The sequence below is a fragment of the Lates calcarifer genome, linkage group LG18, assembly GCF_001640805.2.
Source record: "Lates calcarifer isolate ASB-BC8 linkage group LG18, TLL_Latcal_v3, whole genome shotgun sequence".
Lineage (NCBI taxonomy): Eukaryota > Metazoa > Chordata > Actinopteri > Centropomidae > Lates > Lates calcarifer.
Window position 1 is genome coordinate 11123223 of NC_066850.1, and position 253145 is coordinate 11376367.

The window sequence follows — 253145 nt, forward strand, 5'->3', positions numbered from 1 at the left end:
ACAGTAGACATGACTGTAGATTTTCGCTAAATCAGACTTTCTTCCTTCCTTTTTTTCCTCTTCAACTTCATGTGAGTCTAATTTAAATTGTTTATTTCCTTCTCATTGGCTGAGCCCAGACTGGTCCCATATGGATAATATTTCCATTGGTCACATTCGGTGAATTCTGCCTGGTTACACAACCAGAAGTTACATCCGCAATTTTTTCACGCCCTCTTAGTGCAATGAGTTCAAGTCAGGACAGGACTGGGAAAAGAAAAATGTACATTTTGTAGTTTCTGTCACACATTTGTAATATAAGATGGGACGTTTATGGTTCCCTGTGTGGATAAATATGCTGTGTTGTAACCAAATAATGTTGGTTTTGGGATATGGGTGTAAACTTGATGCAACCCCCATTTTCAGCAAAACAGATGAAAAAAAATGTGTTACATGCCAAAACTGACAGCGGTAGACCACAGTGTGACACAAAAATACTGCAAAAATAATGTGTGATTTATACCAACATCTGCTTATAAACTATAGAGACAAAGTCTCATTACAGAGACCAGGGTACAGAGGTTCATCAGTGACAAAACTATAGGGTGAGGAAAACAAAACAGACATACAAGACACAATAGTGTACATTTGGTCACCTATGACAAATGACGAAAGTCTATGTCTGTATACACATACTATATATTGTCAAATAGACATAATGTACACAAGAGGAAATAACAGAATTGTTTTTATGGCACACCCTGTCCATGGATGAAGATGTTTTATATTTAATATTTTATATTATGTTACGACATATATTGCTTTGCTGATTACTTAGCTCTCATTTATTTTTATTGTATTTTGTTGAATATTGTATAACGAAACAGACAAAAAATGTGCCAGTGGGCTGAGACTGTTTCACTCATTTATGGTAAAATTCAACTTTGTGCAAGAGTTTTCTATAATCAAATGTTTCTAGAATCTGGTTAATGTGTTTAAAATCACTGTGGACTGAATATGTTTGGGTTTTTGACTGTTGTTTGGACCAAACAAGATATCGAATCATAAACATTAACAGCAGCCTCAGTGCAGATATTTATTTATAAAATGTAAGGGCATGATGGTTAGAGGTCTTGTCTATAAGCTTCCTGTTAGAAAATGCAGCTGTATTTACCACACACACACACACACACACACACACACACACAGGAGATGTATGTCAGTGTGTTACCATCACATCACCACCGAGGTTTTGCTTTGGCTGCCTTTTTGTTATAACTAGACACTAGACATAACACCTGAGCATGGAGGGAGATCTACAGACACTCACCTTGTTGAGAGATGAGAGCAGGAGAGAAGAAGAATGCAACAGCAGGAAGGTGGTGGTGGTGGAGGAGGACGAGAGGCTGATGGGGAGGGGGCGAAAGAGGAGATTTAAGGGTGGAGGAGGATTCGTCTGTTAACTTCTGCATGTGTTTTGTAAATGTATCACCACACTGAGAGTCACACAGACAGACAGACAGACAGACAGACAGGGAGACACTGATTGGTGGGGGGAGATTTTCAACCCAGTTTGTTTTAAGTGGGAAACAGTTTTACAGGTTTCTGATTGGCTGCTTAAGTGTTCCCTGGGGGAGAGCCGAGGGAAAACTTCAAGGAAAGCCATCAATAAAGAATTTAACAGCCTCTAATTACAGACAGGGAGTCACAGACTCCTAACTACAGGCTTTATGTAATTATCTACCTGTCTCCTCCTGCACACGGCCTCATCTCTCATGGGATCAAATTTATAGTATTTTCTTTCTCCTTTCTTTGCAGCACTTCTCAGAGCTCCTCGACGACCTGTCCCAGGATGCTTTGCTGGGCCAGCTGCTCAGCGACCCCTTCCTTTCCGGGGTGCGGGGCGGAGCGGAGGCCATGGAGGGCGAGGACGGAGGCGACCTGTCCCCGTCCTCACCCCTACCCCCTCACATCACGGCCGAGCACAGCTACTCGCTCTGCGGGGACAGCCGGCCGCAGTCGCCGCTGTCGCACCTGACCGGAGAGCAAGGCAGCGAAGCAGGTGAGACGCAGAAGATAAGACACGCTCTTCAGACAGATACTGATGTGTTACATAATAAAGATGCAGTTTGAAACGTACATTCAGTAGCACAGAAACACTGACAGACGTCCGTGTCGTCTGTCCTGCAGCAGAGTCTGACGGGGATTCATCTGAGTGGCCCATGGAGCAGGAGGAAGCTATAGACGGCCTCCTGTGTGAGACTCCCTCCCTGCTCCCCACCCTCTCCCTGTCTCTGGCCTCCAGCGAGGGGCCACAAGCACCCGAGGGCCCCACTGTGGCCCCTGCTGCTGCTGCTGCCAGCCCAGCTCAGACCACAGCCAGCAGCCACAACCACGGCAAAGGCATCAAGGTGAGAAACCAGAGACATGATGAATTTTTTTTCAGAATTTTTTTCAGTTTTTCATTGTGTGTTACTTCAACTTTTCTCTCTTCTTCCTCCTGTTTCTCTCGTTCCGTTTACAGATAAAAGAGGAGAATATCATCCCTCAGATTAAACTGGAGCCTCATGAAGTCGACCAGTTTCTCAATCTTTCACCAAAAGGTCAGAATTCACATGAAGCAATGAGGACCCCTTCTGGCCGTGTAGAAGAACGCAAATATTTTACTTGAAGTAGAAGTGGTAATAAAATATTGTGAATATACTCCATTACAAGTAAAAACCATTCATTTAGAATCAATTGAAATCAACTTGTGTAAAAAAAACTGATCAAAACATTCAAAACATGCCTACTGCAATGACAGAAAGTGGGTAAAAAAAAAAGATAATGAAACTTTAATGACTTAAAAGTTGTATTTGGCCATCTGACTCTGTACTTACTTACTGGAAAATCCTCTCAAACTGCAAAATGGATTGAGTTGAGATAACTGATGCTGACTTAAGGACCAGCAGCATCTCAAGGAAGTTTTTTCTCAGAGGAAAAAAAAGCTCAAGTTTTGTCCTGAAATACTTTAGATTGTTTCTTTTATCCTGAGAAACTGTCATTTCTGCCTCTGTTGTGCTCGTTAATCAGTGAACCTTGTGTTTCAGGTCTGGAGTCTCTGCAGATGCCTCCCACTCCTCCCAGTTCCCACGGCAGCGACTCTGAGGGCAGCCAGAGCCCTGTCCACGCCCCGCCCGGCCTCTCCTGCCCCACCTCTCCCACCAGCCCCTCTCCATCCCAGGCCAGCCTGAAGGTGTCGCCTCGCGCTGCCTCCTCCCTGTCCAACTCCCCTCTGCTCACTGCTCCTCATGTGAGTACTGACCATCTTTTAAAACTGTGCCAGTACGATGAGAGAGTTTCTGAATCTGGGTTTTTTTTTTTTGCGTGTGTGTGTAGAAACTGCAGGGGTCAGGGCCGCTGATCCTGACCGAGGAGGAGCGGCGCACCCTGGTGGCCGAAGGTTACCCTGTTCCCACCAAACTGCCGCTCACCAAAGCCGAGGAGAAGGCGCTGAAGAAGATCCGCAGGAAGATAAAGAACAAGGTACAAACTACAGCCTGGATGCACAAATATATTAATGTTATTGTAGAAAGAAATAAAGAATAGTAAAACAGTGTTTTTTTTATCCGTGAGAGTCTGTTTGCACCTGTTTTATTCAACCTGACATAAATAAATTCTAACAAGAGAATGTCTAAAGAACAGGAGAAAGTTAAACCTGAATAAGAATCAGTCAACAGCAGTTCCAATCCCAAATATCTGTTAATTGTCTCCAAGCCATTACACTGGTTCAGCCAGTATAGTAGTTCAGATAACTGTACATACCTGTTATTCCAGTATAGGCACCAGTGTAATTTTGTAACTCAAAGCCAAACACACAAATCAAACTTTGTGTGATTATTTATCTAACTGTATTCCCTCCTTTGTTTTCTCTCTCTCTCTCTCTCTCTCTCTCTCTCTCTCTCTCTCTGTCTTCAGATTTCAGCTCAGGAGAGTCGCAGGAAGAAGAAAGAGTACATGGACGCTCTGGAGAAGAAGTAAGTCCTCCTCTTCTTGTTCTTCATCCTTTCATCACACTGTATCAAAAACACTGAGTCACTCTACGGAAACAAACCTTAATTCATTTAGATTCCTGATAAACTGAAATAATCTTATAAATGTTAAGTATTTAAATAATCTCCTGTTTGATAAAATGACTTTGAACCATTCAGTAATTAGAATTTCTTGCACTGAAGCGTTGAATTTTAGGATTATCTGCAGGATGAATGTCACAGAATGTAATGCTACAAAGAGAAACTAAAATTTGTCACTTACAGTAAATAACATGCAATGAATGTTTCATGAAAAAGACCATTTGGAATATGTGCAGCATAAAAAACTGAGATTATATACTAATTATTTAGTCATGCAAGATAAATGTGATTTACTGTACATTGTGTGGAGATGTCTGTACAGTCACTGACCCTGCAGTACTTCTGTCTGACCACAGGGTGGAGACCTGCTCCAATGAAAACAACGAACTACGCAGGAAAGTGGAAACTCTGGAGTGTACAAACAAGTGAGAGCCACTGTCTCGATATTATACCTACATATACATACACTTCACTTCATGTGTGATTTAATGTATAATAAATGTCCTCACATTTCCTATTTTAGACCATTAACTCATGATTTCCATGAGGGATCCTTTGAAGTAACAAAAGTTTAGACATCATATAAGATAATTAATAGCTAGACCTTCTATAGCTGTATCATATGGGTAATATAGATTATAATTAATGCACATATACACTAATAATACTGCAGGAAAATACTGTCTTTCCTGATAAAAATTAGGATATTTGTCTTGTCCTCGGGCGTCACCATAATGTGTCTGTGCTCTGAGATTAATATTGCTGCCTTCATGTTCCTCATATTTTTCCTGGGAATCATACTGTTTTCAACTCCACCCTGTTTTTAATCAAACTTTACTGCAGCACTAGAGAAGCTTTCGTTTTAATACAAAGCTGTCTGTTTCTTCTGACCAGCACAGTGTTTTGGGAAAATACTTGAGCATCAGGAACGATGACAAGTTTGACTGCAGTCAGTCACTGAGATTCAAGGATGGTGACAATCAAAAACATCAGGCGTTCAGGCCTAAAAATGTCCCTCTGTCTGCCTCCAAACATCCTCCCTTTCTTCTGACAATCCTTTAAAGGCTTTTTTTGTTATATTATTATTACACACACGCACACACACGCTGTAGTGATAGAGGAGCAGCAATGATGTGTCGGGAAACACTGACTGAATTTTATTATTTGCAAATAATGCTGAATGGAAAGCTCCCCGTGGATCTGTTCAGCTGCAATTTTGCACCCATGCATAACCATGAGGTTATTTTAATGTAAAATGCTCAAGCTGCTTCAAACAGGCTGTGTTGTTTGCTCCTGTCATGCACTGTGTGAGTGTCTGTGTGTGTGTGTGTGTGTGTGTGTGTGTGTGTGTGTTATGTATACCTGACTTGACTGGAACACAGCTGTTTTGAGTTGTATTTTGCACTCAGTGGTTAAAGTGGGCTTAATTATCACTGTCTAAAAGTTAAATGAACCAGTTGCGTGTGTGTGTGCATGTGTGTGTGTGTGTGTGTGTGTGTGTGTGTGTGTGTGTGTGTGTGTGTGTGTGTGTGTGTGTGTGTGTGTGTGTGTGTGTGTGTGTGAGCGTGTGAGAGTGTGAGGGTGTGTATTTATGCTGGTGCACCTGGACAGTGTGCTTGCTTGTGTTGTTGGGAGACTTCAGCTGCCTTTCTAATGAAGCAGAACAACACCTCAGTGGAATATCTGACTAATGCTGAATAAGAGACTTTAACACTGAACAAACACCAGTGAATGTGTTCTTGCTGGTACACACCTTTATGAATACCAGAATAGTTTACGATTCATCAATCGACTAATCGATTATGCTATGTAACAAAATTTTCTTGTCCAGTCAGAAAATATTATTTGCCAGTTACTTATGCCTAAAGTAAATGGAAAAGACATATTTTTCTCTTCAAACTTTACTTTTGTGACAAAAGGTCATTAATGAAGCTCAGTGGGAAGGAACAAGAGGCTTGAGACAGATTTGTCCTATGGTTCGGGGCCTCTTGGGCAATCACAAGGCCAAAAATGATGTGGAACTACATGTAAATCTTTATTCATATCTTGTTTTATTCAGACCTTATGTAAATGAAAATGTATAAATTTGTCAGTTTTTACACAGAAAATTTCATTATCCAGGTCACAAAGGAAAAGTTTGAAGGGATGGAAGAAATGGACATTTTCTATACTTTTACAACAGACATAACATATACCATCCAGGAACAAAACTTGTGTCACATATTACTATTCAACAAATCATTTCAGAGTTTCACTGTATGCCTGCATTTAACTAACCAACCAAATTACAGTAGATAATGTAGAGACAGCATACATAAAAAGTACATAATATACACAGTGTATACAGTAGATAAGTAGAAGTCTAAATGTAACAAATCTACAGAAAAAAATGTTTTATTGTGTTCAAGTTTAATCCATTGTCATATCATTTCATTCCCCACCCAAGTGCATCTGTAGAGTTCATCAGCTGCATGTGTTACATTGTATGTGTGTGTAATCTGTGTATGTGTGTGTGTGTGCTCCTCCCCAGGTCTCTGCTGCAGCAGCTGCAGTCTCTGCAGGCGGTGGTGGCAGGCAAAGTCCACAAGTCCTGCAGGGTGGCTGGCACCCAAACATCATCCTGCCTAATGGTAGTACACTGTGTGTGTGTGTGTGTGTGTTTGTGCACGCTAACAGGAGATTGTGATGATGATGAAACATTGATTAAAATATTGAATTGGAAACATCTGCTTCCATCTTTCATTGGCACATTAGCAGCTTAGCATTTTGTGTGGTTCATAATTCATTTGCCTTCTCTCTCTCTCTCTCTCTCTCTCTGTAGGTGGTCGTGTTGTGTTTCGCTCTGTTTTTGGGGAGTTTTTACCCCAGCAGTCTGACTCCGTGCTCCACCATCACTGAAACAGGCCTCACTTCTAAACAGCTGGCTGACAAAGAGTCCTACACAGCCACAGGTAGTTACATCAGTGTACACACAAACTGTACACTACTAGAACGTAAGCACTTCAGACACTTCAAAGTATGTCCACTTATGTGACATTATGGGTTGGATTTCTGCAGAGACAGACCTTTTTATTAAAGAGTAAGATCATTTTTGTTTAACCACAAACATCACTGTATCTCACTACCAGACTCCATTTACAAAAACAGTAATTTTACCTCTCAGAACACAGCAGCTGCTGGAATACTGCTGCCTCGATCGGTTAGTTAGTTTGTATTACTGTGTGGTACTTTTACTTATGTATAGGGTTTTGAATACTTCTTATACCACAGAAAGTCACACAATAACACAAACTAACTAACAGATCAAGGTAATGGTTTTCCAGCAGCTCCTGTGTTCTGTTGGTAAAATTATTGTTTTTGACAAAGGAGTCTGGTAGTGATATGTAGAGATGTTTCTGTTCTTGTTGGATACTGCATGGATTCCAAGGTCCTTGATTGATTTTTGTCCTTATCAATCCTTTGTTATGGGAAAATAAAGCCCAGGTTTTAAAATACTGGACTGAAGAGGTTCTACGAATGGTTTTAGGAGATTTTTATTAGTCAGCAAGAAGGCTCTACTGGTCCGTGAGGAGGTTATGGAGGTCTTTTGGAGGTCATTAAGAGGATTCTAAGTGTAGTTTAGGAAGTTTTAGTTGTCAGTGACAAGGCTCTAGGTGTTTTTTAGAAGGTTCAGGGAATGTTAAGAGGTTGTAGTGGCCATGGAGTGAGGTTCTAGGAGGTCCTAGTAGTCCCTCAGGAGATTATAAGGGTCTTCTAGGTGGTTAAACACCTATGGGAGGTTTTCAGGAGATGTGTTATACAGCATTCTCCAACACCATCAACAAAACACAAAATGACTCCAGTAGAATTCAATACACTTGGAGAATTTATGAAACACATTACTAACACACCACGGTTTCTCTACCTCTAATTAGAATTTTCCCCATCTGTAGCTGCATACATAAATACTTACTGTACACTTGTATCTGTATGTAGTGAAAATATGCACTCTGCACAGTCTGGCTACCAAAGAGTCATGCATTCATTAGAAAGTGGCCACACACACACATTCACACAATGAGAATCACTTTCATACACTTTTCAGCTAAACTGACCCGTCCTGCTGTTTCCATTGTAATGAATCATTAGCTCCCGGTTGTAAAACTGTGGAGGTCCATTACAACATTGCCAATAATCAGATTCCACCTACAGCGCTGCAATAAAAGCTACAGAGACTGATTAGCAGGGTTGACCTTTCACTACATCCTCTCCACTACCTCCCACACACACACACACACAATAATAGAGACCAGATATAATTTTCTTAACAATCAAATCCAGTTTCCTGTCCCATCCTGCCCACACTCACAAACAGACAATCTGAACTGTTTTTCAAATTGCAGATAATTACATGTAGTGCTGCAGTGTTATGAAGTGTGTGTGCGTGTGGGATAGTGTGTATTTGTGTGTGAGAGTGTGGTGCCACTGGGTGTGTGTAGTCTGAATAGTTTAAAAAAAATGTATAATCCTGTTAAAGAAACAAAGACTTCAGAGCACAAAGTTGCAGTAAATTTTTCTTTCCACTCTTTCAGTGAAGTCGAGGAATCTGTTATCAACCTTTGAAGACGAGCAGCCGCACCTGCTCGGCCTGGGCGGCGAGTATCCTGACCAATGGGAGGACACGCCGGCCGTCGTCATGGCAGTTTGGCGTCACTCAGAGCAACAGAAGCTTGGGGTGGAGCCCAGCAGGGTGGAAACACACCCACCTTTCAGGAGTAAAAACAACGATACGCAACAGACACAAAAAAACCTGCTGCTGGACCTGCACAGGTAAACACACACACACACACACACTATACACTCAGCATGAACACACATCACAGAGTGATGAAGAGATTTTATATTAGTAGAATATGTTTTGAGTCTCTGTGCTGTCTGTGTGTGTGTACATTTTTATTTTTATTCCTCATTTTTGTCTTTTTTTGTTTTCTTGTAGTCATTTTAAGTCTCTGTGGTATTTTTTGTGTCTCTGTAGTAATTTTTGTCTCTTTGTGGACATGTTTTTTTTTTTTTTATCTCTGTGGTTCTTTTAAGACTCTATTGTCATTTTTTTTCCAAATATGATTACCACTGTGGTTGATTTAAGTCTCTCAGTGGCTGTTTTGTGTGTATGTCACTTGATTGATCAAATGTTTCAGACTGGGATTCTGATCCACACGTCCTCTGACCCCTTGGCTCTTTGGACAAAACAGAACCACCACCTCTGTGGCACAGCTTAAAAACAAAAATTGTCCATTACAGCCAGAGCTTGTTATGTCAGTGAATGTCTCCTGTCTAAACTCACCTCTGTGATTTGTCTGTCAGGTCTCTGGAGCAGAGGGTGAACGAGAACAGTAGTAAAGTGATAGAGCTGGAGCGAACGGTCAACGAGACCTCCTGAGGTCGACATCAACGGCCACCACCCTCCCTCAGCCCTCACCCAGTCGCTGTGCTAGAGTAGCAGTAGAGCAGTCGTCCATCAGGGTGGTTCGATCCGCTCCTCCAGTCTGCATGCCGAAGTATCCTTGGCAAGATACTGACCCAATTGCCTCCGATGTGTGTTTCACATCGTGTGTGAATGTGTGTGAATGTGTTTAAAAAAAGCACATTAATATATAGAATATGTGCTGTGTGAATGTGTGTGAATGTGAATGTGATCTGTAGTGTAAGCGCTTTGAGTGTCGAAAGACTAGAAAGCGCTATATAAGTACAGTCCATTTACCCAACTTCCTTTATGCCCCATGATGACCTTTGACCCCACCCCTCTAGAGCATGGTTCAGTGTCCTGGAGCAAACCTCATACAGTAGTTTCCACTGCTGATTGTTTAAGGTCATTTTTTTCTGCCATCTCTGCTTAATCAGATACACTGTAATAGTAATAGTTAATAATAATAATGATAATAATAACAAAGGGGCACTGGTTGCCTTAATTTCTGAAGTAAAAGTTGCACTGAATAGTTTTTACATGAGTCAACTCACCAGTTTTATTTGTCTTAATTGACCCGACTTGAAACACTGTTAAAATTCAGATAAATTCAAATGAATCTAGTGAATAATGTAGCGTGGCATTTATTCCAGTGGAAGTGTCTTAAAATATGACATGTGAGGCTTTTTACAGGACACTGACGAGGACCTCTGTATTTATAGAAACCTTTTTTTGTTTGTTTTTCAAATTTTTATTTCTCTTTGTAGTTGTATTTCTTTTAATATTAATGTTTTTATTCAATTCCAGTAATGCATACATCACATTTTGATACTTTTAATGTGTTTATACTGTATTTTGTGATTTTATTTTATTGTACTCTTTTATATATTGTTTATATGTCTTCATCTGACTCAAGATTTCATGCATGGAGGGCTTTTCACCATATTTCACAGTTTAAAAAAATACTGACAGAAAATTTTTCCAGTCAAAAATGAATGTTTGCAAAGGAAAGAGTGGTTTATTCTTTCCACAAACACTCATATTTGACATGTGGAGACCCTGTTAGCGATGTCTCAGACATTTGGACTTAGTTCTGTCTGTGTGATGGTCACTGTGTGCAAATCAGGAGTCAGTATTTGAGGCTTTTTTTCTTACAAAATCATTTTAGTTTTGGTCAACAAAAGCATCTTAAAGATTTGCTTTGAGGAACAGTTTGATATTTTGGGAAATATGCTTATTTGGTTTCAAGCGCCTCCAAAGCTTTCTAAGTAACAGATGGAATGTAACATGTTAACTAATGTGCCTTACAGATGCTGGTAGGTGGATTTTTGTTACCTTTTGGCAGAGCCAGACTAACTGTTTTTGCTAGCTTCATATTGTTTCCAAACATGTCAACTATTCCTTTAAAAGAAACATGTGAGTGGACATTTTAAAATGTGTAATGGAACCACAGGTTTCACTTTGTGCACTAACTTTAAAGGTGTTATGTGTCAGTTTTTGCTATTACTACAATACCAATGAGCAGCTGCTTATTTACTGAGTCACTGTTAGTGTTCAGTCTGTCCTCAGTCCAACATGAGTAGATGAAGAAGTAGTGCTGCCCAGAGGATGTATTCTAACCTCTTGTCTTGTAACACAACAATGACTGAAGCTATTGGTAAGGCTGTTAATGCTAACACTGGCTATGTAGCGATAGCAAAAACTCACATATAGCACCTTTAATCCCCGCTTTGCACACTTTCACCATCAGCTCCAAGAGTCTTTCTCTGCAATTTTTCAGCATTTGCCAAAAATATTTCTTCCCAGAAATGAAAAAAAGTATCTATTTTTGTAAATATGAGTTGTTAATAAATAAGGAAGTCTAAATGTGTCTGGGATCTGCAGTTTATAAACCAATCCATAATTCATTCTGAATCTTTTTCAGATGCAGTGTTGTTGATAAATTATGAACGTTAGAGGCCCTAGCTTCAGGGTTTGTCCTGACTTGCTTTTGGGTTTAGTTTGATAATTACAGATGATGGCTTTAAAAGTCTGTTCATGTAAAGTATGTAACAGATGGGGTTTTTGAATTTCTGAGCTTTATTGAAACATGTTCTTTAATGTGTATTCCAGACAAAACCAGACAGATTTGTATATCTAGGTCTCATATTTTAAAGTTTTGTAGATCAGTGACTACTTACTGTCACATCTGTCTGTGTGTATCTTAGTGTTGAGGAGCCAAAACTACAACACATTCCTCACTGCTGAGCCTGTATAAGTTCTACAGGAGAGATCATAGGTAACATTTTATTTTGAAATTTTAATGAACAGTTCTCTTCCAGCTAAGTCTGAAACTATAGCAGCCAGTGGACAGTGTTTTTTTTCCAAATCAGATTTCATTTCATTGTTGCTTTTGTGTAAAGTCAGCCTGACTATAGGCTTCCTGTCTTTTTTGCTTTCAAGTGAATAAAGTATTTTCCTTAGTAAAAGCATATTTCCTGTTTCTGTGTGTGATCTGTTCTTGGAGGATCTTCTGGGTGTCATTTTTGAAGTTGAGGTTGACTTGCTCTGCTTGCATTTCTAAAATATACAGTATCACTGTCATGATAATGGACTGTATTCCTAGTTTTACCATGTACATACCATGGTACAGACAATGAACCATTGTTTTGGCCATGGTACAAATCATATAAAATGCTGTCCCATGGTACAGACAATGCAATTATGCAGTAATTTTGTTAGTGGTATGTCAACATATAATTAAAAATAATATCTAAAATACTTCTTTCAGTGAATGATCATGATTTGTTGCCAGCTTCAAAGCATTTTTTCTTACAACTTTAAATTAAGTTAAGACCAAAACTCCATTAGAACAGAAAGGCATCTCATGGTTAACACGCTGGTCTATAGAGGAGCTTCTATCTCCTCTAAAATGACAAGGATCCTAAAATAGATCAGCAGCAGCGCCTCATAATAAGTAGTGCGAATTGCTCTGACAGTCCCTAGACAATACACAGTCCCACAGCTTCAAAACAGTCCAGTCTCATAGTAACAGCAACAATAAATTCCACTACCGCTCCAGTTATGGTGCGTTGTGTATGTCATAAAATCGATATAAATAACAAAGAAGACTTTTCTAAAACATGATGAAACACTTGTCACAGAGAGTCGGTGAATAGATGAAGGAGCTGAGATTTGATTTCACACTTTGATTTCAGGATTTCAGGAGTTCTCAGGCACACAACTTGTTAATTATAAATGAAGAAGCCTTTCATCAGAGCTTACACAGAAAGTTTCTGGATTGTTTTTTTCTGTTCTCATCAAAATTAAATTAGAGCTTTTTCTTTTTTCCTTGACCTTCCTTCCTTTCCCAAAGAGGTCTGTGAGGCCCAAAGCAAAGGATTTAAAGTTATGGATGATAAAAATTAATAATAATACAAATAAAAATAAATAAATAAATGACAATTCTGAGATATATGAAACTGAAATATTAGAAATAGATACTAAGTCAAATGTATGATGATGTATTATGAATTATTAAGTTAAGGATATGAGATTTTGACATATTTTGGCAATTATGATACAAAGCAAAAAAATTAAAATGATAAGATATTTAGTTAAAATATAATATACTGATTTAGATTTCTAAGAGTTAGGTTTATGATGTACAAAGTTATGTTTATAAGATTCTAGGACTAATTATGATACTTAGTCAAAAATATTAAGATACTAAGTCAAAAATATGACATACTAAGTTAAACTGCTGAGTTACTGAGTTAAAATATTTAGATATTATGTCAAAATTATAAGATTCTAGGCAAAAACTATGAGATATTAAGTTAAAATATAATATGCTGTTATATTTCTAAGATAATAAGTTAAATTACACATGATGACATATAAAGTTACATTTATGAGATACTGAGGCAAATTATGATACTAAGTCAAAATGTATGTAAAAATATAATCTGAAGTTTGACATAGTGATTTATATTTATGAGATACTAAATATAAAACCATAAGATAGGCTGAGGCTGAACTGTGAGATACAAAGTCAGAATTGTGATATAACAAGATAAAATGTGTGAGCTTTTCAAACAAAGGCCCTAAAAACTGAACTCAATATCTGTGTTTTCATTTCTGCATTTGGCTGCAGTACTAATTGTGGAATTTCATTAAACAGTGTTCATTTCTTCTGGGTATTTCCTTGGAAATCAGACACAGCCTAGACCGGCGGGTTTGCTGCTGACAGAAACCTGATCGGTAAGCAAGCTGGTTTTGTTGTTGCTCATTTATCAACCACATGCTTTGTTTGAAAAGAATGTCTGATGCCAAAAAGCCTGTGGTACCAAGAACAGAGAAACCACTCAGATTTTTATATCAGAGGTTTATACAGGTATATGAAATACAAGCCAATCTGACCAATTTTTGTACTGACATTAAATATTTTTTATCATCTAGTTACTGACCATAATGCTTGTCACAAATAAATACATGCAAGTTATGACATTATCAGGCAGAATGACTGCACATAAGCCTGTAATTTAATGTACATGCAGTGTCTTTCATGAAATGATTGTGGTCAGCAACTGCAGGAATTGTAGACAGATGCTCCCCTGTGGAAAAACAGTACAGAAGGGTCACACAGTTCACTTGAGGTCACTGATGACTTGATGAAGCTGCGCAGTGAAGTGAGAAAGGAGGAGGACAGATGTGGGCTGATGCCTGACAGGCAGACCAACTGCAAATGACAGTAAATGAAAGAACATTACAGTTGTGACACATCTGATGCACTCACATGGTCCATGATCAGCATATGGACTGTGTGATTAGTGTTAGAGAGTGAGATACTGACAGAATGCATGAGTTCGTGCGTGTATGCGCACCCTCTGCCCTACTTTCTGACTGATGATGCTGCAGAAAGGAGGAGGAGGAGAGGGAGTATCCCACAATGCCACGCTGTTCGTCCCCTGGGCCAGATGGATGGATGGATGGATAGATGCTGCAGTTAGTTGTGGGGACGCGCACACTGTCCGTGTTTATTGTCGCCGCCCCCACGGCAGCTCGCGCTTTCGCAGTTTTTAAAACCTGTGTCATGTCACGAAGATTGAAATACCCGACTTCCGGACATGTTTTTTTTTTTTTAAATAAAATAAAAGCATTTTAAAGCAAGGACATTTAACCACTAAATATTCAAGACACACAGCTTCCTTCCAGAATATTTTCTTCGAATTAGGCTACAGAATAGAGCGGTCTCTGGGGAAATTTAACCGCAAATGCATGCTGGGAAGACTGATAGTTTTGTCTCATTAAAGCCTTAATTTGCTAAATCAGGTGAACTCAGCAGTTAATTTATTCAGCTCATATCAACTCAGACCACTGCAGTGGTCAGAAGTTCTGAGGTGGTCTGAAAAAAAGAAATAGAAATTTTAAGAGGAATTAAAATGAAATTTACAAGACTTATATATGTAAATGAATGTGTTAGTTGATTCCACCAAATTCCCAAATTCCTGCATGATGTTTTACAGTATAATACTACTACTACTACTACTACTACTACTACTAATAATAATAATAATCACATCATCTTTTTTGGAGCAATTTTCAAAATGCAAGTTCCACAAGGCAGCAAAATAAACAAAAATCAGGGGATAAACAATACAACCAATGTAGTGATGTAAGAGCAAATCGGTTATATTTGAAAAAAAAAATATTAACAACTGAAGACAAACAACATAAAGTAAAAACTCAAATAAAGTCTGCCCAGGTTTGCAGATAGAAGTATGTTTAGGATCTCCAGCTGTGTACTGACCTGTGGTACTCAAAGATCATAAATGTAACTGAGTGAAAAGTAATCAATAAGCTCTTAAAATCAATTCTAAAACATACTGGGAACCAATGTAAAGAAGCTAAAAAGGAGTCACAATCATAATATATTTATCAACATAATATAGATTTATACAATTATAGGTATAGGTATATCTCCAGTACAAATGTTCACATAATTTCCGCTTGGCTCGTTCTGCATTAATCCTCTGTTCAGCTTTAATATAACGGGGAGATTTCTAGGAAACCGTTGGCTTTTATTTTGATGTTTTAAGCCGCCACACTTCCTGATTGACGTTCGAAACTTGACGTAGCTTGTTCCCAGTTGGTCGGGAGCTCGTGAGTGCAGTTCGATTTGTTGTCCAGGCGGCTGCGCGTGTTGCTGTACCTGGTTGCAGTATATAAAGGCAGTCAACGGTCAGAAATCACAACGGTCAAACCACTCGATACGTTAACCTTGTGCTGTCCGTCCCGTCCTCCCCCCTCCCCGAAACATTTCACTTCTCCTCTCTGCCACCGGCATCCGTGTCCCCCCTCTCAAAACCAGGGGGAGAGGAGGGGGTCCAGCGCGGGGCGAGACAGGACAGACCGGAGGAACGACCAGCATGGACCCCCAAACGAAGGACCGCACCAGCCCGGCGGCGGGGGGCTTCAGCGGGCGCCTGGCCTCCCTGGGAGCCGACGGGGGCGACTCGGAGTCCGGAGCCGGCTCGGAGGAAGCCGCTGTGGGCTGCTGCAGCGACACGTTCAGCAGCCTGCCCGACATGGAGCAGGAGACTCTGGAGGAGAAATTAAGAGGACTGGCGTTCAGAAAACAGACCTCTTATCGGTGAGTGGAGAGCTGGGAGGATGCTGGGGCAGGATATTAACCAGAGGAGGATATGTTGCTGTATTTATCTATCTTTATCTGTTTGAGCTAGTATTTCATTTCATATTTTCATATTTTACACGTTTTAAGCTAATGCTATTGCAAGAATTCCATGTAGGCTAGCTAAAGCTTAGAAACACAAACACAGGACAGAGTGAGGGGGGTTGTATTAGATGTGATTTTGCTAGTTTAAAAGCTAAACTATGAAGAAGCTACACCTGTTCTGGTGTGATAGCTCTGGCTAGCCACGTTACGGTCACCATCATGCTGTTAACAGCCTCAACATGACACTGATGAACACACACAGAGCAGCAGCATCTCATCCCATGTCAGTGATGGATCAAAACAATTTTGCATACACAACAATGTGAGCGTGTGTGTGTGCATTTCCCTGTGGTGTTGTAGCCTTGTTGTGAGGGGTGGGGGTGGGGTTGAGGGGGCATTATTGATTTTGTGTGTGAGTGTGTGAGAGAGAGTGTGTGTGTGTGTGTGCTTGGTTTGGTTTCTGGCCGGTTTTCACTATCAACAGCAGCTGCCAGTCGCACCAGGGTGTCAGGCTGCTGCTGGCATTCACACAGACACACACACACACACACACACACACACACACACACACACAGCAGTTTTGTGTTGTTAGATGTCACTGTCAAGGAAGTGTGACATCTATCTATCTATCTATCTATGAGTAGTGGCTCTGTCTGTGTGCATGTTTCAGCCTCTGTGCTGGGAGTGATTTGCATGTGGGGGTCAAATCAATCATTTTAACTTGTTTGCATCCACTTGACTTATTTTTGTGTTTGTAATTTGGGGCACTGTGGCAGACTAAACCAACAGTTTACGTATCCAAAACCAAAATCCAAGTGTATCATTAAAGTTTAAGCACCGAGACGGCAAGTAAATATTTGTAATGTGACAATTTTGCAGCAAAATAAAATGTGTATTCACTAAATTAATTTCAGTTAAGCGTGAAAGAAGATTCATGTTAGCTGTACTTGATGGGTTTTTATGTAACCAGTAATTAATACCACAATCAGATTTAATATGCATCACATAAAGACGTTAAAACATAATAAATTGGTCCATTCATTCATTCATTCATTGTATTTGAGAAAGGGATGGTACACTATAATCCTATTAGGATCCATTTGACAGATGACAATTTGTCCTGTCGATTATTATCATTACTTTATTTTATTTTATTTTTTTCAGAAGATCCATAGTCTTTTAAACACCCACTTGAGTTACATGTACTGCAAGGCAGAGGCATTACCCAGCAGAGAGTCACCACTCTTTCACTTTTATTGTATCATCATTTACAGAGTCTGTTTCTTCCTCTGGGTGTTTTCCCCGGGGAAACCATCTTTGGTTAAGTGAGGTTTCCAGGAGATTGTGCCGCAGCTGGTTCACCCTCTTCAATTTTACAACGGCGGGAGTAGTTTGCTCTGATAAAACTGTTGCCTCAGTGGAAAATGCTGCAGTAAATCGGCGGCTGGATTTGGTACATTGTGCCTATCAGAACCCTTATCTGGTTTATTTAATCTGGAGTAAAAGCTGATGTGAAATCAACCTGCAGAAATCCAAGTCTTGGAAGAGCACAGGAGTTTGGAACAATTAATGTGTTATATTATCATCTGTCATCTGCTGAGTTTCAGCATGAGGTTGTGATGTTTGACTATTTGCTCAACATAAATTCAAGGAATGAATGTGACATTTTTAATGTTTAGAAGTGCGCTGACCAGGCTTTAGCTGCAGATTCACTCACATCTTCTAGTTTATTACAGCAAACTCTGACTGAAATATTAGAATACAGTAAAATGTTCATATTTGACATGTGGGGTCTATTAGTAGTGCTTCTGACATTTTAACTTCTGTCTGTATAATGGTCATGAGGTGACATTTGAGACTCAGTGTTCTGAGAAATGATTTTAGTTCTTCATCAAAAGCTTCCTAAGAGGCTGCATTTGTCAGATTGTTGGACCAGTGTGGACGCTTGCAGTCAAGCAGCTAACTACACCTATGCATCTAATCTCCTTCCTTAAAGGAGTAGTTCTGTTTTGTCATATACTTTCTTGGGGTGGCTGTGGCTCAGGAGGTAGAGCAGGTTGTAAGGTTGGTGGTTCGATTCCTGGCTTCTCCAGTCTCCATGTTGTCGTTAAGATGTGTATTAGTGAGGTGCTGTATTTGTAGCACAAGTGCTTTGCCAGCAACTAGTTAGCTTAGCATAAACATTGGCAACACAGGGAAACAGCTAGCCTGGCCCTGTCCAAAGAGTAAAAAAATATACACGTATCAGTTCCTCTAAAGCTCATTAAAAGCATTTATTCCATTTAGTCTGTACTGATTTACATTGTGCAGAGACCCTAACTCCCAACTTTAACCCTATCATCATCTTGCCTAATGTGTGTTTCAACAGGCTGTGTTATTGCTTAAATTTTGTTTGTACACCAAGTCTGTGGGGATGTTATATGACATGCAAAAAGCTTAAAATGCGTAGACATCACACACATAACGTTCCTAAAAAAATGGCGTGCTATTTATACACCATGTCATGATTTCACATTGGGTGACGACAAGGCTCTTTTCAACATTTCCAGAAGCGCTGAACTATCTCTTTAACATTCACACCAGACCAAACCATTTGATTGAAACAGGGTTGGGAGTTAAAAGTGACTGGATCAATATGCGAGGAAATTGGCACAGATGAGAAGACAAAAGGATGAAGGAAGAATTTTTTCCACTCGTGTCACCCTCTGCTCTGTCTGCAGCCATTTCCCAGTCATTTTTATTCAGCGCTGTCATGTACTGTAAATGGCTTCAATGGAATCCCTGGTTGGATTAATTTCATTTGGAAAGAGAAAACTTGGCTCAAGTATCTGCAGCCGCTGTTTGGTTCTGACCATCACAATGTATTTGCTCTCAATATTAACGAAGGAAAGCTTTGTTTACTGCATCTGTGGTGAAATTACCAGAAGACTCTCTCTTATTTTTAATGTGCTCTGTACTACAGTATTTTTAATCCTCTGTAGGCTAGAACTGGATGAATGCAGTCTAGTATCTTTAATTATGTCAAATAAATTTGTCTGTATTTTCTCTACCATTCATGACAATTGCAGGGACACACGGGGGGTGTAAGTTAACATGCCATGTGTGGTCGTTGTTTTGACCCTTGACCTTATTGGATAAAGCTGTGGATAATCTGTAAATTTCTGTCTTCACAGAGGCAGCCATGTGAAAGGAAATGGCATTAGCCGGTCAAGGGAGATGGTCTGTAAGAAGGTGGTTTACATAGCTTTGAAGTGGCCAATGCCAAGAAGTGAATTACCATATGTGGCAATATGAAAGAGCTGAGAAATGATGCTGTTGTACATCAAAGGCTGTGAGTGTCTGTGTGTGTCTGGGGGGGGTTGTGGTATTATGTGTTTATGGCAGCGTAAGGCACGTGTAACTTATCTGCCAGACATTCGTCACACTTTGTGTGTGTGTGTGTGTGTGTGTGTGTGTTCCCAGAAAACTGTCCCTCCTTTTATCTATTCTTAGACGTCTCACCCATCTGCCTGCATGACGGTCCTTCCTCAGTCAGAGAGACAGTTGCTGAGTGTGAGTGTGTGATGACAACCAGTTAGTCAGCAGCACTGCCAGTTAGTTTGTGAGACATTGCATCAGTTAGCCGGTCAGTCAACCAGGTGGACACTTGATCTGTAAATGAGTCAGTGAATCAGGGGTTGTTTTTCCAGATGATTACTGCCACTCCGTGTTTGTCAGTTTAACTTATACATTCTTAGTTAAGACATCTAAAACACCAGATACATCGTATAACACAGTTAACCTCTACAATACCTTAAAACCCATCAACAGAGCCTTTCCTAATGTACCTAAAGCCAACACCTAGACGCCTACGATATCCGCAGCCTTACTGTAATATCCTTTTACTGATGCCACAATGGATTGAGATTAATGTACAGAATATTCAATGCAACTTAGAGCTGCAATATAGCTTGATTTAATAGTGCGTGATATGAGGATACACACTGTAAGATGTTGCCATATTGTGTACTGCACCGGGCAGTTGTGGGCAAGGCAGCAAACAGGACTAAATATTTTTTTGATTCAGTATTTTCTAACCAATGAATAATTTTTTCTGGAAAGAAATGGAGAAGAAGTAAAGAAAAAGTACAGGGCAGTGTGACATATTCAAACTGCTTGTTTTGTCCAAACCCCTAAAACATTCATTCAAATATTATAAACAACCAAAGACACCAGAAAAATCTTACATTTAAGCTGACCGTTGAATTTTTATCAGTTAACAAGACAGTTGGTGATCAATATTCTATTGAATGACTAACCAGCTATATTGTTTCAAGTCTAGTTGCAAATCAATAAGCAGGACTGATTTATGACAAATTTGGATCATGTCATCGGTTCTTTATTGTTTAATATACAGCAATGTAGAATGAAACAATGGCAAACAAATGCACAAGCTGCAGACTTGTACATGGCAGTACATAGCACATACATCATGTATTAATGTATTTGTTTATTTTAACCTTGCACAGGAGAGCTTTAGCTGGACAATAATATTTGAAAAAAACTGTATACATGTAAAACAAAAACATCAATGACTTGTTTCATTATTTTATTGTTTGTGAGCATAATTTTGTTAATCATAAACGCTGTATAATCATTCCATCACCGAATAATGACCCAGCACTAGTGCCACTACAAATATAGGATAAATGAGATAAACAGTGAAACTGTCTTTGAACAACACCTTGGCTTTATATAAGTAGTGCAAAAAACACTTGCTATTGTAAGTTTTGGCAGTGTTGTTGTTCATAGATCCACTTAAAGGCTTTGAGAGCTGATGTTTTGTACCTGTGGTTGTTTGTTTGTCTGCACAGTTTATTTATCCCGCTGTCAAACTCTGCCCCTGGCCTCTTCTTGAACCACTGATGTGACTCGGGTCGTGCAGAATCACACATGATGTGAGACAAACTTTAATAATCTTGAACCTTGTACCTGGCAAACCCAAGTCGAGCTGCCCCTAACCTCTGACTCTGCTGGGTTAAAAAAAAGATGCAAACATGAATTGTTTGCCCAAGAGGGGAAATACAAAGAAACAAACTCTTTGTTTCATCACCCAGCTTATCATGTGGCGAGATTTCACCACCACCTTCGTGGGAAATGGTGCAGAAACAAACTGCTACAGGACAGGATGTCGTAACATTATCCCTTCACTATTTACAGCCCACTTCACAAACAACAGATCACAGTAAGTGCTTGTCATACCACGGTCCAGTATACTTTCTGGGTTTCATGCCTTCGTAGAAACAATATACAGTGGGGAAGAAAGACTGGAGAGACACATGAAAAACAAGAAGAGGGGCAAAACATAAAAAGATAGAAATGTATCTCATGTTGCTACCACTGTGCACCACCTGCAGGGGTAAACAGTGATCAAAGGCCTTTCATCATCTGATGCTGCCAGAATATAAAACTCGCTATTCAGCCTTCAATTAGGACAAAATACAGAGGGAGAGAATACAGAGAGGGATAAAAAAAGATTGGGGGGGGGGGGGGCTAAAGGTAAAAAAGAGCAGTTTTTGAGAAAAGGCAAAGCTGTGTCACGACTCAAGATGTATGACAAAGGAGGAGCAGAAGAAAAATGACGACAGGGCAAACGCGACAGATTGGAGCTGACGCATTTTATGACAATTACTGTATTACCGCAATGGAGAACTGATACATGAGGTGGAGCAATAAAAGTTTTCTGGCTGGCTCCAAAAATGAAACAAGCCTGATAACTTGTGTGACCTCCAGGACTTTCCTCTGGCACTATTTAAGGTCCACGATATATTTTTAACAGCTGCTTCTTATTGATGCTGAACTTTGCGATGAAAAGCTCACGAGTTCAACAGAATAGATTTCTCAAGTGAAACTTCCTTCCCGTCAAATGCTTTAAAGGATAACTATGGGAATTAGAATTTCAACCCATATTTTTAGGTGTAAATGATTGATAGGGACAAAAATGTTAGGAGTCAGGGCAGTATTGACTGATAACAGTGTACTCACCCACTGCAAACTGCTTGTATTTGCCACTGTCAGGCTCAGATTGTTGTTATAGGTGTCTGACAACATTATTGATAGGATTCCTAACCAGAAACATCTCTATGTATCACTACCAGACTCCATTGACAAAAACAGTAATTTTACAGACTAGAACACATTAACTGCTGGAATACCACTGCCATGATCTGTTAGTTTGTTTGAGTTATTGTGTGGTACTTTTACTTCCTCCACCTCTGAAAGTCACAAAATAACACAAACAAACTAACCAATTGAGGCTGTGTTCAAAAATACTAGAGTTAGTCAACCTCATTAACATTTGTTTTTATCTTAAATGAAGCATTATGTAGATAAATATGTACAAGTGCAAGGCATGTTCATGTTCAGGCTTACTGTACTCACCTCAGGGCTCTTAAAAACCTTCATGAATTTTTAACCTTGTGATCTGAGCCTGTGGTTGTTTTATGTAAACAATGTACACGGGTCAGCAGCCTAAAACAGCTTAAAGGAAGGAGATATTTCAGATTTAGAAACCTCTGTCATGTCCCGCTGCGTACAGTAATTGTGTAGCTGAGCAATACATCACAGTGCAGTACAATAGCATTGGTTTTCCCCCCTTGGGAAATTAAATTTGAAAGGCCGAAACAGAAAGAAATACTCATTATACACAACAGGGGGGCAAAATTCAACACAGTTAACTTGCTCAAAAACAGTCATGGTGGAGTTACTAAGGACAAACAGTCATCACAGAGAGAAGTGTACATACAGGTCTTTTTATTCTTTCTTTAATTCTCCTAGGGCAAACGGGGAATATGCACTATGATCAGACTTGTTTAGTTTCTTCTGATTTACTGAATAAACCATAACTGAGGCAGAGCATGGATTTCCTTTATTTTACACTTTATGTAATCTGAATAATTAGGTAGTTCTATTATTTTTTAGCAATAATATACTTTGACATTTTTGTCAGCGACTGTCTCAGAGGGATGTCTGATAATTTATATATACTTCTCTTGTTGTTTGTCTGACTTTCTTTAATCTGTGTCCCTATTCCCCTCATGGTTTAAGGATGGATTTAATGGATTTAATGGTAAAATCAATAAGGAATGAGAGCGTTCACCTGAATACACCTGTATACTCCATAGTATACAGTAGAAAGAGCTGCTCCCTCATGTTTTATACAAACAGTGTATGAGGTGGTTTTGTAGCCTGTGTTAAATTCATTGGAACACTTTGGATCAGAGTCTGGGCAGCTTAAAGACACTCATGAATTTTTAAGCAGACGATCAGAGCGCCAATTGTTGATGAAATACAAGGCTCGCTGACACAATTTCCCCTCTCTCCTCTCATCCTCAGAATGGATGAACAGATATGCATGCATATTTATGATTCTCTTTTCCTGTTAGGAGGAGAAAGAGGAGGAGGGAGAGAGAGGAGAGAGAGAGAGAGAGAGAGAGAATAAGCTGGATGCAAGTATGGATAATTCAGAAGACATGACAAGTCAACAGAGACTAAAAGATTAAACCAGTGTATCATTTTTATGTGTTGATGTATGGAGCTGCACTTTTTTATTTGATTTTTATTCAAGCCACCTCTAGATTTTTACTTTACACGGCCATAAATTGTCAATAAAAGTTGCTTAGTTTAGCAATGAGGGCTACAACTAACGATTGTTATCACCATTGATTAAACTGTCAGTTGTTTTCTCAATGAATTTATTACTTGAAAAATTCCCCAAACAAAAGTTGAAAACTCAAATCTCTTCAATTTGCTTCCACAAAACACTTCACATTCACATTTGAGAAGAGACAGTCTGTCATCTTTTGGCATTTCTGCTTAGAAACTGACTAAAATGACTAACTAATTATGAAAATTGTTTATTAATTAACTTGTTTCAGCTCTAGATGATATACAAGTCTTCTCTTGCTTCTGACTTTACACTCTACAGTCCAGTTAATCAAGATTAAAAAACAAATTAAATGTATCACTAGTTTCATGATACTGATACTAGTCTTAGAAGTGCTGAGTACTTTACCCATGAATTTTCTTCAAATGCACTCAGCAACAGTCACCGTCACGCAGCTTTTGAAGTGTTCTGACATTGAAGCATGTAATTTGGTTTGTTGGTTAAATTCAGTGGATTCAGTTATTTACCCGTCCAACACAAAACAAACAGCTCTGTCTACAGTTTTGGAGCCTGTCATGCTTTTCATCCTCGTTTTCTGCTTCTATTTTTCTATGATGATTACTGTGAATAATGCTCAACTGTCACCGTACATTATTTAAAACCTACTTGGCAACAATTTACTTTACTTGGCATTTATAAGCAGTCGACAATCATTTATCTAACTTTTTTTTTTTGCTTTGGATGGCTGTTTCAATGTAAAGATGAGGTCAAGCTGAACATATGCAGTTTGCTGTGGCACTGAATAGAGATGGTGTGTGTTTTCCAGGCTCAGTCAGACGTGTTTAATAATGCCTGCATGCATGTTAATGTGAGTGTAAGTGTGTCTTAATCATGATGTCGTGGTGCCCCCCCCCCCCCCCCCCCCCCTTCAATCTCTTCTATATCTCATATACTGAAGACAGGCAGAGGAGTTAGTTCATCCAGCTCTACCTTCTCTGAGTAACATTGTTCCACTTGGCTACCGGTGTGTTTATTTACGCTTGTGCGTATCAGTCATTTTCTGCTAAGACGAAGAGGAATGACGATGTTTTGGACCAGTCTTTCTCTCTCTCCTTTCCTAGCCTTTTCAGGAGTGTTTGAGAGTGTGAGCTTGTGTGTGTGTGTGTGTGTGTGTGTGTGTGTTGGGGGTTATTTTGCCCATAATGCAGTGCAGTGTGCCGAGGCATTAAGGGGGATTGGCTGACAGGAGCCGCTCCTTATTAGTCGTCTGGCTGGCTGTAAGAGGCTTTTCCTGCTTGGAAATGGAGCTGAAAAAAAGAGGGCAAAAGGCAAAAAAACAGAAGAGAAAAGAGAAGTGGATCTTCCTGATGTAAAAGAGACGAAAAGGAACCTTGTTGAAGAGAAACCTTGACGTGTTGAGGATTAGTCAGTTACTTCCTTCTCCATCAGACACTTGTGTTGTTGTGAAAGGACGTTTCTGCATAACTGATGCATGTGGCCTTTTATTTTTAATAAGTGACGACTGGTGTTGAACATCACAGTATTTCACAAAGAAGAGATTGATTAGTAAAGATCTTTCTTTGTTAAGGGAAATGATTTACAGGGACATAAATCTTCAGTGTAACACTGAGCAAGAACAGTGCAATTGTCCCTAAAGTGGTGTTCAAAGTACGTACAATAAAGTTCTTGTTTTTGCCACTGACAGGCTCAGGTTGTTATTATAAGTGTTTGACAACATTATGGATAGGATCCCTACAGCAATAAACCCTTTTAGTAAAAACTGAGGAGAGAAGAAACTGTGATTTTGAGCCATCGTATTGATGAGGCAGTATAATGACCAAACAGGCAGCTGCATCATACCTAAATCAATAAAAGCAAGCTAACAGCCTGGCAGATGATTGCCGACCACATCAATATGAACATTAAAACTACAAGTCATCTAATCACACTGAATTTGCTCTAATGGAACAAAAAGCCTGTTGTGGTTTAGACCACAAGACAGGACGCCCTCCCTCCTTGACCGCACTGCCCCTACTGCCACTTTATGTACTGTAGGTGTCTGTTTACATTCCTCAGATGTACAGGAAAGAGGCACAGGCCTGCGGAACGAGCTGTAAATTTTGTCAAGGTACAACAGAAGGCAATGCACTTGTTTAAAGTATACTGTCCACACGCTCGACTCATGGCTGACATTTTCCTAACTGTGAGTAGACACGCTACAAAGAAAAGCAAGAAAAGTGAATTATTTTCATTACATAGCACATTTTGTGATCAAAACACTTAAAAGACCATGACAGCATAGAACAATTATACCTGCTGAGTTTTTATGTGAATGACTTACATTTATAGATGTTGACTTCCTGTTGTATGAAACATGATAAGAAAAACTGTCAGGGCACGCTTTGATCTGTCAAGTTGTTTTGAAAGGATTATACTGATTTGATTTCCTCTTTATTTGCTCTAAAACATGCTTACATTGATCACTGAGAACAACCTCTGTGTCTTTTATCACAACACAGAAACTTTACCTTATCAGTAAACAGTAACACTCTGTGGTTAGTGTATTTGCTGACTGTATGAACTGTTTCCTGACTGGTTGTCTGGATGATGGGTGAGCTACACTGATTATCTGTTTTGATTACTTTTTATAGTTGGATCAAGGTTGGTAGAAGCTACAATTACAGCTAAAACTGGAGAGAGGTCTTAGGCAGTCTGATGCAGTGGTTTTTATTGGTTTTTATTGTGTATTTTTATTGTTTGATGGGTAGAGGCATTATGTTTTCGAGGTGTCTGTCCCAAAGATTCACTTGGACTCAAAGATGAAATGATTAGAATTTGGTGCTCAGAGGTCAAAGGTCAAAGCTCAGTGTGACCTCACAACATGTTTATGGCCATAACTCAACAATTCACATGCTAATTAACTGTAACTTTTTGGTGGAGGTATACAACCACAAGGCCCTAATTCTAGTTTTGGTCCTAGTCCATATATATCAACAGTGTTCACATCAATACAAGTAGAGGGGGAAAACCCAAACCCAAAACAAAATCCAACTAACTACATAGAGAACAATTCAGAAGAGAAACACAGTAAAAAGAAAAGCCTCTTCTTGAAAAACTAACTATGCCCTAAAACAAAACACACAGAGACGAGTGTGCTCTGGAAAGACCAGGAGTTGTGTTTTCCTGGTCTGCATTTGTACTTTTTAAAGCAGTGCCTCCTCTCCCGTCCAACAACGAGCCCCATCTGTCTCGATCGAGCCGATAATGAACCTGTGGAGCTGACTGCTGAGGTGACACTGACTCCATCACTGCGACTCCAGCTCCAACTCTGTTTGTCTCTGTCTTGCTCTTATATCAGTGTCAGCTTGGTTTAACAGTGCGGAACGTACATCGGTGTAGTTCATAAAATAAGTACACAAGAAATCAGTATCTTGTCAGCAGAATCTTGGCTTCATTGTTCAGTGTCAGGTTTGAATTAGTTTTACTCTCAGGCTTTTTACTTTCAGGTTTTCAGTCAGATGTATTCTTCAGCTAAGAGGCTGAGAGTTCTCATAGCTTTACTGCCTGTTGTAATCATCTTTTAAATGTACTTCAAAGAAAGGTTTTTGATGGATGGGAGAGATCTGTGGCTCTGATGCCAAATTGTTGTGCTGACTAATTTGGTGAAGCTCACACAGCCAGCTGCTCCATCAGCTCCACATCCAATGAGTTCTGTTCTTTCAGGAGAGATTTGGGTTTTCTTTGCTAAAATGTTTTTCTTTTTAGTTTTCTTCTTGGTAAATGTCTGACATACACTCCAAAACATAAATATATTCAGTTTACTGTTGTGTATGACAAAGAAAAGCATTAAATTCTCACATTTAAAGGCTAATATGTAACTATGTTTCCACACTAAAATACCCAAAAACAACTAGATCTATATTATATAAGTTGTTGAGTTGTTTACTTGCATTATCTCATATCTTTCCAGCCATTTCCAAACCTCCAGAAATCTATTGTTGTAATCAAGGTAACAGTTTGTTTTATGTGGTTGCCTGCACCAAAATTGACTTTTCATCCAGTTTTAAGCTGTTGCATTTTAACCAGATGAAAGATTTTAGTCATCGGACATCTGGATCTTCAAGTTATCAGAGAAACAAGCTGAGCAAATGTTAGCAACAGCTTGGCTCGCAGTCCCTCCAAGACGTCCTGTGTGCGCCAAAACGCATTGGAGAAACACAGATTTTTAATGTGAAACTACTTTATTCAGCTTTTTTACCCGTTTTAATCACCTGGTGACATGTTGTGCGTTCTCTTAACAATGTTTTTACATTTTTGTTTTAAAGAAATGACTAAAAAGATGATTTGTGTAGTTGCAGCTCTAGTTGACATTCAAGACGATGAACCAAACTCAGGCTTTACTTACTTACTAGAGTATTTTCACTCTGTCTTTCTGTTTATCTACCACATCTATGTACATCTGGCTATTTATAGCTTCCTGTTAATATAAACACACATATACACACACAGCACCACGACCGTAAACATGTACGTGCTGCGTGGATTAACCCTGGCCTTTTGACAGTGTCTTGTGTGTGTGTGTGTGTGTGTGTGTGTGTGTGTGCGCAGGTAGGATTACTGCGCACTGATCATCTCTCAGCACTCAGAAAGATGAGTCCCCACTCAAACTCAAAGCTCTCTCTCACACATTACACACATAATGTGACTCTGAACTTCAATTATAATAATGATAATAAAAATAATATTTGTTTGAAGTTTTTCTGTTTTTTTCTGCACCTGAGAGTTTCTGACCGTTGCTTTTCTCCAGTTTGCATTTTTAAACAGATACACACATACTTGTTCGCCCACACACACCACCAACACGCACACACACACGCGCACACACACACACACACACACACATACACATACACATACACACGACCCAGCAGACCTCAGCTGCAGAGACACGCTATAATTAGTGAGACAGCATCTTTATCTCGCTCTCTCTTTCTCTCTCTGTGTGTGTGTGTGTGTGTGTGTGTGGACTAATTGCTCAGGTTAGAGGAGAGTCATTAGTAAATGATTAATTTTATTAGGCAGCTGTAGCCTGAGGTTACAGAGATGGTACACTCACCTTTTTTTGTGACTCGCCCACTTTCTCTGTTCACAGACTTTAGACTTTTTTCCTTCTCTGACTTACTTATAGTCTATAATATTACTAATCTATTTTATATTTGATTAGTGCAATAGATATAATGTTTTGCATTTAAAACATTAGAAAATAGTGGAACATTTGCATATTCATTATTTGACGAAGCAGAAAACTCAAAGATATTTAGTTTTCTACATGATGAGACTGGAAAAAATGGCAAATCCTCACACTGGAGAAGCTGTTACCATAAAATATTTAAATTGGTAATCGAAATAGTTGCTGTTTTCTCTGTATTTGCATCCCTGTCATACCCTTTCCCCCCTTTCTTTCCCTCCTTTTGTATCTGCTCTTGGCCCCTTCTTTCTCATCTTCGTTTTATCTCCCTGTCTCAATCTGTTTTTCATTTTCTCTGCTGTCTTCTCTCTGTGTGCGTCTATTCTAAGCAGTAAAGGTCAGATACAGATGCACAGCGTGAATCTGGTGCCTCCCCCACATTACATACTCGCTTTCTCTCTCTATCTCTCTCTCTCACACACACACACACACACACACACACACATTGACAGACTATGTAATTATGTAGGTGTCAGAGGAAGATGTTGGGGAGGAAAAAGAGGGAGAGCTTGGGTGAGGAGAGGGTAGTATCATTCCCGTGTTCTGGCTGTGGTTCGTGACATGTATTAACTGATTGTAGAGTAGGAAATTCATACGGTATTATCACTGCTGCACTGCAAGTCTGTGTGTGTGTGTGTTTGCAGAAGTAATGTTCAAATCCTACTCTGTCAATCTGTCAGAGCATCAGTGCAACATGATGGAAAACCTGGATAGAAACATATTGCGTTCCCAGGGTGCCATCTTTAGTTAAAGGTGCTATATGTACGTTTTTGCTATTGCTACATTGCTAACGTTAGCACTAGCAGCTGTTTACTTACCAGTCTAGAATGAAACAGTATGAGTTCAGCATCAGACTCAAATTCCTTTACTCACCAAGAGCTGTCTCCAGCAGTGGACAGTAACGCAGATATTGAAAACATTCTTTTCTTTGCCGCCAAACATGGTTTCTGTTGATAATGGTCACTTGCCAAGAGCTTCAGCCGTTGTTGCGTTAACTGATCCATTCATTAACCACCCGTCCTTTAATTCTAAAGGCCTTTTCACATACAATGCAACACAAATAAAGAATGCAAATTATACATGAGCTGAAACCCCATCACAACCTGTACTGGACATATTTTAGGACGTTGGTGGGACAGTTTGAAGTCCTGCTGAGAATGCTAGTGCTGCATCTGAGGAGGCAGTGGACCAACTGCCGGGATTCTTCGACCCAGAGCAGCCTCTGACAGCTTGTGTGATTGTGATGCCTTTATTTGAGGTGCGAAAACTCCGAAAAATCTACCTCCCTCTGAAAAAAAGACACTTTTTCTCTGTGCAATATGCGCGTTCTGTTTTAAATTACTCATAATGAAAACAACAGTTTGAAAAAATAAATCGGCCGGCAAATTTATCACATGACAAAACCACTCCCAATGTGAAAAATACTTCAAGAGGTAAGAATTGCAGTGTCTGGTGTCTGTGAAGTAGTGAGATGAGCTCAGTCCTAGAGTTCCTTCACTGGACTTTCTGGATTTTTTGACCGTCAAGCAGCTTGCCACAATTTGTCTTCATGTGACTGAGACAGGGCGTCCTGCTGTGATGCTGCTGTGACGCTGTTTCCTGTGACTCACACCATGACCGTTTCCTGTACTACTGCTGATTTGTTTTATTTTGATTTGCTACCTGTTTACAGACAGTTTTTGTCTCATATTTTAGTCTGTTTGCTGCCCTGTTAGCCTAGCGTAGCCTTGTATTTGATTGTGAGTTGTCAGTGAGATGTTAACTGATTAACTGTTTAACTGATTGTATTGTTAGGATTTATTTATATATACAGCTGGGAAGTACTCAAATATGACATAAGTGAGTCTAGGCTGATTTTTTTTCATCATACTTTTGTACTTTGGCTGCAGCAGTGATCATGAAACAGGTATTAAATTTCATTATATGCAGTATGTGTGGTATTAAAATGGTTTGTTTTAAATTGAATACTGTGAACCCACAGAAATGCTGTGTGCAGAGGTTTGTTGTAGATGTAGACATGTTCAGATCCTTGACTGAAGATTCTTGACTTGATTTTAGTTATGATTTTGTTTTCACAACCATTTAGACCAAGTTGGGACGAGTCTGCTCTCGTCTCAGTTTAATGTTGACAGTAAGAAGCGATCTGCTCTTTTGTTCTCTTTAGGACTGTTAGAATGACAGGATGAGTGTGTGTGTGTGTGTGTGTGTGTGTGTGTGTGTGTGTGTGAGACTCGTATACAGAACTGGCTGAAGCTAATGATATTCCTGATTGTATGGCAGTTTGGCACAATAATCCTGGATCTGGGAGGAGCTGATTACTTTATAATCCAGTTGAGCAGGTTTTAGTGCCGCTCACCTGAGGTTCACTTCAAGTCACTTTTTTGCTTTTTCTTGCAAACAGCAACATAAACCAGCAGGTTAACTGTTTTTAATGTATGTCTGGGTAAAGTCAAACACAATAATGTTTCGGATAAACTCTATACTCATGATCTATTAATCATCAATATGTGCTCCTTTTTAACTGTGGAGACAAAAATATTTGTCAGTGGAAGTAGTCGTATCAGGTGTGATTCAGTAATCTTCAGTGTGTTCCCAGTTTAACAGGCGCTTAATGCCTGTGTGACAGCTCAGACAGGCTGATTTCAAAACGTCCCAGGAGGTGGACGAAGTATTCAGATAGGATAAGATGAACCTTTTACTGATCTGCTGTCTGGGAAATTCAGTTTGACACAGCAGCACAGGGGAATGTAGCTGACATCAGAGACAGAAATCTCCATAAACATCCATGCATCAGAAAAATGAGTCAGTAAAATATGTAATAACATAAGAATGAGGTAGAGGTAGGAGGTACTGGGGGCTGTGATGTATTCAGGTCCTTTACTTCAGTAATAGTACTAATACCAGCCAGTAAAAGTACAGTTACAGTTATGTGACAAAAATCAGAATGATTGAAAGTGCATTTTAAATGTAAGATGGGTAATTTAATCATTAATTTAAACATTAATTTATAATAATTTCTGAACTCTTAATAAGATTTGATCTTAATTGCAAACTAACTGCTAGCTAAAGCTGGATAAATAGAAAGTACAATATTTCTCTCTGAAATACAGTGAAGTAGAAGTACTGTATAAAATATAATGAAAAGGAAATACTTAAGTAAAGCATAAATACCTCAAATTTGTACTTGTGCACAGTACTTGAGTAAATCCACCACTAGGAGCTTGAGCCTGTTTCCATGAAGCAGCGTCAAACACCCGAGCATTTCTGCCTCAGTTTGCATGTAAACACCCATTTGCATCTGTGTCCTCCTGTTGACCCCGTGTGCGTTTGTGCAGCCCCAAAGTTTGCATCACATCTAGTTTGAATGTGGCCTTTAGAGGCGTCTGTGTAGTTTAAAAACTCACCTGATGACTCGATGACTGGGTGGTTTCACCTGCCCAAACATGCAGCCGTGAACCAAACCATCACAGCTAGCTGCAGAAATGCTTGGCATGAATATGCAACATTAAAAAAAGAGTGAGAAATCCAGTCATCGTCCTGTCACTGTGTTTTTAAAGAGGTGTGATCATTGAATAATGAATTAATAAAATTGCTCATTTTGTTTTGTGTTATTTGAAATCAATCTCTCTATCTTTTTTTTTTTTACCCTTTCCATGTTCTTTACAAGTTGGCAGAAGCTAAATCGCTTGCAGGGTGTTGGTGTGTGTGTGTGTGTGTGTTATCGACATCTCATTAAGAGAGTGTGGTTTGTCTATTTATTTATTTATTTTTCAGGCACTAATGTCTCCCATGGGTGTTGGCATTGACAAACTTGCCACTACAACATTACCTGGGAATTACAACCCCCTTGTCTTCTTACTGATAGCTTAGTGGAGCGAGGGCAACACAGGTCTGATTGTAAATGGATTTAATATCATTTCGTGTTTCAGATCAGTTTGTGACAGTCACTGCACAGAGTCATTTCAGCATATTTGTGAGGCTACACCGGGAGCATAAAGTTTTTAAACACGTTTGGACTTTTTTTTACAATAATACTTTCACATTACTGCATTGGTTTGTCCTGGTAAAATTTGCTTAAAACCCAGAAGCTTCCTGGAACTCCTGGAAAAAAAAGAAAAAACCCATCAACATACAGCAGAAACTACTCTTTGCATCTGTGAGTGTGTGTTTGAGCAGTATGTTGAGTTGACACTCCACCACTATGACTGTCAGTAGTCAGCTCACAGACAATAAACAGTTCTCTCGCTCTCGTTCTCTCTTTTCCTACTTATAGAAACAGAGTGGGTTTTCTGAGTGGGAGTTCTGGAAAAGATTCACTGCTGACTCTGCTGGACAGAAAAGAGAAAGAGAGAAAAACTGGTAGTGAAACAGTATCAGCTTATACAGTATGAATTTTGTGTAGAATATAACTGAAATTATTGTTTTCAAGAGGTCTAAATCTGAATAAAAATCATAAATTGTAACCCAGTTACTAAGAAATTATCCAATAGGGGTGTACAGATATTAATGCATATTTAAAATAGATATTTAGATATACCGTTTTTAAAGATTAACCGCTAAATGTAGTCATTTAGCTGGCAAACCTGTTTTTACAGCTACTAAAGTAATAAATTAAGATTAATAGCTGCTATTACTCTTTATATATTATTATCTGGCTTTTCAGCTGAGTGGCTGTTGAAGTGGGTGGAAAGCAGATTGGGAGAAAGATTACGCCTCCTGGGAATTTTCATCACTTTGCTCTTAGCCATCATGACTCAACCAGTGGTTTCCAAACTTTATGGCTGGTGACCAACTTAAATTTATCGCTTAGTTACATTCAAAACTAGATTCAAAACCGTGTCATCTGAAGATGTGAAATTTTGCTGCTCACAAGCCAAAAGAAAAGAAAATCATCAGAAATAATGCAGCAGATTATATATTTTTTGCTTTCTTATAGTCCAAGCAGTTAAGTGGTTTTCATGTACAAAAAACAAAGACTGTTAATCTCTTGACTCCGACTGTGTAGTCCCACTCACTGAACTGAAACATGGCTTACCGGTGTATATTACTCATGATTCCCACCTTCTGGAGCAGGAAGTGCTGTCGCTGTAACAAACACACCAACCCCTGGCTGGATATCAGAGATGAACGTTGGTTTTTAATGACTTCTAAGTCTTTATAACTGATCTACAGTTCAGCATTACTCTTGAACTCTTGCTGGGCCTGATTCCAGCAGTTTAAGCTGCTGACTATCTCTGTTAGAGGGAGATTGTACCTACTCACTAAAGTTACATAGAGCAACAACAGGTGTTCAGAGAATGACAGAGGCTCCATTCTCCCTGTTACAAGTCAATGAATCATCATAATGATTTTGAGGCTTTTATTTTAAGGGAAAATAGTTACATGTTGCTTTAACTGAAACCACAATCTTTCCCTAACCCTAACCAAACCACAGACAGGAGTCTGGGAATGCTGGGGAATCAATTTAGTGTATATAAATGTAGTTTCTTGGAACCTGACCCACAGCTTGGAAACCACTGTCTTGTACCATAAAACAAATTGTGTATTTATATACTTTATGTCTCCTGTTTAAATTATTTTTCACTTTAAGGCCACAAACACAGACCACAGATTATTGCTTATTTGCTGAGGGCTGTACATCTGATGTTGCTTGAAGGCCTACAGTCACATTCACACATCAATAGTGATTTATATTTGTCCACTTACTGAGTCGGAAGCTTTTCAGGTGATGGGAGATAAGTTGATTTTGATTTCAAATGTCAGAGTAAGACTTTATTTTAACTTGAAATTCCTAATCACCTGTTTGATTGTTGAATTGCTTTCTCAGCCAGCAAGTCTTCCCTGATTCAGTAAACCACATTCCCCTACATGGAGGAATGCTGCTTCATTTTGATCAAATAAATTCAAATTTGATCTGAATTTGAACCAAAACTGTAAGTGATGAGAAAAGGAAGAGAAAACAGTGGGTGGATGGAAGGATAAAGATGTAAGCAGGAGAGGTAGATGAGGTTGAGGAGGGGAAGGAAAGAGAGCAAGAGAGAGTGAAAGTGTGAAGGAGAGATGATGATGATGATGAGGAGGAGGACGAGGAGAGAAGCCAAGGCCTTTGGGCAAAGCCAAGACCGCCTACAGATGCTCTCTCCTTCACTCTCTCTCTCTCTGTCTTCTCACAGTTATCCCTTTTCCTCTCTCTCTCTCTTCTCGCACTTCACGTGTCCTCTTTCTCTCTGTTTCACACTGACTTGCCCTCCCCTCTCTCTCTCTCTCTCTCTCTCTCTCTCTCTCTCTTTCTCTCTCCTCCTCATCCACCCCCAGAGGAGGAATAATGTAGGCCAATGGAGGAGTGAAGTGAAGGGCAGGCACGCTCTCTCAGTCGAACACACACTCAGACCTTCACCTTGTCCGGCTGAAGGGCAGCATCAAATCTGCACGTGTTCTGTCCCAAAGTACTTGACATTTTATCTTCTATTTAATAATTATTAAAGTATTACTTGCAACATTTCTATGGTTTCTGTCCTGTCATACCAGGGAAGTAGTAGAAATGTTCAGAAATGCTCAGCCTTCGACTTATCAGGGATATCAGGGATTTCTAACAATGACAGTATGTTCCACTACAGACATGTACACTCCCAGGTGCAGGAATCCTAAAACCTGGAGGTAAGTTAGCATTTTAGCACCTCCGGTTCCCTCATCCCAGAGTCAGTGGGTTTTTGGTCAGATGCCTGAAATAAGATCTTTGGTTTTAACACAAGCTCAAGACATTTTCATGTTTTATTCTACAACATAAAATAAGTCAGAAAATCAACCACTTGTGATTTTTTTAAAGCTTTTACGTGTTTTCAGTGAAAACCCATCTACTCACCAGTCCACCTTTACAGCCTTGCGTTATACTCACACTGTCAAACTATCACTAACTTTCTAAGAAGAAAGGCTTTTGTAGAAGAGCTCAGAGCTAAATGAAATGACAAGTTTGAAGTGGTGGTGATGATGATGTCATATGACCGTGGTGTAGTTTGTTTATCGCCTAACATTAGCTTTTTACTAATTAGATTGTCTTTAATGGTTGGTAATGGTTGGTAATTGATTGATTTGACAGCATCATAAATCATTTCATAAATCATTTGAGAACTAGACCAAAAACTGTATTAGTGGTTGTGTACCCTGATCATTTACTAACACATTGTCCCCACCTGCTCACCTTTATTTGGAAGCTGCAAGCGGAGGCGTCCTTCATGTGACACCTCTTTTTCAAATAGTGTCCGACAGCTGTTCAGTCTGTCTTTTTTCAGGCAGCACACACACCTGTGCAAACGCCTGTTGTTGGACTGGCGATGGCTGGTGGCAATACTACTATGGTGAGGCTAAAAAAAGTCAGTATGCTAACTATAAAATTAAAAAAGTACTACTATGCATGTAACAAATTTTGGATGGTGGTGTGTCAGCTTACAAATCCATGAAATATGGAACAGGGACACAGTTATAAAGATTAAATTCAGAGAATAAGGGCAGACACAGTTGAGAAGGTAAAACGTGTGACCTGTGAGAGAAAGAGAGAGAGAGAGAGGCTTATAAATAGAGGGAGGAAGGTCAGAGGGAAAGAGTCAGGCTTCCTGTATCCAGCCTCACAACCGGACACACACACACTCACACACACATGCATATAGACAAAACATACAACAAAAAGTGTCCTGAATTGATTTTTAAAGAGTTTTTACTGTATTATACTCTATTATCTATTTGTTTTCTTCTTTGTCTTATACTCATCTGTCTGAGACTGCAATAGGAAAACTGGAATAGACAAATATGCAAAGGTGATGTCTTTGAATAGCTTATTTTGTCCCATCAGCAGCCCCAAACCCAAAGGTATTCAACAATATAAGACAGAAAAAAGCAGCAAATCTTCATATTGGAGATGTTGATTTTTTTCTGCACCACATATCTGTTTTTTTAATTCTGCTCTATTCTGTTAAACTCTGCTTTTGCTGTTTCAACAGCTGCTCCTCTGTGAAACTGTTTGCTTCACTAGTGTGTCTTCACTATTTCTGTGTTGCCGACTGTGTGTTTCCGAGTCTGTATCTGTGTGTTATCGATCGCCATGTTGCACGTTCACAAGAACAGTGTGTTGTCCAGAAGTGCCTGCATGTTAACTTTGTGTGTGTGTTTTTGTGTGTGTGTGAAGACAGTGATCTAATAAGAGTTGATAGTGTACCCGACTGCAGCTGCTCTCACACACCCACTCCCTGTCAGAGACACACAGAGAAGGGAAAAGTAGGCTGTAATTAAATATATTATACTTATTAAAGTAGAGAAAAAAACTCAGCCCAGTAAGGATCAAACTCAAGAACAGCTTGTGTTCACAGATATGACCACAGACACACTATAAAGTAACACTAATGAATTGATTCAACAATAATCTGTGTATTAAGCAAGAGGCTATTATTACTGAATAATTAAAGTTGAACATTCAAGAATTTTCAAGATTTTTTTCTTGTGTTTCTTTGGATCCATAACCACATATACACTCAAGAGTCCTGAGCTTCTCCCCCAGGATATTTCCCCAGGAAATTGTGGAGGTGGTAGGGGTGGATGGCAGGGGTACAAAGCACAGGACTGTCCCACCACGCACTGCTGTTCACATCCACAGTCTTAGGTTTAGGCAGCAAAAGCACTTTGATTAAGGGAAAGATGGTGGTTTTGTAGATAAACACGTTGTGTATGAAGTCAGCACGAACGTATTCTGGATTAAATCGGATCTTTCTCTAACCTTAGCCAGATGCTGTGAGAGTTAACACATAACCATAAAAAAAATATTAGAGCTGTAGTTACTACAAGCGGGTAATATTCAGTAAAGATTGGATATTTTGGTGGAAAATTTTACAGATATGTTCAGTGTCAGTGTATTTGCGACTTGCTACAATTAGGTTTCCTGCAAAACGTATTTGCTGTTCCTAACTAGTTGTATATAAACTTAACTTGTAGGAGACAAGGAGGTGTATTTTACTCTTTTTGCTAAACGTAGTGTATCAGTAAAAGCAAACTGCAAATTGGCCAACAGTGGTGGTGTAACAAAAATGAAAACTGACCTGAATGCTGCAGCTAGTAGGCTATTGTCTGTAGGGCTGTCAATTTTTATTCTAAATTCAAACATTTGTTCAAATATGTGGTGAAAAGTTCTTATTCTAATGACCTCTTCGTAATATAGGCTGCAGCCTCTATAAGCACATCAGACCGTTTGAAGTAGTTTGCTTGTGATCCAGCAAAGGGCACTCTATCAGCTTGATGTATTGCATGCCGTATTGACCTGTCAGTAAACTAAGCTAAAGGTAATGCAGTGTTGTTTTGTTACGAAAATGGAGGACAATAGCGAGCAGAGCTGTCCTGAGCCGACAGTCATGACACCAAAACATCTGAGACGCCACGTGGAGATATTTTGGATTCTATGTAATGAATGGCAAAGTCTCTGATAAAAATGAGGGTGTTTGTTGACTTTGTGAAAGGACACTGCCATACTCTCCAACAACAATAAATCTGCAGACTCACCTGCTAGATTAACTACCCCAGTGAGCCAAGAGAAGCATCACAGATGAGCAGAGCAGCAAGTTAATAAAGTAATGAACATAGTGATGTGCTGCTGTGTTTTGGGGGAGCGTGCTAGTGTGCGCGGGGGAGGGGGATTCAAATTAATTTGAATTAATTGCGGGTCATTTCAGATTTGTTTGATCTGGATTTTTGGAAAAAGTGACAGCCCTAATTGTTTGACAGTGTAAGAATTTGAGACCATACTAGTTAGCTAACTTAGCTTAGCTATGATGAAGCTGCTTTTATTCACAGTTTTGACAGTAACACATTGTCACAGTCACACATGATGAATAGTTGCAACTGATCCGAATAGTTCAAATAAAACATAAGGAGTGATATGGCAACATCTGGGGTTATGGCAATAATCGGCATTAGAGTAGCCTAGCCTGATGTAGCACTATAAGTCTCATATAATTATCATATAAATGTCTGTCTGAGTCCTCTTGGAGTCATGTTCATTGTGAAGAAGGTCTCTAGTGTCTGTGACAGGGTGAAACCTGGATGTGTTACAGTGTAAGACAACTAATTCTACATCTAGGACAGCTCACAAGGCTCTGACAGAAAGACTACCATTTCAGAAATGATGTTTTCTGGTGTGTTGTGGTCATGATTCAACGTTTACTCACACACGTGTGTTATCCAGGTCACAGCAGAGTGAGCAGAGTGAGTATCTGGACTTGTTGTGTGGTCTGACTGTGGAATAAGTGTGCCAATTGTGCCAACAGCGCTGGTTTAGGGACTATCACAATCCACACAGGTGCATCAGGTGGTTTATTTGGTAGGTAATCAGTGTGGCTCGGCTGGGGGGGAGGACAGTTGGGTGAAATCATTAAAGCTGGTGGCTGGACTGTCGTCTACCTGTGGGTGGCGGGGCACGTGCAGACCTAAGCACAGCTAAATTATCTGCAGCTACATTGCGTTTTAGTGGCAGACAGACAGGGAGGAAGACAGACAGACACAGAGAGGAATGCTGTACGCTCAGATAAAACTGGGAAGGAAGTCAGAGTGGGGTTGCCATGACAACCACACCCTTCACACCCTGCCTCCCCCCTGCCGACACACACATACACTAACACACACATACACAATGACCAGTGCAAAGCAGAGGGACGCATTTGTGTGAGGTTAGAGAAGAGCGTGTGCAGATAAGAAAACGTTTTGTGCACGTTGACAATAAATTACCACACATGAAGAAATACTATCTGTAGCTGGCTGTAGTAACTCTGTGAATGTGTGTGTATATGTGTGAGTGTGTCAGGGTGTGTGTCCGTTGTGTGTTGATTTCTTCCTGCTATTGTCAGTTGTTGTATGTATGCAGTCATGTTCCTGTGTGCACTTTTGTGCGCTCGGGGTCAGACCGAGGCTGAATCTAGGAGCCACACATTGTTGTATGATACAGCCATAAAATAATATATAGATTTCTATTGGTTGTGTTGTTTGTTCAGTTTTCTGTCTTGTTAATTTGGCATTTCAAGTAGAGTCATGTCAAACAAAAATATATTGCTGCTGTCCAGGGAAAAACAGGAAGAGTTAGAGGTTTTCACAGAAACTAAAATTTCCTTCATGAGTTCATGAGAAAATTCTCAGACGTACAGTCACAGTAATCTACCAGTAACAGTCCTGGTTGATAGAGCAACACCTGTGGTTATTGGTAGCAGTTACCACAGGCTACTATAGTGCAGCAAATACTTCACAAGCAGCTACATTTATGTGCATTTAAAGCCTTTGTTATGGAGGTAGAAAGATGACAATAAAGACGGGAAACACACACAACAACAGCGTTCCCTCACTGGACATGAATCAGGGATGTTGCGGCAGCAATGCAGCAGTAACTTTGTGTTTGCATTAGCTGTAACTTAATACAGCTTTGTTACAGCTGTAGTGAGGGCTATATCAAGAAGATAAAATTAAAAATCCCATGTGTATGTGTGTGTGTGTGTGTGTGTGTGTGTGTTGTGTGTGTGTGTGAAGGCAGTTGAAAACCAGTACAGTTATGGCCCTGCCACAAACAGTAAAAACTACTACAGACTGTAGAGAGGTAATTACAGAACATAAATAGGTTGAATGGCTGTCACTGAAAAAATACAGACCATAAATACCATCAAAAACAGGGTTTGAGTTGAGTTTTTTGAGGTTGAGGCTATATTTGGCATGAATACAGCCATGAGCGGTTTGTGTTCCCTTTCAGACCCATGTGGACTTCAGGTGGCGGCTTTAAACACAGATATTATATTTGGCCTGTTATCACCTAGTGTCAGTTAGCAGTTAGCATCCAATAACCTAACATGTCTTTGTCTTTACATGCTTGTGGTTTAGGGTTATGTTGCATGTGTTTCCTGATTATGACATGTTCAAAAATGACAGCCAGTGTCATGAGATGCTGAAACCCTCCTGGCTCTTGTCTCTGTGTGTGTTTTTTGTGTGTATTTTTTTTTGTGTGTGTGTGTCTGTGCCAACCAACCTTTATCTATCACAGCCCATCACCTGAGGCACTGGTAGGAGGCCTGTAGAGACACAGGCACGTCCTCTGCATGTCGTCTGCCTCGCAAACACACATATGCGCACACTCGGACACACTCTGTGCATGCTGTGTCACCAGCGGCAACGAACGAGCCTTTCACACTGACCCACATAGAGGGAGAGCGAGAGAGAATAAAAGGAGGTAGAGAAATTGGGATGAGATAGAAAGAAAGGGGGAGATTGAAAGGAGGGAGATAAAGAAGCAGAAGTGGAGCAGCAGAAGAATGGAGAGAGGGTTTGTTTGATTGTACTGAATGAAGGACAGGCTGACTGAGCCAGACTGAGTCAGTAACTGAAATGTCCTCAGCAGCCAAATGTAATGTCTGAGCTCCATGTAAATTATGTTTTTATATTAAGATCAATGCTGTAAGTTTCTGCAGCTGCCACATTATCTTGTGTTGGGTTTGTGATGTGTTTCACCTTGTTGTTCTTGGTTTGCGATGACAGTTAACTGAGAGCGATTGATTTCTTTGACATTTAGCTAATTGATTAAATGTTGCAGCTCTAATTGTAACGCAGACAGTGATGAAGTTACAGTAGATGTTGCAGTCACAATCACATGCATGGGTGTAACTCATTAAGGCAGGGTCATGAGTGAGCGACATGATCCCTCACTGGCTTTCCACCAGCTAAAACTGCAGGCTGTATGTCACATCACTGGGAACTGAACCCAGGTCTCTGCAGTGGGTGTCACTGGACAACATGTATTCGTTCCAATATCAAAATTATTGTTAACTAAATATTTTTGGGTGTTTGGACTTTTGAAGCTGTAACGTTTGGTCTGCGAAGTTGACAAAAATAAATCGATATTGAAAGTGACCGTTAGTAGCAGCACTAGTCTAGAGGAGACATTAAAATCCTCTGGTACGTACTTGATGAGTTTTTTTCCCCCTACACTCCATCAGCATAAAAAGGCTAAAAACAGTACTGGTCTTCTTGGCCTTTAAATCTCCATATCAGTCCAACTGCGTGCTACACAAACATTTAGCTAAATGCTTCTGATGAGTGTGTGTGTGTAAATGAGCTTATCCACTTGTGTGTCCGCATGTGTTTCTTAGGTTGCCCTTGCCAGGTTCTCTCTTACGTAATGTTTCCAAAAAAAGAGCAGATTCACCTGTAAGGGAATGAAGGGGGCTGGAGCGAAGGAGACTGAGAGGAGAAGGCAGAAAAAAGGGAGGAACAGAAGGATGGACAGAGGGGAAGAGGAGAGAGAGAGAGTTAAAATTTCACTCAGGCCATTTTAACCTTCTCTTGACACAGATATCAGTTCTTGAAGGCCACGTTTTAACCAATATTATGATATTGATACTCTAAATTGACCATAGGCGTGAATGTGAGTGTCAGTGGTTGTTTGTTTACATATGTTGGCCCTATGATGGACTGGTGATCTGTCCAGGGTGTATCCTGCCTCTCACCCAATGCCAGCTGTGATCCAGTCCCCCCATGACCCTAATGGATAAGTGATATAGATAATGGATAGATGGATGGCACTGATAATGATAACAACTGATGTGAGAGTTTTAGTTTACTAAACTTTAGGGCTATTTATATTGTGGATTAATCTGTTTTTTTTTTTTTTTAATTATGGATTAATCATTTAAACTTTAAAACATCAAAAAACTGGCTGAGCTGAAGATGAAGTCCCAAATATCCGTTTTACAACAATATGTGATAAGGAAAAGAACCAGTTTTTCTGTTTAGAGGCTGAAATCTGCAAATATTTGGCATTTTTTCACTGACCGACAATTAATTTTCTAATTAACTTATAGTTGTAAATGTTATTGATAGCAGTGTTTTCCTTCGGTGAGGTGGACTACTTTATGGCAGTATTGGGTTTTGGTTTTTTTTGTTTTTTGAATCATTATTATTTATACTCGAGAGTTCTTGGGACCCACATTTACAATGAATTCGAGTCAAATTACATAAACAAAGAAAGTGAGAATAACATGAACTAACAGAAACTAAGAGCATTAAGAAACATGTAAAATAAGATACAGTTATGTAATATTAAAATCCTAAAACATTTGATGATGTGCTTTAAATGATCAGGTATTAGGTAGTTAATGTTATACTATCAGTCTATCCAGTTGGAGGCATTTTCCATTCATGCAACTAGAGACTGCTAAGTTCACAATAAGACCAGAAAACCATGGTTATAAAAACCAAAATCCACTTCTGGTCCCTTTAATTTGTATAAATGCCGTTCTATAATACCTATGATTCACTGGTATATTATTCTGTTGGTTCCTCTGTTTATTCACCTTTAATCTGACAAGGAGAGGCAGAGGTAGATGAAAGTTAAGGGCGGATGTGAGGTGTAGTGGATCCAGTGTCATTGCTCATTGGACACCACTGCTCTCACACTCACACACACTCAACTATTGTTTCTTTTGTAGGAAACTTCCATTGACTGCATTTGTTTTCTGTACACATAACCTTAATCTCACTCTTGTTTTGTCTATCCTCAAGTCTGACCTTCAAACTAGACGTGATATCAAGCAAAAAAATTATTCTATTCTATTCTACACAATACCTCACCTGAATCAAAAAACACACACACACAGACACACACATTGTTAGAGAGGACGGAGCTCAGATGTCTGGTGTCAGGTCTCCGTTGCCCGTTGCGTTGATTGGCATAATTACGTGACCTGTGCTGTGAGTGTGTAGGGAAATAACTGCTGCTACTTGAGGGATATCAGCGTCAGAATTAGCGAAGAGGGGGGAAACCTCTGAGAACAATAATGATAAATGTCGGAGCCGGTGGACGGGGAGGAAGGAGTAGGAGGGTGAAAAAAGTGCGCTGGTTTCACCGGCTTCTTGGCAACAGGTGAGTGAAGCTGCCGTGTTAACCTTTGAAGCTCTGCCTCTAACCGTGTCTACACAGGGATCATAATCGGCGTAACAGGTCGTATTATGGCTTTTCCCTGTTTTCTTGTCACCATGTCTGCTCTAAATGTCAGGCTGACGTTGAATGGCTGTGACTTGCTTTGAGCTTTGACTTTTTGGTGTGTGGAGTGAGGTGTGACTCATAACGTAAAAGTACAGCAATGGTGTGAAAAATTAACCTTTTTGACTCGTAACTGAAGCAGGTTTAGGTTATTCTAGGCTCAACTAACGGAAACAAATGTATGAAAAAAACGTATGTGACCCGTGGGTATATATATATATATATATATATATATATACATATATATATATATACATATATATAGGATGAAATGTGGATTGTTGTTTGTTTTTGAAAGTGTGCATGGATGTAGTTTAATACATATGAATCTACAGATTATTTTCTCTCTTAATCAATCAATAATTATGTCAAAAATGTCAAAAACATTTGAAAAATGCATGTCATAATTTCCCAAAGCCGAAGAAAACGTCTTCAAATGGCTCGTTTTGTCTGACTGTTGGTCCAAAACTGAAAGATATTTAAAATACAATGATGGAAAACTAAGAAAACTCACAAATGTTCACATTTGAGGAGTGGAAACCAACTTTTAGCATTCTTATCCCAAAAAATAAAAAGCAAACTTCCCACTGTATGTAAAACAAAAATAGAAGCCATTAGACTTTTGAATCATAAAAGTTAATAACATTTGACACTTTACTCTAGTTAAAGTGCAGAATCACCATGCAGAATTGTCCCAATACACTTTACAGTTAAAGAGATGCAAATAAGCAAATAATGTAATTCGAATAAAACAACCACATTTTGATGATAAAGGGACGTTTGAATATAGTCATTCATATTTGTATTTCTGTTTTGTTTTTATGTTGTTTTACTTGTAGAGTCTCCCATGCCTCAAATTTCATTCTTGAGGGACAAATAAAGTATTCTGAATTGAGTTGAAGAGTTGATTAGCAAAATAAGTTACAGGTTCATTTTCTGGCGATTGACTTAGTGATTAATTGACAAATTGTTAATTCATGGTCAATAGTAGTGCACAGCTGCTCTCAAAGAAAGGCAGAGGTGAATTTAAGTTGATGATAATTTATAGAGCAAAAGAATTATACGTTACACATCTGAAACGTACGATGATGTGACATTTTAAACTTAAACTCCGCTACTGAACATAACTTAAAGTCATAACCTGCAGAAAACACCTCTGAGATTGTGTTGCATACATTATGACTCTTTTATGAGTCATAATGTGTAACTTTTTATGACATCTTTTACACAGCACAAGTCTGGATGGAGAAACACACATTATGATAAAACATGGTTATGAAAGCATAAGTAACCATCTTTAATAGCTTTAATAGATGTTTACAAAATGAGTCATAGGTCTCATAATGTAGTTTAGCTTCTGAAAGTTTTTGAAAAAAAAAAAACCTGCAAATTTTGAATTTTCCATTATACCTCGAACAAATGCTCGGCTGTGCAGAGGAACTGGCTTCACACCAAAACCCACACTGGTGCAGTTGTGTCTCTTCTTTTGTCAAACAACTTCTTCCCACATAATCACAGCGTCTTCTGCTCCACGAGTCGGAAGATGTTCAATTCGATTCCTCCCACTTGCAGCTGCCTTTGTGTGTGTGTGTGTGTGTGTGTGTGTGTGTGTGTGTGTGTAGCCATTACTTTGGTTCTCACTTTTGCCACTAATCATAAACGGCGTTGCAACAGCCGCCGCCACCACCACGGGGATTTTCAGAAACCTAGTTAAAACGATGGTGCAGCAGTGGTGTGGAGACGATTACGGCAACGTAGGTGTGTTTGCCATCGCCATGCGACATCACCCACTATGAGAAACCTATTTTCCTCCCACCTTAATCACCTGAATAGTAGTGAACCACATAAACACTTCCTACTGTAGTAACTGTTGACCCCCTCCATGGTTACAGAGGATCTGTATTTAGAAAATAGTTGAGGAATTACAGAGATTACATCATCGTCAGTGTGTAGGCTGTGAAATAAAGACAGTATATGCACTGTGTGTGCATGTGCGTGTGTGTCTGTGTCCGTGATACAGTCAACCTACATAGGTTGATGAGGTTTCTGTCTATAAGTAACTGCATATACTGTAAAGTTGCAGCACGCGCACAAGCATACACACACAGAACAGATTCTCTACTAATATAATTACTAGGATGAGCCGGGCGATGCTCCCGCTGTGCCATCGTCATGGCAACACAGACAACCCACCTCTGCAGGAGGAGGAGGAGGAGGAAGAGGAAGAGAGGAGGCAAGGAGGGGGATGAGAGAAGAGAAGGGCAAGAGGATCACAAGAGAGTGGGGGAGGAAGGAGCAAACCAGTGGGAGAGGAAAGAAGAGGGAGATTAGAGAGGGGAGGAGGAGGAGGAACATGGAGGTGATGTAGGGACAAGAGGAGAGAAAGAGGAGACGGAGTAGAGGAAGAGGAGGAGAGCAATTAATTCCAGGAGAAAAGAGAGGGAGACGGTGAAGGGGAAAGGGCCAGAAACAGAGTGAAGAGAGGGAAGAAGAGAGAGAGAGTAGGTGGTATTAGAAGGGGGAGCAGCTGTATTCAACTCCACCACTCAGCCTACAGTTTAATCTCTTCACTGGAGGCTTTAACATGCTGAGTGTCTGTTTCTCTCTGCTAACATTTCTCTCACCTGTCTTCTTTAAGTGTAACACTTAGCTGAAAAAATGTGTGTACTTCTGGTCGCACATTATATCTGAAACTGAAACAGTTTGTACAAGTCACTGCAGACTCCTCCTCCCCAAAACAATCAGACCTGATAATTAAAACAGATAAAACCACACAACAAAGTAGCTTCATGGTTAAAATCAGAGTTTTTCTGGTGCTCTTTGGCGGACACAGGTTGTCAGTAAGTGGCTGCAGGCTGTTACCTGAGCTGCTGCTAATGTTAGCTCAGCTTGTTTTTAGGTTAGGATTCCTTCAGTGTTCATAGTTAAGGTAATTCAAGTGATTCAAATCAGTAAAAACACTGAAGAAAACAGTTTCATGTCAAAAAATGTTTTTCTGTGTGACGCTGTGGATGGACACAGGACGTCAGGAGGAGCTGTTTGCTTAGCTTGTTCACTTGAGACCCAGACGTCTGATGACAGAAATCCTTCATCTGATTTAAGATTATAGTTGTAACGTTATAAAAAGTGACAGTACCATGACTTGAAACAGTGAGAAAGTAATCGGAAGAAAACGTTTTAATGTTCGACCATCTAGCTGTCAGCCGGCACCTATGGAAAACACAGAACACTTGTCATTGTCGTATTTCAAATAGCTGGTTATATTTTATATCTGGGTCCACATTGGTGAAATACTCTTATTTGTTCAGCTCTGCAGCCAACAAATCCCTGTTTGTGTCTTTCATTCACTTTCTTTCTTTAGTTTGGTCCCTTTTGCCTCTGTCTCTGATGCTACTAGCATCTGCAAAGAAACAAAAAGACAGATGACATTTACAAACAGACAGCTTAAATGTTCCAAAGTCAGTGGAACAACTGTTGAAATCTATGGACAACATTTGACATGTTAAAGAAGGATATTACGCTGTATTCTGTGACACGTTCAGGTAACATTACAACACATAACAACTGGAATTCACTGTATAAGAAAAGTTGAGTTAACATTATTTGTATTTGTTTTTACTTATGCTGCTGCACAGTGAGGAGCAAACTGAGCGAGGACAACATGTGGGGAAACCTCTACAACCATGTGTTTGCATTTATCTGTTTTTTTCCTTTAAACTGAATTCTTATTCTGAAGAAGAGAGAATGACACACCATGTTCGTTGTTGTGTTCTCTCACGTGGTGGTTTTGCCTTGTTTGGCCGTCATTTCCATTTATTTAAATGCTTTTAAACAAGATTTATTTTTAGATTGATGGACTTTCACTGCTGTTTCTGAGAACAAATCTACTTAAAATAACTCTGAGGCTAAGTGTGTTTGTGTTTGTGTGTTAGTGTGTGTGACCAGACCACAGAAAAGCTTCACGCTGCAGATTTATTTATTTATTTAATTTTTTGTTTAGATTTTAGGAGTGAGCTTTAATGCCTGTGATCCTGTCTGCTTTTAGTAGATTAGGACTCACTCAAATATAATGGTGTCCCATGACCTCTGAATGAGAGAGTGTGTGTGTGTGTGTGTGCATTTGCATATTTAAAAGTGTGTATTCTCATTTATCTTGTTCAGCGATGAGAATGTCAAGTACATTGTCACTGATTTTTTTTTAATAGAGAAAACACTCAGGTACACACACTGTCATGCAAGGATTGTTAACGCACACACATACACACACGCACACACGCGCACACACACACAGCCTATTCATTCATATCTGATCAGCCATAATCAGTTTATAATAATCCTCACTGCGACACTCAGACATGGCAATAAGCACCAGGGTTAAATGTGTGTTCTATGTTCATAGTTGTAAAATCTGGATCTTATTTAAAAATGAAAGTGAACACACTTGAAATATCTGCTTTTGTCCTCCACTGTGCTCTCATCACAGTAGGTCAAAGTTGAATCATATTGAACATTTCACTTCCTTTCTTGTGTAGATTTTCAAAATATGCAACCGACGTCATGTACGTCCCCTCAAACAACCTTTTTTTTTTACTTGAGAAATGTTCACACATTCGCTTTCTGTCTTTTTTGTTTCACTTCCAGAATAAAACGGTTTCAGATAAAACTCGAGGTTTAGTTCTCAGCAGGTCTGATCATCTGAGTGCTTGTGTTACTTCCTCTAATGGACTCAGTTTGAGCCCGTTGTCATGTCCTCACATCGCAGCGGCGGTGACGGTTACGAGCAAAACAAAACAAATAACACCTGAGTGGTTAGATAGAAGTGAAATTATCCTTTAATTTACTCTTTATTCAGTAGGATAGATTTTTATTTATAACACTAGACTGAAGTTTGAGTGTGTGTGTGTGTGTGTGTGTGTGTGGTCCACTGCTCTATGTGGCATATGTCCAGTCACCATACGTCCTTGCATTTGTGCTGTTGTCACCCACGCAATACTATTTTTATCCCGAGAGTCGTGAGTGCACGTACATGTGTGTGTGTGTGTGTGTGTGTGTGTGTGTGTGTGTGTGTCGGGGTCTGTCATCAGGTTACAGGGTGTGTAAGTGGACTCCTCTTTGTCCTGGTTGATAATTTTAGACAGACGGCCACTGAAACTTTCAACAGGGGGGTCAGATGCTTGGTGCAACCTTTTCCACTGACAGACAAGTATACACTGAGACACACACAGACACACACAGACACAGACACAGACACACACACACACACACACACACACACACACACACACACACACACGTCTATTAATTGCAGGAATCACCACTTTACTATATAAATTGTGCTTATCAAACATGCTGCCTTGCGTTTTTATGAAATTATGGAAAAAGTATAGTAGAACTGCAACTATTACTCAATTAATTGATTAGTTGATCAACAGAAACACTTATTTTTCAAGCAAAATGCCTCAAAATTACAGTTCTCAGCTTCTAAAATCTAAAATCTAGAGGATAGATGGAAGTCATGGAAATAAAAAATAAATATTTTATTGTTAATGGAAATGTTTCAGGAGTGATGTTGTCCTCATGTGACAGGTCCGATACTGATAATGATATTAAGTTTAATCAGAAATGGTTGTAGAATTGATTAATAATACTGTGTATGTGATGGAAGCTTCTTTAATCTAATGATGTGCATTTTTTCTTTCATGTTTGCTCTGGTTACAAATAGAGAAAAGGGGTTTCACATGGTCTGAAACAGTTTTAGAGGCTTATGATGAAATAATTTACTTCATTTTATTGCAATTTTTTGTTCAAATAGTCACATTTCAGCAGCTGAAAACTTTTACATCTTGATTATTTCTCTATGAAAATAAACATTCATGACAGTCAAAGCTAAAGTTTGGTAAAAACATTCTTAAATGACATTTATTATGAGTTAAACAATTAAAAACTCCGCTCTCTGCTCCATCAGGATTATGTGAGTGTTGTTTGATCACATTGATCACATTGATTGACAGTGGCCTGCGACAGCATGAGCAGATAACCCCACAACTGTCGCCACATTTTAATTCAAATGCATGAAAATACATTACATCACAGTGAGAAAACTGCAAATATAAAAATCTGTCATGTGGAATAACCTGGTTTAAGAGAAGAAATGCGTACACGGGTGATGATATGAGTGGGTTCATGTGGATGAAGACAGAAATACATGTAGATGAACGTAGAGACGAGAAGATTTAGGATAATGGGCAGAGGAAGTGTAACAGGGTGAGAGTCAGGGACTGAAACGTGAAGAGAGAGATGACTGCTGACTCATCCTCTGACAGAACGGCTCTGTCGTCGTCTCTCTCTCGTCACCCCAAAGTGCTGCTGGCAGTCTCTCCTCCAAGCTGTTCCCACTTCTCCTCAACCAAATATCTCCAGCTGAATCCTCTGAAACGTGGTCTCAGAACATGAATAATTAATCTGCGTACTGAATTATACTGAAATCTAGTTCTCTGCTCTGGATGACAGTGCTGATTTTTTTTTTTTTCCCATTTCATGTTGTTTTGCAGGAAGGCGATCTCCCGCTCAGGCCTCCAGCACCTCGGCCCACCCCAGCCCTCCCTGCCTCCTGCATCCAACGGCCCCAACAAGGAGCTGCGCACCTGCGTGGACTGGACGGTCAGACATGTTTCTCTTTCCTGCTAGATTTAAAACAACAAAAAAATCCACATTTTGTATCTGCTCATAAAGGTTCAAATCCTGCACGAAAAGACTCAGTCTCCATCGTCCTCATTGTGCTTGGCTGAGTCACCGGATGACATTTGGATTTTCATGCCAACAGATTTGTTAGCAGACTGGTTTCAGCAGCCGTATGTTCATGTGGAAATGAAAAGCAGCAATTTTCTTTTTGGGTTGTTTATCATTACTTGCAAATGTCTTTGATAGCTGAGCGTGGAAAGGAAAGTTTTATGTGTCAGGGGTTTATGGGATGTGACTTTTTCTTCAGGGTTTATAATGGATTTTATCTTTGAAAATGCCTCACAGAGCTAAAGAGCTGTTTCAAGGCGATTTTTATGTTTTGAGACGAAGCAGAGGGAAATGTCAGGATGATGTGGAAAGCGTTCTGCATAAACATGTCTGAAACAAGTTTTTTCACCCGACAAAGACATGTTTGTCCATTTCAGCTGTGGCTTGATAAACTACTACCTCAACCAACCTGTGATGTTGTGACTACAAAGACTAATCTGTGCATTATATACAAGTGTGTGCACCACATTTCTCTAGAAAATGTCAAATCAAAGGAAAGGTCAGTAATCAGTGATTTTTTTTTTCCTTCTCTAAAAGTGCTCCTGTCAGGCAGAGCTCCTCCACCAGTTCAGATCTCAGAAATAAGGATGTAACTTCTCTGAATCTGAGACGAAACCACAATACGAACGTCCACAATCTCATATCACGATATGGGAAGATAGAACCATGAATCATTGTCTTGAGCTTGTGTTAAAACCACAGACCTTCTTTCAGATATTTAACCAAAAATCCATTGACTTGGAGAGAACCAGGAGTGCTAAAATGCTAGCGTACTTCCGGGTTTTAGGACTCATTCCTGCACCGCTGCATGTGTCATGTGACTATTTTGGTCGAATCATAGCTCCATCCAGACGAGCATTGGAGCTCCATATCAGACATAATCTCCTTCCATACTAACACACCTGTAAACACAAATCACATGACCATTCATGTACACAACTGCTAGCAAAGGTTCAGCAACACCTGTAATTTCTTATTTGTGTGGTGTTCAGCGCTGGGCTGGTAGTTTCGGCTGATACTGTTTGTTTTCCTGTGACGTGAGAGGAGCTCGATGAATCGGGGAAGGATACAACGTCACTGAGAAGCTCCATCAGGAAGCAAATGTAGGTTTCTAAACATCTCAGTTTCAGCTCGTCCAGACTAAATCACAACCCCAGAGTTTTTCAAACTAAAAGTCTTGTAAACTCTGGTAGTGTAATCACAGTGATGCATTTAAACTAAAGTAGCTCAAGATGAATAATAACCTTGGGTCTGACACATTCAAAACATCAGTGTGTGGACATTTTGTTTATCCCAACAAAAACAGAAACAAAAACAAAGTCTGAACTGGGGTTTTTGAGAATCTTTACACCCCTGCTTGCAAATCATATCTAACCTCCTACAGAATCTAAACTGAGCCATATCTTTTCATCTTAAAATAACTACCTATTAATTCTTTAGCTGAGGTCTGTAAGTGACTTTTAAACTAGATTTTATATCAAACCAACATTCACAAATTACATCACTATTTTTCAGGAAGTGCACTACAGATTCAGTCATTTTGGTCACAACAACAATCTCAGATCCTGCTGGGGTCGACTTTGCAATGATCGTCTGGTGTTTCTGAAACAGGGTGTGCAGAAATAACCCGCTGCCAACATTACCTTGTTTACAATGGATTTAACGGAAGAAAGGCAGCCGTCTATTTTTATCTGATTCAACAAGAAAAGAATGACTGTGACAGAGGGAGGTTTTTGCTTTAGGAAAATAAAAGTGGGAGCATTTTCAATTTGAAGCACACCAGGCTCAAAAAAAAGAAGAAAACAAACAAAACAGCATCAGAAATGCTTCAGACTGACTGAAAACTGAGAATTCGTCCTGTGTAATGAAGAACCAAGAGTGTGAGTGTGGGAGATATAAAGTCTCAGGTGATCTCAGTCAGCTCATAACTTCACGGTTTGGGTCTATTATACTGAACAGTCAGGCGGTAGCTAAATAAATCATGCATTGGTAATGAATAGTAAATAAAACGTGCTGTATTATTAATTGGAAGGTGTAAGTAGACAAACTGTTGTCGGCCCACATCTGAGATTCCCCTCTGGCTCTGTCTGCAGGGATACTTCCACCACGTCATCACTGGCCTTTAGCTCTCTGCATGACACACACACACACAACACACACACACATAAATAATCATTGTACTTAATCATTCATTATTATACACTAAGGGGTTGATTTACTGAGGCTTTATGGCCCCTTTTAGGTGCTAATGAGTCATATAGTGTTTGTCCATATTCACTGTGAGGCTGCTCCAAGGTTTTAGCTAAATTACAGAACAGTAGCACGTGTATACAAACAGCTCTTATAAGTGATTTACCATCTCTGACTGATTGAAAACTGTAGCAGAGGCAGTTTATTTTGTGATGATTTAATGAGAGAGAAGTGAGGAAGAGCGAGAGAGATTAGAAAAAGCTTTGGCTCTTCTTATCATAGTCCAGGGCCTCGTTTTCTTAAAAGCATCTTAAGGCTAAGATGATCATAAAATCCATCTTATGAACCCTCTTTAGCTTAAGAGGTGTTTCTCCAAAGCACTGTAACTGAAGACGCTCTTAGAAACGACAGATTAATGAGTGGAGGCTAAGAGCATCTGAAGCTCCAGAGCCTGCAAGATGGACCAAAAACTACATGTTTTATCCAAGTTTTTATTGTTTTTATTTTATTTTTAAGGCTCATCCTTTATAATGAGAAGATTACACTTCCACATTGTTGATTATTTTTGATTAAGTGATTCATCATTTTGTTCAGAAAATAGTAAAACATTCCTGTTATAATTTAGCCCTTCAGATCATCAGTTTAACTGATCGGCCGATACCCAAAGCCCAGGTATCATTTAACATAGGAACTGTAAATCAACCACTCTCTGAGAGCTGTACAGTGAACCTACTGACATCCTTTTACTGACATGTAGTCTTACATACTCACATGTTTGTATGGGTATAGACGTGTGTTATGTAGGTGTGTGTTTGCATTTGAATGTGCTCGTGTAGTGTTTTGATTTGCACCTTAAATTAACATGCACTGTGAAATTACCCACCTACTCAGCAGCGGCAATTATGTGCTCGACACGCTCATTGACCGCTTTCGCTGCCGAGTGTTTACGCACATATGGTCGCAGTTTAAAACGACTGGAAAATAATGTGAGTGAGAGACACACAAGGATAATGTGAGTTATTAAATCATCATTTCCCTCTCTTTGTCCGTCTCTTGTTGGTGTCTCTGCAGGAGAACGCGGTGAATGGGGATCACCTGTGGATGGAGACGAGTTGTTCAGGAGAGCTCTGTTATCTCGGAGAGGATACCTGCCTACTAAAGACTGCAGTGAGTGCTGTTCACGCTGACCACTCATTTTTGTGTGGCCCTAAGAAGTATAGTGAAAAAGCAGCAAATTGATAACATGTATTACAAGGCTCTGATAATAATGAGGAAAACTAAACTAAAAAAGATCTGTGGTGGCCATCCATTTATAAAAGTATTTTACTTTTGAAATTCTTTGCAGCCAATAATCAATCATCAGCTAATTATGCCCATCCATAATCTTGGGAGATTGGCAGCAGTATTAGCTTCACATCGACGAAGAAATTGTAAACCAACAGATATAACCCTAAGAGAGCACTCTATCGTCCTACTGCTAAGTGTGAAGGAACACGTCGTAGGAGGCGTCACACTCAGCAGGAAAATACCTTAAATTCTGACATGCTAGACTTTTTGTTGAGCCTCAGACGCTACATCTTTGTTCCTCCATTATGTCACACTACAGTTTGTTGTGCGTGATGTTCTTGTTCGAGCCCAATGCTGGAAATTTGTTGACCACGACAACATTGTGTGACAATGGGGCTGAATTTGCACAGTCTGATGCCGGCATAAGTTATCAACTTTGGTGCAGGAGCTTATGCAGTGTCATTTAGAGCTGCAACTAACAGTTATTTTCATTATTGATTAACCGGCAGATTATTATTTTGTACAATCAGTTCATTATTTGGTCTAAAAAATATCAGAAAAACATGACCCCTTATCCTATAATCGCATAATCCATCAATATCCTAGAAGACAAGTGACCGTACAACAGTCTAAAACTCCCTAATGTTTTTTTTTTTTTTTTTTTTTGCTATGATTTAATACCAAAGGGAAGTAATGAATTCTCACCATCAAACATTTGGCATTTTTGCTTGAAAAATTACACTCAGACTTACTAATGACTAATTGATTATTAAAATACTTAAATATCCAATCAATTTTATTTCAGACGATGAATCATTGCAGCTTTAGTGGTTGGCTGATCTGTGGTCAGCCGGGTGGGGGCTGGTCCAAACAGACGCTGGACACAAGCCAGACATTACATAGATAAGATTATTTCCATAGCACTGATTACAGCAGAGGTAGAATTTGTCCTTTTATACTGTTGTTGTGGATTTCACATCAAAAGACAAAGTGGGGAGAGAGAGAACATGCTGAACTGTTCTAAAAGTGTACTTTAGATAATACAAGGCTGTGATTGTAGTGCTGCATGCAAAGAGCTCGTTTATAGTTATTTTTGAATTTACAAAAATCAAATGCATGAAATTTGGTGGACTCCATCTTTCTTTTGTTTGTGGTCACAGAGCAGGTGGTCTGGGTGTTTTTTAAGCAGAGTGTATTGTCCCATTGCAGCTTTAAACCTCCAGTAATTTAGCGTTACTTTAAATAGGATGCCACACACTCATCCAGATGAACCGTGCCTACAAAGCAGGCAAGGAAATTACCCAGAAAACAGAGAAGGTGAACCTTCAAGTTGTGTAAAGCGAGAGCACGCAGAGTCATGTTGAAATCATATTTAGATTACAGGTATTATGGACCATTTCTCCATCCTCACACCTCACCCGAAGGAACAGCAGCACCTGGAACGGAGAGCTGAGAAATAACCTTTAATTCTCTCAATAATATAATGACATATCTGTACATTTCCAGTGATGGTGTGCAATTACAGTGAGTGTGCAAGAGCACGGTGAGGCTGCTGCCAGTAAGACAGAGCTGCAGGCAAAAATAAACTCTCTGTAATCTCTCTCTGTCATGACATTTAATTAGATAAATATTCCATCAGCCTTGTGTGCTTTTGGCTACTTAAAAAGGACAATCTGACCTCAGTGGAATCTGAGATTTTGCTCTCACAAGTCACGGTTGACATGAATAAGCACATTCCTACCTGTTCTCGGCGAGATATGGCTGATTTAGTCTTAGTCATGAAGGGAAAAAAACCCCCCCGGCTGTCTGAAGGCTGCAGCTGAAAGTAATGTAAGACTCATGATGTAGAAAATGCTACCTGTCACCTCTGTTTACAGAGTCTCCCAGTAGTTCACAGGGAGACTCTCAAGATTGATACAGAGATGGACATCAGTGTCAGCAGGACACTATAAATTTATATAAGCTTGGACCAAGTTAGTGCTATGTATATATTTCCAAATAATACTATTAAAATAAACTTTCACAGTCAAATTTTTAGATCTTCAGTGATCTGGCAAAGACATTTACTGTACAACAATGGAGAAATCAGAATAAATTTAAATCAAATAATCCTTTGTTCCAGCTTTTGAAAACCACATGTAATGATCCTTTCAGCTGCCCTGTAATTTCAGTATCACTCATTTCTAATATCACACATTTTTCTCCTAAACTCCTCAAAGTGTGTGGGTTTGTCACCAGCAAAAGCCTTTTAAAAATCTCAGAAGCAATATCAGATAATTAAAGATGGCAAAGCTCAGCGCCACTGTAATTAAAAAGACTGTAAGAACAATAGTTCTTTATACAAACTCCAGTGTGGTTTGTGACATAACATTTTTGCCATTTTTGACCAATTTCAAAATGAAACTAAAGTAATTCTGTTAATGCAACACAAAACTATACATTGTCCCGATACACACCTGTGTAGGACTGCTGCAGATAAATACAACAGTGCTCTAGTCAACCCTGTCTTTTGCATTTGGCCACAAGATTGAATCCTCATCACACTTTATGTCCTCTCTTTAAAACACCTTGGAAAGAATCTTTTTGCAGCCTGATCCTGCAGACAGACATTCATAGTGGTCATCAAAGAATTAATATGTATTCTTATTTATTTTACTTTCTTTTTAGATGTAGGTGTAGCAGAATGGTGCAAATTATAATCTAATTTACAGTCATTTTGTGTTGTGTCAGGTTTAGAGTGTAATTAGAGTGTATTTAGTTGTAACAACATGTGCACATCTGGGATTTTGGTAGCTGTTGAGTGTCACTGCTGAGAAATGTGTGATCCTTTCTTTTTCTTAAAAATTGTGGCCTTTAAAGACTTATTAAATCACTTGATGTTTGTTATTTTACCACAACTAATAAACTATAAAAGCTCCTTTAAAACCTTGACTGTTGAAGTACGCTCCTCAATATAAAACAGTCATGAAGATCATTAAGACTGTGTAGATCTCTATCAGCTTGCATATGTTATAAAAAACCTGTTTGTGGTAATCAAGTTCCCCCATTGACTCAGTGTTGCAGAGAACTTGTCCAGTCTACGTCTTATCAGTCACAGCATCTTGAAAAAGAACATTGTGCTTCCTTAATGTGATGTGTTTCTCGTTGAAAGATGGTTTTATGGTGGGGCTCGTGCAGCGTGAGAACATTTAACTGTTGCTCACTGTGACAGTCGAGAGCGAACCCAGCGACCACTCCATTATCAGCCGTCATATTATTACCCATAATGAGTAGTTTGTCTGCTGTTAAGAGTGAGGGCAGCAGGGCAATGATATTTATTGAGAGCAAACAGCACTTTGGCATCTTGAGTTTGCCTATTATTTTTTATTGCCAGTTACACGGTGTGATAAATTACTGAGGCCATGTCTGACATGTCAGTTCAACTTTTCCATACACCTCTGATTTATAGTTTTAGTTTTAGTTTTATAATGTTGTACATTTTACAACCAAAAAGTCAGAATGGGTGTAAGAGATCCATCCATCCATTATCTATACTGCTTAAGGGTCACAGGGCTGCTGGAGCCTATTCAAGCTGACATTGGGCGAGAGGCGGCGTACACCCTGGACAGACACCAATCTATCGCAGGGCCAATACATAAACAAACAAACCATTCACACTCACATTCACTCCTACAGGCAATTTAGAGTCACCAATTAACCTAATTTTTGGACAGTGGGAGGAAGCCGGAGTACCCGGAGAGAACCCACACAGGCACAGGAAGAACATGCAAACTTAAATATTGTAGAAATGTAAATATATGTAAGGAACCTAAGGCCTTTATCATTTCATACATTCATGGTCCCCTGTTGATGATCCAAATGGTGACCTTGTCACTTTTCCTCCAGCACCACCATGAGCTCGATGCTTTTGGTTTTTAGTGAAATGCCTCGACAGCTATTAGAGGGATTAATGTGAAATTTTGTACATAGATTCATGTCCTCCTCAGGATGAATTGCAACAACTTTGGGCAGACTTTTATTTGTTCATGACCCAAAAAGTCAAGTTTAAAAGTGCAGCAGGTCGATCTGCTGCTTTCAGAAGCACCATATATGTTAATTTCCTGCCATCTTAATTCCCTTTTTTCTATTTTGAGTCATGTCTGGTAAAGACAAATAACTGAAACTGTTAACTGTTAAGGTGTCCCTTTTCATGCCTAGAGTGTCACCTTGTTGTTAATGCTGCTGATGAAAGGCTACTGAGGCTTTTAAAAACTGAAAAAATCTGTAAGAGGGTGTGGGTATCATTGATATGCGTCTTTACACAGCTTGTGTTTGCTGTGTGTGTTTTTGGTGTGTCTACGTATCTCACCGTCCTCTGTGTGTGTTTGTGTTTGTTTTCTCCTTTAAGAAGTCGGCCCCCAGGAGGAAATGTGCAGCCTGTAAGATCGTTGTTCACACTGGCTGCATAGAGCAACTAGAAAAGGTATGAGACACATGCACTGTAATCACTGAAGGGAATTTAATTTAGAAAACATATTTTTCATCCTTTAGGTCCAGACACATTTAGGCTTGAAGTGCAGGTCGCTTAGTTAGGACAGATTCATTCATGATTATGAATCATTGTGACAGAGCTGAGATGCTAGTGTTTGAACTGGAAAACATTTGGAAAATGTTCTTGTTTTGTCCTCAGCTCTTGTAGTTTACTTTTAGAAATTCATTTTTAATTACAAACATTTAAATATGTTATTTAAAGGTGCCTTAACCACCCAGTCGCTGCAGTTTTATTCCAATGCATTGCAATGCATGCAACAGTGTAGTTCATAGGAGTTCGTCTGTAGCACTGAAGGTACATTTTACATTAGTGTAGATGACGTATTTATGTATTCCAGCTGTTAAATATTCATGTGTTTATATGACATCCTGATATTTTTGTGCCAAATTTAGTGCTAATTTGTTTATTTTTTGTCTGTTTCTACCCAGATTAACTTCAGATGTAAGCCAACCTTCAGAGAGGGAGGATCCAGATGCCTCAGAGATGTACGTCTGTGTGTGTCTGTGGTTGTGCTGTAAATATGTATGTGAGGAATTATTGTGTATCGTGTTTACACTGTGAGAGAGAGAAATCATGTTTGGTATTTCTCTCTCTCTGATAGCAGAACATATTGAGACATCACTGGGTTCACAGACGGAGACAAGAGGGCAAATGTAGACAATGTGGAAAGGTAAGTACACACAAACACACACACACACAAATGTTGTTTAGTTATTAATGTTGCTGCAGATCTAACTCAAGGTATTTCTGTCTGTTTCTGCAGAGTTTTCAACAGAAGTTCTTCCACAGTAAAGAAATCATCGCAATCAGTTGTTCTTGGTGTAAACAGGCAGTAAGTAACTCGTCTTCTGTCAAATCACTGTAGAGTAAAATAAAAAAATTAACATTTTACTAGAAATATTTGACTTCAAGTATGAAAATATAATAATGACATTCGAAAAATATGAAAAAATTACTTGTACAATACAGAAAGATTCTGCTCTTCAGCCCATATGAATATCCCTATACTTTAACATACACATACACTCCCCTGATGAGGAGCCTGGTAAAATAGGGTTTTAATGCACCAAACATGAACTGCAACATCCAGAAACCTTCACCTTCTCTCATCTCCTCCTGCTGCTTCTCTGCTGTCAATGATACAAAAACTCTTTGAATAAATCAAAGGAGACAAACCTTGAGTAAATAAATAATCTGTCTCCAGGCCAGAGCTGGCGCCACAGGACTGAAAGCAATGCACCAATGTTAATAATAGATCTGGAGCTGATGAAAATTTTAAATTAAAAATGACAGTTCTTCTCACAAAATGTTTGATGTGACAAAATTTGGGAAAAAACTTATACTTGATCCACATTTATTTGTCCTAGTCAGATCCTGCTTCTATTATTTCTTTATTCTCTATTTTCTCATGTTCATATATTGGTATTGCTTTTATGTACATTTCTTTTTGTTCATGTACAAAATGTAAACTTTGATTTATTTTGTGGATTATTCACGACCTTTATGAATGATTATGAATATGTACAACCATCACATATTTATGACGACGGTCGCACAGAATGCAGCAAAAAGCCAAACTAAAACCCTCCTGCTTGCCTCACTTTCTTCCTACATCTCTCTTTTACATAAAATAACATAATTCATGTAAAAAGAATCATCAACAGCTTTCTACTGAGGAATAAGTTCCTGTAGAAATGTTGACAGTAGGTGTTTTCAGGCCAAACAGTTCTGGGGACTCCCTGAGGGGAACCACTCACTGGGGAGCTCTGTGGAAAATTTCATGCCTTCAAGGGCTTTTTTTCTGGTTGCATTCACACCGTCAATAGGAACGCTGAAGTGACGTAAGCTGGCCAGCAGCTGGTAGTGCAATGTCAGCAGTGTTGCGTTGTATTTCCCTCATTGCATATACACTCAATAAAGCCTGGGCTTTGCTGTCAGTGCATTTGTCCAGGTTTTGTTCCATTTTTGTACAGCTGTTGTTTACACAGCTAACGTTATAATGGCAGTTGCCGGAGCTACATTGGATGATGTGTTTGAGCAATCGCCGTATACTTACGTCATTCAAAGTTCCTCTTGTGCTGGGAGAGCGAAAGTCCCTCAAAATGGTGTTTTAAGAAATATGAGTGTTCCCAGTTTTTGCAGTGCAGACACAGTAAAAAAAAAGAGAGAGTTCTCTAGCTGTTCTCAGAACTATTTAAAAGTTACCCCGGTCTGAAAACACCTAAAATGTTCTGTGGACTATTAAGAATACGGGGGCAGTGTTTCTGTAAAGACGCAACACAAATGGATAAAATCCCAGAAACAGATTTCTGAAGACCTGGGCGAATAAAACTAAAACTACACTTGGGTGTAATGGCCCTTTAAAAGGCAAAGTTCAGGACAGCTGTGGCTCAGTTGTAAAACTTGTCTTTGACAAGATGATTAGCAAAGAGGAAAAATAATAACAGGGATTGTTTTTTGTTGCAGTTCCACAACAAGGTGACGTGTTTCATGCTGCACCAGATCGAGGAGCCGTGTTCACTGGGGGCCCACGCTGGAGTCATAGTACCACCGTCCTGGATCATCAAAGTCAGGAAACCACAGGTGTACACACACACAGATAAACACACACTCCTATAACACAGCTCCCTCACTCACCAGTCAGTCCACTGGTGATGAAGTTCACCACCTGTCATTTGGTGACGTTAATGAGAAATGACTTGTTGGATCTAAATATAAAACTCTGAAAGAAGGACTGTGTCTGTGTGTGTTTGTGTGTGTGTGTTTGGCTATGATGTGATGTGAGCTGACACATGTCTGATCTGTCTGAGGGAACTCTGGGTTTGTGTCTCCCTCATCACACGCACACAAACAAACATAGACACACACACACACACACACACACACACACACACACATACACATACGTACATATATCCCACAGTCACATCACATGCTTCATTGCACTTTTAATTACCATCACAAGGGACACGGTGACAGTGAACTAACCACTGAACTTTGTGTGTGTGTGTGTGTGTATGTGTGTGTGTGTTTGTGTTTGTGTGTGTGTGTGTGTGTGTGTCTGTACCCCAGAGCTCACTTAAGAACTCTGCCAGGAGAAAAAAGCGAACATCTTTCAAACGAAGGACGAGCAAGAAGGGACTGGATGTAAGTAACACTGTGACTGTGACAGAGACATGTTATTTTTTTAATGTCACAGGTTCAGATTCACCGGGTCAGATTATTACTTCCTGTTCAAAATGTTTCCTCTGACCTAGCCTGAGGTTTCTTACATTTTTTATGGGGAGCTTCATTGTGTGATTCGATGGTCTAAGGACAGGGTTGTCATAATATCAGGCTATATAAATAAAGTTTGACTTGACTCGACTATAAAAGACAACAGCAGAAGGTATTTATCTATGTGTGATTTATTCAACTCAAGTAAAATTCAACAAAAACAGAATAAAAACGTCGACCATGACAGGGTTGTCAGCCCTTTACTTTCACAACAAACATGAATGAACCTGGACTTATGTTGTGTCGTGTTTAATTATCTATTGAAAAAAAACATTGATTGTCATGAATTTGATTTATTATTTATTCACTTTTATCATTTCTTATAATAATTTCTTTAATTTGGCAGACGGAGACATCTGTATGAGGGTCTGTTTGTCTGTAAATGTCTCCACTGTGCATGTATTATATATGGGAAACAGGTTATTTGTCTTCATGTGTCTTTTTTTCCAATGTTTGATCAAAATTTTTCTCTGTTTTCAAACTAATTATTTATTTGCCTCTGCTGTATAAATAAGCATTATTAACACTGGTAGTTGTAGTAGTATAATTACATCACAATTTGCTTCATAAATGACTTAAAGGGTTAGTTGCTTATCAGACTAACTGACTGATTGACTTACATTCTTACTGTAGACTGAATTTAAAGAAAGATTTTTCCACTTGTTGCACATCTTTTTCTGTCTGTGTCTCTGTCCTCAGGAGTCTAAATGGCGTCCGTTCATGTTGAAGCCTCTCCCTTCTCCTCTCATGAAGCCCATCTTGGTTTTTGTCAATCCCAAGAGTGGAGGCAACCAGGTGGGTGAACTGATTCATCTTTTATTTTCATATGTTTTAGACACTGGACAGGATGAGTGTCAGATTAAGCAAACAACCCTTCTACTAAACACTGTCGTAATACAGATAACAATCATGATATTATCAGGTCTTAACACAAGTTTATTAATTAAATCTCAACAGGATGTTGTGAGGTGATTTATTTCAAATGATGTGAAAAATCTTTGTGCTGCAGCTTTTATCAGGCAGCTTGAGCCAGTAGCCTACATGTTCTTATTATTAAAATCTGCCAGTCACCAATGACAGAACATTTAATTAGGAAGATGTCAGTTCAGAGGGGATTAGTTTTATCAGATCAACTGAATTTACTGAAAAACTTCATCATCATCATCATCATCATGATAAAATCTCACTGGATTTTAATGATATTAACCCATCAAAACAAGGTCTTTTTAAAGCGTTTAAGGTTGTATTTCTGTCTCTGTAGGGTGCCAAGGTGTTACAGATGTTCATGTGGATCTTGAACCCACGACAAGTCTTTGACCTGTCACAGGGTGGACTGCGAGAGGCGTAAGTACCTTTTACTGTTGGCCTTCTGTTAAACATCATGCTCCTACACATTAAGAATAAAGTCAGGAAGAGAGACAGTCTGCTTTTTTAACTAGGTAACAGTTGTTCATGTAAAGAATGACCCTAGACTGAAACAGTGTTTTCTATAGCCAACTGAGTAAGAATTTTCTACTTCAGTATTCAATTCATATCACACTATCATCACAATCCACTGCTGGGCGAAAAATACCGTATCTTCAGTTTGTAGTCATTATCCTCTTTTATTCGTTCAAACACACTGCCCATGGGTTGAGCAATTTTCATGAGACTTGGACCAATTACACCCACTCGACACCAATCAGCGCTGCTTTCTGCCAGAGGAACCTTGTGTTTTTATTCTGCAACCAAGCCTCTCTCTGCTGTGTGCGCTCTGTGAATTGTCAGGTTGGAGTTGTATCGGAAAGTGCCAAATCTGAGGATCCTTGCCTGCGGAGGGGACGGGACGGTAAGACTCTGATCTGTTCTATTCTGTTCTGTTTGTGTCACAGCCTCACTCACTGAACTGAAATATGGCAGAACAGTATATATTACCCATGATCCCCTTCTCCTTCTGGAGCAGGAGGTGCTGACACTTTAACAAACACACCAAACTCCATTTAGATTTCTTGATATTTTCAAAGTTCCCGGCTGGATATCAGAGATGAACACTGCTTTTTAATGACTTCTAAGTCTTTTGAACTGATCTACAGTCAGTGGCCTGAACTGATTCCAGCAGTTTAGGCCACTGACTATCAATCAGTGAGAGATCCTACTCTGACTTGTCAACCTCAGCCAAGTGTTAAAACTTTTTAACTAAATTTTGAGATTTTTTAAAAAAGTTTCCCCTCAGGTTTTTCATTCACAAATTGGAAATGTGCTTAAAGGCAAGTGAATGGAAACCCAGCTTTTTGTTTTTCTTCTCCAATTTCATTCTTTCAATCTATGAATTAGGGATAGACAGTTTGATTACTGTAGATTATGTTGTGTTTTAGCCATAAATCCCATGTGTCCTGTTGTAAATCCTATACATGTATATCCTATACATATCTGTAGGTGGGGTGGATCCTGTCTGCTCTCGATGAGCTGCAGATGAACCCCCAGCCTCCAGTCGCTGTTCTTCCTCTGGGAACAGGAAATGACCTCGCCAGGACGCTCAACTGGGGTGGGGTGAGTTCTTTAGCCTTGACTTTCTGCCACAGAGTTGACAGAGAGGAGCGACAGGATGTGGGCAGCTTCTCCTCCCTGTACTCACTCATTCACAAGCGTCTGTTATGTCTGTTTAATGACTTTGAGGTCAGATTATTTATCCACATTGTGATTATAATAAATTGGATCAAAGTGCAGTTATCTCTGTGGTGTTATTGCAGCTGGAAAACAATATTAAGATGCAGCTAAGAAAAATGAAATGTTATGTTTTAATCCATCTTTTTTAAGTTCCCCAACTTTATGGAGGTGTAATATTTAGCTGCTGAAGTTCCCTCTAAGGGTTTAATGCTCAGAGTTGCTGAACCTTAATCAAATATAATACACTATTCCTATTTAGGAAGAAGGAGGCTCTTGCAGATCTCTTTCTAAAATAAGGTGAAGTGCTGAAGCATCAAGAATCAGCCCCTTGACAAACACACACACTGTTGCATTGCATAAGTGTACTGCAACATAGAAGAAGAGACCTTTTACAAGCACCCACATTCTTCCATTAGGCTTTTCTTTAGACCAGTTATGTGGGCTTGTAGCGGTGATAATACATCAAATACATCTCTCTGTATTAGTCAAAAGTCTGAGTCAAAAACCTCAACTGTTATTTCTGTCTTTTTTAAAACACATTTCATTGTGTTTTCCTGATAATATCAAATGTTTTCTCGTGGATTTATTCATAAATTAACACAGAAATGTCAGTCATCTCAGTGGAAATAGGTCTGGGATGGGGTTGGCTCAGTCTGTGTGAACCAAGGGCAAGTGAATGACTGTGGCGTCTGCAGCAGTTCAGTGTAGAAACACTCCTGATGCAGAGAGATACAGGCGCTTTGAACAAAGATGGAGCTGAATTCATATCTACCATGTGTGTGATTAGTGTAATTAGCGTCCCGTTTGTCCTCTGTTTCATTTCTGACCGCACGAGTTTTTATCTTTAGTTCTCGTTTCCCTTTCCTTTTCCATTTCCTGTCCTTTGTTTGCCTTTTTCCTCTTCCCCTTCTCTGCCCTTCCTTCTTTCCTTTCCCTTCCCTCTAACCTGTCTTTTCCTTTTTATTTCCTTTTTTTCCATTGCCCTGTCTCCCTTTCCTTTCCTTCCCCCTATTTTCTTAACCCCCCCCCCCTTCCCTTTCATCCCCTTCCTTTTCCTTCCTCTTCATTCCTTATCTTTCCCCCTGGTTTCTCTCCTTTCCCTTTTCTCCTCCTTTCTCATCTCTCTCTGACTCAGTCCTGTTACTACCTGCTGCATCTGCCTCCGACCTCTCCCCCATCTCTCTCTGTGTGAGTGCGAATGTCCCTGTGACTTGCCGTGTGTCGAGTGTTAGCTCTGCTGTGTGTATTTGTGTGTTTGTGCATCTCAGAGGAGGCCCCTGCTGACGAGCGCTACTATCATCAGACTGTTGTCTCCTTGTGTGTATTTGTGTGTCACTGACTTCCTGACCTGACCCTGAGGGAGAAGAAAATGCGATGGAGGGAAGAGTAGGAGGGATGAGAGGGAGGGATTGATTGATGGAGAGATGCAGGAGTAAAGCCTAAATGATCACTTGCTGAAAGACAATCATCCTAATCCCCTCTTTCTTTCTTACCATATATTTCCCTGCCCTTTTCTCGTCCGTCCTCAAATGTGATAGAAAGATGACATTCAGAATATATCAAGTTCAACTTCAGGGTCACCAAACTTTAACTGCTGCTTGTATATGGTACATAATAAAACTCTCTTATCGCTCTGTGTTTGTTTGTGTCTCTGTCTCTCTGCAGGGCTACACAGACGAGCCAGTGTCCAAGGTTTTGTGTCATGTGGAGGATGGTTCGGTTGTGCAGCTGGACAGGTGGAACCTCCTGGTGGAGAAAAGTGCCACCCAGCCAGAGGAGGGAACACAGAAGGTCAGACGTCAGGTTGGAGTATGGATTGGTTAAGTGGGGTGTATGTGTGTGTGCTGTAATAGTACTTGCTTTAATCACACTGTGTGGACAGACAAAAAGTTGGACCTTACAATTTGAATTGTTCGTTTGAGGGTTAAGATCAGTGCTGGATAAAATAATAGATTTTCCAGTCAATCACACTTTTTATTCGAATGATTCGGTATTGATCCTTGAAATCCTGACGTGGAGCTGACTATCTGTGTATCTAAATGTTATGTGTACACGTGTTTAGCTGTTGGAAGTGGTTCAATTCAGGCTTCAATAAAAGTTTCAGTCTGCTTTGCCCATGCAAACCTTTTATTTTTGCAGCTTTATTTTATTTATTTATTCTCCACACTGATTCAACCTCCAACCTCAGTGATAAACAAATACAGAGAGATTAATAATTCTCTGATGGTGATAGCTCAAAACTGAACATTATTATCTTTGTAAAGGTAAAATCTATGCCTTAGCTGTTGTATTGGATTGCGTTAGATTTCACAAGTGTCTCTAAAAAGTGGCCACTGAGTGTATAAGTCGTCCATTTTCCAGTATTTTACATATCGATCATTTTGCAGTCTTGTGGTTAAAGTCCAGTTCTTTATACAGTTTATTTCGTTGCCAGTTGTAGTCCAGTCGTCCTTTCTTAGAGGGTTTGGCCGTGACTATTTCCATGTGACTGCGTTCTTGTTCAGGCTGCCGAGACTTTTTAAATCCTGCACTGTGTAACTTTTGTCTCCTCCTTCTGGCAGTGACAGTAATTACACAAACACTATCAATAATTCCTAGATTCTTCTGCCATAGTCTCCACCATACTTCTAGTTGCTGCAGCCTACTCCCCTCTCCTCGCCACAGGCACCAGATTAACAACTCTGTATTACTATGAAATACGGAGAGATTTACAGAGACTGTCAGCTTAGTAAACCCTGACACTCAACGCAATGTGCTTACAAGTGGCAGTAATGAGTGTGTTTGTCTGTTAGAAGTAGAAGTCCATGCAGAAACTGTGTTGAAATACGAAAGTGTGGACACAACATGCAAATGTGGATATGAGAATCACTAGATGGAGGGACATAATGATAGGCATTAGGGTGCTGAGCCAGGATATGAGCTGTCTTTGTATAATATTTATGCTAATGCTCACTTTGATATTTTTTCCTGTGTCCTCAGCTGCCTCTGAATGTGTTCAACAACTACTTCAGCCTGGGCTTCGATGCTCATGTCACCCTGGAGTTCCACGAGTCCAGAGGTTGGTGAGATCTATTTTAATGTCGTTTCACCCCACATTAACTCTATTTATATTCCATTAAGTCCTTCTCTTTTCCCATTAATGCATCATACTCCGCTGTTGTAAAGGAAAAGATGAGCGGAGTAAGATAAAATATTAAAAGGGACACATTCAGAAACACAATTGTGCATTCATGCATGCACAAATGAGTCAGATTTTCTCACTGTGTTACTTTACGCCTCTGTGTCTTTCTTTTTTTTTCATTTCTAATTTCACTATCATTGTAGCATATTTAATGCACTCTCCATATTTTTCTATGTCTTTCCAGAGGCCAACCCAGAAAAGTTTAACAGTCGCTTCCGCAACAAGATGTTCTATGCAGGAGTGAGTGTCCCACTTGACTTACTTCACAAGCTCACATACACAAACATGTACAAAACTCATGCAGCCTAAATTTTTCCATCTTCCTCTGCTCTCTCCGTCTGTCTTAATAAGACACAGACACATGTCAAGCATGGTATAAGAAGGGGAATTAGAGAAAAGAGAGGTAAAAATCAAACCATTAAACAGAATTTTTACAGTCCTAACTCTAATTGGAAGTTGTGCTATCTTGCTAAATTTCTTTGCATATACTAGTCTTTTTGTATTAAGGGACCATTTTGAAATAGGGTTGTATGAGGTACTTGCCCATACTCAGTTTATTGCCTGCAGTGGATTTCGGTGGCGAGCTCCCAGTTTGGAGAAACAGGCACAGAAGCTTAAATATCAGTTTGCAGATCAGCTGTTTGGGTCCTGCGGTCTGTGGAAGAGACATCAAGTAAAAGAAAATAAAAATGAGTGATAAGACAGCATGCCATTTACTGTGGAGATAAATGATTTGTGCCTCATATAACCCCTCTTCAAATAATCCAAACTATTCCTATTCCAGTCTCAGTAATTCAAGTAGAACTATGTCCCATGTACCTCAATAAACACTCAGACATTGTGATTTTCAATAATTCATTTTGACCTTTTATTCTGTGTGTGCACTGATTGCTGAATTTTTGATCAGCAGTGATCAATTACAAATTCATTCCCAGCTTGTTTGTTATGTTTTTTTTGTTTTTTTTTTTCCAAAATTATAACTTTAACAAACCTTATAAAATCTTACATTTAGTTTTTGGGAACCTGCAGATATTCTGTGAAGGATGTGAAAAGGAAGGAGGATGATGGGTGGGAATTGGAGAGGAAGCATGTAGGGGAGTTATCTCTTTTTAATGAGGGAAATGTAATGAACTGTAATTCTGTTTGATTGGGTCGTTTTCTCTGTGTGTGTGTGTGTGTGTGTGTGTGTGTGTGTGTTTGTGGGTCCTTTTCTCTGTTTGTGTGTGTGCGTGTGCAGGCTGCATTCTCAGATTTCCTCCAGAGAAGCTCCAGGGATTTGTCCAAGCACGTCAGAGTGGTGGTGAGTGTTAACACGCTCTCTCTCAGTCTGTATCGTTTTCCATGTCGACATGTCTGAACAGCAGGTTGGCCGGGTGATTAAAAAGATCGTCCTTCAACTGCTCGTTTAACATCCGCCTCGCTGAAGTGTCCTTCAGCAAGAAGCTGAAATCCTCTCTCACCACAGACACCACCACTCTGTCACTGACCCTGACCACTGACCTCGTACTAAATAAGAAATAACATGCTTCACTGACTTAAAACAACTAGCAACTGTGCTAATTCTGTATTTTAGAACTAACCCTGTAACACCTGAACAATCACTCCTTCACGTTTTACAAAAAAGCTAATTTTCATATTTGCAGATGGAAATGCTTTTACAGCATAATCCTTAAAGGTGCTATGTGTAAGTTTTTGCTGTCGCCACATAGCCAACGTTAGCATCAACAGGCTGTTTCCTTACCAAGAGCTTCAGTCAGTGTTACCTTTAGACAAGAGATTAGAGTATGTGCTCTGAGCAGCGCTATTTCTTGATCCTCTCATGTTGGACCGAGGGCAGACTGGACACTACAGTCACTCACTCTTGCAAAGCGATGTTACAAGACAGGGCTAGCTGGTTAGCATTCGTCGAATAAAAGGAATGATATAATGATAGAACTAGAAGCAAAACAATATTAGTGTTGTTTTCACTGCTGGAGACAGCTCTTGGCGAGTAAATGCTGAACTCACAATGTTTTTTCTACACTGATAAATAAACAGCTGTCATTGCTAACATTGGCTACATCGCAATAACAAAAACTTACATATATATTGTTTAAAAACTATATTTGGCACATTTTATTTGAAATGGAACTGTCACAAACCAAGGTCACTTTTCATATTTCAGCAGCATCCTTTTCCAGATTTATTTTAAAAAACTTAATCTAAGGTCCAAAAGATTTGGCTGAAAGCTCTGGAAACACCTAGTAAGTGGACCTTGAGTTAGGAATTTTTGCTCCAGCTAGTATTTCCAAGGTGAAAAATGAAGTTTGGTCTTTAGAGAGAGTTTTCATATTAGATGTTTGATAATGTGGGCCCAGGTCTACAGTTCTTCTTGAGGGTACAGTATATGCTACGCAGAGCTGAGTGGGAGCAAGACCTTCACCTGTATCACTTACTTTCCACCTCCCACATCAAAACAGGTTTAAGGCTGAGACTGAAAGCACTGAAACTGAGAATGAAAACCGAGAACTGAGAGTGAAGCTTGGAGCGACATGTCAAAGCAACTGAAGGATCTGAGAGTGAACATCAGTTGTTTTTAACACAGTTTAGTTAGAAGAGTATAACCTCCTCTGTTACAGCTTGTTTGCACACTATGTTCAGTTATGGCAAACCAGTTATGGTAAACCACGAATCACATTTTCACATTCTCTCTTCCTCAGTGTGATGGTACAGATCTAACCCCCAAGATCCAGGAGCTGAAATTCCAGTGCATTGTGTTTCTAAATATTCCCAGGTAGGTGAATAACATAAGCTGGCATCTTTCATCAGTAAGCAACATATTTCACCGGGGTCATTTTCATGGCCAGAAATTCTAGTTAATTCTAATTATTCACGGTTTTACTGGAGTGAAAAAAAAACCTTTGAAACAGCATTAAGAAAATCAGAGACACTGCAGCTCTCTAGTGAACACTAGAATGAAATTCCTTCAAGTGGATTAGGAGCTCCTGAAGGCAGAGACAGGAGGTCTCATTCAGGTTTCGTACTCTGACTGCTGAAGCTGTTGACTTAAAACCTTCCACACCAGCCTGGAGTTACGACGTTTCTCTGGCCAGACATTAAAATAATGACAAGGGAGATGATTCTGACTGGGAAGCATTCGATCTGATATTTGAGTTGTTGCATATTTGATTTTTTTTTTTTTTTTTTTTTTTTTTACATGTGTATCTGTGTGTGTAGGTACTGTGCTGGCACCATGCCGTGGGGAAACACAGGCGACCACCGGGATTTTGAACCGCAGCGTCACGACGACGGCTGCATTGAGGTTATCGGCTTCACCATGGCTTCATTGGTGAGAGAGACACAGGATTCAGAAATGTAACGGAACAGGGTGGTGTGTTGTAATGTTATCACTGAGGTGTAAGTCTCCCTGTTGTCCACCAGGCAGCGCTACAGGTTGGCGGTCACGGAGAGAGGCTTCACCAGTGCAGAGAGGTCGTATTAACCACCTTCAAGACTGTACCTGTTCAGGTGAGTAGACTCAGTCTCTGGCAACACAACTAGCCAAATAAGACAAGAAAAATATGTTTTTGCAGCAGAATTCCAATTAAAAGTAAGAAAGAAAGATTTTAGAAAAGTGTTTACACAGGTATAGAATGTGAACATAGCATACAGATTTTCTTACAAAATCCATTAAATGTCAATGTGACTTGTTTTCACTGCATTTCACACAATGTGGACATGAAATGGAGAGTAAATGTTAAATGTAGATATTAATAAATATTTTAATTTCCTAATTCCTAATTTCAGTAGTCTTTGTACGCCTCTGCACTACTCGTCCATTCCATTCTCATGAACGTCACACGTCAGGAAGATAAACTTATTAGATTTTGGTGGTCAGAGGTCAAAGGTTACTGTGACCTCACGAAACTTGTTTTTGGCCAGAACTCAAGAATTAATTTGCTAATCATAACAAGATTTCTCACTAATGTTTATCAGGAAAAAATGATAAAGTGATGATATGTTATATCCAAAAGGTCAAAGGTCAGCTTCACTGTATAAACACTTCCCTGGCTGTTATTCAAAAATGTAACTCCGTATTTCACATTTGGTTGGATACTGAATTGGTGACACTGATCTTGACACTTTAAAACTGTGGCAATTGTTTTAGGAGTGTGAAGAGTGTGTGTGTTAAGCATCCACATTTTAGAATTTGTAGCTTCTTTGCACATCGAAGTCTGGACAGATGTGGATGAAAAGTGCAACCTGACGGGTTGGCAGAGGCATACAACCGGCGTTATTCTAGTTCCATAATAAAACTTAAATTGTTTGCCACCAAATCAGACTAACTTAAGGGTTTAAAGATTAATATATTTTTAATTGGTTAACCTATCATCAGCAGGTAATCAATGATTATGACTACCTGGTATCTTATTGGCCTCAGCTCTGTTGCTGTATCATGACTGCTCAGCTCACTGTCAGATATAATCAGGCAACATGAAACACCTGCAATATCACGTTCCATTTAATCACTGCTTTGTCCTTTTAACAGTGATCCCTGTGTCTGTGTGTGTGTGTGTGCATGCACATAGGTGGACGGTGAGCCGTGCCGACTGGCTCCATCCACTCTCCGTATCTCCCTCCGAAATCAGGCCAACATGGTCCAGAAGAGCAAGAGACGCACCTCTGTGCCCCTGCTCAACGAGTGAGTCATTTACACAACAACACACACACACACACACACACACACACACACACAGACAGAGGAACTAGGCCAGCAGTGTTGTAAAAGCCCGGGTTTGCACTGAGTGAGTCACACAATCTGTTTAGCGGGGAGCTGACATTCACTCCTCTCAATGTCCCACGTCTCTTCAGCTTGCCAAAAAAAAAAAAAAAACACAATCACAGGGAGGGAGGGATGTGTAATGTCGTTCACTCAGATTAATCAAAACAAAAAAGCACCGGGGGTATCTCCAGTGACACGGCAACATGTGATACCTTGTGGTTTTCTCCTCAGCTGAGAACACAAGGAGATGTTTATTGATTCTCTCAGCAGCAGTGCAGTACTGTGGTCAGCCTCACACAATGATTATATCTACGACTGTTCTCCACACTAACACTCCTCCATCCCTGTGACACTAATAATTCTTCATGTATATCTCTGTGTATATATATATATGTGGGTCTATTTTCTACTGTGCGTTAAAGTCTACAGGCTACAGTAAACGTGTGCATGTGAGAAACCGTAAACACTAGAAGATAATTATCTGTAGCTGCAGTAACTAGTGTCTCTGCTCGATGTACTGCTCTGCTACTGTGCTATCAATGTTTGTCTACTTACCTCTGGGCTTCTCTCCGTCTGTTCCTCCTCCTCCTCTTTTTGTCTTGTCTCCTCTCATTCTCCACTTCTTCTTTCCTTCAAAACTTCCAATGTCTGTAAACTCTTTTTGATTATTTATTATTTTGTTTACATTTGTTTATCTTCTCTCCTTTTGTTCATTTCCTTTGTCCTTCTACTTTGGTCTTCTCTTGTTTTCTGTCCTCTCTCTCCTGTGCTCCCTTCGGTTCCTCCTCACTGTCACATCCTCTCCTCTTCTGTTCTTCTCTCCTCTCCTTTTCTCGTCCTCTCTATCTCCTTCTCCCTAATCCCTTTCCTTCTCTCCTCATCTTCTCTCTTCCTATCCTTTTCTTATTTTCTCTACTTCTATCTCTATTTCTCTTTTCTCCTGGTCTTCTCTCCTCCTCTCATCCTCATCTCCCCCTTGTTATCTCTTTGCTCTTTTCCTTGTCTCCTCTCCACTCCTCTCTTGTCTCCTCCTCTCTACCTCCTCTCTTTAACTTTCATCTCCTTCCTTGTTGCCTCTCCTCTCCTCTCTCCTCTCCTCTCCTCCTCTCTGCCATACATTCCTCCTCTCCTCTGTGTGTGTGTGTGTGTGTGTGTGTGTGTGCGGCCGTAGTATTCAGAAGGTGTGTGCAGCTGATCTGCGCCGCCTCTCTGCTCCCCCCGACTCCTTCTCTGTGTAAGTACCTTAGCCCTCTGTCACTGTATGTGTGTGTGTGTCACTTTGTGTTTGTGTACATGTGAACGAATGAGTCGATGTTGTGTTGTGTCCTTGTTTTGTCTTGGGTTCGAACAGTATTTGATTAATATCTGATTATACTGATGATATTTATTTTTATTAAAGACTAAGATCCCTTTTGTTTAACCAGAAACATCACTATATATCACTACCAGACTCCATTGTCATTTTACTGCGCAGAACACAGGAGCTGCTGGAATAGAGATTATATTACTGTGGTACTGAGTCTGGTAGTGATATATAGTGATGTTTCTGGTTAAACAATAGAAATAAGGCCTAAGTTCAAATATCCAAGAGCTATCATTTCAAAACTTCCCCACTTTTATCTTCTAAAAAAATGAGCTATTTATCACAAATTTTTCCAAAGGAGTCGTCTGTCATTTCTCCCATCAGTAAACTTCCAGTCAAATGTAGAATATATATTGTAAATTACCCCAAAATATATTTATATTTAGTATTAGTTCAATGCTCTTTTAAAAGTTCTTTTATTACTGATACACAATAATGATTTTACAGCATCAGTCTTAACAAATTAATATCAGTGCTGCTCAGGGCTGTTGCTATTATGAAATTTTAGATGACAATGAATTGTCATACAAATAATGATTTAATTGTTCATTTTATGGCACTTATTTTATCACCAATATAAATCCGTGATTATAATGTCAATAGATGCTCATCAAAAAGTGGCTAGAAGTTAAACAGTTGGTGGCACTACATCTCCACTCGTGTGCCATTAAAGTAATAAAACTAAAACCAAAAAACATATACTCTATACAGATGAATAATAGTTATTTACAATAATGGCTGTCAGCTCCAGTAATTGTCATCAGGCTGCCAAAAACTCATACTGGTCGAGCCCTGGTTGAGTCGTGTTGTGCTGAATGGCAGTTTTTGTTGTGTTTGTTAGTAATAAGTGAACTGAGTGACAGAGAGAGAGTGTGTATGGCAGCATGCTGAAGCCTTCCTACCTCTCACTGTGCTTCTGCCTCTTTGTTTTGACGTTTTTCCGGCTGTAGTCCTTTTTACCTTTAACTTCACCCTGAGCTGTGATCTGATTTATACCTGCACCAGTCCTCAGCTCTCACTTGATGTCCGTGCCCTCCCCCAGAAAAGCTATTTTCATAATTTTGCATCAGCTTTGACTGAGAAGAATTAACATGTTAATATAATGTTCTTAAATTTGTCAACCTCTCTGTTCCTTTGCAGGTAAGGTTTCTATTGTTTGAGTTTTTGAGCCTGGGTAGATGGGTGATTTTGCCGACAGCTGCCGTGCTGTGCGACCCACAGTGTTCTCTCACTGTACTTTTGCTTATCGCCCACTATGCTTTTTGATGTCAGTATCCTTCTTTCATCAACCTCCGTCCTCGCTGAAGGCAGCATTGCCCACAAACATTGACTTTAAAATGTTGGCCCACCTCAAACTCAAACACAGAATCAGGGTCGTGACGCAGGAGGATAGCAGAGCCCTTCATCTCCTTCTTTATTCTACTGGAGGGAGTGTTAACTACTTTTTACAACCTCCACTTATTGAAAATGTTAGACTTCAAAACTCAAACTTAAAAAAAGTTCTAGGCTGTAACAGTGAGTGGAATAAAATGAGAGAGATGAGAAGCTAAATGTCATTAATGTTGCAAAAGCTCAGATTTGTGACGTGAGCGTGTCTATGCGTGTCTGTGCGTGCATGTATGCGAACTGTATGTGCGTCCCTATTGTTGTATGTTTGGACATGTTTGAACTGTGTGTGTGTGTGTGTGTGCACGTACATGCACTGGTGTGTGTGTGCCTTTTCTAGTCCTCACGCAGTTCCAGATCGTCTGCGTCTGCGAGTGAATCGGATCAGCCTCCAGGAGTATGACAGACTGCAGTACGACAAAGAGCGACTTCGAGATATTTGTAAGACTTTGTGTGTGTTTGTCAGAGAAATGGTTAAAAGTGACTCCAGTTTATATTGAATATATAGATAGTGTATCACATGACTGAACCTGAACCTGTAGGTGATTGTCTGTAGTTCTCCTGAGCTCTGTGAAATGTTTTCACATCTTTCAGTTTCCTGTGTTGTTTCTAGTTGCAGCAGGCAGAACACATTTTAACCAGACAGAGAAAGACACATGTAGTAGAGCATATAGCAGCTGAAGAGCCAAATATTTACCACAAGAGACTTAAACACAGAGCTGAAAGAAGAGTGGATATTGGACTTGCACTCATCAGGTGGACACACATGTCTCTTTAAATGAAAGCTAATGTTGCTCCATCTCTACCAAATGTGTAAATAAACAAGTGTCTGCCAAGTAAACTTATACCCTATAAACTTATAAACAACCCTAAACTTAATCTGTGATAGGTGGTTAGTGTTTCCTGTTTGTTTCTGCTGCCCCCAAGGGGCAAAAAATCAGCTACTGCAGGTTTAACTTGTATTACTGTGTAAAGTGTGTGTGTGTGTGTGTGTGTGTGTGTGTGTGTGTGTGTGTGTGTGTGTGTGTGTGTGTTGCAGCCATCCCAGTAGGTATTGTGGTGGTAAGAGGAGACTGTGACCTGGAGACATGCAGACTTTATATTGACAGATTACAAGAGGCAAGTCTTCTCCTTTATCCTCATCACTGTCATCATTATGATTATCACTTTAATTTTCCTCTTCCCCACCTCCATCTTTCTTTCTTTCTCCTCTTCATCATTATTTCATGATGCATGCGGCCTCATCACAGTTATTTATAGATGGATAAGCGACCGGCACCACTGGGAATGCAGAGCTGTTGTGTAGCTGTTGTGTCTCATGTCAGGGGCTGGGGAAACATTCACTAACCGAGTGGAAGTTCTTTTTTCCTGTATATGCTTTGGCTGTTTGTTAACCTTGAAACCTGTCTGCTGTGCTTGCTAGGATTTACACCAGGCGCCATCTACTGGCCACAGAGTGCACTATCAGGTATATGACTTTTGGGTGTCTTTCTGCAGGGAAAAGAGTTTATTAAAAGAGATTATTATTAGTTTTGACAGCCTTAGAAGCTATTTACTATGTATTTAAAATATCTAAATATCTTTTTACAATGCTTAAAATCTGTGCCATACAGTCATAATATTTGGGCAGTATTGAATAAAACAGAGATTCTTTAAAATTAGGAATTTCCCCACAAAAAAAGAAGCTACACACAGTAAATGAGCTGTAGGCTTTACAGACTGACACCCATGTTGAGTAACTTCCTTTCTGGCTCCCGTCCAAAACAACAATTGAATAATACACCGTCTCATTGTCCTGATTGTCTCCGTCTTGTTATTGTTTAAACACTCAAAAACAATACTAGAAGTAATTTCTCCCTCTGTCTACTTTCTCTTTCTTCTGATACTTCCCTTTGTGAGTCTATTGTCCAGTGAAGGTAAAGACCTAATTGTCTGTTGTTTTTTTTGTCTCTAGGATGAGAGCAGAGGTGTCCCCAGGACTAGCTCAGCCAGTCGACTCTCTCCCAACTGGAGCTTCTTGGATTGTGAGTGGCTGAAACACTGACGGATGTTGACAGAAAATGAAATGTTTTTTTGTTTTTTTTTTAGATAAGGGATAGAGATAAAGACAGAAAAGATTTTTTACACCAAATAAGATCTCCATTCATGTAATTTTTTTATACTGTAAACAACCTTGGAGAAACAGAATAATTTCCATTGTTGCTGTCACTTCTGACTCTTCATCAAAAAAGTTGAATCAAACAGTCGTAGTAGCAGTCTACACTTTCATTTTCCACTCAGAAAACTCTCTCCACATCCAAAGCACATATTTTTAGATCCTTTCTAAACTAAATATGTTCTCTGTTCTAAATTGGTACCTTTGTTTTGTTTTGTTTTAAAGCTTTTTTCTTAACATAGTAACAAAAACCTTCAACAAAGGACATGATAGGCTGATAAGATTATTCAGCAAGGAGTTAAACTAGATAAATGAGATCAAATAATGTGTAAAATAATACATTATTGTCCAGGACATGATAAAAAAATACTCAGACATTCAGCCTATTGACATGCTTGTTTCTGCTCTACAGCCACATCAGCCGACCGCTTCTATCGTATTGACAAGGCTCAGGTAAACGCTGTGTACTTCCTTTTTTGGTGTTGGAATGGTTTGATTTAGACTGAGATGTTAATGTTTCTCAGCTCTGTGTTTACTGATTTTACCAGTGTGTGATCATGTTGTTGTTGTTGTTTTTAGGAGCACCTGCACTTTGTGACAGAGATTTGTCAGGATGAGGTTTTTATCCTGGACCACGAGGGACCTGTGGTGAACCAGGGGTCGTGCGCGGGTATGCCTGATCTGGTGGTGGAACCTACAGCTGGGTACGTTAGCAGACACACAGCAGATATAGGAGACATACACTGGTTTTTTAATCTTTATTTAACCCTAAATATTACTCACTATTACTCAAGACTCTTAATTAAATAAACAGAGTGATATTCATGTGCTTTGACTAAATATTATATAGAAAACCACTGAAACGATTCATCATGTGATAAATGGTTGATTATTTATCATTTAGCAAAAAGAAATTACAAATTAAGCTCATATATAAAGATGTGCTACTTTTCTCTGTTTTATATTGCAGAGTGAAATAAAAGCAGTGAAATAAAAGTTTTCTCTACATACATTTTAACTCCCTCTGTCATTTTTCTTCCCAGTGCTCCACTGACACCTGAGGAACAAGGTATAACACAAACACTCACACTCCTTCTTTTAAGGTATAAAAATGTATTTGTTGTAATTTACCACATTTTATCTGTTTTGAAACCAAAAGTGGAACTTTGGCAGAAAAATATCCTTCTTTATTTCCATGGGAATAGGTTGCACACAGGCAGAGGATGACTAGACATGCATCATTAAAGCTAACTGTTGGTGTGTTTTTTCCTCTGTATAAAATATGAACAGATGTTGGCAGTTGGAGGGGCTTTTAAAAACAGGTTTCAGATCTTTTATATTGCCTCGCTCCAGCTTGTGAAGCTTATAACAAAACAGTCCTTGGACGTTCTCTAGAGACCAGCTCTGGAGCAGTTTAAGGATGTTTATTGTGACCTGGTTACTTTGTTCTCATGTGTTTGTGATTCCCGGTACTCTCCAGATTAATGAACCTGTTTTTCCTCATCCAACATGTTGTTTTTGTTTGTCCACTTTCAGTTTTGTTAGCAAACCACAAGCACAAGACCTGAAACAGTCGATTTAACACTGTCCACTCTCTGTGTTAGCAGCAGGAAGTGTGTCTGCTTTTCATGTCTCTTCATGTCTCTCTGTTTATAATTATGTGTTTCACTGTTCTGCTGGTCTTAAATTCATTTCTACAGAGTCATCAGTTTGGCTTTCTGTGCTTAAAATGACTCATAAAAACACAAAATATCACTTTGGAAACTTATTTATTTCTGAGATCCTTCTCTATAAATATAAATAAACACAAACACACTACACTACTACAGACATGTTGTTTTAGTTGAGGTCATTCCTCTTAAGTGTTTTTTTATTTTGATACTAGGGGCACATTGATCTCCCCGGAGATAAGCTAATTATACTGTTACAAGGAAGTAACCTGAATCCTCACCTGAATTCCTCACAAGTCAGTGGATTCGTAAGAAAGTGAAACACAAAGTTGAAGAGGCTGTAATATTCAGGAGGAGCTGTGTATCCATGGAAACTTGGAAAGTTTGTAGAAATCAGTCTGTCTCATTCCACATGATGACATGACGTCTTTGTGTGTTTACAGCTTTGTTGACGGCTGCCAGTTCCGGGGATCTTTCTATGGTAAAATCACACACACTGTCCAGGAATGTGTTGTTAAAACCAGTTATACCCAGTTTTATCTGCTGCTCTCTGCTGGGATTTATAGAGACTCAGTTAAAACGGTCTTCAGGTTCATCATATAAAAACATGTAAATTAGTTCTGCTTCTCTCCTTCATAAGCTTTGTATTAAAGAGTAAGATCCTTTTTGTTTAACCAGAAACATCACTATATATCACTACTAGACTCCACTGACAAAAACAATGGAGTGTGGTTTCAGAGCTTATTAACACCATTTTAGCTTTCTGTGAGCAAGGCAGAAGATACAGATTAATTTACTATGATTTCTGAAAGCATCTTAATGTACAGCTTCTTAAGCTTAAGAATCATCTTAGCCTCGAGATGTTTTGAGGAGGGTAAGGTATTACTCATATCTGTCTTTACATGTTAAACACCCTGAAGTTCCAAATAAGAGATTTCTTTGTATCTTGTCTTAAATAAAAAGAGGATGTATCTTCACTTCTGCTTTTTCTCTGAATCTTTGCAGCTGTCGGAGTGTGTGCGTCATGGCGTCAGCTTGTTGGTCAGAGACTCTGGAGGTTGTTCAGTGTTACACATAGCTGCTCAGAATGGACACACAGACCTGGTCAGCTACATCCTGCAACAGGGTGAGGATGATACTCTGGAGGAATTCATGTGTCAGATGCATGTAGCATTTAAAAATAAGTCATTTTCATTATTGTAAACACAGCAGTCTCCAGAGTGTATTTTATATCATCTTTTTGCAAGACGTGTGCTGCACAAAACAGACAGTGTTGCTTTCTATTGAAGAAAAACCACTTTTAACATGTGCACATGCAGTTTACAGTGCAGCATGACAAACTTCACATAAAGGAGTCAATAATAACCTCAGTCCAGTTTCATGCTGCACACAGTTTGAGTAGTTTTCTACGAACCATCAGAGCACAGAAAAGCTGGTGATGCTGCCGAGGAGTCAAACATCAGCTGCAGCTCTTCTTGCTTCATTTGTCTGTGCAGTATTTAAAGCAGCCACAGGAAAACCACTGAGGAAGAACAAAAAACCAAAATGATGAACAGCTTTGGTTGACACAAACCTCTGTAACAAATTCACTGTTTATTGCGGCTGCTTCAGATTCTCCCTCTGAAGACTACTATGCAGACACATCCTGAATGTGTGTGAATACACTGAATGGCTGTTGCTCTAAAATGTCAGATAAAATGATTTAACAAACAGGGTCTGATTATGTGAAAACTTGACCGAAGAAGCAATGCAACACTTTCTGACAAAAAGGCCACCAACAATAGCACATGGCTCTATTTGGTGTTCTATTTTAAAAAGCATGAAAACACTACTAGTACCACAAAATAAAAAAATCTTAACAAACATGTTATCTCTTGAATAAATGTGTATTTTCTTAAATCATCATTGTGTTTCTTCCTCCTCAGGCTCCAAAGTGCTTCTGGATTTGACAGACAAAGAGAAGTATGTTGGCTTCTTTTAATTTCGATTCTCTGTGTAGGAAGATTTAATGCATGTATGCATGTTTTTTTAATATCAGATTATTGTTTAAAATGTCCTGGCAATGTGAAAAACTGTAGAACAACAAGACATCAAAATCCTGCTTCATCTACCATGTGGTTTTTCGGGTTGTCCTTTCGTCCCATTCTCATCAACGCAATATCTCAGGAACGCTTTGAGGGAGTTTCTTTAAATTTAAAACAATCGTCCACTTAATCGACTCAAGAATTAATGGATTAGAGTTTGGTGGTGAAAGGTCAAAGGTCACTGTGACTCAAGAACTTATTCACTAATTATGACAATGAATGTCTAGTAAGATAAAATGATCCAGTGATAGCATTTTATATTCAAAAGTTTGCAGTATTCTGCAAAAACACCATAACTCAGAATCAGAGGACAAACACTGATCTTGATGCTGACCTTGAATCTCTTCTGTGCTGCTGGGTTGAAGATGTGTGTGAAGCATCCATGTTTTTACTTGTAGCTTCTTCACACATACAAGTCTGGTCAGACATTGATGTAAACTGCAACCGCGAGGTGGTACTGCTAGTTTCAGTTGTTGTCTGCTTACATTTTGTTTGACGTCAATGTGGTCAGGACTCTTCACCTGTAAAGTGCGATAAGTGGTTTTTACTTTGCACCATCTCAAAGATTATCCGATCACATGGACAACTGTGTGTGTGTGTGTGTGTGTGTGTGTGTGTGTAGAGGGGACACTGCCTTGCACAAAGCAGCCTCTGAGAAGCAGCACGCCGTGTGTCGATTGCTGGTTGAGGCCGGGGCGTCGCTCGAGAAGACCAACTTCCAAGTAAAAACACACCCAAGCAGATGTTGCACTACGACTCACACACTGCAGTGTTTTCCTGTTGAGTAATATCAAAAGTTGTTCACTGGCTTCCAGGGTGTGTCTCTGTCTGGCTTTGTAAAACAAAATCAACCTGATCTGTATGCAGGTACAGGATTTTGTTGTTGGAAAAACCCTGATCTATTTCTGATCCATTTGTTTGTCAAAGCACTAGAAGAAATGTGAAAGAGGAAAGAGGAAAAAGCATAAAATAAATGAACAGCGAGAGAAAAGGAGAAAGTGTTGTACAGATTATTGCAGAGCCAGACAGCACTTGTGAGATTCCTCCATGTGATCACGTCAAGTTGCACGGAGCAGGAAGTCAGATACAGAGCATCTGAGGCCTGTAACTGTGAAGCAGGATTTAAGGTTAGCGAGGTAACATCAGGTTTTCAACTTACAACAGCAGCTCATTTCTTAGCGGGGCAAAGTGCTGTGGCAGCCTGATAGATATTTTTATAACTCTGTGGAATCATTTTGCTGTTCCAGTCTTTCCATATGTCCACAACAGAGCTTCTGACTAACAGAGAGAGAGTTTACCACACTGAAGGATCACACACTTGCTATTATATCTTCATTTTGATAGAACAAAGATGCTTTTATCCACACACTGTTGAATATTTCCCACGATTATAAATGATCATTTCATGCTCCTCTTCTTTTGAGCTGTGTTCCCTCCTGGTTTAGCTGTTGTACTGATACAATGTTCGATGGAGGTTATCACAAGCAAAGGCTGTTTAGTTTTACAGTCTCATATGTAGTAAATGTAAGTTGAATGTGTGTCACTGATGTAACTAGTTACAGCTCAAAGTAAAATATATTAAAAAGGTCTCAACAGGAATTAAATTTAACTTCAGGATTCCTGCACACACCCTGAGATTCACTATAAAATGGAGCAGCTCTACACTCACTATATATTTTACTGACTGTTTCATCATCCTGAGCATCTAGAAAAAATCATCACAGTGTGTTTGTGTTTGTCTCCATCAGGGGAAGACACCAGCGGACCAAGCAGAGGGAGACTCGGAGCTCGCCACCTACCTGAGCGCCCAGCAACACGCTGCTTCTGCCACCCAGGAAGACTTAGAGACGGCAGTCTGAGGCGCGCACACACAAACACAATCACACACTTCACACACACTCACTCCTGTCTCCCTGGACTCTGCAGACACTCGTAGTGGAGAAGAATCCGTGAGAGAAAACGTGTTAAAAAAATAAACAGAATCTGGTTTCAGCTCCACAGACGAGGAGATAAATCAGATGAACCACAGGAGTGATGAACTGCTTCAGCTCACAGCAGCACTGCAGTGGAGATTTTAATGGTCAACTATTTATTTGTATTTATTTATTCATATTCTATTTATTGGTTGTTGCTGATTGATTGATCGGCTGAGTGATTGATTGATAGTAGGACTTTTAACGGCTCAGGATGTAAGTGCACTTTGAGCAGCCGTCACAGGTCGTGAGTTCGCTTGTCGTTCAGGAGGAGATGAACTCATGAAATGATGTTGCTCATCTTGTGTGGGATTTTAATTTTCTCAAATCATATTTTAAGGAAACAGGGGTCGTGGCTTTATTCAGTAAGACTTCTTCAGTGGTGGAGTGTGTGTCGATGAAACATTTAAACACAGGATTTCTGTTGAAAATAGTCAAAATAACATGAAGTCTCATTTCAGATCTGATAGAAATAGTAAGTGTTTATGTGTTTACCCCAAAATAACCTGAGTGCCAAAGACAGTGCACAGTGATTTAGTGTCATACTGAGTCCACAGTTTCACCATTGTCCCCAGCATCTATCACACTGTTTGGTTTTTCTCGCAAATATCCAAAACTGTGTCTCCAACACCAGATTATGCAACGATAAAATTTTTATGACATGCATCATTGTAAGAAAGTAACATTTATTTATGCAGATTCTTTCAGAGCCACAGTTATAAAGTGCTCATAAAACTGAAACACAACAAATACAAGAAACAGTCAAATGTAAAACCTTTCACACCACAGGAACATTCCCACAACACTGGGAACATTATAGGAACTCAGGTCAGTTCTTGTAGTTCAGAAAAGTCCCTGCTCTGGTGGGAACAACTTTCCAGTTGTCCAGGAACTATCAGGGAAGTGGCGGCCATTTTTAAAAACATGCAACAGCAAACATGGTGTTAACTGGTGGACAATGAAGTTTGTTCTTCGTTAAGCATTAACGAAGGACAGGAGGAGGACGTAAAAGAGGGGGGTGTATGAGGAGGGATTAATATACCTTCACTCTCTCTCCCTCCCTTTCTACTGCTGTGTGTCTCCTTTCCAATATTTATTCAATTTGTCAGTAAATTTAAAAAAAAAACAGCGACTTTAAACACCTCCATGTTTGGTGGAGGAGTTTGAAGACAGGAGATCTTCACTGTTTCCTTTTGCTGCATCAGTTTACCTGATTTCCCCTGGTGAAAACGCACAGAACAACACCACAAAGCAACGTTTTAGTTCCTGCAACAATTCCTAGACAAAGTTCCTTTTAGTGAAATCACTATTTTCTGCTACTTTATAGACCAAACAATCGAGAAACAAATCCTGTATTAGCTGATGACTTTCGCTACAAGACTTTAAGTTCAGTCAAAATGGCTGTTCTTGCTTAAATGTTTCAGTTTTTGTCATTGAACAGGAAGGAACTAAATGAAATCATTTATGGGACCAGATCTGATTATTGAGAGAGGACCAGTATTTAGCCCCCTGGGGATTAAAAACAACACATTACTCAACCATAAATCCTGCAGCAGGTAATCTTTAGTGAGTGCAGCCAGTTGATTTTGGAGGGCAGACCAGAGTGTGTTTAAAAAACTGAGTATTTAAAGCATCATCACCAAAATGTTAATTTCTTTTTCTCTGCTGCCGTCACACAAACAAATATTTGAAAGTTTTCACAGTGGGATTGTGTGTATCTGGTACTCCTGATCCGACAAGGCTTTTCACATGCAGCTTGTGTGTGTGTGTGTGTGTGTGTGTGTGTGTGTGTGTGTGTGTGTGTGTGATGATCCATATCAAATCTAAAAACACAAGTTAAGTACAACTGCAACAGAAAAAGATTTCACTCTTCTCTCTGTGCAGTATGTACATAACTAAAGATTGTGTGTTGTGTAGTGATTGTGTGTGTGTGTGTGTATCATTAGTACACATGCCTGAGTGTGTGTGTGATTGTGTGTGTTTTGCAGCATTTATCCAAGAAGAAAAGAAAAATCTGAGCCATATTCAATGCAATATGAATAGATGACGTCTTTTTGCATTTCTCTATTAATCGTTTACATTACATTAATGTTTTTAACATAGTCGACCATTTAGCACCGAGGACTATTGAATGTGCAATTTAACTTCAGTGCTGGTTGGGTTTATGATTGTCTTGTTATTTTATTTTATTTTTCTTTCTTTTGTGTGCATGTATGTCAATGGATTGAACATTTAAACATCCCAGTGAGGTCTCTTTAGATATAACCTGTTGTAAACTAAATCGATATATACAGAAGTATTTGTGGGGACGTTGGACATTTTAAAGGCTTAATGTGTAGCCATTGTAGAAGTCTGGCTTTTTAAGGAGTCACAGTATTCAATCAAAGTCATTACTCACATTTTATGTCTCAGTGGAGCTTTTATGACTTTCTTTACCATTAAAGGGGCTATTTGTAAGTTTTTGCCATCATTACGTAGCCAGTGTTAGCATTAGCAGTTGTTTACTCCCAAAGAGCTTCAGCCATTATATATCGTTTACAAGACGAGATTAGAATATCTCCTGTGGGCAGCACTTCTTCATCCTCTCATGTTGGACTAGGAGCAGACTGGACGCTACAGTGACTCACTGTCACAAAGTGGTGTTACGAGACAGGACAGGGCTACCTGGTTAGCATGCTAACTTCAGTAGAAGAGCAGAAACAAGAGTAAATGTTGTCACTTTCCACCACTGGAGACAGCTCTCAGTAAATAAAGGAATGAAGTTTGATGCTGAACTCTTGGTAAGTAAACAGCTGTTAATGCTAACATTAGCGATAGCAAAATTCTACCATATACCACCTTTAAAAACAGCCCTTGGCAAGTTGTATTTGAAATAGAGCTGTCACAAACCAAGGTTGCTTTTTGTATTCCTTTAACTGCACAGCATCCTTTTCCAGATTTATTTAAAAAAAAAAAAAACTTAATCTAAGGTCCACAAGATGTGACTGAAAGCTCTGAAAACTTTAGTAAGGGGACCTTGAGTTATTTTTGCTGAGACTAGTATTTGCAAGGTGAAAAATAAACCTTCAACCTAAGATTTGTGTGTATTGATATTAAGCAACCATTTAACGTCTTGATTAGGGCTGGGTATATTTGAAACTTTTCAAAACTACTGCCAATGTGATAACTAAGTGTCAGCGCTGATACTTACTTGGTAAATACATGTAAAATACTGTGTGTTTTTCTTATTTTTATTTATCAGATGAAGCCAAAGTTATCAAATGTTAAATATTGTCTAAATAGCAGCAGTTATACGCAACTTTTTCCTGATTAAAATAGACTAGCAGAGACACTCTCCAGTTCTTATACATGAAGATCAGTTTACTTGTCATGATTAGTTCTGCTCAGCCTGTGAAAACGGTTTTATAACATCTTCTGAGATATGGAGATTCAGCATTTCTTAGTTTCTGCTTCTTCAATTTTTCACATTTAGTTATTAAATCCATGTCTCATAAGTCCACAGTTTTCTTTCATTCAGCGCTAAAGGGACCAAAGAGGTTCAATCATACCCAGCCTTGGTCTGTTATTTCTTAGGATTTTCTGCTGTATTATTACACCATGACCTCTGAGCACAGGTAAATATCAGAGCTAAAGTCATCAGGTGTTTTTAAAGTTTTTGGTTTTTATTAGTGGTCAGATCTGTTTCATGAGTGTGAGCTGTCATCGCAGCGTTACTGTGGGTGTGTGCAGATCTTGGCCTAAAGAACACTGATTTCAGTTTCCTCAAAAACTGAAGTTTTACTTCTTTTTAAAAATAAATGTTGACATTGCACAACTTCTACAATGGCTACCAGTGTTGACATCCAGCACTGAGACCTTCACTGAGTGTATGAGGATGATTAAATAGGCAAAAAATGTGTGTAAATGAAAATCTTGAACCTGAACTACCTGTTGAAAGGTGATGACATTTTCTACAAAGTGACTGTGGTAATAAGCTATGGCCCACTCTGAACGACATACAGTACACACACACGCACACACATGCTTATTATCACTCTTTCTATTCAGTAGAAACATGACTTTGTATTAAATTGTGTCTCTCATTAGCATTGGTTATGCATGGCATTTTCTTACATCCTTGGGATTATTTTCTGGTAATGGCATAAAACAAATGGCATTATTGTTGTTTAAACTATTAAATTATTATAGTTTTAAATGATTTTTACCTGAGTTTCTTCTTAGGTTGGGCATGTGTTGGGTGTTTATTTTTGTATTTCTGCTGCTGATGATGATGATGGGATTACTTGAAGTTTTTTTTATTTTCTTAATTTGTTAAAAGATGTGATGCTGTAGTTTCTTTCTTTTTTTTTTGCCTCTTTGAATGCTTGCTTTGCGGGGAATCTCCTCAGTAGAGTCACTAGCCTGTTCTTCCTCTTCTTTCAAGCCACAAACAAAAACAAACTGGAAACCAAAATGACACATTGAAGACGTCACTTATTCATGCAGACTTTTAAGGTATTCAGAAGCTTCTCAGCGGCGGGCAGTTACAGTTTTTCCCAGTCATATCATCTTCATGAAAAAAGCAAAAACATCTCCACACTCCAAACCACCAATGTATTTAAAGGTACTTTATGTAAGAGTGTGACGCAATTAACATGTATTAATCTCTTTTTTATTATCAGTGTGTGAACAGATTGTAATGTCACTTAAAGCAGCGAAATGTAACTTTGCCTCTGCGGCCATGAGTTGTAATTAATTTTGTTCTGTGTTGGGTGTATATTACCCATGATCCTCGGCTTCTTTCTTGGCTGGATATCAGAGATGAACGCTGGTTTTTAATGACTTCTAACTCTGGACGAGTTTTTTGGGAAAATCCAAAGGATCCAAACCCAAAGGATGTTACGTTTATGGTTGCTCTCGAGTGCCTTGCCTGAAGGCCTCTCTTCTGTTCCCCAGCAGCACCAACAGTGTGCAGCAACAGCTAATGTTATCTTAGAAATGGAGTCCGCTAACGTCAACAAACGACAGCACAACACAAAAAACACATTGGTCAAACCATAGTCTCACACAGTCAGACCTCCATGCTTCAGTTTAATATTTAAATATAGTTAATAGACAAATGATAATAAAAATGTAACTGTAGTTACCTAATCTGTCAACATGATGCTGGTCAATCACAAGCATCAGGAAGCTGATGACAGTTCATTTAAAATGGCTGCTGGTGTCATTATTAACAATGCTTTTCTGAATGTTACATATAGTACCTTTAAATGGACGATGTTTCGATCCCATCAGGTCAAAATGTTTAAAAATGGCCACCATACACATACAGAGTAGTTACAGTGAGTAACAGAGACAGTATTATATAAAATACATGAAGCATGTCAAAATTATCTTAAATACAAATGTATTTTTTTTCTTTTCACTTGCTTTCCAGCTACAGTTTGCATCTAGTTTATTTTCATGTTCAACAATGTTCAACAGAGTAGAAAACTAAAATATCAAAATAAGATGTTGTTATAGGTAAAATTGGCATTTTATTTGTTTAAAAAAGGCTCTGGGTCAGCACCAAATTACAAGTCATTCTGTTTCTTCTTGTACTCTGTATTTTTTTGTCTTCTTTTTCTGGTATCGTTCTTTATTTCAGGGTGTGTAACCTTATATCCAAAATGCTTTTGTTTCTCCAACAAGCAGTGACTTGTTCGGAAGTCTGTATGTGGGGGAAAAAAAAAAAATACCCGCACACACAAGACCTAAGAGATTTCTCACGAGACTGTAAAAGGCAAATATACAGTAACCTCCCTGAGTCACTGCCTGGGATTTCCCTGTAGGACAAACAGCACAAAGTCCACTCACTCAGTCACCGCTCTCTTCACTCACACTTTTTCACATCTTTTTTTCTGAGCATTTAAGGACGTCTCTTTCATGTTGGCTCAAAAATCAAGATGAAAAGTTCATTATGATCTGAAGCCTCAGAACAGCCACTAAAGACAAGAGGAAATATCCCTGTTGTTTTCATCATCTGGTGAATTTCCCTTGTGGCATTTTGAAAAACCACGCAGAGGAATGTCAAGCTTGAATCTCTAAGTCTGTCTCCTTACTGGCAGGTACAAGTTTAATGTGACTCTCATGAGTCAGCAGAGTCAGTTAAACAAAATTGTTGTGTCATTGACGTGTCATTCAAAACAACATCAGGTTTCATTTTCTATGTCTTTACAGAGATGTTCTGGAAGCTTCTTCCTCTTTTTCTGCTTCCTGTTTTTTAAAAGGCTTTGGTGAACAATAGATTTACAAACAACAAGGAAGGGTCAACTACATTTTTACAAACCTGGGCCCATGTCTGAGTAAACTACTACAATTAAACTATTAAAATTATATATAGCAATACATCATAAATGATACAGTAAATAAAGATTTAAAAGATCTTCACGCTCTTCAATTTGAATTAAAGGTTAGTCCATTTATTTGTGAAACTGTGCACATATCAGCAGCATACATACATACATACATTTGAGGGGTTTTTACATCCTGGAAGTTCCCATCTGAAGCAACAATTTCCTTTCTTTACATTGTGACTTTGTATGACTTTGGTGGACTTTAAAAACGTTTATGGGCAGACAATAAAAGACGTGTATACAGTAAATCTGAGAGGCATAATATCTAACGCATGCCAGACTGTACAGTTGTAACATCGTTTGAGTAACCTTATGATTTTAGAATAAATAAAGTTGATTAAAACACGTAGTCATTATTCATGTCAGTTTCACTTTCAGTTCTAAACGTCAAATAGGACTTGAGCACTTGAGAGTAAAAAACAACCAAACAATCAAAACATCAATATTTTCGTACTTACGAAAGTGAATGTTACTTTACTCTTGCTGTGTGGCTCAGCATTTTACTTTTCCCCACTTATTTCTAATGGAAGTGATACCAGTGACCGTAAACGTCATTCGTTGCGTCATGACGTCTCGACCCGTAAATAGGTCGATGCTCAGCTGACAAAGAAGCAGTTCAGAGCAAACGTTAGAGAGAAAACTTTACTCGGATATTTCACTGTTGTTTGCCAACTTTTTGACGTATTGGACCGTAAGTAATCTTATTTTATTTTAAATTTTTCTTACACAGGAGCTAAATCGTGTCAAACCATTCCTTTAGGAAGAAGTCGATGTTTTTCTGTAGTTTCATAGTTTTGACCGTTTCCATAGCCGGCAAAAGTTCAGTTAAAGAAGTTAACAACAACACTAACCATCTTAAATTGTGTTTTTAACCTTAATCTTAACAGCTACTGTCAGTTTTAGTGCTGGTAAACAAACTAAATGAAATGTTTATGTTGTGTCCTTCGTAATACAAACTTTTCTAACTTCACATGACAGCTAAATTGACTTTAAACTACTATAAAATCTGCCATTTCTTAATTAAACATGTTATGTAATAGTTAATGAACTTATTCTCAAACTTTCTAACTTATTTTGTGTGTATGTAATGTATGTAATGAGACAACAAGTTGAATACATGCCTCAACATGACTCATAGTGTAATTCCACACATATACAACCAGAGGGCGTAAAATGGCAGAAATGTAACAAAAATGACTTAAGATAAACACACACACACACACACACACACACACAAAACACAATATAAAATTGCTGATAATTAGAATACTAAGAACTCAGAGAAAGAAAATAATATTACCCTATGAAAATGTTTGTTACAGAATTAATAGACTGTGGAGAACACAAGCAAAATGAGTCAAATAAAATGTATTTGTAAACATGCAGTTAACAGAACTTAATTTGCAGTTTATATACCTAAGTAGGAATCATTGATTAATCTGTGGATTTGGTTTATGATTAATTAATTGGTTGATAGCTTTATCTGGAAAAATCAAAAAAGTCATGTGAAATTAAAAATAACCTTCAGGAGTTCCCCAGAATCAAAGATAGCATCTCAACGGCATCAGCATTTTTTGTTTTGTTTTGTTTAACCAACAACAAAACCTCACGATGTTTCCCCTCACAGCGAGTTTAAAAAGGTCTAAAAAGCCTCAGATCCTCACTAAAACAGCATAAATATAAACTAAAAATCATGATTTATCCTAAATGTATCCAGATTTAAAGGCTTATTTAGCTACAAATTCATGATTTTTAATTTCCACTGTGTAAAATGTTTAATCTTGTCTTTCTGATGGTTTAATCTCCTTCTTTCAACAGCAAATCAACATGATGAGGATCATAGAAATCCACGACCCCTTGTCCGACCGCAGTGACCTCAAAAACAGCACAGACGCCAACCACACATCTACCTCAGACACAGACAGCATGGAGGACACGGTGGAGTTAAGGATCATGATGGCCTACGCCAAGAGGAGGCAGGCAGAAAAGGACGCAGAGTCAGTCAGACTGAACGGTAACACAGATGCAAATGGGACATTTGCACCTCAGGTACCAGCCGAGACTGAACCAGAACCAACAGAGAAGAAGAAGAAGAAGAAGAAGGCATGGAAACGTGTGCTGAGCTCTTTTAAATGTATCAAACCAAAGACACAAGACGACGATGATCACATATCTTACATGCCAGATATCAACAACAGAAGTGCTGGTTTAGTAGATGGTGGGTATGAAGATGTGACCTCAGATAACCTTAATACATTGAAATAATCACATGTATGGTGAGAGGTGAAACTTGAAACTGTAGCTGATGATTTATCCTCATTATCGATTAGTAAATTAAATATTTACTTAAAGTTGCCCTTAGTTTAGAAACACCTAGTAAAATGGTGGGAATGAACTGTGGAATTTGGTTCTTCCCCAAACTCACCATAAAAGAATGATTTACATTACAAATACGAAACTGTTCTTTTATTTGGTCCAAGCTCAAACCAGAGGGAGATTTTGTGAATCACTCATCTGACTTTTTTCCCATTAGCAAAATCAGATCATCTTGTTGAATTTTTTCAGAAATGTGTGCCATCTCTTTTTTTGGACAACCAATCTAAGATACAGGCTCGGACTTGTGTCTGTGTGTTGATACCCTCAAACCCTTTTTTCTCAACTCTAATCTTTTTATCTGTGTGTCTTGTTTGTATTTGTCTCAGATGAACCAGAACACAAAGAGGAGTTGGAAAGCGTTGCAGACCAGCTGGCAAAGATAGCCGATGAAATCCCATTCGCTTCTCCAGAGCCAGATCTAGAGACAGACTCCCCAAACGGTGAGTTTCAGTTTCCTCCTTACAGAGAAAACAAAGCATTTCAGCTGAAGTACACCATATTATCCCACAATGCAACAACATTAAACCTCTCCTAATATTTTACACGTTTCGAGTCTGATTCAGAAAACTCCAAACTGCACACATTGTCCATAAATCACTCATTTTAACTTAACGAATGCCTCTGCATTCTTATATAAGGTCAGTAGTCAAATTAGACGATCCAAAATGAGAAAATAATACTACAGCCGTCAGAAACAGAAAAATGAAGGAAACCCCTTCTTAAAACAGTCATGACTTAGATGGGAGGTCCTGAACAAATTGTCGTAAACCACTGGTACGTGCCACTTAAGAACAAGTTGTTCTTGACTCCCTATCTGTCTTCTCCGCCTCACACAGTCACTAAAACTAAACAGAATTAATGGTCATATCGGAGCAGCAGATGACCAGCATACATCTTTGTTCTGTTGAGTCTATAAACCCTTGAATCTCTGGTTTCTTTGTGTCTTGGATGCTGATTAATAACCATGTGTTCTGTTATGTAGATGCTGTGGATGATGTGGATAGTGTGGAGAAGATGATTGGTCTGCTGCTGAGGGAGAGCGGAGACAGACTGAACGAGAAGGTCAGAAACACTGAATTGATAAATATCTAACATCCCTCAAACTTTTCAGTCGTTGCTTCAGGGTTTGGAAGTTGTTTGTCTCTGTCATCAGTCTATAAAATAAAACATCATAGTTTTTACTCACGGCATTTAATCTCCCACACATCAGCACCACTTCCTGTACAACACGTCCGTATTGCACTGTGTCTGTCAGACGTTCCTTTTACAGCTTTACACAGCTGATAAACATCTGAGACAAGCAGCTGCTACAAGTTTCAGATTCTCAGTAGTGACGTCAAGTTTCAGGCTACATTTCTGCTCTGAAATATATTTTTGTTATAGTGACGTGGTTACCTGTGACTGAATGAATAAAGGTTTTCAAAGCACTAAACCCAGAACGTTTCTTGTCTCCACCAGGAGCTGAAAGACCTCGCAATAGCAAGAGAGCTTTTCTGGAACTACGATTTCTTTAAGACGATAATAAGAGGCCTTCTCCAAAGGATGGGCCTCTGGAACTCCAACCCCGACTCTCCGGGACCACACACGTCACTCAAAACCCAGATTGCAGTGACCTGTGAGGTGAGAACAAGCACATAGATACAAGACTGTATCTACGTTTGCAGAACTCCAGGAATCCACAGCTCGGGTGAATCATTTAGATTTTAGATTAAATGTGTTTCTGTTTCCTGACAGGCCACGAGTCGTTTGTCAGCGATGGACACGCTGCCCATGAACAGACTGCTGGGCTACGGAGCCAGATACCTGAGTGAACATTACTCGTCCTGGGCTCAGGAGCAGGGAGGATATGTACGTAAAACACTCACCTTCAGCTTGAAATAATGAGTCTGACCTGTAAACCTTTATAAAAATACCTGAATATTCTCCTTTCATTCCTTTGTGCAGGACGTAGCATTTAAAGATGACGATGAGGACAACATCCAGTGAAAGAGAGGTGGTTTCCAGTTTCATACTGCCTCATTGGACCTTCAGCAGCAGCCAACAGGGACTAACTCCTTCAGTTTACTGGAAGTTAACAGCATTACTAACTCCTCATAAATTCCTACTGAGGTGTTTCTAAGGCTTTAAATTTGAAACGAGCTAAATGACGCTCAGGACATTTATTTTATGTTTCAAATCAGTTTACATGAACATAACAACCTGGCAATAACACATCTGCAGGACAATGCATTCTAACATTTATTTCTTTTCATTAATAATTTTATTGTTGATGTATTTCTTTGTGCCAATGTTTTATAAGTCTTACATGAAACCTGAGCCAAAAAACTATAACTAAACTAAAGACTATTTTTGTATGGCAGTGCCAGGCGTTCATGTCAGGGATCTGTAGAGTGACTGTAAACTTTTTAAATCAACAACGTTTGTGCTGTATTTTCGTTTCATTAAGCACTTGCACTTTTTTTAAAATAAAAAGTAAATACAAAATATTTAGCTTTAAGACATTTGTGTCAAGGGATGCACCAGATTGCTTCACTGCAGTTAGTCAGTGTTGCATTTATTTTATTAAAAGATGTCACAAGGTAAGTTTGATAAATAATTGTCTTTATTGTCTGAATTTCTTAATTTTGCTACATGAAAACATAACTAAAAATAAGCTGTGTTAACTGTCAATCTCTCTCTTAATTGTTCTTACTTGATGATTTATTAATTTTTTCTGAATGTTTTCTGTCAATCAAAATGTTTCTTGGTGCAACAGAAAGAAACAGACTTTGGGAATGTTTAGACCTGGTCAACCTGACAGTGAATGGCAACTTATGTCAAAATAAATTATTTATTGTTGCACAGGGAAATCTCAGGCCATGTATGTAAGAAACTGAACTTGTCTGTAGCCATGAGTTTGTTTGTTGCATGAAATAATAAACAAAAATACTTCTGTGTAAGGTACATGTATAAAATGACCTAAAGGCTGATAATTTATTTTAATACACACGTTCTTGTTTTCCATTGACTGCTGAGACCTGATTTTGCTGAGGAAACGTGTTCATGTGAAAGCAGCACCATCTTGTGGTCAAAGCAGGAACTGCACACTGTGACACAACAGAGTAATGGTTGTGAACCTCAATCGAAATGTGATAATTCCTTGTTTTCTTTCTGTATGTCTTCATTTTTTTCTTAGTGACAAATTGTTATATTTGTTTTGATAAATTCGGCATGTAAATAGTAACACCAGAGATTGATGGTTTATATCGTAGAGAGCACACTGGCAGGGAAAGCAACAGGCGACACAATATAAAGTTGCAGTTTTATTAAGCATGGGCTTGTTACAGATATGATACATGCCGAACTAAAAAGGTAAATAACATGAATCTGGTTATTTATTTGTGTCCAGATTGAGATGTGTGAATAGTTACTGATAATGAAAGAAACTTAAAATCGGCATGTTTGTGAACGGAGTTTGGAACGGAGTCCTTTCCGGAATCTGTCGGGCAGCCCGTACTGCTGTTTGATGTCTCCCAGCGAAATGAGATCCAACCCGTTCCACTGCACACCTCGGACTGCCTCAACCTGCTCACCGACAACAAACACGCTCGCCACGAGGACACGGGTTATCAGTCGGTGTCATCACCCGCAACGCGGCTCACCTGTGTGTCTCTGCCAAACACACCTTCGCCGACTTGTAACGCACCCAGGCTATGAGGAGTGTGCGTAATATTTAACGTCATGCACCCGGGTCGAAAATACGTCCCCACGCGCTCCTCGGTCACGGATGACTCTCCTTTATCCGTGCAGGCTCTTCACATCAACAAATCCTCGGGTACACTCCGCGAGGTACCGGAGGCTACGTGGCCACCACACGGCGTCAAGATGCGAATCTCCAAGGCCAACAAGGGCGCGGTGGTGGTGAGAGCTGTCCGGCGGCACCCGCCGGCCTGGAGCGAGAGAGGGCAGCCGGAGGTGAAACCACCGGAGAGTTTACCGAGCCCCGAGAGGAGAAACGGCGAGGGAGAGGCTGCTGAGGGCGGGTTGGAAGGTCACGGAGGAGGACCACCGCGGAGCAGGAAGAAGGGGTTTAGACCCCCCGACGTGAGGACCATCTTCTCCCCCGAAGAGAGGGACCCCAGGGTGAAGGAGGAGTCCGGGGAGGGACATACCTTCGAGCCCGGCGGAGAGGACACCTGGTGTGATGCCTGCTGCCAGTACATCTTCCAGCATGGTCTCACCTGCTCAGGTGAGTGTGCTGATGGTGGGGAGGGGGGTTGGTTGGGTGAACTCCGAAGGTTAAGAAGCCCCATTAGAGGAATGTTTCATAAAGTCATTAGAAGGTCAGGGGACCTGGGGATTTGTGTTTTATTTATGACCGTAAACAAATGTATTTCTGATGTGTAGGAGTTCATAATGAACTGGAGATAACAGTAAAAGTGAGTCTATGTAATGTTTCTTTAAATACTCTGAAAACACAGTTTGGTTGGTGACCTAAGTGACAGAGCGTAAACCCACTTAAACCTTGGCTTATTTTTTATTTAATTACCTTTTTAGCTTTAGCTAAAGGTACCTATGTACCGAAATTAGTCAATAAATCCATCAACAGAAAATTAATTCAACAGTTTTGATAACTGCTTAGTCATTTAAGGATCAAGCAAAAAATACCAGACTTGCAAAATGTGAGGGTTTGTTTTTAAAGCACTTTAAAGACATTATCTAGAAAACTGTGATGATATATATATTTTACAGATAAACTGATTGTGAATATAATCTTAAATTAATCTTAAGCCCTGGTCTTTTTATAGCAACACAGACCAAAGTCACTATCATTAAATTGGTGTACATGACACAAAGACATGGGTTTCTGTCATTTTATGAAATATAATTGAATATTTTTGGGTTTATAGTGTGAACCAGAGAGCCCAATTCTGGACTCACTGACTTAATGAACTTTTAAGGAAACTCTAAAATCATTTGACTGAACAGGTATTTATCAAAGAGACATCAGTATTTAGGAGGCGACCTCTGACATGGAGTAAAGACAGCATGTGTGAATGCTTTCGATGGCACAGATAGGTAGGGCTCTAAAAAGCAGCTCAGCAGCTGGAATGCTGTCGGTATGTAGACAGACCAGTTGAGGTTTGAAAGGAAACAAGTCTCAGTGTCTCCTCGAGTGCAAACACTGGACCTCCCTCTTCATCCACTTCTGTCCTGCAAACAATAGAAGTAGGAAACACAATAAAAAAACTCTTCCTCCTTATGTGATGCCATCCTAACATGGCTGCCATGGTGCGTTTGTTAGAGTTGTTATGGAAACAACACAAGGATTTGAATATTCAAATTATTATTCACTTTTTTCCTCCTTCCTCATTTTTTCTTACTCGTCTATCCTGTCATGTAGCTTTAGATGTAATTTCAGTATTTAATTTTGGAGAAGAAGAGAGAAAAGAAGAATTTCAGTCACACACACAGTGTCTGTCATGATTTTGGCTTGTAGCCAAATAGCTGAGTGAAAGTCAAAACATATTACATTTAACTTTTTTACCCCAAGATATTTATTTATATATATATATATTTTCAAGAAATAACTTGACATCAAATTAGCAGCATGATTTTTAGATGCTACGTCCACATCTGGCAACATCAGACAATCATGCTGAATATAGGACAAACTGAGGCTGAGGATGCAGGTGTCTATTAGGCCAGAGGAAATTAAAATATGTGTTCTAAGTATTTACCACAATAATATTGCTATTAGCTTTAAAGAGAAACTAGCTATGTTATGATAGAGGAAGAAAAAAAACAATATAATGCCAGATTTCAGAAGGTGTCACCAGCAAATGTTTGGTATTTTTGCTTGATAAATGACTTAAAGTGAAAAAAATATAGTTCCTCAAATAGAGTGGAGATAAAACAGCCCTGGTCAGTTCATGTTCACCTTCCCAAACATTTCTTTATTGACAACAATAATAAGTTTCTAGTTTTCTATCTGCTGTGTCAGACAGAGACAGTAGATAGAACAAAACAATCCTCTAGAATAAAATAAAGTCGGCGAATAGATCTAAAAACTAGCACCTCTTACTCTGTATGTGTTGAATGTAATGTGTGGCACTCTCCCCTCTGACAGCAGCTCAATCATTAAATATCTGTCACACTGTTAAAAGCAGAAACCGCACAAATCACTTTGTGAATTCCTTCCTGAGTGCAAAGTTATTTAGAGGTCACTGATTGTTTTGTTGTCTTTGAAAAAAACGGCCATGAGGAGTTTGGCCTTTTTTTTTTTTTTTTTTTTTTTTAAATAGTTCTGCTCTGTAGCTTATTCTCCCTTGCATTTTTGTACCCAATAATTTGAATCTATCTATATGTAATACAATGAACACATGAGTTTATTCAGGTTAAGATCAAAACACTCAGTTGGTGATTTGAGGGTGGAGTGACCTTTCTGGTCGTTACCAAAGTAACCAAAGTAAGTTTTTACCAAAATGGCGGTTCATTGATGTTGTCAACAAATCAAACTGGAAGCTGAATCCTGTCAAGTGTCGTACTGGTAACTACAGAGTTTTACTAACAGACTGTTTGTAGTTTAATGTAATTTATCCCCAGACACCATCTGACCAACAGCTCCTGTTGCTGTGTTAGTTAGTTTCACTTTAGTGAATTTTCTAGCTAGTGAGAAAGGTAATTAGCTAACAAGCTAGCTAGCTAATTAGCTAACTTGCTAGGTGATTAGTTAACCAGCTGACGTTAATTCCACCCGTTCAGTGTCAGACTGATAAGCTTAAAACGAAAGATGAAATTCTTTCCTTTAAATTCAGTTTGTGTTAACATTTTAAATGTATAATAAAATGAGATAACCTCTCTATATTTTTAGTTTTAGCGCAAGATAATCCCAAGATAATTGACCCTCTGTTTACTTTGTTCACTGACACAGAGGAAACTGAAAAGACTCATTTGGAAAGGGAGGAGATACAGGACAAGACGAGGAGACTGAGAGAAAAAGAAAGACAGGAGGTGATGAAGATGAGAGAGGAAGAGCAGGTACTGCCCTCTGTGTCCAGGACAGGAACACCTGAACCACAGAGATATATGTCCTTATCTCAAATTAAAAACACAAACTTATTACAGTTTCATGAAATAATATTATTGTATAAAACATGAGTCACAGAGAAAGAGACAGGCAGTGAATACAGTTAGGGGGAATAAAGAGTAGAGGACGCAGAGACAGAAAGACAAGGGGAGATGAGAGAGACAGAGGACACTGGAAAGTAGAAACAGAAAAGAAGGTGAGAGAGCACAAGACACAAAGAGAAAAGACTGCTTTATAGATCATTTTAATGTTAATGTTTCCCATTTTTCTGCCCTCCAGATATCTTGAAATTCATATTTGTAGATTGTATGTAGATATGCAGATCAGTCGTACAATTAAAAAATGTATATATATAATTTTTCAAAGCCTGTGCTCATATGTAGAGAGTAAAACCAGGCTGATGATACAAACTATCATCTGACTCTGCCTTCGTCCATTTAGCCTTTTAACCTTATTATGTTTACAGACAATGAGCTCTGTGTTTCCCATCAGTTTTACCAGCAGCACTGATGGAGGGTAAGTGTGTGTGTGTGTTATGTTTATGCGTCAGTGTGGGCTGATATTTCTGCTCATTTAAAAGGCGTTTCCGCACTTGATTGCCACTCAGGAAGCCTGTAAAAGGCCCATTACTCGATCTGAGGGTCAACAACACTGTTGTGTTGTGACTGCTGCTCAAAGAGGACAAAGAAGTCATTTCAGATGGAGAACAAACTTCTAGAGGTGAAGTATATCGTCCTCCACGCCCTGTAGTTCTTTACAGAGGACTGTTGGTGTCCAGGTCGTTCACTAGTTCACTTATTAACACACAGAAACAGTCACTTATGAGCTGGTTGAGCAAGAGCAGCACTTTTCTTCAGTTATTTCTTTTAAAAATTAATTTTTCATGCTGCAGCTAGGTTCCTCTGATGCAGGATTTTGGCTTTTATGAGGCTTTTTTCAGGATTTGTGAGTGCAGGTGTCTAATTTGACTGAACTGATAAACACAGAACCAAGAAAGTGAAAATCTATTACCAACATTTTTGGTTGAAGTGTGGGTCAGATGAGGCTCGATAAGGACAGTTTCTGAAAAGACAGAATCTCTCTCTCTCTTTCTGTGGGTCTCCCGTCCTTTGTCTCTTTCTCTGTACAAGGTGAAGTAATAGAAACCTGCCGCACAGAGCAGGAGTTCTTTGTCTGATAGGGTTTAGTGTTGCACCAGATACGCTGAGTGTATAGGTAGAGGGCATTAAAGTATCTCTTGTATCTCCCCCAGTTGCATCTGCAGCCAACTACAGCTTGATTTCAAACTGGTCTCTGTTGCTTTGGTACAACAGAATAGAAACAGGAGCATTTTATTTGTCCCCAGTGGGATAATTCTCCAGATTTAGGGCAGAGTGGCAAGTAAGGAAAAGGACGAGGTTGTCAGAGTTTGAAATTAAGAAAAATATATACAGATGATAGAAAAATTGTTAGATTATTTTGTAATTTTCCTCCATGGATACAAACTGTCATTTTTAAAAGACCAGTTTGTGAGATTTAAGGGAATCTTTTGGCAGAAATTGAATATAAGAATTTTGTCTTTATAATAACCTGAAACTAGAAATCATTGTCTTTTCATTAGCTTAGAATATTATTTTGCTTTCTTCCCTGCTCATGGGTGGACACAGGACGTCAATTGATTGCCTGGCTTCTTTCTCTGATTAAGACCCAGACATCTGATGACAAAAATCCTTCATCTGGTTTAAAATTACAGTTACAACGTTGTAAAAAAGTGATAGTGACGTGAGCTTGAAAGCATGCAGCATGTGTCTAGAACAGCCCAGACTGGACAAACCAAGCCCTGGTTCCAGAGGAGGCCTAACACCTTGTTATGGTACCTGGAAACCACTGTAGGTTCTGCATGTACGGAAAAGGAGGGATGAGGGGAGGGGTATTCAGTTGGTTACAACATCACCACTAGATGCCACTAAATGTTACACACTGGACCTTTAATGTGCAACATTTCAAGCAAAGTTGGAGCTCCAAATTACCTATCCAAGATGTGCTGGTGTTTTAAAGTAAGTAGCTCTGTGATCAGATGAGAGAGAGCAGTGCAGACTGTTAATGAGGGGGAGGCTCATTCTGAACCTCTGTGTGAAATACTGAAGCTGATGGTCACATTATTCTCGCAATAAAGTTTGTCTCCACCTCCTCTCTCTCTCTCTCTCTCTGTGTGTGTGTGTGTGTGTGTACATGTCTTTCTATGGTTGTGTGGACACATTTTTGTTAGAAACTATTGTTGCCTGGTCCTGATTGAGGATTAAGACTTGGTTTTGGGTTTAGGTTTGGGTTTTTGTGGTTAGGCCAGTCAGTTGTGACAGTCAGGGAATGCATTATGTCAGTAAGTCCTCACAGATATAGTAACACCAGGGTGTGTGTCAGCTGTCGTCCCCTTGTTTGTTCAGTGGCTGTGACAGTTTGGCTCTGCAAGAGACACTCAACCTGTGGCAGCTAATGACACACACACACACACACACTGTACACAAACACAAATGGGGGTCAGTGTCTGTGAGGGGAGGGGCCAGTGTAGACCTGAGCTGACAGAGAGAGGGAGAGAAGCGTCATGGATGACAGTGAAGGAGGACTTTGGTGAATTGTGGGTCTACGTCAGGTTATTTCTGGATTTAAATCAACATCTGGATTCTGTGGGAGCTTGGAAAACTCTGTACATGTGTGTGTCTGTGTGTGTGTCTGTGAGCAATGGGCTTTGCCAGAAACTTTGGCAAAACTTTGAGGAGAATGTCTGGATTTTTCTATCGCTTTCCAAAAGTGATGAGACGCTCTGGACGTCTGGAAGTCAGCGTGCTGTGGAGGAGCTCTGGTGAGTCCAGCTGGGTGGATCTGGTTTTAATCACTGATGACTATACAGGAACATTCAGCCAGCATCTCTCCTACGTGTTCTCTCCTATTTCCTTCTTGCTTTCCTTCTTGGAAACTTTCTCAGTGTCCTCACTAAAAGACAACGTCTGTTTACTGTAAACTGAGCTGAACATGTGTCCTCTGCCAACAGGAAACAAAAAATATCAAGTGTAGGAACAAAATGTTGAAATAATCAGCACGAAATAACTTTAAACTGATCTGCTCCGTTTTTAAATTTACATTTAATTCAATGGAAATCCAGTGTCGGCCATGTTCATTGTGTCTGCAGCTATTTGCTAAGTGTGTAGACTGTACAGTGTGTAACATGATAACACTCACAGCTTCGCTCTTCTGACTCTGACCAGCTCAGTTTTGATTACATGATAAATAACCTGAGCGCATGTCCAGACATGTAGCAAAGAAACAACAGAAAGGACGTAATGAAGAACTAGGAGACAACAGGTGGCTGCTGTATTCAGCATACACCTGTCCACACACACACCTGTCTTTGTCTGCTCAGTACTGTACAAGCATTTGCAGATAAGAATATGCAGTTTCTTCTATACACTTAAATCAGTAAATCAGTGTTGTATATATTTTAAATGAAACCTGGGATAGCTGACTGTGACCTCTGACCTCTCTTTCTCTGGAGATTCAAGACAGATTTGTCAGATAGTGAATCTCAAACTGTACGTAGTTTGCAGAGCTGTGAGTCAGCTGTTCATTCGTGTGTGTGTGTGTGTGTGTGTGTGTGTGTGTGTGTGTGTGAGAGAGTGTGAGCAGTTGGAGGCTCATTGTCACTCTCCCTCTGCACACACAGACCTGATTAGAGACCTCATCCTAAAAAATCTTTCACACACAGGAGGGAAAAAACTGTCCAGTCTGTGGTTTTCTGACCTTTGACCTCTGAGCTCAGGTACTGCTGGGCACTCTTTCACAGTAAGAGCCCTCTCTGTGTGGTGGTTTACAGGCTGTTTGTGGTTTGGCACCAGAGGAAAACCCAGACTAAAATACTTTTGCTGGATCAGTTTTAATATTGACCAGACTCACTAGAACATTTGATTAACTTTTATTGTTTTGCAAATATAAAGAATAATTATCAATATATACAGTATATTGTGTAATATTCTTACACAAGAAAACATATTTACACAAAACAAAAAATGAATGAACAATAGAAAACTTGATATTTTATAAAAATAATCATTAAAAAATAATTTTATTTATTAAAAGACTACTTCTTCCAAAATATTTGACCTGACAAACCTGGTGACTTGAAGACATTAGGAGTATTAGTAAAGAAAGAAAAGTAAAATGTATTAATAATTCTGTATTAATCAGTTTTATTTATTTTATACAAACATTCACAATTAAATTATAATCCTTTAGTTAATCGTTAAAGATTAAAGAGCTGGTGTGTGTGTGTGTGTGTGTGTGGTGTGTGTGTGTGTGTGTGTGTGTGTGTCTGAGTCTGACTTTCCTCTGCCCGACTTATTGAGTGTGATCGATCGGTGTTGGAGATGCTTTTATCTCCGAGACAGCGGAAAGAAAGAGAGAGAGAGAGATGGAAAAGAAAATGATGAAGAGGAAGGTAACAGAGATGGAGAGCGAGAGGACGAAGGAGATGAAACAGACTGATTAAAGATACATTTTCATTCATTTTATTTGCAGTCAGAGGCTCTTAGATGCAGAACCATGATATAATAATGAGAAAACGTGATCTACACTGTGTATTCATCTGATGTAAGAATGTTTCTGTTTGCTGTGATTGTGCTGTTTCTGGAGTATTCTCACAAAGACTAAAAAATGTGTGTGTGCGGGGGGGACAAACAAATTGAGGCACAAAACAGAATGGAGGCAGGTAGTAATACCACAATGTGTTACAAGTAAAAGTCTTGAATTATTACTATATGGAAGTAAAGTATTAAAAGTACATTTTCTGTTTTATGATTATGTCTTTAACTATCACTCTATGGATGTGTTTTACACAGAAGTAAATGGCGGTGGAGGAAAAGTCACTGCCTGGTGTATGAAGAACATGCTAATTTCTTTAAGTCATTACTCACATGTAAATTCACTCCACGTCATTATAACCGTAACCAAAACGACATTAAATGACACGTGAAAAGTGTAAAACCTGAAGACGTGACATGCAAAACATCATGCTATTTAAATGGAATCCCAAAGTCGGGGATCATCCTCTGGATACCATGAATACCACAGCTTTAATTCATCTTTTCTCTCTTGACTTTGTGCTGAAGTTTTGAAATATTGTGTTTCCACATTCAAAAATAACCAGCCACAGAGTGACATGATGTTGTGGATATGTGAATAGATGGATGTGGAGGGCTCTCCCTGTCTTCCTCTGTGGATCAGGTTCATTGTCAGAGGGGATATGGATGGATGACAGGGTGGATGCATGAATGGAGAGAGTGAGTGATAGCAGGAAACTGGGTAGACACACACACACTCACACACCACACACACACACACACACACACACACACACTAGTTATAACAAGCTACGGTAAGAGAGCAACGAGAGGAGAGAGTGATTGTAGATGACTGAGTCAGCAGTCCTGCATCCACCACCACCACCTCCCTCCCTCTCCTGTCTGTGTGTCCATCACACTGTGGCCTCCATTTGACTGTTAAATCACCCACTCAGCACAACAACACAGACACACACAGAGAGAGAGAGAGACAGAGAGAGAGACAGGGAAACAGGGAGAATGGTGGCTACGCAAATCAGTATCTGAAGTCTGAGCAGAGACTGAACGTAGAGGCAGAGCTCGGCCGAGAAACACTGACAAAGACTGCAGAGAGAGAGAGAGAGAGAGATTCACTCCTCTGTTTGTGGAGGTGTGTGTGTGTGTAGAGGATGAGGTGAGGTGATGTCGTCGATCTAAGTGAGGATAAAGTGTGTGTGTGTGTGTGATGGAGGTGGGAGATGGGAGCAGCCATGTGCAAACTGTCGGATAAAGTCGGACAGCACATGAGAAAGAAGTCGACAGGTAGGATTGTGGGAATGAAAACACACGCACACGCACGCAGTTTTGTGTTAGTGTCTTGTGTGTGTTGTCGGAGTGTTTGAGATGTTTGTTTGTTGAGAGGAAGTGAGTGAAAAAGCTTCCTCATCCTCTCTGATGGAGTTATTTTGATGCTTAATGGTGCTGCTGGATTGTGGCCAGTCTTGTTTGTTATCTTTGTGTGTGTGTGTGTGTGTGTGTGTGTGTGTCGATCTGATACTACTTAGAAGTTATAACTAATGAACTATGGGTGGGCAACATGGACAAAATTATAGTGTGATATGTTCAAATGATTAACGCTGCAACTAAGGATTAATTTTTATATTGAATAATTCCTCAGTTATGTTTTTTAACTTTTTTTTTTTTTTGCTTTATAAATAACTAAGAAGATCCATCAGCTGTCATATTTGTTGTTGTCAGTAATGTTAACAGTCCTAAACCTTGTGTTTATCCCATTCAGTCACATTTTTCCTCCTGAATTTAGTTGATATTGTGAAGGAAATATGTTTGATATTTTTTACTGACCACTTATTCTCCTGTGCATCTGTCTGAAATCTTGGTGTCCTATAATTGTCTTAATTAGCGTTTCTTAACCTTTTTATTAATTTATGCTCATATTCAGGCCTAAAATCCCAGAATGCACTAGTTACACAGTGGAGAAACAGGGTGAATTTATAATGTCATGTCAGTCTGAGTCTGGGAAATTTAAACATGTTTAATGACTCTTCATTTAACCCACAGGTTGTCAGTCACTGGAGTATCTAACACAATTTTGTCTTCATATCAAAGAAATCTTATATGAGAGGTTAAGAGAGAACAGTCACATTTAAAGCCTCCACGTTGCCCTTCAGGCTCTCGTTTTTGACCCATTTTCCTTGTTCATATTTTTTCCCCTCAGGGGTCACACTGGTCAGCATTTGCATGTTGTTGGTTTCCATTTGCAGAAGATAACTCTGACTTCAACTGACAGACTCTGTCTATAACGTATATGCAAATAATCTCTTGATATCGACACACGTACAATAGTGTCATTGCGTGTGTGCATACATGTATCTCTGCACGTACCTCACACTGACAATAAACCTTTCCTTCTCCACAATCAGTAAATTCATCCATTCATGTCTCTGCAGGTTGTAAATATTCGTGCCACGCTGCCTGTCGGGACCGAGTGTCACTGGACTGTCACCCTGCGGCTTCGCCCATCAGTCAGGACCAGCTCAACAACAACACACAGCTTCATGTGAGTACACCACTACACTGCAGTGTGTGTGTGAGTTTGTGTGCAGGCATCGTCTTTATTTGCTTCTCTTTCTTTCCTGTGTTATATAAAGCATCAGAAGTAGATTATTTTCACTTTATTTACACTTTGTTTACATGTTTACAACAGAGGTAATTAACACCACAATGCAGCAGATGTCTGATGTTAGTAAAAACATTACAATATACATTAATTTCCATATTTTTTATTTTATTATTGTGGTTTTTGGTGTCCAGTAATGCATTAAATATTATTTAGGAAGAAACTTTTCCACCCTGATAAACTGTGAACTGAGTACTGGTTGCATTTAAATAGTAACCATTTCACAACAAGGACCATTTAGTAGCTTTTCTGGAGCTTTCAGTTGTGTCACATGATCTTTCTCGACACATGGAGTTTGTCCAGTTGTCTTTTTTTTCCTGGGCACTTTAAGGACTCCTCCTCCATGTTGGGTGAAAAGTAGAAATTTAGAGTTCATCCTTGACCTTGGAAGCAAAATAACTAAATATGAAAATTATATACACACAATAATAGTGAATAGTATTGTAAATTCAAGTCTGAATTTTAGCTCAGAAAATGTGTGTGTGTGTGTGTGTGTGTGTGTGTGTGTGTGTGTGTGTGTGTGTGTCCTGTTACTGTAGTATTAGAGCATGAGCACTAGAGGGCGCTGTGGTCAAACATTTGTTAGTGAACTCTTTTAATGTGACTGCTGTGGTCTGATATTTTAGTCCCTGAAACATCAGCACAAGCAGCGCAGACAAAGTAAAAACAAAAACAGTGAAATATTTTCTGTATTATCTTAAGAATAATTATTACTTCATGTAGACTGTTTCTGTCAAAAAATATTAGGAAAGGTCAGAAAAACAAAAACCTGTGTAAAGTGAGAGCAATATGAGACAAATAGAATAATGCAGCCATGTAGAGCAGAAACAATGTTTTAATAATTGATTAATTATTTTTACAGCTTCTTATTTGTTGTTTTTCTTTGTCTAATATGATAATAAATGAATAGTTTTGGGGTTTTTGACTTAAGACAAAACAAGCTACTAAGTTGGGCTGTAGGAACATTTTTTTATGTTTTCTGACTTTTTACAGACAAAAAAACAACAGGCTGAGTAATTGACAATGAAAATAATCATTAGGATCATGTGATGACTGTGACAGTGAGATAATAACACGTGTGTGAGCTCTGACGTGTGTTTTCTGTAATGTGTCAGATTCCTTTCTGCTTTGATAAAACATTGGACCCCAAGTCGGTACAAACACTCACACCCATTATGCATCATCCACCAAGAATAGTGTGTGTGTGTGTGTGTGTGTGTGTGTGTGTGTGTGTGTATGTGTGTGTAATTCCTAGAAGACAGCTGGGTGTGTAGCAGGTCTGGTTCATGTTAAAGTGTTTTTACAGAGCACACCAGGCTGTTCTACAATACTACACGTGTATTTCTTATATAGTAGACGGATGAGTGGAATCGGACATTTTATAGCTTTAATATCATCTTATATTTTGTCGACCCAAGCTAAAATACCACAACCCTACCCCTCAGTGTTTACATCCCATGTGGCAGTAACACCAGTTTTAATATTTACAGTGAGTGCAGCCTGGCTCGTCAACACTGATGTGGTTTTTTTTTTTTTTTTTTCATCCAGCACGAGGAGGATCAGCTCAGCACATTTCAAACCGATGCTGAACACACTCTTATAGTGCTGAGTAGTGCTGAGTAAAGTGCTGTTGGTTTTTAGGTGATGGTTATTTCATAATTTTATTTTATTTTTTTGTGGTTTTGCAGCTGGATTCAACAAGGTCAATGTGGGCGTGTGTGTGTGTGGGTGATGTCAGCTGTAGGACATGTGGGCAAAGCACACAGTGAGGATGTATGTGTATACTGTATAGCTAGTGATATTCAATGGCTGCTGAAATCAGGTCCAGCAAGTTCAAGAGTAATGCTGAACTGTAGATCAGTTATAAAGACTTAGAAGTCATTAAAAACCAGAGTTCATCTCTGATATCCAGCCAGGAAACTTTAAAAATATCAAGAATTATAAACAGAGTTTGGTGTGTTTGTTACAGTGACAGCAGGATTGTGGCTGCAGAGGCCGATGTTGCTGAGCAAAGTTACATTTTGATGCTATAAATTAAATAAATGAATAAAAACAGACAGTGGAAATAGAAAGACTGACATGTTTTGGCGCTTTAAACAGAGAAATGAATTCACCAGGGTTTGGTTTGAGGACTTATTGTTATATTGGTGCTAAAGCTGGTGCTGTTTGAGGATTAGTTTAGAGTATTATTGGTACTAGTGTTGATATTCTCTTCTGTTTGGCTGTAACATTGATAAAAATGTTAATTTCCCATCTGCTTCTTTTTACACTGTTTCTACCTTCATGTTTCTCCTCATTTTAAAAAGTGCTGAATCGTCTCTAACAGTGTCTGTGTTTCCTCACAGTTCTCACAGTGTTTCTGTCTGTCTGTGGTTTGCGGTGGAGAAATCAAATGTCAGAGATAATAACATGATGTGCAGCCCTTAGACAGTCATAAGCTCTCATGTGTTTCAGTAAGAGTGAACAGAATTAGTGTGTAGTTGTGTTTCTTTGTGTGTTGTGAACAGACTGTGAACCTACAGCAAGTAAGACAATTATACTTGGTTGCTAAGGCAACTGCCATTTTTTACCACATACTTTTCAGCCATCTACAGCAATGGCAGTGTCTGTCTGTTGTTTAGTCCACCACTTTGGTCCTGACTGAAACATCTGCGTTATGTGACATTCATGTTCCCCAGAGGATGAACTCTAATGACCCTGGTATCACTAATAGGCCTCTCTATAGCTCATGTAGCTAACTGTGCTCATGAACGTGATATCTCAGAAACGCCTTGAGGAAATTTCTTCACATTTGGTACATATGTTCACTTGGACTCAAGGATTGTCAAGGTCACTGTGAACTCACAAAACACTTTTTTTTGGCCACAATTCATACACTAATTATGACAAGTGATGACATGTTGTAGGTCAGAGGTCAGCTTTACTGTCACAGAAAGATAATGATTCAAACTGTGTTCATTTTATCTGTTTATATTAATGATCGTACACTGATAACTGAGTGTAAAATACAAATTATACACCTGTGTTTTAGATCTTTAGACGCATATATTGTAATATTGAACTGTATTAGTCCTTTTCTTTTTCATACATAACATTATCATGAGTTGGATCTGAGTCAGTGAATCATTGAGTTGTTATTTTAACTGTGACTGTAGACATTTAGGGTGGAGTTCTGTATGTGTGTAATGCTTTAAATAAGTCAGTCAGCAGTGCTGTCTTTAGTTCCTGTGTCAGCTATCACAGTGAAAGTGATCTCACAGGGCAGCCAGCCAGTGTATGGAGGTATTTACTCTACTAGCATGCACTGTAATATTAGTCCTGCTGTTAGTGTGAGTGTGTTTGTGTTGGCAATCAGAAGAAGTAGGTTAGTAGGTACTGAAAGATATGACTACCTCTCATTAACCACAGCGAGGTGAAAAGTAACTAAGTACATCTACTCAGTACTTACTGCTTCATATTTCTGCTCCATTACAGTTCAGAGAGAGATGTTTTAGTTTTTACTGCACTACATTTATTTGACAACTTTGCAGATTTAGATTAATAACACAAAATATTATCAGCAAATAAATTATTATGCATGATTATAGTTTAAGCTGAATATCAGCTGCAATGAATGCATCAGTAGTTACCATCCAATAATATGATAGAAAAAATATACTGAGACTGACTATTCTGCAAAATTAGTACTTTTACTTTTGTTACTTGAAGAATATTTTGATACTATTTTTGTACTTTTGAATGCAGAACTTTTACTTGTAACAGAGTATTTCTACAATGTGGTAATCAGAGTATGTCCTCCATCACTGGGTATGTGCTGCACCATAGTAGTATTCAGTGTACTTTAAAACCTGTTTAATACAATAAGACGATACATGAGCAACCGAGAGCCAGAGAGAATGAGGATAAAAATTTGAGGCTTGACGTCAATCTGGGCCATCAAACCTTGTTAGCGTCAGTACAGAGACAAACCTCAAACTGTTTAACTAACTATAGCACTGGCTCAGTAATATAATCACCAGTCAATTCAATCAGCTGGCCTGAATCTGCAGCACATGAACACGAGAACTCTTGAGCTCTGGAAAGTGACTGTATTTATATGGACAGATTTTGCATCATCGTATGTAATCATGAAACTACAAATTTATCTTTATTTTTTGATAAAAGACAAATTTCATTCCTTGTTAATGGTCTGATCCCATGTTATTTATTTACATTGCCGTCCTTGTTTGAGGGAATGTAACTCCAAGAAATAAAATATTATTTTACTATTTTTTCCACTGGTAAACCACCACCTGAATGTCTGTATGGTCTGCGTAACAGTTCCTCCTCCTCTCTCCTTGCCTTGTGATTGGTCTGGGTAAAGAAGAGGGGGTAAATGATTGACAGAGAAACAGAGAGGCTAACTGGTCACGAGGTTCCACTTCCTGTCCGCTGGGAAAGACAAACACAGGCGGAGGAGAGAAGACAAAGACAGCAGAGGGAGGGAGAATAAACAGGGAGACCGGACAGAGAGGAATGTTCATGTGTTTTCTCTTTGGCTCTAATGGACGCTCATTAACGGGTCAGAGCAGGAGATAATTTATCTGAGCCTGGGACTGTTGTCCGATTAAAGACCTCACCAGAAAACAGCAGGTCTTAGTGTAAAGACGAGTAACTGTACAGAAAAGACTGAGACAATATTGTGCAAAAATCAGATATGTTCAGCCATCTACCTCTACTAGATGCTAGATAGCATGTTAACAAGCTGTTTAGCATTTAGCACATTAGATTAGCATTCTTTATATCTTTGAAAAGACTGTTACTAGTTGCAGTTGTTGTACATATTCATATTTACTAGATAAAAGACATGTAACATGCTTAAAGTATTTATTTATTTTTTGTCAAGTATGGATAATTTATTAGCATTCAAAACATGCTAACATTAGCAAGTATTGTGATTTGCATTTTAGGATGTTATGAAACCTAAAAGATGATGGTGTCTAAAATGTGGTGTACCAAAAAGAAAAGAGCCACGAGTCAGACTCAGTAATTGAAATTCATTTGGAGAAAGGAGTAGAAATTACTTTTGGAGGGATTAAAGGTTCCTGGATCAGTTAAGTATTTATTTATTTTGGAAAAACATGAATGTCTGTACCAAATTTCATGGCCATACATCCGATTGTTGTAAAGATATCTTTTTTAAAAGTATTATTCTTAACCTCCTTCCTTTTACATCAGTGTTTTCACAGTTGAAATCAACATTTTTTAAGAAATGAAGTCTCAGTGGTCAGAAACAAAGCAAATATCCTTTCCTCAACAAGAAGGAGCTGAGAGAAAGCACGAGATAATATTTTAAAAGTTAGAAAAGTAAATTTAAAGAAGAAAAAAAGGAATGTTAATGTGTTTTCCCTCTGGATTTTACGGTTACTCATTAACAGGAGGAGGTTAGGACTGGACGGGGCTCACACTACAGTGAACAGACACACTCATACACACAAAAGCAAAAACCACCAAGACAAACAGTTTTATAACCTGAGAAAACATATTCCAGTGTGGGAATATGTTGTTGTCCAGACAGTCTTTCATTCTTTCGCTTCCTCATATGCTCTTTCTTACAGAGTCTGACCATAAACATGTTGACTATTAAATCTTAGTTAATGGTTTCACCTTGTTTGGACTCACTTTGTATTCATGACTCATCTCTGTTATGTCACCTGTCATTATAGGCAAAGGGTTGGACTGAGCAGTGGTTGAGGTGATTGCTTGCATTTGTATCCACAATCCTCCTAGAAGGCAAAATAGAAGCTAAAACTACTGGGTTTAATTAAGCCTTCGTATGTTAGTCAAGATAAATGTGTGTCCACTTGTAGTTTTCAGACAGAAAAGTACAGAGACAGCTGCTGTGTTCAAGCATGTTTACATAGTTAGGACTGTGATAACATTATATGTTATATTGTACGTATTATTATAGATAAGCTAAGCTAAAAACCACACAGTTATGGAGCCATCGCTGTGGTCATGTTCTACAGTGAGAACATGTTACCTCTGCTTAATTAATATGTGAAATATTTCATGTTCTCCCTGTGCCTGCATGGCTTCTCTCCAGTTACTCCGGCTTCCTCCCACAGTCCAAAGACATGCAGGTTAACTGATATCTCTAAATTCTCTAAGTGTACAGTGTGTCAGCGTGTCGATAGACTGGCGATCTGTCCAGGGTGTACCCCACCTCTCGCCCAGTGCCTAAACTCTAAACGCCTTGATAGACCTGCACATGCACTTCTGCTTATCTTACACTGGGTTTTTGTGAATGTGATGTGTTTACTCGTGTCCAGTCTTTGTGTATCTGCATAGACACTCATGGACATGGAAAGAAAGCTGATTCCAGGGGGGTTGTTTGTAATTTATTTACAGTAATTCCTTGACAGACAGATGGAGTCAGCATTTTTGATCTGTCTCCTGGAGATTCAGATGAAACAGCTAGAAAATTACAAATTTGAGCTCGTCTTTAATCATTATCCTCCTCTAAACTCTTTGTGTGTGTTTCTAGATTTAAAAAAACAAACATCTGCTCTACACATCCACTAACTGTTTCTCAGTAGGAAAAATATCAAACCAACACATCGCTGTGGCACCGAAATGTAGAGATTCAGCAACTTTACAGGGGTGGGGCACACACACACATACACACACACACACACACTCAGGTCAATCAGTCTAAATCTCAGAACTGCCGCCCCTAAATCATCTGGGGGTTAAAAGAAAAGCACACACTATGTTATTTTAGATGGTTCACCTCCACACAACCTTACAGCACAGCTAAAACTACACACACACACAGTTTTATTACCACAGTGGTATTACTCTGAATATAAGTCTGGAATCAGGTTCTTTAAGTGCAAAAAATGTTTTCTCAAAAAAAATTAAGATTTGAAAGACAAATACTGTTTTGATTGAAGTTTCATGTCATTTTCATGTTTGAATTTGATGATTTATACATTATTTATGATATTATTAGAAATTATTATGTACATTATTTTAAATTCTTGGCTGTAGGTTGAAGGAATATTTTGACTTTTTGGACACAAAATAAAAACTGCACAGTCTCCAAGCAGTAAAGAAAAGTTATTTCTGTGTCCAAATCCTTTTTTACTTTGTCTTATGAGTGGGAGGTGATTAGTTTAACTACCACTAAAGGTACAATTGTGGGGCCCTTGTGCAAGGCATTAACCCCCAACTGCTGCTACTCATATGTAGCTACTTGAAAAATGATACTGGATCTGGATTTCTGCATCTCCCTGAGCCCATCCCCTCCCCTCACTATCAAACATCTGGTTTCATACTCTTCTTCCCGTAAACAAACATCATCACCATCTGCTTATCATACCTCTCTTCCTCTTCGTGTATCTCCTCTTAATCTTCCCTTTCCTCCCGTCCTCTAATCAGCCGCCCATTGTGTTAAAGGAAAATACAAACAGAGCCTTACCTGCTAAACACAGAGGAGCAAATGGAGGAAGAGTATGAGGGAAAATCTAACTTGTTGAGATAAAACATGTTTACATAAAAGCCTAATGGTAGTTTTGTAGAGAGAAGGAGGCAGACAGGGAGACACACGCACACAGGATGGACAAACTAACTGAAGTTTTCATTTTAGAGGAATAATTTAGCTGCTGTCTGAGAGTTATGTCTTTGGCTTATCAGGTTTCAGAGTTATATTCGTTTAGCAGATGCTCTTGTCTGCTGCAGCTGGCAGTAACTGCATTAAACTTCTGTACTGTAATGTAAATGCATCACCTTAAACAACACCTCACACTCTGATTTGCTGATTTTATTCTGTGTTATATTAGATTTAAAGTGGTGAGGTATTTTTAAGATGAGCAAAACTAAACTGCAGCTACCCTTAAAAACATAATTAAAGAAAAGTAACACTTGTCAAGCCGACCAAACTATTTTAAAGCTGCAGTAATCATTATTTTTATACTAACAATGGGTCAAATCATTGGGTGTAATGTGAGTGGGGCCACTTCCAGGCACAAACTCACAGATAATTATCACCATCTTTGCATTTCTCCTCATCTCTGTGGAGTTTGTCTTAGTGTATTTCTGCTCATTATTTTGGCCCACAACTTTACTTTTATGTCTTTGTTCACTGACACTGCTTTCATATAGTCTTTTTACACCAAAATTAAAATGTATAAGCAGGCTTTTTAAACATGCATAAACCTGCAACAAAAAAGGCTGGTTCCTTTCCCATTGCTGGTAGATGAGTTTACCTTTTCATCTGAGCTGTTGCTGATAAATGGCCATGACCACAGCAGAGACATTTGACCCAGAAATTAATACTAGTTGAATCCTTTGAAGACAAAATCCAGATGTTAGTGGATGTTAGCAGATTTTTGTCTAGTTTGAAAAGGGGGCTATATCTTTGTTTTCAGCTGCAAAAGGAAGCTATTTTCAGTGAGTAAAGCTCTAAAAACCCACTGGACCGAACAGCAGATAAAGTTAGCAACTAGCTTGTGAAAATAGTGGAGAATTTAGCAACTGAAGAGCCTCATATTTCCCTCAGGAGGTGGTGGAGACCAAAAACAGAGCAAAAAGGAGAATAAATACTGGACTTACATTCATCAGTTGGCCAGAAATTTAACTCTAAGTGAATGCTAATGTTGATCTGTGTGTGCTAGATGTACAAAAAACAAAGACAAACGTCAGTCCATGCTGCTTTGAATTTTAGTCAAGCTCCAAGCATTTCCACAGACACAAAATATGCCAGACTGGTAAAGCCACAAGTGTCTTTGTTTTAGATTACTCACTCTGTATAAGCATCATTTAGCTTTAATGACAAAATATATTAAAACCACTGAAGAAGAAATCAAAGGAAGAAAATACTATTCAAGAGAAACAAACGTACGTAAGACACCAGACAGTTGTTTCCTGACGTCCGTATGCATTGGTCATGAAAATTAAAAACAAATGTTCCAAAGAAAACAATACTGAACATTATAATAACACATGTCAAACATAGACATACTACAATGAGGAACAGCATTTATAAGTTGCTGCATGAATAAGAAGAATAAACAACAGGAAACCACAAAGATTTATGGCCTCAAAATAACAGACGTATTGAAATAAAACTTCCATTAATTGCTTCTTTCTGAGAAAACACTCAAACACACATGGTGGTGTCACAAAACCTACAGTCCAAGAGGGGTTTACACACAGTTCAGGACCAGGACTAGGACCGTGGATTACTATTTGACATGCTATCAGGGTTTTTTTTTAAAAATAATTTTATCCCCCACATTGTACAAAGAGACTGTGAGACAGTACAGACGCAGTAACAGAGGGATGAACTATAGCAGCCACTGTAACACTGTAATCTTTGTGGATTGTGTAGGATTAACTCCTTGGTTCAGATGCGGGTCTGACAGACAAAGCTCCCTCATCATCAGCTGCCTGTTGCAGAAACAGGACACCGGCCGACAGCTTAGATACCCAACAACAGACGAGTCCCATTGATTTCCTTCATTTTTTTTGGCTCCTAACATGTCCCAGCATGGCAGCTAACGCATTTTAAAGCTGAGTAACAGCGTTCACCAGCTGAGCCCCAGATTACACCTCAGGAGTCTCTGGTGACAGTTTTTACTGAGTTTCCAGGTTAATGAATCATCTCTGCCTTTTTTTTTTTTTTTTTTTTTGGCCTTTTTTTTGGTTTTGTAGCATTTGAATGAATTGTTTTCATATGTTCTTATCTCTGCTACCATATTGCTATATTACCATATTACTTTTAAAAGGCCTTTCCAATAAAAAAATGTGGACATACCGCAGTGACAAGAGGAGAAAAATACATAAACAGTAGATCTTTCCTGTCATTATAACCTGCAGAATTCAGTGGTGCAGCATGACTAGAAACTCAGTTAGAACTCAAGTTGATTTTTCAAGTTTAAAATCCCAAAAATGACAAAATTATTGATCATTTTTATTTATCATTCTTCTCTGTTGAGTAGAAAGGAGAGCTTTGACAAACCTTTCTCAAACTAAACCTCCACTCTTCTACTTTAATATACTGTACAGACACTGTACAGATGTTAGAGCGAGAACATAAGTATTCTGTTTGATTACAATAGATTCCAGCTGTTAACAAAGCAACACTGCATCCTGAAAATGATGTGTATTTACTTTGAATTTGCTTTCCCAATTACATTTTGATGAGAAAAGGTTAGGGAAAGATTGTGGATTTGTTTAAATGTTGGTAAGTGCTTTTTCATGCTTTCATTTCTATTACAATATTGTTTTGCAATAGCAATAACAATTGCACATGCATTCAGTATTAACATCTCCTCAGATGTATAATATTCCTCCTTTATATTTGCATACATATTGGTGTCTCCTGTTCCAAGAATGCACTCATGTAAATGTTTAATAACCCACATCTAAAGTAATAATGACAAAGGCAAACCATAATCCCTGGGCTACTACTTTAAGACCCTCGATCAAACAGCTTTTTTCACATTTGTGCGGTCATGTGACAACATATATACAGAAATGAATGACAATAGCAGAAGCTTGTTTTTAAGCCGCTTTACTGGGTTATCTGGACAACTTTTCTGAGTTAAACCCAGATCAGGTGTTTTGACATCATCCACCTTATCCAGATAACTCAGTAAAGCTTCTTCTAGGAGCAGACCTCTTATCTTTGTTGCTATGTGCCAGCACTCAAATCTGCAATAATAATTTAACAGCAATGCGACTGCTTTAATACTTTATGTCACAAAATAGAAGTGTGTTTAATCTCGTGCACGTGCATAGGAGTCAGGATCAGTGTATCGAGACATAAACTGAACTCTGCAAAAGCAAATTGTAAGTAATTTTTCTGCTTAGTTTGTGGGAGGTTCAAAGGAAAACACAGATCTGTATCAGGGTGGGACGCTACAGCGGACTCCCCTCTAAGTGTGTGTGTGTGTGTGTGTGCATGTGCAGTGTATGTTTGTTTGCTCTTGACTTGGATCCGGTCCTTACCAGGCGGGCAATCTCGACCTCAGATACCGATCGGCCGGGGTAAGAGCTCCACTGGAGAACGACACACATTCACCATTCATACAGCTTTCACAGAGCTGCGAAACACTGACCTCACTGTAAAATAAAGTAAAACATAGATACACTGTCGAGCTGAATGCACACTGACAGACCTCAGACTGAAACAACAGACAGAAAAGGAGACATATAAACAAAAAGTAGAAGCATTATTTGTGTTTTGCTAATACAAAATCTCAAGTTAAACAATAAACAAAGAGCTCATATGTCTGTGCTTACTTACATTTTATATTTTTAATTTATTCATATGAAAGATTATTATTTTAAACTGAGTTCAACTCAAGTCTGTATAAAAAGAAGAGACAGTGAGAGGGAGAAAGACTGTGCTGGCAAAGTCAGAAAATCTTATCACACCAATAAATCTCCTTGAATTGAATTATGCTGTGTGTCTGTGTTTGGCTGGTGACTCTCTCACATTGTTGTGCTGCTGCTGCTGCTGCTGCAGCAGCAAAAACAGCCCCTTTCAACTTTGTGAGTTCAGACCAGCTGTGTTTCCTTATCCTGTTAGATTTTAAATAATTTAATTCAGTATTCAGCAAAAAAATATTATTTTTTATGATAGCACCATTTCCTCTAAATGACCCCATGCTCCTTTAACTCACATCAATTTGAAAATATTTTCTAGACTGTGCAGTTTGGGCTGAGTAAGCATTCATGTGAGCCTAAAAACTGGTTTCGAACACGTGCATTCAGCACTTTTTGGGCATATAATCCTAACTTTTTTTCAGTTTATCCTTTCTGCAAACTTCTTCCAGATAGGGGACAATAATGTAATGTACACGCAGGAGGTTGGTATCTTTAGTGTTTGTCTAAGCTAGCTTATCGCACTGCATATTATCAGCAGTGTCATACAACTAACCGGCCTGCACAGGTGTTGTTTCCTTCTCACTGTCCCTATTTATAGCTCATTTAGCTATCAGACAAATGAATTCAACGAACCTCACTGCCAACATGTAAAACCATTTCTGATTGAGATGTCCATAATAATACATGGATATCACCATACATAGAGCCATGCCTGTAGCATGGTGAATAAAAGTGACAGTACTGACAAGCAGACAGTAAACATTGTACCCTCTTAACATCAGCATATTAGTCATTGCATCCTCATGTTAGTATTTAGCTCAAAGCCTCGCTATGCCTAAGTACACCCTCACAGAGATGCTAGCATGGCTGTAGACTCATTGTCTTGTTCTGATATCTATCATGTACCTAAAAACAATAAATCTAAATGTATTTGCTACCAAACAATTATTTATAAGTTGGTTAAATGTGGTTACTTATAGCTCTTTTCATGCTGCTTTTTCAGCCCTGGTGCTCCCACATTAACCTTCATCACCGTGTAATTCTGCTCCCCCAGCTGCAGTGTAACCTACAGGGCTGCAGGGTTTGACTTAAAGCCTGCATCCCTCCTCTCGCTGTCTGTCTGTGATTATGTGATACACCGAGGCTGCGTGTGATCCTCAGACAGCATTCCTCCGCTCTTTGATCACGAGACACTCAGTGTTTTGTCTGTCAAGGTTGAAATACTGGGCCTCCGGGGGCGGGGGGGACAACACAGGATACATGGGGCACACTCTCACACACATGCACACAAAATAATGTCTATCAGCATCTGAAATCCAAAAATATACAGCCGTTACCTGCACACAATAAAATCTCCATGGACATTATGTGTGAAAATTCAAAGGCTTTTACACAATTGGTGGATCAGTTTCATGGCCCCTGAGGCAACGTGGAGCTCAGGTTGGATATTCATCACCTGTAACACCACAACAAAAGAGTCCACACACACACACACACACACACACAAACACACTTATACACACAGGTGTCATAGGTCCACTATTGCCCCACAGTGTGCTGCATTACTATGAGCTCATACCGCTTCCTGTTTCCATGTCCTTAAGCTTTTTCTTAGTGTTCCCTATCGAATATGTGATGTTTGCCCCTTCAGGCATTATTAACCTGAGTATTACCAGACCACAGTTGAAGAGCACTTGAAGAAATCTTGGTATTTGTTTCAACCTGCAGGAATACATTCTACACTGCTTTAATAGACCCTAGTGCATCAAAGCATTGTTTGATCAGAGCTGAACGTCTGTAACCAAGAGCCATATGGCAGAAGCAGTGACTGACTGACTGTTCAGCCTCATGAATCCTCCATTAAAACTTATTTTTCACCCTCATCGTCATCATATTCTCAATTTATATTCTAGGCATATGTGTGTGTGTATGATGAACGTGTTTGATACGGCCTCCAGTGACATGGAGATTGTTGATAAGAAGTCATTACCTTTCATGCAGGCGCAGGAAATATGTTGTTTTGTTGTTGGTTGGCTGTTTATTCATGGCAGTCTTTGTCAGGTGCCCAAGTGCAACCTGAGAAGCAACATTGGAGGTGACAAATCTTTGAGGTTAGCTTGTTTAGCTTGTCAGAACCCAAAGAAAGAAAGAAGACACTACAAACAAGCCTTTAAGTTCTGTAATTAACGTTTCATTGTGTTACATTTTTTTGATTGATTAATCTTACCTTTACATTATTCATGTTTGGTTGTTTCACCTTAATTGAAACTTGACGTCAGTAGAGTCTGACAAGCTGAAGACGGTTTCCCCAGGGCAGACACAGAAAATATGTCATATTCTTGGCATTGTTTTGTCATTTGGGAGTGTAGACAGAGGCAATGTTGTGTTTGTCTTTCCCAGAGAAGGTTGTGGACACTTCATGTTAAATTTCATTTGAGAAAATGATTTAGTGATTTAGAAAAGAGATTTTTAAAGCTAATTTTAAGTAGAGACCAGGTTGTAGTTCAGTCTTTTAGTTCATATGTTGAGTCAAGAGGAGGAACTCCCATTTCCCAACAGAAACTCAGTCGTTGTTGGTTCTCACCTTTAAAGTAGTCACACTGCCACAACCCTCATTACTCCTAAAGCCTTTAAAGTGGAGAACACACATACACACACCCACAGAAAACAGAAACACACCACATGTACAAACACACACCTGTGCACATAGTCACACAAGGTAAGAGCATCTCGACTGATAAAGATGGGATATTGGAGCCCTCTCTCCTCTCTCCATCTTTTTCTCTCTTCTTCTAACTTGTCAGAATATGACACGTTGCTCAAACTTTGACCCTTGACCTTTGCCCACCTTTTAATGCTTTCTACCCTAACTTCTGCCATGCTGTGACTTCTCACCCTTCTCACGACAACCCACCTCCTCCCACTATCCCAATGTCCCATCTTCCCCCAGGCAGTCAGAATTGTATGCTAAATTTACCTCGGTTCGTACTTTAATGAAACATACTAAACTACATGATCTCAGAGGTGTAAAGAAGTGGATAGATTTTAGGTTTAATTTATCTTACACCTGCATTTGATGCTTTTGATGCTCCTTTATCCTATTACTGTCTCATCTCCCAGGATACACGTAGATGTTAGAGGTCTGTTTGAGCCTGCTCCTGCTTTGAAACTGGATTAATGTTTAACCAGACCTTCAGCTGCAGAAACTCACCAGAGTTTCTCACAAGGCGTGTTCTTGTCAGGGAGTAAAAATAGAACATGGACAACACAGGAGGCTATAACCCTTTCAGAAAACTCAAACTAATGAAATACCTTAAGATAGTTGTAGCCATGCGTTAATAGGCAGCAAAATATACCTGCAAGAACCAAAAGAGGACGCTCATCATCTGAATCCATTAAGTGATTTGTTCGCGCAGCTGATTAAAAAAATTGATCTCAATACAAACAACATAATGTATCACAAGACTCACATGATTCATTCAGACATCATGGAAAAAATTAGTTGCTTGTTTTGTAACCAATTAAATTACCTTTTTTTAAAAAAAATGAATTACTGAATCAATTAGCCTGTACAGTCCTAAACCAATGACAGATTGGCTGTTTCTGAGTGTGAGGAAGAAGTTTTAGGTAAAACAGCTGAGAGAATGCTTAAAATAACTCCGTGCTGACCATTGCTGCAGGCTTATACATTACATTGGAATGTATGTAATGTATAACTAGGACTGCAGAGCTGGAGATCGTCCATCAAGACCAAACCACCGAACCACATTCCTCTGCTACAACTGCATTCATGAGTTTTTACTCTCTTTTCTTTATGTTTTTATCATAGTTGTCCCAAAGTTTCTCTAAAATGTCAACTTTAAAGGACATTTTACATAAATAGAAGAGGCCACGAAGACCAGAGTGTCCTGAGTGACTAACTTGTGATGAGGATAAGTGACAATATAAGGCAACTTTATGGGTTTTACCATAAAAAAAAGCTTGGTTTAAAGGGTCAGTACACCCAAAATACAGAAAAAAAAACCTCAGTAGATTTTCTTATTTTATACCTTGCTATGCAGATAATTTTGTCCCCCCCCCCCCCCCCAACAATGGAGTTGAATGCAATGTTGCAACAATGGAGTTAAATGCAATGTTGCCCCTAATTTTTCATGTGTGTGTATATATATATATATATATATATACACACACACACACACCTAAACTGAGCCTTTAGGCTGGTGACAGTGAATTTCTTTGATAATCCAGAGTTTCTTTGAGGTTTAGCAGACAGGCCACATTTTCAGGCCATAAAAGAAGCGTTTGGTGAATAAATCATGCCTTACTGGAGGAGAGTTGTGCAACATGATTACATGAAATCATGACATGTAGAATACCATATGCATTTTTGTGCAATGGGAAAGTTCTAACCTTTTAATCTCCTCGTTGTTGCCTTTGTGTTAATGGTCACAGAGTTACAGTAAAGCGTCTGTATGTTAGTCAGGAGCTGCCTGCACTGGAATGTCAGTAATGTGTAACCAGACTGGCTCCAGGCCAGAGTGACTGGACAGCAGATTAACACCAGTGACCACACACACATATACACCTCTCTGTGAATGTGCGTATCTGTGCATGTTTGTCCGAGGTGCGGCTCCTTGGTCCAGCTCTTATAGAAAGGACCAGGATCTGTCTGTGTGTGTGAAGTGAGAGGAATGGAGTTTGATTGATTACATTGATAACAAATGTAAAAATGCAAAAAATGTCAGTGTACATCTTAAACTAAAGTGTGTATTTCTGTCTTTCTGCCCTTCTTCTGTATCACACTGGGTAGTTTAGGGACAGGATGGTGGCATGCCTGCTTATCTGCGGAGTGTATGTGTGTGAGTGTGTGCGCATTGGATGGATCACTGCAGTATTTTAAAGGATAAGATTGTGGTTTGGCTGCCCCAGATGTGCCTTATTTATTTTTGGTCCCTTTTCTAACCCCGCTGGTTTTAAATTAGAGCCTGTCTGTCTAAAAATCTCTCAACTAGTCCACCGGTTGTCCCCAGTGCTGCTTGCATGCATGTATGCATGCATGTGTGTGGGTTTGGCTTGATTTAGTGCAGATGTACTGTAGATTTCACCCTGCAGCCGAACCTGCTCTGCTGATGGTTTTTTTATGTTTAATTTTTTTGCAGCTGGGTGGGCTGTTATACCAGCATATAATACTAAACATCATTAATTTTGTGTGCTGTAGGAAATAAAGTCATACAAGTAGCTGAAAACAGAAGGTACTTGCACTTTTAATTATCTCTATGCTCAGTAATAGCTTCCAGTTGTTGGGCGTAATATAAGAGACTTTAACACCACCCGCTGAAAACACAAGTAAAACTCTGATCCATTTTACGACCCACATAAACTCAGCAGTGGGTCAGGTTGCCGTCTGACTGAACATATTGTATAATAAGCTTTCAGTACGTTTTTAATTCTATTTTATGTTTTATGATGCTGTATGACGACAGCACACAGGCCCTTTAGGTGCATCTGGAGGCACTCATATTAAACCATGTGAGAAACATATTGGAAAAAATGCATTCTAACACTGACAGTGCAAACATGCTGATAATAAGGAGTAGAATGTTTACTATTCTCACTATCTTAATTTAATGTTAGGATGCTAACATTTGCTGATTAGCAAAAAACACAAAGTGCATCAGAGACTGATGACGCCAGGTAAAAAAATCTTTAGATCACCAAAGGAATTCATCCAGAGAGGTGCATACGTACATATGTGCACCAGATGTCATGACAGTCCATCCAATAGTTATTTCACTATTTCACTAAAACAATGTCACAATTGAATGTTTGCACAAGTATTACTTCGATCCAAAAATATCTGTCTTGACCTTCAAAATCCATTCTGCTCTAACACAGTCATACATTTTATTACTCTGGATTTCCTGCCTCAAAAAGCTAGGCTTCTCTTTCTGTTAAAGGTTAACTCTGGCTGCATCCCTGTACCACAGCCATGCCTCATGGTAAGACCAAACCACACCACATGGAGACATGACTTCTCATTTAGGTTTGGCTGATTTTATCCTGAGCCTCCCATTGTCCAGAGCAAACATTTGCATGAGTCCAAAAACACAAATCAGATAAACAGATTTATGGTTTTGGTATTTACAGTATTGTGGTTATTAATATCAAACCAATATTGTTTTTACTCAGTTTTTTTGTTCTCTTTGGTTCTCTTTTGATACTTGAATCTAAAGGAGTTAGGAGTGGGCTTACCTGCAGAGGAAAAATGGACATTAAAGCTGTCTGATGTCAGTAGGAGCATCTTCTTGCCTGAGGCCTCTTCTCAGGTTCATTGAGTGAATTAGGGGCTTTACTTTTGTAGGACCTGGACACAAAACAAACTGACCATTAGCAAACACCTCTGGGGGCTTGAGCTAATTTTCACAGAGTAATCACATTCAAAATGGAAGAAAAAAAACATAATTGTCCTTTTTCTAGCTGGGGTGGTTTGGCTTTGGACCTCCTTCACTGCAGGTAAAGGCTGTTCAAGCATTGAAAAATCGCATTGTTTTAATTTTTTAAATGCCTACGTGTAGTTACTGGGACATTGGTTGCTAATCAGGTAAAACTTAAAAAAGAATCCAGCATCACCTCCCATGAACTACACACACACATACCTCCGGCATTAAGGCATTTAAAATGTCTGCCAGTTCCACCCAGAGAGACGGGTGTGTACATTGGCCTTAGTAATTAAACACAATGCGTCAGTCCAGCAGCAGTAGCCATTAAATGCCTTTGGTGTCTGTATTTTTAGTTTAGTTGCAGGAGAAGCATGTTGCAGAGGAAAAAACTTAGAAAGCTAACGTTACTTTGCTGCCTGTTGATTGAGGTAAGACTCGCTGATTTTGCTCGTTTGCTCCAACTCTGTGTGTTTCAGGTTGTTAATAAAAACAAGGACAGATCTTTTAGAGCTGCTGCTGTTCTGTAACTGACCTCTGACATTTATTTTGGGAATGTGGTTAACTGACATTCTCGTCAGTGGTGTGTTTTTCAAGCATTTGTCATGAATATACTGAGGTCTGAGGGTGACTCCATGGCCCCACTGGTGAGGAGAAAGGAGGTGCTCATTTTGCCTCTGGGCACTTCAACAGTCAGCAGAGGGTGAAAACTGCAAGCTTGAACCTCCTCTGTGCTTTAGCATTCATGGAAACATAACACTCTGTTGCAGACTGTTAAAGGATTAATCTGGTATTCTTTTATCATATAATGTTAAAAGTTCTGTTATTAGTTTTTAAGGAAAATTGTCAAAACAATCCCAGCTCAAGGTCCACTTACTGCGCTATGCAGTGGACTTTTCAGCTGTCTCACACAGTCTTCATCACCTCAGCAGTCAGTAAACTATTATTTCAGGGTCAAGAATGAACTTTCAGGGTAGTTTGTGGTTGCATTGTGTGTTTTCTTCTGTTAAAGAGATAACACAAGGAAGGGACAACTTAGATAAAACATAACCACCCATATGTACAGTTTTACAGCGTTTTACTATTGACTGGGTAACAATAACCTGTTAAAACAGCGCAATATCAATCAGCAGAAATCCTTTTCTTTACTGAGGGTTTATTGATGAGGAAGGAAATTATGCATGTAAATTTGTACTTGGCACAGAAATGACAGGATGTTTAGTATTCAGCGTTATTCATGTTAGACTTGAGCATATTTAAAAAAAAATTGGAGATAGTTATGCAAGAGACAATTGAAATAAGAATATTTATTTTATTTTATTTTATCCTTTATTCCAGAGTTTTTAATCATGTGCTACATTAATTGTCCTCAGCTCCACTCAAACTGGCCATCAAAGCGCTGATTGGCTGTCGAGTTGTATTAGGCGTGGCCCATTAACTATTAGACATGTGATTGGTTGGCTGGAGTTGTGCTTGTGGTGGGCGGGGCCTTACTGTAGCTGGCTGTCACACAGATAAGTTTGACCCATACATTCAGCAGTGTAACGGGACAGGCGTCGTTAATGTGTAGTCTTGCCCGGGATTTCTGTCGTTATCTCATCCGGTATTGGTGAATTATTAACAGCTGGTGGACATCCGTATTTGTAACAAGTCATAGTTACACCTTTTTGTTCAAAATGGGAACATTTGAATGAATTTGAATGGAGTAAATGGTGTGTTTGACGGGAGAAGAGGAAGGTGGATTGGGAGACAGTTGAGCGGATTTGAAACAGGAAATCATCCCATACTGAGCAAACAGCTATTCCCGTGAAAGCAAACGGACGGAGGTTGATTAGCGTGTTCTGGATTCGTTTCAAGCTAACTACTGTTCAGGTTTTTGGGGGTTTTGATGTGGCCAAGTTTGAGTCGAGAAGTTTTCCCCGCAAATGACGTGGAATAGCACGATGAGCAGTGGCTACAGTAGTTTGGAGGAGGACTCCGAAGAGTACTTTTTCACGGCCAGGACCTCTTTCTTCAAAAAACCTTCCGGCAAAGTCACAGAAAGCAAGGTAAAAATGATAAACACTATTAAATGTAATCTCCCTGTAAGCTGCGTGTGTTTTGGAGACGTGTAACTGCTGCTAAACGTCCAGTTGTCTCATTCAGAGGGGGCGTCGGTCAGAACTCCATTCAGCAATCTGTCAAATCAATACTCCCTAACTTACCAGCAAAAGCACATATGAGTTAGAAATTAAATGAAAGCCATTTACACTTATATAGCAGTCATACTTGAATTCGGCATATATTCAGTATTAAAAAATTGGATTCATTTAAATTAAATCACTTTTTGATTTAGCTCACCTGTTGTGTCCTCTGCCTTTCGCCCAACAACATTCACCGTAGAGCCAGTTGTAAAGCTTATGATTTTGTGTATTGTTTTCTTTGCCGAATTTACCAGAAGACCCCTAAGGTTTTTAAACATGCAAAGTTTTATGTTCTACGCTTGAAATTGGCTCGCCTCTGAACCAGCCAACCTAAAATCGACAGAATTGTCAATGTTGTTTGGCAAATTTTGGAGCGTGTTAAAGGAATATTTGCATAACAATAACCAGTCTGTGCCTTAATCCCCTTTCGACAGTTGTCAGGTTTAGCCTACATTTCATCTGACAAGAAGTGTCGAGTTTCCCCTCTGTTGCAGATCAGTATCAGTTATGGAAGCCTTAAAATAAGGAAGAGAATAGAGCCTTTAAAAAATTCAAAGTGACTTATTTGCATATACCGGGTCCCTAAATTAAGCACAGAGTCAAAACAATAAATCTTAAACTACAGAAGCAGAAGAATGTGATCAGCAGGCCAGTGATTACCCTCAGGGACTCACATGAGCCCACCATAACCCAAACCTTGTAGCTCCTTTTGGCCCCCACCCAGAGCTGAAACGACCGTAAATAAAATCATGCATTCCAACCTAGATTTAAATTTGTTTGTGAAGTCCTTCCTTGCCTGTAGACTTGAGAGAATTAAGTCTAGACTGAACATCGGATTGAGTTAAAGTCAAAGACATTCAGCTTTATCATGTCTGGAACTCAAAAAATTAGGTCACTCTTCAGGTCCTTGACTAAACACTGGCCTGCTGCAGTGGCTCTCGCTCACAGTATCTCAGACAGTCTTTGCAAACACAGCTGGTTTGTTCCACGCTTCCAAGACTCAGCATACTGTAACAGAATCAGGCTATTCTTCTCTGCCCACTTAGTGTGTGTGTGTGTGAGTGAGACACGAGTTTCTTGCATATTCTTACAGCAACGCCATGACCCTTCACTTTTCCATGACAGGCCCTTTAAACACAGGTCCTCATTCCCCATGGTAGTGTGTGTTTGTGTGTGTGTGTGTGTGTGTGTTGAGTGGATGCACAATGTGGCCCATACAGTGCTGCAGGAAAGGTTGTGACCTGTGGTGTCTTAAACTGCGGCTCTGGACCTGAAATGGGTGGTTTCCCACATGCCAGCAGTAATTACAACTAGACAGGGGACGCGTCCTTTGGGAAAATGTGTGGGACCGCTGTTTGAAATTACTGGTTTTGTATTGGAAAAATAGAAGGTTATTGTGAGAGTTGATGTGTATTCATGTTTGGGTTGTACTTGTATGAAGGCAGTAATGGATTACTTGATGTACTGGAGTTGGCGGAGGCTTGGAAATTTGAGAATTTAATCTTTTCAGGTCAATACCATTATCAATGTTTGAGTTTAACAGTATTTTGGACAAAATTCTTTACTTCAGATCTGAATTGTGCTCCAAGATTACAGTTCAATTTACAGTCAACTCAGTACTTTACAAACACGTCATCTGAGTACTGTATTCTGCCAGCCTTACAGTGGCAGTGGTGGTAACAATAGACATGTTTCCCATTATGTACTGCAGAATTGATTGGGGTATTACATCCGATTAGATTTGTTCACACAAAGAGTTTTTTGTATGTTTTATTCTTTTTAAAGTCTGCACAGAAAAGCCATTGAAAGTGCAAATTAGCTGAAAAGAATGGTGCGTTCATGTGTGTTTGTATAGATTAGAAAATGCAGATGTTAATGTTGTGAAGTGCTCCACCACTCTCAGTAACAGTACGGTCAGTGGCACTATACAACCAACCCATTCATAATTCTTAATCAAGGTCCCAGGCTGTGGTCTATATGTGAGAGAGTGAAGTTTAATAAGCTCCAGTTTAAATAGACAGAGGGAGTACAAACAGAGAGTGGACGGGTGGATGGTCAAACAGGGAAATGAGATGTAGCAGTCTGGCCAGAAGAGGATTTATCTCTAGACTGAAGCAGGGTTTATACCACACAGTCGCCCCCACCCGCCCTTCCACCTTTTCAGTATGTGAATGGCGGTTCTGTCGGGAAATGTCACGCTGACCAGTGGGTCTGTGTGTGTCTCATGAAAAAACTACACTCGAGGGTAATCCCACCCAACCCCCAGGACACGCACACACACACACATACAGCAACACTACACACACAAATGCACACTGGACAGGCAAAGCAGCTCATCTTCAATTCAAATCACCCACACAGACTGTAGTCTTACTGTGTGGCATACTGACCATCTTTCAGACCTGATGTTGGGAGCCATGTTGCAGTGGACACACATCCACTGACCTAAATTAATCTACATTGTAATAATAATGAATTTTATTTATGTTGCACTCATTTTAAACAGGATTTCATGCATTGATTTTTATGTCTTCAGGTCTAATGCATTGAGAAACAAACACAAACATACTCAAACTTACTCCTATTGGCAACTTACAGTTTCCAGTTTAGGGGGTAGAACATGCAGATCAAAAATAAATAAAACATGGCACCCCCAAAAAGGAAAAAAGGTAAAGTTTGAGAATGGTTTTCATTCATCAGCTCCAACTGGATTTGATAGAATTTATATTATATTTGAATCCTGTTTTGTTTATTTTGCTATCATCACGTGGGTCATGACTCAGCATAGATTAGTTGATTAAGCAATTAGTTGATCTACAGAAAAATGATCAGCAACTAGTGGTCGTGTTGTGTCTGTGGGGTTGGTGGATGTCAGCAAGTCAACCGCTAGGGAGCTGACCATAAATAAGTTAATATGTACTGAGGTTGTGTATCATGAGCTGCTCTTGGAACCAGTTCCACTTTTTCTAGAACAGGGGATTCAATAAGAAACTCAGCCTCAGTCTACAGTTCCAATGTGTCAAGTACACTTGCATAGTTTGTAGTTGTGGTACAGTAAAATTAAAATTACCGTGTAAAAATAGTTTGATGCAGAGAGGAAGTCTGTCTATAAAGAAAACCTCTGTGGGTTGGGCAACAGGTTAAAAATTAGTTCAACAACCACAGATTGATGCTATATTCGCATGGTCGTCCACCTCTATTTGAGAAAGAGTACAATGGAGTCAGATGAAGGACGCCTCCGCTTGTAGCTTCCAAATGAACAAACAGGAGAGGATGATAACATGCAGACTATACTGCACTGTAGTTACTTAACAGCAGACAGTCAGGTGAAAAGCAAAAGAATTAATGTCAAATGTCAAACAAAAATATAATTACTTCATTACTTTGCTTGTATGATATCAGTCACTCTTACTGCATGAGCTAACACAGTTGTGTGTGTTCAGAGACCTGTTGTAGTCTGGTGTTTTGAAGTAGAGATTAAATGTTTAAATGCCATTAAATGTTTATGCATTAATGCAGACCATTAAATCAGCGAAATAAAATGACAAGAATTGGGCTCAGCCGATCACCGTTGGCCAATATATTAATCCGACCGCCCAACCCTATGTCAAAACTATATAATTCCTGAGCTGCATCATAAAGCTTTAACCCGACCACACTCTCAGTGCCTTCGTCTGTAAATCAGCTTATGATTTCAGCAGCAGTGTAACATGACAGCATTAATGTTTTTTCCCATCGCCACTGTGTCACAGATTCATGAGAGGAACTTTGTCTATTTGTATGTGTCAATCGAGAAAAGGAAGCTGTATTTCCTCACAAGTTGTACAGTGAAGAACAGTGACGGTTTTTTGTTAACACACGCCTCAGTCCTCCTTGGTTTTAAAGAGACGAAGCACACACAGGCTGTGTTTGCCTTTCAAATGAGTTGACATCATAGTGTACAGTACAGAGTGTGATAACGGGAGGTTGTTTGTTGATCTGACCGTTCGCTCCCACGCCTGATAGATTTATGGTCGCAGTATTTGTACCTGACCCACCCTTCAGCCCTCTCAAGGTGTTTTCCATTTCATGTGTCCGGCTAGACCAGTTTTTGTGCCTTCTTGATTACTTTATCACTGCTTTTATTTACTCTGTGGGAATTTCTCTGGAATCCCAGCACGCATTAAACTGAACTCATTCTTTACTGTTGAGGTTAGATTTCAACTTCCTTATCTGGCACTGTGGGAGAAGGACCTTATGGTTTTTATCTCCAAGGGCAACTGATAGACAGACTGACTGCCATAGTGGTAGACAGATACAGATCTTATCTCTCCCTTTCTTTCTCTTGTTAACCTGGTCTATGGCATCACCGACTGGCTTATTCTCTGCGCCAGCAGCAGCAAACTAGACACGCCTCATTTTGCAGACTTTGTACATTCCTGACCTGTAAACTGAATCTGTTCGTCTCCTATTGCAGTGGTTCCTGACTAAAGAAACAATACCTACTTAATTGGCCGTCGTCATTGGTTATGTATGCTTATGGGTTATATCCAGGTCAACTAGAGAATGAAAAGGCCTGCAACTAACAATCATTTTCCTTATCCATAATTCTACCTGTTTTTTTTCCAATTAACTGATTAATTAGCCTATTAAATTCCCTGAAATTGTCCAAAAAGGTCCCTCACAGCTTCACAGAGCTAAATGTGACGTTTTCAAGCAGCTTATTTTAAACATTGCTGTTTTAAAATGTCACCATTGGCTCTGGGAACGTGTTTTGCTCTTTATTCACATTTTATAAACCAAATGATCAATCAAATATTCGAGAAAATGCTGTGGGCCTAAGTTATGTTCATAGCATTTTACCACAATGAAGAATATATGCCTAAATATGATTACTTTTATGCCAGAAATTTGTACAAGTATTTAGTGTTTAAAGGCTGAGCCATATCAGCATTTAAAATGGAGACATTTTGCAGTAAAATCAGTTAATTTCAGTGTAATTAAGTGATAATTGGATTCGTTAGAAAATCAAATCCAATCTAAAGGCTTAACCAAACAACCAAAGAGACTGTACTCCTGCAGCGCTGGCTTTTTTTTAATTAAAATGTCATTTTCCTGTGTTGTCTTTCCTGTCCTCATGTACACGTGAATCCAAATCTGTCCTTTCTCACATTCTCCCCCTCTAGATTTCCTTCCTCTGTCTGTCCAACCTCATACCCTCTGTTTTCTCTCCTCCACACCCCTCCATTCCCCATCTCTCCTCTTCCCCATCATCCTGATTCCTCCTCCATTGTATGTCACTTCCTGCCTGTTCTCAGCTCTCTTTCCTGTTCACTCAGCACCATCAAGGCCACCAGTGTTTTGTTGTTGTTGTTTAGTCTCTGTAGCTGCACTGAGTCGTTGTAGTACACTTGCTCTCAAAGGTGTCAATGGACCTTGTTTTCCGATTATTTATGTTAATGAATGACTGCCTTGGCAACAGCTACACACTCATTTGACTATAGGGCATTTGCTGTGTGAAATGGCACGTGTGCTCTTCTTCCCTGAGGGTTAATATTCTATTACATAAAAGTGTAATGTTAAGCTGAGGTGTTCTTTCAGGTGAGGTGTCTCATCTGAGCTATAAAACACTACATGATATGAACCAGTGGTTCCCAACCTTTTCCATCCAATCAGATGCTACCTGCTCATTAATGTTTTAGGGCAATGTTCTTGTTTTCAGTGGAAATTTCAACCATTTATCTGTTACTTTTAGCCATGTTTTTTTCAACGTTTCTGCTCACTTGGTAATTGACAAAATTACAAAAATTATATTTCTCTCGTACACAAATATGTGGATATCCTGTATAAATGTAAATATCAAAACCCTAAATGTCTACTTTTTAAATTAGCTAAAGGATAATTAAGGTCCTTAGAAATCGCTGATATAAGCTATCGAGAATACCATAAACACATTTCTAGGGACGCAACTGATGATTAATTGCACTTTCAACTAATGAAAAGAGGATAAAACTGCAGCAACTTTTCCACTATATAGGACAACTTTATTGTTGGTTTGTGGCTCGGTCATCCATACCCTGATGAAGGTGAAGCGCTTAGACTTTTTCCCTTCTCCATGCACCTCAGAAGTGGGTGAAGTTGTGCCAGAAATCCCTACTCTTCTTCTATATGATCAATTTATCTGTCAGGTTTTTAAAATCTCGCAAAACCATCAATGAAGCCTATCCCAGAGACTCAGAGTCCAACCTAATAATATTGAGCTTACAGAAGACCAAAGACCAGAAAAACCAGAAAATATTTGTATATTTGGAAAGGCTGGGACAACAACTTGAAACCCTTGATGTTATAGTTATAATTTGCCAAGCATTTGCTACCAGTGCCCAGTTTTTGCCTGGCAGCAGCCTCCTGTCATCTACAGTATGAGCCTATAAGTTCCTATAAGTTTGAGTCTGAGCGGAGCAGCCCTTGGCCATCTTTGAACCTTCCTAAAGACTATTAGGCCACAGCCACAGATGCAGATTAAACTCATGACCCACTAAGCATCATTCCCCTCTTGAAGACTGTAAATGAAGATCCATCTTTACTCTTGACCATTAAACAACATTTAATAATACAGCAGAGTCCATTCATTTTCGTCTGTTGTTGAAAACAATGAAAGAAAATTTCGCAAGAGTCCGTCTTCAGCCTGTAATTATAGCTTCATCAGTTTACCACAGCAAGAGGCCACAGGTTGGTCTTTGGCAAATCAGGCATCACATGAGTGACTGTGTGTGCGTTTGTGTGCCTTCTCATGAATTGCTGTTGGGTCTGAAGTCCTTGCAGTCAACCTTTAAACTGTGTTTTGACTCGCAACACTGCCATGCCAACTGTAAACACAGGAGTCAGTGTTAGTGATGTGTCGTGTCCATGAGGGCCCTGCTGATTGTAGTTCACGCAACTCGATCAGCCGGTTTTGTAAACCTTGGTATTCAACTAAAAAGTTATTTTAGATCTTAGTTAAAACAGAACGTCAACTTGGCAGCTTCACCCACCACTAACACATTATTATTGTTTTGGAAAAAACCCTTCAACGTGGTGTTAGAAAGTTGGTATCAGTCTGTAATGTAGCTGTGGCTAAACTTTGCTTCAACCTGCCAAGAAGTATGTCATACGTCTGACTTTTGTTTTCATTTTTAGTGGACGAGCTTCAGCTCCTGTACGAGGCAGTGGAACTCCCCCTCTCTTTCTCTACCTTGTAAAATGGGATGTCCCTAAAACTCTTCTTCTTTAATCAAGAGAGGAGGAGGAGGAGGAGGAGGAGGAGGAGGACAGGGTCATCATCTCTGACAAAGGAGTTGGCATGAATAGTTTTGCCCCTGGTGTGCAAAGGCCTTGACATGGTCACAGAACTGCTAGCATGGCTATAGACTCTCTAGAAATTTAGTGTGTTATGCATTTCTGTTGTTAGTGTAATAAGAATATCCTCCATTGTGGTTTTAGTGGATATTACTCAGCAGTAATAGTGTCAGAAAACTGTAGTCAAAGTCCCCTTCGACCTGCCCTAGAGTTTGTTTTTAGTTTTACTTTACCATGATGGTATAATTGCAGCCAGAGAGGCTTTCACACATTTACGACGACACCCTGCAGACTATACTGCACTGTAGTTACTTAACAGCAGACAGTCAGGTGAAAAGCAAAAGAATTAATGTCAAATGTCAAACATAAATATTACATCTACTTCATTACTTTGCTTGTATGATATCAGTCACTCTTACTGCATGAGCTAACACAGTTGTGTGTGTTCAGAGACCTGTTGTAGTCTGGTGTTTTGAAGTAGAGTCTCTGTTGACCGTCTGCAGGTTACATAAAGCTTTTTATGAGACTCTTTTGCCTTTTCCCCTCTCCAGCGCTCTGCTTTTTCAAAGGAAACATAAGTGGAATTGTTCTAAACTGTGCAGCCCTCGCTATCTCTTCAAACAGAACCGAAGAGCTTTTATGCCTTGAAACACACACACACACACATACACACACACACACACACACACACACACACACACACACACACACACACACACACACAGACCTCCTCTAACACAGCAGTAGACTGTGTTGTATAATAAGACAAATCTGCCTTTGAGAGGAGCCACCTGCGTCATGGAGAATATGAGGTGTTTGTCAGGACTGTATGTGTATGTGTGTGTGTGTGTGTGTGTGTGTTAGAGAGAAAAGTGGAAAAGGGACAGAGTTGATAACTTTGAAATACTGTCTACTGACCTATAATGGCTTTGTAATGAAGATATCATCCAGTCAGTATCATATAATCTGTGACTTCTGCCTCTGATATCCTGGATATAATGTGGCTCTAATGTAGAATGGATCAATACTTGATATTTAATACTCTCTCCTCACATTGATCTAATTTTACTTACGCACTGAAAAGAATTATTTTATAATGACAATATTGATTTAGGTCTGCAATTGTTTTTATTATCAATTCATTTGGCAGCTATTTTTTTGATTAATCAGTTCTTTGGTCTTTAAAATGTCAGGAAATGGTGAGAAATTCCCATCACAGTTTGCCAGAGTCCAGTGTCTTCAAATGTCTTATTTGGTACGAGCAATACTCATAATCTACAGATATATCCCGTTTATCCTCACCACTTTTGGCATCTTTGCTTGAAAAATATCTGCTTATTATTTTTCCGTCAATCGACTAATCGTTACCGGTTTCAGCTGGAGCTGCAATGATTAGTTGATTAATCAAGACCGTCTTGACAATCAAGTTTAAGTTTTTACTTTTTTTTAAAGTAGAAATGTCAAATATTCACTGTTTCAAGCTTCTTGTATGTGAATATTTGCTGCTTCTACTAGTTGTACCTGATAGTAAACTGAATGTCTCTGAGTTTTGGAGTTTTGTTCAGACAAAACAAGGCATTTTAATATGATTATATTGGACTTTTTTACTATTACATAGACAAGACAATTAATTGAGAAAACAATCCAACGAAAGTCCTAGTTTACTTGTCTGACATTTTATAGACTAAACTGTACAATCAGACAGATTAATCTACAGTTAAAATAACCACTGGCTGCAGCTGTACATTAACTCTCCACAGTATGTTTTACCCAGTCCTGTACTTGTGTGCCTGGTTACAGCTTATGAGGCTTGTCACCAGTGATGAATCACGCAACCAGCTGCTTCAAACAAACTCTCTACTGTCGGGCTCTCATCCAGACTCTCTCAGCAGGTGGTTAAGTGGTTTTTAAATCCCTCCTCCCCCATTTTTTTCCTTGCACTCCCACTGCATCCCCCCTTACCCCTGAGTGGAGACCACCTGTAGCATCATATTACAAGGTCAAAGGGCACCAGGTGGGAGATGTAACCTACCTTTGGGACACTTTTCACCACCAGTAGAGGACATTCCTTGAGTTCATCATGCTATCTAAGATTATTAAAAAATCAGATCTCAAAGTTTGCTCTATAATATGTTTTTATTTTAATGTACTTTATTGAAAATGCCAGGGGTGTGAAAACTGCATTTTCACACCCTCTAAATGCAGAGTATGGTACTACTGCTACTTCCGATATAGTGTTTTTATGGAGGCATGTAGAAAGAATATATTATTGTTTAGTATAATTTTATGTATTAAAGTGTAAACTGTTTAAAGTGCAATTATTCAAGTCTGCCTGTAGAAAACTGAGTGGGTGGCTCTGCCCTGCCTTCTCTGTGTGTTTATATGATCAGTAACGAAGCGTGTGTTGGTTGATCTCCGCTGTTGCCACCATGCTCTGTAAGCTATTCTGTCACATACCAGTCTCCAGTTAGAAAGCTCATCTGGGAGCAGTTTAGACCAACTGTGATCTCCGAGGCTCGCCATTATCACTAAACCACAGCCGCACTTTGAGGTGGTTGGTGCTTTTTCTTTTGATGTGCAAAAGGCGAAAGTGAGAGTTAAATGATGGTAAATGATGAGACAGGTTCACAGAAAGTGTGTGTCGATGAGTTGGAGATACGGGGGGGAGGGGGGGGGCAGTTTAGGTGTTGTGGTGGTGAGGTGGAGGTAGTTGTTTCTGGAGACATTACAAATAACAAGAAGTTGCAGCTACATGGTCAGTAGGTCCCAGTGGAAAGTTTTGTCAAATTAAAGTTAATTTTCAAGCAAAAATTTACTGGTTCATCTTGTTTATGTGGTGAACTGAATACTTTTGAATCATTAGACAAAACTATTTGAACATGTGGCTATGGTCATACATTTTAAAACAACTGGAAAATTGTTCTATAATGACCTTAATTCATAGTTGGACCTACAATTTGTTCATCATAATTTATTGGCCAGTGTATCAGTATTAGATTTAAAGGAACAGTTTGGGGAAATATTAGTCTTCCTGCTGAGAGTTAGACCAAAAAAGCAACACCACTCTTATGTCTGTGCAGCAAATATGTAGCTTTAGGTGGCAGCTGTTTAGTTTAGCTTAGCACAAAAACTGGAAAAGTTTTTTGGATTTTGTACAAGTAAAGCAAACAAAATATAGCTTGATAATTAGTCAATGAGCTTTATAGGTGCTGGTAAGTGGATTTTTTTTTACCCTTGGACAAAGCCAATCTAGGTGTTTCCACGTTTCCAGTCTTTATCCTAAAGGTAAGGCGAAGGTCCTCCGAGGCAAGTCTAGCCAATTGGCAGCCATCTTGGCAGTGCCCTCAGGCAGGTATTTCAGACTAACAAGATCAGGCTCCTTTCTAAATGAATGGAGAAAGGGCCAGAGCTTTACTTTTTCAGTGGTCACCAGGACATAAAGAACTGCTTGTGCAGTATCACCAGTCACATCTGATAAGTCTAACTATTCTTATTCAAATTTCATATAGAAACCACTTACAGTTACAGCTGTGACTTTATTTTGACACAAACATGTAAGAACATTTAATTTATCAGCAGTGTTGACATCTAAAGGCATTATGTTGTCTCTCTACTGAATAAATGCAGCTGAACTGCTATTAAGTCGACGTAATGTGTAATAAGATGATAACATGAGACGCTGTTACTGGTTTCTGAGGCGCAGTAAATTGCATTCCTTACACTCTGCTCATCCCGCCATAACATGCTTAATGCTGGGTTTACACATAATGATGGTATGCAGACTCACAGGCTTGCATGCCCAATAACCCATCACCCTGTGTGTGTGTGTCACTAGTTGTTTCATGTGACACTTAAAATGAAGCAACAATCCAGCTCTGAACTTAGTGCGCACACACACACACACACACACACACACACACACACACACACCGACACCAACAAAAAACCTTCAAGCTCTGTGGGTTTTGAACGTTCTGGTCGATCGTTATGTTGATGTGTGTGGTGGTTTTGAACATTAGGATTTGGCTCATGGTGGTTGAATATCACTCAGTCTGTGTTTTGGCTAGCTTGATTTGAGAATATGTGTGTGTTTTTGTGTGTGTGGAGGAGGAGGTGGTGGGGGTTGTACTCTTAAAAAAGGGATTTTCCACTGTAGCCAAAGTGAGGAGGCTGGTCTGACATTACAGTCATCATTACACACACTCAGTGCTGCACATCTCACAGGTATTGTTTCCCTCGTTTCCATTATCAGGCTCCAAACAGACACACCTGCCTTTGACATCCTCATTGTGTCCTTTGTATCACAGCAATGACCAGTGGTGCTGTGATACCACATTATGTAATTTAAAACTCATTTCTAGTTTTTCACATGAGCCATGAATACCCCTTGACATAAAATACTGTACAGGATAAAATGATGCTGTTATTTAATTTCAAGATTTATAATGTTATCATTGTGTTGAATTGAAATGGTTGTTATTAAGCAGCACAAAGACAGATCAGAGAAAAAGCTCATTTCACATTAGAAATATGTCAGATAGTAGTGGGACTAAAGCAAAGGTCATGCTGCTGCTACTTGAATCAAAATGGTTTATCTTCTGTACCATTTGAGAACATGTCAGATTCAGCTTGTTAGGCTCAGCTGTGAGCTGTGTTTTGGGAAGTCAGATCAGAATATCCCAGCAGGGGTGCACTGAAAGAAGTCGGGATTTTTGGTGTTTTCAGACCAGAGGAAACTTTTCGTAGTTGTAAGAACAGTTGGAGGATCTTCCCCTTGCTGTGAGAACTGGAAGGATCATAGCTCTTAAGATGCCATTTTAAGGGCCTTTTTTTAGCTCCTACCTCATAGAAGGTACTCTCCCAGCACAAGAGAAACTTTGAGTGAGTGCATGGGGACTGGTCAAACACATGGGCCAATGCAGCACCAGCAGCCACTTTTTTTTAAAAACCTGTGTAAAACATTAGCTGCCAGTTCAACAGCTAGTCCAGCCTTTACTGAATGTATATGTGATAGGTGATTTGCTATCTGCTGACCAGCTTACGTCACTTCACTGTCCCTACTGGTGGTGTGAATGCAAACAGAAAAAAGCCCTTGAAGGTTTGAAGTTCCTGGGGGAGCTCCCCAGTTAGCAGTTCCTCTCAGGGAGTCCCTGTTCTGCTTCTTATCGAGGTTACTGAATACTGAAGACTGCCTGTGCAGTCGCAGCTTCAGAAAAGTGGCAGAAACACAAACAATGGTGGGAGCGAGAGTGACTTACTTTTGGAGCAATAAGGAGACAGAATATTGTCTTTCAGTAATGAAAAAGTTAAATATACTTAGTAATTGATAGATGGAATAAACAGTGGTGAAGTGTCCGGGCTGCTGTAAGGCTTATAGCAGCCTCTCCGTTCAATACAGTACAGTTCAACAGCATCGCAAACTACAGCCTCCAAAATGATCATGAAGTTGAAGCAACACCTCTTTAATACAAACTGAATATTACAACCTCCCTGAAGGAAGTATTTACTACAGGACTGTTAGTTTTAGCTGGAGGTGTACCTAATAAACTGATAACTAACTGTATATAACGTTCTTTCTCCAAATTCACTGGTAATCTATCTTCAGTCAGGCTGTTTGACCAGCAGACTGACAAACATTTCCATTTCTGGAGCCACACCACTAGTCTGGCTAAAAATATTACAGAAACACAGTACCATAGAAACATCACCACAGTTGTGGTTGTGTGAATGCAGCAGGTCACATATTTGACCGTGGGAGTGTAATAATGCACTGGATGGGATCATTGGCTTTTGTCATTGTATTCATAGGTTTTCAGAGACTCACAGTACATTCAGAAAGCGTTAATGTGTGTTCAGTGCCTACAGAGGCTGTAGGAGACATGTAATAAAGTTGTCGGATATGACTGATGGTGACTGGCTCCTTCTTTCTCGCCTCATATCTGACTCACTGAAGCTGCTGTGAGGAGATGAACCTTGCTTTCATTATCGCACATTACGGCCAATTTGTTTGTTTACTTTTCCTTTCTTTGGTCACGTTTCCTAAAATCATATCAGTCATTGTGGCTTCCACAGAGTTATCTTATTATAAATAACTTTATTAGGCTGTTTTTGACATGAAAGTTGATGATGTAGGACTCTGGATAATTGGTCAGGATTGCCCTCGTTGTTGTAGTTTTGCAACAGACATTAATTTTATGAAGTCATGTTTGTGTCAGTCCCCTTTTCTGCTCAATATTTGTTCTACGACTGACTGTCTCTACAACTGAGAGTCTAGATGTGAATGTGAATTTGTTTGAGGATTGCTTTTTACAAAACATGACCTTTTAAGGGTTTCCTTATCCTGGGCTGTAACACCCTGTAACTGTTGATTAACTGATTAGTCATATGAAGTTTTTTCCAACCTGACAAGAATAATGTTCTGATGAGTACTCTGACTAATGGAAAGTTTAAGGATTTGTTTATTCTGTTTAGTGTGAAAATTGTAATCTCTTTTCTGTTTATTTTACATGAAAAATGGCCTGCAATATGATTATAATGGTAGAAGATAATAATAAGTTAGTGCTTAAATGGTTACATGTTTATTGTTTGTTAGAAAATAATCAACCCATCTTATTATTTTCCCATACCAACTCACTGCAACGTCCAAACTGCCCAGATGGGCCATCTAAATCATCTAAAAAGCTCCTTGGCGAGCACTCATCACCACCACCATCCACTACTAGTGTAAACATTGAAGTCAAAAATGCCAAATATTATTAAATTCCAGCATCTCAAATGTGAGGATCTTTTGTTTTCCTTTTTATTATCTTGTTTTTAGACTGTTGCTCAGACATTTTTCATTATTTCCTGACATTTTAAAAACTAAAGGATAAAAGACTAATCTGAAAAATAATCATTAGCTTATTTAATAATGAAAACAATCATTAGTTGATGTGTTCAGCTGCCTGTGTCCGATCAAACTCTCCAGAGTATGTCTGGCTTATCATTGGCTCAACCATCCTCAAACACCACACTCCTCCTCTTTTCTTCCACTGCCTTTGCTTCCAAGGTCACGACCATGAAGTTTCATAACCTCAACCCACACATGCTTACTCACTACACACACTCACAACACACTCACAACACACTCACTACACACAGTATGAGCACACACCTCTTTGGATTTGTTGCTCAATAATTCTTGTGCTAACAAATGTAAAGCCTGTTTCACCTTTGACTCTTTGTATTTGGCAATCTTGAGTCCAGGAGCAGTGGGTAATTTAACATGAACTCTGTGTGTTTCTGTGCATGGATACACTGTATTTGTGTGTGTGTGTGTGTGAGTGTGTGAGAGAGAGAGAAAGAGAGCTCTGGCCAAAACAGTATCTCTCGCCACTGTGTAGTTGTTCTAATGAAAGCCATTTCTCAGTTTTAATGAGAACATTTCCCAGCAGGCAGTTAACAGTTGAGACAGCGGCTCCAGTGTGAGCTGACAATCAAAACAGTCGGACAGCAACTGCGTCGTGTTTTTTAATGTTATATTTATCTCCAAAGCAACCAAGTTAACAGCATGATTAGTAGCTGGGTTTGGGGAAGAAGGGCAGCTACGGTTTTATTAAACGTAATGTTCGAGTATTATTGCTACTAAAGATAGAAAAGGTTTTAATTCATTTTGTTATGAAGAAGAAATTTCCCCCTTCTCTTCTTGAATAACTCGTCTGCCTCCTCCTATTTTCACATCCTCATTCTTCACTATCTTATAAATCTCTTCATTCCTCTGCAGTCTCTCCTCCTTCTTATTCTTTTCCCTCTTTGCATTGTCCTTTGTGCTTCTCCCCTTTCTTGTGCTTATACTCCTCCTTCCTCCTCCTCCATCTTGGTCTAAGTAAAAGTCTTGATGGAGCTCAGTCCACTGGGTGGTCCTTATTGTGGTCTTCAGAGTTGAACCATAACTGTGTGTCCTTTTTACTCTGCAGTCCATGTTTCCACGTTGTACTTACTGAACCACATTGAAAACACAGAGTCCAGTTTGGTTCACATCATTGTGTTGAACAAAGCCTCTTGTTTCTATGTGGTCCGGCTGGTTTAGTCTGCAGGTTTCTCTTCTCTGTTTGCAAAGACAATAGCATCATTTCCCTCTTCTCTTCTGAAGAAAAAGGTTTAACTCCTACTGATATGACAGTGACAAGAGTCACATTCACAAGAATTTGCTTTTAAGATAAACAAGGACCAATGCAAAAACTCAGAGAAGTTCAATTATGTATTGATCACTATTATACTGGTTATTTATCTGTAAAGTGAAGCATGAAGCATGAATGCAAGGATTATTATTATTCTTAGCAATTCCCTTGGATTGCTTTGGTTACATTTAGTGTCCCTTCAAAACGTAGCAATACAGAGAGTAACATCAAACCTAAAAGATGACTATCTGTGTAAGCCTTGAAGCTCTGAAAGCCTCCCAAATGAGTGTGACAGTGATGGTCATTAAATGGCATACACAATATTTAGTGCTGCATAACAGAGATGGAGAGATCTATAAAAGGCTTTAGCAGTGCTGCTCTGTATCTACTGTATGAGTGTCCATTAGCCTGGGAATGTCCACTTAAGCAGAAGAGTTTGAGCGACTGTTTCTGTCCATTAGCTGAGGAATGTGCGTTACAGAGGAAAGGTGTGAGCACTTCCACTTGTGCAGCACGTTTATGCAGCGTTGTTAGCGTGCATGCTTGTACCCATTAGTGCAGGAATGCTGGGAGGAAAGGTGTGGCCCATCTCAACTTCCCCCCATGGACTGAAAAGGAAGTAACATAGAAAAGGAGGGGTGGAGGGCGAGGAGGGTAGAGGAATGGATGAGAGAGTCTGAAGGAAGGAATGCTAAACTAAAGTAACTAGGCTGTCTAATTGGTGTACAGCAAGTCAAGTTATTATGCAAGAGTGTGAAATGTATAGATGTATGGAAAATACAGTTTCCAGTGATAGAAAAAGAATTACTATAATCCTAAAAAGTTTAAATGAATTGGCAGCTAAAGTATTTTTAATGTCCTAGCTTCTCTAAAGTGAGGTTTTTGCCTTTTTGCCTGTCTTATGTAATAGTAAACTTAGTATTTTGGGGTTTTTAAGTTGATGATTATAAAATAAGACATTTCTAAGGTGTCATCTTGGTCTTTAGAGACTTGTGATGGACATTCTTTGCTGCTTTCCTGGATTTTTGTTGAATAAACTAGCAGTGGCCACCACTGCAAAATGATTGTATTGCATTGACGTAGGAAGTGGAGACACGATGTGGCGCCACTTGGCCAAGGCAAGAGAAGGAAGATATAAAGAATGAGAGAAGGGAGAAAGGTCAATTTAACAAGCTAAAATTAAGTCAGACAGATTTTATTACCCACTGATTTTCAGACTGGCATTATAAACTCCCTTGTTAATGTTTTGCTAAATGAAATGACCTTGACCATGGTCATCTCAAGCTGTCACATGTACAAGTCACAAGTAAACACAGAAACAGAAATAACACTTCAAAATGTCTTATTTGTCCTTTTAAACTATAGGTTGAATTCAGTTAGAACAGCTAAATCACTGTGTTTAGTCTGCCTGTAGCACCCATAACACACAAACACAAAGCCTAGTGCTTTAGGGTCTATTTAGCCCAAGCGAAGCGTGTTTTGTCTGCACACATACACACTCTGGCGTGGTGAGGTCATCTATTTACAGACAGTGGATGTGGACAAGTGTGACGATGCTAAACAAAGGCAGGAATGCTGCAGGTGCATGTCAGAGAAGAACATGCACTTAGACCACACTTAAACCATCTAGGTTATTTATAAAACAGCAGCTTGGGTTCTGACATGGAGATGAAGATAAAACTTTATGAGACTCTCCTTCTCTATTTCTCTGTCTTCTCATGCCTGCAGCTGTCTTTTCTTCGCTCATCTTTTTCTGTCTCGTCACTTTTTATTCCTCCTTTTCTCTTCTGCTTTTTTCCCAGCTCTGGAGCCATAAAGCAGAGTCTGTTCTGCTTTTTAATGCTCCTCTGTTTCATGAAACAAGTGAAGTATGGAGACATGACATTTAATTATTCTTTGAATATGTAATCCAAAGTTAAACACTCTCAGTTTCTATCCTTGGAAAGTATTTTTATTTGTCCTGTTCCAAAGTCGGTGGATCAGAGAAAAGTCTTCTGTCATAACAGGATTGGCAAACTTGTAAATAAGAAAGATAAGTGCTTTTATTGTTCTTTTAAAATCTCATTTGTGCATCACCACTACCTGCAGTAGTATCGACCAGCTGGTGTTCTGTGATCAAACTGTATGGCAGACGATGTTACTCTCTCACATACTAAAGCTCCTCCTTCTCTAAGTTGCTCATAGGTAGACATGTTGATATTTATGATTTTAGAAATAAAACAATGTTGTATACTTGACAATACATATTACATAGTGACTAGCAAATACAGTAATGTAAGATACTGCCCTCAACATATGACAAGATCTGGCAATAAAGTGAGATAATTCTTTTTCTAATGCAAATTTATTTCCTTGGAGAACTTTTTGAACTGCTGCTATGAATGCGCTACATTATAAAAATGTGCTTTTACATGCAGTGATGTGATGCAATGTGATTGCACAATTAATGAATGATGAATGATTGATAATATTTGTCTGGACTCCATTGAAACCTAGTTAGTATTTTTGTCTTTGCCTGTCCTCCCATCTCATTCTTGTCCAGTGTTGATCTTCCAGCTTCAGTGGGAGGATTCGCTGTGCTCTTAAATAGGACCATGACCTCATTGTGTTGCAGCTCCGCTGGGCTCCGCTTCTCCTGTTTGTTTGGATTTGGTCGCTCTCACTCTCCCAGTTCCTCTTAACTCTCTCTGTCCTGGACGTCAAACAGCCTCGACAGGATAAACTCATACACACTCTCATGAAAGATACAGTGTGCCAGTAAAAGTTGCTGTGGGTTTGTTTCACCCAGCTCTGATATAACAGGGCCTACTTTCTGGCCACATCTAGTTAAAATGTTTTTTTTTTTAATTGTAAAACTTTTTCTGAGGAATCATTCAAGTCTCGAGTGGAAAACTTTTACTCAACACGCCACAAAGACTTTCATTATCATGGGTTTCAGTTGAGAGTTATAGTGTCCCATGATGGTTGAAAAATTGTTTCAGAAGCTCCTCCACCCTGACAAAGTAAAAGTCTCGAGGAAACATTGGAGCCTTGTGATTTTTTTAGGATTTTTTCCCCAAGAATTAGAGATAATGAAAACACTGGCAATCACACATGTGTTGAAACTCTCCGAGGAGCTCTGGGGGGGTCAGGAGGTTGCAAAACCACCCAAAAGGCTCCAGTATAATCAAAAAGAAATTGTATTTTTGTATTTTCTCTAAGCCCTTAAGTTGTAGTACAGGAGATGATGCCAGAAATAGTGATGATAAAGTCCAAAGTAAAGACAACATGAGTAATGCTTATGGTGATGTTACAGCAAGTAATTACAGAAGGAAGACTCTTGGTGGGGAAGACACTTTATATCCCCTGGGCCACACATAACTAGAAGACTTTATGAAAGTTCACTGATCCTGAGTAACGTCCATTTCCCTGAATGTGTCAATCACAGCTAGAGCTGAAACTGTTTGTCAGCAGGATTGTGCAAAAAGTGCTGAACCAATTTGCAACAAACTTGATGGAGCAATGAGACATGGGGCAGAGAAGAACCCATCAAATCTTGGTACAGATCCGGTCATCAATTTTTTTTGTAATTGTAAAAAAAACACCATACTTGTGGTGTTAAGGTCAATGAGTTTGTACAATGTGGAGGAAAGAAAATGGCAGGCAGACATGGATTGAATGGAGGCTGCCATCTCCATTAAATACCATTTTAAAAAAAATAGATATGAATAAAATCCAGGTCACAGAGTGATGTCAGAGCAGCTAATATAGTTTGACAGTCACTTAATCTATTAGGTCACCAGGTTTAACTACTGATACAAATGATCATGCAAACACACTCTATAGTCCCGTGAGAAAGGATTCCCCTGCGAGAGTATCATTTCTTTGCTTCTTTTTCCCTTTATGCGTCTATCGTTCCCGTTCCCGTATCATTTTGTCTTATTTCCCATCTGTGGATGGCGAGATGACAGTTAATCTCCTTACTCGTCACTTCCTGCTAATACGCTTTGACTCATCTAACCTGGCAGGTGCTTAAAGTTGAGACTGGTTGCGGGAAAAGGTCACATTTAACGTGACGATAGCACAGTTTAACAGGAGCATTTAGGGATGAATCAAGGAATCTGTAAATGTGAGATTTGTGCTGTCGTGGCTTTGTGTTTCTTTGTGTATGATCAGATTTGTTGTCCTTGTGTGTAGTCTGTTAATCCTGATGAGTCAGTGTCTGTCTCCGTCAGAGTGACAGGCAGATTCGGACAGACAGGTCACAGTGATATCAGGTTGGGAAAACCAGTTTCAGTAACAGTGTTTTAATGAATGTGTCAGTAGCTTCTGTTTTGTACCAACCTCTTCAATTTCCATAATCTCTTGTATATTTTATCTTTATTCTCCCTCTGTAGGCCTCTAGTGTGACTCCCCAGTTCCCCTACAGAGATCAAATTTACATTTAATCTAATCTAAAGATGTGTTAGAAGACATCAAGGGTAGAGTGAAAGTCTCTCAGATTCGTGTTGCCACTAATTCACCTCAGCTCACACCCAGACTGGCATTCCTGTTCTTTCTCAGAGCTATAAACCAGTACACATTACGATGTTAGAAACCCTCAGAGCTGCAGTGTGTGTGTGTGTGTGTCTTTGTGTTTGCACATGCTGTATTGGCACCTTGTCTTTCCCTTGAGCAGTGTGTGTTTTCCATATAAGGGTGTATGTGCCTTCAAAGCCTCCCTGGATTCTGCACTATGTTTGTGTGTGTGTGTGTGTGTGTGTGTGTGTGTGTGTGTGTGTGTGTGTGTGCGTGCGTGCGCGCGCGCATATGTGTGGTTTTTAATAGATGCAGAGGGAAGCTGCACTATGCCCATGTAAGCACTGGGAATTAAACTCAGTCCAAAGACACTGCATTGCCACTCACATACTGTACATGTACAGATATCATCAGACTTCATTCCTTTACTTGCCTCCTTTACTCCCGCAATGCCAATGTTTTGTTTCTATTTCTATCCCTTCTTTTCTTCTGAAGTTAGCATGCTAATCAGCTAGCCCCAGTCTGGCCAGCCATTCTCTTTACTTTCCAATTGTTGGTTAATATAAAATGATTATATGAAGTTGTATAGTACACTTTAGGATTCTTGTATTTTTAACAGTCATACATTTCTTTTTTGAATAGTGTATTTATCTCCAGTGTTTGCATTTGTGTGTTTTACTTATTACCTTCCTTACTACAACATATTTGCTTCTTGCACCGCACTTCCTTTAATCTAAGATCACTTCCTGTTTCATGAAATGACCATTAAACCTTAAAATGATGTAATTTGAATTAATTCAGCAGAAGAGTTGGGACTGGGTTCATCAACTCACATGATGTTTGCATGTGCTTTAAGTGTTTATTTCTGGTCGCTGCATCACACGTGCAGATGTTTGCCTCTGTACTGTACACATGTGCCTGTCTTTATCTAACACCTGACCTTCCCCTCCTTCTGTAGCTATTTATACATAAACATCACTGACAACTGACTCCTCACATTCATGCTGCACACATCACAAGCCATTCAAATCAGTTACACACAGTCTTAACGACCACATGGCCTCCAGTCAGCCAAACAAATGACTTCTCTAGCCTTGCAAACATATTATTTTTCTTGCTTTGTTGAGTTTGGGATTGTTGTGTCCTGCAGGAGGCTTTCATGTTTTGTCTAAAATTAGAAGTCAGTTGCTCAGCATGGGACCCTGGTCTGATTATAAGTGTGTTCTTGTGATGTGTTGACCCTGCAGCAGTGACGGCCTTTTCACACTTTTAGTCTGAGCCTGAGATAATTTTAGGGGAAGAAGGAAACAAAACTTGACCGAGTGCGTGTATGTAAAGTCTTGCTGCAGCAGTTTGATAGAAGATTTGTAAAAACACCAGATCTGAGAGCACTTATGCCACAGATGTGACCTCTACATGTTCTCTCCTCCCTCACTATTACTGTCTAAGTGAGCTGGGTCACATGAACGCTCCATTGTGCCCCATAGCTCTGTGGAATGACATTAAGTACATATATGCAACAAATAAAAAAGCAAACAACCCTCTACTCTTCTGCTTTTTAACGTCACATCTTGTGATTTCCACAAAGTAAAGATTCAAGTCAACCTCCTTTAAATGCGTTATCTTACTCTGAATTAATTCTTATTTATCTGCAGTATATTACTTGTCAACAGGTTTCTACCCTCTGAAAACAAATTGTTAGTACAACTGAGATACCTTTTTTTGAAGTTTAACACATAGCAAGTGTGATTTATGTCAAGAGTTTCATTGATCATCTCAAATAACTACAGAAATTCATTTGCTTTTAACTTTAAAGTTCAGTCTTTCATTGGTTTATCATGATTTCTGCAGGACTTTTAATTTGCATGCAGTGGATGTTAAATTCTGATAAATCTTTATTAACAAAATAATCTAGTTAATAATGTGAGGTTCAGCACACTAATGCATTGAGAATGTAGAGCAAAAGCAGACACAGTGCTGCCTTAAGCCGTCTGTGTTCCTGGCAGTAAAACAATCTCAGTGACTGTTACAGTTTGGACTAGATGAATTTATTAATTGTGGACACATAAAGAAGTATGTGATCAGACAGGAGAAAAAGCTGATGATGAAAGCTACTCGTCCACACTTCCTGCTGTTATTGTCCAAACAGAGACTGTATTGTTGTAATGATGTGGTCGACTTGTGACTTATCATGTCACGTTTCCCTCTATTCATATTTCTTTCTTGTCAGGATGTGGAGAAGGAGAGAGAGTTGCGGACGGAGTTCAGCAGGGAGGAAATCAGGCACAAGATCGAGCAGTACAACTCGCTGACCAAAGACCACCTGAAAATGACACTGGTGAGTGGAAAACACACACACACACACACACACACACACACACACACACATTGGCTGAGTCAGTCAGTTGTATCTATTTGGCCTGGAGCTTGTTTCTCCTTTTAAAACCAATGACAGATGCACTTTTATCTACACTGGACTGTGGAGATGTTCTGCTGCTGCTGACCCCGTCACGAACCTACTATATTATAATTATACATTTAACAATGCCATTTGATTTAATTAGCTGAAGTAGCCATCATGCTCATATGACCATGTATTATGGCCATTGTAGGTAAAAACTAATAATTAAAAAACAGATAAAATGATGAAAAAACAGTATTGAGCTGGAGGGAGGGGGTAATATCAAGAGAAAAACTCTTAATCACTGAAATTAAAGTCATATATTTGCAAGAAAACAGAAATTCTCTGAGATTAAAGTCACAGTTTTCTGAGAAAAAAGAACTTGAAGTCACACATTTCTGACAAATTTATTTAATTTAGTTATTACCTTAATATCCAAGTTAGGTCTGGGCGATATGGCCAAAAAAAAAAAAAAAATCAGTTTCTTAATCCTGGTCCATCTGCTTTTTCCAAGATCAAGAATGAACTTTTAATCTCACTTCTTGGTTATCAATATCTGTAAATGTAATTTAGATGTAGACTTCCAACTGTTCAATCACTACTACAAGAAAAAACATGTCAATATAAATATAAGTAAAGTAATAAGTAAAACACCTGTGATGTCCAAACATGCCAAGTCACGCAGATTTTAAATTTGAACATCTGAGGTGTGCTACAGTTTCAACATCCACGCAGCCTTCCCCCTGCTCCCAGCATTCCTCAGCAGTCACATCAGAGTGATGTGATGTTATTCCTGCTATTGTTCTCCCTCCACAGTGTTTTCCTTGGCAGTGTGTCGCACCATGAAGCTCCATAACTCTGGTAAATCTAGTAGAGATGAAGTATTTTAGGTGAAGCACTGTCAGATGTGATGGTACAATTCTTCATTTTGAAAGGAATAAGAGGTAACTAAAGGTATTTTGCTGGAGTGTTGCTTTCAGCCAGGCAATATTGTGTATTTTTCATAAGGGGAAAGTCAAGGAATTCAGCTTGCCAGTTACTTAAAAAAAAAAAGCCTGGAAAAGAAGTAGTACTTATAAGGTTGCAACTTTTTAAAACTCTTTTGTAAATTATAAAATAGCAGTGTTTTGTAATCCCATGTGATGGTGTTATTGGGCACACCCCATGTGGGTGTGGATGAATATTTTCATTATCGATTCATCTCCTGGTATATATAATGTTAAATGAATAATAATAATTATTCAGAGGCCATAACTATGTATTTAATTTATTTTGTCTGACCAACAGAAACTGATGAATCAACTGATTGTTGCAGCTCTAGAGAATATTTCTGAAAGCTGTTGCTCAACTTGTCTGAGCTGATAGCATCACCATGTAAAACTTGTTCACATCTTTCACACTAACCCACACCTTTCTTTCTATTTCCATCGTCTTTCTTTGTCTCTTTATCACTTCATCTCCGGTGTCGCCAGTTCCTCTTTGTCATCTGGTCTATTTTCAGCTTGTGTTTCTTTTTTTTTTATCACGTGTCTTCATACTGATCCTCTCTGTCCACTTACGACCTTCACACTCAAACATAAACTCGCACACACAGTCAGACCTCCGGGCCCCATATGGAGTAATGAGATTAAGATGCTCTTCCTCCGTCTGTGGCCATCTGTCCCTGCAGGACACACTGGGCTTATTGGGTGAACTGGTCTCATATGGAGGGATCACATAGCACAAACTGTAGCTCTGGAAACTTTTAATTCAGTTAGCTAGAGAAAAACACATCAGGTGATACTGTTGAACGTGTACCTGAGTCATTTAAAGAAAAAACAACAAAAGCTGGTTTACCTCAGTTTTCTTGATTTAGTAGATCAATGATGATGATGTTTTATATGCAAGCACTAATTTTAATCACATTTCTCTCAGCCATCTCCAGCAAGGCTACAATTATTTTCATTATGGATTGATGTTCCAATATCTTTTAATCTATAAAATGTTTCAGAATAATGAGAAATGTCTTAATCAGTTTCCCAGAGCTTAATTTGATCTTTTTAGATATCTTGTTTTGTTTGATCAAGAGTCCAAAACCTAAACGTATTCTATTTACAATCAAATAAAACAGAAAAAGCAGCAAAGTCTTTGCATTTCTGCTTAACAAGAAAATAAAATGATTATTTGATTATCAAACTTGCTGCAATTTAACTTTCCATTGATTGATTAAAGCTGTTTTAGCTTTTAGGAGGTCTTTTTTAGTGTTGTTTTCACCATGGAAAAAGGTCATTAATTGCTGTTTTTCATCATAGTTTTTGTTCAGCAAATAAACACTCAGCTCATCAATCAGCCTGATTGAGAAAATAATTGTTCAGTAAGTCTGGGTGTATATGTTTTTGTCATCTTTCTGTCTCTATTTAAAGTGCAAATATAATGTGTACATTAAAAATCAATGGAATAAAAACCAGTGGTGGAAAAACAGGTAATATATAACAAGGAAGGAGAATACATACAGTTTAATTGATCAATAACAAAAATGAGCCAGTGGAGAATTTGTAATTTATAAACGTCTCTCTCTCTCTCTCTCTCTCTCTCTCTCTCTCTCTCTCTCTCTTTCTCTCTTTCTCTCTCTCTCTCTCTCTCTCTCTCTCTCTCTCTCTCTCTCTCTCTCAGAGTTCCTCTGGTGCGTACACTGGTTTCATCAAAGTCCAGATGGACCTGAGGAGGCCGGTGACGGTACGGGGGGGTCAGAGAGGAGGAGCAGTGGCAGAGGAGGCCTTTTATCTGCCCAGAGGAGTCACCAACACCCTCCACATCAGCTCCAATAACACAGTCAGACAGGTGGCTAACACACACACATCAACACACTTCACCGCCCGCTGAATAACTTGATTAAGACCTGATGACATGTGGGTTGAAGTCAATGTGAGGCTGATGCTGAACCTTTATTTATTAACCTGAACTGATTCAGCACATCAGTGTTACTGCCGTCAGCTGCCCCATGGCCCCACAGCTGAGGGCAAGTCATCTCATACAGTCATTCTCATACAGTACCTTTTAAACAGTTAACCCCTTTTCCACCAAAGCACCACCAACCCTTTTTCGACTGACTGAGAACAGCACCAACACTTTGCCTTTGTCTACAACCAAGAGCAGCTTATGTCAGGAGCTAGGGGCAGGATTATCATGACCAACAAGACCAACTAAAACTCTTTGACCTCCATTTTTAAAAGCCAGGGGGTGTCACCTTGATGTCACGGTTTGGTGCTATGTTGCTAGGACAGTAGAGATGTGGTGGAAAAACAAACTGGTTCTTAGATGGTTTGTAAAAAGTTAAACCAACGCTACCTGCAGCACAGCACCAGGTCAGAACGAGCACCCAAGTTTGTGTTGGTGGAAAGGAGCAAACTGAGGTAATTCAGTGGGTTTTTGGCAAAGCGAAGACTCAGTTTTAAATTGTTGCTGAATCTACATTAAACTGTGCTGCGTTTCATATTAACACAGACATTAATATAACTATGGTTTAAACTGACCACAAACAAAGTGGTGATTTTAACATACACCTTCTCTTTTTGACGATACAATCCACCGCATTTATTTTTGAAACAGAAAATGAAAGATAAAAAGGTGGATGTACAGTATTTGTACAGTAATGATCCTGTTTTACTTGTTCAATAAATTCAGGATTTAATTGTTATGTTAACTGTTGATGTTTGAGTGTTTTTGTTCTTGTGTGTTTGTGCAGGTGATCATCGCTCTGTTGAACAAGTTCACGGTTGCTGACAACCCGGCCAAATACGCCCTGTACAAACGCTACCACAGGGAAGAGCAGGGTAAGACCGAGCCCACCAGCTCTGTATGTGTGTGTGTGTGTGTGTGTGTTAGACAGTGTGAAAGCGACCAGGCTGGAGAGAGACTTCATGTGTTTCATGCCACTCATGCCGAGCTTGGTGTTGGACACTTTTGGCGCTGACATGGCGTCGATGATCTGTGAGTATCTGTGTGTGTGTGTGTGTGTGTGTGTGTGTGTGTGTGTGTGTGTGTGTGTGTGTGTGTATTTCTGGATGCCTCACACCCTTGTGTTGCACGGTTGTTGGATTCCTCAGGGCTCTCCCCACTATCAACAGCTCACCAGGAATACACACACACACACACACACACACACACATATACACACTCCTGACAACCAGCTGCTGCAGGTCATCGAGTATCAAATATTAGCGTCTCCAAGTAAGGAAAAGACAGAGTTTAAACTATAAAATAAGACCTAAAGTCGCTTTTATATTTATTGGATTTGTGTGTTTTGTTTTTATGTCTCATTTGAAACTTTGCCCCCAAACTTTTATAGAGATTCTGGGTGTTTTTAACCTTCAAATGCTGCTGTCATATAAGTTCCTGGTCTGGTTTTCACTCATGTACAGTGAGACAGCTGCTAATAAAACAACAGTGTCTAGACACATGATGTATTTTAGACTTAAAATGTACATGAGCTCATTTATAAAGCGTCTTAGACAGTAGTTGGGGGAGAAGTTTTCATTTGAGACATCATAAACGAGAGGATGGTGGAGGCCTGTAGCTGCTGCTTCATCAGTAAATATAAAGAGTTGGTTGAGCTGTGGTGTAGAAATGCAGAAACGTCTGAGACCTTCAGTTTCAGGATGAAACAAAGTAGTTCCAGTTGAGGTTGTTTGTCTGATCTTTTACAGGAATAGTTTTAAACATTTTGCTAATTTCCCTCATTTGTTCTCTGAGTTTTAGGTGAGAAGATCTAAATCTACAGTGGCCCCAAGAGGTCATCGCACTGCAGTTTAAGAAAATACATGGAAATAGACAGGACACAAGCAGACTAAGAAAACGTCTTCACCAGTTTGACAACACAGCAAAATGAAAAACACAACCAAAAATAGACGCAAAGTGCAACTACAGAGAATACAACCAAGTACAAGAGACACAACCTGTATTTCTTCAATGTGTCTCTTAAACTCACCTGTTGTGTTTATGTGCTGTGACTATTTGTTGGTCAGGTGCAGTGACCTTCTGGGCTGTAACATGTTCATTAAAGAGTTCTAAAGGGGCAGAATTTCATCTGCCTACCAGCCCCTTTTTTCTCTGCATTTTTATGGTCATTTGAAAATCATTATTATTCAAATTTGATATATTTTGCTTTAATTTATCATTTATGTCAAGGTTTTAAGCTTATTCTGGGGCATTGTTGCATAGTGAAGAGAAACAGGGGAATATGAGGACATGAATCACAAATTTAAATACTTCTCATCCAAAAATGGTAATTAGACAATATTGGTCAATATCAGAATGAGAATGAGCCTTAAAAGTCCAGTAGTGTTGGTCTGTGACACTTTATTCACATTCCAGTTCAGTCCAACAACAACATGGACGTCTCTTTTTTTCTCGTTCACTCTCTGTTTTTGTAAATTACTGGTCGTTAATGTGCCGCACCCATCCTTTCATCTTCTGCCACGGCTGTTTATATGTATACACACACACACACACACACACACACACACACTACAAACTACACACTACAAACTGCAGCGACCGCAGTGCTGACTGCATGTGTGTGGTTTGATGGAGGCACATACTGCACAGACTAACCCCTCTGTGTGTGTGTTGCAGTGTATGTGTGTAAGCTGGCGGATGGCGAGCAGCCGTTGTTTCTTCGTCTGGTGGCGGGACCCGACACTGACACGCTCAGCTTCGTCCTGAGAGAACAACAGACCGGAGAAGTTATGGTAACGCTACACCTCTCCACCTCCTTCTCTTCGTCCCTTGAAATGCAAATTTATTCATCCACTACTTGTCCTCCACAGTTCTTCTTCTCCTTCTTTACCTTCTTCTTTCCTCCTCTCTCTAAACTTCCCTTTCTCTAATCCTTCCTCTCTTTCTTCTTCTCCTCCTCCTTCCTCTACCTATTTTCCTCCACTTACTCCTCTTCCTTCTCTTCCACCCATATTTACTTTACTTTTCCACCCATCATCTCCTCATCCCGTTCACCTCATCCTCCTCCTTCTCTTGTCCTTCTCCTCCTTCCTGTCTGTATAATCTTCTCCTCCTTCATCTTTATCAATCTTCTTCCTACTTTTATCGCTTTGTTCCCCTCCTCTTCCTCCTGTTCCCCACTTCTGCTTTCTCCTCCTCTTCACCCTATGACAATAATAATAATAGTAATAATAATAATAATAATAAAATCCACTTCCATAACCATACTCTCTGTTTGCAATAAGTGCCATCTATTGAAAGGAAGAAGGAGGAGGAGGTGGAGAAGAGGGCAGAGAAGCAGGAGGAGAATGAGAAGATGAACAACAACACAACATTTAATACAATCACAACATTACAACTACAGAGAACAGATAAAAGTACCCAACTCTAGAATAAATAATAAGAAAATTTAGATAAAAAGAGGGAAATCGTCAGTTAGAGTCAGTTAGAGTAAAAGATAAAACTATTGAAACCCCAAGTTTTAAGAAATGAATCAAACAAAAAAATATGAATAATAAGTAATAAATAAAATGTTGTTGCTTGTTTTTCTCCTCAGTGGGACGCTTTCTCCATCCCCGAACTGCGCAACTTCCTGCGGATCCTTGATAAGGAGGAGGAGGAGCAGAAGGAGGCGGTAATTCGTCGCTATGAAAACTACCGCCAGAGACTGCAGGAGGCGCTGATGGAGGTCCAAGGGCCTTCTTAGAGGATTTAACCTCCACAAAACAGGACTACTGCCCCCTAGAGGGACGGAGGAGGTGACATAATATATCTTTTCTCTTTACCTCGTCAGAGGATAAAAAATGGTGTAAATTTCAACAGAGAGAGAGAGAGATGTGAACACAGGATGAGAAGAGAGTATCCAGCGCCTGGATGGAGGGATGATACCGAGAGAAAGAGGGATGATAAAAGAGGACAAGAGGACAGAAAAAACAAAGACAGGAAGTGAAGGACAAGTGAATGAACAGAAAAAACTTGGACGTTCAAGACTTCAAACTGCTCCGTCTGCCTGCGGACACCAAAGATTCACCAAACTGTGCCATATTCATTCATCCTCTCTCCCTCTCTCCGTCCATCCCCTCTCCTTCTTCTTCTCTCACTCTGTCCTGCTGTCACATAATTTATGCAGATTTCTCTTTGTTTCCCCCCAGTTTTTACCCTTTGATTTTGTGAAAGACTCAAGGCCATATGTTGAGTTAGAGTTTTATTTAATTTGTCTGTTTTAAAGGTCTGTACATATTTTTTCTTAATTTATATGGGTGAAGCTTTTTATTGTTATTTTTTCTTTTAAAAACAAAAGTCTTATTTTACTTTATTCTACAGAGGTGAAGCAACAATATTGCTGACACAGACACAGAGAATAGTTTATCCAGACTTCTACCAGAGGTAAATACACAAACAACATGAGCATCAGATACCACTGGACATAAAATTCATTCGTTTAAAATCACAAACGGGCCCAGAATCTGCATCTATATTATCATCATTATCATCTATATAGGTATACCCTAAAAAGTAGAGACCAAGCTGGAAGTAAATAAGTCTTTAGGGTTCACTAGATTCCCTTGAATTACCCTGAGAGTCGAGAAATATATTTCCAAAGTGAGAGAGGAATAAGTAGCTTGCATGTAGGTATGGAGCCTCAAGTGTGCCAAAGGATTTTTTTTTCTTATTTAATTATAATCTGAACTATGTTTTTTAAATCATGTTTTTACTGTATTTGTTTTGCTTTTAGTATTACAGATAGATGATAAATTAAGCAATTATATTGTTGAGCTATACTTAAAAACAGATAAATTATAAACTAATTAATACAATTTATATTTTTAAAAAGTTTTGTGATTCCATTTCCTAATGTGACTGCCTTTTTATATTCCATCTTAAAAAATGTATCCTGCTGTGACATTTACAATTTTAATTTAATGAGCAGACACATTGATCAGTGGGATAACAAAACAATTCCATTAATTTATTAATTGGCAAATATGTTATTATTCTTTTATATTATTTTTTTTCTGAAGAATCTTTTCATCATTCTTTTTTAAAAGGATATACGTATCCCATCCTCCAACAACAAAAAGTATCTTTGAAGTGTATAGGCACCAAAATTTGGTACATTTCTTAAATTTTATTTACTTTCATGTATACAATATATAAGCTACATTTAAAAATATCTTCAGAAAATATCTTGATATATATTTAAATTTTTTGTTTGTAATGCTTAATTCTATTGAAGAATTAACCAATTAGTAATTTCTTTATTATTACTATTATTGGCACACTTAAGACTCCATAGAAGGAGACCAGACACTGAATGTTTTAGATGAAGGTACAGAGAAATAAACAGAGGTAAATTTCAGTTTGTGACTGAGAACAGACTTTAAAACTCTTCAGCTGTCGAAAGTTTTAATAGAAAGAATAGAATAATGGTGGAGTCTCAGATAGAAGCGTGTGAGCACAGGAAGTAGTTCAGTTTTGGTTGTAGCCTACAAAAAGTATCTGTTAGTTTGTTATGCAAAGTGAAGATGAGGGTGAGAATGATAATGATGAACTGGTGGGATTTAAATCCTTTGTTTGCATTTTCACATCCACCAGTTGGAACAGACTTGACGTGATTTGAATAGACGTGACCCCTGACCTCTGACCCTTTTATGGTCAGAGGGGAGGGATGGAGTGATGATTGACTGGTTTCTGGAAGTTGACTGAGCGGCTTAGAGGAAGTAGAAAACAGACATTAGACAGAGGAAGGAAGGAAAAAAACAGAAGAGGATAAGTTTTGTTTGAGAAGCGGCCAGAGGAGCCAATACATGGGAAAGACTGTTGTAAAAAGCAACGTGACTTTAACCTTGAGGACAATGACGGTATTTTCCTCAAACCACAAGTCACCCTGAATAACTGCATGTTCATTTTTTTCTGCATTTATGAAAGCTCCCATAATCCACTGCTGAGAGAAAAGGAGGCCTGTAAGTGCAGATAGCTGCAGAGGACAGGGGAGGAAAAATGGCTGCATTGTCCTGCTGTGGTTCATTTACAGCGGCTGTGTTTTTGTGCTCTTATCTCAAGTTAAAATGTGCAGCCTTGACCCTCCCTGTCAACCCAGGTTCAGCTTTTATTCTGGTGGGTGAAAGGGAAAAATATTACAGAGGAAAAATGAGGAAAAGAAGGTAGACAGTAGAGCAGAGGAAATAACGTTTCAAATGAAAATGCATCAGCAAGTGCAAAAAAGGGTACATAAGTTAAAAAGTTAAAGCCTTTGATGATGCAAGTAAATAGCTGCCTTAAATATATATGCAATGTTTTCATTAGCATGTGTAATTCATCATTTATTGCTTGTTTTCAATTTAGTTTTGTAGGAAAATCTTTTTTTTCTTTTAGAATCAGCAAGTATTCTGGTATTTAAGGATAAATAACAAAGACAATCATTTGGACAAACAAAAAACTACAAATCAGATTTTATTAAAAACTGATGTAAAACGCTTTGCTGTTTAAGCTGCAGGTACTGAATGAAGTCAAGACTGACGGTGCTGTGGTTGAATTTCTGTAGAAGACTGTTGTACAATACCGCCGTCCAGTGGACAAACTCTGCAACTGTTCTCTTATGTCTGTGTCAAACATGTATTCATTATCTTATAGGTTTTATTTTTAATTTTTTTGTTATAACCAAAGATATTTTTGTGGTGTTGCCTGGAGCAAAAAAATATATATTAGAGGCCTCTTCCCAGTGGAGGGAAAAACATATATAGTCAAGAGTTTTATTTAAAGGGGTTTTAACCCTGGTTTATTCTGCTATCAAACACTGGGTTAAATCTGAGGAGGCAAAAAGAGGCCATAAAGATTTGAACTTCTTTTTTTTAAGCAATTGAGTACCTGATTGTGACATATTTTTGAGTTGCATTATGGAAAATGTAGGATCTCTCACAAGTACCCAAACTTTAAGGAAGTAGTATAATAACTAAGTGGAGTATTTCTGGATACTTAATTTTGAAATTTAAATGCCACTAAATTTATAGCATTGAACTATTTAACTCTACAGTTGTTCATTTGTAAAAACTATAAATATTGATTTTTTTAAAGGTTCACAAATTCAGACAGAAAATTCAAGTGAATTAATAACTATTTAAAAACATTCCGCCATTATTTTACATAAAAGAGTAATCCTCAAGTCATTCAATTAAAGTTGCTCAAACTAACCAAATGTCAAGATAAAAATTCTAACTTCATTTGTGGTTGAAAACTTGAAATTAGGTTTTGGATAGTTCAAAGATTTTAAGATAAAATTCAGATTACTTTGGCCACTTTTTGTTTCTGTATATTATAATTTAAGGTGATACAAAAGTCTGCATGGAACAGTTAATGAATCTTAAAGCCATGTTGTTGTTTTTAGTGGATCTCATAAACAACTTTAGCTGTTTAAACACATCAGACCAGACTAGTTGTATCAATTATCTTTTTTTTTTTTGGGCACTTTAACTTTGATTCAGGGAAGACGGGTTTTGATTTTTATTTTTCTCCTGCTTAATCCGAAAACCACCGCCATCACACTCTGTACTTTATCTCATCTACTTACACTATCATCTTAATTTGAAAGATGTTGTTATAATTATGTTTTTTTCTGTTTTAACAAATGGAAGTACAGTGTGACAGAAGTTCTTATTTTAAAGCTCATTTTATTTTTTATGTCTCATACGAGCTTCCGTATGATTTGCTCTGTGTTAGCTGTAGACTGTGAAATGTTTGGTTGACTCTCGACTGTTCGCATGTGTTCCTGTTTGTCTCTTTGTACATGCTTACTGTACACACTACTGGGCTGCTCAGCATTAAAGCATGCGATATTGTGTATAAAACTGCAGCTGGACGCCATTTTGGAAAGTAGCATTCAGTTATGAGATCGGCGAAAACAAACCACTATTTTTCAAACGGTGTCAGTTAGGCTTGTTGATTAGTTTATCTATTATGAAGCTTTTGGGCCAGTAGTGTTGAAGTATGAAGAGTTGATATACAGTATGATACCTGTTATGTATTCAAGGATCTGGCTTTAAGGCCGTTCAATCGTAGTTGAAGTCAGAGAACACACAAATTAAGCATTTTAATGAAAAATTTTAAACCCTTTAAAAATATTTGATAAGGTTAAGCTTTTCTTGCATCCCAAATTATTTACATATTGTCATTGTCATGTAAATTTTAAATTATTTGGTGTAAAATGACAGTTGGAATTATACTCGATATAATATTTATTTACTTGCTATGTTTATTTTTTTAAATCACTTTAACGAATTTTAATTTCTTTCAAATGTATAATTCTTGACCATATAAACAGTAGAAAACTACCACCATTAGTAGCTGTCCTGGAGCTTTCAGTCATAGTACACGCTCTTCATCAGCAGATGGAACTGTAAATCTTCAGATTTCCATTTTTTTAATCACTTTTATGACTTGTCATCTGTTTTGTCTGTAAAAGCTGAAGTTCAACATTCACTCTTGACCTTGAATCAGTGGTGGAGAAAACTAACTCTTTCCATGTGATGATTTAACAAGACTGGAAGCTCCACTACAGCCACTAAATGGACCTTGCGGTGAGACTGATTGTGAGATTGATTTACTCGGGGTTAAATTTCTGATCAGTTTTTAGGGTCTCTCTCTTCAGCTTTTGTGTGATCTGTGACTCTAGATTGAACGGCCTCAGACTTAAATGCCAAAGATCCATGTGTAGCTCTTCTGCTATTTACTGATTTTTATTTTATTTTCCAGCGATATTTTCTTTTGTTGTTCACACAGGGGACTAGAGATAACACAGTATATGCTCTGTGATTCATCAGGTTTATCTCACATGATGCTGTCCCTTGTAAGCATCTGAAAAATTCAGGGTCATGGGTTTTAATTTCAGTCCTGAGCTGCAAAATCCAAAATTATTTTTACAATCAAAGTGAGGATGAAAGGTTTTATAAAAATTCCTCTAGTTTAAATTCACTAATCTGTCTCCTCAAGATTAAAGTCAGATGAAGTATTTATTGAAAGATTTAGCTGAATTTTGGCTTTTGAGCTCGGCCTGAAATGTCCTGATCTGTGGCCCAAGCTGTGCCTTCCTAAAACAGCAGCAGAAAAACAAACCTGCAGGAGAGACCAACCAAAGGTTTCATCGGACGTTTTCTTTTTGTTGCTGGTTCTCTCTGTAGATGAATGGTGAACTGAGGCAGGTTTATTTTTGTAGGTATCTCGGAATCAAATGTGGCCTTTACTCGCACAAGATGGGCCGCCTCTATTAAAGCTGAAATTAAAACTGAAAAGGTTCATGTGTTTGAGTCTTTTTATGCATCATTCTTAAATCTAAGTTTTCAGCTCCCTGCTGTTCCTCAAACTACTCATCTTTAACAATAATCTGGTGTTAAAATGTAAAAAATTAGAAAAAATATTGTTTTTCTAATCGTCATCCAATATAAGTATTATTTTAAACAGAAATGCTAAAAATGACTAGTTGTATATTCTAAAATTAGAGGATTTATTTTCCTCTTTGGTATTTCATCATAAATATATAATTATCTAGATTTACATACTTGACAAGGATGTGAAAAGCTGAGTAAACTGCTCCCCTTTTTGTCTCGTTCATAAAATCAAATCAGATTTTTAGGAAAAAATATCTTAAACACTTATAAACCACCAGACAGAGCCTTGCTAGCTGTTTCCCTTTCTTTCCAGTCTTTATGCTAAGCTAAGATAACCAGCTGCTTTTAAAACCCCAGTAAAACAATAAACAGTCAAGCTTCATATTTCTGCCAGAGCTTTGTCTTTATGTACAGTGGTCAGTGTCATTTATTGTGTTTTTAGTGATGTTGTGTTGCTGCTGTGTTGTTGTCAGCCCCTCCTCTTGTCCTCTGTTTGACCCCATCTCAAATTACCTCACTGACAAGAAGTGGGACCCCCCTCCCCAAACCAAGCCATTCCGCCGCCTTATGTCTCACACACACACACAAACTCTGTCACCTGTGAAGCTGCAGGAGTGTTGGAGGAAAAACACCAGGATGAAAGACAGTACTGCCTTCAAAATAAAAGCTTGAAATACGACATAGTTGTCAACGAGGGATCAAGGTTATTTGAGACCGACACGGAGGTAGACATGATGAGAAAATCAACCCCTGTTCAAAGACATGTTTCTAACATAACCTCAGACCCAGTCTCTTTGTGCTCATTTTATGTGTCTCAGATGTTTTGTGTCTCCTTGTGCTCATTTTCTTTCTTAGTACTTTGTGTTTCTTTACAGCCATTTTGTCTTTGTGATCTTGTTTTCCTCTGTGTTGGTGTTTTGCATCTCTTTGTGCTACTTTTGTGTCTCTTTGTTTTTCCCCCTTATTTTTGTAGTTTGATTTATTGCTTATTTATTTAGTAACCTACACCATTATAGCACAATTCTGACTAAGATGAGTTCTGTATTAACACAAAATCTTATTTCTTATACTTGGGATCTGTGTTAAAATCCTTAACACCAGGCTTTCCTGCAGGTGAGAAAATCTTTGACCTAAAATATTTTATTTCCAACATACATAATGCTGATTTTAATCTCATAAAGTCAAACGTTTCCTCAGTAATATAGTCAAGTTAAAACATTGTCTTTTAAAATGGAATCGTTCAGGTATGTCTCACCTGTTCTGACCGGAGAAGTCTGAACATACAGAAGCATAAATGTATTAGGAACTTGTGCACCAGCTTTTATTTTGAAAGTCCGTGTCGGATATGTTTGTTTACACTCTGCTTCTTTTTACACACTTTTCTCATACACACAAACTCACGCTCATTCATCAGACCTTTGTTACTCAGCAAGAAGAAGAGACGCCGACTCAAAACTCAACCATGTAAGTTTGTCACTTTATTGAACTTTAACTCGCACCAAAGTAAAGTCTCAGTTCGAAAGCTCTGCTGGTGTCGCCAAACTGCGTTCGAAAATCTACCAATTTAATGTCTCTTTGTTACACATGTAACAGACGCGCCGTAAAAATCAGTTCATGACAGTTTTGGGAACCATTATGAGTTCGTCTACTTTTCGGCTTTAACATACAGTACATACAGCAGCTTATAAATGAATAAAATAAACTGTAACACTCTGTTCAGCTGTTGCCTAATGTTCAGTACGCCGCTGTGGGCGGTGGGAGATCGTGGTAAAAGTTGAGGTGTTCAGCTAAACACCGACTTCACCACCTGCAAAATATATTAGCATCTGTAATGTGTGCTGGATCCAGGAGAGCATAAAGTCGAGATATTTTAGAATGGAGTTTTGTTTTCTGCAAGATGTCAGGTCACAAAAAGGCTCTCTGTTTAATGACACATCTGCATAAGACAGAACAGCTTTAATTCTTATCAGCACCCCAGTGTTTTCAAAGACACTGGATGTGTCAGACTGATTTGCAAAACCAACTTAAGTTTTATTTAGCGCAGTTTTAAAGGAAAATCCTTCACAAGTCAGTAACAACACAACAACACACAAAGTAACCTGTAAATAAGAAACAGTGACAACAAACCAAGAATATGAACATGTAATGATGCACGCTGCGTCTGTTCCAGTCAGTAAATGCATCATGTAGCTTCAACAAAGCTCTGGCTTAAAGCAGGTAGAGGATAGGTCTATTTTTCTGCACTCAAAGCCACTGTCAGGACATTTAAGAGGAGAAGAGATTTAAGTTTAAAGTGGGACAAAGTGGAGGTTTGTTGAAAATCATGCAAACTGTTGCAAACTCCCTCAGTCAGCGCCTTTGGGGATTTTTGTCTGTTTCCTGCAGAGCTGTCACAACACAACAATGTCACATTTTTTTCCACTCAGACTGTCTGATTGTTACCAAACGCCACACCCGAACCTTTCACCTTCTTTGACCTCTGAAAGGAGGAAACAAAGAACTAGTTTCCATAAAAGTATTCTATACATTTAAAGAGGAAAACATGCAGTGACTACAATCTGCAGTCATATTTATTTAGTTATGTAACAGCAGACTCTTGGTTTGTGTAACTAACATGCAGTGTTACATGTAAGCATCCTACACAAGGTCAAAGTTCACTTCAGCGTGTTTGACTCAACACTGTTGACCTGTGAACTGCAGATAATGAGCTTTTAACATAAGAGAACGGACTCCCTTAGTTTTGTAAGTTGACATTAATAAATGGATTATAGCTGCTGCGTGTGTGTGTGTGTGTGTGTGTGTGTGTGTGTGTCCATGTCTTCATGAGTTTGTGTTCCTCTGACAGGTTCAGTAGGAGAACATTATTCGTGGCTCTGCTCGCTGTGGCTGTTGGAGTTTACCTGCTGCCGTCTCCCATAGACCCCAAACCACATGTGTAAGTGTAGTTAGTTCTTCTGCCTCTATTTTTACTCAGTCTGTCTTATTGTGGTCGTTTGACTGACTCTCTGACAAGAGAAATTAACAGTCACTGAATACAACATGGCTCCGTTTGACTGGCAGTTGTTGATAAGAGGTGATTTAAATCCAGACCTGTTCCTTCAGACTGAAGGGGCCTCCTCCGGCCCTCGAGGGGCCGCTGGCTGTCAACACCCGTCTGCAGAGGGGCCGGAGGCTGTTCACTGGTAAACTACATGGACCAGAATCCTTCACTGCTGATGAGAACGGTGAGTCTGCTGGATTTTATGTGTTTCTGGGTCATACGTGTTTGGTTTTTGACTCGGTCATGAATGGTTTGAATACGACTGCAATTAATGATTATTTTCATCATCGATTAATCTGTTGATTATTTTCATGAGTTACTGATTAACTGTCTTACCTGTAAAATGTCAGATAATAGTGAAAGGTGCCTGCTATGATTTCCCTCAGCAAAAGCAGCAGGTCGTCACTTTTATGAAGCTTTAACCAGTGAATGTTTTGAATTTATTGCTTGTATAATGTCTTATCAGGATTAATCAATTATAAACATGGATTGATCATTGCAGTTTTTACTTTTGCCTGTACTCCAAGTGAGGTATTTTGTCCCTTGTTGGCTCCCATATGTCTGAATGTTAAATTGATCTGTTTCGTTTTATAATGTTTTTCACATTTATTTTTTCAGATATATTTTTCTTTCTCTCTTTCTTAACAAAATAACAAAATTCAGTATATAGCATTTTGTATAGTATATATATATGTGTGTGTGTGTGTGTATTGCAGGTAATGTGTACACAGGAACAGTGGATGGGAAGCTGTGGAGGATCGGTCCTGATGACAGCCTCACTCTCGTCACACAGATGGGGCAGAATCTACCAGAATGTGGTTTGTTCTTCTTCTGTGTTTATTCAGAGACTCGTCCTCTTTTCCTCCATCACTTCAGTTAATCTATAACACCAGGAGTTCATCTTCATTTCTTTTAATATTTACAGTAGATATAAAGGAAAATCATCCTCTGTCTTCTTTGTATCTCAGCTTTTTTTGTGTATTTAATGTGGGATCTGAAGTTTCAACAGTTATGTCTGAAGTCACTTGAGACACTGACTGTCCCAGTACAATAAGGTTGTTGTTTAAACAGCAAAAATTTGATAAAATAACTCACTGGTGAAGAAAATATGGATGAAATTTGTTTTATGAATCTGCAAGTTTCCATCACAAACATTCTGTTTTTTCACTGGTTATTTCCTTAATTACTTAAAGGGACTCTGGTCTGTTAGCAGCATAAATCAGGAGCTTTTTCATGTTTATCCTCTTCATATTTCTTAATATTTTTCTCCTCATTTTGTCTTATTAGAGCCATGTTTTAGTGCAAACTTTAAACTGTTAACTGTCTCTATAAAATCCATAGAAAAATCTGGATATTTTTGAGTGAAAACTATTAATAATTTCAAATCACAAGCGGTAAAACTACATTAACTATGAAAATAAAGATTCAGTTGTTTTCTTTGTAATCACAAAATAATCAGTTGTCTCTCAGCACAGTGTGTTTATAGTTCTCCTCTCCTCAGCTCTGATAAGCATCAGTATCTGTAATATCACACACTAAATATTTTCTGTTTTTTGTGTCTGCAGGCAGCAGCACAGACTATGAGCCAGTTTGCGGTCGTCCTCATGGCGTTCGTCTGGATCGTCTTGGTCAGCTGATTGTTGCTGACTCTTACTTTGGGCTGCACAGTGTCGACCCAGAAACCGGAGAAAAGACTCTGCTGCTGGCTAATTCACAGGGTAAAGTGTGTGATGTGCTGCATGTTAAATAAAGCCCATTTGATTCGAATTTGCAAACAAATTTCTCATCTCTGTCTCTGTCCTCAGGTGCTGATGGCGTTCCCTTTGCCTTTTTAAACGGCCTGGAGATTTCCTCCCAAACTGGGATCATTTATTTCACTGACTCCTCCAGTCGCTGGGGACGCAGACATGTCAAACTGGAGGTGAGGTTCAGGGTCAATCACCTGCACGTCTCAGAGAAAAGGAGACTAAATATGACATTAAAAAGCACCAGAGGCATCTGACAGAGCTGAAAAGAAAGTGAAGTAGCAGGACTGTAGAAAACAGTTAGGCTTCAATTTAAACAGATAACCAAGCAAAAGACAGATGATGTAACCAGGGTTGTTTTTTTCAGCGTTGCTTGGAAACTGCAGCTCTCCAAAAAACGCACAAGGACACTTTTCTTTTTGCTCGTTCCCCTCGCTGGTTTGCTAAAACAGAGCATGCAGAGAGTCCATTCATTTCAACAAGTTGCTGAGCACTGCTGATGAGGACTCGAAGAGAGTCAGTGTTTGCATGCACTTCAAAAATCTGATTATTCCCAACAGAAGAAAACTGATTTCTGAACTACTTCAACAGCAACAGCTCACTGGATTGCAAGAATTAATATGCTATTGCCTATTAGATAGTAAATCCATAGGCAATAACACATTTAGATTCTGAGATATAAAAAATAAAAACAAAAACTTAGATTAGACAAACTAAACTACAAAGCTAAACTAAGCTAAGATTTAAATAAATAAATAAATAAACTACAAAGATATCTTCACTCAGGATTTTAACTCAAGGTCCACAAACTACTTTTTCTGGACATTTCAACCACATCTCACTGTCTTCCTCAGTGAATGGAGTTCACTCAGTTAAAATGGATAAAAAAAATGCTAAGCTAAGCTAAATTAAACTGTTGATGTTTCAGGTGATCGAGTTGAACAGCCTCGGCCGTCTTCTCTCCTACGATCCTCAGACAGGAAGTGTGCAGGTCCTGCTGGACTCTCTCTACATGCCTAACGGTATCGTCCTGTCGCCTGATGACCACTTCCTGTTGCTGGCGGAGACCAGCATCGGACGCATACTGAGGTACAAACCCACACACACTCTCTATGTGATGCAATAAACATCAGTTACTCGGAGGACAAACATTTAGTCGACTCTCACTCTACGCTCAGATATTGGCTGAAGGGCCCAAAGGCCGGTACCAAGGAGGTCGTCATGGACAACATGATCGGTTACCCTGACAACATTCGCCTTAGCGACCATGGAACATTCCTGGTTGGCATAACAACACCACGGTTCAGAAAGCTCATGCCTCCGTTCTTAGATATGATTGCACCGTACCCGACTGTGAAACGCTTCCTGGCCAAGGTCAGTTTGTTTCTCACATTTTAAATGAACATTTTAAAGCTGCTAATATGATGTATATGATCAGACAGATGAGTAGTGCAGAAAATAGTGAGAAATAAATGTTTATTAGCTCCTGAAGTGACTTTTATGAGACCACATGACCACAGAAATCAGCTACTTTCATCTTAACTGTACCAGAAAAGGGTTTCAGACCGCAAAACAAGATGTTAAGCTAAACTAACCTAAAAGGAACAATTAAGCCAGAGCTAAACCAAACTAAAAGTTAAACTTAAGTAGCAAAGCTAAGCTTAATTAGGCTAGGAAAAAAAGAAAGAAAATTAAGTGAAGATATGACAAAGAAAAGCAGCGAATACTCACAGTTGAGGAGCTGAAACCAGAGATATTTTTCATTTTTGGTTTAAGAATTACTGAAACAACTGGTAATAGTTGCTGATGAATGTGCAGATGATTTGATAATGACAATGATCATTAGTTGTAGCCCTGCCTCAGTCCAAAAATGTTAGCTTCTTCAAAACAGATCAAACTCCAAATGCTGATTTTCAAACATTTTAAGCCCATGCAGGAGCTTTTTTTTTTAGTTAGTAGTTAAAATCAAATCTACCTTCCCATGATGCATTTGCTCCCTGTGAAACGCTGTGTGACTCCCAGTTATTTTGTCTGTCATTTAGTGGAGAATAACAGGCTTTGTTTCAGGCTGCACTGAGACTAGATAGTGTGAAATCTGGCAGGACAGGATCAGGACCTTTTAGTAACACACACATTCTCAGTTGAATACACTGCTCTGCCCCACACACACACACACACACACACACACACACACACACACTTACACACTTGAAGGGATAGGTCTGAACTCTTAGTGAACTTTGGGATTTGTCATGACCCGCGATACGAACCAATGAGTTTCCTCTATATCAGCAAACTGTGTTTGTGATTCCAGGTGATTCCTCTGAGTTGGTACAACCTCCTTCTGCCACGCTATGCTCTGGTCCTGGAGCTGGGATTGGACGGTGAGCTTGTGGGAACGCTTCACGACCCTGAAGGCCGCCTGACGTGGGCTATCAGTGACGTCTTCCAGCACCGGGGGAGGACGTACTTGGGTAGCACAGACCTGCCGTTCCTGCCCTTCCTGGAGGGGTGGGAGAGCTGAGGACGGACACAGAGGACTCAATGTATTCATTTTTATTTTAGGACGGTTTAAGGTTCAGTACATGTGGAGCAGCTACAAGGAAATCTGTGGTGCTTCTGGATTTTACATTTCTAAGGTTTTTTAGTCGAGGTTCACGTCTGGAACAATGTGGATGTTGTATTAACCAGACCTTGTGGTTTCAGGTAGGTCTGTATAGCAGGAGAACTAAGAAAAGTCAAATATTCTGTGGGAACAGAAAAAGCCTCCAACAATGATAAAAATCTTATAATGCAGAGTAAAAGGAACACACTTTTTAGTGTAAAAGACATTTTACATATGGACACCAACACTAGTTTTAATTTCCAGAACAGAAAGCTCAATGAAACAGAGATAAATAAAAAAAATTTAATGTCTGTGACTTTTCCCCCATACACCTGAACACATCACCCCAGATGTTTTCATACTTTTGTATATTACTTAGATTTAATTTCATGTGAGTCAAAAGACTAATGTAAACTTTTCTGGCCTGAAAATGGTTTAGAAGAACATATCTTTGGGTGAGTAAACAGTGTGTATAGGTTTATAAAACTTAGTGATTTTTCCTCAATTAGTTTGACATATTCGATTACTTGTGTGAACAACCACGGGAAATACCAAGAATGTGTCTTGGCGGAGTCATCCGAAATCAGCCGAGGTCGGTCTTGACGGCACCTTGCGTATGACGTCAGCAGAAAGCAGCTGGGAGACGTAGGAGGTGATTTTCCACCACGTGGTAAAGGCCATTACGGGCTGTCAAGATGGCCTGCGTTGTTTACCGCTGCTCACACCGATTACACCGAGAAGCTTTTAACGAATAGCAAAAGTTGTTATAAAATATAATAACATATAAGATATTGACCGAAAAACGCGTCTAAAATGGCTGCTTGGCGGAGAGATGGATACGCCTAATGGTCATGTGTGCAGAGACCACCACTTCCCTAAGGTAGCGTATGTGGCTGTGTTTATGTCGCTAACTGTTAGCTTAGGCTACTTTGTGACGTTAAAGTGAAATTTTTCTTTGCTGTTCTGCAAGTGAACAGTAAAACATAGCAACGGTGGCTAACGCAGGCTAAAGACAAAGTCCAGGGTGCAACTATGTCCACTCAGTTGTAGCAGTGTTTTCTCTTAATAGCTGATGTGTTCACATTGTTTGTAGTAGTTGTCGATTTTATTGCTAAATTGTAATTTTATGGGACGTTGACGGGTCTGATAATTTAGCTAAACAAGCTAACTTACGGGGCAGCTGTGGCTCAGGAGGTCGAGCGGGATGCTCACTGATCAGGACAGTCTCGGCTGTGTGTGTGTGAATGGGTGAATGTGACCTGTAATGTAAAAGCGTTTTGACTGGTCGATACTACTAGAAAAGCGCTTTATAAACCCAGTCCATTTATTTACCACTTATCTTATGCTAACACAAGTTGTCACTTGTTGCCAGAGCAACGGTGAATACTGACGTAGGCTCGAGCTGCGCTCTAAATACAGATAAGATACATTGTATTTAGCACAGAACGCATGATTTTAGTGCTTAGTGAATGTGCACTTATAGGTTACTAATACTTTATTGTATAAACTTATTTTAAATTCATTTGAATTCTAATAGTTTAATGATTTTCAAACAGAAACACTTTATTATTTTGGGATACTGCAACTTTTATTTAATACTATGATTGTTGCTTTATGTATTGTACCTTGTTCTAAGCCAGATGAGTTTAACACAACCTTGTTAAACGACCTTGTTTAGTTGTGGTTTTGTTGTTCTCTTTAGGCTTGAATAATGTGTCTGAACACTGTGAAGACTGAAGTTCTACTGACTAAATCCTGTAAATCAGTTAAAATAAATAACAAACTACTGTATGTATAACTTAAAGTTGCCTTTTCCTGACAAGTATCAGTTAAGGTATAAGTGCTGGCTTAGGGTTTTAAGGTTTATCAAAACATTATTATTATTATTATGATTATTATTATTATTATTATACCAAGGAAATCTATTAAATCTGATAAATGTAAAAAAAATGTAAATAAAAAATAATTCAAAAAATATTTAATTATGTTATTTCACTAATTCAGCTAGCCCTAGTCCTGCAAACTGTAAGTGTGCTGATTACTCCCAACAACAACAAACAGCCCACACACTCTCTCTTTGGTGATATCTTGAGAATTTCTTTATTTGGACAAAAACACAAGCCAAAAATACATCATCGTCATCATCATCAAAAACGACTTTGAAAAATAAAATAAAACTAAAAGGTGCCAAAACAACAAAACGGTTCTGACAGATTGGAAAGTGCATCAGTGTATTGAAACAAAGTGATCAGAGTGTATATGTGGAGTCCTGTGGTGTGTAGTGTACTCTCACATGAAATGTTTTTAATTCAGTCCAGTTGTGACTCAGAACAAACTTGACCACAGAGGAAGAAAGAGCTGTATGAACCTATTATCCAAGAGCAACAACAACAGTAGCAGTGGAACAGATACAAACTGTTGATTCACAGGTAACAGCCAGTTTGTTAGTAAGAAAATAATCATTCACAATCAAAATTAACACACACACACAAAATAAGATTCAGTCTTTTAAACAAATCAAATGTCATGCAGATGTAACTCGACAGAGAAACTTTCTGAACGTCACCTTGCCCGGGATTAACCCTGGAAAGTCTCCAAATCAGATCTGCAGAGATTTGATTGTGTTTTAAAAATGTTAATGTCAAAATGTAATATCAGCTCTAGGCAGTTTTAAAGGAATAGTTTGTATGCTTATTTGTGTCCTTGCAGAGAGTTATGAGGAGATTGATGCCACTGTCATGTCTGTCTGTTACATATAAATATGTGGAAAGAATATCAGCCTTCAAAAATCCAAAACCTGAGCTGAGGGAACACTGTAATGGAGATTTCTCTTTTTCAAGTCAGGCCCAAAAAAATAATTAAATTGTTAAAAAAAAAAAACTAAAAAAAAACTAAAAAAAACCCAACTATGATTCAAAGGAAAAAAAATCTGTTCCCATAAGTATATCAAATTTTTCCTCTTTTCATTGTTATTATCTGCTCACTGGTCAAATTAAAATTAAATATTTTGCTTGGGCCTTAAGAAGTTACCACATCAACCCATAGAACAAAATGGGGATGAAAAAACATTAATTTAACTTAAAAAACAAAAAAATAACATAACTGCTGTAAAACTGAAATCTGGTGATAGAAAATACATTTTTCGGTATGTCATACATATATTTTTTTCAAAAATAACTGCCTCCTCCTCTGTCAATCTGTGTATTGAACCAATAAAGTGTTTCAAAACTGGTTCAATGAAATGCTACAAACATGAAATACTTGATTTTAGTTGCCAGATTTTCCACCAACATAGAAATCTCTGCCCATTAAAACAGAGTTGTGGCTTAAATAAACTCGGTATGAGCACGCTGGTGAATTAAAATACAGAGAAAGATAGAGGACAATTAAGAAAAAGACAGTGTTGAAAGTAATGACTGTTAAGTTGAATTTCACAAATGAAAAAGATGCATTAATACTCACAGTTTAGAGAAATATACTGAAATGATGAATTATGTACATCTAGTGCTGGAGACAACAGCCTGTTTGCAGTGGAAGTGATGAAATTAGATTTGTAATTTAAATTGGATGGAGATTTTAACTGATGCTCTGCTGCCAACCAACAATTCTTAGAAAAGTCTTTTTTACAAAAAACCTGTCTGCTATAGAATCACCAGTAGTGATCTTGTATTTCCTGCTGCTCAGATTTGCCATTTATTAGATTTTTGGACCCATATTTTGTCTTCCTCTAAAGCCACCATTACATCACTGGTAGCTTGATTTCAGACCACAGTAACTATTCTGTCATACATCTAGAACAATGTTAACTGTGAAACTAATGGCTGTGGGATGTGTTTTAGGCCTGGGTCTCCATCTCTCTCTAGGCACTCATTGTGTTTCTGTTGGACTGTCTGTTTATGAAGTTTGATTTTCTGTAGGTGGCAATTTTTTCATTAGTTAGGACATGTCTTGCACTTTACTACCTAGTTCTTTTTCTGTTTGTCTCCAGGTACGATCACATCACTCTTCCATTCTATGAATATTTTCTCCCAGTCTATTGAAGCCGCCACAACAGATGAAATCAAGCAGCTTTTGATCTCCATCCCACTGTGATGGATTCACAGGTCAGAATTCACCTTTGTTCACCTTTAAATGAGCAGATGTTTTTACAGTTTGTGGATGCTCTGATCAATATTTATCATATCATTTTTTGGGGCTGTGTGCAAGTGAAGGGCAGTTTAATTGTACAGAAGGGTGAATGTGACCGCACCTTTACTGTATAACAGGATTTTTCTGCTGCATTCGAATGGTCCTCATCAGTTTGTAAAAGGTGGAAATCATGAAGCACTGATGTTCTTGATCACTAATTATCACAAACAAATGGAAGTGATACGTTTTGTGTATGCTGTGTTTATTTACTGTTAACCTGGCTCATCAGTTTATTAGGCCAAAAGCATTCAGTGGAAATGTTACCAATGGCTAATTAATTGCTCATTTGATTTGTTTAGTAAAATACTCAGATTGCATAGCTTTATAGATTTGATTTTTTTCATTTTTGTAAATGTATCATCTTTGATTCTTCACTGTAAAGAAAATGTGGAAACTTGTGATGGACATGTTATTATATTTAATATTTTCTAGGCTGACTGATTAATTGGAGAAATCACACTGTCTGATAAAGGAAATGACCATTATTAAGAGAATTGAAACTTCCTGCTGATAAATTCTCAAGGACCATCCGAATGCACCAAAAATCCCTGTACTTAGACGAGGAAATGAAAAATCTTCTATGGCCACTGTTTGGATCATTGACATGATATTCTGGTAAAGCTTTATTTTATGGGTCCCATATTTTCCTGCTAATTTCCTGGAAACTTTCCTCATAATTTCCCTAAAAAATTGCCGCTGTTTAGCTGCAAGTTACTTTCTCAGAGAAAGTCCTTTCCTATTTGGTGCTAATTATAAGAGAAATAAAGAGTGTTAGTTGATAGTGATATTAACCATTTGCTTGTTACGCTCAAGTTTTTAAGAGAAAGAAAAGGGAATTATGTAACAGGTAAATGAAAAATAGTTCATGAACAGATGTCAATATTGATTGGAGTTTCTTAGACAGATTTACAAAAAAATCTTAATTTTGATTCTTAATTACTTTGAACTGCCAAACATTACAAATCAGTCTGTAAGTATTCATTTGACTGATGTTTATGCTGCATATTGGCTGAAAGACATGCTGACCTGTAGTTTTAAGATGAAAATGCCTTAGTTTTAAGTTTCAAACCTATGATGATCAATGAATACAACACATTAAATACAATAAAAGTTCACATACTCAGCAGTCCATACTTACAAACTTTAAGGAAATTATGAGGAAACTTTTCAGGACCTTAATATAAAATACAGGACCTGTAAAATAAATTGTTAGCAGTTTTCTCAACAGAGAGAACAGATATGTGTCTGTAAGAACTGGGCCAAGTTTAAATCCATCCTTAATGATAATTTGGCTTTTCTGCACACCTACTGACAAACTCACTAAACAGCAGCCCAACCTCAAAGCTTTAAATGATGGGTCCTGGAGCCACAGAGAGGCCTCCATGTCTCCATGGCAACCCACTTATTCCTCAAAATATGACCCCACCTCATCCTTTCTCCATCCATCTATGAAAGCGACTGGCTCAGGAGGCCTGAAAACAAGGCAACAACAGCAGGAAAGGCTGAATACAAAATACAATACAGCCCTTCTTCCTCTGTCTCCTCGTCTGTTCTTCTTTATTTCAGTGTCTGTCTGAGTCTGCTGAGCCGCCAGCTGTGGCTGGTAAACATCTGTCGTGGGTCAAATTTATACCTAAAAAAAAAACAAAAAAACACAGGACAGATTCATTGTTACTCAAATGTTACAAAGACTGTTTTGAAGTTCCATAGAGAAAGCTGTTACAACATTTTTTGTCAATCATTTACACCCAAAAACATGGAAAAATAAGGCCAAGGTTCCAAAATACCAGAGTTATTCTTAAAGAGTTTGTGCCTTGGTATACTGTGGAAATTTTTGGTAACACTTAATTTTACAGTTCCACAATTTTCTAATATTTTCTAGGGAGTTTCCTTGGAAAGAACCATTTCATCTGGTACAAATTATAGGGAAACTCAGACCATGTTATTTCAGAACACCTCCAATTCAGTTCAGTTTTAGTGTAACCTAGGGAGTATGTCAGTGAGTCTAAGGATATTTTTATTTACAATTAAAATTCAAGTTACGAAAGTTATTGAAAGTCAGTAGATAATTCTGAACCTGGTTCACTGTAAACTACAGTTAAAGCAGTAGTAGAAATTCTCTACACAGAAGTAGCCAGCAATGTGAGAAAAATAAATATTTTGTAGATACTGCAACACTGTACAGACCTTGGATCGTACACACCAGGTGTCCGACATGACTGCCCAGAGCAGGACTGCAGCATCATCAGCCTGTGGTTCATCTTCTCCAAGAAGTCCTGGCCAACGGTGTCTGCGATATTGGTCAGCTGGTAGGGGTCGGCTGTCACGTTGTAGACTTCTACAAACACCTACAGGAGATGTACATGGACAGTCTGCTGTTAAACTGTAGACCTAGAAGAACTAAACACAAATAGAGTGGCGTACATTCCTTTTTATAACAGTGTCATTCTTGATACTACCACCAGATGACGCCAGTCTAAAAGAAATGCTGTGAGTCCAGCATCAAACTTTATTCCTTTACTCACTGAGAGCTGTCTCCAGTGCTGGACACACATGCCAATGTTTTGTTTCTATTTCTGTCCCATCTTTTCTTCTGCATGCTAGCTGCTAGTCTTATAATACCACTTTGCGATAATGACTCACTGTAGCATCCAGTCTGCCCTCAGTCCAACATGAGAGGAGGAGGAAGTAACACTGCCCAGAGGATGTATTCTTACCTCTTCTAAACACATCAATGGCTGAAGCTTTTGCTGAGTTAACAGCGATTAATGCCAACATTAGCTATGTAGCGATAGCAAAAACTCACATATCACTTTTAACCCCTCTTTAAGTTACATAATTACTTACAGCACATTGAAACATTCCTAACTCTTTCAGGTCACAAGAAATAATAAGAGCTATTAGGTGAAAAGCAACAGAAGTAAGTTTAATGTTTTCCCCTGTACCTGGTTGTCGTCAAACTCGCAGTACTGCAGGTTGGCAGAGGGGGCGACAGTACGCACACAGGCGTAGGTGTTGTTGTATGAGTCCTCACACACACAGTCTGGAAAACACTCCTACAGAAAGAGAACAAAGAAAAAAGAGATAATTATGTGTTTTCTGCTCTTTCCCTCCAGATAATACTATCATAGTTTAACCTCTCCATCCTGTCATACCGACACTCCGGGTCCCAGCAGAGGGCAGGCAGGGTCAGATACGTTGCTTCCCTCTCCTTCATACTCCACCAGGATGTCTGTTCTCCAGCTGCTGCTGTTCATCTTCCCCTCCTGGTGACACACACACACAGATGTGCAGATTGGTGTGTAGATTTGTACATATTATAGTATTTATAACAACAATCATTTCTGCCTTAAGACGTCATGTAATTTAATCTTATCCTAACACTGATATTAATAATAATGCTCTTAGCCTCAATTGTGAGTCTAATATTTAACTAACCTCTTACTGTTGATGGATTTTCCTCATCTTTACTTTATCTCTGGGAAGCCAGATGATATCTCACTAGTGAGGAGCGTATTATTTTCATATTTTATACAACAAATAAAATAACAATCAATCTGGGCATAAATTGAATAATACAAAATAGTTTTTAAAAAATCATCCTTTTAAAAAAATGTGAGTATTTTTATAGATAAAACATGACTCACTGCCTTTGAAATCCTATTTGGAAATCCGGCTATTAAAACCAGACTTTACCTCACGTGATTTATGATTTTGCAACTGCACAACCTATTTCTTTGCTGATATTTATTAAGAAACTGATTTTGGTGGATAACTGAAGAGAAAATTTGGAGAAATTAAGGGTGTCTGACTAAGGGAGAGAGTTATCATTGTACACTGATAGTATGACCACATCTCTCTGTCCTTGTGATGACACTGGCTTTTCAATTATGCAGATGAACTGTCTGTTTTGTATTAGTCAGACATCAGTGTAGTGATCTCACCATAACGGGCAGGAAGGACATGCCGTCCATCTGTGTCTTGTTGACGTTGAGGCCGGCGATGTCCAGGATGGTTGGACCGAGGTCGACATTTGCCACCAGCATCTGACAACGTGATGAAATCAGTTTAGCTCACGTCAACAAAGACCACAGGGAGGCAGAGGCAGAATAACAGCACAGCAGAATGGATGTTACTGTCTCTGGAGGGTTTCAACAAACTGCAGAGGACAACACTGACAGGTAAATAACCCATTAAAATAAACAATAAAAGCCAGTATAAATTATATTTTCGTTTAACCTTAGGTACAGTTTGAAGCTTGTAAATGACACTACTGTGTGCAAGTGTGTTTGAACCTGGCTGGTCTGGTTGGGTTTGATGTTTGGTCCTCGGACCATGAGAGGAACCCTGATGTCAAACTCATAGAGCTGCCTCTTGTCCAGAGGAAGAGAGAATTGACCTGGAAAAAAAAAACAGAAAGAGGATGACAATAAAGATATAGAATGAGCACACACCTCAAGGAAAGCTACACAATGTAAAACAAACAGGAGCAGGCGTTTGTGTGTGTACACACCAGTGTGATACCCGTTGTCAGAGGTAAAGAAGATGTAGGTGTTGTCCAGTTCACCTCTGAACTCCAACCTCTTCACTATTTTCTCCACCAGGTCGTCCACTGACAGCAGAGTTCGCCACCTACGGGACAACAAGAAACCTGCAGTGACACCAGACTCTTATGGCACAGAAACCTTTTAGAATAAAGGTACATCCCCAACACAAACACCCAGGTGGGAGAGGTGTTTTATATCTGCTATCTTTGCCCATTAAGTATCTGTGGTTCAATTAAGACAAGCAAAAAAGAGTCTGTTTATTCTAATTTAGAAACAGAACAGATTTTTTTAAGTTTTAAAAAGTAGCTACAAAACAACTTCATGAAAAAAATCAAATTAATTTAGCCACTAAACTACTTTGATACTTTGATTCTCTGCTTTTAAATAATTGGTATTGGCTAAACAATGCTTACAAGGTATCTGAAGAATGAATGAGGAAATTACAGTGGCCCTGAGGTTCAACACACAGTAGCTTTTCACAAATGACATTTTCTGAAATGTTGTGTTTTGTCTGTCAAGGCCACCACAAAAAAACAAAAGAAAAAATTGTAAAAGTCAAAACTATGGACAGATAAAAAGATCCTGAGAAAGAGGAGAATTAAGCAAAAAAAAAGGAACAATATGATGATGAGAAAAATGACCAAAAAGAAAGCAGAGGAGGGAAAAGAAAGAGGAAGGTGAGGAGGTTAAGAGACTGACCGTTTCCTGAAGGCATCATCCAGAAACTGAACAGAGGAATTGGACATGGGGGTTTTAGCCTGTCTGATCAACCAGTGTTTGTCCTGAGGAGAGAGAGGAAGTCATCCTGAGGCTCACTAAACTGAAAACAACTGCTATTCAGTTATTCAGAAGAATATGTTAAGTCCTACCTTCCCATGGACGTTGAAGTTGGGGTCTCTGGGGGCCTTGGTGTTGTTGAAGCTGCCCTGGTACTGAGGGGCCGCTGTCCAGGGAGAGTGGGGGGCTGGCGTGGACACCATCATGAAGAATGGCTGGTAGCTGGATTTATACTGGAGGAAGTCCAAAGACATGTTGGCCTGAGAGAGAGAGAGAACTGAAATGTGAATATGATCATTTGCATTTTGGAAATAATTAAATGGATGGACCAGTTAAAGTAATTTAGGAAGAAATTCTCTGGTTCCAGCCTCTCAAATATGAAGATTTGCTGCTTTTCTCAGATTCACATTATTATAAATTAAATATTTTTTGCTTCTGGATTATTAGTCGGACAAAACAGGCAGTTTTGAAGGCCTCACATTAGGATGTAGTAAATTGTGTCGGGAATTTTACATGTTTTTTCTGATATTTAATAAACAAATAATTAATAGAAAGAAAATTGTGATTACTCAGTAATTAAAATAATAATTAGTTGTTGCCCTAAGGATATGAGATGTGATCCTTCATAATGTTTCTCACCAGTACGTCTGTCAGGTAGTCTTTGCTGTAGTCTGCTCCATGTTTCTGAGCCTTCCCGTTCACTGACAGGGTGTAGTTGTAGTATTTAGAGTTCTTCTCCTGGAAAAACACAAAGGTAGTAGGCAGTATTGTACTGTGTATAACTGCCATAAAATACTCTCATAATAAACAACTCAGAGGAAAAAAGCAAAGCATCAGTGTGTCAGCAGCATGTTAGGTGGAGCAGTTTTATAAACATTTTTTTTGCTTTTGGACTTTTTGCTGAGATATTAGATAATTTGAATATTTATTTAAATGAAACTGTGTGAGAAGATTAAAGGGAAAAAATCACTATTTGCAGTCTACTTATCACTGGATGTAGTTTATTTGATTCATACATTCTCTCGAAGCAAGTAAGCAGATCACAGATGTGGCAATTTTCAGATTGATCAGTCACATGAGCTGACACATGATCCAAAATAAGTGTTGAAATCAGTTCTCTCTGGTAGCTGTCTGACATGGTATCCACTCTGAGTCAGGTTTGTTTAAAGAGACAGTGAAGCTGAAACAGGTAAGCAAGGGTTAATATTTATTACTTTACCAGCAGTAAAGTTTAAAATGTCATTCAGTAGACCAACTCAGCAGAGACCACGTAACCTCTGTGTTATGATAAGCTGTCAGGGCATGAGACCTGTTTGCTTAGTGAAGATAAATTTGTCAGCACTGCAGTCGTACTTTGCACATGTCCTCTGTGTAATGACTTCTCTAAGCCAGTTGCAGACAAACTGTAAACACGAGTAAACCTAATTTTAGCCAATCTATTAGTCTGGCTCCTTCTGCGGAGAGCTTGCAGTCACATGACCATATAAACTCAGACTCTGATCAGCACTCTGTGATAATTAAGTTCACAGAGGGATGTTAGTGAGGTAGAACCTCGTACCTAAAATTGTTCCAACAATACAAAGTTTTAAAAGCTCATTCTGGCATTATTATTTATTTGATTTGACCTTTTTCATTACCAAAAATGATTCATCTTTCTCCCATACTTTTATTTAATTCATGTAAAGGTTAGATGAACATCTGATATAACATTTAGAGCAGCACTGGAGACTAAAAACTATCCACCCATACCCAGATAAATAATCAATCAAATAATCAATAAAGTATTCAAATATTCTGCAATAAAGACAGATAAAAGAGAGATACTAGCCCAAAAATATTGTTCTGACCCTCATGCAAGGGAAATGTTTTGCTTTGTCCATGCTTGACTTACTGTATTAACCCTGTTGTGCAAAACAAAGAGAAATAACTCCTTATTTTCTCATGCTTCCTTGTATTGTAAGCTGGTTTAAAACAAGCTGAGCTGGATTTGAATCAGGAAGACGTTTAGTTTTTTTTTTCACCACAGGACCAGTTTGATGTCTACAGGTTTCATTTCATCCCAAACAGTTGCAGGATGTCAGTCAGGAAGGAGCCTAAAAGGTTAAATATGTGAACTCTCAGTCTTACCAGTGCAACCCAGTAGTTCCAGCCTGGAGGAACATGCTCCACTCCACCAGCCTCTGAGTGCCCATACTGAAACACACAAACAGGTGGGGAAATAAGACACAGGACAAGAAAAAGAGAAGAAAAGTTCTGTAGGAAACAGGAGAAAAAAGTAGAAAAAATATACAAATACCAAAAAAATCGAAGGTAGAAAGCTATCTATAAAACATTATCCTAGACCAGTGTGCACAAATGTACGCCACAGATTAATGCTTTATATATAAGGCATCTGGAAACATCTTACATGCCATTCAGATGAGGGCAAAACAGCTGAAAGTGCTCAGTGAATGAGATATGGTGTACTGAAAAAGAGTTGTGCGTTGTGTTAAATTTTGATGGACAGTCAGACAGCCAAAAAAGGTTGTGAAACACTGAAATATAAGACGAAAGAAAGTCCCTGTAAACATCCTAACAAAGAGGATGTCCTCGTTCTCCATTTGATCATCTGTTGATCACAAGAAAAGATGCAACTTTGACTTTCTTGTTAAATCGCATGACAGCACCTCTCATGACTGTTTTCACTTCTAACATCACCTGATGATTACGTTAAAAATCTGCTTTAAAAAAGAAAGTGTTATCCATTTCCATGCACTGTTTCAAACATTTTAGATAAACAACATCTAGGTGATAACAGTTTTTCAAGAATTTGTGACTTAAAGAAGAGGCTTAAAGAGGCTTGCATATAAAAGCAGTTATAAAACGCTGTCATCAACCATGTATGGTGTGAAACTGTAACTGTGGATCACAGTCAATCTTACAGTGCAATCACTGTTCCTTCATCATTTCCCACACTGTATTTTGAAACGACAGCGTCATGCAACTGGAAACGCTGATAAACACATGTAAGAGCAGTTTAATGAACAACAGGAAGTTAATCTGCTTTGTTCTGCAATTAGCAGATGTAAACATAACTAAACCTCTAAGGAAAATGATTTTTTACTCTCGTCATTCTTCAGATAACTCTAGATTTCCATTCTCAACCAACTGAAAATAAAATACTGGGAGAACAAGGGGAACCAACTTTGTTCTGAAGCCAAATGAGGACCTTGATCTTTATTAGCGAACGCAAATTTATACAAAATATTATCCAAACAGAAAGATGCATGTTGCAGGCAGAAGGAAGCCTGGAAATAGTCCCATTGTTCCTCACCTGGTTGAGGTATTTCCCAGCGAAGAAGGTCTGGTAGCCTGCGGAGGCCTTCAGTAAGGCAGGGAAGGTGTGGGCCTCCTCGCTCTTCTGCCAGGCTTTGCTGCTGCAGTTCCCCTCCAAGGTGTTGTTGATGACGTGGTGGTTGTGGGGGTATTTCCCTGTCAGGATGCTGGCTCGACTGGGGCAGCACAGTGGGCTGGCAACATACTGTGGAAGGGGAAAAATGTCAGCAGAAAGACAGAGCGAGGCACAGGAGAAACAGAAAAGAGCTCTTTTTTAAGATGTCTCCCGGGACTGAGCAATGTGAGAGATGATAGTGAGGGCTGATGATACTTACTGCATTTGAGAATGATATCCCTGCATCTCCAATCAGTTTTTTCGTCTTGTTGAGTGGACTCTGGAAGGAAAAGATTTGATGTGATGAGACAAATTTCCCACAATCAAATATCTTATGTTTAATCATTTAGACAGACATTACTTGAATCATTTACTGAGCTCTGTGTCACTCAAATATCCTCAAAAGATGTGAAACAAACTCATTTTCATCAGTCATCAACAAAGACATGATTTAGTGATGAAGCTGCATTTCTCTGTCTTACTGCCTCCATGACTAAGCTTGTTTTCTATGGAGAAAGCCTATTGCATCAGTACCTAACACAGTAACGCTATTTCATCTCATTTAAAAGCATACTAGAAAGAACACTAATGTGTAAATAACCATGTGTTTTATACAAGCACAGATTACATCCTTTTGGAGTACCAATCATTACCCATCACCATCAGTCTAACTGGAAATTATTATAAAGGACCACTACAGCCTCCAAAAGAAACCAACCACCTCCTTAATGACCACCAGAACCTCCTGCAGGCCCACTAGAAACCTGCTGAGGGACCCTTAAAGGACCAAAACTGCATGTAGAATGACCTCATCACTGACTACTACAACTCAAGTATGAATTAGAGACGGACAATCAGCAATTTACAGTATGTTTTCCTTTGTGATGTAACAAAACTTTAACAGAATCAGTTAACCTGTTAGATAAGAAGATCTGTCAGATCATTTCAGAGTGACAACTGCACAAGCTACCAGTCTGTGGACATCTTAAATTCCCATTTAAAAAAGATGTAATTCGGATAGATAAGGGGGTTGTAGAAGGAGTGATGGTGTAAAGGGGTGAAAACTGTGGGAACAGGACTGGAGCAGGTAATCAGGCTGCTGACTCTGTGAGATGCCTAAATGATGTGTCAAACCAGGAATGTGAACTGTCAGCTCGATCGGCCTGCACTAAATGTCAAATTAAGACGAATTGATCACGTATCCCCCCCATGACATGTCTATAAAAATATGTCTAAACATAATGTCACGACTCTAATAAGATACAGAATGATATGCGACATGCACTAAGAGCACTAAATTGATTCAATTCACTGACCAGACCCCCGATTGCGATGTCCAGGTCGTCGGTGAGGATCAAAACAATGTTTGGTCTCCGGTATGATTTGGCAAACACCCCGCTGCCTAGGTTGCTCCACAAAGTGACGCAGATTAGGAGACAATTCAATAACGCAGGCCGACAGGAGCGATCTGAGCCCATTTTCAAGATTCAGTCACAAACCGGCTGATGTCTGTCCGTCTCCTCCCTCCGCTCTGTGCTTTGTAACGGCGTGAAATGTTGTTACTGAGTAAATAGCTCCTGAGGGGAAAAAGACAAGGAACAGACTCGACCCTCTTTCTGTTTAAGACAACACTTCCTGGTCATGTGCTGCTTGGCTACGGAAGCCCGAATCAGCTGATTTGAAGACGCGACCACACCTCCTGCATGACCAATGTGGAGAAATAACTGTTATTTTAAACTCTAACAAAGAATATTATCGTGTATTATCCATGTTGTTTATTGTAGGTTTTATTGCTGCATTGTTATATTTTGTTTTTTCTGTTTTATAACTTTAAGAAATAGCAAAAACAGCTGGTTTCCAAGTTTTTATTCTATTCCTTTAAAATTTAAATCTATAAAAATACAAACTTCAAAAATGGCTTCTTTAAACAAATTCCGTATATAGCGGGAGAGGCTGGAAAAAATACAATAAAACATGATGTACAGCGATTTTATGCTATTGAAAATCTGAAATTTAATTTTTCATATTAACTTTATTAAATAACGTTAAATTGTTTTACAGTAGCTTAGATTCTAAGCGGGTGGTTGCCTGGCTACCGCCTGTCATTGTTCTTAAGGGTGAAAGCGGATTGGTCGACACATTTTCGGCTGCTCTCTGGTTGGTCAAACCGAGCAGCTCGAGGCACCTGCTGCACCTGTCGCGCGACATGAAGAAAGTTCGGCAGCCGTTGAGAAGTTCAGCGGAGTGGGTTGGCTCATCCTGGAGAGGGAGGAGAGGAGGGGGAACACGGGGGAGGCAGGAAAATCGAGTCCGGAACACGAGAAGGAAACTAAAAGCTGACAGACGAGTCTATACCTTTCTGGTTAGGAATGGAGTGCTCCGGGACCTCCGTCCTCCATCGAGACGCGCAAAGGAAACTTTACAACCGCAGCTAAATTGTGTGAATAATGACAACTCACGTGTAGGAAAACGATCAGAGGAGAAGATCGTTAATTTTAGCTAGTTTGTCGCCAATAAAGAAATGGCGTCGGAGCTTAAATTTAACAGGAATGAACTTTTGGAAGTTGACATATGCGACGCCGGCGCGTGCTCCGAGGACGAGAGCGGCGTGTTTGTTAACTCTGCCGCCTCCCCTCAGGATGATTTCTCCGGCTTTGAGCGGTGGACGAGTCCTGCCGAGTCACCAAATGACACATCATCACCTCCGGGACAGCAGGAGGTCTCCGGCGGGCATGGAGCTCCGCCTGGCACCGTTACTGTCGCTCAAAGGACCAACACCCCCGGGGACAGTGACTCTGAATCCCAGGGTGATGGAGTCAGAGCTCCCATGACCTCTATAGTGGACTGTCTCTTGGTGGAGCTTTATGAGACCTACAGTGGAGGCAGCAGGAGGAATGTGGACAGCTGGGACAGCTCCACCGAGGCGTCCGGATCGGATGCCTTCCTGGGCCGCAGTAACTCCGGGTCTAGCTTCCTGCAGGAGCTCCAGGAGAAGCACACCAGGAGGCATCAGATGAACTACCTGGCCCAGAAAGGTGAGGGGGAACTTGGATGGGTGTTTGAGTGATGCAGGGGCATTGACAGGTCCTGGCATTTGGACAGCATCTGGCAAAGACAAGTCAATTTTATCCATATTAGATCACAAATTTAACTGAAAAGGCTGTCCAATCTGCACAACCATCTGTATGGATACAGATGACCCTCCTGCTGTAGAAAATAATGAGTCAGCATATATGATAATGATCAATGCTCCACAGGTGTCACATCCACTACTGTCTCTGCCCATGAAGTGTGATGTTTCAACTGATGAAACTGATGAATGTTTTAAACTATCACATCTCCCTGAAATATGTTAAATATGTCAAATGTGTGCAGGTCTAGAAAATGTTTACACAGTGTGTTTTCCTGTGTACCCTGCAGACAGATGCATCCTGGATAAACAAGGTGTAATAAAGAAGCAATAGTTTTTAATTATGTGTACTAAATATCAATATCCAATAGTTTCTTTCCCAGTAGAAACTCACGACATTTTTCTGGTGAATGCCGATCATGCTCTCTTTTAAGAACTGTACAACAGCTATCTTGCTGCATAGATCTTACTAAGATAAATAAAATGCTATTATGCATCTGGATTCACTTAAAGTCAGCAGAATTTATAGCAGAAATACTGACCTTTATTAGGACCATGGTGAAAAAAGAAATCATATTTAATATGCATTGGTTATGTCTGGCTGATACCTGATCTGCTCAGGAAGGCCAGATTAGGGGGCCATTGCACAAACCTAGAAAATATAATTAATTCAGTCAGTCAGTAGCCTTGTGGAGGCCATTAGTGGAGATTATAAAATATCCAAGACAAAATCTAATATAAGACTTAAACTGGCAAGGTTTACATTTAGCTTTATGAGCTATGTAGTGTATATGTGTATATGTATGCCACATAATGCATTCAGTTAGTGTTTTCAGTGGTATATGCCTTTCTAAGAGTATTTGGTTAATCAAGACGTGTAGCTGACTTATCTGCAAGGTTTCACTGTAATCAGACATCAGAAGAAGGTAGTCAGACGTGTGCATACACAGACACTCTCTGATGGAGAGGATGATTAGCGCGTTGACGGCTCATTTTCTAGCGTTGCCTCGGAGTCTTCAGAGGCATGTTGCCATGAGTGTCACGCTGCCATTGTTTCCTCTGTTAAAGTGGAATGCTACAGTAAACACAGCCAGGCCTGCTGAGTTCACTGTTTGCCTTCTACACATGTGAGGCTCGGTCAAGTTAAACAATGCAGAGGGCCGCCACTCAGGAAGAGGAAGGGCTCCGATAACGCCTCAGAGAACGGTTACCACTGTCTCTAATGTGTGTGGTTAAGGCTTAACGGGCCGTGGTGAAGTTTAGGTCCCTTCTGGTGAAGCTATAAGTGTGTTGACTGGTCAGCAGCAGTGTGGTGCGTTAACTAGACTCTCAACTTGCTAAAATGCCCTTCAGGAGAATCCTTCTAGCTTTAGGGCGTTGTCTTTAGTTGACTGACCTTTGACCTCCCTGTAGAAGAGAGGTAATGTGAACTTCCAAGGGATTTTTGGTGGCAGCAGTTCATTATAGACATTTTAAAATAATGACTGTTTTCATTATTGATTAAGCTGTCATTTTTTTTGATTGATGATTGAATTGTTTGGTCTTTAAAATGTGAAAAATAATTACAACAAATACCCAGTTTTGCCCATTTTTTCTATTTAATGTGACCCAAAGATTTATAATACATAGAGAAATGTCGAAAATCCGCCAATCCACTCTTTTTTGAAGCCATAAAGAGCAAATATTTAATGTAAAGAGTAATAAATAATATCACTAAATAAAAAACTTATAAAATCACTGTTTTTATTTGATATCTTGGTGGGCAAAAAATTGTTTTGAAAGTTTGTTTTGTTTAGATATACTGTGTGTCACCTTGAGCTCAAAATCAGATTTTCTTCAGCCTAAAAAGGTTTTGTCTAAATGAGAGAGGGGTGTGTGTTTATGTGGGGCGATGCTCTGGTTTTCATTTCCTCTTTGCCTGCAGCTTGGAAACAGACAAATGACTGATGTTCTGATTTTTCAGCGGAGCACAGACATCACATGTTCGTCCAAATTATATCAAGTGGCTTTATTTAGAATACATCATTCTTTAGACAGACCTATGTAAAACTGATGTTAAAACACAAAAATATAGGGCAGTTTGTCTCATAAAAACTTAAAATATGAACCATACACAAATGAAATTCAATCCAACTTGTTTCAGACATTCTTTACTTTCCTAAACGTAAAAGTTCCCTCCAACAAATGAAAAACAGTTTGTTTGAACCTTTGAGAAACAACAGGAGAAAAAAACATCCTGGTAGAAAGTGTGATAAATATACATCAGTGCAGTGGAAACCCAGATTAAACTGTTTGTTTCCATGTGATTTTTCAGCCCCTGAGGAGCTGCGTTCAATCATCCAGGAGGTGAAATATCGCACAGGCCTGCAGTCGGCCAAGCTGATTCGCCAGCTGAAGAGGCGAGACCGACTTTGTCACAAACTGCAGAAGAACTACGACATCATCACGGCGTGTCTTCAGGCCGTCTCACAAAAACGACGTAAGGATAAACAGTTTGTGCTTTTCTGAGATACTAAACAAGAACAGTCTGAAGTTGATGGTGTTCAGGAGGAGGTACTCGGACCACTGGAGGTCTCAGTAAGGAAAACACCACAATACTGTGATTTATTTACATTTAAAAGACTTTAATCAGATGCTGTTGGTCCACAACCACAGCATAACTTAATGGGAGTTAACTGGAAATTTGGGGTAATTTATACAAACATAAATAAACATTTCACTTTCACTTCAGCAGACAGTTAAATGAATAGAAATAGGCTAGATGAATAGATGAGCACTCCACAGTCAGCTGTTAAATCAAACTATAACCTACATTATTGTATGATAACAGAAAACTGGCAGAAGGCAGGAGAAACAGCATCATAGTTGAGCTGGCCAGCACCATGATAATTAGCCTCTTAATTTATCAATGAAATAGTGTTAACTAACTTCCATCTAGCATATCTAATTTACCTGCTAGCTAGCTACTGTATAAACACATTTTGATTTATTTTTTTCCTTGTTAAACTTTAATACCATAGATCAAATATATTTACCTCAGTAATATCATCAAACCTTACTTGACTGGATGTAGTCTGTGTGCTCAGACGCAGTAGTGTGGCTGTAGTGAGCAGGATTCTAGAAATGATCTGTATATGTGAGGAATGCATGGTGCAGGGGAGAAATTCAACTGTATCCACTTTAAATCTGGTTGTTTTAACCAAGATTATGCTGCAGAATGTTTTTCTTCAACTACATTTGAGTTCCCTGTTATATGCTAACCTGCAATTTTGCTGATTTCCCATTAATTCCCATATATTCCTGTTAATTCCCATGGAGAGTTTCCAACTTTGAAAATTCCCAGAATTTTATAACCCTATTTCCAACCATAGTTTTTCGTCCCTTTTCTGTGTCTGGGTTTTATTGTGTGAGAACAAACAGCAGCAGACACCAGTGCAGCTGCTGTGAAACCCTGTGTAAGAGTTTTAGCGAGACCCATTTATATTTCATAGAAGCAAAACACTATCACAAATCAAATGTTTGCTTCATCTGATCAAATTTAATTCCCCCTGAAATCCAAATTTGGAATCCACCATAAGAAAAACACAGTAGAACACATTTAGAAAGTGCATTTGCAAGTACAAACTGCTAAGCCTGGTGACTGCATTGCCTGTACTAGTTGTCATATCACATGTAGTATGAAAATTACTGTCATGAATTTACATTATGGGCTGTGACTGAGGCCCAAAGTCAAAGCTGCTCCTAAAACAGTTCAGTTGACTGTTTTGTTATGTAAGAGATATTTGTAGTAGCATGGCCTACAGGAGATTATGGATTAAACCTCATCTTTGAATAATATATACAAAATCCTAACCAGGAACAAGTTGGAATTTGGTGCTTAGATTAGTTCAGTTTTATTAAACACATTCAGTTCAACAAGGTCAATGATTATTGAAGGAATGTAGGTGCATGTTATTATTTTGCTTTTACTTTTAACTGTCTTTTTCTTTCAACATGCAGCATGGTGGCTCACATGGAGGTAGGGTGAGAAATAACATTGGGTATTTAAGTGTTTTTGCATTATTATTTTTATTCATTTACACATATTTTTGTGGCCAGATTGTGCCAGATAGGATTTCACTCAGCTCCTGGTGCTGTACAGTCAGTTACTCAACATTGGACACAGTATGAATACAACACACAGGCTGTTTAATGTTTATGACAATCTCAACCTGACACACAAACACACAAAACGCTCAACAATAAACTCAAATCATTGATTATAGTCAGCCAAACACCTGCCAGTTTTCAGTATTTTATTACCTCCTAGGATTGAGTGACGTCAGTATTTTCACATCATGATCATAAATTCACAAAAAATGGCAATTTATGATATAATTATCTAAATATAGACAGAACAGACCATCTGTTGAGTACCGAGACATTTTGGAGAATCAACATTTGATACAGGATTCACATTACTCAAACTGATGTCAATTTTTGTCGTTATTGTACATTCCTACAGCTTTTTAACGCTTGAGTAAATATGTGTCAGAGCTTTGTTTACAGTGAACACAACAAACATTAATACACATCATCATTCACGTCACATGTTTACAAAAAGTTTCCTATTTCCTTTTGGAGCTTTCACAAGTTACTCAAAACATAAGTCAGTTCTTTTACTTGCAGTAATGTTAAAGCAACAGAATGTAGGTTTGCTGAGCAGCAGCACCCTCTGGAGCCACGAGTGGTAATTCATTCTGTTCAGTCCCAACAGTATATATTACCCATGATCCCTAGCTTCTAGAGCAGGAAGTGCTGCTGCTGTAACAAAAACACCAAACTCTGTGTATAATTTTTGATATTTTCAAAGTTTCCTGGCTGGATATCAGAGATGAACGCTGGTTTTTAATGACTTCAGAGTCTTTATAACTGATCTACAGTTCAGCATTACTCTTGAACTTGCTGGACCTGATTCTGGAGGGAGATTGTACCTGCTAAAGTTACATAGAGCATGAACAGGTGTTCAGGGGAATGACAGAGGCTCCATTCTCCCTGTTACGAGTCATAATGTTTCTGAAGCTGAGATTTTAAGGTGAAATAGTTGCACAGTGTTGCTTTAAAGTCTGTGATATAAAGGGCATTAATCTAGTCTCTGCGTTTTATAACAGCCTGAAGATGGGACAAGCTCACCTTTATTTTCCTGATATAAAATAAATTAAAGTATTAAGAGCAGCAGCAAAAACATCTAGTGACAAGGTAATTTATCATGATGCATTATCAGGCTATGGAGCATTATCATCAAGGCCTTTTTTCAGTATTATCATCAAGGCTGTTTGCAGATATTGATTCAAAACGTCATTAAGACTGGATGTCTCTTTTCCACACAGGAAGCACTTACTGCACCTGTGAGACTGAATCATAGTCACGCATCATTGATTTAGATACAAACGTCATTTCTCTGACTGCTTCTCGCTCTCTGTTAAAGTGTTTGCTTCAGTATAGTGACTGTACAGAATCAGTGAGAGAGAATGTGTACTGTGTTTTTAGGAAAGTGTATGTGTTATGTGTCTAAAAATGGATTCAAAAGAGGTGTTGCCTCTGCCTGACCGTAGACACAGCCAAGAAAGCGTAAAGATGGTTCTGGTAGCATCAGGAAGATGTTTCTATAAAAACTAAGGAGTTTCTATCATCACAAAGAGCAGCGAACTTATTCTAACAAGAGTTTAATGTGCAGTCTTGCTGAAAAAAAAAAGCTTCTGTTCATCATGAGATACAGTTTGATCTCTTGGTCGATTATGTTTTTTATTGTTTTTGTCATTAATACCAAAGATTCTCTGGTTCCAGTGTTTTAAATATGAGCATTTGCTGCTGCTCTTTGTCACATATGATTGTAAATTGAATATGTTTGGGTTGTAGACGGTTGGTCTGACAAATCTATATGTAAAGGCATTACTCTTGGCTCTGGAAAATGATCTTTTCCCTATTTTCTCAGATCAATCAAGGCAGTAATTGACAGTTTAGCTGATAACAAAAACAATCATTAGTTAAAGTCCTAATAATTTCTAGCCTCTTTTCCACCTTCTCTCCTTCTCTTCTTCTCTTCTTGTAAATAAATAGGCAAACTAATAAGTGATTATTGATTTTTACATCAGCGTGCTTTGTTAAAGGTTGAGCTGTAACATTTAGTCAGTTAATTGATCAACAGAGATTTGACTGGAAACAATTTTGATAAATTATTCATCTTTAAAGTCGCTAATCAAGAAAAAAAAATCAAGAATCTGCTGCTCCGCTCTGTTTTATGTGAGCGTAAACTGAATATGTTTTGGACTGTTCCTCAGACAATCTGAAGAACTTGTGGGGAACTTGTGAGGGTTATTTTTTAATCAGTTAACTGATGAATTGATAATAGATTGATTTATAATGAAAGTAAGTTGTTTGGCTGCAGGTTTCTGCTGCATTTAAATCAAACCCTGTCTCATTTCAGGGGTCTTAGATGACCCAGTGGGACTTTGTTGCTGTTTTTAATGTTAAAGGAAAATCTTTTCTTTGCATGTGGGTTCTTTACAGTACATTTATCTTCTTCTGTCCTTGCCCCAGTCTCTAGAGTGAAAACTCCACTCAGTCAGTTTGATTTTCCATTCCTCATTTATAAATTTACTGTATTCTCAAGCTGTGATCGTTATATCAGCTGTTTAACTACTTAGTGGGTCAAGGAACCAAAAAAAATCCGTCCTTTCTTCATCCTCTCCTCCACCATTACCTCATCCTTCTCTCTCCTCCCCACGTGCCCCTCCATCCTACCGCATCCCTCCATCCTCGCGCCTCCTCCCGGTGACGCTGAGCCGGAGGAGGATGAGGAGGTGTACAGCAGCAGCAGCAGCAGCAGCAGTACCGACCAAGAGCAGCAGAAACCGTTATTTCGTCCTCAGACCAGTCGGTTAATTCTGACAAGTATTATGTAGATACCTGAGTCGCGTGAACATAGCTTCCTGGACGTTACTGCACCGTGAATAGTGAAGGGAAAGACCTCGTTGCTTTGAGCACAAGTCGGAAACACAAACCCATCACCGGAAGAGAATTGAAACATCAGTTTAATCGATTCATTTTTAACGTCTTGGAGGATCAGCTGCGTCTCTGGTCACGATGGCTTCTCCGTGTCCGAGGGAGACGTAAAGAAAGACAAACCGATCGAGCAAATCGGACAAAGCGATGAGGTGATTGAACGGGTTGAACGGTTTGATCCCACCTCCCACCCCCGATGAGGCAGGAGCGACTCCCCGCTGCCGGCAGGAGGCCGAGGGCGGGCGCGAAGCAGCGGCAGCAGGGCTCGGGAGGGGTCGGCAACATCATCAGCAACGTCCTGAAGAAACGGAACGGGATCTCCAGGAGCGCGCCCCGGCTACTCTGCACCTTAGAACCAGGTGACCCTTCAGCCAGCAGCGACATGTCATGCTCTATCGTGTGGTTTTAAACAGTATGGAAACAGAGTAGTGGGCTACAGTACGCCTGTGGTTTTATGGAGGCAGGTCCTGTAGCTGCAGTCTGATTTACAGGAGGTGTCTTAATTTATGCTGCACCTAAAATTGGCATGTGTTTGCCATTTTAAAGCAAATTAGATTAATTAAATTACATTATCAAAATTATGGCTAACATTAAAACTAGTATGTATCAGGCATAATTTTGATGCAAGCCCCAACAGCAGTAACATTTTTAGGTATTATGACCTGATGTAAACTGAGAAGGTAAATAATCTTTTTTTTAATGGGCTGTTCAGAGAAAAGCAATGATCAGATTTCCCCACTTCAGGTGTCAGATTAGCTCATTCTCATCAGAGTGAGTGTTAAAACTGACTGACCTCCAGTGAGTCTTACAGGGCGTTCAGATGTAGTTTCATATATCTAATCGTGTATCATATTTCATTCACGTCTAAAGCGCTACATATGTATTCAGCAAAAACATCCAGATGTTTCTCTGTAGTTTGTACATCTGTCAGCATGTGTACATTTTGACAATTTGAAGAAATAGTGGACGTCTCGTAGAAAACTCCAGATTTTTGAGACACTCATCGCTGTCAGTCGACCTGGTGCTGAAATGAATGAGCACTGATTTTACACCTTTATGTGTGTTTTTTTTTTTTTTTTTTTGTTGTTGTTGTTGTTGTTGGTTTATGGTTCAAGAAACAGAACATCCTTTTTTACTAATCAGACACAGAGTGCATAAACACCTGCAATTACATGCTGCTTAAGATGAAAAAATAAACCAAGCAGTAAATAAAATATTCAAGAAAACATTTAAGATTTGCATAGGACAGTTGATTAATTGCATATTGCCTTTTTCAGGTGAACTGATATTTGATTTTGGACACTTGTTTTGTTATGATGTTTTACAGCTGCTGAATTCTGATAAATCACTGAACTCGTAGCAGCGATTAAAATACTTCAAAACATCCCAAAAAGCTGATGATAGCAAGTTTAGACTTAGTTTACTTTAAACTTTATGATCATATATCAAACCATATGATCTGTAGGTTTTATAAGGGGAAAAAATAACAAATTAAGTTTTCATTATATCAAAATATGCAATTTATTTTGTTTATTTAACTGTTGGTTGTGATGTAATGTGCTTTGGACATTATGATAGAGGTTATAGCCCCCCCCCCCCCCCAAAAAAAAGGAAATCTTCTCACCCTTCATCGCCCCCTTTCCTCCTCCCTTCCCTCCTTTCCTCCCATCCCCTCCACTAGTCTACTTTAATTTCAGTTCATTTATACTCTAGAGAATTGAAACTATCCCTCATTATGATGGGGGTCTGGCCTCTGGACCGCGCCGGCCACGTTTCGTGTCAGTGGTGTCGGACTAATCTGTGACAGGGAAGTAGGAGGGTTTTCAGTGTTAATCCTCTCCCGGAGCTCTGAGAGGAAACCGCGGAATAAAAAGCGGCGCTCATCTCCACAATGGCGCAGGACAAAACGACAGAGGCGGACCATACAGGTTAAATGCGTAATTTATCTTTTATTTCGGACTTTTATCTGGGGAGAAAATGTAGTTTTTGTACTTGTAGTGTAACCTCCTTCCCTGTCAGAGATCGACCAACCCTCCAGAGACTCAGCTGGAGGAGGAGGAGGAGGAGGAAGAGAAATGGCCGCAGTCGGAGGTGTTTGGCCCAAAGCCGAGACATGTCAGGACTTTCCCTCTTAACTTCAGATCAGAATTTCATTTCCGTTTGGTCTTCGCAGAGGAGGTTTAGCCCACTGGTCTGAAAAAGAAAAAGAAGTTTGTGTGTATGCGTAAAGAGATTTTACGAGATTTCCAGTGAGGCGGAGATTGAAACGAGAATTCAGCACCACGAGGAAAGGGACAGCGACTCTGCACAGATCCAACCTCTGTTCATCTGAGCGTTTTAATGTCAAATCTATATTAAAACTACAGCTTTAAATCCCGCGATTCTTCTTATAATACCGTGTAAACAAGGTTAAACATACATCCTCCTCTTAGCAGCTCAGTGCACAGGACAAAAACATTCACGAGGCTTCCGGTGTTTGGACTTTTCATTTCGGATTTTGATTATTCGAGTTTACTGTGCGGACTAAACACGTTCTGTTGTACTGTACACATCATTTTTAGATGTATCTAGTCTTTTATTATAAGAGGAATGTGACTGAAGCTGAACAAAAAACGGTTCTCTGAAGGTTCCTCTTCTGTTTCCATTCATGATATTTGTTCAACCAAAGCAGCTTGATGCCTTTTCCTGTAAAAACCAAGCCGCCTTCTCTCTTGATATCCCCTCAGTTTAAGTTTTATTTAATTACTTTTAAACCCCTTCATGGTTTAGCTCCATAATACAGCATATTTGAGTTTTTTTTAATGATATCCTGCAGCCAAAAGTTGTTTTAAATTCTACAGTTCTAGCTTAAAACAAAGGAAGATGATGCTTTTATTGTTTTAGCTCCAACAAGGTGGGGAAACTCAAAGCACCTGAAAACCTCCCTGTATACACTGACAGCTTTGAATCCCATGAACCCAGTGGTTCTGTTTGACAGTTTTTAAAGGTCTGTGATGTTTTGTGGTTTTTTATTTTATGTGCATCTATGACACACCTTGTTTTTGAAAGGTTTTGAAAGGTTCCATGGAAATATGGTTTACTTATTAAAACAACCCCCCCTTAAATAGATTCATTGTAAAAATATTTCACCATACACCTGTTTAATGTTGCAAGTTTGTGAAAGATTTTGATTTAACTTCATTGCCATTTTTAAGCTGTAGTTTGGGTGCTGTTGAAGTATATTGCATCGTTCTGAGAGAAGGCTGTTTTATTAGATCACAGCAGTTTTGTATCTAATTAATCTAAGTATCTAATTATCAGTTACAGATGTTAAGGATATTAATACTTTTTATGTTGGTTTGCTTCACTTGATTATCAGCTCAGGGTCATAAACCGCTCTGTCTTTGCCCTGGAAATATCACATATATTCTGCTTGTTCCAGCTCTTAGTGAAGCTTAATGCTAGATCAGTTAAGTACTGTCAGGAGTTCACAGATACATGTGATGCTTATATTTACATAGCTAAGTAAATATTTACAGAGCATATGTAATATCTACACATACATTGTAAAATCTAACAAATATATTGTAGGTGTTGATGTGACATATTCCGTACAGTAAATTTAAAGACTTTGGGTTGTTGATTTAAGCAGTGGCAGTAATCCAGATCTGGTTCAGTACTAGTCTAACTAAATGTGTCTGTTTGTTTGCAGGAGTTGACACGAGGCTGAAGTTTACCATCGAACCATCGCTGGGAAAGAATGGCTTCCAGCAGGTGAGTGACTCCTCAGCCCTCAACATGCTCCAGCAAAGACCTCAGTTTCAGACTTGTTCGGCATTGAAGTATTAATATTGTATGGCCAGGTTGCACTTACACAACCATGGCCTCAGTGGGAGTGTGCTGGTTAATTAAAAAGGTAAATAAAACCGTGTTTGTGTTTCCTTCCCTGCAGTGGTACGACGCCCTCAAGGCAGTGGCGAGGCTTCCTACTGGGATACCAAAAGAATGGAGGAACAGGGTATGTAACTTTAGCTGAGTGCAACATATGGCTTTGTTTGCCTTGTTGGAAATGTAGCACCTCTGCTGTATTCAGGAGATGAAAATGCAAGCAGCAGATTATTTTGAAAAGATAAATTTAGCAGCCTTGTAATTGTTCCATGCTGAGTAAAATGCCTGTGTGAACTCTGAGCCACAACCTTAGGGTGTTACTTTTATTTGGACCAGAAATATCTTCCATATAAAAAGTCATTTTGATAAATAAAACCTTCATGCTTCTCCCTTCTCTTCTGTTTGTTTGTTTTGATCCCAGAGGGTGTTTAGCAAAAGAAAGTAATGACCCAGTTGTGCTATTACAAGAAAAGTATGTTTTCTTTGTTATTGTCAACCTGCAAGCAAGAGTTTTCCAGTCTGGAGAGAGACAGCACATTCGACAAGGACAATATGCAGAGGCACTTTGTCTACAACGCTCCATTCATCACACATCTTAACTTTATCTCTCGGGATGAGCGAGCAAGGAAATGGAAAGCGGTTACTTTCATCTTGTCAGAGGAGATGAACAATGAAATCTTGTCTCCTGCGTGAACTTGCAAAAACACAAAATGAGTTACCGGACAGGGCCCTCTTACAGACGTGCTGGAGGAAGGAGAAACCTGAGAATATTTTGGAAGGAAAAGCAGTACAGTTTAAATATTTGTTCATATGAGTCAGTGGGGACAGTGAATGGAAATCTATATTTGTTGTTTGTCCTGATATTGAAACCATGTCTCCTTCACATTCTAAAAGTCAGTACTTTTGTAGCACAGTGTGGTTCATTGTGTATCTGTTGCTGTCGTCTTTGTGCAGGTTTGGCTAACGCTAGCAGACCAGTACCTCCACAGTATCTCTATTGACTGGGAGAAGACACTTCGTTTTGCCTTTAACGAGCGCAGCAACCCCGACGATGACTCCCTCGGCATTCAAATCGTCAAGGTAACCTGACTGAGTTTTCCCGTTGGGCATGGGGTGGGGGATGAGACAAATGTCTATGCACATTATGTGAGCACTTGTGTCTTGTGTGTGTTTTTGTGCGTCCTGAGTCAGCAGCATGGCACCCTAGAGTGGACGCCTCAGCATTTTTCCATAGCATGAACACTAAAATAGACAGAGACAGAAACAGTATTAATGCCTTTTGAAGCATGGTGTAGAGACTGTTCTGGGTCACCAAAACATTTTATTACTTTAATTCAGTATTAGTACTGCAGTTTATTTAGCTAGGTTTACCCAATAAACTGACAACTGAGTGTATAATTAACATCAATCAATCAATAATCAATAATTAATGTTATTTTGAAGTAGATGACTAATGTCAAACATTTGATAGTCTAGTAGGGTCCTAAAACACTGGTCTGTATTTGTGCCACTGAGATTGACTGAAGAATAAGAGGGTTTCTTTCTAAGTAATTTCACACAACAGTCTGAACCTGCTAAACTACTGACAAACACTCTTCAGGAAGTGCACAGTAAAGACAACTTCCATCAACAATGGACACAAAAATATTTTTCAGATTCAACAGCCGTCACTGATATTTTCTTACTGACTATATATTAGCACATATTACTATTAAAATCTAGTCTGTCCCTTGAAAGTTGATGTGACTTAAAAGCAGAGGATGTTTGCTTATGACAAACATCAGAGAAAGTAATTACTGCATGATGGAAACACGAGAGCTCAAAGTCCAATCATCTCCCTCCCTGTGTTAGTCCTCTTGTCTCTGTCCTAAATGCATCAAATAATAATTCATTTATCCAGTTAATGCATTGACTTGTAATAAAATAATCCGTATCGAACACCCTCCTCATCCTCCAGGACCTACACAGGACCGGCTGCAGTTCTTATTGTGGCCAGGAGGGGGAGCAGGACAGGGTTGTGCTGAAGAGGGTGCTGCTTGCCTACGCCCGCTGGAATAAAGCCGTGGGTTACTGTCAAGGATTCAACGTGCTGGCTGCTCTCATACTGGAAGTTACAGAGGGAAATGAGAGCGATGCACTAAAGGTAAACACACCCAGTACATGACACATAGATGCTGTTTGAAGTCCTCGGGTTTAAGCTGATTGAGCTTCCTGATGGAGTCTCTATGCCAAGTGAATAATGATTAAACTCCACTGTGCTGCAACAGAACTGTCTTCTTCTGCTGTTTTGTATTTAGGTGATGATCTATCTGATTGACAAAGTGCTGCCAGAGAGTTATTTTGCCAACAACCTTCGAGCATTGTCAGGTAAACACAGTGACGCACACACAAGCTATTTTGAACCTGAGGACATCCTGAACAAGATGAAAGAGGGAAAATTCCTCACACTATAACATTTTCAGCTCAAAAAACTGTTTTCAGTAAAATATGTAGTCTCTACATTGCAGTAGTAGAGACTACATAGGTTTTTTTGTCATGATACTGAGGAAGGTACAAATTTCCTCTGATATAGAACTGTTTCAATGATCACATTTTAAGGCAAAATGATAAAAATGTGCTGATTTCAGCTTCTAAAATACAAATACTTGCTGATTTTATTAAGTCTTCTATGATCGTAAATGAATATGTTTGGGGTTTTTGACCACCATAAGCATTTAAAATTCATCAGCTTGGGCTCTGGGAAATTGTGATGAGAATTTTAATCAAGAAAATAATCAGCAGATCATTTGTGACTGATGGTGAAAAACCTCCGTTATTGGACCTTTAGAGCGACAAAATCAAAAACATCTACAGTACCAACTGATGTGAGACTTGATCGACTGTTGTGTTTAATCTCTAACCAGTTTATCTTTTCCCTCTGTCAGTGGACATGGCGGTGTTCAGAGACCTGCTGCGTCTAAAGCTGCCCAGACTGTCCCAGCACCTCCACCACCTGCAAAAAGCAGCCAACAGAGAGGCTGGAGGTATAAATCTGTGTTGCTGTTTATAAAAACACTGTCTGGTCTAAATATTTAATGCTACCAGCATGCTAAGCTACCTGATGCTGCTTTAATCTTTCTTATGTTTAAGAAAATAGCATTGTCTCTAGGTAATTAGCATGTTTTATACACAGAGGCAAAAGAATTTTGTGTGCTCATGTCTTTGTGAATGCTATACCATAATCCAGATGTGTGTGTGTGTGATCACTCACCTCATATCACAAATAATGTGCGTCTCTTTCTTTCAGGCAGTTATGAGCCTCCGCTGACCAACGTCTTCACTATGCAGTGGTTCCTCACCATGTTCGCCACCTGCCTGCCGGCGTCCACCGTGCTGAAGATCTGGGACTCGGTTTTCTTTGAGGGATCAGAGGTGCTGTTTCGGGTCGCACTCGCCATCTGGGAGAGACTGGGAGAGTAAGTGGACCACTGGATTTGGGATTACAAGACATCAAAACAGATACTACTTCAATACCACCAGTACCTACACCAGTATGTTTCTTTCCATCTGTCCTCCTCACTGATATTTTTGTTTCTCCCTCCATGTCTCTTCACTCCGCTCCTCTCCTCTCCCTATTTTCATTTCTTTTGCCCCCCCTCTCCCTCTCCCTCTCTCCAGGAGGATTGAGTACTGTCAGACAGCAGATGAGTTTTACAGCACCATGGGTTGTCTCACTCAGGAGATGCTGGAGCACAACCTCATTGATCCTGCAGAGCTCATGCAGGTACAGATAAACTGAACTGCTTTATTCTCTTTACTCTCTACTGCTCTGCTTCTATTAACCATTTTTCTCTCCTCCCTCCTCTTTGTCTGTCAGGAGGTTTATTCCATGGCAGTGTTTCCTTTTCCCCAACTGGCTGAGCTGAGAGAGAAATACACCTACAACATCACTCCATTCCCTACCTCAGTCAAATCCAATGGAAGGTTTGTTTTATAGAAACAGCAGTTTATTGAAATTTGACATGGTATCATTTAATTTCTCCTGCCCTAAAAGGAACAGAAACACTGAATCTAAGTATAAACTCAGCAGGGTATGCTTGGACAAATGCAGATACAAGTTGTAACTGCATTCTCACCTGTTGCTGCACACTTGGAGACACATAACAGTGTAGATTCAATGCAGAACATGATCTTTAAGATGTTTACAAGCAATATATTACAATAAAATATTCAGTTTATATGTTTCTTAGGGGTTTTTTGGACCAGATCTGATACAGACCCGTGAAAAACCTGCTCTAACCCAACAAGCATTGACTCATTTTCAAAAAAAAGAAATGTAATCTAAGAAGAAAAGATCATACATATAACAATAATAATATCCAAAGAATAAATGTAAAGTCATAGTCAAACTAAAATTATTCTATTGTTCTATTTCCACCTCTCTTGCACCAACAATAAAATATACTATAGCCAAGTGGATGATAGATAGACATAAGGCAGTTTTCTAACCTGTTTAATATCTGTCAAATATCAGATTTTTGTCTTTCAAAAGCATAAATCTAAGCTCGGCTTCACTTTCCTCTTCACACCAAAGCTGCTGGATGTATTCCATAGTTTGGTTTATTTCCATTTCAAAGAAAAAATCTGAACAAACAATGATTGAATGATGAAGTTCACAGTTCTCCTTCTTCCTCTCACTTCAAAGCACACTGTCTTCTCCTGCGGTGATTAAAAAGGTGATGTACTCGGGTATTGGACATTAAATTTGGGCTCCTGTGAATGCCTCTAATGTGTATGTGTGAGATGGACGTAAATGAGAACGTATGATGAAGATGTTATTGTTTTGTTCCAGCGGTGGTCTGGGCAGCTGGGAGAGCGACGACGACGCTGACATGGACGATGAGGACTCTGTGGTGACTGCGCTCGGCTGTCTGGGGCCTCTCGGTGGCCTGCTGGCCCCCGAGCTGCAGAGATACCAGAAGCATCTCAAAGGTCAGTGCAGCAAATGCAAGAAACGACACACAGGATTTATGAACGGTAACCCAGGGAGAGGTTGGCAGGGACAGTGGAGCAGTGGTTTCAGGCTTGCTGTTGCCCCAAATCCTCATGTTCTGCCCCCGATTTGACTCCAAGTACAAACTGTCTCTGATCTGTTTCCTCCAGACAAATCCCTACTTCCTCCTCCTTCAACGACTCTTACAAACACGAAGAAAAGGCAAATAGCTTGAGGGATTTGGTTAAAAACATTGGCTAAGATCTCACTCCAGAGAGGGATTTAAAAATGACTTGAGAGCTTCATTTAACCTCATGAGCAAATCTCAGTGCAAATGACTTGACCTGGTGTAAAAGGGAAACTTTTAAAGAGATTTTTTGTAGCAAATAAACATCAATAAATCATGACCACAGTCACTCTGAGGCAGCAGTATAATCACAGTAAACAAACTGCCAGTCGACTGCCAGCTGTCGTAGACCTCCACAGTGAATTTAACATTGTGTGCTGCAGGATGGATTTGATCTTTGCAGCACAAAGGCAGGAAGAGCTGCTGAAAAGTGATGGAAAAATAACTTACTGACCTTTTTCTGTGAAACTAAAGTAAAAAAAAAGAGGACAGAAATGAACTTTTACCTTGTTTTAAAATGTCAATGTTGGTATCAGTGGCAAAGAAATTGGAAGGAGTGAGTCAGTTTGGTGGAGCCAGACATATTAGTGACTTTAGACTCCATTCCTCCAAAACAGCCTCAGTCATATACAGTATGTGTTTCAAAAAACATTTAGACACAACCAGAGTTTGTTATTGCCTACTTTAGATAGCATCAAGAGGCTTTTTTCTTTCTGGTACTAACTTACTTGATTAAAGAGGATAAAAGTTAAATTGGGGTGAGTAAATAAGTAAGAAAAGGAGCTTTAACAGATCTAAAAAGCCACATTAGATTACGTCTGATTCATGTATTTTGCTGGAATCTTCTCTTACTTTTTTTGAACTAAAGCGCTTTGACCTTAATCTCTTAAGTCAATTTCTTTTCTGTCAGAGTATCTGAAAGCAAACATCACAGTCACAAACGCAAACAAGTAGGAAAAGGTCAGATATTGTTTGGTTACAGCACGAGGAATGTTTAAAAGGGGTTTACGAGAACCTGATCAGTAGTTTCTTCTTTGTGTTTTCTACCTTCAGACCAGCGAGGAGAGCAGGGCAACATCGCCGAGCTGAGCCCAGGAGCAGTGGGAGCCGGAGGGCCAGGTGGAGGAGGAGGAGGTGGCGGCGGAGGAGGTGCCAGAGCGGAGCATCAGGCGGCTATCAACAGCATGATGATGGAGAGGATGAGCACCGACATCTGCGCCCTGAAGAAGCAATACGCACGCATCAAGAGGCGGCAGCAGCAGCAGGCTATGCAACTCTACATACGCACAGGTGAGGAGGAGTGAAAACAGTCTGAACTTAAACCAAGATTATTGTTTAAACCATAGTAATAGAAAAGACTTTAAAACAAAAAAGTAAAGACCAAAAATGCAACGTATGAGTTCCCACTCAGTGATTTAAATAGCAAATAGGCTTAAAGATGAAGTTCAGCCTCTGGGGACAGAAAAGTGGAAACACATGCAGAAAAATCAAAGCTAGATGTTTGATGATGATGATGATGATGATGTGACTTGTAGGACTTGGACCTGAAGTGGACACAAGTCCAGGAGTTCTTCAGGAGCCTCGCAACAAACACAGCGCCAGTACTGACCAAGTTGAGGGTACTGGTGTCGAACCATCTGAAACTGGGTGTTCTGGGGCTGATTCCAGGCTCTCTAATGATTCATTGGTGTTTGAAAAGCAATCAATGGAGTATTAACAAGCTGTTACTGTACTTCTGCAGTGGGTTCCCAAATCAGATTTCCAATTTTTTCCACTGTTTTTTTAAGATAAATGAATGAAATTAACTCAGTTGCAATAAAAAAATGATTTGAACCATGCACAGTCACTGTAAGTACACAGCCAACATTGCATAGCTCAAGAATTCACTGTTGAGAGCAGTTGTATTTAATGTTGTTTATCTGAGCCACTGAGAATATTGTCTTGATAACCTGAAAATCCTGTGGGGGACAAAAAAACTTGGAAATCTGGTGCAGGAACTGCTGGCTCTAAAATATTGATTCTTTTCCAGGTTGTGTAACTGTAAACACACTCAGAATCAGGTTATAGTCGCTCTGGCTTGAATACATATGCTCTCAAAATGCTGCAGGGTGCGTATGTGTATGTTTCACTTTGAAAAAATGGCAAAAGTGGCTCCTGCAGCCTCCAGAGGAAACAACAATTTAGTCAAATGTGAGGAGTACTGCAGCCTTTGACTGGTATTTTGAGAGCATTTTTTGAAACTGGTGCTACACTATGCTTTAATTTGTTTTGCTTTTAAGAAGAAATATGGTTGGTGCAGGGAAAGCTGGAGCTGGGACAACTGGTGGTGGTTTTGTCCTTGACTAAATTCTAAATTTGGAGACACTTGTCACTACTGTACATAAGATGGATAAATCAGTAATAGCATCAGTTAGCTGCCATCTTCCAGTTATGATAATGACACCATGTGCTTTTCATGCACTCATAATTCTGTAGAGCCTCAGTTTATGTTTTGTTTATGGATAACAAAACGTCGAGACTGTCCTCAGTAATGACACGTGTCTCCAATTATACTCAATTTGTTTCTTCAGCTGTATGTTGGAGGTTTTCTGACCGTTACTAACCTTCAATCTGCCTGTTCCAGCTCCTCCCATCACATAGCTAACATATGATTCCTGAGGCTTGTGTAACAGTATTACAGTGAGATTTGATGTTAACATCTGTACACACATTCACTCATCTCTGTTCTCTCTAATCTGTGCAGCAATCAGCTTTTATAAACTCATGTTTACATTAACACGATTTACTGACACTGGGAAAAAGGCCAAAATACTGTACACTACTGTACATGTTATATAATATTAATTTTTTTTAGGGGGATAAATGATTATGTGGTACACCATTAATCCAAACACTGAGAGGCTTCCTTCAGAGGTGAAAACCAAAACCCCAGGGCGCCCTCTGGTGTCTGATGGAGGTGTTAATCTTTTGGCAACAGATGCTCTCAACAGCTGACTGTGTTTCTAAATGACTCAGCTGTTGCATCTGCATGATGAAATAAACAATTAAATAATTTCTGTCATTAGTTTACTGTTGAAACAATTATTTTATTAGTCAATCAACAGAATATTAATCAGTGAAAATAATTTTAAAATGTATTAAATTTTCATTCTTTTTAAATTTATAATTCTAAATTGATTAGTCAAACACCAATCTAAAGATTGTTTGATGTAGAAAACAATCCTTAGTTCCATAGCTTTCAGAACAGACAGACAGTTTTGCATTTAGATGTTGTACTTGACCCTACAGTGTTTTGCTAATCATTGTATCAAGGAGTACTCTGTTTAATACAGTAGCACAGTTAAGTGTTCCAGTGTACAACATGAGAACACACTTCACAGTCTCTGTAAAACCAAAATTTGAAACAAATATAAATTACAGGACCCCTAATTTTAGTTAGTCAGTTTAGTCAGTTATAAAGATCAAAAATGCAGTTCACAATTTCACATACACTCATAAAAGCACTGTCTCAAATATCTCTTTTTTCTGGCCTCATTTATACTTACGCACTGTTTGTGCTTATATTACCTGAACCTGTTGTAAGCCTGTGTTAATGTTTGTCTCTTGATCTTTGATCCCTGGCCTTCCCTCCAGACAAGTGTCCAGCCACCCGTGTCCTGGCCTCCCAGCTCAACCCTTCCAGCTCCGTGATCAACCACCTCCTTCTGGGACGGAAACCACGCGGAAGCCCCCGGGGCTCCAGACTCACGTCCACAAACACCTCCACGCTACCAGGGGCTCGACCTGCTTTTCCGTCCCAGAGTCAGGGCTCCCCAGCCAGGCAGCGCTGCGGCTCTCTGCCCTCCAACAGCACTGGATCTCCAGGGAGCTCTGGAGGAGGCAGCGGGTCACCTTGGCGTGCTCATGTCCGGGTTCATCGGAGGAATATAGCCAGGGCTCGAGCGCAGCTGGGGTTTGGAGATTCAGAGGAAAGGGAAGATGAAGAGGAGGAGGAGGAGGATGGAGCATCAGTGAGATTGGGGGGTGAACAGGAGAGGAAGAGTGAGGAAAACAAGAGAGAAGATGAGGAGCAGAAAGAGAGGAGTGATATCTCTGTTTCTCCATCTCCTGATCCTGGGTCTGTATGTGAGGAGGCTCCACAGGTTGCAGATGAGACAAAAGAAGCAGAGGTTGCAGAGGTGGTGGTGCAAATGGACTCCCTGGATCTAGAGGATGAGTCAAACCTGACCTCCCCCATCGATGAAAACCCAGCTACACAACCCACACTCCCAGAGTCTAAACCTGCACCCGAGGTCCCTCTTCTCCCTCCTCCACCGTCCTCAAATAGGCACAAAGAGTCCAACTACTCAGGTTCAGAAAGAAGCACCGGCTCCAACAGGCACTTTCCCTCCATCGCTCTACCTACACCTCACCACTCCTCCAACTCTTGCATCCCCTCCTCCACCCCTTCCACCCAAAGTCCATCCCTCTCCCCAATCCCAACATTGGCTTCTCTCGGCCCGTCCTGCTCGTCCTCTCCTACACCACCCTCCACCCCTACGCCAAACTCCACATCCCGCCTCTCATCCTCTTCATCAGCCAACGGCTTATCTGCTCTCTCTCTTCCTGCCTCCTCCTCCACCTTTTACAAAACCTCCTGCCCTTCCACGCCTTCACTCTCCTCTGTCTCTTCATCTTCCAAGTCTCATATCTCCTCCTCCCCGTCGACCCCAGCGTTCTCCTCAGCCACCTCCACTCCCAAACAGCAAGTCTTCTCTCCATTCCCTTGCGTGAAGCAGCCAAGGAAATCCGCCGCAGCCAGAAACCTCGGTCTCTACGGTCCCACATCCAGAACACCGACCGTACACTTTCCCCAGCTGAGCCGCAGCCTCAACCGCAGTAGTGCTGCCGGCACCACCGGAAGGCGATGAAACCTGAGCACTCCTGAACTGATGCTGAGAACACAGTTGTTACACGATATGAAAAATCATCCTATAATTACACCGTGTTGCCTCCTGCATATCAAGAAAAAAAAACCCACATCATATTTTAAGTAGAGTGAAAGTTCTAGGAATGTGAAGTTAAAGTGTGTGGAGAAGTGGGAAGGTTGTGGTTCTCTTGACAGAGGAGTCATCCTGAAATTCACAAGCCATTACAGACAAACACAAACATTAAAGAACTAGTTGACTATTAAAGTGTGAAGGAAATTTCTTGATGGTTTGTTTAGTGTTTCAACTGCATTGGATCTGTAAAGCTGAGGAGTTTGGATACAGGACTGTCACAGTGTTGAGCCCTTTACAGTGGCCTATGCAGGTCCTTCTTGACCATAATTGGTATATGATATAAAAAAAAAAGATGACACATCAGTTGTGAAGGTAAACTGCTTTACAGACTCTACAAAACATCTTCAGTGAAGCACCCAGTTACACTGCATTTGTACGGGATGTCCACACCTCTTATCCCTAATGAGGATTCTCTCTGGACTGACACATGAGGAGACTCTGGTCTGAGCAAATGTTTCCCTCTGCACTCATACAGACCACATGTATCAACAGGATGAAGGACCTTTTTCCTATGCGACTACACAATAGCCATCCAGTTGTTTCTATGCCAAGTATTTAAAGAAAGAACAACACAAGAAACAAGATATACCTAAGAATTTATGTAAATGAAGGCTCATGAAAATCCGCCCAGTCATAAAACTTGTGATGTCAGCACTTAACATTTTCTGGTTTTCTGTCTACTGGTGAAATCACTGTGTGTGTGTTCTCTCTGTGTATTTCGACTGTTGAACATGACGAATGTAATGTCTCAGTCAATAATGAAGTAAATGTGACTGGCCAAGTTTTGTTTTGACCGCTGGAGGGTGAATACAGTGTGAAATGAAATATGGCAAATATAAATACAGGACATGGTTTTCATTCTGAAATCATATTAGTAGCTGTATTCACATAAACATGCACTACAGTTTGAAAAGACCTTATTTAATGTTGATTTCCAGTGTAAACAGCCCAACCATACTCAAAGCTTTCATACTTGGAAACTTACCACAAAGCTGCTAGTCGTCAACTGGGATTTAAATGCAGTCCAGTCAGGCAAATATAAATAAATACATTTTAGAAGATGGAAAAATCCCAGGTCAGTCATGTCATGGCCTGGAGAAACAACAACAACTCGATGGAAAAAAATGTCACAGCTGCAGCACAACATCCTGCTTGTAGCACACATGTATCCAAAAGAAGGGATTAGTTCCAGTGCAAATTAAAGTCAGTGTTATTTTATAGACAGCAAGGTTGTTGACCATGTTTAGCCCCAGTTTTGGTCTCCGTGAATCATTGTTTTTACATTTGAGGCTTTTGCATTGATGGTTTGACTCAAATCAACTCAAAATAATAATAATAATAAGCCAACGAAATTTGAAACCAGATTTTGTGCAATGACCATTTATTTTTCCCCTTTCAAGTAGCTAAATTTGTATTTAAACCAAAGACAGCGTACATATCAGATAGGTTTGTGTGATGCACAACTAAAATTGTGGCAAAAAATATATAAATATAAATAAATAGCTGTATAAGACAAATAAATGAAGTTATTGTATTGCACAATTAATTGGAATCCAGGTGAATCAATAATAGTTGTCTGTCTTATTTTATTCAATTTTCATGTCGTAAACGTATACCCTTTTATATTTTCCTGCATCCTAAAGTAGGGAAGATAAAGAAGTGAGCACCCAGGCAACAAATTACTTCCGTCGGCCATTTTTGTTTAGAACAATTAACAGTCGCACTTTGTGAAAGCTGCGAAAATGTTATTTGCGGCGCAGCAGGGAGTTTATTTTGTCTTTAAAGTTGGCCAGAAGAGTCTGTGAGGAGTGTGGAAGTGTCTTCAAACGATGGTAAGTGTCGTTATTTGACCTACCAAGGTTTTCAAAGTTGGGCTTGTAAACCAGTTAACCGCAATTCTACCACAGTGTGTGACGTTGAATAAAAATAGAGGCACAAACTTATGGTGAATATGCTAAAGGAGAATAACTATAATGTTATCAAGTAAAATGTGCCACTGTAAAAGCCGCAGAGCATTTTCACGATGATCTCAAATATGATAAACCTTAACTACATGACCACAGTATAACTCTTTCAGTGCCATTGATTCAGTGAGTTGGCTGCTACAGATTGAGCCCCATTTTTTAGTTTATATTTGTCAGCATTTTGGAAAGTTAAATACGCCGAGTTAGCCATTAGCAGTCCGTGTTTGCGATGTAGTCATGATTGTACAGACACGTATCACTGAATTACTCTAATATTGAAGAAAACTTGAAAATGTAATGATTCACAGTCACGTTCTGTAGCGTCTTTATTTAAATGTTTTCTTTCTGGGAAGCCACAGTGTATCTGGAAATATGTGTATCATGCCTGTGTGTTCAGATTTGATTGAGATATGACTAATTTGTGACACAAACCGTGGCATTAATGCAATTAGGGTTTTTAAAAAGCCACTGAAACCACCCCTGTGGTACAAAAGTAGCCAGGATTATAACAAGCTGCCCACATCAAGTTTTATCCACCCAGTCTGACAACACTGTATGCAACGTAGCATGCAATGTACTGGTGTTAGCATTGCTCTCCACACTGATAATGTATGTCATAGTGTTAGTATGGAGCATTAAATCCATTAATCCTCTGGGGACACATGAATGGTTTTGTCCTCTAATTTTTTATTCTCTACACCTGTCACCCACCACAAGTGTTTTACCCCCCTCCACATGCCATCAAGTATCTCTGCAGTTATACACGCTATTACATTCTCATAAAAATGTTTGTTGTCACCATTTGTTATCATCAGCAGCCAAATGTCTGTTTTAATATCGCTAGGTTCAGTTTTATTTTGTATTTTGTTATGGCCTCATCTGGTTTCCACTGCCATAGTTTGTGGGAAATGTCATTTTTGTTATTTCAAGACAGTGTGTCATCTCAGTCCTTATCCTGTTACTCAGTAAACCACAGGAATGTTGTAATTTAATGAAGCCAACAGGGTGACCACTACATTGTGTGGGTGAAGACATTGTTAAATGGAAATGATGCTGCACACTGTACACCAAATTATCCTTGATTACTAGGAAGAGGTTTGATGTCAACTGAGGGCACCACCATACTCCAACTAAAGAAATACCCTGAAGAGAGAGAGAAGTGGCTCAGTTGTGCAGTTTCCTGTTTAATGCTATGTGCAGTGCAGTTAAATATGTGTGGTATTACTGGTCAGGAGGTGCTGCACCAATGTGTTTTACAGACATTGTGTATTGTCTCAGTTAGGTGGTAAACAGTTGGGATTGGCCCTGTTGCATTTAATTAAAAGGAACTTAATGTTCTGTAGAGGAGTTGAACAATAAATAATACAGAATTGGTATGCAAATTATTAACTGACCCTACAAGAAATTGAATAGTTTTAGATGTTTCCTCCACTTCTTAGTAAATTTCATTCACTTTGGAAAATATTTTCATGGGAAATTTTTAAGTGGAAAAACTGAGGCGGTTCATGTTTCTGTCAACACCTCCACCTCCACTCTCTCAGTTTTATCTGATGACTAATGCTACACATGAACGAAAGTATTGTTGTCAGAAACAAAACAGACAGCGGTTTAAAAAAGAAAAGGAAAAACAACAACACACATTTTATTGTACATGATTCAGAACAATAAAAACTACAGTATGTAGGGATCTAAGTAGCTGATCCAAATAACAGCATAGAAATAACACCTGAGGTACAATAAGAAAACAATCAAAAAACATTACCCTGTAACTCACTTCTGCTACACAGTAAGAGATCTATTCAAACAACAGTACAGTATATCAACATGATTACATTACAGTTATTTACACAAATGTATTTTTAACATTTGTACCCAAAATGGAGGTAAAAGACACAGTATTCTATGGAATAGGACAAGGAATAAAACAACAACAGGACAACAGATTGAATTTGGTGTAATCAAATTTCTCAGTTTGCTTCACTTGAAGTGAAGAAATGAACTTCATAAAGTATTATGAGGCACCATAAGTTAATTACAAGCACATTTTCTATTGATAAACACACCCCGATAAGCACGACAGCAAGGGTTGAATAACTTAAAATGAAACTCTGGTATTGTGGACCTTATTTTCCCATATTTTGGGGAGTAAATGATTAATTGGGAGAAAATTCTTTGGAATCTGTGACATATTGAATGAGAACAGTAGCCACCATGAACAGCTGCTACAATGTAATCCAAAGGCCAATTGTCATCCTCATAGTGACAGGCTCAGATTGTCGTTACAAATAGGATTCCTACAGAGATAGACCTTTTTATTTAGTATGATTCCATTGACAAAAACAGTAATTTTATTGTGCAGAACTCAGGAGCCCCTGGAGTACCCGTGACTGAATTGGTTAGTTTGCTTATGTTATTGTGTGGTGCTTTTACTCATGAGAATACTTCTTCCACCACTGACAGTCACACAATAACACAAACAAACTGACTGAGGCAGTGGTATTCCAACACCTCCCATGTTCTGCTCGGTAAAATTACTGTTTTTGTCAATGGAGTCTGGTAGTGATATGTAGTGACATTTCTGGTTAAATGAAAAGACACTTTTATAATAACAATCTGAATCTGTCAGTGACAAAAACAAGCACTTTAGGGGACGTACTTTGACATGGACAGTTGTCCACTGGATTACTTTGCAGCAGTTATTCGTGGTTGCTGGTTACACTGTTCTTGCTAAATACTGCACAGATTCCAAATGTGGAATTTTGTCCCTATCAATCACTTACACCCAAATATATGGGAAAATAAAAACACCTGAGTTGTCTTCTTTTAAGGGGAAATTCTATAGATAATTAATTACATGCATTAAATTGGTGAGTTATGTTTTAGCCTACACACAATTTGACAAATTATATGTGACATATCATAATGGACTTCAGGTAAACTGTGATTTTTTATGTTAAGAGTCTTGGTTTATCTTCTTTGCCTCCCTGTCTCAGCACATACCTATTTGTTTTTTGGCTGTTTTTGAAGATATTTGAGATTTGAATGGGGAGATACAGAAAGGATGTTCAATAAATATCCCGTCACAGTTGCGTTTGTGTGCCTTACATCCTGTACACACCCTTTAGTGGTTATCATCATCTTTACAGATACAGCTGAATTTTGTGACATTCATGGTCTAAAGTCTGTGCAGTTTCTTTCGATTACAGTTAAGTGCTGGTTTGTGACTGAGCGGCTTGTCTTGTAGGTAGTTCGGTCGTTGGTCAGGTGGTCAGCGTGCTGCGATGCGAGCCATCCCCGGGTTAACGAAGGAGAAGTTCCTGAACATTGTCTGGTCGACGCTGTTGATGAGCGTCCGGTCGGCACAGGACAGCCGAGGCTTCTCGTTGATGAACTCTTTGTCAAAGTTGCTGCAGTCACTGGGCGACGACTTTGAAGGTAGAAAAGAAAATAATTTGATCAGTCTTTCAGGTTGTGTTGATTTTGTTTACATACATCCTAAAAAGAATCAGTTAATTGAGTCAATGTATGTCATTAAATGAAAAGTTCAGCAAACTTCAGGTGAAAAGATACTGGTTAACATTAATATTAAACTATAAAAACTGGAAAATGAAGTAACACAGCCCTTATCTTTGCTTACATTAAGGGTGCAATTTTTATTTTAATTTTGCATTTTGCACTCCAGATTGAGTTGTACATCCTCAGGTAATAATAAAGTACTTTTTAGTACAGTTCCCTCTCATCAGAATCAGAAAAAACTTTATTGATCCCCACAGGGAGAGTGAAAACTACTGTAGAATAGTAGTACTAATAAATACACAGTAAGTGAATTAAAAAAATGTCCAAATGCAAATGCAAAGTATGGACAAAAGTGCCAAAAAAAAGGAAACATGCAAACTAAATTAACAGTAATTCAACAGTAAATTCACTGTAGTGTGCAATGGTAAATTGAATAAAAAGTGTAAGGGAAGAAAATTATGAAATGATTCATAATAACAGTGAGATTATTATCTCCATAAGCTGTTATGTCTATGAAAAAAAAGTGAAAAATACACATGATAATTTCACAGGTAAAATTCTCAGATTGCTTTAAACGGTCAAAACCAAAAGGTATTTCATTTATAATGATCTAATACACAGAATAGCAAGAATTCTTGAGAAGCTGGGACCAGAGAATAGCTGGACTAGTCATATTGTCTTGATAGGAAACTAAAACCAAACCAGTTATTGTTAGGGTCAACTTATGAATCAGTGGTTAAAGTTTGAGTCATGCTATAATAAAAACATGCTTTTTAAAAGCTATTAGCATGAGGTGGGATGATGTGTGCCTTTCTTAGGCTTGGTTTTAGTGTCTCCTTCATAATAATCCTTTTACTGAAGCAGTTATCTACATTTTAATGTATTACTTTTGATTTTGTTTTCAGTGTTACTTCCAAGAAACTGGCAAAAGAAAAGTTTTTGTCAAGTGAGTCACCTCAAGAGCGTCTGAAAATATCACTCTGTCAAAGAGTCTGTGTTTTTCAGGGTATTTCAATGCTGCTTCCAAGTGTTTTGTTTCATTAAACAAGTTGTTTCATCTGCTTCCTTCTGGTGCAGCAGAAGAGACAGAAACTTAAATCTAAAACTGTTTTTTAATATCGATTTGCAAATAAGTCTGGCATGTTATTCGCTCAAACTAATTTGAATGCATCATATATCCTATCTATAATACATGGATTTGTCTTGTGTTTCTGAGTCTAGCCTGTAGCCTGTACATAGACCCAGCTGTACTTACTAAGGTTGGCCTGAAGGGTGGCGCCACCTCCCGCTGCTCCAGGGCATTCCAGTCAGTGCTGCTGAAGAAACTGTGCTGCCTGATATTTCCCTTCACTCCCAGCCGCTCCTCAGGCTCTCTGACAAACAGCTGCAGCACAAACACATTATACAGATCACATAGAATGAATATTCAGGCAGGTTTAATTAGTGCGGTTAAGGAGAGTTCAGTTTTTAACAGTGCGTTTCTTCCCCTGTGTTTATTTTTTCTGGCACAGGATTAGTGATTGAAAGATGTTAATAATATCTGATTTTATGCAGTATATTAGGATGGTAACTAACTACATTTTGTATATAAAATTGCAAAAAGTGAGAGAAATGTGAAAAATGCACATTATTTTCCCACATGACATCTTTAAATTGCTTGTTTTGTCCAGTCATCTATAAAAAATCCAAAAATATTTACTTGACTATCATATATGATCAAAAACAGAGATAATTCTCCAATTTCAGATGCTGCCACCAGTAACAACAAGCAAAACTTGATTAGAAATTTGTTATGGAAATGGACAGACATTGTAATTTCCAAGTGAGCCTACAAAAATAGACATAATCCAAACAGCATTTAACTAACCAATTATTTTATCCCCAGAAAAACAGAATTACAGAATTACTGTTTCAAGGGATTAAGTACTTCCCTAATACTGGGAATCGTTGAGTCATCTGAACACACACACACACAGCATCTAACCTTGACTAAAATGTCCTTGGCGTCTTTGGTGAGCCAGCGGGGATAAACAGGGTTGTCAGTGCGTATGGACTGAAACAGCTCCTCCTCGTCTCGGCCGTGGAACGGAGACTGACCGATCAGCATCTCATACAGCAGCACGCCAAACGACCACCAGTCCACTGAGCTGTTGTACTTCTGACCCAGCAGGATCTGATCACACAAACACACATTGTTAAAATATTAGCTATCCAGCTTTCCTTTGACGGTCACAGTGGGGGCTCATTCGGGCACAGAACAGCCCTGTTGAAACAGACAACCTCTAATGTTGCTTTCCAGATTTTCCTAAAAAGCCCTTTTGTGCCAAATCAACAACATGCAACATATATGAAAACATCCTTTAATCTACTAGGCTGTGCGGTCACCTCAGGGGCGATGTAGTCGGGCGTCCCACAGAAGGTGGAGGTCCGTGTGTCTTCCTGCATGTTCTCCTTACACATGCCAAAGTCTGCTATCTTTATGTGGCCCTCAGAGTCCAACAGCACGTTATCCAGCTTCAGATCTCTGCAGAGGAACAGGAGGAAAAAGCAAGGAATCAGAAAACTTTTCTCAGTTTGGCCTTTGGTTCTTAATCGTGTATCATTAATTCCAGATATCTGAGACTCTACCTGTAAATGATTCCTTTAGAGTGCAGGAACTGGAGCCCACAGATGATCTCAGCAGCATAGAAACTACAGAGAGGAAGAAGAGGGAAACATGGAGTATGTTCATTAAAGCGTGTATTAAATAAATATTGGATGTTGCGGCTTTCAACTGGGTACATACGTGGCTCTATGTAAGTCAAACTTATGGCAGCTCTGGATGTGGAACATCAGATCCCCTCCGTTTAGATACTCCATCACAAAGAACAGGTTCTCCTGGACACAAAAATGCAGAGACATCAGAGCTGTGTGAAGCGAACGTCTACAGATGAGCTCTGAACGTCCAAATGTACTTGGTTCTTACCTTGGTCTGGAAGGTGCAGTAAAGGTGTGTGAGGAAGGGATTTTCCCAGGCTAAAGACAGGACCCTCCTCTCCACCATTGTGCACTCAACATCGTCGTCCATCAGGACCACGTCCTTCTTTAGAGCCTTGATTGCGAAAAACTTCCCACTCTTTTTCAGCTCGGCTAAAAACACCTGGAGACACAACAAGAACGTCTGAAAAACAGCAGTCCTGTTGGACATGTTCATATGTTTTCTCATTCTTTTCCTGTTGCCCACCCATTCACATGCTGCAAAAGAACCGCGGACATCAAAGAAAACAAGAAGTCTGTGGTTTTCTGTAGAAACTGGCTGCACAACCAAGCGTGACCACAAGCCTCACAGTGTGCTCTATGAAAGCTGTATGTTGATGAGAATGACTAGAATATCAAGCTTTTATGTAATACTAGTGGAAAAAGTCTTTCCTTGACAGTTTTGTCTATTATTTATCTTACAGCTTTAAGAAATCCCATAAACAACACAGCAATAATCTGCCCTGTATTTCTAATTCTTCTCACCATTTCTCATTTGCTCTGTACATATGTTTTTTGTGTATTTACAGTTTATTCTTCCCTGTTAAATTTCAACAGATGATGCCTGTGAGATGTCAAATATTTACCCTCAGTGTTCTTTTTGTTGTAGTTACTACTAGTTTTCTTTGCTTTTCTTTTCTTCTATGAATCAGATCATCTCCAGTACCTTGCCAAAGCTGCCCTTCCCGAGCATCTTATGCAGGACAAAGTCGTCAATGATGAATTTGGATTGATGATCCTTCTTTGGGACAGCGTACAGAGGCTCTTCATCTGTTGGCGCCTCCCTGACCGGCCTGGTGAAGTCTGTTGGTCCCTCCCACGAAACACCCTGCAACTCTGCAAGTAAAGAGGCATGTTATTAAAAAAGAGGAAAGTGCAGGTATGATGAAAAGGATGATTTTTTAGAGCTTGTGTACCTTTGTTTGCAGGTGTAGCTGTGGCCGGTAAACCCATCACTAACCCAGACGGAGCTCGGACCATTCCTGGCTGGCCGATGCCTACTGGACCATCCCGACTGATGATGTCAGTTTCTCTGGTGCTTTTGGCCTGAAGATAAAAGGTAGGACCAGATTTTCTTTTTTAACTGGGCAGAAAAGTCACTAAAAACAACATCTAAATCATTTTTAGACCCCATAACTTTCCATTAAAACCCATCACCAGGAAAATGAACAACTTAACAGAACAGCATACAACCTTCTTAAACTTTCAGTGCAAAGATTAAGGTAAAAATTTGTGTCAAATACGCTACTCGAAAGGCTCATTAATGATGGCTGATTAGGTGTTTTAACTGCTTTAGGGAAGGTTTACTGAGGTGGATGTGGATGGAGAAAACTTTTGCCATATCAGAGATGGCGACATTTTTCAAAGAAACGGCTTTTTTCTGTGTCTGACCTGCTGTTTGCTCTCGATGATGGCCAGAGCTTCAGCCATCAGTTTTTGGTTGACCCCACAGAGGTTGGCCACTTTATTCTGGCATTTATGATGGACATTCATGCTGCATTCTGCACAGAAAAGACAGAATTAGCACAGTTTACCATGTAATAACAATGAAACTATAACAACACAACACTGGTTAATATTATTTTCTAAACTACTTTGATCAACATTGTTCTGAAAAGAGGATGTAAAGATTTGAGATAAGACAAAGTAAGATAAAGTTTTTTTTTCATGTGTGTCTTCCTCTTGTTGTTGTTGTGTGTATTCTCCACATAAAAGTGTGCACCAACAACACAACCAAGGCCTCACACAGACTGCATCAGCGTTTTGGCTTGTTCTGGAAATGTGATTAATTTCACATGGAACACTATATTCCCCACCTGCTGCAGCAGCTGCAGTTTGTTTCTGGGCGATGCTCGTCCAACACATGCAAAGAATTCAGTGCATATTTGTGACGGGAAATGTTGAAATATCTGCTGTTGTTGTGGCAGCTGTTGGAAGTATCATGTTGCTGTCAGCATTATCATCACTGTCCAGCCAAAAAATGTGTTGGTGTCTTGCATTTTGCAGATGTTTTTTATTGATTGGAAAAACTTGCCTGGCTCTTATGTTACACAAACCATTTAAAATTCACTGACCTCTGCATATCCTCGGCCTTGTCTGGTACATGTAAACCCCTTAGAGGCAGATTTGTGAACTTGTGCGACATAAATTTCTGTCTTTTTATGTTTGTTTTCCTAATTCTTAATTATTTTTCTTCATTGCACACTAACCTTTTTAGACAGATGCATTTTACTGCACACATTGTAGGAGCGTGTGACAAAGAAAACCTTTGAATATTAAAATCAGACTATGTGAAAAGTATTCAAAGTATTTGTTACTACACTAATTATTTCTGGCTTTTTTTGCCTGGTGATTATACACAGCTACCTACAGCTCTCTTGTACTGTTACATAGACAGCAAAAACCTATAATTATGAGCTCTTCCCTCCTAGCAACAGAGCAAAAGTTTCTTTTAGGCTTGCTGCAGTCAGGTACCTATGTCTCTTGCACTAACGCAAAGAGAGGTGTAACCTTAAAGGGGTTATTTGTGCATTTTCTCAGGTGCCAAACGCAACTTGTTGCTGGGAGTGGGTGGTGGTGATGGTTGCTTGCCAAGAACTTAAGCCAACATTGCTTTTACAATACAAGTGGTTAGAATACGCCCTCTGAGCAGAAGTACTTCTTCAGGGCAGTCTGAACGCTACAGTGAGTCGCTATCAGAAAGTGACAGGACAGGGCAGGGCTAACTGGTTAGCATGCTAGCTTCAGAAGAAGAGAAGAAATTCTCTTGGTGAGAAAAGGAATGAAGTTTGATGCTGAACATTTCTAATTTCGTTTAGCTCTTAATGCAAACATTGGCTGGGTAGCGATTGAAAAAACTTACAGATACCTTCCTTATATCTACTCTATATATACTCCAATATCTCAACACAGCAAGAAAAAACACAGAAATAAAAAAAACTCCTGCCTCTCACCCTCACATTTGAGGCCCTGCTTGGCGAGCCCCCACAGCAGAGTCCCGCAGTGTTCGCAGAAGGTGGGACTTTTATAGTTATAGACTTTGAACCTGTGGGGCATGTCGATCTTGAAGCGCTCCTTGTGGATCTACAAAAACACAGTGCATAGACAGCACATCATACGCTTTAGCATGGAGGCCTGAGTGTAGATTTAGCCTTGCGAAAGCAGGCTTGCAAGACTTTAGGATGGAAACAGACAAAGGCTAACAGAAGGAAATAAATCAGTAGTCAAAACGCTTCCTGTATCCCAACAGTGGGGGGTAGGTCTGTCGTTTACACTGTGTATTATAACATAAGGTTTTTTCATTCCCTTTTGGACTCATGAGCTCAGCAGACATGTGGCTGAGGGGGAAGTGAAACAAGAGCAAGAAGATAAAAGCAGCAGATGAGACAAGACAAGAATGTAATGATACTTCTGTACGAGGTGACTACTTGATTAGTAAGCATTATAACCACAAGTTTAAAAATCTTTTACACACACGTCAAATTTAACTCCGACTGCTCGGAAGAGAGAGCATCTGTCATTGAGTGATTTTCGTGAAACAGTGAGTGTGAGGCGGATACTTACCATTGTTTCTTTGCTGTTTATTGCTGAGCCAGTGCATTTGGCGATGACTTTGTCTATGCATTTTTTGTGGATAGCTGCGTTGCACTCTAAAAGACACAAGGATGGCAGGGTCAGACACACGGGAAAGGGAGGAACACATTGCTAAAACTCAGTCATCCAGAAGGTATATGAGCAGAAAATAAGCTGACACTTACGTCTGCACTGGTATCCCTGCTTGTTAAGACCCCTGCAGTGGAGACAAACTGGTGAAATGACTAATATGATAATGAAGAAAATGACTAATTTGGCAGTCTACGATATCCTCAGTCTGTAACGCACCAGACAAACTCTTTGCAGACAGAGCAGAAGGTCGGCTGAGGGAAGAATGTGGCGCTAAACTCATGGCATTTGACAACGTGAACTTTGGCCTGTTTGATGGCACCGCGTCGCTGATGGAGGGCAAACAACCCATCTCTCTCCCGCTCAGACTCAGGGTCTCCCTCAGACTGACCTGGAGCATCTGAAATACAATCAGACAATCTTTTATCTCTAAAAGGGAAAAAATGAGTTTAGCTTTCTGTGGACAGAGTGATGATTGCTTACTGCCAGGAAGGTTTCACACTAAGGTTTCTCACCTTTTGTGAGTGAGAAGGGTTTCTCATGTATGTTGTTGAGTTTCATTTTTACCAAAGACTTAATATATACTCTCTCATATGGTTTACAAAGTCTTCGTTTGGAGACCCACTTATAATTTTTGCAGTTTCATATGAAAACTTGGCTTTTTATCTTTAAATGAACTAGTAATTTGCTCAGCCCAATGTTTCATTCTAACACTACTGCAGCAATATTTAAAACATGAGAAAATGTAAAATTTAATTCTTTATTTGGCAAATTGTTAAACTCTGTAGGGTTAGCCTCATGAAACTGGTTAGTGACCATAATCAGTTTTTAACCATTGTATTGATTTTTATTCTAAAGTCTGTTGATTTTTTTTATCGGTGTATTTAAATATTCTGGCTCTTTTATCCACTTTTTGATTCATGCTGGCAAGTTTCTCCTATTAACCACTTAAAATACACCATTCCACCACGCTTTAGAAAGCACTACTTTAGGTCTGTTTTGATCTGGACTAAACTACATATCATTGTATCGGCTGTTGACATAGAATTGGTTCAGACCTGAGAGGTTCTTTTATAGGCCTCATATTCCCTTCTACCTGCCAAAAACATCAGCATAGCAAAAAGTTGTGCCATGTTTGTGCCTCTGTAACTTTAGTTCAGTATCTCTTCTCCTCATTCTGACTCTCTGATTGTAAAATCTAAAGAGTTCCCTTTCAGAGGAGACTAGTGTTATGACTATAATCAAAAGGGTTTAAGGACAGTAATTGTTTTATTTTGGGTACATTATAATCAGGCTTGTGCACCAAAAGGGGGTGTCTGGTAACAGATTAATCACAGTAGAGTGAATCTAATGATATGGTGACTCAATCACCTGCTGCGCTGAACTTTTTACATGTTGTATGTTTTGTTGTTGGTTTGAAACAGTTGAAAAGTAGTGTTTTGGCCAACACCTTCACATTTACAGTGATGCTGATTGATCCTGAAAGACTAAGAAATAGAATAAAAAGTAGTAGAGGCACTCTTTAGAGGTGGGTTGTGCATTGAGTGTAAGACTAAAGAGTTTGGTCATGCTTAGCATAGCTTAGCATAAAGACTGGAGGCAGGTGGAAACAGCTAGCCAGGCTCAATACAAACTTGGCTGAGATTTATCATTATTACTGTTATTAATATTATAAATACACACTTTCTCACCACTTTACTGGTACACTTACATAGTCCAATACGACAGCTCTGCTGCATATTCTCCTTTTATCAAGCTTAAAATGGTCAGATTAGTACCTCTCTGACAGCTCAAAACTGAACATCATTATTTTTGTAAAGGTACAGTTTATGGCTGAGCTCTTGTATTGGATTTCACTTGATTTCACAGGTGTCCCTAAGAAAGCGGTCACTGAGTGTATATATTTTTCTATTGTGTTACACCCCTCTCTCCTGATCCTTTTTTATATTACTGCGAGCAGCAAGAGTTTTCCTATATTCTGTCCAGAGCCCTGTAGTAGTTTGTCTTTAGGTCTATTGATCTGTTGTGTCAGAATGTTTGGATTGGAGTCAGACAGCCTCAACAGCATGAACAAAATACATTTCACATCCAGCTTTTGACCAACAGCAGCATTTAAAAAGTGTGTTTTTTTTGTCATGTTGACTCTGGTACTGCTTGCCCCTGAACCTCTGTACTTAACAGGTAGACACTGAGACTGATAACAGTCTTCCTTTTTGTAAAAAACACAAATATGTCCTCATAAAAGAACAAAGACAATTTGTCACATTGTTGTAAATTGTGTTTGTATGTAGTCGATGAGGAAGTTGTACAGATGAAATTGTCATGGCATACCCGTCTTTCTGCCACCTGTTGTTCTGAGCAGTGATTTCCTACTCACTGGGTCTAAATATAGGAACATGAGATAGCTTCTTCCTTTTAGTTACCCGGTGACTTCTCAGGCCTGTGGCACAGTGTTAATGTCGGGAAAGCACCAGTAAAAAGGATCCAACACAATGCAAACACATGTCCCATCAGCAGTGTTTAGAACCAGCAGAGGGCAGAGGGTCAACACTTTTATTTTTAGACTGAGAAAATGTAATTAGGCTCGGAATTAAGGCTCATTAAACCACACAAAGGTGCCAGTGATACAGTCTTATACTATAATAATAAAGGATTATACAGAAAATTGTAATTATTACTCACCCTCACTTTAACTATATTTATACAGTATTTTAGCCATTTTTCAACCCAAGAAATGCTTAATATTTGTTAGTGTGGAAAGTGTGAGCTAAAATTGAGTTTTTCTGCCTTGACTTGGTGAGAGTAGTTATCCTTTTTTTGGTTTGAAATACCTGACTTTTGTAAAAAAAAAAAGTATCATGTGGTGTACAGGACATTATTCATTTTCTTGTTTCTGTAAGCAGTAATTATATATATATATGTGTGTGTGTGTGTGTGTATATATATATATATAGGCAAAAAAAACAAAAAAACATTTCCTTTTTAAAATAAGGTTTCCAGGTTTTTTAGTTTGGACAACTGATTTCATTTGGTCATAGTTTCAGTTTTAGCTTTAGTTTTCCTCCACAGTCCTCTGTTTTACAGTGTATTGTAGTTTCTATAACTGATGGAGGGACACTCACCGCTTTTCTCTAGATAATATCTGGCCTCCATCAGCAGGCGACCCTGTGGCTTCAGTTCCAGCTAAAATAAAGAGAAACAGAAGGACAAACACTGAAGCAAACATAATATCGTAGAACATAAATTCATGAAGAAGAGTATAAAAAAGGGAAGTATGTAGATTCATGGTGCTGATGATGAACAGTGAGCGTCATGCAGACAGACAGACAGACTGTCTGGCACATAAGAACACACACAGACGACCAGATGACAGAGGAAGTTCAGCACCAGAATCTATTTGACTTCATTCGTTTGTTTTTGTTTCTTTGTTTAGCTAGTTTCTGGTAGAAGAGATAGTCAGTGTGATGTGTCTGCTGTCACTCAAAGCCAGGTCTTTCCAGGAAAAAAAAAAATCTGTGGTACGTAAGAAATGATGCCTTTTTAAGTTCTGATTGATTAAGAATGAATTTAGAAACAATTTGGACTTGGACAATGAAGCATTCTGATACATACAAACAGAGGTATTCAAACAGAGCTGTGCAAGTTTCATTTTTCTTCTGAAAAAGCTAAGTTCCCACAATCGACTCGAAAGCCTCCTACCATGATTGAGCAAAACAGAAACTGTCTAAGGTAAATGTACTTCTATCTGTAGACTAATACCAAGTATTATAAACATCTTTACAGAAAAAGCAACACCAGAAAAATCACTAATATATTATGAATGTGAATATATCACATACAATAATAAATGACTTGTTAAGAGTAATTAAATAGCGTTTGTAATCGTAGTGTGCCCACCAGCCACAAAAGAGAACGGCATGACTATAGTTTCTGAGCAAAAAATCTGACGTGTTTATGTGTTCAAATAGTTTTTCAGTCAAAGCTTGTAATTTTTTTTTACTTTCTGAGGTGTCATGAATGCAGCACAAGCATGCTGACTCTCTGACATCTCTTACTAAGACATCATTAATGTGTACACCTGTGCTTTTACTCCTATGGCATTTCATTTCAGTGCAGGTGATGTGTTGTACCCAAAATGAAGGCAGTCTTTTTTATTAATGGCTGAAAAGTGGGATTATCCATTTTGAAACACTTGGCCTTTTGACCCAAATGTGAGTCTGCCCATCTGGACTTTGCCAAAATGGGCCACACAGCCGGTCCACTGCACTAACCCAGATCTCCAGCTTGCCGTTCTCCTTCTTGCAGCGGGTTGCCAGCGAGTCCAAAGCCACCGTGGCTTCAGACTTCAGCTCTGCCGTCCGGTCCTTCACCATCACGTGCATGATGCGACCCCGGTGTATGTGAGCGTCAAACGTAGTGCTCCACGGCGGGTACATGGTGGGCTTCTTCTGCTTGTACACTTGGCCCTTCTCTGTAAAGAGAGTAACAAGAAAAGACACCTTCACTTTGACTTTCACTTCAGTACCTAGAAATCCTGTGCATCAACAAATTAAATTTCTTACTGTTACTTGCAGGGTAGAAAAGGAAGCCTAATATATCTCATTCTTATGCATAGATCAAATGAGATTATCCACTGAAATAGTCCCCAGCTAAGGCACTACTCCCTCCTTCACATCATCAGTATAAACAAATGGGCTTGGGGCAAAGAGCTGCAGACTGGGAAAGTGTTAAAAGGTTCCCATACTGTTGGTTTTGGTCTTTTCATGGCATTTGTTGACAATAATAAAAGTATAGAATATCACCAGCCCTGTCCTTTAAGCGTTTAACTCGCAAGTTTCGATTAATAAAATCCGGAAGACAGAGAAGATTTCCTGCTAGTGACGAAAACCGACACCAGGAATTAATCCAGGGCTGTAGGATGAACGTACAGGGGATCACTCTCAGTGGATTAGATGTTCTTTTACAGTCCCAAGCCGTCATTTAAAGCCAAATCCTTGACTTGTCTTTAGTTAAAATATGGTAATCTTATGCAGAGTGCAAGTGTCATTAGATGTTATAATGTATTACATCGAGGGTAATACATTTACTTTGCATTGCGTGATGTTGGATGTTGGATACCATCTGAATGTGTCACCACCTGGCCAGCAGACCTTTATGATCGTCGTTTAGAGATTTTCAATCACACAACATCGCCAGAAAAAAAAAAAAAGACCATCCTTACCTTCATAATTGACATCTGCTGATTTTTTTCCTCTGCAATAACATCCCACATATCCACTTACATAACGGCCACATGCCATCCTGTCGCTTCAACAATAAAGCCCACTAAGCCTTTTACTCCCAAAGTGATCTGCGGCCTTCTCCATCATCGGCTCATCGTCGGCTTGTCTGTCCACCAGCCCTGCCAGCTGCCATCTGTGCCGATTAAAGCACCAACGAAGAGAGGAGAAAATGTCTGTTTCTCCCCAGATAGATAGCCTACACCAGACTTTGTATGTGTGTGTGTTTTTAAAGAAAGTTTCCTTGCCAAATGAGAGGTGATATGTTTTGGTGTCAGTCAGTTCCTGTGTTATTCTTTGAAAAAGTACTAAGATGGCATTTAGACTAAGTTGTGCTCTCATGTGCCTGCAGCCTCTAGTACATCAAAGCAGCTTATATTTCCCTCTTTCTATGCACTGTAGGTGTATCAAAGATGTTCAGTAGAGACGTTGAGTTACATTTTGTTCGAGCGCTTAAATTCAAAGTTTTATTGTAGTTTTCTTATATCAAAAAAAAAGTTTCAGCCAGCTCTGCTCTGGCAAAATTATAAAATCCCTCAACAAAAACATGGCCTTTACTCAGCTGGTTTGCCACATTTGAGTAGTATTATAAAAGTGGAAGTTAATCAAGAATGGTAGCGCTGTCTGACAAGCTGTCGAGCAGGATTTTTCATCAACACGGGGACATCCTGTATCTCATATTGCAGAACAAAAGAAAAAGGAAACAGTGCTAAAATTCAGTTATGTGAGCTATTACGGACTTTTGTTGAAACTCAAAAGAAAAGGGCTTATTTACAGTACTGTGTTACTATAACTACAGCTATAGAGATACATTCACTTTCTATAAAAAGGGTTTCTTAAAGAATAATTTAAGAGAGTTTTGTCTTTGTCAAAATGCCTGTGAAAATACCAAACCAACAATTAATTTATTCTACAAACAAGTGACATACTAAAGTCTAATATGTCTTACTCCTCTGTGCCATAGAGCTCAATTCTTGTACAGAAACTATAAACATAGAAGTGAACCACACTATTTCACTGGGTGACATGTTTCTTTATTTTGACTCAGTCCCACACACACCACCCTGATTCCAGAAATACTCACAAGGGCGCCAAATTAGTATTAATCCACCACTGAAAATAAACACCAACAGACTTACATTGTTTACTCCTCTCTCAGTGACGTTTGCTGCAAACTACAGCTGTTTTATGACTGACCCTTTTTATGAATAAAAATTTAAATACATATTTGTGAGCTGTTATTAAAGAAATATGTCTAAAGGAACTAATTGGCTTGTAAAGGGAAGTAAGACACATTGTGGGATTTGTTGACAATAACAAAGGTATAAAATATGCCAGCCTCATTAAATACACAACAACTGCTGTGTTTACTTGACACCTTAATGCATAATCTGTATTTTCTATTTCTATTATTTTAATGATAATAATCATTATTATAAAGCCCTGGTAAACAGGAGCAGAGAGGCAGTGAGAAGTTGACTTTTGGCTCATCTCTAATTGAGAAACTTGATACATATACTATTTTGTTTTCAAAATAGTTTAAGCATCTTTTAATGGTCTTTGAATGGTTCAGCTCTGTTTACTGCTTGTGCTTGGCAGAGTCAAAAAAGACCCTAAATGAGCCTGAACACTTAACTTTGTAGTTACTTCAGAGGCAAAGCTGTTCATCGAGGCTTCCCATTGCTTTTATTTCAAGATGAATCAGCTGCAGTGAGCCAAAATGAAATGCCTGATGGAAGCTATCTTTTTTTTTTTTTTGGGGGGGGGGGGTAGCCAACCTCGGCGTTTCTCATCATCAGCTCCTAATTCCACAAACTCAGCATGGTGCCAGTGAGTAATGTATCCATCATGAACACTGAAAGCAGTAAAGCTTAGCTCATGTGACGTATAGTTATGTGCTCATAGGGAGAAAGGGAGGGGAAATGTAGTTTAAGTATTGCTCATATTTAAATATGTTGAGTGTCTTCATGTATCATACTGAGTTGTATTAATATATGATATACTATATGTTGTCAGAGTAGTCCAGCCATGGTAAAGATTTTTACCTGATTTTAAAATAAAATGAAACTAAATGACACTGTCCCTCCAGGGAGCCAGTGACGTGCTACATGAATGCTCACATAGACAGAGTCTTTCTCTGTCGCCTTGTAAGGGCCAGTGCTGTGGTTTTAGGAGGAAAAGAAACATCATTGCCCTCCTCTTTCCTCTCAGTGACACACTGTCTTTCAGCTCTGTTCAGCAGTGGTTAAAGATAGCCAGATGCAGAACAAAGATATCTGCTGTGAGTCCGTTATCATGCTGGGAAGTTTCCCAGAGTTATGACCCTGGACACAAATCAACAACCACAATGAAGATCTTTAAAAAAATTGGGATATGTAGGCGCACTATTTAAAAAAAAAAAAAGAGACAGTGACCCAGTCGCTTTTACAGTGTTGTCTTTATCTGTTGTACATGTATCAGTCTGGCCTCAGATATACCTCAGCAGTATTACTGTAGATAAAACCAGCAAAGCCAGCATACGTTTTAAAACCTTAGTTGACCTAAAAGCTGCAGTTACTACAACAATAGACCAATCTGAAGTGAAGCGAAAGTGAAACTATTTAAAGATTATCTGCCTGACCCCTGGTTTCTTACTTTTGTCATTGTTTTGGATACTGTCAAACAGCCTAAAAATGAAGACACCACTTCTACATTTCTATATTTATTCCCTACACCCACTGCTGTTGCGTCACAAAACATAAACGCAACACTTCCTGGGTGTCAGAGAAATTCTTTTTTCCAGTGAACATATGGTGCATCTTTGCTTGAAAAGCTGACTAATCGATGCTGATTAATCTTCTGTTGAAATTGATTAATTGACTAAATAGATTTAACAACATTAACAACAACTTTTAAATGAGTGTCTTCCTATAGGCAGCCAATGTTCTATTGTCGTGATCAATGCCACAATAAATGTGTATCTGATCAGTTATCAGCACAGTAGAATTGGACAACGCCGACTAGACCACAACTGGTCGTCAGTAACAGGCCAACGAAGGCTGAGATACTGGTCTAACCTGGGTGACATCACCAGTGATGAAATAGTTACTCGATTAACTAATTAGCCAATCGGCAGCCATTTAATCACCAATAATTCTTATCATCGATTAGCTGTGTATGTCAGGATAAACACCAAACATCCTCTGATTCCAGCTTCCTAATTGTGAGAATTTATTTCATTTGTCTGTTTTTATATTGTCGTTTCATTAGCTAAATGGGAATAATCAGTAGTTGCAGCCTTAATCACTAAAACCAATGATATAACCACAGTCTTCTCGTGAATCTGTCTGTTTCTATATAGATTTAATACACATACAAAAAAACCCAAACAGTCACTAACCTGTCTCGATGGCCTCTTTCATGTAGACAGCACAGTATGGGTTGAGCACTTCTTCATGGTAGGCCAGACCGGGATCGATCTCAAAGTTGGAGAAGCCGATGCGCAGGAAAGGTGACATGGCTGCGGACTTTTACTCTCTGACCTCTGCTCAAACAAAACCCTCTAGGAAACCTTCTTCGTAAAGTCGTGTGAACAGATGAGATTTCTCAGATTTTCTGTGTCGCTCGTCAACCACCTCTCCTCCACTGCAGTGTTTTGCCGACTGCCTCTTTTTCCTCTGGGGGAAAGATGGGCTGGCAGGGCGAGAGGAGGAGGAGGAGGAGGAGGACAACGCAGAGGAGGTTGGGGGGGAGTGAAGAGGAGGCTCACTGTTTTCCGCCCTTGACGCTTTACACAACCTGTGAGAGGAAGAGAGAGAGACAAAGAAAGAGATTTCAATACCAGCGACATCGTAACCACAAGGGCTGGCTCTGAGCGAGTCCCCCCCCCACCTCCCTCCACAAACTCAAAACTTAAGTCTGCTCCAGCTGGCTGCCAAAGCAGGGTTTTAAACTAAATCAACAACAAAACATCTCCCCGTTTGGTCTCCTCGGACAAAATAAAAGAGCTAATCAAAAGTGTTTACTGTATGAAAATGGGAAAATGTTTGAGGAGCTACACTGTTCACACCCTAAAACCCAAAGCTAGATAACAAACCAGTCCTCTCAACCTCATACAACGAAAATAAAACCACGCATACCTTCAGGACTTGTAAACACCAGCTGTCACTCTTGGCAGAGCCTTTGACACCTTGTGAAAATAAAATTATCTCTAAAAAACATCTTTTCTTTGTGTGAAAATAACACACTTGTGCTGCCTTGTACTGCAGCACTTTCTGATTGCACAGGCTTCGACTCAGTGACGGTCGATGTGATATTTGAGGCCTGCCGGAGAGCTCTGTGTGTGTGTCACTCCCAGTGGCTCAGAGGTGACTATTAATAGAGCTGAAATACTAAACGCAGATCAGGAATATACGGCCGCATGAGCCTGAGTCCGCAATACAAGTTGTCGTGGTCGTCATCGTCAGAGGCTCTGGCACAAGTCTCCTCCTTTACTCCCACTGACCCTGACTCATCAGTGTCATGTGGTTAGACAGGCATAGGAACATACACATTAGGTGGATGAAAGGTTTATGTGAAGTCAATATATTGTGCCAACATATAATATCCCTATGTTGAGTATTTATATTTTTACACCCTAGAAAATTTAAGTCCTCAACACTGACTGCAGATGTTTGATGTCAGGGTAGGGATTGATTGAGGAAACTAAAGTGCAAAACACCCTTGATTTAAGATAGTTTAAAGTGGCCGTGATCAATATTTTTATATCAATAGTGGATCAGATGATTATGTGTAATGTGAGAGGGGCTGGCTATAGTGATTATCTCTCAGTGAATGAATCCCCTCAGCTCTATGGAGCGTTTAAGCATCTCGTTTTGGTTTTACAGTCCACTACTTTTCAGTTTTGTTTCACTCTCACTGTTCTCATAGCAGCAGCAAGAGGAGAAGGAGGAGGAGGAGGCAGGTGTTTGTTTATTAAAGTTACTGCAATAGATACAGCATCTTTAAATTTTCCTTTTTGTCCGACCAACAGTCCTCAAACCTCAAATCTCTGTTTCACAGAGAACAAAGAAAATCAGCAAATACTCACATCTGACCAGCTGCATCCAGTTTAATTATTTGAATTGTTGCCTAAAAATGACTTAAATGACCAATTACCATCAAAAGTTGTGGAAATGATGTTGATCAATTATTTGACCGTTTCAGCTCTAGTACAAAAAAATGTTACAATGCATGCACCATGAGATAGAGATAAGGGGCCGCTGACCTTTTTTTTTTGTTTTCACTTTCCACCCTCTGTCTTCTTATTTCAGCAAATCAAGCTGTTTTACTTTACATGCTAGAATGGGGTATGAAGGTAACTTTGTTCTGATGTAATGCCCTACATACTGATGGCAAAAACCACTGTTTAGAGTATGCAAGCGGCATGAACCTAGGCCCCAGTTGTAGTCTTGTTTTAATTTTAAGAGATTTATGTTTTTGAGACTTCTCATAGACTTCTCTATTCTTTGTTGAATTTAAATAAACCTTAAAATTATCTGAATTTAGTAACTGTTTAAACTGTCAGAACTTGCTTTAGCCTTAATTTGGAGCCAAATATTAATCAAGCCAATCTTTATTCACTGACAGATATTGATCCTGATATTGAGATACTCACACCAACGCTCACGCCCACACACACTCCTCCTCAAGCCAAGATTCACAGATTCAAACATGTGAACTGTGCAGAGCTGCTGCAGCCCTCCCCTGCAGCCCTCTGTGCAGTTTGAACCTGTTGTAAAATGCTGCGTCTTTATGCAGGAGGAGTTAAACTTCCGGTGCTTTAAGTTACGACGATGTAACCACACTTCCTGTCTCTGGGCGGTTTTATTTCTCATTTTGAAGCTTCACAGGTGGGGTTGTCGCAAACAAGAGATTGAACAACACAAACTAAACATAAAACATGGCTGATTTAAAATTTGAAAATGTGTACAAAGAACAGTGAGAAAAGTCCCAATATGTATTTTCGGCATTTACAATAATGTTTGTAATTAAAGAGACTTTGTCCGATTAACAAAAGGATTTTGTGTTTAACCTCAGCCATGCTTGTATTATCTATAGACCTGTTACTGCCAAGTTTACAGTGTTTCTGATGTAACTGAACCGTCATCAGTGTAATATAATATTAATAACTATAATTAAGTTCATGTCTGCTGTTGCTCCCTCTACTAAAACACCTGTAATTTAAATTTGCTGCTGGTTCTTTCAGGAAAACAAGTTTAATTGCTAGATCATATGATGTGATGAAGAGGTGGAAACCTGTGAGCTCTACTTCCTATAATACTGACTCAAGTCAATTTTAAATTTTATTTGGAGCCTTAACCTGCATAAGAGGAAACTACAGGCTGAGGCTGAGACATAATTAGAGACACTAAACAAATCTTGTTTCTCGTGATTCTAACTGCTGTCATGACTGGATAATGTGTTTAAAAAATAGTTGTTGTGTGCTCTCAAGTTTGATTCAGTATTTGTTAATGTGCATTTTCTGTCGTAGAACTGTGTAATTAATTAATTAAGGTTGAAAAAAGCGCTGCGCCATAACACAATAATAACAACAATAATTATCACAATATAATTTTCGCTCACAACAGGGACAGTCTGAACTTTTTGATCATACGAGTCAACATTATTCTGTTGTTTAATGGATTATTCACCTAGAGAAGCAAAACGATAAATATGATAACATTGTTGCCATGGATACCACTCTTATCTTAAGTGTTTCTGCTTTGTTTGCAAGTTAATATACCCTGTTTTAGTCTAAAATCTGTCAGCTTGGTTAGCTTTGAGCTATTAATGTTGACACTGGTTTGAGGCAGGAAGCTGAAGCTGACATAATTGAAGTAAACTAAAATAGTTCACACAATAACACTCAAAGGAAAAAACACCAAGTCCTGTGCAGCTTTTGAGCTGATGTGACATTAAGTATCAGGCCTGTGCTGACGTCCTAACGGGATTAATCCATCTATGCCCTCTTTCTTTCTAATAAACTAACTGTACGCTAGATGTAAGTGGATTTGGACGGGGACCTACACAGGGGTCATTGTTAAAACAAGTGCTGGTCTTTACGCTGTAAAATCTCTTGAGTAGTATTTTTGATTCAAAACAGCTCACACGCTGTAAATCAGCTGCTGATGAAGTCTAATGTGCTTTTCCCACTCATGAGGCCTTAAACAGAGGCTTTGTATTCATTTTTATGCTTCAATCTAGTGAGGTGGTCAGGGTTATTTAACATTTAGACCACTGAACGTGAGCTGTCAGATCTCTATGGTGTGCTCTTGTGGGTGATGTTTATCTTTTTCAGTGCAGCCAACAGAAGTTATAAACACACTGTATTGTGTGTAGGCATCACGCTGCAATCTGAGCCCGCAAATTCACTTTACTGTAGCCACCCGTTGAGGCCTAAATGCCACCTCCCACCCGTCCTCAAACACCAACACGTGGAGCACAGGGAAGGTCAAGCACCAGTGTGTCGAGGCCAGAGACCTTTCAGAAACCTTTCATGAGAGAGGTCAGTCAGACAAGCCTCCCACCTGACGCTCTGTACTGAACACCATCAAAGCTTTTTGAAGTAGCTGAGAGAGGAGCAAGGGGGAGGTCTTTGTTGTTATTGACAGGAGGTCCATGTGTGTGACAGAAGCCTTTGACAAGAGCCCAGACACTCAGGGTGTCCCTGAAGTGTTCATTCATTCAAAGATAGGAAGCTCACATCAATGAATCTTTTTCTAGTAAAACCATTATTTACTACTGCATCAAAAAGAGGCCTTTAAATGAGACATGCAAATATGTATGTTTCTGTACCTAGGCTCTGTTGCACATTTACTGAAGTTCTGTACTTAAGCACAGTTCTGAAGTATGTTATCCTTCTAATGCACAATATTTAACAGGGAAATATTGCACATTTTTAACCGCTATATCTACATTACCTTGATAGTTACTAATTACTTTGCAGAGAGAGTATTTCACACAAAAGATATGACCAGATTAACCTAAAATGCATGTTAAGTATTTCAAATTAGCCTCAACATTAAATTGCTGCTTGTAGTACATGTCAACCTGCAAGACTGGAATGTAACTAAGAACATTTACTCAAGTACTTAAGTACAGTTTTGATGTACTTTACCAAAATACATCAATTTTACACTTTTTTACAATTTTATTATTGTGCTTCACTACACTTTAGAGGTAAATATTGTACTTACTGCACTACATTTATCTGACAGCTGTAACTACTACTTACTTTCCAGATGAGCAGATTACTTAATTGAACATATACTCATAATCTATAAAAAAAAAGCAGTCAGAATCACTAACCTGTTTCACAAGATTTAAAATGCCACCAACGAGGCTGAAGGTAACCAGTTACATTTAATCAAGTAGTAAAATTACAAGTGTTTCCAATTCATGACACCTTATAGTGAAGCGATATTACAATCTTCTACAATCTGACAGTTATTGTGACTAGTTACTTTGCAGATTACACACAGAGAGAACATCTGCTATATCAATATAAAATGCCTTAGTATAGATTAAACTATATATAAAGCAGTAAAAATTTGTGCAAATAATAAATAAAAATCACGAATAATAACCTTATAAACACTGACAGGGATTATTTTGCTGCATAATGAATGCTTATCAATACTTAAAATACGTTTAGCTGAATTACTAAAGGAAGATTTACAGGCAAATTTGTATAAATATGGGATATGAATATGATTTTTTTTTTTTTTTTTTAAATCCAGATCGACTCAATGAGATTGAAGCCAGTCGTGACCTTTGTGTTTTTAAAACTCTTCTAACAAGCCAACAAGTCTTAGGTAGCAAAACCACTACCTCAAATACCAATGCTAAATGTCAACGACACATGTATGCAGCCGTATCACTCACTTTATGTCAACATATGTCACTTCCATCACGCTGTGAAATGTAACATATAGGCTGCTGCTGTATATTTATATCAGAGCCTCAAACACAACACATTATAGAAACGGTAAAAAGCACAGAAAAATGTTCAAAACTCTGTAAGCTCAGCTTAAATAAAGAAACTTTACTGACCTTTTGGAGACAACGTTGTCCAGTGAAGTGAGGTGTTCACAGGCAGAAGCTGTTCTCCATCTGAACATTTCTCTGACAGACCGGAGGGAACAGAAACGGTGCGTTTAACCGTGACATCCTGAGGCGTTCATGGACTGTCGGACATATTACAACTTCAGCACGAATCGACAAAAATTACCCACTTTCGTGCTGAATGACGAACAAAGAGTCGCCAGTTGTACATTTTATAGACACAAGCGTTGCAGTGCGATTTGTAAAATGAACAAATAGCATCAAAATTGCAATTTAACGTCAGAGTTTGTATGCAGTAAATTAGCCTGAGGAAAGTTTGTGTGGACCCTGAATGCAGCACAGTTCCTTCCACCCACATGCAAACTGAAACTCCTTTTCAGACAAAGAAAGACAAAGAGGATCTTTAGATGAGGAAAAGTCATAACTTGAGTGTATTTTCTTTTCTTTTCTTTTTTTTTTTTTTTGGTGGTGGTGGTGTTGGGGGTGGGGGTGGAGGGTATATTTAGCTCCAATAAGACATGTGTAATTTCAGTACAATTTTTCTTTTCCCAGTAATCTGAGGGTGGTAGTTTATGGGCGGTGTGAGGCAACACATGTGGAGAGTTTGTAATACAGATTTTTTTATGTAATAATTTTATATTTATATTTATTATTTATTTATTTAAAAAAGTCAATAATTCATTAAAAGTCTTAAGTTGTACCATAGGAACACTGACAACAATATTCTATTAATGCTCTGTAAAGCTTTCTATTCTTTGTAAATAATAATGTATTAATTATAAATACCAATTACAAGTCTTAATATTATAATAATTATCGTTGTTGTTGTTGTTGTTGTTGTTGTTGTTAACCACATGACAGTGACATTTAACCATCTGGTGAGCTTGGCTTTTCCGAGAAAACACATAACAACTAACAACCATATCTGAAGATGTAAAGGTGATTAAAACTGATCGGTTCTGCTTTCAGATGCTTTGTCATATGACAGTTTTACAGTATCACATTCACTAGAAATGAATGAATGAACATTAGTGGAAGTAGTTAATGTTCCCTGCTGAATCACATATAACATACTGTGTGATCTCACTCATAAAATATATTTTGAAGGGAAATTTTAGTTCATTTTAGTTCAACAGAAAACACATTTTTCACCTCAAGAATAACTAAATGAACAATCAAAGTGGAAACAAAAACATAAATAACATGCAGTAGGCATACAGATCAAATAAATCTTACATTCTGCAGCATTAAAATGAAAAGTTTAAAGTTATTAAAGATCCCTAATCTACCAGTAATTTAATCATGCATCATGCAAAACTGATAAGGTACCTATAACCTTAAAGTTTTGACCTTTCTTTTCTTTTACTTTTCTTTTTTTTATTTTCCTATTCTTTTCTTTTGTTTTCTGTTACATTATGTACTAAGCAGATAGGTGGCAAACAATGCAGCAAAATGTGTTATGTTTTCAAAACCAGTTTTTCATTTTAAAAAAGAAGAAACATATCCAGAGACAAAAAAGAGAAACAGCTGATTTCAAAGACAGAGCTTGAAACAACTTAATTTCAATTAAAAAAAGGTGAAATAATGTCATCCACACCTTTTCCCCTCTTTTATATTCAGAAAATTAAGAAGATTTTGGGATAGAATGACTTGTTATGTCTATTTAAGGCAACTGAAAGTGCTTTACATAAGGTATGGAAGGTGTTAAGAAAAGAAACACAAGGCAATATAAGCAGAGAATTTAATTAATAAAAGGCAGAATACAGAGTAGACATGCTAGTTTGTATTTTGTCCACCAGGAGGTGCCAGTGTTCACATAATGGTCTTTGTGTTTGCAGCTCGATGATGTAGAAAGACAAAAGGGAAACTTATCAATACCTTGGAAAAAGTAATAGTTTGACCTGATTAGTATGAAAATAATGAAAATAATAATATAATTAAAAGTGATGCACATTTCATTTATGTGCATAATACTATATGACTCATTATGAGCATGATTAAAGGGCCAGATACAGTTTTTTCAGCTTCCATCCATCCATATATCTCCCCACCTATCCATGTATTCATCCATCCGTCCATCCTGTTCGGAGGCAGAGAGGACCAGTCCGCCTCTACAGCCAATCAGAAATCAGGAGATTAGATACTCTTTAAGTGCAGATAACACAGCAGCAGCAGATGCCAAACATGCCCACCCATACTCATCTTTTAAATATCTGCCCGTCTGTCGCACACAGCTTTTCAGATTTTTATTTCTTTAATTAAAAGCAGGCCTGTGTGTGTGTGTGTTAACTGTGTTGACGAGGTCACACTTCCTTCCCATAACTGCTGAGTGTTTAGCACCTTTAAGTGTTTTTTTTTTCAGTTAGTGTAATTGTTCAGAAAGCTCTGTGCTCACACACAGAGAGAGAAAAGAAAACATTCATAATTACTAATTACAGCTGGCACAGAGAGGAAGAATTATGATACGATCAGTATGGATTAAACAGAAACAGAGAGGGAAACCCCGGATGGCCTGTTAGTCCCATTAGAGTGCGACATGGTACTTACTGTACACGTGCTGATAGTCTTAAAGTCTATTGTCATTTACTGTCATCCACTGCATTCTCCTGTAATGTCCCATGTTGTTAGTGTCCTTTACTGTCCTGTACTGTCCCATACTGTAGTTTACTGTCCTGTACTGTCTCGTACTATACTGCACTTTACTGTTCTTTACTGTGCTATCCCGTATTCTACTGTACTCTCACTGTCGTATAGTGTACTGTATTGCTCTGTCTTTAACTGTCCTGTAGTGTTTTGTACTGTCCTTTACTGTCAGCTGCTTTACTGTGCTGTCCTTTACTATCTTATACTGGTCTGTCTCCAACTGTCCTCTACTGTTACTGTCTTGTACTTTTCTCCACCTGTGTCGCTTAAACTGTCTTCTACAGTTTTTGCACCATCTTTTCTATATTGTATATTGTATTCTAATGCTCTTTATTGTCCTGTTCTTTACTTTCTTTAACAGCCCTTTGTTTTCTTCCATTTACTATATTGTTTGTTATAGTTCTCTAGTGCTCTGTAATGTCTTCTACTACTGCTGTCCTTTATTGCATGGTACTGTCCTCCAATTATCCTGTACTGTCTTTTAGTATCATCTGTTGTTCGCCACCATGCTCTACTGTCCTCTACTGTCTTTTACAGTCCTACTTTCTTTTCTACTGTTCTTTACTGTGTTGTACTGTCAACAGCTGTCCCCTTTTGTCCTTTGCTGTTTTTGTACCATCCTGTGATGCCCTCTACTGTAACCTGTTCTGTCCTTTATTGTATTGTCTTCTGCTGTATGTTGCTGTCCTCTGTTATCATCTAATGTCCTCTTTTCTATAATGCCATGTCCTACTGTTGTATAGTCTCCTGTCCTCTACTGTACTGTACCAGTAGGCCTGAAGCAGTGTTTCATGGGAGCTATATTTCCCTGTGCGGAACAGAACAGTAGTTCCTTAAAAAGCCAAATATTATTCTTGGCTCGCAGCCCGTTAAGTGCTAGCTCATTTGAAACTGCTTTGAATTTCAAAACCAAAACTATGAGCTGAGAGGGACTTTTGAGACTAAAATACTCTTAAATAATTCTTAAACAACATTTTTTTTATGGTTTATACAAATAGTAAAGGAATATCCAGTTGAATAATGTTGGCCGTGAGTGTATTGGAGATATCTGCTGACCAATATAAAGGCTCTGTCTGATATGTTGCAGCATAACATTTCTCATAAACTATATATATTGCTAATGCAAAACAGTTACAGACATGCATGTAATTCAAATGGTTGGTTTTCCAAAACAGGAAAAGAACAACTTCCCTAAAATTGTTTTAGCTGTCTCTGTTTTGTGCCTGTGCCACATTTCCCATGAATTTAGTCTGTTTCTGACCGTCCTTTATTGACACAGACAGCCTATAAATAGCGTTGGTCTCTCACTCTTTCCGGCTTTTACTAAAGATTCTGAAGGTTTTTGATTCACTCAAAAAGATCAGCACAAATTTTTCTCTTCTGTAACGTGAAGCAATCCAGTAAATCTCCTGCCAAAGTCAGCTACATGTAGTGCATAGGTCACAATCAGTCTTAACAACTGATTTCATTCATTTAACTCTTCAAAATTTAAGCCCTTATTCTAAACAGCATTTAAAACAAACATTTACATACAGATTGCTATCAGGTAATTTTAAAATCAGAACAGCTATCCAGAAAAACAGAGAAGATGTTATAAAATATGCAGAAATAACTTTTCCATCCATTTATACATATTTGATATCTGTTATCTGACATTCACTCTAATGTCTGTAGAATTTGAATTCAAGTTTTGTATTTTCTGAGCAAAGTTGTCTGCAAAGCATGAGTTCATAAAGCAGATCTCTTAGTCCAAATAATAAAATCAATTATTTCAACTCAAATCATCAAACTCTGGCCTTGTCAGCAGCAGAGGTAATAATACTTTGACTACAGGTTCAAGGGTAACTTTATACCGTTTCCTCTGTGAGTTCCCTCTGTAGGTGTGCAGGCTCACAAAAATATCAAACTATTTTTATAGAATAGAACCACAAGAGTCCTTCGGTGGGTTTCCCCATGCATAGCACTAAATTAATCCTCCTGCAAGAGCTCGATGTGAGCAGTAACAGCAGCAAATTCAGCAAAGGCTCTTCTTTTTTTCTCCTTTTCCTCTAATCAGGTTCCCTTTTCTGTAAAGAAAATGAATTTGCATGAGAAGATCAGCAGGAAAAGAATCTTCTTATTCCTGCACACTGCCTCAGATTGAGTGTCTGTATATTGTCTATTCATAAAATCCATATTTTAATATCTGGCATGTTTTTTCTTCTTTTTGGAAATATTCAGTTTCTCAGTTTTAGTCAGAAAGACATAAAGACATAGAGAGAGTGAGAGAGAGTGGAGGGCATGTAATTGTAAAACGTTATCCTTTTGTACATAGCATCGGTACGGGACTGAGGGACGGAGCCTATACTCTTTTTACACACACGTTGCCATGGAAACCAGCCCAGCAGCCAACCAGCTGCTGCAACAATCCAGAACCACCCCCCACCCCACAATCCCTCCTCCTCTACCTCCTCCCAGCCATTTTTTTTACACACACATGAGCCCCCTTCCTCCATCCATATTGCATACCAGCACGCACATCTTTATAAGATGACCACTGAGGGTTTTTATAGTTTTAAAAAAACCTACAAATTAAATTAAGAAGGAAATGCACACACACATGCATTCACCTTCCACCTGAATACACCACACACACACACACACCTAAGCGCACACTTGCAGTGCAGCGAGCTGATGCATAACCAGACTGTGACACAGCCATGCAGCAGAATGGAGAACACAACAGGAAATGAGTCAGCTGTTTCAGAGCCCAAAAGAAAGGAAGAAAGAAAGAAAGAAAGAAAGAAAGAATAACCACAACATCCAAAGGCAGGTGAGGTGAGATCAGCCTGAGTGTAAAAATTTTGCTGCTGGTGCAAACATGAGAGAAGTGAAAATTGGCCGGTTTGTGACCACAAAAACACGTGCACGCAAAATAGAGCAGGGTAATTGCATATGCTTTGCGTTAAACCTCTGGGCAGAGCACTTCTGTGTGCAACACAATACTACACAATACACTGTAGGAGGACAAGTGGTGGTGTGAGGAGGAGTGAGGATGTGTGTGCAACAGAAATAAAAAGAAAACAGATAAATAACAGTAAAGTATTAGATACATAAATAATTAATTATAGGCAACATACTTGTCACTGTTACTTAACAAAAGTAATATACCACAATGTAACAATATTACATTACTAGCAAAAGCAAAAGCTTACATGACACAAAAATGTGAGCTGTTGCTTGTTGTTAGTTGTTGCTATGCAGTAGATAACGATTGGTTCCTAGGGAGCTAATTGTGAATTCTTCATTAAAACTCAGTATCTATGTGTTAATCAGGAGTGACTTATGAAGTAAGTGAATGTGATTCATTAATACAGTTTCTCCCAGTCTGTTCTTCAGAAACTATTCATTAATGATTCATTAATTATCAGGTCATTCCTGATTCATTCCTCACTTGTTCCTCAGTAACTCCATACTGTAAAGGACTGGACGAGTTATTTAGATAATTTAAAGTACAAATCTGTGGGGTGACGTCATGCAGTTAGCGGAAAGTCATCCTCCCCAGGAGCATTTCTTCCACTTGTGCACAAATGCGGCTGCAGGGCTACCAGGACCTCTTGGAGGATCTTGGCATCTCTCTAGGCTGTTAAAAAAAATTTTAAAATGTAAAAAATAATAAAAAGGAAGTGCTCTGGTCGGTTGTGGTTTTTTGCTGCCACTACCTTCCAATGCTACTCGTGGCCCCTGTCCCCAGCTTCGTAGTCTGGGTGTTGGGCAAATGGCAAGTAAGTAGAGAGATGGTCATGCGTGCACTAACCGTAGCCCCACCCCTGCAGTACCACATCTGTGGAGGAAGCTTTTCAGGTCACAGATACCGTTCACTAGGTTAGGTGTGTTTTGAGACCATGCGAGATCCCACTATCAGCTCATCTGAAGCCAGAGCACATGAAGTGCCTGGCAAACCAGTCTCTTCTCTTCCTGGCCTTTTCTTCCAGCATCTCCCTCATGCAGCTCTCGAGGTACTTCATTCAGCATGTCATTTCTCTCTCCCTATGAGACCAATTCTCCTGCTTCTCCTTGTGGATCTCCAGGAGAACCTGCTGCAACTGGGTCAGATGGCTGTCCAGCTGCTCCTCTGTGGTCTTCTGGCCAGCTTTACGGTTACACAAGTGACTTGAAACAGTGTCCGCGTCAAGGCAAGCTGTTCCCTGTATTTGTTTACCAGTTGACCAGGTGACTGTGTAACAGTGTACCCTCTGTGACTGATGTGTCATGGCGAGCCTATGAGGGTCCTGTTAGCATTAAATTGTTAGCAGAGACGAGTTCCCAGTTTCACAGTCCAGACCCCTCAGTGCTTCCGATTCTGTTCCACCAGTGGACAGCAGCTTATATGAAGTCTGCAAACGGGCTGCATCCAAGTTGGGGATACAGTGGCCAGCAGCCCAGAGAGAGACCTGTATGACGTTAAGAGGCTCCCACCAGCCCAGCCGCCAGTGAAACAACTTCTGCCGGCAGTGCTTGCCTGCATGAGGGAAGTGAGCAGGTACTGGTCTAACCCGTTCAAGAGTAAGCTTCCCACCAAAAGCTACTCTAAGCTGGAGATCCACAGGATGGGGGAACTGGGGCTGGCCGAACCCCCAGTGGTGGAGCTTTCAGTGGTTTGTCACCTCCATCCCAACTGTCACTCTCTCTAAGCCTCCAGCAACGTCTCTCTCCCCAGCAAAATGGAACACCTCACTGCTTATGCTTTCCAAACGATGTATAATATATGCAGCACAGTCAGTGTGCTCTCTGAATGCTATGACACTAGTCTGCGTACTAGGCAGAAATTCTGGAGGAGATGGGCACCAGCTGGACACTGGGTCACCTAACCTGGCTCTCTGGGATGAGATCTGCGTAGTAAACAACCTCATCCTGTATTCCTTACGTGGAGCAGTACAGGGTTGTGGTCGGGTGATGGGGCTCGCAGTTGCAGGGAAGAGAGCTCTATGGCCTGAGCGATGCACAAAAGGCAGAGGTCATGGACGCTGCTTATGACCCCACCAAAGGTCTTTTTGGTCTGGCTCTGGAGAAGATGAAGAAAACCAGCACCCTCAGAAAGCAAGAGGGCGAAGCCTTTGCTGACCTAGGAAGCATGGAATCTGTCATTGACACCATTCAGAGTGCAAGGGCCTCCTCCACTCGTTCTCTTTACGGTGCAAAGTGGCAGATTTTTTAGGAATAGTGTGACTCTAGGCATATCATTCCTTTTCAGTGTTCAGTGACCTGTTGACCTGCTGTATTTCCTGCAGGAGTTGGTTGAGAAGGGGAAGGCCTTTTTTTTCTACAGTCAAAGTGTACTTAGCGGCCATCTCAGCATGTTGTGTGGGCTTTGGAAGTAAGCCGGTGGGGAAACATTCTTTGGTCTGTTGTTTCATGAAGGATGCCACAAGCTCCCAGTTTCCAGGCCACTGGTTCCTCTGTGGGATCCTGTCAGTGGTGCTAGGCACATTATTTCATCACCCATTTGAGCCTATGGAGGCTGTAGGGATGAAGTTTTTTTTTTTTTTCCAAAGTCTGTAAGATACTGATGAGTCTAGTGCAAAGATGCAAAGATGTCTCTGTGGGTTTTACAGGCTCCTTTTCTGCAGTTTTGTTCTGAAAGAACCTAAAGGCATATCAGAAGTTGATGACGGTGGCAGTCGGACATCTGATATTGGATAAAAGTTCTGGATCAGCCAGATATACTGGCCCGGTCTTAGTTTGTTATGCATGCTAATGTGTCATCTGTGACTCTGGTGAGGTTTTCAGTTTCACTGACACAGCAAGGAAAAGGAGAGCTGCGTTTGATCGACCTTCCATAGATGCCCCCCCACTCCCCCACAGCCCCAACCATCAACACGGGTCTGGTCTCACATTACTGACAGCGCTGCCGCTCAGGGCCAAGCTCACTCCCGCAGTGCTAAGCCCCCTCTGGTGTCACTTTCTATGATAGAACAACCTGAGATTATTGTCCCTGATCATCTCCTCGTTTTCTTTTGCAAACCGTTGAAGTGGCTGATGGATCCACTTCAAACATCTAACTGTGTGAAGTGAGGTCAGACTGTGACTTTGTGTTGGTTTGGTGACTCTTGTGGTTCAGAGGTGGAAAGTAACTATATTAACTCATTTACTGAAGTACTGTTCTTCAAAGTTAGAGGTACCTTTAAAAATTTAAATTTAGGAAAATAGATAGATAGTTTTACATTCAGGTCCCATTATTGGCTTGAAGCATCAAGAGACTGTCCACTGCTCGAGGGAAGAAACTGTTTTTCAGTCTGTCCGTGCTCGAATTGTCCTCAGTCTGCCTGAGGGAAGAAGTGGAGAAAGATGACTAAAATCCTTCATCAGATTAAAATATAGAGTTAAAAATTACCAACATCTAAACAGTGTATTCTAAAAATGAGGCTTAAAACTGGATAAAAAATCAGTATTGAGGCTTCTGGCAACCTTAACGCTGATGCATGAGCAGAGTGGATATGACGCCATTGACCAGCGACCAATTGAAACAGACTGCCTTTATTCAAATTATTGATTTCTCTAGGTTTGAAAATAGCTGGAAACATCTGGGATAATGTGAGTACATGACTTAACAAATTATTTATCATGGGTTTATTTGTTTATGAACATTTTAATGCAGAAATGTTGCATATTATACCTTTAACATTTAAAATACAAGATTTTTAATTGAGTATTTTTCCATTTTGGTCTTATGTCCTTCATCCAAGAGAAGAAACCACTTTGGAGATAAGACTCTCCTCTGGTTTAAATTACACCCAGATTAAGAACTTTAATTCAATGGGAGCGACAATATCTTAGATCAATTTGGCTATTTATTAAAAATCATTGTCATCCACCTCTGCTATGAGGCAGTTCAATTGATTACATACTGTATGTATCATATGGATACACTGGAAAACAAAGGGAAAACTTTAAGATGGAATCAATTCCCATTAGAAATATCAATGCAGTTTCATTTAAGTGTGAATATTTTATTAAAGTATCAGGGCCAACCTTAGATTTTTTGGGGCCCTCTCATTTTATTGTTTTTAGATAAAACAAATAAATATATGCAAATGTGCTAGAGTTATCTCAACAACTAATTTGCACAATGGTGTTTTTTAAATGTCAGTGTTAATTAATGTGCTCTTTCCAGTAAAAATAAACAAACACAAAACAAACATACACTGGCAACTATATCAGAAATAAACAGCTACATTTTATCCCCTGTTATCTCAGCCTATGGAGTCCCTTGGGTATGGAAGCCCATTTCTGCAAATCTGATGTTAGAAAAAAAGATACTGTAAGTCATTATAATGAGAAACTTTCTGGTCAAAATAATAACACTTATTTCGTAATAATCACTTAGTAAGTCAAACTAATGACTTGGTATATCGAAATAATGACTTAACTCAAGATACTGTCCTATACCTCAAAATAATATCAGTGTGATTAGTTGGTATCAACTTATTTCAAAATAATGACATTGTATCTCAAAATAATGACTTAGTAGCACAAAATAATGAATAGGTATCTCAAAATAATGACTTCATATGTCAGAATAATGAGAAACTTTCTCAAAACAATGACCAGTCTAGTTGAAAGTCCATCACATTCCTGCTAAAGGCAGTAAAAATGTTCCTGTGTTAGAGTGTCAAAAGATGTTCAGAGGATCTGTTTACATCCAGATCATTTTCATGCACTTATTGTCTGTTCAGAGTAGATGTTGAGGTTTCTTAGCAACTTCCTCTTGTAAGACCTGATGCAACCTTGGAAACAAACCAACAAAAATCCTCTTTCAGGATTTTTGTAGAGTTTAGTGTCCTGTTTTTTAAGTCAGCATTTAGTAATTTTTTCTACCCTGTTTTTATGTTTGAAACAGAACTCTCAGGAAGGTGTCAAGTCAGTCTTAGGGCTCAAGGATATACCCTCCTTTTAAAAAAGAAAATGTAATCTATTTTCTATTGTAGATTATATCAAACTCAGGTAACAGCTCTACATATCCATCAGCCCCACCTAGAGAAGCTCTGGTGCAAATTATCAAACTCTGCAGGAATACTAAAACTCACTTACTGGATTTCTACATTTTTGTATGAATATATTAAAGCAGCCCTTCCCTTGTTTCATTTTATGGATGAGATAAAGGTGTTAATAAATCATAAAACCAATGTTGAAACTGCAAAATGAGGAAAGGTCTGTGGATCTTTTTTTAGCATTTCCTGTGTCAAATTATTCAACGTGAATTCCCGTGTAGGCAGACAGCTCGGCCAACTCCTAATTATACATTTCTTTTTTTTTCTTTTTCAAATTGCCTCCCATGCCGCCCACCCGCAGTACTCAAACACACTTCTTTCTTCCCACATCAGTCCTGTTGTGTCCCAGTACTCTCTGCTGTCTCTGTTCAAAGCACCAATTTATTTCCATTTTTATCATTTCATCCATTCCCCCAATGATAACATCAATGAATGCATTACCTTTTGAAAGAGAGATGAAGGGAGCAAAAAGAGATGAATTTATACTCTCCCTCTGCTGCTCTCTCTCTCTCCACGTATCAGATGTATGCCTCGCTTGGTCGAGCCAGGCATATGGAAATGGAGCCGTAGCAGATGGGGGGGGGGGTGTCCCACAGGCAGTCCAGATGACTAATGAATAATGAACAATAGAGAGGAAACTGGTCTGTCGTATAAACAGAGGTGTGATGTTCAAGATAGGCCACCGTTCAGCCCCTGCTAAACATTAATCAATACTGAATTGTGTCTCAGTGTCTGAATCACACGAGCGCAGCATCAATTTGCCTCCACTCAGACGTCTATTAGCTTATCAAAAGCTCAGGCAGCGCATAATTTATGAGACATGCCTTGCTGGATTCAGATTGCGATCTGTTGATGCAGGGGATACATGCATTTCTCAGTGCAATTCATTAGAAATAAAGACAGATTATTCCCAAAGGGCAGGAATGCAGAGAAGTTTGGAGGAGTGGGGACTATTCATGCAGAGCAAGCTGGTTTAAAATGATGCTCTTTGAATTTCTAGGACTGTTTTTTTTTGGATTTGTTGTTTTTGTTATTCCTGTGGATACTGGCCAAATGTGGAGGATCTCATGGAGAGATTCCATTGGAGGTACTGAATTATGCAGTTTGCTCAGAATCTACTATGAAACAGCGGCAGAATATAAGGTTGTCTTATATTTGAGCTGCCATTTTGAACAATGTTTTCCAACACATGTAAAACAAACAGTGTAGAGCACGCACATCTAAAAAACAAACAAGCAAACAAAAAAAACCTTCAGTAAACATACTGTAGGCCAAAAAAATGCCAATCAACATTTGTCAAATAAAGATAAATACCAAGAAAAACAATGTTCAAAAACATTGCTATGGTTTGTAATGCCATGTGAAGGTCTTTATTACAGGAAAAAAGTAAAATAAAGCCTATAAAATAACACTAGTTAAACAACCTCAGACTATCACTTAACCCTAGTTTCATGTGATGACATCCAAGCCATCTACATTTGTTGACTGAAGACAATTAGATGTGGCTCAAAGCTCTGAAAAAGCCTGTGAAGGACTTATGTTACTGTTCCCAAAACCAGGCTGAAAACCATCCTCTATACTCAAATACTTTAATCTTTTCCGCTAAAATTTGTACATTCTGCTTCCACTTCCACTGTTTTCATGCAAATACATTTATGAAGATGTGATAAGATTACATAGCTGTTCAGGCACTGGTAATTCCACTTCATTCTTTATTTTGGCCTGTAACAGTTAGTAGCGGTTTAGCATGAATGCTTTATTTACAGTAGAAGCAGAAGCAGGATCCACACCATTAAATTGTATTAAAAATTGGGTTTTTAGCAGCCTTAATCACATTTTCTCTTTTTCTATTCGACAGCTTTTCCCCCCGGTGTAAACATATAACCTTATTTTTGCAATATTTGCACTTTATATTTCAAATTTACAGTATTCCCACTCAGGTTTTTGTTATATTAAAACAAATACTGGTGGATGAAAATGCACCCACTAACTTGAACGTTGCAGTTACTTTTCAGCTTGCTGGTTGTTACCCCCACTTTTGCATAAAAGCCTAACCAAGCCTATGTGCATCCATTGCCACTAGGGGGCCCCCAAACGAGCAGATTCCAGATGCCTTCTCTTCATTTTTTCTTCATATTTCATATTTATTCAACTATTTTCATGTAATATTTTTACTGTTTTTATATATGTTTTTTCTCCAAGAGGCTAACAGTTCTGTTTCCATGAGTTTTATTTCTGCGGCATGTTTTCGTGACATTGATCATCCAGGTTATAAAGGAAAAATGTATTAATTATTCTTATTAATTATAGAAATGATCATCTGGAGGTGAGAGTCATTACATATTATACAGTATATAATTTCATTTCCACTCCAGTTTTGTCTTTTCAGATGTGGTTTTAAAATTGCATATAAATAACAGTATCATCTGCATAATAATAATTATATTTGACCCCCCCCCCCCAACCTTAAGAGATGATTTTCTTCCTTCTTCATTTTTTTTTTACTCTGCTGGAAAAAATTACTCTGCTCTTGCCGTCTCTCTGCTCACACTTCTAACCCACAGCTCCCCTGCAACAAGTTCACACATTCTCTGTCTTGTGCTACAAGGCATCAAGTTGTACTGTATAGACGAGGCAGGTTGAGAGAAACTGGCTACAACAGAGGAGAGAAAAAAAGCAACACTTCATCAAAAAAAAGAAACTTGTGAGAGGCTGCAAGAAGCGAAACGCTGATAAAATCTAACAGTGTTTTTAGAAAGGGGGGATTTAGTGAAGAGCTTGAAGTAGTTCAGTGGCAAGCTGAGATCGAGCCTCGTCTTCATCTCGTCCAATTGTTCTCTCTTTTTTTGAGCCTTTAAACACTTTGTGCGTGAGTGTGTTACAGTGACCTAGATTTCAAGTCTGCAGTGCAATGCAAGTGATGGTGTGTGTGTGTATGTGTGTATGTGAAAGAGACAGCTCAGTCTTTGGTTAACCATACACCCCGCCTTCCCCCCACATCCACTCATACCCACACACACTCACACACACTGAAATTACCTTCATACACCTGTGAACTGTCACACACTCAGTGTTTTGAGGGTCATTTGTGTTTTGTCTTGTTGTGTCCTCAATAGATTTTTAGGCCAAAACCAATTGTGAATCAGTTTGTCACAACCTTAATTCTTTGTTGCATCCTTGTTTTCTACATTCTGTTTATTGTCAGCCATGATTGATTACAGCTTCCACTTTCTGATTAGTTAGATGAATCTATGTAATGATGATTGATGTAAAAAGGTTTGGATTTCTTACTGAGAGTTGACAGTTTATTGTTGCATCACCTGTTTTTTATTATCTTTGGCAGATCTAGAGAAACATATTTGTCTCATTTAGTGAATTATATCAAATTCAAAAGGTTTTATTGGTCGTCTATGTCTGAAAGTGTGGGAGAATTCATTAATTTCCATTTGCAATGCCAGTGTGTTGACACATGTTTAGATTTTAATGACTTCAAACAAGTTTTACCTGGTGTGACAAGTTCTAATAAATCCTAAAAGGCTTTAAAAGGCCAGGTTTTAACAGACTGTACAGAAAAAACTATGCATGATTAGAAAATAATATGTTTACTCTAAGTCATCCAAATTAGGGTAGCATTTAATTTACTTGATGCATTTTTTCTGTATTGGTTGGGGTTGCAGTTGGATCCTGCCAGTGCTTGTTGGCTCTGGAAATTGCTTCACTTCCCAGATCCATATCTTTCATAAATGTCCTAATATTGTCCTTCTGTTTTGCCATAGTATAATTTTATTGTTCACTGGACATAGAAGTCATCCACTGTTGGTTTTCCTGAGGTTCCTTCCCTTTTTCCCTTGTTGAAGAACGGTATTTGTGGGGAGTTAAACCTTTATTCAAACCGAGGGTCCAAGGATAGAGGATGTTGTATCTTGTACAGATTTATAATCTGAATTTGGGCTGTATAAATGAAACTGACATGACTTCATATCACCATGGTATTGTTGTAGCTACATACAAAAGAAAAAGTAGGTCTGTGTTTGAACCACCCTTTCTAAAGTGTGTCTGACGTCAGTTTAATACACTCCCAGCTGAGGTAGGTGATAACGGGTGGAGCATAAGCGTATTGTTGCTATTGTTACCCACAGTTTAATGTAGCATGTAAACTGATTTAGATCTGAGGTTAAACTGATGGTCAGTGTCTGATGTATCCTGACCCATTTGCACAATTAAGTGTACTTTTAACAGGCCTGTAACACATTTCAGTGGATTTAATGTGGGTTTAGAGCAGATAAGTGGTAATTAAAATGTCTTATACTGCAGTTATTATGAGGCGCTTCATCTATGGAGTTAGAGGTGTTTTAACACTCACATTTACATATTAATGTTGATAGATTTGCACTATCCCTGACAAATTAAGTAAATGCAGATAGAAACGTGGCAAGCTTTATGTTTGCCACTGTGCCATATTGAACGATATATTGCCATATCATTCAGCTTGACTCTGAGCTAAGTCTCTGTATGTATTGATTATTGCATAAAAGATAGTGACATCATGCCCTGAATCCTTGGTTAATGTTGTAGACTTTGTTTTTCAACAGGAAACTTTATCAAAGTAAACATTAAACCACGGGACAATGATACAGGAAGCCATGATGGTGATGATAAAAGATGAAGCTCAAGTTTGTTAGCATTAACAGCTGTTTACTTACCAGTCTAGAAGTGAGTTCAGCATCAAAATGGAGGGAAACGTAATCCAAACAATGCAATTTTGACTCTTGCCTCTATTTCTAGCAGTTGTTTTCTTTGCCACTGAATGTGGTTTCTTGCTGAGACCAGGTGGTGGTGGTGATGGTCACTTGCTGAGAGATACATAGGTATTTTTGACATAACATCAAAACTGTTGTTTCTTCACATTGTGTTGATAATTTTAGTAATTTTTTTAAAAGTTTTAAACTAAAATACTTACATATAGCACCTTTTAAGACAATGTGGTCCACAACAAGTAAGCATTTCTGGCAGAAAGCCTTGAAGGCTAACTTCTCCCACTGCCACTTCAACTTGCCAAACACGCAAATATCCTCGCATTATTAGAAAACATTATCTGGTGATGACCATGCAGTCAGTGGCTCCAGAGTGGGCGAATGAGTGGACATTATTGAGGTGAGATTGTTTTGTCAGCTAGTTATTTATTGACTTTTATAGCTCTGGATTTTACAGATAAGACAAATAAAATAGTGGTTAAAATATCAGATATAGTATATTTACACCCACATATTCCACATTTTTGTTCCAAATTTGTTCCATATTTTCTTAAAAATATAAGTGCATCATCTGCATCAAACAAGCCAGATGTCAATGAAGTAGTATGTTTTCCAAAGTCAGATTTAACACTTTATAATAAGATAACACCAGCCTCATATTCAGTGTCTACAGCCTTTCTGTATCATTCTCCTTTCCAACCACCAGACCTCAGCTCTTTTGCTTTCCCTCCCCCTCACTCATTCTCCATTGCACACCTCCCTCTCCTTCTTGAACCTCTGCCTCCCACCTTTTTCCTCTCAGACTCACCCACAGCAGAGTCCTTGAAGCTCCTCACTGAGCCGCTCCAGGATAATGACCCGATGGCAGCTCGGTTATGTAGCGTGTTACTGAACCGAAGCAGCTAGTGCAGAAGAAGAGACAGTAAATGCGGTCGTTACTGTGAGTGTTTTAGAGGAAAAGTGGGCTCCTGCAGACTGTGAGACATCATGAATTCATGGTGGAAATGTCCACTTTAAAGTAATAGAGCCATCGTATTTAAAGGAGGTTTTAACCAAAAGTAAACTTCAGTTTTACCAATGGAATCAGTGGTAACACAGTACTTTAGATAGGATTTCCCACCATACTCAGAGTGACTCTAACAGCCCACAGAGAGGGGGCACAAGCTTGTTCCATTGAGCTGTGGGTTTAACATGTAGGAGGAGGGTGCGATAGAAATATTTTTCCAGTCAAGAAAGAAATACATTGTCATAAATACCACAAAAAAGTCAACATGTCCTCTGACTGCACTGCATTCTTGGATAGATTGATAGATGTCTGCAGAGGTTTGGTACTGAGCTGGGACACAGCTTAACATTTGGTTTAATGATTTATTAGTTGGTGAATAATTTGAAGATACATTTTTGTCTTTCTTTTAAATTTTCAGTCAAATTTTACAAAAATCACTTTTAAGTGCAAGAAACTTTTAGTAGGAACACTATCAAATATACATCAAAGAAACAAGAAAATAAGTGACAGTTCTTACTTTTCTAAAAGGTGAAAAATAAACAGGATTCATACAAATCATTAGAGCTGCAAGATTAGTCATTTAATTGATTGGTCGATCGAAACTGATCAAACTGTTGGTTGGACAAAATGAGACATTTAATATCACCTCGGGCTTAAAAGACCATTCAATTGAATCGAGAAAATAATCTGCAAACTAACTGATAATGAAAATAATTGTTAGTTACAGCCCTGCAAAACACCACTCTTGTTAACAACAAACAAAACAGACAAACAAACAGAAAAGGTCCACTTACTTGCCTTTAACTAGAGCTTTCATCCACATTTAACATGTTCCTCAGCAGATGGAAACAGCTCAGCTGGTTACGATCTCCCCTGACTGAAGTGACTGAAGTTCCATGCTTTGGTCACATGATGACAGTTGTCAGTGATGTCAGTCTCCACTGATGAAAACCATGTGATGTGGTTGAAAGTTCTGCTCAAAACTATCAAGTCAAGCTTGAGTTAAGATTTTTTTGTCTTTGCCCGAAAAGAGTAATGTTTGTCTGTAATTCTGTTGCTTTGTCACCATGAAGAAAAATAGAAGCAGCTTCACTTGAATTAGTAAATAATCAAGCTGCTAATGCTAAATCTGCATCAGCTATCATAACTGAAGCATCGATTCAACCAATGGATTATCACACCTGCATATTTAATTCACAGTTATTGCGGTTTACATTATGTATTTATATATTAATGTTTTAGATCACAAAGCTTCTGCAGGATGTCACGGCTTAACCCATGACCTGTGTTAGACTGGATTGTACTGTATGGCTATTGTACTGTAGGGATACTCCACCTATTTTATACTTCAAAGTCTATTAAAAGTTTTGTGGAGCACTGCTGCATAAGTGAAAAAGCTTTTAAGGCCTAGACCAATGTTCTACACAAGAGTTTAAATTATATGATAAAGATCTATAGGTCGATATTCTTCTTTTTCTTTGTATATTCACATCTTGCCGAGGAGCCCGTACATTTTTTAATGATAATTCTGTCCACATGTACTGAACTAGACATTTTACAGTTAAAAATAAACTTGACTGTGCTCTCTGAATGGGTTGTTTGTAAATTATCTCATACATAGAGTATGTTTGGCTTTTCTGCCAACTTACATGGTAAAACTGACACATTTGGGATCAGCTGTCAGCTGCACCTGGCAGCACCAGCTTGTTTATTGTATAATGATCATCAGTCTGTGTGATACATTGAAATACTGTAAATATTTGGACATAATGTCAGTTTGTCTGATTGGCTCGTGGAGTCCTAAATATCTGCTGAAATGTGTTGTGGTGATGGTTTGTTCCTTTAACAAAGACAAAGACAAGCTTGGAGTCTGACGACACCTCACACCAGATATCTAATATCCTATCAGTATTGTTGAACCATTGTATCTGTCAACACCTTTATAACTGAAACTATTAAAAACCACAGCAGCTGAATATGAGACATAAACTCCCTGTCTGCTCTCGTTCAGGGCTTCCCTTAAAATCAAACGTCTGTTTACTCCTCTGCTGTCATGACTTAGTTTGTATTCGCATACGACTGAGGGGGGGGAGAAAGTCATGCAAAGCGGACGTTTGATATGAGGTTGCCAGGCAACAGTATAAGGTAGCAGCTTCTCAGAGTGACTCACTACAAAGTGTCAGAGTTGTGTGTGTGTGTGAGAGAGAGAGAGAGAGAGAGAGAAAGCTATTAAATTAATTCAGCAGCACCCATACAGAGAGCTGGTGAGGCACGACACATCTCGCTGCTGAATACACTCTGAATGTGAATCGCTGCCTTTATGAATTTCCACCAGCTAATGTTACACAGGGAAGCGGTGCAAATGAATCAGCATATCAGGTCATGTGCTGCGTGCACGACTAACGCAGCATTACCTCCAATTATGTTGCTACATGAAACAGCCATCATCGCCACACAGGGGGTAATTGTGTTTATTTCACCACCAGGAACTGCTCTGCCAGTAAAACACCTTCCTAATGGCTCCATCATGTCATGTATAGTTTTAATGTCACTGTTCTGAAATTCACCACCATAATGTTTTTTCTTTATCACTTTTGACCTGAGATCATTCCTTATTAGCAGGGGTGTTAGTGAAGTGGTGCCCCCAAAGTGGGGGGGGGGGGGCGCAGCAGAACAAGCTGTACACACAACATTAACGTAATATCACCTTATTAAGTTGTAAAGGTGTTGTTAGCAAATAGCTACATACAGCAGAACAACATTAGCATTTATTTGGAGACATGTTTCTGATCCAGTATTCACTGTCCTGAATCAATAATTAGAAATTTCTTTGGTCAAACTGATTCACTGAAGACTATTTTCCTGTTAGTGCTCCAAAATCATAGACTAATCTGTGGTGTCACTTATAAATGAAAGTGCTCTGAAAATATCCATCACTTTGCAGCTTTTCTCAGTAATTATTCTCTATACCTGCTGCAGCTGTTCTACCTGAGCCTGCGATTATTTTCATTATTGTGTCCCCTTTGTGTCCTGTCTTGTTACATTATTCCGTTTATATAACAGGGTGTCGCTGTAAAAGCAGGTCTGCTCAGTCCTGTGTGACGAAAGCTTAAATTAATGTGACTAAATCCAGACAGACTTGTAAGGAGCTTTTGAATGAAGAATTGTAACTTTATGGCAGGAGTTCTCTCAGATGCCTTGTGTCTGGAGAGAAAAGCGCTCGCATTGATACTCTTTCTATCAAAAGACAGGAAAAAGAGATAAATTACAGCTTTTGTTTACACACTTCAATTTTTATTTTTACCTTTGGTGGCATTTTTCTTTGTTTTGTTTTGAAAGTAGCATCTCATTTCATGTGTAATTGCTCTGTCTGTTTTTTATGGAATACATTAGTGTCTGTCAAGGCTGTCTGTTTTTTTTTTTTTTTTACCACATAATAAGTTTAGAAAAGTAATTTTATAAACAGTTGTGATTTAAATTATTCAACTGTTTTTGTATGCTATTTAGTCAACATCAGTGTTAAGAGCTGTTTCCTTTCCAGTCTAGAGAAAACATTATTCTTCATTCCTTTACATACATTCTACATTCCTTTACTTGCAAAGAGTTGTCTCAATAGCAGTGTTAATCTATACCTAATTTTCTTCTTGTATTTCTTTGCAGAACGTGGTTTCTTGCCTGGAGCAGGTGGTGGTATTGATGGCTGTTTACCATGAGATTCAGCCATCCTTGCATTTACAAGACAAGGTGATAAAATTCCTCTGAGCAGCACTACTTCTTCATCCTCTCATGTTGGACTTAAAGCAGACTGGATGCTACAGTGACTCACTATCACCTCCTGAGGTACGAAGTGGTAACACGAGACTGAGAGAGTTAGCTGGTTAGCAATGCTAACTTTAGTTAATATCTCTGCAACACAACACATGGATTTCTTGATATAACATCAAAGCTGTTGTTCCCTCACATTCTGTTAATAATTTTACTTCATTTTTGAATGTTTTAAACTAAAATACTTGCATATAGCATCTCAACGTTAATATATTTTTACTCTAATGGTAATTAAAATTTTTCAAACTAGTCAAGCTACCTTGCAATCTTTTCATGTGCCCCCTAAGGTTGAAACAGCCTACTCCTTGTCAGAAATCAATGATATACTGCAGTACTCATTACCAAATAACAACTATTTACTTCAGTATTAATACCGGTGAAAGCACAGTTTTATGTTTTATATGCACTCTCAAATAATTCCAATGCTATCCAGAATTATATTACTTGGTTATTACTTTACACTCCTTTCTGAGCTGTTAATCATTCAGTTGTAATGTCTAATTGAATGGGGTGAAAGGCACTAACAGAGTGTTTGATTGTTGCAGCAGAGAGGAGTG

The 253145-nt window shown here is 39.1% G+C and overlaps 8 protein-coding genes across 22 annotated transcripts in view; 6 read left to right on the top strand and 2 right to left on the bottom strand.

Annotated features, from left to right (window-relative positions):
• creb3l2 (cAMP responsive element binding protein 3-like 2) overlaps positions 1-12007 on the top strand; it is a 107102-nt gene extending 95095 nt beyond the window's left edge. For 2 of the 3 annotated variants that reach the window (XM_051077804.1, XM_051077803.1), the window contains exons 2-13: positions 1798-2041; positions 2170-2390; positions 2504-2582; positions 3069-3271; positions 3358-3504; positions 3937-3995; positions 4448-4516; positions 6622-6721; positions 6913-7042; positions 8663-8900; positions 9435-9547; positions 9830-12007. In XM_051077804.1, coding sequence (XP_050933761.1) covers positions 1798-2041; positions 2170-2390; positions 2504-2582; positions 3069-3271; positions 3358-3504; positions 3937-3995; positions 4448-4516; positions 6622-6721; positions 6913-7042; positions 8663-8900; positions 9435-9510 — 1566 coding nt within the window. In that variant the 3' untranslated portion in view covers positions 9511-9547; positions 9830-12007. The remainder of the gene's footprint in view (positions 1-1797; positions 2042-2169; positions 2391-2503; positions 2583-3068; positions 3272-3357; positions 3505-3936; positions 3996-4447; positions 4517-6621; positions 6722-6912; positions 7043-8662; positions 8901-9434; positions 9548-9829) is intronic. The other variant, XM_051077805.1, reaches the window with a different exon arrangement.
• A 3383-nt stretch (positions 12008-15390) lies between these two features.
• On the top strand, positions 15391-90204 carry dgki (diacylglycerol kinase, iota). Of its 8 annotated transcripts, none has more exons than XM_018694934.2 (34): positions 15391-16168; positions 50746-50854; positions 54245-54340; positions 58848-58922; positions 59420-59476; positions 59593-59661; positions 59755-59823; positions 61458-61559; positions 62064-62138; positions 62967-63062; positions 63529-63611; positions 64035-64095; positions 64683-64796; positions 66579-66704; positions 67893-67971; positions 68279-68334; positions 69332-69394; positions 70794-70867; positions 71311-71422; positions 71515-71601; positions 72663-72775; positions 74028-74090; positions 75946-76046; positions 76645-76724; positions 77029-77073; positions 77560-77629; positions 78173-78213; positions 78340-78464; positions 78804-78829; positions 79874-79911; positions 80436-80556; positions 81356-81392; positions 82137-82236; positions 83263-90204. In XM_018694934.2, exons 1-34 carry the CDS (start codon positions 15945-15947, stop codon positions 83371-83373), a joined length of 2898 nt encoding a protein of 965 aa, XP_018550450.1. In that variant the 5' UTR covers positions 15391-15944; the 3' UTR covers positions 83374-90204. The 8 variants fall into 8 exon arrangements, with proteins under 8 accessions (XP_018550450.1, XP_018550446.1, XP_018550449.1 ...); XM_018694930.2 differs by having other exon boundaries at positions 15396-16168; positions 61458-61574; XM_018694933.2 differs by having other exon boundaries at positions 15460-16168; positions 59596-59661; positions 61458-61574.
• A 208-nt stretch (positions 90205-90412) lies between these two features.
• Positions 90413-95194, top strand: LOC108895929 (apoptosis facilitator Bcl-2-like protein 14). The gene is made up of 7 exons (XM_018694940.2): positions 90413-90552; positions 91680-92079; positions 92564-92677; positions 93220-93299; positions 93696-93857; positions 93972-94085; positions 94182-95194. The coding sequence occupies exons 2-7, from the start codon at positions 91689-91691 to the stop codon at positions 94221-94223; spliced, it is 903 nt and encodes a 300-aa protein (XP_018550456.1). The 5' UTR covers positions 90413-90552; positions 91680-91688; the 3' UTR covers positions 94224-95194.
• Positions 95195-95511: 317 nt separating this feature from the next.
• Positions 95512-161199, top strand: rassf3 (Ras association domain family member 3). Of its 2 annotated transcripts, XM_018694938.2 has the most exons (7): positions 95512-96465; positions 106343-106452; positions 148769-148876; positions 151592-151759; positions 152664-152751; positions 154553-154668; positions 155472-161199. In XM_018694938.2, the coding sequence occupies exons 1-7, from the start codon at positions 95958-95960 to the stop codon at positions 155619-155621; spliced, it is 1248 nt and encodes a 415-aa protein (XP_018550454.1). In that variant the 5' UTR covers positions 95512-95957; the 3' UTR covers positions 155622-161199. The 2 variants fall into 2 exon arrangements, with proteins under 2 accessions (XP_018550454.1, XP_018550455.1); XM_018694939.2 differs by lacking the exons at positions 95512-96465; positions 106343-106452 and adding an exon at positions 125914-126433.
• A 1413-nt stretch (positions 161200-162612) lies between these two features.
• Positions 162613-176135, top strand: zgc:194209 (uncharacterized protein LOC570908 homolog). 2 transcript variants are annotated; one of them, XM_051077772.1, is made up of 11 exons: positions 162613-162759; positions 164141-164230; positions 164398-164519; positions 165052-165153; positions 165901-166053; positions 166141-166256; positions 167009-167169; positions 167259-167454; positions 168395-169565; positions 172674-172788; positions 175990-176135. In XM_051077772.1, exons 1-9 carry the CDS (start codon positions 162641-162643, stop codon positions 168602-168604), a joined length of 1269 nt encoding a protein of 422 aa, XP_050933729.1. In that variant the 5' UTR covers positions 162613-162640; the 3' UTR covers positions 168605-169565; positions 172674-172788; positions 175990-176135. The 2 variants fall into 2 exon arrangements, with proteins under 2 accessions (XP_050933729.1, XP_018550465.2); XM_018694949.2 differs by lacking the exon at positions 175990-176135 and having other exon boundaries at positions 172674-173182.
• Positions 173223-183277, bottom strand: gnsa (glucosamine (N-acetyl)-6-sulfatase a). The gene is made up of 14 exons (XM_018694948.2): positions 182944-183277; positions 181848-181907; positions 181511-181717; positions 180325-180390; positions 178837-178935; positions 178290-178457; positions 178120-178202; positions 177387-177505; positions 177169-177272; positions 176818-176919; positions 176029-176139; positions 175819-175929; positions 175061-175221; positions 173223-174506 (listed from the first exon to the last, which is right to left on the bottom strand). The coding sequence occupies exons 1-14, from the start codon at positions 183103-183105 to the stop codon at positions 174431-174433; spliced, it is 1629 nt and encodes a 542-aa protein (XP_018550464.1). The 5' UTR covers positions 183106-183277; the 3' UTR covers positions 173223-174430.
• A 450-nt stretch (positions 183278-183727) lies between these two features.
• tbc1d30 (TBC1 domain family, member 30) lies at positions 183728-205941 on the top strand. 4 transcript variants are annotated; one of them, XM_018694941.2, is made up of 15 exons: positions 183728-184662; positions 187072-187236; positions 195493-195554; positions 195733-195798; positions 196623-196748; positions 197626-197811; positions 197966-198035; positions 198593-198691; positions 198955-199123; positions 199326-199431; positions 199525-199631; positions 200500-200639; positions 201821-202057; positions 202303-202386; positions 204401-205941. In XM_018694941.2, the coding sequence occupies exons 1-15, from the start codon at positions 184149-184151 to the stop codon at positions 205675-205677; spliced, it is 3408 nt and encodes a 1135-aa protein (XP_018550457.1). In that variant the 5' UTR covers positions 183728-184148; the 3' UTR covers positions 205678-205941. The 4 variants fall into 4 exon arrangements, with proteins under 4 accessions (XP_018550457.1, XP_018550458.1, XP_018550459.1 ...); XM_018694942.2 differs by lacking the exon at positions 202303-202386 and having other exon boundaries at positions 183729-184662; XM_018694943.2 differs by lacking the exons at positions 183728-184662; positions 187072-187236 and adding an exon at positions 191146-192160.
• Positions 205942-209380: 3439 nt separating this feature from the next.
• prkcq (protein kinase C, theta) lies at positions 209381-227538 on the bottom strand. Its single transcript, XM_018694947.2, has 18 exons — positions 227365-227538; positions 226626-227023; positions 222239-222438; positions 221090-221150; positions 218187-218367; positions 218063-218094; positions 217869-217954; positions 217259-217388; positions 215697-215806; positions 215222-215351; positions 214972-215141; positions 214255-214428; positions 214075-214166; positions 213918-213980; positions 213675-213813; positions 213274-213462; positions 212545-212673; positions 209381-211200 (listed from the first exon to the last, which is right to left on the bottom strand). The coding sequence occupies exons 2-18, from the start codon at positions 226741-226743 to the stop codon at positions 211042-211044; spliced, it is 2163 nt and encodes a 720-aa protein (XP_018550463.1). The 5' UTR covers positions 226744-227023; positions 227365-227538; the 3' UTR covers positions 209381-211041.
• Between the last annotated feature and the right edge of the window lie 25607 nt (positions 227539-253145).

Excerpts from the sequence above, each read along its gene's own strand:
- dgki (XM_018694930.2), top strand. The coding sequence starts at position 15,945 with ATGGACCCCCAAACGAAGGACCGCACCAGCCCGGCGGCGGGGGGCTTC. Across the intron at positions 63,612-64,034 it reads CAGGGTGGACTGCGAGAGGC|GTTGGAGTTGTATCGGAAAG; the intron begins GTAAGTACCTTT and ends GTGAATTGTCAG. Across the intron at positions 76,725-77,028 it reads ATATTGACAGATTACAAGAG|GATTTACACCAGGCGCCATC; the intron begins GCAAGTCTTCTC and ends TGTGCTTGCTAG.
- LOC108895929 (XM_018694940.2), top strand. The coding sequence starts at position 91,689 with ATGATGAGGATCATAGAAATCCACGACCCCTTGTCCGACCGCAGTGAC. Across the intron at positions 92,678-93,219 it reads AGAGACAGACTCCCCAAACG|ATGCTGTGGATGATGTGGAT; the intron begins GTGAGTTTCAGT and ends TCTGTTATGTAG. Across the intron at positions 94,086-94,181 it reads CTCAGGAGCAGGGAGGATAT|GACGTAGCATTTAAAGATGA; the intron begins GTACGTAAAACA and ends TCCTTTGTGCAG.
- rassf3 (XM_018694938.2), top strand. The coding sequence starts at position 95,958 with ATGCACCCGGGTCGAAAATACGTCCCCACGCGCTCCTCGGTCACGGAT. Across the intron at positions 148,877-151,591 it reads ACCACCTGAAAATGACACTG|AGTTCCTCTGGTGCGTACAC; the intron begins GTGAGTGGAAAA and ends TCTCTCTCTCAG. Across the intron at positions 151,760-152,663 it reads CCAATAACACAGTCAGACAG|GTGATCATCGCTCTGTTGAA; the intron begins GTGGCTAACACA and ends GTGTTTGTGCAG.
- zgc:194209 (XM_051077772.1), top strand. The coding sequence starts at position 162,641 with ATGTTTGTTTACACTCTGCTTCTTTTTACACACTTTTCTCATACACAC. Across the intron at positions 164,520-165,051 it reads CTTCACTGCTGATGAGAACG|GTAATGTGTACACAGGAACA; the intron begins GTGAGTCTGCTG and ends TGTGTATTGCAG. Across the intron at positions 166,054-166,140 it reads GCTGCTGGCTAATTCACAGG|GTGCTGATGGCGTTCCCTTT; the intron begins GTAAAGTGTGTG and ends CTCTGTCCTCAG.
- gnsa (XM_018694948.2), bottom strand. The coding sequence starts at position 183,105 with ATGGGCTCAGATCGCTCCTGTCGGCCTGCGTTATTGAATTGTCTCCTA. Across the intron at positions 177,273-177,386 it reads TGACAACGGGTATCACACTG|GTCAATTCTCTCTTCCTCTG; the intron begins GTGTGTACACAC and ends TTTTTTTTCCAG. Across the intron at positions 176,920-177,168 it reads AACCCAACCAGACCAGCCAG|ATGCTGGTGGCAAATGTCGA; the intron begins GTTCAAACACAC and ends TCACGTTGTCAG.
- tbc1d30 (XM_018694941.2), top strand. The coding sequence starts at position 184,149 with ATGGCGTCGGAGCTTAAATTTAACAGGAATGAACTTTTGGAAGTTGAC. Across the intron at positions 197,812-197,965 it reads ATGAGAGCGATGCACTAAAG|GTGATGATCTATCTGATTGA; the intron begins GTAAACACACCC and ends TTTTGTATTTAG. Across the intron at positions 198,036-198,592 it reads CAACCTTCGAGCATTGTCAG|TGGACATGGCGGTGTTCAGA; the intron begins GTAAACACAGTG and ends TCCCTCTGTCAG.
- prkcq (XM_018694947.2), bottom strand. The coding sequence starts at position 226,743 with ATGTCACCTTTCCTGCGCATCGGCTTCTCCAACTTTGAGATCGATCCC. Across the intron at positions 222,439-226,625 it reads GAAAGAGGCCATCGAGACAG|AGAAGGGCCAAGTGTACAAG; the intron begins GTTAGTGACTGT and ends CTCTCTTTACAG. Across the intron at positions 214,429-214,971 it reads GGAAGGGCAGCTTTGGCAAG|GTGTTTTTAGCCGAGCTGAA; the intron begins GTACTGGAGATG and ends TTGTGTCTCCAG.